Source organism: Macaca fascicularis, chromosome 14 (assembly GCF_037993035.2).
Source record: "Macaca fascicularis isolate 582-1 chromosome 14, T2T-MFA8v1.1".
NCBI lineage: Eukaryota > Metazoa > Chordata > Mammalia > Primates > Cercopithecidae > Macaca > Macaca fascicularis.
In genome coordinates this window covers 71,354,462-71,598,254 of record NC_088388.1, presented here as the reverse complement: position 1 = coordinate 71,598,254, position 243,793 = coordinate 71,354,462, and the positions used below count along the sequence as shown (strand labels likewise).

Below are 243,793 nucleotides of genomic sequence, written 5' to 3'. Positions count from 1 at the left end.
AATGCGCGTGCCATTCCGGTGGAATTCACCGCGGTCTCCAGTTTGCAGTGATGGATGCCAGAACCTGCACCTGGGGCTTGGTGACGCGGTAACTGAGATGCTGGAGTCCCCGGTGAGAAGGACGATGCCGAGCGCCCGTATTTTCTCCTGCCTGTCCTCAGACCGCCGCCGCTGTTGGGCTGTGGAGACGTCTCAACTAAAGTGGAGCCGACAGAGGCCCCGGGAGCCGTGGTGACAGCGGCGACAACCACTAGGGGGCGCGAGGCAAAGGTTCCCCTAGTCCTCCCCTAGTCCGGGACCTCTAGGCGGTCCCGGGCGAGAAGCGCACGCGCAAACGCGGGGCTTCGCAGCGTCTGTAAACACCAAAGAGCGCCTGCGCAAGCCGAGAGTCTCGGGATCGACACGTGGGGGCGCCTTAGTGAAGATAACCGTAATAAATAGTAACCTAACGGTCCAGTCGTCGTTCTGTGGCCCTTTCTTTTATGATTCACAAGGAATGATCCTCTTCATCGTCTCTCCTAATTCAGTCCTCACAACAGCCCTTTTACAAATGGGATAACAGGTTAGAGGAAGTCAGGCAGAGTCCCAGCATCATAGAGGGTAAAGGGCCAGGGAAGGATCAGGATTCAAGGACTGCACCCAGGCTCTGCTTCCAGCTTGCTGTGTGACTGGGTAATTTTGTTCCCTTAGGGACCTGAGCTTTCTCATTTGTAAATGGGAACAGGCTGTTGGGAGGATCAAATGAGATCCAGGGGTGAAAACAGCTTAGTTACTTTCGGGAATTTACCCACGCTGTATATAAAGGCAAAATATTATTATAGTCAGGTGATTGTAGATTGAGGAACCCATTTCCTCATTCTGCAGATTGCAAACCTGAGGGCCCCAAGAGGTACAGGGGCTTGCCCCAGGTCTTGGCAGGCTGTGAGCAAGAGCTAAAGCCTAATCCTCCTGCCCTTAGGCCTGGAGCCCTTCCTTGTACCCCAGGGGTCAGTGTCTTTGTTGGATACAGGCTTAGATTGACTGACTGTACCCTGAGAACCTAGGGGAGTCCCTGTTCCCAATTCTTCTTCTACCCCCACCTTGGCCTGATGGAGGAAGACCCTGCTGTGTCGAGATGACCACAAGAGGCAGGAAGCTGAGGAGGATCTGGAAAATTCTGGAGGAAGAGGAGAGTGTTGCTGGAGCTGTACAGACCCTGCTTCTCAGGACAGTAGCCCAGGTAAGGGAAAGAGCCCAGGCGTGACAGATGAGGGGGCAGCACTAAGGGGGCAGACTCTGAATGGATAGGAGTGGGAAGGCAGTGGACTCTGTTTCTGAGCTTAGGAGGAATCGGGTACTCAGGTGACTCCATCTGGGGGCATTGGAGCTGGAGGTGATACCTGGGCTGGCCTGGGTGATGAGAAAGGGAAGTGATGCACATTGAGCTGAGGCGGTAGTAGCCACTCCCCAGCCAGGTGAAGCGAGGTGGCACCTAGGCACACGGTGGCACCTGCAGGATCATGCAGCTACCCCCAGGGAAGGGGACTTTTCTCTGTCCCTTGGAGAGGTGGAGCTGGACTGTATGCAGCTGATTCTCTCTAGATTGCTCTTAGAGGTTTTGGGGGTAGGTTGGGGGAAGGGCTGGGAGACTCTGAGGTCTTGTTACAGATTGGGACTCCCCAGGCAAGTCATGAAAGGCAGGTATTTGTAGAAATATAAATCCAAGATCCTTCAAGATATCCCATGTAGGCCAGGCACGGTGGCTCACGCCTGTAATCTCAGCACTTTGGGAGGCTGATGCGGGCGGATCACCTGAGGTTGGGAGTTCGAGATCAGCCTGACCAACATGGAGAAACCCCGTCTCTACTAAAAATACAAAAAAAAAAAAAAAATAAAAATAAAAATTAGCGTGGTGGCGGGCGCCTGTAGTCCCAGCTACTCAGGAGGCTGAGGCAGGAGAATGGCGTGAACCTGGGAGGCGGAGCTTGCAGTGAGCCGAGATCATGCCACTGCACTCCAGCCTGGGTGGCAGAGGGAGATTCTGTCTCAAAAAAAAAAAAAAATGAGCCAGGCGTGGTGGCGCATGCCTATAGTCCTAACTACTTGGGAGGCCGAGGCAGAAGAATCGCTTGAACCCGGGAGGCAGAGGTTGTCGTAATCCCAGATAGTTCCATTGCACTCCAGCCTGGGCAACAAGAGCAAAACTCTGTCTCAAAACAAAACAAAACAAAACAAAAACAAAAACAAAAAGATATCCAAGATAATTTGATGGAATTATCTGGAGGTAGCTCTTGGATTCACCTCCAAGCATTTCATTATTTGGGCCTTCACTTATCATTTCTGTTTTTCAGCCCAAGAAACTGAGGCTGAAAAGGAAAAGGACTCTTTTGTGTTTTGTTTTGTTTTGTTGTTGTTGTTGTTTTTGAGACGGAGTTTCGCTCTTGTTGCCCAGGCTGGAGTGCAAGGGTGCAATCTTGGCTCACTGCAACCTCCGCCTCCTGGGTTCGAGCAATTCTCCTGCCTCAGCCTGCTGAGTAGCTGGGATTACAGGTGCCCGCCACCACGCCTGGCTCATTTTTTGTATTTTTAGTAGGGACACAGTTTCACCATGTTGACCAGGCTGGTCTCAAACTCCTGACCTCAGGTGATCTGTTCGTGGCTTTCCAGAGTGCTGCGATTACAGGCATGAGCCACCACACCCCGCCAGAAAAGGACTCTCTTAAGGACACACAAGGAGTTGGGGTAGAACTGGACTAGGACAGGGATCTTTCCATCACATGGCAGTAGTCAAACATCTTCATCAAACATTTATTTTAGTGTCTAATGTATGCTCCGAGAAGGACTAACTTGGGGTAGCAAATAGAAGCCAGGATTGTCCTCAGACCTGGCTTTTAACCAGCCCTCCCAGTGACTTAAGACTATGATCCGGGGTGAGTCCCTGTCCCACTCTGAGCCTCAAATTGTCTGTAAAGTGGGGATGCTAAGCCTTGGGACTGTCTCAAGGTTTACCTATAAATTAAATGAGTTAAGACCTGTTAAGTGCATAGACCAGCACCAGACCCATGGTAAGCATTCAGTAACTGTTAGCCACTGTTGTTACTTGTGAACACAAGTTGAGGCAGGCCACAGATGGGGTTCTCCTAGAGTCATGCAGGGGCAGAGAAGCAGCAGCCCCAGGTCTGACCATCTCCAGATACCTCCACACCCTGCCCTGGGTGCCTGCATTTCTGGAAGTCAAGAGGGGGATCCCATCTCCTCCTCCAGTTCTGGGAACCTGGCAGGGGAGAAACGTCTCGAGCGTTTACACCTGCACATGCACATGATTCTCTTCCCCACAACCTGAGGCCAAGAGTGAATTTGGTTTTTACTCAAAGCTACACATTACAGCTCTGGAGAGTCAGACCAGAATAAGACCCTGGGCTCTTTCTGGCCTCTTCAAGGTGTGGGGTTGTGCATGAGCTTCCTGCTTGCACGGCAGAAGTCCATGAATGCTAACAGCAGGTTCTTGGTCCTCCTTTCCCCTCATGGAGCAGGAGCTGGGGGAAGAGGGGCGCCTGGTGGGAGACAGGGCCTGACGTCAGATACCACCCCCCGGCCCACCTTGTTAGTAGTTGGAGGCCTGGCCCTGTGCTCACTTCGGCTCTGTTTCAAGTCTCCCTAATGGAAGTCTGGTTCAAACTCCTTATTTATAGAGGAGGAAAGAGAAGCCCAGAGAGGCCAAGAACTCACCGAGAGCCCCACAGTGAGGTAAGTGTGAGTCTGGTCCAGAACTCAAGCCTCCTGATTTCAGGTGAGGGCTCTGCCACAGCCATGCTGGAGGGGGCAGGGCTTGATTCCTCTCCTCCCCCGACTACCCTCATAGTCATGCTTGGAGCCAGCCCCCAGTGTGGCCACCTGGGTGGGCTGTGGTTTGCAGGGAGGGTTGGGAAGGTGGAGAGGTAAGGGAAGGAGAGTACAGGGCCTGGTTGGGAGAAGCCCAGGGCTGGCCTGGAGCCAGTGGGTCTGGGAGCTCTCCTTGGTGTGTGTGTGGCTGCTGCAGGATTGTGGGGCCTTCATCAGTCTGAGGCAGCAGAGGATGCAGATCCCGTGGGAGCACATTCCCGGAGGAGGGGAGCAAAGCAGGCTCAGGAGTGAGTCACGGAGCCCAAGCCCTAAATTTAGAAGGTGCTGAAAGAGGCAGTCTTCCCCCGGGAAGCCTGTGGAGATACCTGCTGACCCAGGACACCAGGGACTCACAGCAGGAAGCAGTGGTTGGCAGGAGTCCCCGGACAGCAGTGCCCATGGAAGCTGAGCCTGCTGCAGGCCTGTTCCAGGTGTGGGTTTGGAACCCAGGGTGAACCTTGACCCAGGGCAGAGCCTTCAGCACCATTCTCAGACAGAGCCCCTAGAGAATTCTGCCCACACTAGTCCTCATGCGGTCCTGGGAGCCAGCTCCTGGAACGTGGAGGGCCATGCTGCCCTCTGGCTAGATATGGCCAGACCCCCTGTGCCTCGCTGCTGTCCCAGCATGCAGCTGTCAGATATTGAGGAGGGGCTGTGTGGGTGCAAGGAGCAAATGCCATTGACACCAGGCCTTTTGCAGCTCTGCTTGGATTGAGGGTTAGGGAGGGGGACAAGATGTCATTTCAGCTACCTTTCTTCCCTCTCAACCCTCCAGGCTCTAGGTTAACCCCACTCAGGAAAAAGAAATCATTGCCTCCAGATTGAGGAACAAAGATGTAGGACAGAGGCCAGGCCTCGGAGACAGATGCCAGACCTGGGGGAAGGAAGCTCAGGAACTGAGAACTGATGGCAGCTGTGGCATTTATTGAGCACTCACTGTGTGCCAGACACTGTGCTAAGCATTCCACAGGATTTACTCACTTCATCCTCATTGTCATGACAGAAATTCTAGTAGTCCACCCAACTTAGATGGAACAACTGAGGCCAGACACAATGGCTCACACCTATAATCCCAGCAATTTGGGAGGCCAAGGCAGGAGGATTACTTGAGGCCAGAAGTTAGAGACCAGCCTGGGGAGACCCCATCTCTACAAAAAATTAAAAAGTTAGCTGGGTGTGGTGGTGCACACCTGTGGTCCCAGCTACTTAGGAGGTTGAGGAGAGAGGACCACTTGAGCCCCAGATTTCAAGGCTGCAATGTGCTATGATTGCACCACTGTACTCCAGCCTGGGCAACAGAGCAAGATCCTATCTTTAAAAAAAAAAAAAAAAAAAGGGCCGGGAGCAGTGGCTCACGCCTGTAATCCCAGTACTTTAGGAGGCTGAGGCAGGAAGATCACGAGGTCAAGAGTTCAAGACCAGCCTGGCCAACATAGTGAAACCCCATCTCTACTAAAAATACAAAAATTAGCCAGGCGTGGTGGTACGTGCCTGTAGTCCCAGCTACTTGGGAGGCTGAGGCAGGAGAATCATTTGAACCTGGGAGGTGGCAGTGAGCCGAGATCACGCCACTGCACTCTAGCCTGGGCAACAGAGTGAGATGCCATCCAAAAAAAAAAAAAAAAAGCTGAATTTTAGAGAAGGAACAAATATATTTTTACTATAAGTACATCCCAAATATTTGCTAAATCTGGTAATCTTACACCCAAGGCACTGCCTCACCCACATTGAGAAACCTTGAAGTGCCACACAGTCACACCCCAGCTCCTACACAGGCCTCAGTCACTCCTGCTCCTGGGGAATGTGCACACCAGCACCGAGGTCACAGAGGTCTGTAGGTTGTCACTCACACATGGCTCTGCACACCCTCTCTAGGGAGGGGCACTGGGCCACAGTAGGTGCCTTTCACACTTGGTCTCACCTTCACAACACCTTCAGGCAGAAGGTCAGGCAGGGACTGTTAGCCCCATTGGACAGATGAGGAAAATAAGGCCCAGTGGGAGAAGAACTTACCCCAGATGTCCCAGCGTATGGCCCCTGGGTATGGAAGTTGGGCTATACCTGGGGCCATGCTATGTCCCTGGGTAGGTCCAGGCTCCCCAAGCAGGCCCACAGCACTCTGGCCACAAAGCCTCCCAGAGGAGCCCCTTCCCTCAGGAACAGTAACAGTCTAGGCTAGGTTTTGGGGCTGCCCCCGCCCCGCCAACCTCTCCTATCACCCAAAGGGTGACCCTGAGCCCTCCCCAGAAGCCCCACCAGTTCCAGGAGGTGGAACCTGTCCTGAGTCAGGACACTGAGGCCCCAACTTTGAGATAAAAAAGAAGAATAAACCAAAAGAAGGAAGTTGTGTGGGTTGCCAGAAAAGGAGCTGTGGTCCCAGGGCTGGAGTTCTTGCCCACCTTGGTGGAGGAAGGCCTAGACAACCTTATCCTTCCTGAAGACACAAGACACTGATGCCCCCACCCCTACCCAGCCTGAGCATAGAGCTGAAGGGAGGGCCTGGGGACAGGCAGATGGATCAGGCGCCTCTGAGAGGAAACTCCAGGGCTTTTGGAAGGATGCATCGACCCCGAAATCGAACTGAGTTCCTACAGGTGGCAGTGCCCAATAGACATCAACAGTGGGAGGGCCCAGCAGGCAGAGCGGGGTGTGGCCATCTGTGCCTGGGAACCCTCCGGAAAGGGAATCCACCTGGTTCTGCTCCAGGCCCTGCCCACCTCAGACAAGCCTCTGGCCCTCTCTAGGCCTGTTCTCCAGTCAAGAGGCCTCCCCGCCTGCTGGGGACTCTGTCAACTATATGGTGGTGGCGGGAGGGATGGCAGCTAGGGGGGAACCTGGGGGAGGCAGCAGCCCCTGCAAGGCCCAGAGGGCAGCTCCCAGGGTTCAGAGGTGCAGGGATCAGAGGATGGGGTGGGGAGAAGGATGGAAGAGGAAGCAGGACAGATGCCACAAAGTTCCCTGCTCGGTGGTCTTGTATAATGGCTTGGGCTAGGCAGCCAGGCCATCTGGGTTGAAACTGCTTACTTAGTGGTGTGTGGTCTAGAACAAGTTACTTAGCCTCTCTGTGTCTCAGCTGTCCCATTTCCTTTTTTTTTTTTTTTTTTTTTTTGACACAGGGTCTCACTCTGTCACCCAGGCTAGAGTGCAGAAGTACGATCATAGCTCGCTACAGCCTGGAACTCCTGGGCTCAAGTGATCCTCCCACCTCAGGCTCCTACTTAGTAGCTGGGACTACCAGCGTGTGCCACCATGCCCAGCTAAGTTTTACATTTTTTGTAGAGACAACATCTCACTATGTTCCCCAGGCTGGTCTCGAACTACTGACCTCAAGCAGTCTTCCCACCTTAGCATCTCAAAGCACTGGAATTATAGGTGTGATTACAGGTGTGAGCCACTGCGCTCAGCTGTTGTCCTGTATTTTATTTGGCAACCCCACTTTGGTGCCGTGTGTGGCCTGGCATAACAAAGTGTGTGTAGTTGTGCAGGTCTGGCCCTGTGTAATAGCAAGGTGAAGTGTTTCTGTGTGGGACTGTGACAGGACATCAGGAGAACTGCAGGTGGGGGTGACCCTAACCTGCACTGACTTTGAGGCTGCGCACTACAGTGTGGCTCCCTGAGGCTCCAGCAGCTCCCTAAGGGCAGGTGTGAGCTGTTTGCTCAGTGAGGCCCAGCAAGGTGTGAGACCCACCCTGGGCAAACACTTAGATCCGGCTCCAGGTGGGACTGGGATGGAACACCTATTGCCACTGTGAAGGACACGTCCCTCTCAAGGCCAACCCAGCCCTAGGGGCCTCAGAGTTCTTGGTGCTGAACCTTTTTTTTTTTAACTGGAGATGATGCTGTGGCACCATCTCAGCTCACTGCAGCCTTGACCTTCCAGGCTCAAGCCATCCTCTTGCCTTAGCCTTCTGAGTAGCTGGGACCTCAGGTGTGCACCACCACGCCCAGCTAATTTTTTAATTTTTAGTAGAGATGGGGTTTCACCATGTTGCCCAGTCAGGTCCTGAGCTCTTGGACTTGTGCAGTCTGCCTGCTTTGGCCTCCCTAAGTGCTGGGATTACAGGTGTGAGCCACCGCGTCCAGCCTGCTGCACCCTTCTGAGGGTCTCTGGAACCCCTCCTCCATGCCACTGCTTCCTGGTGACATCACACAGGTCACTGCCCAATCTTCTAGAACAGTGCCAGGACACTGCCTTGTTGCCCTGGACAACCTGGGAATTTGCTCCACCAAAACTGGCAGGCAGGGTTACCCCGAGGAGGGGGTGGGGGAGAAGAGGTAGGGGTGGGGCCCTATCATCTCCCAGAGGGGAGATCAAGGCAGCCATCACCTGTCTTAACTAGATGGTGAGTAGGGGTGGGCATCCTGGAGCAAGGCTAGACTTTCAGGCCCCTCATTGTCCAGGACACTGGGCAGGTTGCGGGGCACCAAGGGAGGCTGACTCTTGAGGCTGAGAGAAGGCAGTGACTGTGTCAGGGTCACTGGCAGGCAAGTGGAAGGTGTGGTATGTAATAGGGGGTGGGAGGAGCAGGAGCCTCAGGTTAGGAGCTGAGAGACCTAGGTTTTCATTCCTGTTTTTTTTTGAGACAGAGCATCGCTCTGTCACCCAGGCTGGAGTGCAGTGGCCCAATCTCTGCTCACTGCAACCTCCGCCTCCCAGGTTCAAGCTATTCTCCTGCCTCAGTCTCCTGAGTAGCCTCCCAGGCGCATGCCACCACACCTGGCTAATTTTTGTATTTTTAGTAGAGATGAGGTTTCACCATGTTGGCCAGGCTGGTCTTGAACTCCTGACCTCAGGTGTTCCGCCCGTGTCGGCCTCCCAAAGTGCTGGGATCACAGGCATGAGCCACCGCACCTGGCCCCTAGGTTCTTATTTCTACTTCGTCCCTGCTAGTAGGATCTTTGTTTCTCTATCTGTACAGGGAGGGAGTGGGGCCAGATGCCCTTAGTCTGAGGGGTCTTTAGTTCTGCTGTGCGGAGTTCAGGAGAGTGTTAGGGACCAGGTCATGGGGTGGCTGGCTACAGGCAGGTGCCCTGACCCCTCCTCCAACAGCCATCAGGGGGTAGTGAGCAAAAAGTCTGGTGTGACTCTTTCCAAGTGCCCCCTTCCTCAGTTCCAGGAGTCTAGGTCAGTCCTGAGTTACTGGAGTCCCCTTAGGGCTTCTGACTTGCTGTGTGATGCAGGGGCACCCCGTGCTCCCCACAACCTCAGCTACTCCGTCTGTGAGGGGCACGTATGAGATCCAGGCCTGCCCAGTACCCTGTGTAATGATGCCTCACATTCCCACGCTGTTTCTCAGTTTGTCAAGCGCCTTCTCGTACACAGTCTCACCTTCTATACCCACTCTGGCTCCTGCTCCATGATGCCCCATTCTGGAACTGGGACCCAGAGAGCAGCCAGACCTGGACTCTAGCCTGGGGGCTCAGAGAGGCACCTCAATTTACTTCCTGGGCAGGGGACCAGATCTGGGGCAGGGGACTGCAGTGGGCAGAGCAGCGGCATGCTTTGCCAAAACTGTTTCCATTGTTTGATCTTCCATGAGACTCAAAACTTGCCAAACCATCATGTCAAGATGGTTGGAACCGTGCATTTTTGGACAGTGTATTCCTCCCTGCCCCACTCACCCCCACCAGTTTTATTTTTAGTTATTTATCTGGGGGTGAAACTGGCACATATACAACTCTTTTCCCTGCCACAATTCTCAGAGGATAGGTATTATTATTCCAGATGAGGAAACTGGGGCTCAGAGAAGGCCTGTCACTGGCTTCTGGTGACGTAGCTAGGAAATCAGAGGTCCAGGATTTGAACTCAGCTCCACAGGCCCTTTGTGCTGCTAGGTTGTGGGTCCTCCCCAGACTCCTCTCCCCGAGCCCCTCTAGCCCTCCTGGGCTCATTCTTCTGCTCTGGAGCAGATGGGGTCCTTCTTGGCTGCTTAGAGGTGTTCTGAGAAGGATATGAATCGGCTTTGTCATGTTTGAGAGGTTTTCATGAGACCCAGATCCAGAGATACTGAAATTCCTGGGAGGGGTAGCATTTGCAAGGCCAAATTAACGATGAGTAGAATGAGATGATACCCTTCTACCCACCTGCTGGCGAGGTAGCCTAGCCTAAACCTAGGACCCAGGGATGAGCCCAGGGCCTGGCTGCCTGAGCCCTCAGGTGCCACGTCACCCACCTTTACCGACCCAAGGTCCAAAAGATTCTTGGTTCTTCTGTGTTTTGATCTGAGTGATGGTTTGGTTCTTTTTTTTTTTTTTTTTTTTTTTTTTGAGACAGAGTTTCGCTCTTTTTGCCCAGACTGGAGTGCAGTGGCGCGATCTCGGCTCACCGCAACCTCCGCCTCCCGGGTTCAAGCGATTCTCCTGCCTCAGCCTCCCGAGTAGCTGGGATTACAGGCATGTGCCACCACCCCGGCTAATTTTGTATTTTTAGTAGAGACGGGGTTTCTCCATGTTGGTCAGGCTGGTCTTGAACTCCCGACCTCAGGTGATCCACCTGCCTCGGCCTCCCAAAGTGCTGGGATTACAAGCATGAGCCACTGTGCCCGGCGATGGTTTAGTTCTTGCCATCTGCACCTCCCTGAGTTTTTCTCTCTCTGGCAGCTCTCTAGGGTGGGGAAGTCCTTCTATCAGTCTGCCCTCACTACTACCTCCTGTCACCTGGCCTTGTCTTTTTTGCCCTGGACCACACACACCTGGTGGGTGTGAGAGGTTTGCTGCCCTGGTGCCTGCTATCTGCTGAGGTGTGTTTTATTGGGGCCCTAAAAAGGCAGGAGCCACCAGGCCTGTGCTGCCACCTCTTTTCCTCATGGCACATCCAAGAGGATACAGTCCACAAAGCAAAGCAGGCTTTGGCTCTACTGGGGTCCCCTTTGGGTTTTATCTGAGACCCACACTGCCTGAGTGTCCCACCCAGGCAGTGTGGGTATCAGGTAAAACTGCTGAGGCCTGGGGAGGGGCAGTGACCTGCCTAGAGTTAGAGGCAGAGGAGGTAGATAGCAGAGAGTCAGAGCCTGGGCATCCTGAGCCCAGAGCCAGCCCCCTGCCACCCACTCATTCCCAGACACTTTTCAGGAGTGTGGTTTAGAAGGGATGGGTGATTATCTGACTGTGCCTCCCACACTGCAGATGGGAGGCCTGGAGATCTAAGGTCATTCACACAGGCCTCATAAGGACCTGCAGCACATTGTCCAGGATTCACTTTGCAGGAAGCCCTCTGGGGTCACTTGCCATCATAGCTCCCCGCTCACCCCCACTCATTTTTAAAATGTGGCCTAATTTACAAACATCTCGGCGCTTTAAGCACTTCAGGAAGAAACACCTCTATTTGTGAAGCACCGTGACAAATCCTCGACTCCTCGTTTTTTTTCTTAGCACATTTAAGAAAAGCTGTTCCATCCTAGAGCTCTAGGCTGGTGAGGCTAGGAGGCACCTTAGGGTTATCCATTCTGATTCCCTTTTTCTGTAAATGGAAAACTAAGGGCCAGAGAGGAGGAGGCAGTGGGGCACAGACAGGAACGGAGGTGGGAGGAGGCTGACATCTGCATGCTGGTCGGGATGACTGTGGCAGGTTCTTGTTGGGCCCTGTTAGTTGCTCATCCAGAGGAGCTCACCACAGTCGCTGGGACAGACTGCCACACTCACCCTGGCCTGGCCTCAGAGAAGTTGAGCTACTGGACTCAGTTCACACAGAGCAGATGGAGGAAGAGCTGGCACTAGGACCCAGGGAGCTGGGGGGAGCCTCCGGGGCTGGAAGGGATGGCAGGAGCCCTGGTGCAGGTAGCTATGGAGCTCTGGCCAACTCTGCCTGGGGAGGTAAGAGAGCCCAGAGCCCTGGGCCAGATGCTCTTGAGAGCCTAGTCTAGTCCATAGGAGGTGTGCGTGTATGCGTGCATGTTTGTGTGTGTGTACACGCACGTGTGTGCATGCTGAGAAGGGGTGCCGGTAGATAAGGGCCAGAGTGTGGGGCTGGAGGGAGTCCCGGTTCAAGCTCCCAGGTACGAGTGAGACGGGGGTGGAGATGTTGCCTATGTCTGGCCAGCTTGTGAACCTTGAGCCTTGTGGGTTGGATCGGCTTCCTGCTGGGTTTGCACTGCCCAGTGGGAATGGGGTTGGGTGTGTGTAGGCTTGGTGTGCCTCTAGCTTGGTGGGGGAATGCAAGCTGTGGGCATCTCTGAGCTGCTGTGGGGCTGTCATCCCTGCGAGTTAGTCTCTTGATTGTCATGGGGGTGTGTGCCCATCTTTGGATCTCTGGGGTATTGCGTGGGGGCGTCTCTGGGTTGTTCTGGGGACAGCGTGCCTGTGTGTAAATACTGTAGGTTGTTGCAGAGGTGTGTACCTGTGAGTATGGGAGGTGGTGGAGAGAAGGGGTTCACAGTCAACTTCCAGAATTCCTCTTCTTGCACCTCGTGGCCCTTCCTCGCAAAGCCCACTCTGTCTTGGCCTCTCCTCACCCCGTCCCCGGTCTCCGCTGGGGACTGGCCCCTCGCGCGCCGTGTCCCCTCCCGGGGCCGGCGGGGGCCGGCGCTAGGACCCTGCGGGGCGGGGCGGGGCGGGGCTCGCAGCTCAGTCAGCTTCACCTCCGCAGCCTGGAAAATCCCGAGCCGCGGCCGCCGAGCCCCCGAGCCCCCAGCCTAGCCGGGAGGGGCGCGCGGGGCGGGGGCCCGGGGCGGGGGCCCGGGGCGGGGCCGGGCGGCGGGACCCACTGCTCTTTCCCCAGAGCCCCCGCGCGGCCCCGGGTCGCCCGGGCAGCTGCGGCGGCGGCGCTCGCACCCCCAGCCCCGGCGGGCCCTGGCGGAGCGGCGGGCACAGGTGAGCAGCCTGGCCCGGAGGGCGCCCCTCCCGCCCCGCCACCCGCCCCGCGCCCGCCCGGCGTCGCTGCGAGTTAGTTAAGCAGGTTCCCCGCACCGTCCCTCCCCTCGGGTCCCGGCGGGTTCCTGGGTCCCGACGGGCGCCCGCCGGCCACCGCGTCCCAAACGCAGTCTCCACGCCGGCCCCAAAGGGTCTGGGGCGCTCCTCGAGAGGGGGCCTCCGAGGCTGTCCAGCGCCCTTCCGCCCTTCCCCGGGGCCAGCCCCTGCCTCTCTCTAGCTCCCCACCCGCCAGGACCCCGAACAGCCCCACCCGCGCCCCCAGCGCGCTGATTCCCGTCCCCAAACCGGTCTTGCAGGTCCCAGGAAGGTGGCGTCAGCATCTGCAACCGCGTCGACGTTGTCGGAGCCTCCGCGGAGGACCCAGGAGAACCGGACTAGGGCCAGGGCCCTGGGCCTCCCCACACTCCCTATGGAGAAGCCGGCGGCCTCCACAGAGCCCCAAGGGCCTCGGCCGGTCCTGGGCCGTGAGAGTGTCCAGGTGCCCGATGACCAAGACTTTCGCAGCTTCCGGTCAGAGTGTGAGGCCGAGGTGGGCTGGAACCTGACCTACAGCAAGGCTGGGGTGTCTGTCTGGGTGCAGGCTGTGGAGATGGATCGGACGCTGCACAAGATCAAGGTAGGGTTGCCCACTATCACTTCAGCCTCCACTGCACCCTTACTGGCTCTCTTCCGGAGTCTCCTGGTCCTCTCTCTGGGCTAGACACCTGACTATGTATCTGGGCCCAGAGAGAGTCTCCTGCCAGGGACCGGGAGGAGGCCAAGCCCCATCACACAGATGGGCCAACAGAGGCCTGGAGAGCAGGTGTGACTCAACCTGCCTCTCTCAGCTGGAACCCAGGCTTCTGGATGCCCCTGCCTGCTCCAGGGAGCTGGGCTGCTGCCAGGCCCTTCTAGGAGAGTGGTCTCCCTCAGGGACCCCTCTGCTTGGGAAGCCTCCACCTGGTTCCTGACTTGAGTTATCCAGTTGGGAGACTGGGCCCTTCTCTCCCTGATTCCTGGTTCTCTCAGCCTGAACTGGGTCTCCTTCCCTGCTTTTTGCACCCTGGGGTGCCCAGGACCTGAGTCCTTCCTGCCTGATGCCCTGCTCTTGCTCTTTCCCTTCCCTCCCTCCGTGGCTGCTCCCTCAGTCTTCTGCAGGGACTCAGGATTGTGGCTGGCAGATCCTGAAGGCAGGGCTCTGATACCCCTGCCTTGCACAGAGCCAGGCTGCAGGTGGGCTGGGGGAGGAAGGGGCCTGGGGTCAAGGGAAGCCAACATAGGGAGCAGTTGCAGACACATCAGTCGCTCACAGCCATCTCCCCTGCTCCTCCCAACCCCACATTTCTCCTCTCTTTGCCTTGCAGGGCAGGCTTGGGGTTTGGGACCTTGGGAACCCACCTCCCCCAGAGGACCAGATGGGGGGGTGGTGGTGAAGACTCTGGTTTAAGGGCCTCAATAGCTGCCCCCAATACATCTGGTGTTGCTGTGGGTGCTGCATTTCCAGGGCTCTTAGGTCTCCCTGCAGTGGGCTTTGGCAGTAGGCTGTGCCCTTCGCCTCCCTCTTCCTTGCCTTCTCCCTTCTGCTATCCTCCTGGAAATGTGGAGGAGTCCACCTTCCCCTTCTGCCTAGTCTCAGACTTAGCTCAGGCATGTATCTTGGCCTCTTACCAAGGCCTGAGATGTCTGACCTTTCCCCTCTGACCCTAAGCCCTTCTGCCTCACTTTGTCTTAGTCATTTACATATACTTCTGTCCTTCCCCACAGGATTATCTGCTTCTCACTTTCTGCCTCCCCTTCTCTTCTCTGACTCTGTCTGCACCTTGGCCATCTGACTGTCTTTCCCTCTGGGTTTCCATGTGTGTCTCCCACTTTGGGATTCGCTGCCCAGGGCCAGAGGACCTTGACCTGTGTCTGAGCCTGAGGAGCAGGGAAGGGGAAGGCAGTTGGCATGTGCCCGCTGGTTGTTCCCTGAGAGCAGGGACAGGTCCTATCCTCTTTTTTTTTTTTTTTTTTTTGAGAAGCCTCACTCTGTCGCCCAGGCTGAAGTGCAGTAGCAAGATCTCAGCTCACTGCAACCTCCACCTCCCAGGTTCAAGTGATTCTTCTGCCTCAGCCTCCTGAGTAGCTGGGACTGCTAGTGCACACCACCACACTCAGCTAATTTTTGTATTTGTAGTAGAGATGGGGTTTCACCACATTGGCCAGGCTGGTCTTGAACTCCTGACCTCAAGTGATCCACCCACCTCAGCCTCTCAGGTCCTGTCCTCTTTGCGTCCCCAGCATCCAACACAGTTAGAGCAGGGATATTGGTGGAAGAGAGAGGGAAGGAAAGAACGAAGGGACAAATTGAATGAAAGGTGAGAAGGGAATTCACAAGAGCCTGACTGTGACCTGGGAAAGCCTTCAGGTGGGCAGTGCACACTGGGGGAGAAGTGTAGTTTCCCTACCAAGCTGGCACTCCAGAAAGTCAGGGGAGGAGGGGTCTGAACTGAGGCCAGTACTCCCACCCTCTGTGTCAATAGGGCAGAGCTACCTCCTCCATCTGGCTTGGTTAATGAACAAACCCTGCCCAGCCCAGGCCTGGAATTGGTGGGTCTGGGGCCCAGGCTGAATGCAACAGACCACTCGTGGCCAGAACAGGCTTGTCAGGTGGCCTTCCTTGTGGGTGGCGGAGACTTGGAAAAACTGGGGTGTTATAGGCTTCTGGACAGGCATACACCCTCCTGGGCAGCCAGGACCCTACCCTCCTTTTCTTTCAGACTGAACAGATGTTGGAGGTGCTAAAGGGCCCTTAGTAATCCCTATGTCATACCCTTCCTGCCCCTGGATGCAGGTGAGGATATTGGGGCTCAGAGAGGGGCAGGGACCTGCCTAGAGTCACACAGCTGTCTCAGCAGAGCTGAGTCTGGAACCCAGATCTACAGCATCTTGGCTAGTGCTCCTTCCTTGCTTCTCCTTGCAGGCTGCCTCCCCAGCTTTGCTCCCCACAATGGAGAGAGGGTGGGGAGAGGAGGTGAGCAGAGCCCAGACCCAGGAAGGAGGCTGGGACCCTGGTTATGGGCACCCCAAGGTGCCAGCTCCCCGCTCCTCATCCTCTCAGCACAGCTAGTTGGAGCTCTGGGAGAGATGGACAGAGGCCTGTGATCTTCCCATCCCCAAGATTCCAGGACTCCCAGGTTCCATGCAGATAATCCCATTTCTGATAAATGAGAGCCCCTGCTCTGAGCCAAGCATTTCTCCCCCTCATCTAATTTGCCCTGAGGCTAGTCTGGGGCAGTAGTAGTCTTGTCTGCATGTTACAAACAAAGAAACTGAGGCTGAGCGAGGTAATGTTATTTGCCTAAGGTCATGCCACAGCTGAGGCAAGAGTGGAACCATGCCAGCCTGGCTCCAGAGCCCCTGCCCCTCTCCGCATGGGCTTGCATCTTAGTCAACACCGTGGCCTTTAACCCCATCCATAACTCTTTGAAGGCCTGGAGGACGCCGTGTTCTTATCATCTTATTCTTGTTTGATGGATGAGAAAGCCGAGGCCCACAAAGAGGAGTGGCTTGCCAAGGTCACCCAGCAGGTCTGGAGCCAGAATCCCTGGGGATGACTGGGTCACTCCAGGAGGCTGGGACTCAACTACAGGTGTTTGCTGAACTTCTGCCCCCCTTTCTCCCTCCCCTCTCCTGCCCCAGCCTGCTCTGGACCTGTCCCCAGAGCTGGGAAAGCAGCTGCCCCCTGGACATGCCCGGTGCTCCTGATCCCAGGGTGGGGGTGGGACTCCACCTAGCTATCTACCTGATTTGTTTCCTCCTCCTCATCTCCCTTCCCCTTCCCCGGGTCCAGAGGTCCCTGGCAGCCACTGTGGCTCAGGGCCCAGTAGTTGGAGCCAGGACAAAGGGAAAGGGGCTGTTGGAGGCCACCTCCACCCCTTCCCTCCCTCCTGGCCTCCAGCCTGACCGGGCCCCAGGGCTGCACTGTGCTCTGAATACTGGAGAGGAGGCAGATCCCACCTCCTGAGAGTTCAGACCCTGTCCCAGGGACAGATGCTGAACATGGATCCTGGGTACAAGGCAGGAGGCAGCTTGGAGGCTGAAGTCAGGTCTCTCAAAGCCCAGGTTAGCTTCCCCATGGCACCTGTATTGGTGTGAGAAACGGGAGACCAAGAGCTTCTGTCAGTCATTCAACCAGGGCCAGCTGGGGTCCAGTCCTGGCTGTTGCATGTGACCTTGGGCACATTCCTGCCCCTTTCTGGGCTGCTTGCCCATCTGTGCAATTGGTCCCTCTTGGCTCCAAGAGTCTCTGAACTCAGCACCCGGGCTGGGGCCCTGGGGGAGAGATTAGGAGCAGGCAGACAGCAGAGGACGTGGCCTGTGAGGCCCTGGCCTGGGTACAGACATGCTGTGTTCTCCTGAGGCCTGCCGCGTGAGAGGCAGGGGAGACCTGCGTATCTCCTCAGTGGTCTTCAGACCCTGGTGAAGAGAGGACAGACAGTTCCAGGTGACCTTCCACCCACTGCACAGGCAGCCTGGGGGCAGGAATGAGGCCTGAGAGGAGCCTGGGCCCATGACAGGAGAGACCTGACCCTGGAGCAGGTGTGGGAGGGGGTGTGGCTGAGAGCCTGAGGCTCTGCTGGCCGCAGGAAGCTGGGCAGTGGGGACCTGTCTCCTCTGACTTCCTGTCCTGCTGCTCCTCCCCTTCCCCTTTGGGAAAAGCTCTGGTGGCCCCTCCCAGCCCTGTCTCACTGTCCACCTACCCCACACCACAGGCCACCTGGGTTCCAGACTCCAAAGCCAGTGCTCAGCTCGTGACCCCTCAGCACCTCACCCTCTCACCTGGTGAAATGCCAGATGGCTCAGGGGTCTCCAAGGCCCTTTCCACCCTTACCAGTCTCAGGGACTCAAAAGGGTCATGGGAAGGTGGGGTCAGGGCTGTGTGTGGGACAGGTCTCCTTAATCCCATCAAGCAGATGTGGAAACTGAGGCTCAAGGCAGGTTCACTTGTGCACAGCCAAACAGCCAGACATGGCTGAAGCTAGATCAGGACCTAGGTCCTTGACTCGCCAAGGCTGAGATCTCGCAACTCCCTTGGACCGGGTTATTAACGTGATTGGACTCATGGGTCTCCCTGTGCTGTGTCACTGTGGGAGGGCACCTTAGAGGGGACCCAGCTGGGCAAGAGTCCGGTGCTCACTGTGTGACTTTGGGGGTCATTTCACCTTTCTGGGTCAGTCTTCTTATTGGCAGTGGCAGGGGCACGAGTTCATCTAGTTTTAGGGCCTTGGACTGGGTCAGTTCAGGCTCTAGCTTGGCTCTGCCTGCTATGGGGCACAGTTTCCCCGTACAGGAAGTTGCTGGGCAGGTGGTCTGTAGAGGCTGTCCTAACCTTAGGGGAGGCTGCCCTGCTGGAGACAGTGAGGATGGTGGCTGAGGTCTTACCAGTCTGTGCCATCAGAGAGGTCCCTAGAAGGGGATCCTGAATCCGGGGTTAGGCACTGAGCTGCCTGGTTCCAGCTCCGACTTGGCATGGGGGGAACTGGAAGAAGTAGTTCCAGAGCTGTCCTCAGGGAACAGGCTCCCAGAGAGCATGACCCCAGTTAGTTAGTGTCTAGACTTTGGGTTGGAGGTGCTCAGAGAAGGGAAAGATCAGAGGTGGCTGGAGGTGTGAGGGAAGTCTTCCTGGAGGAGGTGCCTGGGTTGGGTTGAGGATGCTGGGGAAAGAGCACCAGGATCCAGAGTCCTGGCTGTGTGCCCCTGGGCAAGTTGTCTATGCCTGGGATTCAGCTTCCTTATCTGCCCTGCCTGTCTTCAGAGACTTCATTCATTCACGCATTCAGCAAGCATCCATCGTTAGCCTCTTTCTGCTTGGCTCTGTGCTGGAGGTGGGGGACAGAGAGGGCAATCAGATCCAAGCCCTGCCCTCAAGGAGCCCCCAGCTGGGTGCTGAGACACACACTTGTCACAGGAGCTCTGGAAATCTAGAGAGGGCATCTAAATTAGCCTTGGGAGTCAGGGAAGGAACTGCACAGAGGAATGTTCAGGTGATCCTTTTGGAATTGGGTGGGGAATGAAGATTACAAATTTGATCACATTGGAAGCATTCCATACAGAGCAGCAGCTGTGCAAAGGCCCAGAGGCGGATCATGGGGTGCTGTGCAAAGGCCCAGAGGCGGATCATTTGGAGAATGGGAGGTGGTTCAGTGTGGGCTCGGAACTCAGGGGGCTGGAGGTGATTAGAGAGCTAGACCGAGGCCCCATGCCTTGAGTCTTAGAGGCTCTGGGGTGCCAGGGGAGGGTCTTAGACAGGGAAGCCGGTAAGAGGGCGCTGCTGCTCTATTTGTCTGGGCAGAGGTGCGGAGGCCCACCTTAAAGCCAGGTTGTGGGGAATGGAGCAAAGGATGGAATCCAGAGAGCCTTAGGAGTGATCATGGACAGGATATGATGGTTACAGCATAACTCTTTGCGATGTGCGCACTGTGAAGTGTTGTGCAGGCTGGGATGCAGGACGGCACGGATGTACAGCCCCCTCAGTGCCTGCGCTAAGCAGGAACCCTTATGAGCCGGAGTGGAGTGGAGGGTGCCTCCAGGCTGTGTCCCTGCTGGGACTAGAGGAGCCCTCAGCCCCCAGGCTGGCTCTGTGCTCTCCACACCCAGCTCCCCAGGCTCCGGTTTTTAAACTTTAAAGAGCCCCAGCTCAGTTTCCAGCCGAGAGTCTTTAAAGTTTCAGGAGATGAGAGAAAGGGAGTCCTGGAGACAGATGGGTTTTCTTTCTTCCCCCGCATCTCCATGCCTGGCCGGGCCACCTGGAGCCAGGGCTGTGGGTGCCATGACCCCAGTGCTCTGTGGGGCTCCGGGGCCTCGGCGGGGCTGTTCCAGCTTGTTCCCGAGGAGCAGGAGACCTGGCCTGGGTGCCAGGTTGCCACTGAGGATAGATGGGAATAGAAACCTTATTTCAACCCTGACCCCTCATCTTTGCCCCTGACTGGGCAGATGGTGGTGCTCTGGCAACAGGTGGGGGAAAGCAACTCAGACCACCTGTCAGGCTTGAGACAGCACCCTCCTGGTGCCTCCCTTCATCCCCTCTGGCATGCTTGGACTGGCCTTGATGCCCTGGGGTCCCTGGAGACTCAAAAGCATGGGCAGCAGAGGGTCCCATGCCAATCACAGTAGATTCTTGTCACCTATCTTTGATTAAAGAGAGCCTGGGGCAGGTGGCACAGGGCAGCTGGAGCTATTCTCTGGGGCTTTAGCATAACCATTGCCTTCCTGCCCCTCAGCCTGGGCTCCCCGAAGGCAGGTACTTGCCACCTCTGATGCTTCTCTCGAATCCTATGTCCTGGGGCCAGTGAGCAATATCTGCACATATATACTGCCTCCTGCTGCCCAATAGGATATAGGGGGTGACTGCCACCTCTGCTCTCCCCTCTGGTGCCTGAGCCATTTACTCATCCTTGGGGTTTGTGTTACCACCTCCATCTGCCCCTGGCTTCCCGAGATCCCCTCCATCATCTCCTGCCCGTGCCTGCCATCTTTGGACCCTGCCAGAGTGGCTGGGGCCTGGTACTTTGCCAGGGAGGTGATGAGTCTTGAGGTAGAGGCCTGCCTGATAGCTAGAAGGATGGAGTTCCCTTGTGTGTCTCCACTTGCATACATGCATGCATTCATTCATTGCTTCAGTATGTTTATTGAGCACATACTACGTTCCAAGGATTGTGTCATATCTAGGAATTTAGGGGCAAACCACACAGATCAGACCCTGCTGTCATGGGTTTCACATCCTGAAGGGGTGACAAGCAAGATAGAAGCAAACAACTAAATAAGATACCAGATGATGGTTGTGCATAAGGATGAGATAATGTGATAGGGATTGAGGATTCTGTTGGAGCCTTCGTGTGTGGAGCTGAATTGTGGGTGACTGTGTGTGTGATGTGGCCCTTAGTCTGGCAGACACTGAGCTCCTCAGGGGCAGGTGCTGGGTTTCCCGTCTCCCACTTCCTACCCACCTGACAGCCCTGGGACAGGGACCTGACAGGGTCAGTCAATCTGTGTTGAAGGTATGTGCGCCTGTGCCTCTGAGTGTGAGACTCTATGTGTGTTTCTGTGTCTGGTGTTACTCTGTGTGTGTGAGTCACACCCCCTCACTGCAGAAGCAGAGTTGTCTGTGATCCAATTATGTCTCCTCAGCTGTCTCCTGGCAGCTCCTGCCCCTGGCTCAGCTCTGACTGTGCTGTGGTTTCCCCTTCTGAAGCTCCCTGTCCTGCCTCCAGGGGCCCCAGGGCATCAAGGCCAGTTCAAGCATGCCAGAGGGGATAGAGGGAGGCACCAAGAGGGGTGCAGCTGCCTCAAGCCTGTCTCTGGGACTCAAGGTCTTCCCTTTGGGGTGTGTTTTCTATCTATCTCTGTTCCCCTGTCCCTTAATGGTTACTGGCAGTGTCCTTAATGTCTCTCCTGGTCACTTCGTTCCTGTGTCTTAAGGTTACTCTGTCCTTAATGTCTCTACTGGTCATGTTGTTCCTGTCCCAGCTGTTTATTCACTCAACAAACCTCTTCTCATGCCTCCCACCCATCCTGCCAGCCACCTGGAGATACCAGATCTGGGTCCTGCTCTTAAGAGACTCGAGTCCTCATGGGGAGACACATGGAGACAGTGACAGCCTTTTGTGAGCAGTGTGGGGACAGAGACATATACTGGGGCTGAGTGAGGCCAGTGACTGGCAGCATGGTGGGGGGATGGTACAGGGGCTTCTCCAGGAGGTGGTGTTTGGATGGGGCCTCGGGGACCCAGCAGGATAAGGCAACAAACTGAGAAAGTCTTGGTGAGTTGGTCAGGGAGATAGGCTCCCCCTGTGGCAGGGGTTCAGGGCTAACAGTGAGGAAGAGAAGAGCCAGAACCAGGGTGGGGAGGACATTTTGGAGTTTAGATTTTATCCTGATGGCAGAGAAAGAGAGAGAGAGAGAGAGAGAGAGAGAAACAGACAGACAGACAGACAACAGAAGCTTTCAGGCTGGGAAGGGCCATTATCAGCTCTGGATTTTAAAAAGCTCCCTGGCCACAGGGGACAGAGTGGCCTGGAAGTCAGGAGGCCAGAGAAGAGGATGTGGCTACAGGGGTCCAAGCAAGGATGGTGAGGCCTATCTGGGCTGGTGAAGAGGAGCTTCTGGGAAGGTCGTGGCCGAGTGGAATCCAAGGGGCAGAGTTGGCTAGAGGTTGAGAGTAAGAGCATAAGGGACAAGTCCAGAACCATACCCCCTATGACAGCGCTGGGCACAGGGAGAACCATGCCCACTATGGTGATGCCAGGCACAGGGAGAACCATGCCCCCTATGGCGGTGCCGGGCACAGGAAGAACCATGCCCCCTATGGCGGTGCCGGGCACAGGAAGAACCATGCCCCCTGTGGCGGTGTCGGGCACAGGGAAAACCGTGCCCACTATGGCAGCACTGGGCACAGGGAGAGCCATGCCCACTATGGCTATGGCAGTGCTGGGCACAGGGAGAACTGTGCCTGCTATGGCAGCGCTGAGCATGGGGAGGGGGAGACGTCTATGGGCTGCCCAGGGTGTGGTGCTCCAGAGGCCGTTAGGGATGAAGCCTGGAACTTTACTGCAGAGCTCTGGGGGCGTCAGTCCACTGGTGGTCCGGGAAGCCCTGGGAGGCTTTTTCCCTCTTTGTCTTTGCCTGTCTTGATGTCTGGAAGTCAGCCCTGGCCTCTGTGTTGTCCCACTGGCCTCCCCTACCCCTTCCCTTTTCTTCTAGGCCCTCCACTCTCTGCCTCCCTTTCTCAGCTCTCCCTTCTCTGCCTGACTCCCCCTCGCCCCCTAGGATAGAAGTGGAGAGGTACAGGGCAGGAAGCCAGCCTCTGCGATGTCGTTGGAGCAGGACATTCATCACTGCTGCAGAGCTGGGCCTGCTGCTCTGGAGCCTGGAGGTGGAGGTGGGGGTGGAGGTCCAGGGAGGCTGCTGGGGACTAGGGAGGGAAGGGGGAAGGAGGCAGAGCAGGGATGAGTCACTCAGCCCTGGATGGAGAGTGGCAGAGAAGGCCTAGCTCAGTCTGCTCAGGGAGCTTTGTCTAGGTGAGACATGGTAACATTTCTACTCTCCACTACAGTCTCGGGGGCTCCACTTTTGGGGAGAAGATGAGTTGGAGGTAGCTGCTGCCAGATCCCCTTCACTTCACAGGAGAGGGCCATAGGGATTGTCTCGTCATTTTGCAGGTGGGAATACTGAGTTCAAAGATGGGGAAAGAAGACCCTGCATTGGGCCCACACCACTGTGCTCTGTGTCCTTCCAACCCCCACGCCAGCTCTAGGCAAGCCAGCCCCAACATCCCCCCAACTCCACACACACCCTCAAAAGCCCCAGCTCCCAGCATGGACCTGTCAGGGATTGTCCTCCTCTGGCCAGGTGCTGGCCCACCTGATTCCTTGGGTCCTACACAGAACAGAGCCTCGTTCTCAGGGAATAGTCTCAGGGATGGACTTTTGATAGTGCTGGGTTCCAACCTGGTTCCTCCACTTCACTTTTCTGAGCCACTGTTTACCAATGGGCGTAATTGTCCCTCCTCCCAGGTAGTTCAGAGGATGGAATTCAGTGAATTTATTATACCAACCTCCTAGCACAGAGCCCGGCACAGAGCCACACACCATCCACATTTGCTGAGAATGGATGAATGAATGAACAGGTCCCTAAAGGACAGTTCCATTTCCCACCTTTGTCCTTGTTCACTCGGGTTACCTTGTGGCACTGAGTTGATCTCTTTCCTTCCCCCAACCAGTCCAGGCCATTTATAGTTCTCAGGCCATCACCTCTTCCGGGAGCCCCTTCCCCCTCCCTTTCATCTGGGTGCCGTCTCTTCTCCTGGTCATCTTTTAGGGCCCAGCTTAGATACCCCTTCCTCTACCTGCATTTCTGGCTTCCCTTTGTCCCTTCCTTGAACCTAAAGAGTTGTCATTGTCAGTGCCTGCAAGCCCTGCCAGACAACGCAGTGTTCCCAGGTTAACTCAGCATCAGACGGGTAGTCTCAGGCCCCAACCAGCTGAGTCACAGCTTTCAGGTCTGGGGAGCAAGGACTTGGGGTTCTGGGCAATGCTTTTAATTAGGAAGAAAAAAAAGGAAGGCTGGGTGTGGTGGCTCATGCCTGTAATCCCAACACTTTGGGAGGTTGAAGCAGGTGGATCACTTGAGACCAGGAGTTCGAGACCATTCTGGCGAACATAGTGAAGCCCCATCTCTACTAAAAATACAAAAATTAGCTGGGCGCGCTGGCACACGCCTGTAATCCCAGCTACTCAGGAGGCTGAGGTACGAGAATCCTTGAGCCTGGGAGGCAGAGGTTGCAGTGAGCCGAGATAGTGCCACTGCACTCCAGCCTGGGTGACAAAGCCAAACTCTGTCTCAAAAAAAAAAATTTTCTTAAAAAGTGATTTTTATCTCTTGTATAAACGATATTGTAGCACCAGTAATAAGAATCCAAAAAAGAAAAATAAATATAAATCACCCAGAGCCTCAGTTCCCTGAGTAGAACTTTTCCTTGGTTCCTTCCAGCTCTCATTCAAAGGTGTAGAGTTTGTTCATAGTTTAAACCATGGCACAGGTACTAGTTTGTATCCTGTTTTATTCACTTAATCTTGCTCTGTAGAAGTTTCTCATATTGGCCGGGTGCGGTGGCTCATGCCTGCAATCCCAGCACTTTGGGAGGCCGAGACGAGCGGATCACGAGGTCAGGAGATCGAGACCATCCTGGCTAACACGGTGAAACCCTGTCTCTACTGAAAATACAAAAAATTAGCTGGGCGTGGTGGCGGGCACCTGTGGTCCCAGCTACTCTGGAGGCTGAGGCAGGAGAACGGCATGAACCCGGGAGGCGGAGCTTGCAGTGAGCCAAGATTGCGCCACCGCACTCCAGCCTGGGCGACGCCTGGGCGACGAGCGAGACTCCGTCTCAAAAAAAAAAAAAAAAAAAGTTTCTCATATTGCTACAGAATTCTTAATTCAGGAACATTTCTGGCAACTGCTCCCCATAGGCCTGTCTGGGTTCTGAAGGTGCAGAGCTAGCTCAGTGGCCGCCCCTGCTCGGGGGAACCCTCCGCCCTCCGTGGTGTGCAGTCATCATTAGGGTGATGTGTCACTCTTACCCCAACTGGGGCTGCTGGTGGTGGTATTCAGGTTGTTCTCCAGTATAATTTGCTAATTGCAGATTCAATAATATACTCATGAATATTGTAACATAACATTTTTTCTTATTTTATATTTTTTTCCTGAGTATAAATTTGTAGTCCTGGGATTTTGGGAACTGAATTGAAAAATTTTTTGGTGGGGTGCAGTGGCTCACACCTGCAATCCCAGCACTTTGAGAGGCTGAGGTGGGAGGATCACTTAAGCCCAGAAATTTGAAACCAGCTCGGGCAACATGATGAAACCCCATCTCTACAAAAAATACAAAAATTAGGCCAGGCGCGGTGGCTCACGCCTGTAATCCCAGCACTTTGGGAGGCCGAGGCGGGCGGATCACAAGGTCAGGAGATCGAGACCACGGTGAAACCCCGTCTCTACTAAAAATACAAAAAATTAGCCGGGCGCGGTGGCGGGCGCCTGTAGTCCCAGCTGCTCAGGAGGCTGAGGCAGGAGAATGGCGTAAACCCAGGAGGCGGAGCTTGCAGTGAGCCGAGATCGCGCCACTGCACTCCAGCCTGGGCGACAGAGCGAGACTCCGTCTCAAAAAACAAAACAAAACAAAAAAACAAAAAAAAAAATACAAAAATTAGCCAGGCGTGGTGGTGCACACCTGTAGTCCCAGCTCCTGGGACAGTGAACTGTGATCACTGCAGTGAACCAAGAAAGAAAGAAAGATAAATTTCTTTTTAAATCATTTTTATGATTTAAAAAGTATTTGCCAAATTATTTTCTAGAATAATGGAACCAATTTTTGCTGCCACTGTGTAACAGTTTTACCATATCTTCATAAGCAGTGAGTACCTGATAAGCAGTGAGTATTTTATATATTTTTGGTAATTTACTGAGCATAAATTGGTACCTCAGTACAATTTTACTTTACTTTTCTTTGACTGTCAGGACTATTAAAGATCTTAAAGCAAGTCCCAGAATCTCCCCTGAACCTGTCTCTTGGTATTTCTGAAGGCTCATGCCTCCACCCCCCAGCCCTTTACCCCTTTTTAAGAGGATGATGGCAGAAGTAGTAATAGTAGTTGTCCTTGTGTTATAGAGATCTGCAAGAGTTCAGGGATTTTCATGGCTGCACCTCCTTGGGAATTATACAGATGCACGGAGGGCCACGGACCAGGGCTCCGGCATTCTAAAAGTCAGAGAAGCCCACACAGGCTCAGCCTCTTTGTTGGCTTACCTGCCTATCCCTCCATTCAGGAACAGCTCCTTACTGAGCGCTTGCTATAGGCCAGGCCCCCTGCAAGGCCTGGAGGATGCCAAGATGAGCAAGGGGCCACAGCATTACAGGCAAATGAATGCATGACAATGCGAGCTGAGAAGGGAGCTGCTGGGGGTCTAGGAGACAAGGAAGGGTGGCCTCCAGCCCATCCTGGAGAGTTTAGGGATAGGGCAGGCTGCCTGGACAGGGAGCAGCCGGGCTGAAGTTTGAAGACATATTGAAGACATAATAGGAAGGGAGCCAGTGAGAGAAAGTCCTGGGAAAGCATTCTGGGCAGCGCTGGAGGAGGAGGTGCCTCAGCACCCCTCATGACAGCACTGAGCAGACCTCTCTCCTTCCCCTCTTCCCCTGAACCCTCAGGTCTGTGCCCTGGAACAGCTCTTGGGATTTTTTGGGGGCCAGGGGGAGTGTAAAGTGAAGGGTCTTGGGGGTCTCCATTTTGGGGACCCCAGAAACCCAGAGGCAAGGGGCAGGTGCTCCATTAGCTTGGCCTGATGCTTGCCTTGTGGGGACCTCAGGGAAGGGCACAGTGGAGGGCCCTGAAGCCAGCAGGTGGTGAGTGGGTCCTGGGAGGAGAAGCGGGAACAGAAAGGGCAGAGGGGCACTGGCGCTGGGGCTCGGACCTGCTGTGTGCTGTGGGCCAGGCTTTGCATCTCTCAGAGCCTCCTCTCCTGGTCCAGCATGGTGAGGGTAGGGCCTGGCTGTGGGCTGTGAGGGTGAAGGGGGCATCTGTGCGGGGCCCTGGCGTGAGAGAGCTGCCCACCCCCTCCCTGTGCACTCATGCTGTGGAGGAATTTTGGCATTTTTCTTATTTTAAACTTTGTTCCTTGTTGTCCCTGTATGTCCTGTCCTTTGGGGGTTAGTGGGAGGTGTTCCCCCAGGGCAGGGCCTGAGAAATCAGGGAAAGTTGCTGGGGCCTGGGGCTGGAGGAGGGGCAGCTACTGCCAAGGGCTTTAGGGACCAGTCTCATCTAATCCTTACAGGACCACTCTGAGGAAAGGATTATCCCTGCTTGACAGATGAGATGCTGGGGCTCAGAGTCCTTTGCCCAAGCCAAGTCCACACAGCTGGGACATGGCAGGGCAGAGGTCTGTCTGACACAGATGGACCAGCACTGCTGTATGAACTCTGGGCCTGCAGGCAACAGGGGCTTCAGGTTTGGAGCCCCAGCACTGGGTTCTGGAAAATCTAGAGCTTGGGTCAGGAACTTTGGAGGAAGAATCTGTGGGCTCTACCTCCCTGGTCAGCAAGGCCTCAGTCCAGAGCACTGCATTATAACCATCAACTAAGGCAGCCTCCAGTTGCCAGGGTGTTTTGTTTTAGCTGGGCCAGTCCTGCCCCTTGGTGAAGGTAGCAGAAAGTCTTGACACTGTAGGGTCAGTCACACCTGGACTCTGGTTCTCTGCTTCACTACTGTTAGCTGTGTGGATTGTACCTCCCTGGGCCTCAGTTTCAGCATCTGTAAAATGGGGGCAATGCTTCCCTCTGGGGTGTTGGAAGGGTCAGAGGCAATATCTGCAAAGGATGCAGCTCTGTGCCCTTGACAGCTGGCAGAGGTGGTTTGAGCTAAATTTCAGCCCCTGTGGGGTCCATGGTCCAGGTGCTCCTGTCTCCTTTGCAGGGTGCTGAATGGTCAGTGATTTGGAGCAATGGTAATGGTTATTGAGGTTGGGACTATTGTTCAGGGCTGTGATTGATTTGATACTTTGTGCTCCACCCCATCAGGAACTCTTCCTCTCATTTGAATATGGTTCTGTTGGGAAAGGGTGATTTGCTTAACAGTTACTCCTGTCACAAAACTATCTGCTGAAATGCAGTGTATGGAGAAGTTAGCACAGCCTGTAGGATATTTCAGAGCCCAGCTGAAGCCAGGTTTCCCCAATGGTCACCTGAAGGGTTCTGAGTGAATAGATCATTTCCTGGGTTCCTAGGACTTTGGGATAATCTGTGTGCTCCACATATTCCATGGGCAAGGATATTGGCGTCCTGCTATGTAAGGTCTTGGAGGGAGGACTAGCCTTGGGTCTACCTGTCTGTGTGTCTGTTTGCTTGTAACTGCCTGGGCCTTTGGCTCTCAAGGCCAGGACACAGCTCCATGGAGGGGACCTGACTTCCTTTCCCATCTCAGGTCAACCATCTCCCTGGGTCTTGGGAGAGACTGCTGCCCCTCCCTGGAGTGGAGAGTCCACCTTCTCTAATGCTCAGCACTGGCAAGGCATCCCAGAGAACACAGGCAGGGGGTGGGAGAGAGGTGAGGGGTAGAGTGAGACACAGCTTGGGCACTGGACCCTGGACTGTACTTGTTTGTTTAACCCTCCAGGCCTTTGCACCACTGGTCCCCCTGCTGAAATGCACTTCCCTGCCCCTCAGTGGCTCAGGGCCTTATCCTTTTGGGCTTAGGCACACTCTACCATGCAGTTCATGTGCATTCCCCTCTCCTAGCCCTGCTCATGCTATCTTGAGATTTTGTGTCCCTGTCCCTTACCACTCTACTTGGCGGGACCTCTTTGGGGCAGGGCTCAGGTCCAGTTCACCTCCGGTCTCCCACCACCCAGTTGCACACAGGTCTGGCACACAGCAGGCTTCAGAGAATGGTGAAAGGATGAATGGAAGGGCAGGGCAGGGTGAGGCGTGGGAGGCACCCAGAGTGCACAGTATCAGCAGACACCTGCAAGTGCAGCCTAGTCCTGGCCATGTGGAAGGGTGCGTGGCTACTCACGGAAACCCGCTGGAGTAATAATAGCTACTTTTTTTTTTTTTTTTTAAAGACTAGTCAAATGCAGTAGTGAGAAGGGGGAAAACAGTAGAACAAGGAGTTCGATCTGTAACTTGCTGTGAATAATCAATTGAGATCACTCACTACATTTGGACCAGCCAATAGCTACTTTTCTTTTCTTTCTTTTTTTTTTTGAGACAGTCTCACTCTGTCACCCAGGTTGGAGTGCAGTGATGCAATCTCAGCTTACTGAAGGCTCCTCCTTCTGGGTTTAAGTGATTCTCATGTCTCAGCCTTCCGAGTAGCTGGGATTACAGGTGTGTGCCACCACGCCTGGCTAATTTTTTTTTTTTTTTTGTATTTTTAGTAGAGAGGTTTTCACCATGTTGGTCAGGCTGGTCTCGAACTCCCGACCTCAAATGATCTGCCCGCCTCGGCCTCCCAAAGTGCTGGGATTACAGGTGTGAACCACTGTGCCCGGCCTATTTTTGAGTATTTACTGTGCGCTAGGCATATTACATGTGTTATCTCATTTAATCACAACATCCCCACAAGATAGCTGCTATTATTATTTCCATTTTTCACATGAGGAAATGAAGACTCTTAAGCGTTAACTCTCGTGCCCAGGAGATAGAGCTGGGATTGAGCCTGGGATTGCCAGCCTCAAAGCCTGTGTGGGTCTTTCCTGCTCCTTGCTTGTCCAGTCCCTTCTGACCATGGCTTCATGGGAATTGGGGAGCTGTGGAATGTAGTGCTGGCCCCAGGGGTTCTGGGCAATCCTGGTTTTTCACCTTGAGAACTTGAGGGGGTTTGGAGAGTGGAGTGCCGGGGACATAGCCTGTAGTTTTTCTCTGGCGTCACTTGCTCCCCCAGCCTCAGTTTTCTTTTCTTTTCTTTTCTTTTTTTTGTTTTTGAGACAGAGTTCCGCTGTTGTTGCCCAGGCTGGAGTGCAGTGACGCAATTTCGGCTCACCGCCTCCTGGGTTCAAGCGATTCTCCTGCCTCAGCCTCCTGAGTAGCTGGGATTACAAGCATGTGCTACTACCCCGGCTATTTTTGTATTTTTAGTAGAGACAGGGTTTATTCATGTTGGTCAGGCTGGTCTTGAACTCCCGACCTCAGGTGATCTGCCTGCCTCGGCCTCCCAAAGTATTGGGATTACAGGCGTGAGCCACTGCGCCCGGCTGGTCTCAGTTTTCTCAACTGTAATACCGCTGAATGTCGGGGTCCCTGCTGTCACCAGGTTTTAAACGCACTCAAGCCCAGCATGGCTCCTTGGTGGAGCAACCTCCCTTGGGTTCCTGTTTCCAGGGGGAGTTTATCAGCGGCGGGGGCGAGCCAAGATGGCCTACCAGGCAACACCTGACGGGCAACACCTGGTGTGGACACTCACCCAGGGCCTAATAGCTGTGGGCCCGCCCACCTGGTGCTCTCCAGAGACTCAGCCCTACCCCACCACCTGTCCCTTCCCAAGCCTCTTAGAATTACACCTTTGGGACGTGGCCACCACCACCAGCAGGAACAATGATGGATGTAATTTCTTCTGCTTAGCGCAGCAGTGCTGCCTGCTGGGGGCTGTGGAAAAGGCACGAGCCAGGCCGGGGGGAGGGGGGACGCCTGTGGACACTTGCCTGACCCCCACGACCCGGCCTGCCTCAGTTTCTTCACCTGTGCTGCCACAGCAAAGGTTCTTACCCTCTGGGCAGCAGCCTTCCTCCACAAGAGTCTGCCACTAGCCTGGGAAACCTTTGAAGTTTCTCTTTATAAGATAAAGTGCTACTCAGAGTTTACACTGAGCAACTAGTCTGTTTCGTCACTCTGCATGCTCCGCCCACTGTCCTCTGTCCCAGAGGTGGGTCTTTGGCCTATGGAGCCACAACAGCCCTGCTCTGGAAGGAAGATGGGGCAGCATGGGTCCCTTCACAGTGTGCATTCAGCTGCTTTGCAGCTGGGCCTTGGGGGCACTGAGCCTGGCTGGGGAAGAGGCAGTCCCAGGTTGGATTCTAACCCAGGAAGCAGAGTTTTGTTGTCACTGCCCCTCCATACACTCATGGTCCAGGATACCATGTTTGAAGATTTGCAAAGCCAATTAGCATCCAGATTTGGATTTAGAGAAATTCTGGTTTCCTCAGAAGCCACGCTTGAGTGCTCTTTGATGGTTAAGAGGACAGGAAGATCTGATTTTGAGTCCCTGCTGGGCTGCTTTCAGGCTCTATGATCTGGGCAAGTTGCTGAATCTCCGAAGCTTCAGTTTTCTATGGTGCAGTGCAGGAATGATAACAGCAACCATCAGCTAGGTTTGGGGTGAAGAATGAGCACGTGTTGAATGTCTGGGGCAGTGCCTGGAGCTCCCTGTGGCCGCTGAGGAGGCTGTTTGGATGCTAGTGATGATGCCGGATCCGGCCTCTGTCTTCTTCAACCCCTTTTCTCACCATCGTGTTCCTCCTATCACTCTGTTCCTTCATTCATTCACTCAGTTACTCACATCTCATTAGTGTCCTCAGGCTAATGTAGTTCTCTCTGTGACTCTCATGATCCTGACACTTACAGGCCAATTATTTTGTAAAATGAGACAAGCCCTCATTCTGGGTTTGTCTGAGGTTCCTTTGTGATTCTATTTATGTTATGTCTCTGTGGCAGAGGTAGCACAGAAGTGATATCTGTATTCCCCTTACTGCGTCCTACCAGGCAACACCTGATGGCAACTTGTCCTGTGATTCATGATATTCCCTTTGATCACTTGATTAAGGTGCTATCTGCCAGGCTTCTCTACTATGAAGTGACTCATTTTCCCTTTGTAATTAATAAGTATTTTGATGGGAAGTTACTTTGAAACTATGTAAATCCCCCATTCCTCATCAAACATTCCATTTATTTGTTTATTCATACCTGTATAGACTTTGATTTCCTATTTTAGTCAATGGAATATCATCGGTTATGGTCATTATTGAGTTTAATACACAGCTTATCTCAGGTTGAGCCCGTGGTAGGGTGACCAACTGTCCTAGCTTGCCTGGGACTGAGGGATTTCCCAGGATGTGAGACTTTGCAGTGGTAAAACTGGGGAAGTCCTGGGTAAACCTTGAAGAGTTGGCCACTCTGCCAGGGGCAGAGCCCTTCAAGCTGGTTCCAGTGTCCAAAATCTCTATCAGTAAGTATGTGCTTACTTCCTGGCACAAGAAGATGTTCTATGCTCATCTTTTACTTTCTCTGACCGAGCCCTGGAATCACCTGTTTTTCCAAGAAGACCTAGACCCAGGTACCTTTTGAGTCATAGGCTATACCACACCATGGAGACTGAGCCAGATGGAACTCATTCACTGCCCACAGGCCACACTCTCACCTCCCTCTGCACCTTGGCTGGCTGTTCTGTCTGCCAGGGGCACTTGGCAAACGTCTACCCTCTGCACTGAGATTCTCCATGAAGCCTAATCCTCCTACCCAGCCTGTGGAGATGATCTCCTTCTTATGCCCCCACTGAGCACTTTAGGGCACCTCCCCATTTCCAAGGTGGGCTCCTCCTTTCACTGCAGACCTCTCAAAGACAGGCCTCCGACTCATCTCTGACTCCTCCAGGCTCAGCACAGGGCTGGAGCTGGGGGCTGCTGATTAAATGGTTGGATCTAGTCCTGCCCCATTATACAGCAGAAAGGTAAATGGGGTAGAGAGGGAAGGTGAATTGTTTAGGGTCACACAAACAGTATTGCAGTCTCGAGTCTGTCCTTGAACCTTGGTTTCCTAATTCTATAATGGGGCCAATATCCCAGAGCGCTGCTGTAAGAATAAAATAATATGTATAAAACACTTAGTATAGTACCTGGCACATGGTGGGTGTACCTGTCAGTATTGCTGGGGGACCTTTTGAAATTGTTTTCATTATTTCAGAAGCAGTACTATACATGTTAGATAATAAGAAATACAGACAAGTGGCCAGGCACGGTGACTCATGCCTGTAATCCGAGCACTTTGGGAGGCCGAGGCAGGTGGATCACCTGAGGTCAGGAGTTTGAGACCAGCCTGGCCAACATGGTGAAACCCTGTCTGTACTAAAAATACAAAAATTAGCTGGGCGTGATGGCAGGTGCCTATAATCCTAGCTGCTCAGGAGGCTGAGGCAGAAGAATCACTTGAACCCGGGAGGCGGAGGTTGCGGTGAACCAAGATCGCCCCATTGCACTCCAGCCTGGGCAACAAAAGCGAAACTCCATCTTAAAAAAGAAAAAAAAAAAGAAAAGAAAAGAAAAAGAAAAAGAAATACAGATAAGCAAAATGAAACCATCACATTCCTATCATTTAGAGATCTCCACTGTTAACACCTTAGCAATTGTGCCTCCTGAGCTTCCTCTATGCATATATTTTTTTCCCCCAGTTGGGTTATGCTGCCTTTTTTTTTTTTTTTTTTTTTTTTTTGAGATGCAGTCTTGCTCTGTCACCCAGGCTGGAGTGCAACAGCATGATCTCGGCTCATTGACACCTCCACCTCCCTGGTTCAGGCGATTCTCCTGCCTCAGCCTCCTGAGTAGCTGGGATTAGAGTTGTGTGCCACCACGCCCGGCTAATTTTTGTATTTTTAGTAGAGATGGGGTTTCACCATGTTGGCCAGGCTGGTCTCAAACTCCTGACCCCAAATGATCTGCCTGTCTCAGCCTCCCAAAGTGCTGGGATTATGAGCCACTGTGCTCATAACTGTAATCTGACCTATTTTGTAACCTTTTTTTAGGCAGCAGTTTCTACCATTTTGTTTCAGTGCACCTGATACTCTGATCACGTTCACATTTCTCCAGTTGTCCCAAAAATCCCCTTTATAGATGCTGCGTCTAAATCAGTTTGCAATCCAGAGACACACTTTACATGTGGTTGTTATCTCCTGCAAGTCAGTCCCACCAAGCCCCTTCGTTGACGTTGACTGGTAGAAGAGCTTGGGCCAGTAGCCCCACAGAATGATTCACTATCTGGCTCTGTCTGGCTGCATTCTCATGTGGTGTCACTTAGCTCGTTCCTCTGTCCTCTGTATTTTCTGTAAACTGAAGTTATATCCAAGGCTTGATGGGTTTCTTGGTGCCTAGCCAGCCGGCATTGGTGTGTCCTTCCTGTGGCATCCTACCACCATTAGTGCGGCTAAGGCCTATTCTGGGATGAGGGGGAAGACAACGTGACCTCTCCCTCATATGTTTGCTTGTCTCCTCTTGTGAGTGGAAGGTATTATGTGAGGGTTCTCTTGGCACTGTCTAAATGCCATTTCTGGGAGATCTTTTTAAACTAAACAAGAAAACTTGTCCATTTGCTGAGAGGAACTTGATCTTGGGGATAGGGCACTTGAGGAAAAAAAAAAAAAATCACAGAACAAGGACATTGAGTTTCATCTCACTGAGTGCAAACCTAGGGAAACCTGTTCTGTTTTTACTTGCTTTCCAGATATGTGATCTGGGTTAAATCCTAGCTCTGTTACTTACCAGCTGAGTGACATTGGGCGAGTTACTTAACCTCTTTGAACCTCAAGTTCCTCCTTGAATTTCTTATCTGGCAGAGTTGTTGTGGGGAGGTTAAATAAAACAAGGTGCCCTTGGCCATCTTCTACCCGGATGGAAAGCTCTTTGAGGGCAAGGCTAATACATAGTAAGAAATCCAGGCTGGGCGCAGTGGCTCATGCCTGTAATCCCAGCACTTTGGGAGGCCGAGGCGGGCGGATCACAAGGTCAGGAGTTAGAGACCAGCCTGGCCAACATGGTGAAACCCCGTCTCTACTAAAAATACAAAAAATTAGCCAGGAGTGGTGGCGGGTGCCTGTAATCCCAGCTACTCGGGAGCCCGAGGCAGGAGAATCCTTTGAAACCGGAAGGCAGAGGTTGCAGTGAGCTGAGATCACGCCACTGTACTCCAGCCTGAGCAACAAGAGCAAAACTCCATCTCAATGAAAGAAAGAAAGAGAGAGGTCAGGGCAGGGCAGGGGAGGGCAGGGCAGGGCAGGGGAGGGGAGGGGAGGGGAAGGGAGAGAATTCCAGGCCGGGCGTGGTGGCTGACACCTGTAACCCCAGAACTTTGGGAGGCCAAGGCGGGTGGATCACAAGGTCGAGAGATTGAGACCATTCTGGCCGACATGGTGAAACCCCGTCTCTACTAAAAATACAAAAATTAGCTGGGCACATGCCTGTAATCCCAGCTACTCCGGAGGCTGAGGTAGGAGAATCACTTGAACCCGGGAGGCAGAGGTTGCAGTGAGCCGAGATCACGCCATTGCACTCAAGCCTGGGTGACAGGAACGAAACTCCATCTCAAAAAAAATAAAAATAAAAAAAGAAATCCAAAGATGTTTGTTGAAGGAAAACAAACCAACCCACAAATAGGAGGACAGGTGGTATGGCCGGGTGATAAGTACCAAGGAGGAAACAAATCATCCATTGGGCATTTGATTTTCATTTATGCTTTTTCATTTAACATGTAGCCATTCCACGCTCCATGCTGAAGCAACCATGAGCCTCTGCCCATGAGGAGCTCACAGGGGTCTGGGAGGGCACAGACATAGAGATTCATTGTGTGGGAGCCCAGAAGGTCTGGCTGCGAAGGCTTCCTGGAGGAGGAGACTGGACTGAGTTAGGGGAGATGGTCTCTGGATACAGAGGCTGTCTCCTGGCACAGGTGGCTTTTTGGTGAGCTGGACAGGGCTTGTGGCAAGAAGGAAGTCCATGCTGGCTTCAGAGGCCCCTGTTCTTCGCTGTCCTCTTTCTCTTCTTCCCCCTCTGCCTGTCTGCCTTCTGGTCCCCTAGCCAAGGCTCTGAGCCCTATATGATCCTGACAACCCATATATCTGTCTGCAGTGCCGGATGGAGTGCCGTGACGTGCCAGCCGAGACACTCTACGACGTCCTACACGACATCGAGTACCGCAAGAAATGGGACAGCAACGTCATTGAGACATTTGACATCGCCCGCTTGACAGTCAACGCTGACGTGGGCTATTACTCCTGTGAGCAGGCATAGCACGCTGATCCCAGTCCCCCTGGCCTCCATCCAGGCCTCCCACCAAGCCTCCTCCTCCCTCTTCCCTCCTGTGGTCACTCACATGACCAAGCTGCTCGGAGACTTGAGTGCTGATAGAACTGACCTCCCTGTCCACTCCTAGACCCTTAGGCACACACCCATACACTTACAAATACATATGCACTCACATGTTCATGTATATACACGCACACATACGCATACACTCAATCAGGTACACAAGCCCCACCCACATGCCACATAGTCCCGGGCACACATTTTCATGCACACTCATACTGTTTTTCTCTCATACACTCACGTTCACATAAACAAACCAGCCAGGCCAACAAGGTAAGGGCTATGTGAGGTTGTGAGGAGCAGGGCTGGCTGGAGACACTAGGGACAGGTCTTGCCCTGTCTTTTTTCTGGCTCCAGCTGTGGGACTGTGGTCTGGGAGGGAGGTGCATCTTTGCACTGGAGAGCTCGCAGTTAATTAGGCATCCCCGCATCTCTGGCCTCTGCCACACCCTTCCTTGTAGGCAGATGGGCCAGTGGTCTGGCTGAACTGTCCCTTGCCCTCCACAGGGAGGTGTCCTAAGCCCCTGAAGAACCGTGATGTCATCACCCTCCGCTCCTGGCTCCCCATGGGCGCTGATTACATCATTATGAACTACTCAGTCAAACATCCCGTGAGTCAACCTGCCTTCCCTGCGGCGGAGCCCGGGAGAGGGTCAGGCAGCGCAAGGCTGAGGCTGCCACCGTGACTTCCATGTGACTTCGGGCAGGCGTGGGCCCACTGGCCCTCAGTTTCCTTCCTGTACAGTGAGGATAATGGCTCCTGTCTCCCTGCTGCGTCTCTTGAGCAGATCAGGAGAGGACAGTGTGGCCACCTCTGTGGCGAGTGGGTGGGATGGGCTGACTTCGATTGGTTGGGCTCTGGGACAGGGAAATGAGGAACAAGAGGTGAGAGGCAGGGTCCTCTGGTCCTCCCTGAGGCTGAGCCACTTTGATCTCCCTGGGCAAGGACAGGCAGGTATAGCTGGCCTGGGCAAGGGTGAGTGTGTGTGTCTGTGAATGCCCATATGTGCTCATGAGCCCTGACCCCAGACTGGGGGCTTTTCTGAGGGGAACACGGAAAGCTTCAGGAGGGGCTAGGATGACCTAATCTGATTCTTCCCTTTCTCTGTACCCAGAATCAGGCCTGATCTGGAACAGATGTCATGGCATGTGAATTAACTGTGTGTGTGTGTGTGCGCGTGCGCGCATGCACGTGCATGCGTGCGTGTTTGTGTATACTCACAAAAACATCTTCTTTGCCCCTACCCCGAGTCTCACCTCCCTGTGCCTTTGTCCCCAGAAATACCCACCTCGGAAAGACTTGGTCCGAGCTGTGTCCATCCAGACGGGCTACCTCATCCAGAGCACGGGGCCCAAGAGCTGCGTCATCACTTACCTGGCCCAGGTGGACCCCAAAGGTGAGGGCTTGGCCCTGGCAGCTTATCATGGGATCCTTCCCTATACTACAGGGGTGGGGCCTGATCTACTAGGGATCCAGAAGGGCATCTGTTAGGAGCTGTTTTGCATTTTGGGGCATCTCCATCCAAAGCCTTCATTGAACCAAGGCTTGGGACTTTACAGTGGTTTGAAAAGAGTGGGCCAGGGAGGTGCCACTGCCCCACTGATGAAGCTGGGAGCGCTCTTCCTGGGCTTTGCCATCCCCATGCTTTTCCTTGTTCCCTGCTCACTGGCTGTTCCCTCTGCCTGTCCTGGGGGCCTGGGTTTTCCAGGCCTCAGTCAGAATTCTCTCCCTGGGGATGGCTGAGCTACTCCTGTGGCTTCTGTCACAAGGTGGCCACGTCTCTCTCAGCTGAGATTCAGATCCCTGTGGCCATCGGCCACCTGCACATCTCCCTTTGGATGTCTTCCAGGCACCTGAGCCTTGTTGTGTCCAGTGGGGGACTTGCCATCTTTCCTCCTAACCCGCCCCTTGCCCTAAGTCTCCACTTTTCAGTCATCTATGCCCAGAACCTGCTGTCATTTGGGGTCACTCCCTCTTCCTCAGCCAAATCCAGCCACTGATTTTTTTTTTTTTTTTTTGAGGTGGAGTTTTGCTCTTGTTTCCCAGGCTGGAGTGCAATGGTGCAATCTCAGCTTACTGCATCCTCTGCCTCCTGGGTTCAAATGATTCTCCTGCCCCAGGCTCCCGAGCTGGGATTACAGGCACCTGTCACCACCCACAGCTAATTTTTTGTATTTTTAGTAGAGATGGGATTTCACAATGTTGGCCAGCCTGGTCTCGAACACCTGACCTTGTGATCCACCCACCTCGGCCTCCCAAAGTGCTGGGATTACAGGCGTGAGCCACCATGCCCAGCCCCAGTCACTGATTCTTACTGATTCTGCCTTCTCAGCAGCTCCTGAGTCTGGCATTTCTCTCCATACCAACTACCTTGTCTGTGTGTAACAGCGGCCAGAGGAATTTCTCTAAAACACTTATCTCCACATGACTGTCATCTGCTTGAATTTACTCTGTGGCTCTCCATTGCCCTCCAAGAAAAGCCTAAGCCCCATCCCAGGTCTCCTGGTGTCTCTCACACCTCACCCATCCCCACTCCTGTGCCCAGGCAGCCCTTCCCCACAGCCTCCCCTCCTCACCCCTCTAGGGGTGCTGCAGGTGTCACCTCCTGATCCCTGATACTCAGGGGAGTCACTGGCTTGCTGTTCTGTGGTCCATTCCCCTTGAGTAGAACATTCGGCTCCTGTTGGGCCCCCAGTGAGTTCCTCTCTGGGTCCCCAGGGCTGACCCAGGGTGGGTGTCACAGTGAACATGGAGTGAGTGAGTGAGTGAATGACTAGAGGATGGGGAAGCCTTGAACATCCTTGCCTGGAAATGCTCCAAGCCTGGGAGCACACAGTGGTCCAGGCCTAGCACTCCCCCGGCACCTCATTGTGTTGGGTGTCAGAGGTAGAGTGGGAACTTGGGAATGAAACAGGGTGGAGAGCTGGGCAGTGGATTCCGGGTCAGGCCAGGCTGGGGTGCTCAGCCAGAGGCCTGTGTGGTCAGGGGAGGGCTTGGAAGGACAGGCAGAGGAGAGGCTGAGCGTCAGGGGCATTCCTGGGAGGGAGGTTAGGTTGAGAAGGGATGTCAGTGTGATTGAGGGAGGCAGCAGGTGCAGCGGGGTGGGTCAGAGTTTCCACCCATGTGTAGCCTGTGCTCACCTAGGACCCTGTGGTTTTCTTCCACGTAGTCTTTGAGGCTGGGCAGAGGGAAGTGGGGGACAGAACTAAGCCTGAGGACCTCAGTCTGAGGTGGAAGGGAGTGAGGGTAAAGTCTTGTAGGACTTGCCTCACACACCCGCTCCTCATGGGGAAGACAGTGGCCTCCCTGCAAGCTCTGGGCAGAGGGTGGGGCTTTTGTCGGGGGGAGGGGCTGGGTCCCTGAGGCTGCTTCTCCTCCCTTCCCTGCCCTCACAGGCTCCTTACCCAAGTGGGTGGTGAATAAATCTTCTCAGTTCCTGGCTCCCAAGGTGAGTGGCCTTGGGATTTTTGGGGGGTGTTGGAGGCTGGAGAGAGGACTATGGGATGAGGTGGGTGGAGTCAAGCATGAAGCCTGAGGGCCAGGCATGGTAGCCCATGCCTGTAATCCCAGGACTTTAGGAGGCCTTGGTGGGTGGATCACCTGAGGTTGGGAGTTCGAGACCAGCCTGGCTAACATGGCGAAACCCTGTCTCTACTAAAAATAAAAAATTAGCTGGGTGTGATGGTGGGCGCCTGTAATCCCAGCTACTTGGGAGGCTGAGGCAGGAGAATCTCTTGAACCCGGAAGGTAGAGGTTGCAGTGAGCCAAGATCGGGCCACTGCACTCCAGCCTGGGCCACACAGTGAGACTCCATCTCAAAAAAAAAGAAAAAAGAAAGAATGGAGGATGGAGCCTAGGGCTCAGAGAGGATAAGTAGGGCTGAGGGACGAGTTTTGAAAGGGAGCTAGTCAGAATGCTGGGGGCTGAGCCGCTGGAGGGCGCTGGAGGGAGCGTGGAGAAGACCTGGACCCGCGCCCCAGCCACCCCCTGACCCGCGGGGCGGCGGGCCCACAGGCCATGAAGAAGATGTACAAGGCGTGCCTCAAGTACCCCGAGTGGAAGCAGAAGCACCTGCCTCACTTCAAGCCGTGGCTGCACCCGGAGCAGAGCCCGTTGCCGAGCCTGGCGCTGTCGGAGCTGTCGGTGCAGCATGCGGACTCACTGGAGAACATCGACGAGAGCGCGGTGGCCGAGAGCCGAGAGGAGCGGATGGGCGGCGCGGGCGGCGAGGGCAGCGACGACGACACCTCGCTCACCTGAGCGCCATACCGCTTCAGGGACGGAGACAGGACCGGGCGAGCCCTGGGGCGGCGGCTACTCCTGCACTTTCTCCCCTCCCCCACCTGGCGCCTCCTGGTGGCACCGGGCCGGGCCCAGGCGGGCGCTGCAGCCTGGCTGGACACAGCCCCAATAAACGATCCCCAGCCTCAGCCGGCTCATCACTGTGCCTGCTTCCCACCTGCCTCATGGCAGCTGCCGTGGTCCCCTGCGTCTGCCCTTAATTTTGTTAAGCTTACTGATCAAACGGCCTTGGATCCTTCCAGCATCTCCTCATTTCCCGTTGTGTAGTGGGGAGGAGAGGGGGTTTATCACTGCCCCCCTCTTGTCCGTACTCTGTTCCATTCTCTGCCCATGTCTATCCAGCTGTCCTTGTTGAGTGGTCATTTTGGCATTCACACTAGGATATTTGCTTTATTTTCACTGCTTTAAGGCAGCAGTCCCCAACCTTTTTGGCACCAGGGACCGGTTTTGTGCAAGACAAATTTTCCATGGATCAGGATTGGGGGAGGATTGGTTTTGGGATGATTCAAGTGCATCACATTTATCATTAGATTCTAATAAGGAGCTCACAACCTAGATCCCTCGCATGCGCAGTTCACAATAGGGTTCTCGCTCCTATGAGAATCCAATGCCACTGCAGATCTGACAGGAGGCAGTAATGCTAGCTCAGCCTCTGCTTACCTCCTGCTGTGCAGCCTGGTTCCTAACAGGTTCCTGATAGGACCAGTACCAGTCTGTGGCCCAGGGGTGGGAGACCTCTGCTCTAAGGGAAGGAGCAGGCCTGGACAGAGACCCTGGGTCAGGAATCAGAGGGTGAGGTTCTACTCTGTGTCCATCGGCCCAAGGCCCTTTGGGTCCAACCCAAAGGACTGGGGGTCTGACACTCCTGTCATCCCAGAAGGGAGGTGGAAGGGTCCGTGGGTCTCAAGCCACAGGGCTGTGGGCCTCAGAGCTGAGGCTGGGGCAGCATACCCTGGAGGGAGGTTGGGGGTGCAGGTGAGGGGCCTCAGATTCCAGTGCAGTTGGCGGGGACCAGGCTGGGTGATTCACGCCCTCCCTAGGTCATTTCGAAGACCTCAGGACTGTGTTAACAGAAATGGTAAGGTCCCCAGACCCCCCATCCCCTTGCCAGTGGTCAGATGCCAGCCCTCTCACCCTGCGCTGCACCTCACTGGTCTGAAGTCTAGAGGGATGCCTGGGCCTCCCCTGTGATCTGTGGCCCCCAGGTGCCCTCTGCTGCCCAAGGGACACCCCTGCTGCCAGGTCCAGAGGAGGGGCCTATGCTCTGCTCCTCTGCAATGTTTTTGACCCCATATGAACTTGAGGCCCGGAAGTTCTCCCCAAGGTCTGGCCCTGTTCTCCCCTCCCGGAAAGCTCCTTTGCCTTAGCCCTACCACCGGAAGACACGGTCTACTCAGAGTCAACTCTTTCCCAGAGGGACAGGGTGAATGGCCAGTGGAGGGCAGGCAGGAGATTCTACAACTCAAAAGTGGGTTGCTTCCCAACTTTGCCCAACACTGGCTTTGTAACTTTGGGCAAGCCCTCAGACTTCTTGGAGCCTTATTTCCTAACCCATAACCTGGAATGATAATTTTTGCCATCAAGCAGAATGTGAGGATTGAGATAAAAGGAATAAATTGCCCAGCACTGGGACTGGCATGTAGTAGGTGCTCTGATGAATGACACTTTCCTCTTCTCAGGGGGTAAACCCTCATCCCCCGCAATGTGAGATCTGTTCTTCCGAATATACCCTTTGTGCATATGCAGAAATGGAAGCCCAGAGAAGGTCTCTGGTGTGGCTGGCCCCAGAGGTGTTCTGGACACAGGACCCAGAAATGCCTGCCAAGCCTGGTACCCTCATGTGTGTATGTGCTGCGAGGATGGGTGGGAATCTCCTGTTCTCTAGGTGTGGGTGCTGGAACCTCAGGCTGCAGCCTTCCGCTGAGGGATCCTTGGGAGGTGTGGCTGGGTGGGTAGCTTCCCCACAACCCTGTCTGTGGGCACCCGGGGAGGGAAGTGAGATACCCTTGAAGAATATGGTGGAGGAAGGATTTCCTGGAGGAGGTGGTCAGGAACCACGGACGGCCTTCAACTGCCTCCTGTCCTCCCGGGGGTGTGGCCTCCTTAGGGGTGGGGTGTGTGTCAGGGCAGACTCACCAGAAGAGGGGTGGCGAGAGCAGGGAGACTCAGGGAGAGGTGGACTCAGCGGGCGAGGTGGCAGGGGTTAGACCTGAGCCTCAGGAGACAGTCGGAAGACCCGCAAGCAGCTAGAGGGGCAGGAGAGAGACACAGACCGATGGGTCCGGCGGGCGGGCCAGGCCAGCCAACTCCAGGACGGTGACTAGGCGGGGGGCGGGGCCGAGGGGGGCGGGGCCCGGCCCTGCCCTGCCCTGCCCCAGCCCCAGCCCCACCTTCCCCTCCCGGGGAGTCACGTGGGGCGGGCGGAAGCGCCCGGAGGGGTGGGCGCGCCTGGCCCCTTGCTGCGATTTGGCGGCGGCGGTGTAAGTCGGTGGTGGCGCCGGTACGCTTGGTCCCCGCGTGGAGCCTTTACTCAAAACAGGTCAGTGCGGCTGCCGAAGCCTCCCCGTCTGCAGCCCCCTTGCCACATTGGCCTGCAGTTTCCCCATTCTGCAGAAAGGAACGCCGAGGCCGCGGGCTGCGTCTGATTCCCCGGGTCGTCTTCTAGTTACCTTTTTGGGCGTGGTGGTGGGGGTCGCCTCCTGAGGTGGGGGTCTGGCCTCTCTGGCGGGCCAGAGACGGTAGGGAGGAGGGTGAACCAGCGGGACCCGGGGCTTCCAGCCCGTAGCCCTTTGGCATGAAGGTCTCCGGAGTCAGCCGTCCTCGGGCGCCTTGGGGTTCCCATCTGTGAAGTGAAGGCTCCCACCTCGTTGGCCGCTGAGACCCTTACATTTCTGGAGATCTGTACGACCCTACGCCCTGGGCCTGGGGCTCCAGTGACCTTGGGCAGGCTACTTCCGGTCTCTGCATCTCAATTCCCCACCAGCAAATGGGGCATGGCTTCCCCAGAGCCCCTACCTGGCCCAGTTGCTGGTAAAAGGAAGTATGTGTTCAGGGAATGGGGTCACGCTGGGAATGGGGTGGTTGGGCCTGGAGAGAGCAGGCTTGGGGTGCAGCCTGGGGACAGGGGATGGGTGTTTGGTGCAGGGCCGCGGGGGAGGGGGGGAATCTGACCAGGAGCCATCACACTGTGGTTTCTGCTATATACATTCCCTTCCCCCACATCCCATGTCCTGGGGAGCCTTCCCTGATCCCAGATAGGTGGGAGGGGGGTGCTTCAGGGCCAGACACCTGGGGGTACTCAGAAGGATTTGACTCTCTGGTGGGTCCCAGGGTCCCAGACTGAGGCACTTGTGAAAGCTATTCGTGTAGACTACCCAGTGGCCAGGCTGGGAGAGACCACCCAGCAAGATCATCACAGGATAAAAGGCGCCCAGCAGAGCTGTGAAGACAGGTGTGGACAGGTGCAGGCCCCAGGGGAGGAGATGACTGGAATGGGCTTGGCAGTTAAGTGGCAATTTACAAGGATAAGGACCCTCCAAAGGCGGGGGTGTAGCTTGTGCAAAGTCAGGAATTTGGATAGTGTGTCTGAGGAATGGCAGAAAGATGGGTGTGGCTGGCAGAGGGGCAGAGAGAACTCATCCTGTGTCCCATGCCTGGCTGGGGATTGTGGGGACCGGGCCTGGGGACCCTGCCTCCCCACTGGCTACTGGCATATTGGAATAGTTCAGGAAGGGGTGTCCCAGGCAGAGTACCGGTGACTGATGAGGTGGAGGGGGCAGAGGCCACCAGGGCCCCGATTGCCTCCAGGTTTTGTTTTGCTTTCAGGCCTCCCACTCAACCCCAGCTTTATGCCCCCACCACCTGGGCTCCAGCCATGCTTCACACATCCAGCCTCAGCTTTTTGTGCAGATTGTTAATCCTCCTCCCAACCCTCTAGAAGCTTCGTCCCCATTCAATTCCCCAGGTCCTTTGGGACTTCAGGTTTCAGAGATGGGGTGCTGTTGCCCCTTCTTCCTGCCCAGCCTTCAGTCCTGTGTAATGGCACGGCTTAGGAAGGGTCTCCTTGGAGCTCTGTGGGGTTGGGGCCTGCACAGCCATGGGGCTCACTGGGACCTGGGGCCCCGAGTCCTTGTGCAGCCACCAATCACTATGTGACTCTACAAGTCCCCAAATTCCTCAGAGCCTCCATTTCCCCATCTGCAGGATGGGGTGATCAGCCCTGGCCTCATGCCCCAAAGAGAGACGGTGCTGGGACAATAGTCAGGCCTATCTGCTAAGTCCTACCTCCAGCATTGAGTGTTATGAATGAAAGAAAGAGAGAACCCAGGGGAAGGGGTCAGTTTAGAGGGGTTGGGTGGGGGGTATCTGAGAGTACCGGGAGCTAGTGGTGGACCAGGCCTAGGGCATCGGCTGGAGGTGGGGAGTCCCTTCCATTTTCCGGAGCCCTCTCTCCTTCCCACCCAACTCTCCCTTGGCTGAGCTCAAAGCCACTCGCCACTGCCCAAACAAGTGGCCTCTGTTCCCAGGGTGGGGGGAGGGGAGGCAGGCCCTGGGCTCCAGGCCCGCCTGTCCAGCACTGACCCTGGCCCCCCACCCCTCACTCTGGGTCTTAACCCTTGGGGGCCTGGACTGGGCCCTGGGCTCCTTGAGGGCTGGTGATTCTTGTTCACCAGCTGTCTGCTCTACCCCGCTTCAGGCTCCCAAAGGTTCTGTCACATTAGGAGGGGATGCAGTAGGAAATGGGGAAGGAAGGAGGGAACAAGGGTGGGATAGGCTGGAGCAGATATGGCCATGGACACTTAGAGACCACTTGTCCCAGAAGCTTCTTTCACAGATGGGGAGACTGAGGCCAAGAGCTAGACATCAGGGTAGGATCACACAGAGACCCCTGGTGGGGGTCAGGACAGGTTCTGTCTCCTAGTCTGGCCTCTCTGGGAGAAAGGGGAGGGAGGGAGAGGGAACATTTTTTTTTTTTTTTTTTTTGAGATCGAGTCTCGCTCTGTTGCCTAGGCTGGAGTGCAGTGGCCCAATCTCTGCTCACTGCAAGCTCCGCCTCCCGGGTTCATGCCATTCTCCTGCCTCAGCCTCCTGAGTAGCTGGGATTACAGGCAGGTGCCACCATACCCAGCTAATTTTTGTATTTTTAGTAGAGACAGGGTTTCACCATGTTGGCCAGGATAGTCTTGAACTCCTGACCTCGTGATCCGCCCACCTTGGCCTCCCAAAGTACTGGGATTACAGACGTGAGCCACTGGGCCCGGCCAACATATCATTATTTAATAGTAGTAATAATAGTAGCAGTAGCTATTGTTTCTTGGAAGCTTACTATGTGCCAGGCAGTGTGGTAAGCACTTTATATACTGAATTCATTTAATCCTCAAAATAGTCTTGTGAGGTAGGCACCATTCCCATTTTACACATGAGGAATCTGAGGTCCCAAGAAGTTAAGTGATTTGTCCAAGATCATCCATTACATAGATAGCTGGGAATCTACATTTCCATTGCTTCACAGTGAAAACCGCAAGCACTGGAGGCACTGCAGACAGAGGAGATCTAAACCCAGTCCTACCCTGGGAATGCCTAGTCAGTGACAGGCAGAGACTAGAGGACCAACTGGTCAGGTGACATTGTTGGTGACCAACTGTGGATCTGGGATGCCCTCAAGGGTACAGGGGTATCCTGCTTGCAGACTGGACTAATTGCTGTCAAATCCTGAGCCCCCGTGGCCCTGGCCCTGGGATGAGTGTCTTGTGGAGGTCTAGTTTCTGCTGTTGTCCTATCCACCTTGGCTCTTGTTCATACAGTGGTTCTCCCAGACCCCATTTTGCTGATGAGACTAAGGCCAGTAAAAGATGGTGACTTGCTTGCAGTCTCCCAGCCAAGGAAAGCAAGAGCAGGCACTGGAACCCCGGCATGGCTCTCTGAGGCCCGCACCCTACCACTCTGCCTGAGGCCTGGTTGGGGCTTCCTGAAGCATTGAGCTTCCTTCAGACCCTGCCCACACTGCCTTGTTACAAGGTCCAAGTCTTTTCTCCCTGACCAAACCAGGAACCTGATCCTGTTGGGGTGCTGGGGCTTTGCTACAGCAGGTGTCAGTAACTGAACAACCCTGGAAACATAGTTCCAGAGCCCAGAGACAGGGACCACCTGTGGTCCAGTGTGTGGGGCTCAGCGTCAGAGGGGCCTAGAGGAAGATTCAGGCATCAGAGAGTCCTCCCTGAGGGAGTGTGTTAAAATCTCCCTCCTGTCCTTATCTTCATTGTTGTGAGGGCAAAGTTAAAGGCAGGAGGGTGGGAGAAGATCAGGAGGGCCACTCCTCTGTCCCCATTCTCAGAGCGGAACCAGGGGCTACACCTGGAATCTTGGCTGTCAGTGGTCCTGGAAGAGCTTGGGCTGGCCCTGCCTCCTTCTGGCCAGGCCAGTGCTGGGGTGGCTTAACCCCCGGGAAAGAAGACCAGGAGCAAGGCTGAGCTGCCACTGCATTTTGGCTTTCCAGGTGCCAAGGTCTCCCCTGCCAGCTTTCCTACTGGCCCACTGAGCACTGCCCTACCCTGGGCATCCCCTTCTCTCCTCCGCAACCCATAATGCATAGGGCAGGGGTCTCCCTATAGTCAGGCACAGAGTCAGGAGCCCAGGGTCTGCCTCAGGCCTCTAGCTCAGTGAGACCTTTGGCTGGGCATTTATCTTCATTGGATTTAACTTCCCTGGAGCTTCAGGGAGGGGCAGTAAGGAGGAGCTCTGGGGACCCCCCGGCTCTGGGGACCCTTACCAGCCCGCAGGTGTGAATAGCACAGGACAGAAACCAACCAAATTGGGCAGGTGAGAAGGGGAGGGAACCAGGGGGAGGGGGCTGTTTCACTCCTCTCCATTCCCTTCTATTCTCCACACTGAGCAGCTAGAATTTTAAGATTCTGAGTCTGAGATTCTACGCTGGTAAGATTTGAGGGTTTTAGGGTTTTATGCGCCTATGAGTCCCAGCTTCTGAATTTCTGAAATTCTAGGTTCCGAGAGCCTAAAAAGCCTCGAGTTAGGCTGGGTCACCCCCGAGTTGAGGCTGAGGCATGTGCCATGCTTCATCCAGGTTGGTGCAGACAGCTGAGGTCTGGAGAGTTTCTCAGTGCTGGCTGGTGGGTCAGAGGCACAGCTGGTCTCCAGGTGCCAGGTGCTCCCTGCACCTACCACCCCCAGCACACACCCAGCTGCCTCCCTTTCAAGAAATCTGGGAACCCTACAGACTAGGTGGTAGCAGAGGGGCAGTCAGTTATCTTGGCAGTGGGGAGAGATGGACCAGGCCCCCTCTGCATTCACGGGTGATAGTGCAGCTGTTCCAGTGGACACCAGGGCGGGGTTGTGGAGAGGCTTGGGGAGGGCTGGCGGCTGGCTAATTCAAAGAGCAAGGTCAGGGTCACACTGCTGGCCATCGGGGCTCAGCAGACCCAGGTCAAGCATTGAAGGATCAGAGCCAGGCTCAGGAGCCTCTGCAGAAAGTGGTAGACATAGATCAGGAGCCTGAGGGGAGGTATTGCCCTGCCTTATGATACAGAAGGCTGAGCTTGGCTAAGGGACTTAGGAGCTACCAACCCCAGCTGTTTCCGGTGCTGTCTGGGCCTGTGGACACAGCAGCTGCACTCAAGAGGCCACAGGTCAGGAGCAGCTCAGCCCCTCAGGGAAGCACAACCAAGCCAGGAGCCCGACCAGGCAGTCATCCAGGAGAAGGGCACTGACGGCCAGGATTCCAGGTGTGGCCCCTGGTCCTGTCCACCTTTGGGACATGACACAGGTGCCCTTTGGGACACAGGAATGTCCTCCTGGAAGACTGCCTGGCCGGGCTCCTGGCTGGGTCGTGCTTCCCAGCCCCGGCCTGCAGCGCATCCCTCCAGTAGGTACTCCATGCGGATATGGTCATCATTCCTCATGGGTTGGGGTAGGAGGGGCCCAGTTCTGCACCCCTTGATGTGTGACCTGGGCAAGGCTTTCACCCACTTGAAACTTGGTCTCTTGGGTGGCGAGGCACGGTGGCTCACGCCTGTAATGCCAGCACTTTGGGAAGCTGAGGTGGGCGGATCACGAGGTCAGGAGATCGAGACCATCCTGGCTAACACGGTGAAACCCCGTCTCTACTAAAAATAAAAAATTTAAAAAAATTAGCCGGGCGTGATGGTGGGCACCTGTAGTCCCAGCTACTCTGGAGGCTGAGGCAGGAGAACGGCATGAACCCAGGAGGCGGAGCTTGCAGCGAGCCGAGATCGTGCCACTGCACTCCAGTCTGGGCGAGAGAGCGAGACTGTCTCAAAAAAAAAAAAAAGCAGCTTGGTCTCTCGGTCTCTGGGGACCTTTATCCAGGTGGACCGCTGTGTGGGTTTGCAGCTTAAATGCAAGTTTGTTCCCAGTGACCACAGTGTGCCTGGTAGGGAGAATGGGCCACCCCTCCCCACTCCAGGAGCAGAGTTGGAGACTGACACTTTTCCAGGTGATAACAGGACAGCTCTGGGGCAGCGGCTCCCGTGCTTGGTGAAGGGGTACCAGAGCCTTGGCTAAAGGTTTCCCTCCCCTGCTCCGCCTGGGGCTGCTCTCTTCCTTCTGTGTCTTTCTCGGCTCTCAAGATGGACATGCTAAGCCTAGGGAGTCTGAAGATCCAGGGGGTGTCCAGTGGTTCTGTTCCAGTTTCTGTTCCACAGACATGAACCAGGACACTCATTTGCCTCTACTGCCTGTGGCCTGAAAACCCACATTTCTAAGTGCAGAACTGGCTTAGCTCACTTGGAGGTATGTGGGGGGTCGGGGAGGGAGGTTGCTCCAGTATCTCTAAGGTTGCCTAAGAGACAGGCCCCCTCCGCAGTTCTTCCAAGGAACAGGCTGCTGGAGATATCTGAGCTCAGGCTGGAAGGCCAAGGTCTGAGTCATGGTCCTGACTTGCTGTGTGGCCCTGTCTAGGTTCTTGCCCCTTCTGGGACTGGGACTTACTTTCATTTCTAGAAATGCAGAAGGTTGATTTGGTGGTTCCTAAGTGCCTAAGGAGGAGGTGGTTGGGTTGTGTGGTCCTGGTTGAGAAGGCAGGACTGGGGTCTGCCTAGTAGAACTGTGACTGGGTGGGACTGGGTGGAATGGGAGGCACTTTATGCTGGGAGGCTAGAGGCTGGGTTCTGGCCACACTTTGGCCACTGATTTGCAGTGGGCAAGTTGTCATTTACCTGGTTCTCCATGTGTAGAATTGGGAAGTGTTCATTCAGTCAACAGATACTCACTGTGTGCCACCTTTGGGACACGAGTATCCCTGGTCTTGCCTTGAGAAACCTTGCACCCAGCCAGGGTTGGGGGTGAGATAGTATGTATGTGACAGACACAGTCACAGATGGTGACATCTGGTGTGATCAGGGCTGTGACCGTGGGAGTTAGAGACTGCTTCCTCGAGCAGGTGGCACTTGAGCTTGCAGGGTGAGGTAGAGAAAGATGTTCCAGGCAAAGGGAACTATGTAAGCAAAGGCCTGGTGGTGAAGTGCTGGTGTTGGAGCATGAGTGTGGAGGAAATGAGACCAGAGGGGAGGGGCAGGTGGCAGGAGCCAGTGGGTGGCAGCCCCATGAGCCCCACTGGGTAATGGGGAGGTCAGGGAATGGGTAGGCGGGCAGGAGAGGCAGCCCCTGCCTCAGGACTGGGGGTTGGTCTCAGAGACTCCTAGAAGTCTGGGGTGGTTCTGCCCTGCTCTGGGGAATGGCTGAGGGGGTTTGAGAGTCATACTTCCCCCTGTGTGGGTGAGGGCATCCCCAGCAGTGTTTAAGGGGCCTGCCCAGCAGGAAGTGCTGGGGCAGCCTCAGAGGTCAAAAGAAGGGACAGGCCTTGCCATGGAGGGTGCCAGGGAGCCTCAGAGTCAATCTCCAACTCCTAGATCTCCCGGCTGAACCTTGGCACCTGCTTCCTCCAACTCTCCCTCGCTCTGCCCATCTCTCCAGGCAGCCCCATGTCCCAAGCCTCCTAAGCAGGGTGAGCCGGGGTCAAACCCTGATCGAAGGCCTCCCAGTCCAGCCCTCTGCAGACCCTGCCCCTGGCCACCCTCTTCTTGACTCTGTTGTGTGCCCAGCCCCAGCTGCTGTGGCTCAGGAGGCTTCCTGGGGAGGAATTTGAGGTGGGGGTGTGGGTGGGGGTGGGGGCACTTCAGAAGGGTGAGCAGCAAAGGCTGAAAACACTGGAAGGTGCCACATATTGAGTGCCTGCTCAATATGCCTGCAAACCAGGCCTTTGTAGATTTCCATTCATACATTTCACAAATATTATCGATTGAGCATTTTCTAGACGCTGTCCTAGCCATGGAGGATACAACTGTGAATAAGACAAGGTCTGTGCCTCTCAGCTGAAGAGTCTGACTTTAACAAATATCCATACAAGGCAGTGTCTGGTAGTGATAAGTGGGATGCTGAAAAAGGAAACAGAGTAAGGAGATAGAGGCTAATGGGGTGCTTTTTAGGATAGAGTGGTCAGGGAAGAAAGGCCTTGCATTTGAGGAGGTGCCCAAATGGGTATGAGGAGTCATGCAGATGCCTGGGCAAGAACATTCTGGCCAGAAGGAGCTCGGGGCCCAGCAGTTGAGTGGGGGCATGCAGGGACAGGTTGCACAGGCCTGGCAGGCCGGCTGCTGGCTTTGGCTTTTACTTTGAGTGAGGTGGCAAGTCACTGGGGAGTGAGAACTGATCAGATTTGGGATCTGCTTCATCCCTCCCTCACAAGCCTGCAAGGTGGAGCTATCCTAATTCCATTACACAGATGAGGAAACTGAGGCTCAGAGAAGTTAGAATAATTCCCAAATCCCACAGCAGGAGGAACCCCTGCCTGCTGCCTCTCTGTCACAGTGTGCTCCATCACCAGAGCACCCTGCTGTCCTCCATGACTTCCTGTTGTCTGGACAGTAAGGACCAGGGTCTTAGCACGGCCTTCAAGGCCCTTCTCGGTCGCACTCAGCCTCCCTCTCCCTCTATCACTTGACCTCCCCTTCTCCTTCCTGGGCCCTACCTGTCTCCATGCTGTTCCCTTGAGAGGACCCTTGATTCAGATTCTGGCTCCTGAGTGACTATGAGCCAGTTACTTAACCTCTCTGAGGCTGTTTCCTAATCTGTAACATGGCCTGAAGCCACCTGCTTGCTAGGTTGTTGGAAGGATTTTATGAGGCAATCCATGTGATATGTTTAGTGTGGTGCCGGGTAGACAGTAAGCACTGCGTAAGCGCCACCTTTTGTTGCTGCAAGCAGGGGTGGCTGGATCCAGTGAGCAAGTTCCAGTGTTCCCTGTGGCCCTGCTGGAGAATGGGTTGGAGAGGGAGACTGAGTCAGGGAGTCTTCCCTGGCTGTTGTCTGATTATATAGTCAGGGAGACTGAGGTCACACATCAAATTGGAGGCCAAAGCCTGTGGGGCTGGTCCCTCTGTCTCCCTCTCTCCCTTCTGGCCCTAGTCCCGGCCCCACCCATGTGGTCACCCTCCCCAGCCAACACAGGCAGCTTCCCCTTTCACGTGCCAGCAGTAAGGGACCCCCTTATCTTCTGTCTTCTGTATTCCAGGGGCCATCTAGAGACTAGGCAGGTCTGGGTCCCTGTTCCCCTGGGCTCCTACTTCTGGGGTGCAGAGGAGCCCACCAAGTCCCTCCTCCTTGGTGGGCAGGAACTTTAGGTTCCCGGTGAGCTCACAGAGGAGTCAGTTGGCATCCTCTCTTTCCTTCTTGGGGCAGGGTGGGTGCTGGCCCTTGGCCCCCAGGGCACATGGTGAGGGTCTGTAGCTTGAGCACTGGTGCCACTGGGTCTGTCCACTCCTGCTGCCTGTGATTCTGTGGTCATCCCTGTGCACTCCCACCCTGCTGTGGTCAGCCCCATCTCTTCCTGTTTCTGCCTCATTTATGGTGTTCGGAGTCCCCCTCCTGCTCCCCCTGGGGGCAGCGGTCACAGGAGGATCTTCCAGGAGTCATCCTGTGGCTCCTCGGGCTGCCCCTTGCCCTCTATGGGAGGAGGTGCCATGGGAAGTCCCCAACCCCTGTAGAGTGTGTCTGTGCCGGAGGGCCAGGGAGGCAGGCCAGAGCCCCATCTTGCTGGTGGTGGGAGCGCCCCAGGTCTCTGTAGGTGTAGGGCTGATTGGGTCACCTTTCTGGGTGGGAAGGGACTGAGCTAGGCCGAGGGTGAGGACTGGGAGAGTGGGGAGGGTCCTGGGGTGAGGCTGTGGAGGGTTGAGGTCAGGAGCTACGCCATGTATCAGGTGAGCCCAGTGAGCCAGAGTGGGCCCTGGTTGCAGGGGGCAGAGGCCGGAGGCAGGGGTGAGGGCCCAGAAGTCCAGGCAAGCTGAGAAGGCTAGGGTGAATGGGGGCAGCATGGATGCAGGGCAAGGGTGTGCCCAAAACATGGTAAACAGGAAGGAGGTGGGGGAAGGGGCAGTGGTCCCCAGACCCATTTGGGGCCAGGGGTATGTGGTGCGGCCAGAGGGGCATAGTATGTGATAGACTTTTTGACAAGGCCTAAAACCAAACCATTTAACTTTCAGCTACATGTATTTGCAAGTGAGGTACGTTAGACATTCCTGAGTCATCCCACACTTCCTTCCCTACCTGACCATCTTTTGGGGTCTTGGGCATGAGGGGACCCTGGCTGAGGCTTAAGGTGTGGTGGATGAGAGTCAGGGCCAGGGTGGGGTCTGATGGTGTCTGGAGGACAAACCTCAGGGACCCTGGCGTCTGGAGTTTATTAGTGAGCCTCAGTCCATTTCCCATGTGAAAGTCCGAGGGCTGCGCTCTGTGCTGCTGGCCACCAGTGCCTGGGAGGGAGACCTTATTTGATTAGCTTTGTCTTAGACCCTTGGGAGGGTAAGGCAGGGGCAGGGAGGGGGCTTTGGGTCTCAGTCTCTTATTTTCCAAGCAGACAGCCTAGGAAATTAGCAATTTCACTTATAATAGTTCTGTTAGTAATCTATGCATGTTACACTTAAATCATAAAGCTACCTTATAATGATGGTTTTGGGGAGCAAACTGGAATAAACTCAATTCTAATGACTTAAAACATTTATCATTTTTTTCTAATTATAAAAATGGTACTCAATTGTGAAAACTTGAAACAGTGCCGACTTGAAGGTTGTAGAAAGTGAAAGTCTTTCAAGATTGGGGTTGGAGTTAGTGTGAGGCCTGAAAGTGGGGTCAGCAATGCCTACTGTCCCTTAGTCTTTCATGTCCCTTAGTCATTAATAAAACTGTGGCTTAGCATTTTATTAGGGCGATGCTGGTAGGGTTGCTGCAAGAAGGTTGTTAAAAGGTCCTGCCTCCCGCCAGGTCCACTGTGTGTGGGTGTGCGTGTTGTGTACTGCTCAGAGGTGCCTGGCCGGTGTGTGGAAGTGAGGGAGAAGGAGGACTGAAACCCAGCCTGTCCTCTTCTTGCTCAGCTGCTTCCCCTGGTGTGGGGCTCCTGGAAGAAGAGGAATCTTTTTCTTCTTTGCCTAACGGCCACACGTGGGTTGGAGACAGCTCTTCTCCCCCGGCTCCCCACATTCCCCACGGGGAGCTGTTGGGTTCGTTGTATGATGGGAGTGTGCCGTGCGGGGCGTTCCAGGCGGAGGTCCAGAATGCCATGGAGTCAGGTCTGGTCTGGAGCTCTACAGGGGGACATGGCTGGAGGCAGGCTGTGGTAGTCATTGGTGTCTGGGGTGACTGAGAACCTCGGGATGCGGAGGGAGTCTAGCCCAGAGCCTGGCTACAAGCCTAGCACCCAGGGTCAGGACTAGGCAAGACCTTGGGGCTAGGGACAGGAAGTGACTGCCTGGCGGCAGAGGAGTGAGCAGAAGAGCAAGCTGACCTCCAGTACCCACGCGGTGGCGTGTCATGGTCATCTGGGTGCCAGGCTCTAGGAGGCAGGGGGTGACAGCTCTACTTTGTGGAGGGGAAACCGAAGCTCAGAACGTGATGTGACTTGCCCCGGGCTTCAGACAAGAAATGGTGGAGCCAGGACTGGAACCAGAGTTGTCTTGCATCCTAGGTGGGGAGGGGACCCAGGCCTGAAGCCCAGGGACGTTGCTGATAGACCCCCAGCTCCCCACCAGCTAGCTGAGGCAGCTCTTCATTCCCCCAGGCGCTGGGGTCCCACTCAGTCCTCACTGCCCTGAGGGGCTGCTCCCCATCAGCCACCAGCACTGCGGAGACCCCAGAAGACGGGCCACACCACACATGGGCCAGGACAGGAATCTCCTGGTGCCAGGGAGAGTTATAGGGCAGAGATGTCGCCTGGGGTGGGACAGGAGGCCCCAGTGTGCCTTCCTGGGACTGTTATGTGGTGGCCGCCAGTCCCCAAGAGATGGAAAATAGGCTGCTTGGCCCAGGGATCAGTCAGCTTGCCCACTTGAAGGCTGTACCTGCTGCCTTTCCTGGCAGGGCTGGAGGGAGGTGGCTTCTGCAGGGGTGTGGGGGCCACTTCTGCACCCTCTGGGCTGGGAACCCAGCCCCCACTAGTTCCTCATATCTACGGAAGTGTCTCTAAGACTCTTGCCTGAGTGAGCGGAGCCTGGAGAAAGCCCAGGAGGGCAGCAGAGCGAAGGGGCCCCTACGCAGAGGTATCATCTGGTGCCTGGGCTAGGGAGGGCTGAAGGTGGAGTTCTGGGCTGTGGGGTCGTTGCGCACGGTTGAATTGCTGGTAGGGAGCTGTGTGTGGTGGAGAAGAGCAGATCTGAGGTGTGGTCATTGGGTGGGGTGGTAGGTGTGTGTGGCCCTGGGAGATGTGTGGCCCTTGAGGTAGTGTGAGGCGTGCATTTGTGGTACCGGTGGGGTGTGGTTTGTAGACCCAGACCTGGCCAGAACTGGCTGTGTATGTTCTTGGTTCCTGTTGAGGAGCTCCGAGGAGTTTCCTGAGGTCTGGATGCTGGGGTCCCTGCCCTGCCTGCCTGTGCTGGGACAGCTGGGCCCAGGGTAGAGGATGAGGCTGTATAAGGGAGGTGGTGGTGGACAAGCTGAGGCCTCAGTCAGGACCCCTAGCCTGCCTTCCTCCCCTCCTGGCTCCCCGTAGGGCTAGGTCTTTCCTCGAACCCAGGGCAGAGCCCTGTGCGGAGGGGAGCTGAGGATGCAATCAGGGGAGGCGACTTGGCCAAGAGGACTCCAGAGCTGGGTGTGGAAAGGGTTAGGGCCTTTAAGGCTGCCCTGATCCAGGGCTGACTCATGCAAATCAGAATGCAAAACAGGCTCAGGGAGGCTTTAAGAGAGGGCCACACCCACACAGTCAGCAGACTGCAGGTGACCGAGGGCCAGCCATTGAGCCTCTCCAAACATCTTCTGTTCCTACCCCACTGACATCTCCTGTTGCCAAATTCACCAGGTCCTTTTCTGTCCCTGGGCCTTGCACACCCAGTCCCCTTTGCCTGGAATGGCTTCTACCTGACTACCTCCTACTTATCCTTCAAGGCCCAAGTCAGAGGTTCCTTCTAGAAGCCTCCCTTACTTCACCAGACAGAAGCAGTCACATCCTCTGAAGGCCCCGTGAGCTACAGCAGGTGACCTGGTGAGCTTCTACCTCACACAGCTTCCATGACATGAAGAAGAATCCCAGTCCTTAGGGTTGTTATAAGAACGAATGAGGGGCCGGGTGCAGTGGCTCACGCCTGTACTTCTAGCACTTTGGGAGGCCAAGAGGGGAAGATTGCCTGAACTCAGTAGTTTGAGACCAGCCTGGGCAATGTGGCAAAACCCCATCTCTACAAAAAGTACAAATATTAGCCAGGTATGGTGCATGTGCCTCTAGTCCAGCTACTCTGGAGAAGCTGAGGTAGGAAGATCACTTGAGCCCAGGAGGCTGAGGTTGCAGTGAGCTGAGATCATACCACTGCACTCCAGCCTGGGTGGCAGAGTGACCCTGTTTCAAAAAAAAAAAAAAAAAGAACAAATGAGATGGAGAAAATCTACCAGGGGCTGGGCACATGATTGCCAAATGGTGTACATTTAGGGAAAGAAGGAAGCTGGAGGATGCCTGTCTTTGGCTAAGGCTCTGGGTCATCTTCTTGCTGGGCTGGTGAAACAGGTCACTAGTCAGTAGTGGGTGGAGATATTATCAGGGAGTTGCTGGGCTGGGACAGAGAAGGGGTGATGAGATTTGAACTCTGACCTTGGGGTTGAAATGGTAGGTAGAGAACAGAAGGGCAAAAGTGTTGGTCCCAGCAAGAGGGACTCAAGCCAGACGTGAAGGACTGGCTGGCAAGGATTAGAGATTCCAGGCAACCCTTACCTCTGGACTGGGACTGAGTGCACCTGTGAGCCCAGCCAGGTCCTGGGTACCACTGTGGATGGCAGAGGAGATAAGAAAGGGTATGGACTCTCAGGATACTCCAGGATACATGAGCAACCAAAGAGAGAGCAGAAGCAGTGCTGAGATGTGGGGCTCAGCCTTAGAGGACTAGGAGCTTGAGGGGGCAGTCAGGGTGGACTTTTTGGAGGAGGTGGCCTGGAGCCACCTGAAGATGGGAGGATGCGGTTTACTCATTCATTGTCAGCAGACAGTTTCGGGGGCTCCCTGTTTGCCAGGCCAGTGCCTAGTGTGAGAAGTGACATGGAGGAAGTCATGGACAGGGCCAGCCCAGCCTGGCTGGGGGTTGGGGTGTCACTGACAACTTGAGCAAGTCACTTCCTCCCTGGGGGTGTGTGTTTCTTCATCTGTAAACGTCAGAACTGAATGAAGTTGAATGACGGACCAAGGAGTGCTTGAAGGCACTGGGAACCATGGAAAGGCTTTGAATGGGGGTGGGACCGTAGTTGGCATAGCAGAGAGACGCTGGAGGGACACGAGAGAGAAGGAGAGTCAGGAAGGGGGTGTGGGGGTGCTGAGGCCTGACTGGGCCCTTGGGGTGGAGAGGAGGGAAATCCCTCAGCTCTTGGCTGTGCTGTCGCAACAGGATGACTCTCCCCTCTGCCAGGTCCCTGCGTTCCTGAGGATGAGGACTCAGTGATGTGTCATAGCAGCTGAGGGGCTTAAACCTCCAAACTAGGACTTGGATTAGGGTAAAGCAAGTGAGGCGCTTGCCTCTGTTGCAGAATTTGAGGGGGTACCAAAAAACTCAGTAATTAGCTGGGTTTGGTCACGAGATCCTGTGGTCCCCGCTACTGGGGAGGGGGAGGTGGGAGGATCACTTGAGCCCAGGAGGTTGAGGCTGCAGTGAGCCATGATCATGCCACTGCACTCCAACCTGGGCAACAAAGCGAGACCCTCCCTCTCTCAAAACAAACAAACAAACAAAAGATACCTAAAATTTAAAAACAATAACTATTTATTTAAAAAAGGTCAGTAATCGAGGTATATAATATTTAATGCCATTTAAAAATAAAAATGAATGCCAGAAATCCATGATGAGCAAAATATAAAACATTTAACATTTTAAATAAAAAGAGGACCAGTACTGATGATTCTGTCTTTGCCTCAGGCTGCAGTGTGGCTTAGCAGGGCACTGCTCTGAACTTTTTCCAATTTGCTGCTTTCTCCAGGAAGCTTTCCCTGACCCCAGTCTGGTTGAGGGCCCCCTAGGCTGTTTTTACTGGATGATGGTATCTGATCCCTTCCAGCCTGAGATTCCTGGAGGGCCAGTCCAGGTCTGAGGTCTGGTTCATGCTTGCAGTGCCTTGAACAGGGCTGTTCCAAAGGGGTATCAGTGCCCAGTCACCATGTCTTTGAACTTAGCCAGATGCCCTTAGTGCAGGAATAGGAACTTGAGAGAGGCCCAGTAGGGAGCCAGGCTTTTCTCAGGGAGAGAAGTAGTTTCCTGTTTCCCAGACCTTGTCATTCTAGTGGGGGTGGTTGGGACCATCATCTATCAATCTGTGTTAAACCCTTAGCACAGTGCCTGGCCTATATATAGCAGGTGCTCAGGTTTTTTTGTTTGTTTGTTTTGTTTCATTTTTGAGCCAGAGTCTCACTCTGTCACCCAGGCTGGAATGCAATGGCGTGTTCTGGGCTCACTGCAACCTCTGCATTTCAGGTTCAAGCGACTCTCCTGCTTCAGCTTCTTGAGTAGCTGGGCTTACAGGCACCCACCACCATGCCCAGCTAATTTTTTGTATTTTTAGTAGAGACGGGATTTCACCATGTTGGTCAGGCTGGTCTCAAACTCCTGACCTCAAGTGATCCACCTGCCTCGGCCTCCCAGAGTGCTGGGATTACAGTCATGAGCCACTGCGCCCGGCCCTCAGGTTGTGTTTTGAGAGGCCATGAAGAGTGGTTAAAAGTTGATGGCCAGGCTGGTGGCTCACACCTGTAATCCCAGCACTTTGGGAGGCGGAGGCGGGTAGATCACTTGAGCCCAGGAGCTAAAGACCAGCCCGGGCAACATGGCAAAACCCCATCTCTACAAAAAAAAAAATGGAAAAATTAGCCGGGCGTGGTGGCGCAAGCCTGTAGTCCCAGGTACTTGGGAGGCTGAGGTGGGAGAATTGCTCGGGCCTAAGAGGCAGAGGTTGCGGTGAGCAGAGATTGTGCCACTGCACTCCAGCCTGGGTGACAGAGCGAGACCCTGTCTAAAAAATAAAGCTGAGAGCTACAGTCTCCAGTATGAATAGAGTGTAAGCCACAATGCAATTTTAACTGTCCAAGTGAAAGTAATGTTAATAATATATTTCATCATGTAAACAATAGGGAGATTATTGAGATATTTTGCATTTTTTTTTTTTTTTTTTGGTGCTCAGTCTTCAAAATCCACTGTGTTCAAAATCTAGCACATCATATTCCAGGGACCACATTTCAAATGTCCAACAGCCATATGAGGCTACTGCTGGCTGCTATTGGACAGCACAGGGCTAGACTATATACATACTGCCTCCTTCTTAGGTGTGTGGCTTTGAAAAGTTATTTAACCTCCCTTTATCTCAGTTTCTTCAACTTTAAACAGTGATAGCAATCATATGTACCTCCCAGGGCTGCTCTGAGGCTTTAATGAGTTAATATAAAGTGCTTGGATACCTGGCATGCAGTAAGCACTGTTTATGTGGTCTCCTTTTCTTTTTCTTTTTCTTTTTTTTTTTTGAGACGGAGTCTCGCTCGGTGGCCCAGGCTGGAGTGCAATGGCCGGATCTCAGCTCACTGCAAGCTCCGCCTCCCGGGTTTACGCCATTCTCCTGCCTCAACCTCCAGAGTAGCTGGGACTACAGGCGCCCGCCACCTTGCCCGGCTAGTTTTTTTGTATTTTTTAGTAGAGACGGGGTTTCACCGTGTTCGCCAGGATGGTCTCGATCTCCTGACCTCGTGATCCGCCCGTCTCGGCCTCCCAAAGTGCTGGGATTACAGGCTTGAGCCACCGCGCCCGGCCAGTCTCCTTTTCTTGTTTTAAATTGTCGTTTGAGTAGCACTGCCATTTTTGCCAACGCTTTCATCTGAAGTGCTAGCTACTTAAAGGTTGTTTTTTAAATACTCACTTTTGGGCTGGGTGCAGTGGCTTATGCCTACAATCTTAGCACTTTGGGAGGTCAAAGTGGGAGGACTGCTTGAGACCAGGAGTTTGAGACCAGCCTGGGCAACATAACAAGACCCTGTCTTTACATAAAATAACACAATTAGCTGGGCACTGTGGCATGTACGTGTAGTTCCAGCTACTTGGGAGGCTGAGGCAGGAAGATTGCTTGAGCCTGGGAGTTGGAGATTGCAGTAAGCTATGATTGCACTACTACACTCCAGCCTAGGCAACAGAGCAAGACCCTGTCTCAAAAATAAAATAAGGCTGGGTGCAGTGGCTCACACCTGTAATTCTAGCAGTTGGGGTGGCTGAGGTGGGTGGATCACTTGAGGTCAGGAGTTCAAGACCAGCCTGGCCAACGTGGCAAAACCATGTCTCTACTAAAAATACAAAAATTAGCTGGGCATGGTGGTGCGCACCTGTAGTCCCAGCTACTCGGGAGGCTGAGGCAGGAGAATCGTGCTTGAACTTGGGAGGTGGAGGCTGCAGTGAGCCAAGATTGTGCTACTGCACTCTAGCTGGGGCGACAGAGTGAGACTCTGTCTCAAAATAAATAAAATAAAATACTTAAAAAATATATACCTGTTTTAGCCCTGTCCTAGGAAGTGATAATCATGGAGTTTACTTAAGATAAATACCTGTTTATGTGATTGTAAGATGTAAAATGTTGATGAATACCTGCTGAAGCCGTTATGCAGAGCACAGCAGTTTTGAAGTTAACCCTAGTGTTGGCAGACCTGACTGCTCTAGGCCCTGGGGAGGGAGACCTGTCTATGCCACCCCACTGGTCACTAGCCCCACAGAGCCCTGGCCATCTGCATAGCAAGGGTGGTGGCCTGCCTAGGGGTGTCCTATTCTTTCTCCTTCTACCTGGAAGCGTCCGCTTTTGGTCTGTTTTCCTCAACCTCCTCTACATGTTTAGGGGCAGGGCCCTGGGGTCTCATGCCCCTGACTCAGTTATCCCACTTGTTCCCTTAGGCCACTTCATGGTCCCCAGGCTTAGTGGAGAGGGTCCTGTGTCCCTGGGTCCTCTAAGGTCCCCCACCTCTCCTGACAGGCTCTGTGTCAGGGACACTTCTTTAGTCGTGGGGCTGCATTGTCCCTTCCTCACCCTTCCTGGGGCTGTCCCTTCCACAGTCTGCCCCTATACACATCCCAGCACTGGTCTTGCGGGGCCAGAGAGTAGGGAAGTCCTGACTCCTCTTTACCACCTGTGCGGCCCCCACATCTGGACAGGCCTGTCTGTCTGCCTTCTCCCTCCAGGAAGGCCTTCCTCTGGTCTGACTTCTGTTGCCAGCTTCTATGAACATGAGGTTCCCTGAATCCTTTCCTCTTCCCTTTTCCTTCTCTTCCTCTTCTTCCACCTCTTCCCCATCTCTTCTTTTTTCTTTTCTTTTCTTTTTTTTTTTTTTTTTTTTGAGTCAGGGTCTGGCTCTGTCACCCAGGCTGGCATGCAGTGACTCAATTACAGCTCACTGCAGCCTCCACCTCCTGGGCTCAAGTGATTCTCCCACCTCAGCCTCCTGAGTTCCTGGGACTACAGGCACACACTACCATACCTGGCTAATTTTTGTATTTTTGTCGTACAGATGGGGTCTCCTTATGTTGCCCAGGCTGGTCTTGAACTCATAGACTCAAGGAATTCACCTGCCTCAGCCTCCCAAAGTGCTGGGATTATAGGCGTGAGCTACTGTGCCTGGCGCCCATTTCTTCTTTCGTTTTCCCTGTCCCTCTCCCTCTTCCCCTCTCCTTCTGTGGCATCTCATAGTGGCCTTGCCTCATGGGCTTTCTCCTCCATCCCTGTCCTTGCAGCTTCTGCCTCAGGCCAAGATGAGGAGCCCTTCAGAATAGCTGCTGTCTCTGGGAGGACCCAGGCATCCTTGGCAGCCCAGCTGGTGAGTCAGGAGATGGAGTGGTGGGAACAGGGCTGGCTGTGGCATGCTAGGCCTTAACATTGAGGTGGGGGGAGGCTTGAAGGAGGCTGACACCTGATAGCCCATTTTCCATTTTGAGAACTGAGCTTGAGAGGCAGAGGGTGAGGCCCAAAGAGCTTGCTACGAGCCTCCCAGCAGGCCTTGGAACCTTGGAACGGGGAGGGGGTATGGGACGAAGGGACAAGGCAGGGGCCAGCAGGCTGAATTTTGAGGGTCTGTTTGTATGTTATCTCCTCATTGGATTCCCCTCCCTGCCTGGCAAGTTTTGTTCCCTTTCTCATTCTCAGGCTCTATTCATGGTTATCACATTCCCTTTTAATTTTTATTTAGTTTTTGGAAAATGATACAAAATTAAAAAGATACAGAAGGGTATAGTGTCTCCTGTCTTCCCAGCTGTCAGTTCCCCTCCCCAAACTCAGTCATATATATCCGTACAGTTTTCTTTGTTTATATTTGCGTATATATATAACATGTATATTTTTTCTTTTTCTTTAACCAAGATGTTTACATAACATTGTTCTGCATCTTGCTTTTCCACTTAACACATCTTTAATATCATTGTATATGAACTTTAGAATCTGCTGGTCTCAACAAATTCCAGTTGGTAATTTTAGTTAGGATGGTGTTAAAGTTTTAGCTTAACCCTGGAGGAACTGACATCTTTATAATGTTGAAGTGAAAAGTCTCCCTCTCCTCAGAGGTGCATTTCCAGGGAAGCTGGAGTTTGAGGTGCAGGGCTCCTTCCGGGATGTAAAGAGGGGCCCGAACAGTGTGTGCACATGGTCATGTGTTTTTGTGAATTTTGCAAAAGTGAGATGCTCTTAAGGAGAGTGTGTTAGTCTGTTTTGCATTGCAATCAAGGAATACCCTGAGTAATTTATAAAGAAAAGAGGTTTATTTGGCTCATGGCTCTGCAGGCTGTACAAGCATGGCACCAGCACCTGCTCAGCTTCTGGTGAGGCCTCAGGGAGCTTTTAGTCAGGGCAGAAAGCGAAGCGGGAGCAGGCGTGTCACATGGCGAGAGAGGGAGCAAGTGAGAAGCCGGGCTCTTTTAACCAGCTAGCTCTTATGTGAACAAATAGAGTGAGAACTCACTTGTTACTGTGGGGAGGGCACCAAGCTATTCATGAGGGATCTGTCCCTGTGACCCCAAACACCTCCCACTAGGTCCATCTCCAACATTGGGGGTCACATTTCAACATGAAATGTGGAGGGGACAAACATCCAAACCATATCATAGGGCGCCTAATTGTGTAAGCTTCAGGCTCCATGAACTTCAGGCCCTATGAACTCTGGATCTTCCACTGTTCCCTCCTGTCCCTTCAGGCCTTAGTTTTCTTCCTAGGAGGAAGCTGGTAACTGTTGTCACCTTGCCCCCATGTGTCTTTTCAGAGATGCTTTGTTCACCTACCGGTAGCTGCACACTGCTCCATGCTCTCCCTTGTTTTTTTTTCACAGAGAGAAAATGTTATACAAACTGTTCTGCACTTTTCTTTACTCGTTTAACAGTGTATCTTATAGATCATCCCATGCCAATATGTAAGGAGTTTCCTCATCCTTATGGCTGCTCAGTATTCTTTTGCACAACTATACCATAATTTAGTTAACCAATCTCCCATTGGTAGCCATTTTGGTTATTTCCATTCTTTTGCTATTAAACAGAGGCACTGCAGCCAGTAACCTTCTATATATGTCAGTTCTGGCGGGTGCCAGTAAAAGTGCAGGCTAAATGCCTATGGGTGGCTGGGTCAACCATCTGCATCTCTTTTTTTTTTTTTTTTTTTTTTGCTGGGGGGACAAAGTCTCTGCCACCTAGGCTGGAGTGCAATGGTGCAATCTCGGCTCACTGCAACCTCCACATCCTGGGTTCAAGCGATTCTCCTGCACCTCAGACTCCCGAGTAGCTGGGATTACAAGTGTCTGCCACCATGCCCGGCTAACTTTTTGTATTTTTAGTAGAGATGAGGTTTTACCATGTTGACCAGGCTGGTCTCAAATTCCTGACCTCAAGTGCTGGGATTACAGGTGTGAGCCACCGTGCCCAGCCCAGACATCTACATCTCTTAGGGCTTTCACACCTAGAGGCATTCCACAGCCAGGGAAGGGATGCCCTACCCCATTACCAGTGCCTGTATTTTCCAACTTTATTGCTCTTTGACAGTCTGATAGGTAGAAAGCAGTATTTCAGAATATTTTACATTCATATTTCCTAGTATGGGGGAGGTTAAGTTCCTTTTCAGATATTTAAGAGCCATTTATATTTTCCTTTCTGTAAATTTTTTCATTCATACTCTTTGCCCATTTTTCTGTTAGATGATTGATCCGTTTCTTATTTCTGCATGCTTTTCAGCTTTGAGGAAAATGAGCCCTTTGTGTGGAATATGAGTGGCAGATATCCCCTAGTTTGTTGTTTAGCTCTTGGCTTTGCTTATGGTGCTTTTTACCACGCAAGAATGCTTGATTTTTGTGGAGTTGAATATTTAAGTCTTTTCTGTGTACCTTCTGGATTTGTTTCACTTTCAAAAGGCTTTTGACTCTCTGAAATGATTTATTATTATTATTATTATTATTATTTTTTAGAGACAGTCTCGTTCTGTTGCCCAGGGTGGAGTGCAGTGGTGTGCAGTGGTGTGATCATAGCTCACTGCAGCCTCGAACTCCTAGGCTCAAGCAATTCTCCCACCTCATCCTCGCAAGTAGCTGAGACCACAAGTGTACAACTGGCTAATTTTCAGGGTTTTTTTTTTTTTTTTGGTAAAGACAGAGTCTTTCAGGCCGAGACGGGCGAATCACGAGGTCAGGAGATCAAGACCATCCTGGCTAACACGGTGAAACCCCGTCTCTACTAAAAAATACAAAAAAAAACTAGCCGGGCGAGGTGGCAGGCGCCTGTAGTCCCAGCTACTCGGGAGGCTGAGGCAGGAGAATGGCGTAAACTTGGGCGGCGGAGCTTGCGGTGAGCTGAGATCCGGCCACTGCACTCCACCTTGGGCGACAGAGCGAGACTCCGTCTCAAAAAAAAAAAAAAAAAAGAGACAGAGTCTTTCTGTGTTGCCCAGGCTGGTCTTAAACTCTTGGCCTCAAGCAGTCCTCTTGCTTTAGCCTACCAAAGTGTTGGGATTACAGGCATGAGCCACCATACCCAGCCCTAAGATGGTTTTGTCAATCCTTTCATTTTTTATTTTTTATTTTTTTTTCTGAAATGGAGTCTCTCTCTGTTGCCCAGGCTGGAGTGCAGTGATTTCGGCTCACTGCAGCCTCCACTCCTGGGTTCAAGCGATTCTTCTGCCTTAGCCTCCTGAGTAGCTGAGATTACAGGTGTTTGCCACCACGCCCAGCTAATTTTTTGTATTTTTAGTAGAGACAAGGGTTTGCTATGTTGGCCAAGCTGGTCAAACTCCTGACCTCAGGGGATCTGCCTACCTCGGCATCCCTAAGTGCTGGGATTATAGGTGTGAGCCACCTCACCTGGCCATGGTTTTTTAAAATACTGAAATCTTTGATCCAGCTGTAATTTTTCTTGTTGTAAAGTGTGAGATAGGGATCCACATTAGTTTTTTTTGAGAGCGCTCTACAGCTGTCCCAACAACTTAATAACTGCTTGTTTCCCCACGAGTTTGAGAGGCTACTTTTGGTGTATCCTAAATTTGTATATGTATTTGGGTCTACTTTTGAACTTTCTGTTCTGTTTAATTGTTCTGTTCACGCACTGTAACCATATACTGTTTTAACCATTATGGCTTTATAATATGTTTTAACATGTGGTGAGGTTGACTCCTACTGTTTACCCTCCCCACCCTCCACCCCTGCTTCCAGAATTTTCCTGACTCTTCCTGCTTGTTTATTTTTCCATATGAACTTTCAAATCAGCTTGTTTAGCTTCAAAAAAATTATGTGTACATATTTAATTGGATTGTGTACATTTATAAAGTAACTTAGACATCATTAATCTCTTTATGTTGTCTTCTATCCAGAACTTACTATGCTCTGCCATTTGTCCAGGTCTTCTTTTTGTCCCTCAGTAACACTCCCAATTTTTCTTCCTATTGCTATTGTTTATCTCCTAGGAAGTTTATTCTTGGTGTTTTCTATTTTGTGATGCTCTTGTAAATGGAGTCTTTCATCCTGGTTTCTACCTGTTTATTGCCTATAAATGTTGATTTCTGTTATGTTAATTTTGTTTGTTTTTTGTTTTGTTTTGTTTTGGAGACGGAGACTTGCTATGTTGCCCAGGCTAGGGTGCAGTGGCATGATCTCGGCTCATGGCAACCTTTGCCTCCTGGGGTCAAGCAGTTTTCCTGCCTCAGCCTCCCGAGTATCTGGGACTATAAGCGCCTGCCACCACACCTGGCTAATTTTTTGTATTTTAGTAGAGATGGGGTTTCACTGTATTGCCCAGGCTGGTCTCAAACTCCTGAGCTCAGGCAATCCACCCGCCTTGGCCTCCCAAAGTGCTAGGATTACAGGCGTGCCCGGCCAGTCTGTTATATTAATTTTGAACCCAACTATCTGGTTGTTATAGTTTCTCAGTTGAGCTTCTTGGGCTTTCAAACTCAACACTCATATTATTGGCAACAAATGGATAGTTTATCTCTTCCTTTCTGATTTTAATACCTCTTGTTTATTTTTGTTGTCCAGAGGTTTCAGGGCAATGTGAGGAATAATAATAACAACAGTAAAATGGATATCCTTTTCTCATTTAAGAAGGTATCAGTTTATTTCTGTTTTAGTAAGATTTTTGTTTAAGTAAGCTGGATATTGAGTTTTATCATATGCCTCTTTAGTGTCTGTGGAGATGATCAGATGACTTTTCCCTTTGATCTGCTAATCATCTCTTCTGGTCACCTTCTCTTCATATCACCTCTTGACTCCCACCAGGCCAGGAGCTCTTGATTACAGGGTGCAGGGGTAGAGCCTGAGTCCCCATTGCCTAGTGCCAGGCTATTTTGAAAGAACAAATGGATGAATGACCTTAGTGGGAGGGTTTACCCAATTCCAGGGCCAGGCCCCCAGAGGCCATGTGATGCTGGGTTTACTCACCTCCCACAGCATTTCACTTCCTCCAGGGGCATGGAGGTAGGGGGAGGCTAGTCTCAGCTCCCAGACTGGGCTTGCAGGAGGGACCAGCAGTGGTATACTTCAATGCTCATTAAGCCCTTGGCCTGGCCCTCACTGGGAACTGGTGCCTCAGAGGAATTGGCCTTGCCCTGGGTCTTGCAGAGGGCAGTGAGGAGGAGGTACGAGACACAGCACCAATCATGCCACTGGCCATTCTCGCGGCAGTGGCCAAGGCTGTGTGTTGGGGTGTGGGGTGGTACCAACCCCAGAGATCATGGAGGGTTTCCTAGAGAAGTAAACGTGAGCTGGATGCTGGGATAGCACAGGGGAAGGGTTGGGGAGGTTCAGGCAGAGAGAAGAGCCTTTGTGTTCAGAGACCTGGCAGTACCTGGCCTTGTTAGCACATGGAGCACAGGGGAGGAAGCTCCAGGACAGAACTTGAATCTATGGCTTGAGAGAGCCATGCAGACTGCTGGTGAGGGGACCTCTCCTCGGCAGCCTTGCCTCTGACCTGTGCCTGTCTGTCTATTCTAGCTCTGGACAGTCAGGCCAGTTGGGCCTCCGCTGGCAGGAACCATGGCAGAGGCTGGGGATGCTGCGCTGTCGGTGGCCGAGTGGCTGCGGGCATTGCACCTGGAGCAGTACACGGGGCTCTTTGAGCAGCATGGCCTGGTGTGGGCCACTGAGTGCCAAGGTCTCAGCGACGCCCGCCTGATGGACATGGGCATGCTACTCCCTGGCCACCGCCGCCGTATCCTGGCTGGCCTGCTCCGTGCCCATACCCCACCAGCCCCTGCACCCCGCCCCACCCCACAGCCTGTGCCCATGAAGCGCCACATCTTCCGCTCACCACCTGCACCCGCCACTCCACCCGAGCCGCTGCCCACCGCTACAGAGGATGAGGGGCTCCCCACTGCCCCACCCATCCCACCCCGGAGGAGCTGCCTTCCGCCCACCTGCTTCACCACTCCGTCCACAGCTGCCCCAGACCCTGTGCTGCCCCCACTGCCGGCTAAGCGGCATTTGGCAGAGCTGAGTGTTCCACCCGTGCCGCCCCGCACCGGACCCCCCCGCCTGCTGTTGAGGTGAGTGGATGCCACCCAGGGTGGGAGGCACACAAGCAGAGGATCCCAGAGGGTAGATGGAGTTTGTGGCCTTTGGTGCTGGGGTAAGAAAGGCGCTTCGGAATGCCAGGGGAACAGCGTGTGCAAAGCTTGGAGGATGGGAGAGCTGCCCGGTGACTCGGGAGGAGTTGGAGAGCTGTCCAGGTGCTCAGCGCAGTGCCTGGGCTGCTGGGCGTGTGCCAGTGAGGCCTCCAGGTTTCTGTCTTGGGTGGCTGGGTGGACAGTCATGCCATCACTGATCCAGAGACCCCAGGACAGAAGTGAATTTGAGAGGAAGTCGAGTTCAGCTTGGGGCCTGGCAAGTGTGAGATACTGCCGGGCATCAGGGTGCATTTGGACATCAAGAGGCAACATGTGGAGGAAACGGAAAGCTGTGGGGTGGGGTTGGGGGTGAGGGGACTGCCCAGGTCCTGGTGCTGTGCTCTTTCACACCCTTTCTCCTTCTCCCACTGCCAAATGTCACCAAATCCTGGGACACTCTCAGGCCTCATCCGGCATGCCCTCCCTCCTCAGAACTGTTTCCCCTCCGGGGCTTCTGGTACCCTGTGTTTTCTTGAGTTTCCCCTGTCTCCTGTGGATGTTCCATGTTAATCTCCTTCACAGACGCCCTCCCTTCCTGGCATCTGCTGGGGTGCCCGGCTGTCAGGGAGCATCCGCAGACAGGGTAGGTATGTGTTTGGGGTGAGGGAGATTTGGTGGAACACTTGGGCGAAGTCAGGCTAATCTTGGAAGGCTTCTTGGAGGAGGAAGGGTTGTGTGGAGAGAGGTCTCCTGGTCCCTGTTTGTTTATTGCTGGGCACTCTGCTGGGCTCTGTGCTTCCATGGTCTCCATGATCCCTGCAGCAGACCTTCTGGGAGATTTGTGTGCTGGCTTCATGCAGGACATGAACGAATCAGAGGGACAGCAGGGAGGGGGCCCTGGCTGGATTGATACCAAGGACATACTCAGGGGGCCTCATGGGGAGGGTCTGGGAGATTCTTCCCACCCAGGGAGGAGCATTAAGTCAGGGGGCCTTGAAGGCCAAGCTAGTGCTGTGGTGTTTTGAGGGTTGATTGGTGGAAGCACAAAAAGACTACATGCTTTTCCTGGGTTCACACAACTGGTAACAGGTATAGGGTCTCTCCAGGAACCTGGATGGAAGCTCAGATAGAAGTTTCCTGGTGCCCTTGCGCCCTCTAGTGACCATGCTTCTGCATGCAGGAGCGTTTTCTATTCCAACCCCATTAGCTTCGGGGAAAGAGAAAGAGACAGAGAGAGAGAGGGGATAGAGGAGAGAAGAGAATAGAGAGAAAGTCTGTCTGTCTGTCTCTGGGGTTGGAAGTGGGTGAACAAAGGGAAGAAGCAGAGTCCTGGCCAGGTCCCCTCTCAGGCCCTTCCTGTGACTCCCTGACAGGCAGTGGAGGCCTGGATTCCTGCTTGGGAGGCAGGATGCCTGGGTCGGGCCCAGCTAGCTTTGTGACTCTGATGAGGACCTGCTCCTCTGGGCCTGTTTCCCCATCAGGTGCCCTCTGTGGTCCTCCACAGCCTTCTGGGCCCTCCTGGCACTGACATCTGAGTTCAGGAGGCTAGCTGGGTAGGAGGAAGTTCTGTCCACACCCCAGGGCCCCAGGGTACCAGCCCCTACTCTCAGAGCCTGTCTGAACATAGCCATTTAGGCCACATGAAGAGGACGCCAGGCCCCATGGTCAGGAAGAGGTCTGGCCCCTTGTAGTTTGAGTACCCAAAATCTGTTCTGTGCTAAGAGAATTGGAAGAAAATTATTTCCTGCAATTTGGGACTATTCCTTACAACAGCAGAGTATGGTAGCAGGTAAGCTACCAAGCTTGGCTTCCTGTGTCCTGGGGTCTTTGCCAGTTGGAGTCATGGGCATCTGCAGTCCTCAGCTTTGTACACACTCAACTCAGAGAGTGTACAGTCTTCAAAGCCCTGTGGTAGAAAAAACTCACAGCAGATAGAGCCTCATGTGTGTATACCAGGCCAAGACTGGGTACTGTAGTGATCAGGGTGGGGGCCAACACGGACCCTGACTGGCCACCCTGTCCCCTCTCAGTCCCTTCCTGTGACCCCCAGCTCCATGGCATGTAGAAGAACACTGCTCCTGCCCACTCCCGCCTTGTGGGAGTCCCACCACAGTGTCTTATGACATGGCCTTCCTACCCCTGCTTGCAACCCCTTGTGATGGGGAACTCACTGTCTCAACCTTAGGGCCTTTCACACAAGGTCATGTGGTGGCTGAGGCCAGTCATCTCCAGGCTCCCCAGTGGAGTTTGGGGGTGGATGCGTGTGCATGTATGTACTCTCAGGGTCTTGAGTCAGTGTGAGGCTTGTCTGGGCCAATCTGTATGTGCACCCATACGGATGGATGTGGGTGGTAGTGCAAGCTGTCAGGGTGGTAGAATGTCTGTGCATTTACACAGACAGGTTCTGAGAGTGTGTGCTACTAAGATGTGGAAGCATGTAAGGATTTGTGTAGTTTCAGTGGTGACATGGAGTGGTGTGTATGTGAGTTTATTGGGACCTTCGTGCTCACATTACTGCTGTGGTGGGGACCCCAACAGTGTGTGAGTACATCTGTGGGTGTGCATGTGCTGTTTGAGCAGTACATGGCCTTTGTGTTATTTGTGCACTGTCAGGCTTGAGCCAGTGTGTGCACGTGTGTGTACATGTGCTGCCAAGAGGGTGAGTCCATTAGGATGGCAGCTCCACTGGGGCCAGGATCCTGGTCGATTTTGTTTGCTGCAGAATCCCCAACATCTAGAACAGTAGTGGGTGCCTAATAGGCCCTTGGGAAGTATATCGTGTGGGTGAGTCGATGAATGCCAACGTGAGCCTGTGTACTGCCATGTGCTGAGCTTGGGGTGCATGTGGGTAAACATGCATGTGACTCAGCACCCAGTGAGTGCCCTCAGCACAGCTGGGCCATAGGGCCCTGAGCTCACTGCCCCAGCTCCCTGTCCCCCATCCCATGACCCAACCTATGTCATCCCAGATGTTTTAGGAAGGGAGAGGTCTTCAGAGGAGACAGGTGGGAGGAACGAGGCTGCAATAGGGTTCTAGGCCACAGACCAAGGTTTAGGCAAATCAGAAACAAGCAAGAATGGAGTTTCCTCCTCCCAGCCCTGGCACAGCCCAGGACTCTCAGAACCAGTCTCATCATTCTGCCTGGCCTGGGGGGACTCTACATCACCCCCAGAGTCTGCACCCCCTGCCATTATTATTATCGTCATTATTATTAATAGAGACTAGGTCTCGCTCTGTTGCCCAGGCTGGAGTGCAGTGGTGCCATGATAGCTCACTGTAGCCTTGAACTCCTGGGCTCAAGCAATCCTCCCACCTCAGCCTTCCAAGTAGCTGGGACTACAAGTGTGTGCTACCACACCTGGCTAATTTTTAAATCTTTTGTAAAGCCGAGGTCTCCCTTTGTTGCCCAGGCTGGTCTTGAACTCCTGGGCTCAAGCAATCCTCCTGCCTCAACCTCCCAAAGCACTGGGATTACAGGTGTGAGCCACCGCACTCGGCCCCCTACCATTAATTTAAGCTCGTGGTGGGGAACTTACTGAGGTTTCCAGAGATGCTGAGAAACTTGCCCAGAGTCACCCAGCCCGGCAGAGGGGAAGCCAGTGTCCAGACCCTGCCTCCTGTCTTCAGGTCAGGTCTACTCAGCTCTAAGTGCCGCAGACATGAGCCCTGTGAACTAGCTTCCCTGAGGGTGGCAGAGGGCTCATTTCTGATGTGAGGTTCCAGGGTCATGCTGCAGATCCCCTCCCAGCTTGCTCCGGCCTTTGGTGTCCCTCTCTGATACCTGCATGCCTGGAGGCACCTCAGGAAGTGGGAGTGTGTGCCCAGAAGGCAGCTGCCCAGCTGGAGCCACACTGCCAGGCTTCCCTCCTGTGCCTTTGACTGCCCCGCAGTCCAGCCAATCCCTGGTCTTCCTGGAGGCTGATCACTTGTTGCCAGGCCAGAACTTGCGCCCTTCATAGAGCCTCTTTCCTAGCCTCTCTGTGTCTCCTTATGCGGGTGGAGTGGTGGAGAGGCCACTGCCAGGACTTGTCAGTCAGGACTTCCTGGGCTTCCACCCTGTGAGGGCCTGCAAGACCAGTGGACACTGTCGGTTGTCTCATCCCAGCTTGGGTGGGGGTGCAGGCTGGGGGCGGGGAGGAAGTGTCTGCCCCGGGGGATTCTGGGTGACTTTTCGCTTTCTCAGTGTTTTCAGGAAGTGTGTGTGTTGGCCACGGCTATAGTGGGTGGAGGAGACAGAAAGCAGGAAGCCTCTAGGAGACCAGAGCTGGGTACAGACATACACACACACACACACACAGACACACACACATAGACAGACACACACACACACTCTCTCTCTCTCTCTCTCTCTCTCTCCTTTCTCCTCTCTCTCTCTCTCTCTCTTTCTCTGTCCTCTTCCCTCCTGGACAGATCCACAGTTATACACAGAAACACACACGCACGACATAAAACTTGAAGACATAAATCACAGGTGCAAAGCCACACCTGGGCCCCAAAACCTCCAAGAGAACGCAGCCTCAGACCCACCCAGGGACCAGGGGCCAGGCTGTTTGGGAGACCAGCCCAGACGGGACCCAGACTTACACAGGCAGGTCCACGGCATTCTTGGGCATACGCAGCCCGCCTGGCCAGAGCTGTGGGAGTCCTCAGCCCTAAGACCCAGCAGGCATCTGAGGGTAAGCGAGGGGCTGCCGTTGCTGTTGTTGCTGTCGGGCAGGTAGGAGGGAGGCCCTGGGAGGGCTGAAGTCCCTGTCTGTCACCTCTGGCCTGGTTTTCTGTGCTGCTCTCCTCCCCTTCTCTTTTTTTCTCTTAGGGTTTTGTCTTCTTTTACTTTCCCCACTTCTTCTCTTTTTCTCCTGCCTTTTCCTTTTCTCCCCTTGTCTCACTCCTCCCTCTCCCCTGGGCTTTCTAGGTCTCCACCTCCCCATATGCCTCTCCTGAGTCCACCAGGAGCCCACGGTGCCTGTTTTCTGGGGTTTTCTCAGACTCTGCCCCACAGAATGCTCCTCTTTGGGGTTCTTGCCCCTTGGGGGCCTGGCGCTGATCGCCTCACTTCTCTGCTCCCAGCTCCCTGCACCCCTCTGGGTGTTCCCTCGGGGAGGCTTAAGTTTGGCTTATTTCACTGTCAAGTTCAAGGGTGCTGTGATTCTGAACCTCCCACCCCCAGATCGGGGTGATGGGGAGATGGTGTGCTTCTTAGCCCTCCTCCCCAGGACTGGTGCTGTAGTGGGTGCTTATGGAGTGTGGGGGCTGGTCTCCCCTTTCCTCAGTTACCGTAGATTCCTAATGAACTCAACAATCCTGTGCTCGGGTTACTGGGGACATAGACCTCTAACCAACTCCTATCCACACACCTGGTGCTCTCTAGCCCTGCCCTGTGCCCCTGGCTCATGTTTTCCATAGGGCCCAGCAGATACCTGCACCTGCTCTTTCTGCCAGGCCAGGCCTGGGCTGGACCCAGGAAGGGCTCAGTACTTCTGTGAGCTCCCTGAGGACTAAACTTCCTCCCGCTGCTGCCCTCAGGAGGCAGCACAGGGCTAGGCCTGGGAAGTGCTTAGAGCTGCCATGGGAAAGGGACCTCTGCCACCTCCTGCCTGGACGGCAGGGCTGGCCAGTGGGGAAGCTGAGTGTAGGTCTGGTTGTGGAAGGCCAAACAGGTTGTGTGGGCTTAGAGGAGGGAGCGGTTTGATGGACTTCTTGGAGGAGGAGGCATGTCCTGAGCACAATGGAGTTAATAATCCCGGGTCAATACGTGGAAAAAAAGCCCCCAGCAGAATGCTTGGCACATAGTGAGTGCTTAGCGAGTGGTAGCTGTTGTCCCAGGGAGAAGTGCTGAGAGCTGGGTGAAGGCGCAGTTGTGAGGATGGGCTCCAGGTTAACTGGGCGCTGCCGTGTGGAGAGGTTGGAGAGCTACTGACCTCCAGTGATGAGGATGCAAGTAGGGTGGTGGTCATTCAGTACACACTTACTGAAAGTCCCCTCTGTGCTGGGAACTGCTGGTGGCATGGAGAGGACTGGCCCTAGGGGCTCCCGGCTTGTGCAGAAGTTAAGAGAGGCAGACTGTGGACATCCCATTCTAGCAAGTGAGACCCTAGGAAGGGCTGTCTATGCTGGGGGCTTGGCAGAAGTGAGCAGAGCAGAACCAGGAGAGTGCTGGAGGGGATGACCTTTGAGTTCATGATGGAGGAGGAAGGACGAAGCCACAGAGGAAGCAGGAGGCATAGGACTGAGGCCTGGGCCCCTGAGAGTCCAGAGCATGATTGAGGAAGCGGGCAGCCAGGACAGTTTACCCCTGTGGAAAGGGGACATCAGGGTGGGACACAGGTGTCCCCAGATCACTGGACCCACAGCCCTGATGGTGAGAGTCCAGGGGCTGGGATTGGGCCAGGTCCCCCCAAGACCTGTGTGACATCTTGTGGGGAGGTGGTGACTGTAGGATGGGGTTAGGTCTGGGTCCTCAGTCCTCTGAGGCAGTTCAGTGAAGCACACATTGACTGATATGACCATATTGAGTGATTGGAATTGTGGGGAGCCCCAGGGAGGCCCCATATCAGCCTGAGATGTGAGGGGAGGCCTGCAATAGTGGGGAGGATGGATGTATGATTTGGGCTTTTTGTAGGAGGAGTAGGAGTTGGCCAGGCAGGGGAGGGTGTTCCAGGTGGAAGGAACAGGGTATCAAAGGCCTGTAAGTATGCATTGATAGACTGCAGCTCAGTCAAGGAGGGCTGGAGTGTGAGTATCAGGGTGAGTCCAGGGTCAGCCTGAGATATGCAGACTGCTCCACTCTGTGGCCTTCCTTCTGTCACAGTGAGACCTGGTTCTTTCGGCCAGAGATTGGTGTAGACAGAAAGATAGGAAGGGGTGGGGGTGAAGGAAAAGGAGATGGCATCAGAGGCTGCTAAGGCTATGAAGCTGGTTCCTGGCTCGGCCTGTAGGGCCTGGGTCTCCTTCAAGTTGAAGAGGTTCTGCTGATGCCATGTTCAAGTGGCCCTTCTTTACTGAATTATCAGCAAGCCTGGAGACAGATTAGCGAGGAAACTGAGGCTCAGAAAGGAAGGGACTTACTCAAGGTCCCAAACCAATGAGTGGTTGAGCTGGGTTCAAGCCCAGGTCTGCCTGGCTCCAAAGCCCTGTCTCTGGTTAATTGAGTAATCACATATCTCATCTGACCTGGGACAGGCCCTGTTTATGCCTACTGTCCTGACATATTTATTAATAGTGCCTCTTTTAACTCTTAGAAGTGTTTCTGGTTTATACAATGAACTATGTGGTCATGGGTAAGAGGAGGGTGACCGTGGGCAGGGCTGTGATGTGTTCCCTCTCAGATGGGTCCTGAGACCTGGTGGCCCGTGGGAGGAGGCTGGCCTCAGAGAAGCCTTGGGACCGTGGCATGGCCTTGTTTGTTCAGCTGTGGTGCTGGGCTGCCAGGGTTCAAATCCCAGCTGTGGCATCAAAAACAAATAACCCAACAGCCCTGTGCCTCCGTTTCCTCCTCTGTAAAGTGGAATCATGACGAGCCTTACCTTACAGAGCTCTGTGAGTAGATGAATGAAGAATCCATGCCAAGTGCTCAAAAAATGCGTGGGAACACACACACGTAGACACGCACAAACACAGTTAATGAATCCAGGTGTTTGTAAGTCCCTGCTGAGTGCTGGAGATACCCCAATGAGGATGAGAGGTCCATGGTCTGCCTCTCGACTTCTGCACAAGCTGCACCCTCCTCTTACCCATTCTGCATTCTGCATTCTGCATACCCCCCATGTCCCCTAACCCCCAGGCATGAGGTCTGCTGTGTGTATTGTCTCTGATTCTATAAAATAGATTTAAGCTGAGGGCCCAGGCTAGGGTGAACCAGCCCCTTAGCTGCCTGGGGTGCCTAGTCTCTTGGGAATAGTGGGTAAGCACGTGGGTTCACATGCCCCTTGGGTAGAGGAGAGAAGACTGAAGGAGCAGGGAGCTGCAGTGCAGGGTGAGTGGGGAGCAGCTCTGTGGGAGAATCTTGGAGGTTGCCTAGAGGAGGAGGCTGGCTGAGCTGCATTTTGAGGTGGAGGTGGGCTTCTGTGGGCTTTAGGAGGGAGAGGGCAGAAGAGGATGAAACTGTGTGAAGGCTTGGAGGTGTCGCCATTGAGGACGTGGTCCAGTGGGTGACAAGTCAGTGGGTGACATCCAAGCCAGGCCTCAGCTGGACCTCGGGATTGGAACGGGGCCTACTCTTAGGGGTGCAAGCAGTAAGAGGCTGGGACTTGGGCTATGGTGGGGGCATTCTCTGGGCCCTATTCTCGGTAGGGGGTCACTGCCTTTTCCCTGGGGTTTTCCCACATGTTGTGCCTTCCTGAAAGCACTTCTCCTTTCCTGGGCTCCGTCCTGACTCAGCAGTGCCCTGATACCCTGTGGTAAGCAGGCAGTCAGGGAGCAGCCAGGAGACTTCCTGGAGAAGGTGGCTAGAATTTCCCAGATGCTTCTGAGAGGTCCCTTTGTTCCACCTTCATCAGACACGGTCCCTTCCCTGTGGAAGCTCCGCTGGGAGAGGAGCCCTGTGCATCGGTTTCCCTCTGCCTTCTTGCCGTGGCAGGGCAGTGATGTGTTCCCTCTCAGATGGGTCCTGAGACCTGGCTGCCCATGGGAGGAGGCTGGCCTCAGAGGAGCCCTGGGACCCTGGCATGGCCTCGTTTGCTCAGCTCTGGTTGTGGGCTGCCAGGGTTCAAATCCCAGCTGTGGCATCAAGAACAAATAACCTAGCATCCCTGTGCCTTGGTTTCCTCCTCTGTAAAGTGGAATCATGACGAGCCTTACCTGACAGAGCGCTGTGAGTAGATGAATGAAGAATCCATGTCAAGTGCTGAGAAAATGACTGAGAACATACACACGTAGACACACATACACACAGTTAATGAATCCAGGTGTTTGTAAGTCCCTGCTGCATGCTGGAGATACCCCAATGAGGAAGGAGGGTGTGGAGCTTGCCTCAGGGAACCCGCCTGCTGCCCGAGATGGGTAGACCCCTCGCAGCTGATCAGGACAGTGATGGGAGATGCACTGTGGTGCCAGAGGAAGGGGGCTGATGCTGCCGGACCCCAGGGATGAGGACAAGCAGGTGGGCAGTTTTTATTTATGGCTACCACCTTCCCCTCAGCTCTGGCCCTCAGACCTGGGGGAGCTTTGGGAGCCAGGCTCCCTCAATCCTGCTTGGCTTTGGAGGGATGACACCCATCCCCATCTCCTTGGACTGAGGTCTGACTGGCCCTGGCCTGACAGCTTGGAATTCTGCTCTCTGCCGATCCCAGGCTGGGTTTCCAAGGCCCCTTCCTCTTGGGCTCTGGGAGGTAGCAGTGATGGTTTGATCTGCCCGTCAAGAAGTCTCTAAGGGAGGCCAGGCGCGGTGGCTCAAGCCTGTAATCCCAGCACTTTGGGAGGCCGAGACGGGCGGATCACGAGGTCAGGAGATCGAGACCATCCTGGCTAACATGGTGAAACCCCGTCTCTACTAAAAAAAAGAATACAAAAAACTAGCCGGGTGAGGTGGCAGGCGCCTGTAGTCCCAGGCTGAGGCAGGAGAATGGTGTAAACCCAGGAGGTGGAGCTTGCAGTGAGCTGAGATCCGGCCACTGCACTCCAGTGTGGGCAACAGAGCGAGACTCCGTCTCAAAAAAAAAAAAAAAGTCTCTAAGGGAATCGCAGGTGACCAGCTGGGGCCAGCACCCCAGGTCATGCTCTTGGGCCTTCAGGCACTCCCCTCAGTCACTTGGTCATCGTTCACCCCTTCCGTTGCCTTCCCTTCCACCTGCCATCTACCTGCTCACCTGTCCACCCACCTTGCCCGCATGCTCTTGCTACTGACTGGGCGGGGGTACCAAGTCAGATGCTGCCCGTGCCCCAAAGGGACTCAGGTCATGTAGGAGAGACAGCCTGGTGCAGTGTCCACCGGGGGATCTTCATAGGTCCAGCTGTGAGAGTATATTCCGACTCAAGACTCCCGCAGGCCCACCCCTTGGCCCCAGATTCCCAGAGAGGCCCGTTGGATGGGGAGCAGCTTGCTGCCAGGACAGAGGCAGGCCTTCGTCTGCCATGGGGTCTTTGAAGCAATCTGAGCCATAGCCCACGCAGCTGTCCAGGAGCCATTCTCTGTGACCCTCCAAGTGACAGCTCAGGAGTGAAGGACTGGGTCTCACAGCGGATAGTGACTCACAGGGAGCCAGCCTGGCTTTGAAAGCTCTTGCCTAAGGGGCCGGTAGTCTTCTAACATCCACACAGGTGTGGCTTCAACTCCCTATGTGGGATGTGCCCAGTTTGCAAGTCACCACACTGAGCGAAGCAAAGCTCCGGTTTCTCTACCAAGTACAGAATCTGCTTATAGTTTCTCTCCATCCGGACACTGTTCCTGTGCAGGCCGTGCTGCCAAAGGCAGTGGTTGCCTGGTAACATGGCTGACACGCCACTGTTTGCAGGTTTCTAGGGGAACAGAGCTAGAAACCTAGTCAAAGGCCAGCTCTTCACACAGAAGAGGAAAGGGATTAACTTTTATCTATACCTGGAGAAGAGACAAGTTTAGTAGAAGGTGATGTGGAAGCAGCCAAGTGTCCTAAGAAGCTCATAAACTTTGGAGTCAGGGTTCATATCTTGGCACAAAGGAGATACTTTGAAAAATGTCATTTAGAATAATTTGTGTGAAGGTCTTTTTTTTTTTTTTTTGAGACAGAATCTCACTCTGTCCCCCAGGCTGGAGTGCAGTGGCACCATCTCGGCTCACTGCAAGCTCCATCTCCCGGTTTCACGCCATTCTCCTGCCTCAACCTCCTGAGTAGCTGGGACTACAGGCGCCTGCCACTGTGTCCGGCTAATTTTTTGTATTTTCAGTAGAGACGGGGTTTCACCGTGTTAGCCAGGATGGTCTTGATCTCCTGACCTCGTGATCCACCCACCTCGGCCTCCCAAAGTGCTGGGATTACAGGCATGAGCCACTGCACCCAGCCATTGTATGAAGGTCTTAATGGACAGCAGCATAAAGGAGGGTCAAGGAAGACTTTCAGAGAAGGGAAATGTGGTTTTAGAGTTAAAGGATTGCTTTGGGAAGCTGAGGTGGGAGGATTGCTTGATGCCAGGAGTTCAAAACCAGCCTGGGCAACATAACAAGACCCAGTCTCTACAAAAAATTTAAAAATTAGCCAGGCATGGTAGCGCACACCTTGAGACCCACCTACTTGGGAGGCTGAAGTCAGAGGATCACTTGAGTTCGGGAGTTTGAGGCTGCAGTGAGCTGTGATTGTGCCATTGCACTCCAGTCTGCCACAGAGTAAGACCCAGTCTCTTAAAAAAAAAAAGTTAAAAAATGAATGGATGTTCCCAGGCAGAGAACAGGGAGAAGGGTGTTATTGGTGGAGGCAACAGCAGGAGGAAAGGCCTGGCATCATGACCACACCCCAGGCAGACCCTGTCACTTCCTCCCAGCCCCTCCTTGCTTTCATGGTGGCCCCACACCGTCAGCCATTGCCAGGAACACTGGGGCAACAGACAAGGCCAAAAATAACCCAGGGGGAAGTTGCCCGTCCACCCTGATTCTCCTCCTTGGCCCCTGCAGGACAGTGGCAGAGACAGCTGGTGGGGCCAGGCCTCCAGGGCTCAGGCACCTTGTTTCAGCCTATGGTCCCTGCACATCCTGTGTGCTGGCACATGACACATCCTGTCTTGGTTAATCCTTCTAGTACCCTGCCAGGTCAGTGATATAGCCCCCGTTTTACAGAAGAGGAAACTGAGGCTCAGAGGGGCTAGGTGCTCAGCCCAGGATACACAAGAACTTAGAAACTAAGGCCGGATTCAAATTCATGTCCTTGATGCCAAAGCCCTTCAAAAGACAGCCTGCCAGGAGCAATGTGATCTGTACTGAGACAGATGGGAACACTGTGTGGCTGTGAGAGCCCAGGAGGCCCTGAACCTGGCCTTGGAGAATCAGGGGAGGGTTCCTTGGGGAGTGGTAGCAGAGGTGAGGTGCTGGTGTTGTGGGAGATGGGTCTGGTGGGATCAGGTGAGTTTCAGGAGTCTGAGGGCACCAGGAGGTAGTGAATATCCAAATCTGGGCAAGAGCAAGGTGATCTCGAGACAAGAGACCCACAATTCAGGGCCTTAGGAATTGGTTTCTGAGGCTCTAGTCTGTGCCTTGGGCTTTGCAGCTCATTTCAATCCTGTTCCTTCTCTTTGCTGTCAATGCCTTCTTATCCTTAAAAGCTCAGGTCAAGCATCACCTTCTCCATGAAGCCTTCCCTGACTCCCCATTCTGATCTTTATCCCTCCTTCAATGTGGAGACCCAGTGGATACATGTGACTAAAAGCTAGAGCATTGGGGATAGGTGACCACCTCATTCAGGTCAAAGAGGGTGCCTGCTTCCTTTAGGCTTCGGGGAACCAGGAACTCATCTTCTGGGAGATGAGTTGAGGAGGGCTGTGTGCAGGAGGGCTCGTGTCTGCATGAGTTTGTGTAGTGCCTGAGTTTTGCTGCAGTTCGGGTGAGCTGGGGGCTCAGTATGTTTCAGTCTTGGCTCTGTTGCTTAGTGATGCCCAACTTTTGTTCTGTTCCCAGCCTGCCCACCAAGGAGGAGGAGTCACTGCTGCCATTGTCATCCCTTCCCCAGCCAGAGCCTGAGGATCCCCTGTCCGCCCTCCCTCAGGGGCCTCCCCAGCCCCCCTCTCCACCTCCCTGCCCCCCGGAGATACCTCCAAAGCCAGTACGCCTGTTCCCGGAGTTCGGTGAGTGCTGCAGCAGGGGATGTGGCTCTGGGTGGATGGCCTGGGATCCCTGGGATCAGGCCTCTGGAGGGTATGCAAGGATCACACTCCTTTCTGTGCAACCCTGCCACCAGCCCATTCTGTGGCCCTGGGCAGGTCACAGCCTCCCTGAGCGCTATTCTCTTCATCCTCACAATGGAGACAGTGCCCACCTGTCTGGCCTCCTGACTGTTAAGTGTGGGGCCATGGCCAGCTTTGCCGGTTACCCATGGTCTGATTTTCCATGGTGTTGGGTGGTTTGCTTTTCCTGGGGTTGGCGACATTTCTTGATTCATGTTGCCTTTGACAGTCCTTACCCCGATCCCCAGGCTCACCACTGGCTCAGACCTCCCTGTGGTGTCCCAGCCTCTCCTCTGCCACCCTTTAGTGCTGTCCTGAGGCCTGAGGGTATAAATCACACTTCCTATCCCCTGTGCCTTTTTTTGAAAGCCAGGGAGAAGTGGGGGTGGGGGTCTTGGCATGGGGGAGGCTTTGTGAAGCCCAGTGTGGTGCCCCAGGAGAGGAGGCCAGGCCCCTTGCCCTGAGTCCCCCCAACCCCTCTCTCACCAGATGACTCTGACTACGATGAGGTCCCAGAGGAGGGGCCAGGGGCCCCAGCCAGAGTGATGACCAAGAAGGTAGGGCCAGGCATGGGACTGTCTGCCTGTCAGTGTGTTGGGGGGGTACCCAGCTGCCTGTCAGATCCTGGGGACCACCATATAGAGAGTGGGCAGCCATTTCTTGGGAGGCTTCCCCTTTCCCCACCTCACTTGCCATACAGGGGTCAGGAGTCACGTGTAGCCATAGTGCCTTGGGCCAGGGGTCGGGGCCCAGGCCCTGGCTGCATGTGTGTGGGCATGTGGCCTCCCCCCACCCTCTGTGTTAGGAGCTCGTGTCTTATCCCAGAGTGTCTGTCTGTCTTTCACTTCTTGCGTTCCCGTGTCTGTCTGTCTTGCCTCCCTAGCCTGCAGTCCTTTTCTCTGTCCCTTTATCTTTCTGTTTTTGTCTGTGTCCTAGGTCGGTGTCTGCCACTGGCTCTCCTGTCCCTGTGATCTGGGTCCCTGTGTGGTCTCTGCTGGCAGGGGGAGGGGAGTGTGAGGAAACAGAACTAAAAGTGCTGGGCTGTGCGGGTCAGGGCTGTGTGGACAGAGGGGGTGTGGCAGCCCCGGGTGGGTGTGATCTGTGGTTTGAAGGAAAGGATGACGCTGAGTGGGTCTTGGGGGCAGGAGGAGCCCCCACTGAGCCGAGTCCCACGGGCCGTGCGTGTGGCCAGTCTGCTGAGCGAGGGAGAGGAACTGTCTGGGGATGACCAAGAGGATGAGGATGAGGATGACCACGCCTATGAGGGTGTCCCCAAGTGAGTGTCCAGCCACCCTCCTTCCTACTGCTCAGCCCAACCCCAGCCCGCCCCCTCTTCGCCTCCTCAGCCCAGCCCCCCATCCCCTCATCTCTCGCTAGTGGCGGATGGCACACCAGCAGCCTGAGCTTGTCCTTGCCCAGCACAATTGCTGCGCCACACCCCATGGACGGGCCGCCTGGGGGCTCCACCCCCGTCACACCAGTCATCAAGGCTGGCTGGCTGGACAAGAACCCACCGCAGGGGTGAGTGAGGCCTCTTGGGTCCTGCCGTGCTCTGCATGGGGGAGCGGGGGGGCAGTGTCCAGGACCCCAGGACGCTGGTATCACAGATCTGAAAGCCAGAAGGGCCTGAGATGATTTGCACAGGTCTCCCTCCAGGCAGACTGCGACCACCGATGATGCCCTCCAGACCCATTTTATTGCCCTGAAAATTGGGAGATCGCTGGGCATGGTGGCTCACACCTGTAATCTCAGCACTTGAGATGCTGAGGTGGGAGGTTTGCTTGAGGCCAGGAGTTTGAGACCACTCTGGGCAACATAGCGAGACCTTGTCTTTACAAATACATTTTAAAATTAGCCAGGTGCGGTGGCTCATGCCTGTAGTTCTAGCTACCTGGGAGACTGAGGTGGGAGAAGCACTTGAGCCCAGGCATCTGAGGCTGTAGTGAGCTAGGCCTGTACTACTGCCTTCCAGCCTGTGTGGCAGAGTGAGACCCTGTCTCAAAATAAATAAATAAATAAAATAAAATAAAATAAAATAAAATAAAATAAAATAGATGTGCTACTTTGAGTCTGACTTCAGTCACTTTTGCTGTAAAATCCATCTTCTTGCCAATGGCCATTTGGGATCCTTCCTCCCTAGAACCTGGCTGATCCTCACTCTGAGTGTGGCTTCTGAGGGCTGGAGTAGTCCTGGAACGTGTCCTCCCACCCCCAGTCATTTGCCTGTTGTCCCTCTCCCTCTCCAGATCTTACATTTATCAGAAACGATGGGTGAGACTGGATGCTGATCACCTGCGATACTTTGACAGTAACAAGGTGAGGCCTGCCTCAGTCCTGACGCGACCCTGCTGTAGCCTAGGCTGGCCCCAACACTGGAACGAGGTGGCGTCCCTCCCCAGAGGAGTCCTCGCCAGAGCTCTAAGTCTGACCCCTTAACCCATGTCCTCCTGGCCCTCTGCTGCAGTCAGGGTCAGCACAGGGTCTTGTCTCTGACCAGCTGCAGGAGACAGGGCTGCAGCCTTCATTTCGGCTGAGGCTGGGGGAGTCAGTGAGGTGCTGGGTCCCATAATACAGCTCCTGTCTCTCCCCCAGGACGCTTACTCTAAGCGCTTTATCTCTGTGGCCTGCATCTCCCGCGTGGCTGCCATCGGGGACCAGAAGTTTGAAGTGATTACAAACAACCGGACCTTTGCCTTCCGGGCAGAGAGTGATGGTGGGAAGTGTGGAGTGTTGTGTGTGTGTGTGTAAGTGGGTAGAGAAGACTGGAAGTTTGGGCAGAGGAGGGGGAAGAGAAGCATGGCGCATCTGTCCTCTCACATCACATCCAGGGAGGCATGGTCCCTTTGTGAGGTGGGTGGAGGAAGGGGGCACCCTCTGTGACCAGCTCTGTGCTTGGCATGGTCACTGACTCTTCAGAACCACACAATCAGCGGGAGCAGGCTTGGAGGGGTGAGGTCACTTACCCAGCATCAGTGGCAAAGCTGGGATTGAGCCTGAGCTCGTTCAAGTCAGAGAAGTCGAGCAAAATGATAGGGGGGCAATCTGGGTGGGCTTTCTAGAGGAGATGTTGCCTGAGGAGCCTAGGGCCAGGAGACCCCTGAGGGGCTCCCTGCCAGGCCGACCTTGGGCTTACTCCTCCACCCTTCTCCTGTAGTGGAGCGGAAGGAGTGGATGCAGGCCCTGCAGCAGGCCATGGCTGAGCAGCGTGCCCGGGCCCGGCTCTCTAGCGCTTATCTGCTGGGAGTTCCAGGCTCAGAGCAACCTGACCGCGCTGGCAGCCTGGAGCTTCGTGGCTTCAAGAATAAGCTGTATGTGGCCGTGGTCGGGGACAAAGTGCAGCTCTACAAGAATCTAGAGGTGCTAAGGGGTCACAGAACCTCTCCCCTGCCCATGCCCGCCTACCCTGCCCCAGGCTCACCTAGGACCTTAGCTCTGCCTTTTCTGTTCCCTCTTTTCCTGCACTGAGCCCAGCCCTTTGCCTGGATGTGTCCTCGCTTTCCCCAGTTCTGACCACTTCCCCCAAGCTCTGAGCATCACCCTCCAGTCCCTGCCCTGGCCCCTGCTCCCCCGCACCTCTGCTCATTGCTGTGTGGGCCCTGAACCTGCAGCCCCTTGCCCCACCCAGCTTCCCGTGTCCCCCGCTGTCTCCCTCCTGGGCACCCCCCCAGTCCCTGAGTTGCACTACCTTCCCTTCCTCTCCCCGTCCCAAGCCTCATGCCCTGCCCCTAAAGCCTTGCCCTCATCCCGTCCCACCCACCCTCCAGGAGTACCACCTGGGCATTGGCATCACCTTCATCGACATGAGCGTGGGCAACGTGAAGGAAGTGGACCGGCGCAGCTTCGACCTCACTACGCCCTACCGCATCTTCAGGTGACCCTCCATCCTCTTGGCTCACCGGCATCCTCACTCCTTCCTAATGTTTTCCTTTTGCTCAACGTGGGAGGCTGCCCCTTCCTGTGGGATTGGTTCCCTCACCTGCTCCGCCCTGCCCCACCTGTGGAGCCCCTCTCCCGTCACTTGCTAACTCACTCTGATCTCCCTTCCTCCTAAGAGGTCTCACTCTCCCCTGTGCCGCTTGGCCACTGCTGTCCTCCCCTGCCCGCCATGCTGCTCAGGGGTTGCCCATGCTGGCCTCCTGCACCCACTGCCCCTACGCCTGCACCACCCCTGGAGAGTGCTCTTGTCTCTCATGAGGCTGCTCCTCAGGCATTGTCTCTGGGCCACCAAGGCTCTGCCGTCTGGGTTTCCTCTAACCTTAGCTGTCCCTTGGTGTCTTTCTCTGTCCTCTGCCCTCTCCCTGGGCAGCCTTGCCCACTCCCAGGCCTTCAGCCACTACCTCTGATGTACTGAACTATGCCCGGGTTTGAATCCTGGGTCCATCACTGACTAGCTGTGTGACCTGGGAAATCACTTGGCCTCTGTGTGCCTCAGTTTCCTGGGGAAGTGTTTGTAATACTGGTAGTAACTGGTCAATAAACACTAGCATCACCCCCAACCCTCCCACTTCTCTGCTCTTAGCCCAGGTGTCTATCTCCAGCGGGATCTTTCTGCTGAGCTCTGTCCTGCATGTCTGACGGCTGTAGTCACCTCCCGCTTTCAGCTCTCTGTTCTTCCCAGGGGCCTGTCTCTCCAACCAAGAGGGAAGGACTCATGCTTTTCCTTTTTTTTTCTTTTTGAGACAGAGTTTTGCTCTGTTTCCCAGGCTGGAGTGCAATGGCACAATCTCGGCTCACTGCCACCTCTGCCTCCAGGTTCAAGTGATTCTCCTGCTTCGGCCTCCCCAAGTAGCCGCGATTAAAGGTGCACATCACCACGCTAATTTTTGTATTTTTAGTAGAGATCGGGTTTTGCCATGTTGGTCAAGCTGGTCTGGAACTCCTGACCTCAGGTGATCCACCCACCTCGGGCTCCCAAAGCGCTGGGATTACAGGGGTGAGCCACTGCACCTGGCCCGTGCCTTTCCTTTTTATCCCATCTGGTCCCATCCCTCTGCTGTCACCCTTCTGGCCCGGGCCTGGTGGACCCTTGGCCCCAGCACCTGCCTCCTCACTCTTAGGCCACCCGTGCCTGTCAGCCTCTTTATTCCAACTGCTTTGACTGCTGGGGGGCCTTATTTTTGAGAGATAAGTTTTTATTTGCTCATTTCTTGCATTTGAAGTTCTCTTTGATGACATCCTTGGCCTGAGATTCTTTGCCATAGACCTTAACTACCACACAGCTACAGCCCCACCTGACGGGCGTTCTCTGATTGTCAGTCTGAGAGGCCTGCCCGTTCTCGGGTTTCTTGTTGTCATCAACCCTAAAGAGGTAGACTTGGTGTTCTACACAAAGGGCCTCCTCCAGCTCGCATGCGTGACTCATTGCATTTGGGCGCAAGCACAGGAAGGTGAGCTTGGCGTCTTGGCTCCACCTTTGGCAGCTTTGCAAATTGCACATGCTAGGTTGTGGAGGAGGAGGTCTCCAGGACCTCCATAAGATGGCATTAACGGCCATCACACCTCCAGCAGCGATGCCTTCCTTGGTTGTGGCAATGGGTTATGGGTGGAGTAGACTCATGGTCACATGTGTGACTCGGTGGTGGCAGGGATAGAGCCAGAAGGGTCTTTTTAAAACTAAATTTTTTCAGGGACAGTCATCATTTATTGTTCAACCAGGGCCTCCCACCCTGAAGAGCAGGGCATGCTATGGCAGCCACAGGTGTCTGGGTATGCTGGGCCAATGGAGTGCTTTGTGGGGTGAGGCCATGGAGCATGTCACAGTTGGGGCTGGGATAGGAATGAGGATGGGGATGGTGGAGGAGTCTCTTAAAGACATCTCTCTACCTTCCCCTCCTTTCCACTTACACCCTCTGTGGATTCTCCATCGTCCTCAGGGTGCACTTTGACTTCCTCTGCCTGATGCAGGCCTGTCCTGTCTGTCTTCCAGCCTCTTCTCTGCCAGTCTGCCCTCCTGTCTCCTGGAATGCCCCCTGTGCCATCCTGCCCCTTTGCACACGGTGTTCCCTCTGTCTAGACTGCCCTTTCACCTCTTCACCTGGCTCAGCCCTTCTGATCTGTCAAACCTTAGCTCAGGCATCATTTTCTTCCCAGCAGCCTTCATTCCGCAGGCTGGGCAGAGCCCCCCACTGGGCTTCCCTGCCCCCATACGCTGTTGGGTTCCTGGTGTCCTTGCCTTTGTCCACACCTACTTTCCCTACCAGAATGGGATGCCTCACTCTTTTGCCTAAGCGCTCCCAACACCTTGTCCCCCACTTCATTCTGTGCCTCTTCGTGCTGCTCCCAAATCCCTCTGAGTCTATCCCCACCAACCTCCCCACCCCTGTGTCCCCAGCTTCTCTGCTGACTCAGAGCTAGAGAAGGAGCAGTGGCTGGAGGCCATGCAGGGAGCTGTCGCCGAGGCCCTGTCTACCTCAGAGGTGGCCGAGCGCATCTGGGCTGCAGCCCCCAACAGGTTCTGTGCTGACTGCGGGGCTCCCCAGCCTGACTGGGCCTCCATCAACCTCTGTGTCGTCATCTGCAAGCGCTGTGCAGGTGTGTGTGCTGGGGTTGGGGCACCAGGCAGAGGTGTGGCGGGGTTGGCCATTTGGGATGCCAGGTGTCCTATCTGGAGGAGGGCCTGGAGTGGAGACAGCAGTCAGAGAGCTGCTATTGATGAGGCTTCTCCTGCACACCAGGCCTTTCCCCTGTGATTAGCCTTGAGTCCTTACATTGCCAGGCGGGGGTTCAACTTCTCCCATCACAGGTGGGGACTCGGAGGCACAGGGAGAGGAAGTGGCTTATTCAGGGTCACCTGGCAAGTAAGTGAGCCCAGATTTGAGCCCAGGCTTGTTGGGGTCCGGTGTTCCTCTCATTACAGAAGAATAGGGGAGGCCAGGCAAGAGGAATTGGCAGGAACCCGGCAGGGCTTTGCATGCAGAGGGAGGAGCTGGTGTTTTGTCTGGAGGGCAACGGGAGGCAGGGACGTGGTCAGATTTGTGGGTCAGACTCTGGTTGGTGGGTGGAAACTGAGTTAGAGGGGCAAGTCTAGAGACCAGTGAGGAGACTGCCATAGGATCCAGGAGAGGGAGGAGGAGGAAGCCTGGCCTGGGGAAGCTGTGAGCATTTGAGGGCTATTGAGGATCTATGGTGGAAAACTCTCAATGACTGGATGATGAAGATGAAATGCAAGATGGTCGAGCCCAGGGTTCATTCATCTGCTCAATCAAGGCCACTCAGTCTGGCCACTGTGTGCCAGATGCTGGGGATTCTGTCCTCCTGGGAGCTGACATAGCACAGGCGGTGGCTGTGGGCTGCTGGAGGTGGGGATCCAGGTGGAGGAGCAAGTCTTGGGAAGTGTGCTGGGGAGGCCCTCTGTGAGGAGGTGACATGCCCGCTGAGATCTGAATGGCAAGAAGGAGTGGCCATGAGGACATGGGCGATGACAGTCTGGGTAGAAAGATGATGGAGGGGAAGCAGGAAAGGAGTTGTGATCTAATTCTGGGAGCCACTGGAGTGTGAAAGCAGGGATTAGAAGTCAGGGATTTGCATTTTAAAGAGATCACCTCTGGCAGGGCTGTGTTAAGAGTGGCCTGCAAGAGGCCAAGCATGGTTCCAGGGAGCCAGTTGCAGGGGGCTGGTACAGGAGCCCAGGCGAGGATTACAGGGCTCAGTCCTGCCCTGTGGGGAGCAAGAGAGCATGGCTGGATTCCAGAGCTGCCAGCAGGCCTACCCCCTGGCGCCTGCCTGTGGCCTGTCATCCCTGCCTGTCCCAGTGGACACTGGGGGTGGGTAAGTGATTCCGTGAAGGGGAGGGCACAGGTGATTCTGGGTCTGGCCCTGTGTCTACAGGGGAGCACCGTGGCCTGGGCGCTGGCGTCTCCAAGGTGCGGAGCCTGAAGATGGACAGGAAGGTGTGGACAGAAACACTTATCGAGGTGGGGATGCCCCTGCTTGCCACTGATACTTGGACTCTGCCCCATTCAACAGCTGTCTGGGTCTCCCAGCCCCCTCCCTATCTCAGTGGCCACAGCACCTTGGAGCTAGAAGAGATCCTTAATGATAATCTAGTGGGTGGGAATTTCGGAAAAGCAATTTTTGGCAAAGTCAGCAAACTGGCCAGTGAGCTAAGAATGTTTTTATAGTTTTAAAGCGTTATATTAAAAAAAAAAAAAAAAAAGGAAGAAAATGCAGCAGAGACTGTATGTGTTCTGTAAAACCTAAAATATTTACTGTTTGGCCCTTTAGAGAAAGAATTTGCTAACTCCTATTCTTATTTCACTTTCATCCATTGAATAGATGTGTAAACTGAGGTCCTGGGCAGGGCTGTAATCTGTCTGAGATTACCCTGTAAATGCACATTGACCACCACCCCTGCCTCTTTCCATCTCACTTCTGGCTGACCCAGGGCCTTCTCCCCTACCTTGCATACCCTCTCAGAGGCCCTCAGCCTTCATTTCATCTGAACTCACGTGCACCAGTGGGTATATGTATGTATGCTGCGTGTGCACACGCGTGTACATTTATGCCTCTGTACTGGAAACTCCCAGGTACCCATATGTGGTAGATACAGGGGAGAACCTACAATGGGAGGCTAGGCCCAGGCTGCAGACTCCAGAACACTTGGAGTGTCACATCCCTTTCTCACCTCCCCACAGTGTGTTTGGCACATAAGTGCTAAGGACTTTGCATATGTTAATTAACTGACTTTCAGAACAAGCCAGGAGTTAGGATTAGAATAACCAGTTTACAGCCTTGAAGCCTGGGGAGAGAAAATAACTTGCTGGAAGACACAGAGTGAATCTGTAGTGGCAGGCATTGTTATGCTTTGTTCTATGCTGTGACCCCAGCACCCCATACAGGACCTGACAAAGAGGCAAGGTGGGGGGGCCTAGGAAATGGCTGTGGAAGGAGGAGCCGGATGAAGGAAGGAACTGATTCCCGAATGCTGGATCCCTGCACTCACCCAGAATCCACCCCTATCCCTCTTGCCTAGAGAGGAATGTCAGGGACAGGAGAGGTTTCCAAAATCCCTGCCTACCCCATTGGCTGACAGGTTAGGCACCCACCCCCGGCTATCATAGTCTCAGGAATGCAGAGCTCTAGATGTGGAACTGGGTGGGGCAGCAGCAAGGCCCCTGGGACCAGGCGCAGGGCCTGAGGCGTCCACCTGTCAGGCTGCTGACCCCCTGTCCTGTCACTGAGCCTGAGACCTAGACTCAGAGCCCAGCTCTGGTGGCAGGAGCATCCCCAGCCGCCAGCAGGCCAGGCTGTCCTCACCTTCCCCATTGGGAAAGTGGGCAGATGGCCTGGCTCTCCCAGCCCCTTACCTAACAACCTCAGAAACCAAGTTTCTGCCCGGCACGGCCCCTGGCTGTCAGCTGGCCCGTCTGACCTCCTACAAACCCCTGCAGCTCTTCTTACAGCTGGGGAATGGCGCTGGGAACCGCTTCTGGGCAGCCAACGTGCCCCCCAGTGAGGCCCTGCAGCCCAGCAGCAGCCCCAGCACCCGGCGGTGCCACCTGGAGGCCAAGTACCGTGAGGGCAAGTACCGCTGCTACCACCCACTCTTTGGCAACCAGGAGGAGCTGGACAAGGTCAGGATACTGCAGCTCTGGGGCCCCTTGGGACCACCCTTGTCTTTCTGCTGCCCTGTTCCTTACACTGTCTTAACCCATCTCGTCTACCAGCTCAGGGAGATGCCTTGGCATATGGGGAAACTGATGTTTGGAGGGCAGAAGGGCCCTGCCTAAGCCATATGAAAAGTTCTGGCCGTGCAGGGAGGAGCCAGGCCTGACCCTTGGGCCAAGGCCACGTCCCCAGCATCTGTCTGTCTCTCTCCCGATTCCTCAGTCTCCTGCACCCCGTCCTGTTGCTTCTGAATCCTGCCAAAAGGAGTGAACTTGATGGGGATGCTATTTCCTGTCAGGCTCATGAAAAACAGCTGGGCTGCTCCAACCCACCCCCATCCACACCCAACTCAAGATGAGGCCCCGTATGGGCCCCAGGCCCTGACAGGGTGGGAGCCAAGTCTCAGGCCCTGATCTGGCTCCGCCTGAGCGGGAGGTGGCCAGCTCTGAGGCAGGGGTATGCCATTTGTGACCTCTGATTGGCCTTCAGCCCCTCCCCCAAACTGCCCCTCCCAGGCAGACTCAGTCCAGCTAGAAGCCCGCTGGGAGTCAGGCCTCCACCTCCCAGGGACCCAGGCGTCCTGCTCCCAGCCCAACCCAGTCCAGCCTGCAAGCCAGGAGGGCGGCAACTCCCATTGGTTGGGAGTGCTGGGCAGGCAGTGAGGAATTCAAATGTGGGAGGAATTAGCTACAAAGCACCCCCCGCCACCGCTCTTCCACAAGGCAGAAGGAGCTTGAGATCCTCTGGAGGCTCTGTGGCTGACTGGGCAGCTGTGTCCAGGCCGCCAGCAGGGGTGAGGCCCCGGGCAGCTGGGATCCCCTGGCCTCCGCTAGGCAGCCCCTGCTCGCCCCTCCTCCCCTTGGCGTCTCTCTTCCCTCTCCTTCCTTCCTTCCTTCCTGTTCTCTCTTTCAGTCTGAGGATGGACCACTCCAGGCCTGGGTGACTCCTTCCTCTTCTTTCCTCTCCTCCCCCATACCCTCTTTCCCTGTGGGTCCCCCACTCCTGCTTGGGCTGACCCTCCCTTGCCTCTTCCTAGGCCCTGTGTGCTGCAGTCACCACCACAGACCTGGCTGAGACTCAGGCGCTCCTGGGCTGTGGGGCCGGGATCAGCTGCTTCTCGGGGGACCCCGAGGCCCCCACGCCCCTGGCTCTTGCAGAGCAGGCGGGGCAGACACTGCAGATGGAATTCCTTCGGAACAATCGGACCACAGGTGAGCGTGGGGTGGGGGTCCACCAGGCTGTGCAGTGCCCAGTGGGGTTTGATTTACGTGCTGCTCTCAGGCCGTGATCGCAGCTCCTCAAGGGCCCTTGGTAAATTGTGTGTGAGCTGGGGTGTGCTTGGGTTTGCACGTCAGTGTGTATTTGTGCTGCGTATGCATGTTCCTCTGTGTCTCTGTCTCTGTGACTCTGTTGATGACTTCCCTGACTCGCAGTGTGGGTCCCTCAGGATGGCTGGCAGCTGTGCTGGTGTTTGTGCACCTCTGAACCCCTGCGTCTGTGTTTGTGGGGATGTTGAGAGCTTTGGAGTGAATGTGTGTGCAGAGTATGTTTGTGTTGCTGCGTGAGGGATGCTGTGTTACATTTCTCCATATGTGGGTCACCCACCATGGCAGCCCTGTCTACTGCCCTGCTTGGGTGGAGCTCAGTCCTGAACCTGGTTTGGGTACCATTGGCTCCCCCTTGGGGTGGATGAGGAGGGGTCAGTGCACTGAGCAGTGCAGCTCGTGGCCCAGGCCTCGCCTCTGGGGCCACATCCTAGGACTGAGGGTGGAGCTCAAGGCTGGGGCTCCGGGCTCAGGGCCATGGGTGGGCGGGGCACACTGGGCTGGAGAGAGCCCAGGTGTCCAGGGAGACACAGGAGACCACCCAACTGGCTTGGGCTTGGGGGCAGAACTTCCCCTCCCCCCCGCCATTGCTGACCATGGGGAGCAAAGCTGTAGTCAGGCTGCCACCTTGAGCTTCCTGCCATCTGGGAAAATCCTCTTTCCAGGGATTATTATTGAGTTTGCCCAATGCCCCCCTGATGCCAGTGTGCCTGGCCTGTGCTTACAACCTGGAGAGTGGGGTGGGCCAGGAGTCAGGGAAGCTTCCTGGAAGGGGCAGTGCTGGAACTGGGCCTTGGGAATGGAGTGAATTTCCACAAGTGCGGAGAGGTGGAGAAACAGCCTTGGCAAGACCCTGCAGATAGGAGGGGGAGCTTGAGGCTGCCAGTTAGGGAGCTGGGGCTGACGATTCGAAAGTGAGCCTGGATGCCCAGGCCAGGTGGGAGTGAGGTGGGGACACCCTCTTGGGTGGCCAGCATGACCTGCCATCCTTTCCCCACCTCCAAAGAGGTGCCTCGGCTGGACTCGATGAAGCCCCTGGAAAAGCACTACTCAGTTATCCTGCCGACCGTGAGCCACAGTGGCTTCCTCTACAAGACCGCCTCTGCCGGCAAGCTGCTGCAGGACCGCCGGGCCCGGGAAGGTGGGTGCCACCCCAGACCCTGCCCTGGCCCATGGTATCTGGGCATGGCTGCAGGGCTAGGGAAGCCAGGGCTGGCCAGACTGGTGGACCCATGAGGCAGCCAAGTGGACTCTGGCAGAGTCACCCTAGAGGGCTTCCTGGATATAGTTTGGGGTATGCAGAAGGTGCTTCCTAAATGATCCTGGTGGGAGTGGGGGTAGGGTATGGCGCTGCAGAGCAGGTCACTGCCAGAGTTTCTTTGGACTAAATGAACCTTTATTGAGCCCCTACTGGGTATGGGCTCTGCTGAGCATCTGGTAGTTAGAGCCTGTGACTGGTAGGGAGTTTGAGGACTGAACGGAAAGCCCTGTCCCTCTCTGATCTCAGCCTTCCATTCACTCCCCAAATCAGAAGAAAATCCATAAGAGCCCGCACAGTTGGCCACCACCCCCATTACCTCTCTGAACCACCCCCCTAATCACTCTGCTGGTCTCCTCACTGTTTCTTAGACATGTTGTCACCTACCAGGATCTTTGCCCGTGCTGTTCCCTCTGCCTGAAATGCTTTCCCCCAGGTATCTGCATGGCCAATCCCTCACTTTCCTCAGGTCTCTGTTTGAGTATCACTCCTGCAGAGATGTCATCTCTGACTACCTTATGCAAAATAGCACCCCCCATCTCTCCCTTTACTCTGCATTTCCTTTTCTTTTTTGAGATAGAGTTTCGCTCTTGTTGTCCAGGCTGGAGTGCAATGGCTCAATGTCGGCTCACCGCAACCTCTGTCTCCCGGGTTCAAGCGATTCTCCTGCCTCAGCCTCCCAAGTAGCTGGGATTACAGGCATGCGCCATCATGCCTGGCTAATTTAGTTAGTAGAGATGGGATTTCACCATGTTGGTCAGGCTGGTCTCAAACTCCCGACCTCAGGTGATCTGCCCGCCTCGGCCTCCCAAAGTGCTGGGATTACAGGCGTGAGTCACCGCGCCCGGCTACCCTGCATTTTCTTCACGTCACTTACCTGGTACTCATTTGTCCATTAATGTACTTATCTATAGATTCTCTGTACCCCACTGGGACATAAACTCCTTTTGGCCACCACTGCCTGTAGCCCTCAGATCCTAGAACAGTGGCTAGCACACAGTGGGCACTTGGCAAATATCTGCAGAATGAAGGATGACTCAGGCAGAGCTGGTGCTCCTGGAGGGAGCCCATCCACAGGGTCAGACCTGAGGAAACATTGACCTCAGAGAGCAAATGTCAGGCCCTCACAGACAGGATGAGAGGCAGAGTCTGCTGTGGGAACATTGTGAGGTCATTGCTGACAACATCCCTCCGCACCTCCTGCGTGCTCTCCTATAGGGATGAAGCCCTTCGACTCCCAAAGAGATTTCTTTGGAACTCCATGCTGTTCACAACCTCATTGCCCCAGGTCTGCCTCCCTCTGCCTGATAATGTCATTTATGTAACAACTGCCTGAGTCATCCTTTTTGCCCTGGATGCCAGGAAGCTCTGAGCCACTGTAAAGCTCAGTGCTGTGAACTGTATAAGCCTGCATGGCCATGACAACCTATCCTTTCCATTACCTTTCCTGGTCCAGATTCTCCTTTCTATTTCTTTTGTGGGACCTTGTCAGTCTCTCAAAGCCATTATAGCAGGAGGCAGAGTAGAGAGTGATGGGTGCTTCTAGAAAAGGAGATTGGGGCATAGAAGTTTTCCTGTGACATTCAGGTGGTGGGTGGAGGGGACAGGGTTTGCAAAAGCTGGGAGTGGTGGGTGGGGATATGTGTGTCCAGGAGTGACAGAGAGGCAGCTGGAGAGACAGGCAGGGGTAGACCTGGCAGGGCCTTGAATGGCAGGCTGAGGGGTGCAGAGTCTGTCCTGAAGACCATGGAATGGTTTTGGTTAGAGGAAGGATGTGGTCTGATTTTAGCTAGATCACTCTGGGATTTTGGAAGGGGCTGCCTTAGAGGCCTGGGGGAGAGGATGACTTGTGGGCTGGCTGGCATGGTGGAGATGCAGAGAGGTGGATGGATTTGGGAGAAACTTGAGAGAATGAAGAGCACATGGGTCAGATGGGAGTGGGAGCCTTGGGAGGATGCAGAGGTGGTTTTCAGGTGGTGGGGGGCTCCCTGATGGCTCCCCTGCCCAAATTCTCCCCAGAGTTCAGCCGGCGCTGGTGTGTCCTTAGTGACGGGGTCCTGAGCTACTATGAGAATGAGCGGGCAGTGACCCCCAACGGAGAGATTCGGGCCAGCGAGATTGTGTGCCTGGCAGTGCCCCTTCCCGATACCCATGGGTGAGCACCCCTGGGCAAATCAGACTGTGGTTGCTATAAGGTACAGTCCCCCACTGGGGAGACAGGGAAATAGGCCCAGAGAAGGGGAGGACCTCCCCAGGGTCACACAGCAAACGGAGGCTGCATAAGGGCCGACCCCGGTCTTTTGAGGCCTCAGCCCAAGACTTTTCCACCACCTCTTAGGGGACCGAGTAAGGACAAGCGCCAAGGCAGTGTGGAGGGGGCAGAGGATGGCGGTTGATGGTGCAGGTTGGGGGTGGGCCAGTGCTGGATGAGGTGGGCCTGAGTCCTGGCCTGTGTATTTGCAGCTTTGAGCACACCTTTGAGGTGTACACAGAGGGAGAACGGCTGTACCTGTTTGGGCTGGAGAGCATGGAGCAGGCTCATGAGTGGGTCAAGTGTATTGCTAAGGTGGGCCTGGGGTAGCAGGGCGGGTGTAAGGGTGTCTGACGGGGGAAGGTGGGGCCTCCTGACCAATCCCATGTATCCCAGCTCCCCCATCTAGAGAGCAGCAGCTAGATGGAGGGCAGCAGACATGGAGCAGGCCTGTCCCACCAAGGGCCTACTGTAATCTGCAGCCCTCTGCAGGGTTGGTCAGACCTGTCTTAGCTCTGCAGAAGAAGGGCTGTGGCCTTGTACTCCACGGGTGCTCAATAAGTGAATGACAGTCAGAGCCATCTTAGGATGGACAGTGCCGCCTCCAGGGGAGTGTGCTCCTTGTTCCTGGAGGCAAGCAAGCAGAGGCTGGAGGGAAGAGGCAGGGAGGCCACGGGGAGAGCTCTGCCTCGGGGACTAGAGCCAGGTGCCTGTGGGGTCCCCTGTGCTGTAAGAGCCTGTGACTTTTTATCATTCACTTGTCCATTGATCAGCTGTCTTGTGCGCCTCTTGAGAGTCAGCCCGCAGAGACCTGGGGACCCAGATGAACCAGGCTTAGTCCTAGCTCTTCAGTAGCTCCCATGTGGGTGTGGAAGACAGCTCCCCTGCGGGTGGGGTTCAGGCGGCAGCAACAGTGTAACCAGTGCCACAACAGAGGGCAAGAATGCTTTGGTGCTGTAGGGGCCCAGAGAAGGGCCCTCCAGAAAGTGTCTGGGAAGGCTTTCCAGAGGTGGGCACATCTAAGTGGGTATGAAGTGGGACATGGTACCCAAGTTCCATCTGTGGGCTTGGTTCTGCCTTGGGGAAGAGAAGGCCGCTGGGTGGGAAGAGGGCACCTGCCTGTAAGCCAAGAAGCTGGGGCATTGGGGCAGGCAGTGCTGTTGGCTGATGCTGTCTCGCCCGGCTGCCTCTCTGCCAGGCATTCGTGCCTCCCCTGGCTGAGGATCTGCTGGCCCGGGATTTTGAGCGGCTCGGACGCCTACCCTACAAAGCTGGCCTGAGCCTACAGCGGGCCCAGGAGGGCTGGTTCTCTCTCAGTGGCTCGGAGCTCCGCGCTGTCTTCCCGGAGGGGCCCTGTGAAGAGCCGCTGCAACTACGGAAACTGCAGGAGCTTTGTGCGTGGACCAGACCCGGGCCCCCAGCCTCCAGGGCACCCTATCCTGGGCTCCCAGGCCCCCAGCCCTTGCCTGGAAGTCTGAGCTCTGCCTGGCTTGGCCAGAGCTGCCATCCTGCCCTCTCATGTCCTTGGAGTGCATCTCAGCTACCCCATACATTGGCGGGCGGGTCCTAAGGATATGTGTGCGCTCAGAGAGGGAGGGAGCAGGTTGGGGATCAGGAACAAGACCTGGGCCTCACCTTGACTAACCCCTCCACAGCCATCCAGGGGGACAGTGAGAACCAGGTGCTGGTGCTGGTGGAGCGAAGGAGGTGAGCCACGGCCTCCCTGAGGGGCTCTGAGAAGCCTGGAGCCGTCTGATGGGCCTGGGGACAGGGTGGGATAGGTGTAGGCCCCTCAGTGACTGACTGTCCCTGGTCCAGGACACTGTACATACAGGGCGAGCGGCGGCTGGACTTCATGGGTTGGCTGGGGGCCATCCAGAAAGCAGCCGCCAGCATGGGGGACACGCTGTCGGAGCAGCAGCTTGGGGACTCGGATATCCCGGTGATCGTGTACCGCTGTGTGGACTACATCACGCAGTGCGGTGAGCCCTGCCCCTGGGGTGCCGGCCCCGCCCCCTCCCAGAGAGCCGCCTCCCGTCCCAGAGCTGCGTGGCCCCGCCCCATGACGCAATGCCTCAGGCCCCAAACGCTTGGCCCCGCCCCTCCCTAGGCCTGACCTCCGAGGGCATCTACCGCAAGTGTGGGCAGACATCGAAGACGCAGCGGCTGCTGGAGAGCCTGCGGCAGGATGCGCGCTCTGTGCACCTCAAGGAGGGCGAGCAGCACGTGGATGATGTTTCCTCGGCGCTCAAGCGCTTCCTGCGCGACCTGCCCGATGGGCTCTTCACTCGTGCCCAGCGCCTAGCCTGGCTGGAGGCCTCAGGTGGGCCCTGCAGCCCGTGCCCAGCCTCCTCCACCCATCCCTCCGGACTCCTCCACCCTTCCCTTCTGGCACTTGCACTAGACTCACCCTAACCGAACGGCTCCAGTTGCCCGCCTCTGCTTGTCATTCCCATCGCCACTCCATACGGAGCCCGGGGCCCTGGAAGACCCAGAGTTCCTTACCCTGGTTGAGTGCCTGGCCTGCATTGACTTGGAGGGCACAGGGACTACTGTCACCCACCATGAGAAGCAGGACAGCCCGGGCGGGGTGAGGAGATGATAGTTACAGGGGGTTTCTGACCTGATTTTTCTTTCCCACCCAGAGATTGAGGATGAGGAGGAGAAGGTCTCCAGGTACCGAGAGCTCCTGGTGCGGCTGCCACCTGTCAACCGGGCCACAGTGAAGGCCCTTATCAGCCACCTGTACTGGTGAGGGAGGATACCATTGTGAGACTCTGGGGGGATGGGGTGAAGGTTCTTCTACCCGCCCCCCCGCCTGACTGCCCTCCCCTGGGAGCCAGCTGGGCTTCTGCACCAAGTGCTGACTGTGATCTGCCCTAACATTGGACATTTGTAGAGCAGGGGTCCCCAGCCCCCAGGCCACAGACCAGTACAGGTTTGTGGCCTGTCAGGAACCAGGCTGCACAGCAGGAGGTGAGTGGTGGGTGAACAGGCGTTACTGCCTGAGCTCTGCCTCCCGTCAGATCAGCCGCAACGTTAGATTCTCAAAGGATCGGAACTCTATTGTGAACTTGCACATCGGAGGTGGCGCACTCCTTATAAGAATCTAATGCCTCTGAAACCATCCCCTGCCCCCACCATCCTGTCCTTGGAAAAATTGTCTTCCATGAAACCAATCCCTGGTGCCAGAACTGTTGGGGCCACTGTTATAGAGGATTTTTCCACTTGGGACCAGGTTACCTTGGCTGGATCTCCCAGCTTCCCAGTCCTACTCCTACCAGGACCCAAGATATGGCCAGAAAAACTGTTCCTACCCCATTAAATAGTGGTCCCCTCTGATCAGACCAGTCTTGGACCTGTCAGAAATTAACAGGGAGAGATGGGAAGCTCTGGCCTGACTCCTCACTCAAGGCCCTCCTCCGCCTCTCTCCAGTGTCCAGTGCTTCTCAGACACGAACCAGATGAACGTGCACAACCTGGCAATTGTGTTTGGGCCCACGCTCTTCCAGACAGATGGGCAGGACTACAAGGCTGGCCGTGTGGTGGAAGACCTCATTAACCACTATGTGGTGGTGTTTAGTGTGCGTCCCTGGTCAGTGGGCAGTGGAGGGCAGGGATGAGCCTTCCAGATGGTGGTGACCACCTGTCCTTGCCCCTCGCCCCTTCCCAGGTGGATGAGGAAGAGCTCAGGAAGCAGCGGGAGGAGATCACTGCCATTGTGAAGATGCGTGTGGCTGGCACTGCCAGTGGGACCCAGGTGAAGTCTGGAGCCTGGGGGGCTTGGGCCTACCACCTGCGCCCATTTTCTAGGCCCCCAGCTGAGCCCTGTCTCCCTGCAGCATGCTGGTGACTTCATCTGCACAGTGTATCTGGAGGAGAAGAAGGCAGAGACCGAGCAGCATGTCAAGGTAGGTGCTGGGACCTAGAAGCCAAGGGGCCAGAGAGTCAGGCTGGGCCAGGCACAGGCTCAGATGGCCAGGGGAGCAGTGCTTCCATCCCAAGGAGAGGACCAGTTTGGGACCTGTATCTGGCTGGTGCTGGGGCCTGCTCCTAAGAACTACTCAGAAATACCCCTCTGTATCCCAGGACTCAAGAAGGGCCTGAGAAGGATGGGCTCAGGCTCTGAATCACGTAGCAAGGTTATGGTAGAGCAGGGGCCAGGCACAGGTAGGCTAATCTTCTCCTTGGTCCTTGCAGATCCCAGCATCCATGACTGCTGAGGAGCTCACCCTGGAGATCCTGGATCGCCGGAATGTAGGCATCAGGGAGAAGGATTATTGGACCTGCTTTGAGGTTAACGAGAGGGAGGAGGCAGGTGGGTGACCCTGGGCTTGTGCAGGGTGTGGTATGGCTTGTCTCAGCTGTAGCCCCAGTCTGTCCTCCCCTACCCTGCGCATGAGGATGGGTGGTGAAAAGGACTTTGGTGACGTGTTGCTGTCACACTGATCTCTGTGACGGTGGTGATAGGGTGCTGGCAGGGATTGAGGTTATGCCTGTCATGTGGCTGATAGAAGGGACAGTGAAGGGGTAGATGGTGTTGACTGTGATGGTGCTTTCTTAGGTGTCAGTGACAATGGTGATGGTTGAGGGGAGAAAGGTAATTTATGGTAAAGGTGATCTTGATGGCAGTGGAGGATGAGGCTGTATGTGTTCATTTGTTTTACTGTCTTTGTTGAGTGCCAGGCAGTGGGCTGGGGAGCCACACACATAGTCCCTATCCTCGTTGGGGTTAGTCTGGTAGGGGATGGAGGCATTAGTCTAATGATCACACCAATAAATATTCAACTACAGCTGCATTAACTGCTGTGGAGGAAAGACCCATGGCATCACCAGATCTTTCCCGAGCCAGGATGGGAAAGAAGAGTAGGGGTTATTTGGTGAAGAAGGCAAAAGCCCTGTGGTGGGCAGAGGCACAGCCCTTTCAAGGAGACGAGGGCAGTGAGGGGATGGTGACATGGGTGGGGCTGGAGATCAAGGCAGAGGCAGCCACGCAGGGCCTAGCAGCAATGCAAGACCATCGGAGGGTTAGTGAGTAAGAGTTTAAGAAGATTGCTACTCGCTGCTGGGTGGGGAGAGGGAAATTAGAGCACACTTTGAAGGCCATGGTTTAGTCTGAGGAGAAGGCAGTAATGTGGGCTGGGGTGGCAGCAGTGGAGATGGACAGAGCAGAGAGATTTGACATGCGGATCAGGAGAGGGAGGAGAGGTTTGTTTCTGGATGGAGCAGCCTGGTGGGTGGTGGTGGTGGTGTTTCCCCGATGGGGGCCACGGGGAGGGCAGGAAGGGAGGCAGGGGGTGGAGATCACAGGCATGGTTTTGCACATGTTGAATTGGAGCAGCTTTGGTCACAGCCAGGTGTGTCAAGCCTGAAGCTTGGTCATGGGAAGGGCGGTCGTGATGGTAGTGTTTTGTGTCGTGGCACTTGCAGATGGTTGGAGTGGACCGGGGATGTGTAGGTGATATGTGCCCATCTGCCAGCCCTTGGTGGTATCGGGCCATATGGTCCCAGTGACGGTAGGTGTGACCTCTCCCCAGAGCGCCCCCTGCACTTTGCGGAGAAGGTGCTGCCCATCTTGCACGGGCTGGGCACGGACAGCCACCTGGTGGTGAAGAAGCACCAGGCCATGGAGGCCATGCTGCTGTACCTGGGTAGGTGGTGCCTGCAGGGTGGCCAGGCTCCGGGCATTCCCCTCTTCCAGAGCCAGGGTGGGACCTGGCGGTGCCAGGTAGGAGCAGCTCAGGCAGAGGGCACCAGGTGGGTGGGCCTCTGTGGAGAGGCTGGGGCAGGATGGGGCAGCTTCCTTCGTCCTGGGACCCAGCCCCAGCTGGGTTGGTGCAGCCTGTACCCACTCCAGTCCCCCCCCAGCCAGCCGTGTCAGTGACACCAAGCATGGCATGATGAAGTTCCGTGAGGACCGCAGCCTCCTGGGCCTGGGCCTGCCCTCAGGTGGCTTCCACGATCGCTACTTCATCCTCAACAGCAGCTGCCTGCGGCTCTACAAGGAGGTCCGGGTAAGTGGCCCCACTGGGTTCGGCCTCAGGTTGTGCACCTGTACCCCTGAATGTGCTCAGAGATTCCCCTTGGTCTGCAAGTAGAAATATTCCTGTTGCAGGCTCTCAGGATAGCACAGCAGTGGGGGAGAACTGTAGACTCTCAAGGCCCCTCCTGCTGTGGCCCTGGATGTCCACTCTACTGTGCCCTGTAGCCCCACTAGGCCCTGGCACCCGGATGCCATCACACCACTCCATGCCCATGCTCTGTCTCACTGTGCCTGTGCCTTATCACTGCACCCACGGGAACCTGTTACTTGATGACAGCCCCAAGTTGTGGCCCATGCATGCCTTGTCACATCGTACATCGTACACCTCCCGAGCCACCCTCCTCACTCATTTTGTCCACATGCAGGTGTTCTCCCAACCCAGACTCCACTAGGCACCCTCCACCTTCTGCACATACATGCCACACACACACCCCAACCCCACACATCACTGCACATGCTGTCCTGGCTCTAGACCTGGGGCTTCTTCCATAACCCTGATCCTCTATCAAACAGAGCCAGAGGCCGTGGAGCGGGGCCCCTGAGACCGTGAGTAGCTATGGGCTGACTGCCAGCTGCCTTACACCACCTGGGGGCCAAATGAGCTGGGTAGGAGCATGGGGACACAGCCAGGGCTCCTGGCCATCTCCAGGCATGGTTCCCTGCCCGCTTGCCGGTCGGCACTAGCCCCTATCCTGGGCCTAAGCTCCTCCCCTTTATCCCTAATCCTGTCCCAGGGTCCTTTCCCCAAGATAGGGTTCCCTATCAGTGCAGTGCTCTAGAATTTTCCAAAGGACTCTGTATGGAAGTTAAAGATCCAGTAATGATGGCACCTAGGTTTGAATTAGAGCTCTGATCTTCTCCTGTCATCCCTGCAGCCTCCTTATTTCTAACCCTGGACAGTGTTCCAGGACTGTCAGAACATTCTTACTACTGCCCTTCTCCTGACATGCCAGGGTGGGACGAGAGAGGCTTGTGGGATATCCCCCACCTGGGGTAGGAGTCTCTCTGAGGCCTCCCTGGCTGGCTGTTTCCACTCTGCACAGTCCTAGGAGAGAGAGCTCATCCCCTCCGCCCTTGGGGCCACCCTATTCCTAGGGGGATACTTCTGTCTGAGAGAAGGTCCTTGCTCAGGTTCTGCTGAGAATCTGCATCTCATGATGCCCCTGTGGGTCCCAGCTATGCCTTGGGGGCCACAGAGCATAGATGCCCCTACAGCAGGGATTCCCAGCTGTTAGGAACAGGGCCATGCAACAGGAGGTGAGCATCGGGCGAGTGAACATTACTGCCTGAGCTCTGCCTCCTGTTAGGTCCGCAGTGGCATTAGATTCTCCTAAGAGTGTGAACCCTACTGTGAACTGTGCAAGCGAGGGATCTAGGTTGTGTGCTTCTTATGAGAATCTAATGTCTGAAGATCTGAGGTTTTACAGTTTCATCCCAAAACCATCCCTCCATCCATGGAAAAATGATTGTCCGCAAAACTGGTCCCTGGCACCAAAAAGATTGGGGACTGCTGCCCTGCAAGATGGGCAGCAGAGACATGGTTCCAGGCCTGGTGGTCTAGCCTGAGCTCCCACAGCTACCCCCCACCGCACCCCCAGTGTCTTCAGCCTCTTCCTGCCCCTTGCATTTCCTGAGGTTGTCTGAATAGGCTTGGCTGCCATGGCAGGAGCAGAGCCGATAGAACAGGACCTCATCTCCCTCTCTTTGCATTTTGTGCCTCTTCTAATGCATCCCGGGCTCCTGCTAACCCTGTGGGAAACGCCGTCTCTTCTCTCCTTTGCCCTCTTCTGTGATCACATCCTCACTTCTGAGCCTCTCCACCTGTCCAGTCAATCCCCCTTGGTTCTGGGATGCTCTCTCCCTGGCCCCCGACCTCTAGGAGTGCTTAGAACCCTTGCCGTGGGCAGAAGGGAGGGAGGATGGCTGAGGCACCTGGAAAGGCAGCTGTGGATCCCTGGGCATGGAAGGAAGGAGGCAGAAGAGCTCGAAAAAGGGATGAGATCTAGTGTTCCCTAAGGAACCAGGCTTAGTGCTGGCCCCTCACATACTGAGACATGGAATCCTTACTACTGTTCTCTGAGGAAGAGGGCTGTCCCCACTTCCAGGTGAGAAAACAGGCTTTGTGTGACTTGCCCAAGGCCATCTGTAAGTGTAGACTGGGACTCGCACCCAGGTTTCTTAGTGTGGAAACACAAGCTTATATTCCTGGAAGTCTCAGACTTGAGGACTCAGCAGGGAGGGGTGCTCAGCACAGAGTAGGTGGTGCTTTCCACACCCCAGTGACAGCCAACACCTCTGGCCTGGCAGAGGCCCTGAGCAGATGTGGGCTGGTTACCACGGGGTTATCATTTCTGGCATTTGTTGGTTTATGCGGCAGTAGGACAGAATATTTGAAATTGGAACAATCTCAGGTGATTCAGCAGGATACATGGCCACTTGTGCCTTATCCTGGGGGTCTCCTCTTATTAAAAACCCTGAGGCACCTGGAAAAGGCACATGCTAGAAAGATCTTGGTCCCAGCAGAGATCGTTAAGCATCAAGAGTAAACTTCGTTGTCTGCCTGTGGCCCCGTGCCTTGGAGATACTGGAAACATGAGCTGTCCGATTAGAAATGAAGTCCTTGGGCCAGGTGCAGTGGCTCATGCCTGTAATCCCAGCACTTTGAGAGGCCGAGGTGGGAGGATTGCTTGAGTCCAGGAGTTTGAGACCAGCCTGGTACAACATGGTGAAACCCTGTCTCTATAAAAATTAGCTGGACATGGTGGTACATGCCTGCAGTCCCAGCTACTCAGGAGGCTGAAGTGGGAGAATGGCTTGATCGCATGAGGTGGGGTTGCAGTAAGCTGAGATTGCACCACAACACTCCAACTTGGGGGATTCATTCTCAAAAGGAGATTGCATTGACTGACATCCTTCCCTCCCAAGACCCCCTTTTGCAGACTTCCTGTCTCAGCCACCCTTACATCACACATGTGCCGTGCACATCAGACCCCAGGGAATCGGAGGCCTGAGGGTTGTGTTTTCATTCTTGGAGCCACAGCCTGGTTTGAATACCTTGATTCCTGCAGCTGTCTCTGCGCCTGACTGGGCCTGTCCTGTCCACCCTCGACTCACTTGACTGCTTGCTTCTAGTTCTGTTCCCCTCCCACCCACAGCCTGACTTCTTCCAAACCCACAGCCTGTTTTCCATCCCCTCAGCCCAATTCCTCCTGTACCTGGAGTCCAGTTTCCCCCACATCCTTCCTCCCTCATGCCCAGAGCCTTGTGTTTACCGTGCCTGCAGCCGAATCTCTTTTACAGCCTCTATCTCAAGTCTTTCCATTTCTGCCATCAGCTGTCTTCCAGTTTGCAGGCCGATTGCTAGTGCTCCCAGCCTTGCTGCTTCTGTATGTGCATACAGGTTTCTTCCTTGTATTCCCCCACATCTTGTTTCTTCCGTGTCCGAAGCCTGATTTCCTTCCGCCTGCCTAATTTCCTCCCTGTCTGCGACCCTGATTGTCCCATGCCTGCAGCCCAGTTGGTACCAGGCCCTCCTGGGCACATGCCCATAATCAGGTTAGGTGCTGTCTATAGAAGACATGAGGCTTTCCAATCAGCAGGTATCGGGGTGAAAGCAGAGTGAAAAGTCCTTACTAAGGCCCTCCTAAGCCACACCCCCTGTGAGAGCACAGAGGTCTCCTCCAGTCCCTAGGCAGCCCATCCTTTTGTGATATCACAGGAAGTCCACCAATTCCCAAAACTTCCCTCTCCCCTGGTTGTCCCTTCTCTGGCCCCTGCTGAGGAGCCATGCCTGGAGGTGGCTGGCAGCAATGGTGGGGAACAGGGGGGCGGTAGCTCAGTCTTTGACCCCCAGTTTTGGTTGTAAGTGAATCCCCCTCCCGTGCCATTCACCCTGGTGCCCCTGTGGGCTCCAGGGGTGCTTGGTAGGGGTAGGGCTTCAAGCAAGTGGCTCCCAGAGCAGGAGGAAGCCTCATTAGCTTGACCTTCCTTGGGGGTCATTGCCCCCATCCCTCTGCCTCCGAGCCAGCCTGCTCCTTCCAAGCCCAGACCCATATGCAGAGGTGGGGGCCAGAGGTGAACATTTTGGCAATCTGGTGCCCCTCCCCAGTACATTGGTCTCTCGCTTCCTGACCTAGACCATTGGGAAGTTCTTCCTGTGGTCTATTGAATAGCTGTTCTGCTTAAGCTTGAGTCATTAGCCTTCTTGTGGAACCAAAGAGCTAGTAACTGCTGGTCCCTCAAGCCTTCTGTTCACACGGTCAACCCTGGAGCCTCCGTGGGGCAGGGAGGGCTGAGAAATGAATAATCTGAGACGAACATAGACACGAGCAGCCAACCGAGGCTCTGTGATCACACCTGCTTGTTCCAGCTTGGTGCTGGGGGAGGATGTGCAGTTCTCCCTCCACATACAATCTGATTCAGGCTGATGCTTCAAGTCCTCCAGTTTGCAGGGCATCAGGGTGGTGCTGGGATTTGCTGTTATAGGTGTCCCAGTTGGGACGGCTGCCTCAGAGACTGAGGGTTGACTGTCTGATACTGCTGCAGGGAGACAGGCCTTGGGGGCCTAGGGCTGGGAGGTTGGTTGGGCTGGATTGTGAACAGGGAGGGCTTTAAAAGGAAGGCTTCTTGGAGGAGGTGCTCTGTGCTGGGATGCAAAGAGGGCTGGGGAGTGGGAAGAGGGAGGTGCCCGGTCGGGAGAGCAGCCCCAGTGCCCTTTCTGCAGACTAAAGTGCCCTCTTCTCCTCACCCTACCCCAGAGTCACCGGCCTGAGAAGGAGTGGCCCGTCAAGAGTCTCAGAGTCTACCTGGGAGTGAAGAAGAAACTCAGGCCACCCACCTGGTAAGCTGGGACTGGGCAGATAGGCCTGCTGCTGGGGCCTGTGGGGGCTCAGAACTGATAGGGGAGGCACAGCTGGGGTTTTTAATTTGACAGAGGTCAGTACAGGGGCTCTGATGGTGTGGTCCCCAGACCAGCAGCATCACCTGGACACACTTTCAACACAAATTCTCGGCCAAGTGCAATGGCTCGTATCTGTAATCTCATTTCTTGGGGAAGCCAAGTCAGGCGGATTGCTCGAACCCAGGAGTTCGAAACCAGCCTGGGCAACATGGTGAGACCCTGTCTCTGCAAAAAGAATACAAAAATTAACTGGGTTTGGTGGCGCGCTACTCAGGAGGCTGAGGCGGGAGGATCACTTGAGCCCAGGAGTTTGAGTCTGCAGTGATCGGTGGTCACGACACTGCACTCCAGCCTGGGTGACAGAGTGAGAGTGAGACCCTATCTCAAAAAAAAAAAAAAAAAAGAAAAGAAAAAAGAAACACAGATTCTCAGGTGTCACCCCATTCCTACTGAATCACAGATTCTGAGGGTGGGGCTGGGGCTTAGGGGTGTCAAGGGCCTGGAAGGCTGGTGGGGGCTGAGAGAGGAAGAGGCCAGGACGTGTCACTCTTGTGAGAAGGCTCTGAACTCTGGCTCTGGCTGTGGCTTCTGGGTTCTGTCCTGGGAACCGGGGCGTTGAGCCTCTATGGCCTGTCAAACACCCCACTCTCTCCCCTCTTCCTCTGCAGCTGGGGCTTCACAGTGGTGCATGAAACAGAGAAACATGAGAAACAGCAGTGGTGAGTGAGCGCCTCAGCCTGAGACCCCAGGCTGAGGAAAGTTGGTGGCACATCGCCCTTGATTGGGTCCCTCATCACTGCCCAGATCTGTGTCCACTAGCAGACCCTGGGCTGGGGAGGCAGACACGGTGTTCCCTGCTCAGTCAGGCCTTTGGCATCATGCAGGTCCGTGTCCCACCCTGCAGGTACCTCTGCTGTGACACACAGATGGAGCTCCGGGAGTGGTTTGCTACCTTCCTGTTCGTGCAGGTACCAGGTGCAGAGTGTGGGGTGTGGGGTGGGTCCCTGGAGGCTTCCATTATGGAGAATGGGGACATTGGCTTCTGTGCTATTCAGCCCACCCCTTGCTTCAAGGAGATTTTGAGTTGCTTTTAATTGATTTGCTAGTTTATTCAATAAACCCTTCCTAGCACCTACTGTTAGTCTAGCTCCAAGCCAGGGATGCTAGGGACAGACAGGACACAGACCCTGCCCTTGGGGCACCCCTTATGTGAACAGGAAAACAGACCCAGAAGTGGCCAGTTATAGCCCAGTGTGATGAGTGCTGTGGTGGCAGTGGAGAGCCTAGGGATCTGAGTTTTAGGAAATGTGGGAGAATTCAAGCAAAGAGGGGAATGGCTTCTAGGCAGAGGGAATGGTTTAGGCAAAGGTCCAGAGATATGCAAGAGAAGCACAGATTGTTAAAGTGGAATGTGAGGGGAGAAGCCAGGAGTGCTGGAAGTCAACACAGGAAAGGGAGTGAGAAGCAGAATCTCAAAGAGCCTTGTAGGCCATGCCAGGGAAACTTAACTCGACACAGAGGTCAGTGGGGAACCACTGGCGGGGGGTGGGGGTGGCATTTAGGCAGAGTGTGGTGCAGGCTTGAGTCTGCGAGGGCTCACTCTGGGTGCAGCGTCAGAAAGAGGGACGGAGGGTAGAGCCCAGAGGTGAGCAGGCCAGTGAGGCAGTGGCTGTGGTAGCCCAGGCAGAGACATGGTGGGGATGACTCCTGAGCCAGAGCAGGGCCAGAGGCTGGGTTAGACTTAAAACAGATGAGTTAAGACAAAGAGTTTTTAAAGTGAGAGCTCATAAGTGTTTAGGGAAAAGGGAGACAAAATGACCAGGGTGCTGGGCTGAGTTCTTTCTTAGAGCTGTGTTCTTTTAGCCCTGAGTTTCGTGGTAAGCAAAGCCTAAAGGGAAACGGTGGATTCTGTAGTTCCTGGTTCCTAAGACGGGGCACAGCCATGTTCCTCTAAGAGAAATGTTTTCTTGGTTCTTGGAGGGGTTTGTGGATCTGGAGATTGGAGTTGACTAACAGAACTGGCCGTGTTTTGCCAGAGATGCAGTCATGTTCTCCCCACAGCTGCTTCTCGTATCGGCTGGGATCAAAGCTGAGGGCGTCATCTCAGATCACAGCTGGAGGCATTTCTGGGAAGGGTGGGCAGATCTGAGGCTGAATGTCTGGGTGAGCTGAAGCTGAGCCCAGCCCCTTCCTCTCTCTGCTCCCCAGCACGACGGCCTGGTGTGGCCCTCAGAACCCTCACGTGTGTCCCGGGCGGTGCCTGAGGTCCGGCTGGGCAGCGTGTCACTGATCCCCCTTCGAGGTAGTGAAAATGAAATGCGCCGGAGTGTGGCTGCCTTCACCGCGGACCCTCTCTCTGTGAGTGGCTCTCCATGTCTTTGGGCAGGGGACTGGGGGCCTGGCTGGGTGCCTGCCTTCTACTCCACAGTAGATGATTGCCCTGATTGCCCTCCCCTATTGCCCTCCGGCCCCCTCCGTCCAGCCTCAGTGGGGGCCCTCATAGGCCCCTTTGGTTCACACCATTCAAAGGAGTCCCCTCTGCCTGGCCCTGGGAGCTGGGACTCCCCTCTGCCTGGCCCTGGGAGCTGGGACTCCCTTCTGCCTGGCCCTGGGAGCTGGGAGTCCCCTCTGCCTGGCCCTGGGAGCTGGGAGTCCCCTCTGCCTGGCCCTGGGAGCTGGGAGTCCCCTCTGCCTGGCCCTGGGAGCTGGGAGCCTGGCTGACTGGAGTGCTCCCCGCTGGACTGGAGTGCTCCCCGCTGGCAGTGGAGAGTGGCTGCAGCAGCTTGAGCGGGGCGCCGACCCCTCTGGTCCTTCACAAAATATCTGTGGGCCTGTTCCCCTCCTGCAGCTCCTGCGCAACGTTTGAGCACAGGAGCCCATCGTTGGCTCTAGGATTCCACCGCTGGAAGCCTGTTCAGACACCCCTTATGCTCCAAGGCCTGGTGTGAGCCAGTAGGGGGTGCTTGGGAAACTGCACCCCACACCCCACATCCTCCATCCTGACTGCAGCATGGGGTTCCCCGGCAGGGGTGGGAGGCAGCAGGGTCAGCCTGGGCGGGAACCTCTCCCAACTCTGTTCAGGTGTTCAGACCTCTTAGCCCAACCTGCTCACCCCCGCCGGGTTCACTGTCCCTGTGGTGCTGGAGAGATGGGCATAAGTCAGGAACTTGGGAGGATCACCACCCTTTCAGGGGCATGAGGCCCTGGGGCCTCCGCCGGAAGGGAGCCCCCTGCTACCCCCAGCAAACTCCGGAACAGCAGAAAGCGGGTGCTCTAGAGGAGCACTCAGCTCAGGGGGAGGGAGCTTTTGGCTGAGCTTCTACAGGGCTGAGAGCTGCGCTTTGGGGACTTCAGCCTCCCTTCCAGTATGGGCTGACTGGGGGGTCCAGACTACCTGATGCCCCTTCCCCCATTTGGGGTTTTTTGATAACATAAACATATCTGTATATTTTACCCTATGGTGCTGAGACCTGTGATTGGTTAAAGCGATTGGGCGTCGTGGGGTTGGAGGGACAGGAGGTCGAGAAGCCCAGGGGTGAGTGCCTAGTGCCTGAAGCTGAGAACCTAGGCCTTGCTTTCTCCAGGCCCTGAGTTATTCAGATGACCCACTTCCCCAAGCAGAGCCCTGGCCTGTCTCCATGCCTTCCGCATTGTACTATCGTGCAGTCAGGCTGGAAATGCCGGTCCTTTCCTGTCCAGCACTGACTCTGGCTGGACATGAGCCCCTGTCCTGCTGCAGTCCCAGCTGGGGCCTGGGTGTAGTATGTCAGTGACTCAGGCCTGGTACCCTTGCAGCAGCCCCCTGCTGGAGACGCAAGGTCAGAGCCACAGGAGCCTGAGCAAATTAGGAAGAAGCACCTTCGGGTCACCTGTGGCCCCAGTGCCTACTCCTCCAGAAGTGGGGCCTGTCATGCACTATGGGGCTGCCCTCGCTGGGCACTGCCTGGCCATCTCCTCCAAGACTAGGCCCTGGCCTGCAGGGGAGATAATGAACTGCTCAGAGATGGGTTTGGGACTCCCTGGGGAGGTGCCAGACACCACATTCCCGCCTCTCCCTAGAGCCTCATTACCACCCACTCTTCGGGGGCTCAGCGGGCGGACAGGCTGACTTCCCGTCCTTAGCCTCAGCCAGTGGGGCTGGGCAGAGTGGGTGGGGATGGGCCACGTGACCTCCGACTCAGACATCCAGCTCTGGGGAGCCTGGGGTCCAGTGGAAGACTTGGGGAGCTGGACTTCAGGTTCCCTCTCGCTGTCTCAGGAATTGGAGGTATATAGCAGGAGACTGGAACCGGTTCCCTGAGTCCTGCTGACCTGTTTCACAGGCTGGGGCCAAGCCCCTTGAGTCTCCCAGATCCACAGGTCGCTCTGGCCAGATCCACAGGTCGATGTCTGACCCTTCTGCCTACAGCCAGGATAGGGCTAGTGGACCCCCTTATCCAAGTGCTCGGGGGCCGGAATCTGCTCCTGGATCCGACCTTGCACTGCCCAGCTGGCCCTGAGGACCACCTGAGTGGGTGAGACTGGAGGCACCCCCTGCTCTGCTACGGCCACTGCCCCAGCTCAGGGCGCTGGCTGCAGTCCTGTGCTGGGCCACAAGGTGGCAGCCACGGACCACTCATCATTGCTGGAATCAAAGCAGGGTCTGGAGGATGCCCTGATGGTGCTCCTGGAACAGGCCTTTCTCTGCTGGGGTGTGAAGCGGGACCCAGTTCTGTTTTAGACCCTCAGGCTGGTGACATTCTGAAAGGCAGCACCATACAGGAATGTGCTTTGGAGTCCTGGGCTCTGGGAACCAGGAAGAGGAGGGAACAGCCTTCTACCAAGTACCTGCTATGAATCGGCCCCTGTGCCTCCTGCACTGTCTGCTCTTGGCAAGGGCGAGCTAGGCCCAGAGAAGGGAGGTAACTTTCCCAAGGTCACACCATGCTCGTGAAGCAGGCCTGAGGTCCATTCCCACTGCCCTACTTTGGTGGGGTCTCCCTCTTTGACTCCCCACCTGATTCCAACCCTTTTCTCCTCTTACAAATGGCCTGAGGCAGGGGGTCTGAACTGCCAGGAGTTAGTGGTGGCTTAAAGTGCTTTCCCTCTGGTAGGGGGTAGGGGTGACATCCCAACAGGAGTCTCAGGGCCTCAACCAGAATGAAATATGCCTGTGACAATAGTGCTGGATGGGGTTAGGGGCAGGAGGCTCTGCTGGTCCTTGCCACAAGGATTCCTAAAAATGGGGCCTGTTGGGACCCTGGATGGTTTGCTTATTCACATATTATTTGAGGTCGGGTTGCTAGGGATGAGTTGAAGACCCCAGACCTGGACCTGCAGTGGGGCCAGGAGTAGCTCTTGGAAAGGGAGGGGTTTCCTGGACAAGGAGGTGCTCCTGAGTCAGCCTCGAAGACCTGAGGCCTTGCCAGATATGGTTGGAGTAGAGGTTAAAATACTGAAATACTGGGGGAGGAGGACAGGGCTTCAAGGACCAACCCGAATCCAGGCCTAGCCCCCGGGGAATACGGGGTGCCTGGCGAGAGAAGACCGAGGCACGTCAGAGCCTGGATGGTGAGGGCATTGCAGGTGGAGGGGAGGCCAAGGGCAGAGGGGAGAGGGGCAAGGAGGTGGGGTGGGATGTCTGCCTCTCTCCTGCCTCCTTCCAGCACAGCCTTCCTACCCTGCAGAGTTCGGAGGAGTCCTGGGGCCTCTGGAGAAGGAAATCAGTAGGGCGGGGAAGGGCGGGAGCTGGGACTTCTTTCCTGGCCCGTGCTCTGGTGGCCTCCAAGCCGCCTGCCCATGGCCCGCTGTCTTGGAAAGCACGCATGTGGGTGCCAGTGCTCCTGTTCACAAGCTGTGTGACTTTGCCTGAATTACTTAGGTCTCTGATCCTCAATGTTGTCATCTGTACTTTGTGGGTATTGATAGTAGCTACCCCCTAGTGGTTTGGGGAATTAAATGAACTAGTAAGTGTGAAATGTCTAGCACTACCCCTTGCTAATCCCCTTCTTCCCAAATGTCTGAGAAGATATCATGGCATATTCTAGTCCCAATATATTTGTACTCAACAAGCACTTGTTGAATACTGACTGTATGCAGAGCTTTACTGAACACCAAGGGGGAGCAGATGAGTGAGTGGTGTGGAGGAAGGTGGAGACCTCCTGGTGGGGGATATTGTCAGGAAAGATTGGAGGAGGTGACTCTGGAAGGAGAGGCAGTTCTCCGAAGGTGGAGGAGAGGAAGTGGTCTGAGCACAAGACAAGGGGATGTGACCCTGCAGTGAGCGGCCTGCTGTGGCTGGGGCACAGTGCCCCATAGCACCCTAGGGCCTGTCCCCCATACCCCTGCCTCTGAGATATGAGATATGACCACATCCCAGTCCAGTGGGTTCCTTGGAATCATCCCCCATCAGAACAAGGAACGGTTCCTATTCTCTTAGCCAGCTCTGTGACCTAAGTGACCCTGACCCTGCTCTGGGGACCGTCTCTCACATAAGTGCAGTGGCCTGAACCTCCCAGCCCTTCCTCCAGTATGACACCTCCTTCAGGAAGCTCTTCTGGGTTGCTCTTCCATCCCTCTGTGCCTACTTAAGGTATGTGTATGTGCCCAGGTCACCACACCTAGTCAGGGATTTCCCTGGTCAGCCAGGGTTGGCCCAGCCATAGCATGTCCCTTCTCCCATACCACTTCCAGCCTATGGAAATTTCCATACTTTCTCTGCCCTGGTTACAGCTCCTACTGCTGTATTTATCACCCTGGAGACACAGTGGCACAGGCGCACACATGCCACACACACACTCAGGCCTGCACACACGTGTCTGCACACCTCAGCCTGCTTCTCCAGATCTGTGAGTGCATGCTGCGCGCACACACACACTCGGCACGTGGATGAACACACACACACACACACACACACACACACACACACACACGGCACGTGGATGAACACCCACCCACACAGAGCTCTCTAGGAAAATTGCTGTCTCTCCCTCCTGCTCCTCCTCCTCCACCCTGTCCTCCCACCACTACCCACTTCCAAACGCTGAGACCAAAGAGATGGGCCGGACGGTGCCTCCCACCACTTGTCAGCCTGGGACGCCCTCCTCCCTTTGTGACTGTGGCATGCCCTCCTCCCCCTGCCCGTCTGCCTCCCCAGCTCTCCCTGCCTCCCCATCACCCTGCCACCTCCCTGCGTTCCTGTGTATCTGCCCTCCACACAAGTCATTCTGAGGCCTCTTTGTTACTCTTTCAACTCTGAAGTGGAAACTGCTCCTCCCAGCTCTCCTGAGAGGCTCAGGATGGGGACCTCATAGGGCCGATGGAGGCATAGGGACAAGTGAAAGGGACCTCAGGTCCCGAATCTCCTCAGCTCCTGTCACCTTCAGTCCCTCCTGTTGGGTTAGGGGAGGGCTGTGTGCCTGGCACCATGGAGACCAGTGTCATGGCAACACAGTTCGGGTGGGCACAGCTTCCTCCTCCTGGGGGGTGGGGTCAAGAGGAGGAGGTGCCGAGGAAGTGGGCCTTGTGCTGGTGCCCACCACGGCTGCCTCCAGCTCACCATTCCCAGGACAGCCCACCCCCACCCGCCCAGCCAACTTTGCTTGCCACTGCAGCTTCCACTGCCACAAGTCACTGATCCCATTTGGGAAATCCTCTCTCAAACACTAGCTCCAGAGCTGGGCGCCAGAGAGGGCAGGGGCTTGTCCCAGGTCACACAGCAAGTCTGGCCAAGCTCCTGACTCTCAGACTCGTTTTCTCCTCTGGTCTCCTACCTTCCACCCAGAAGGAGGGTACTGGGGGCAGAGGGGTCAGTCCAATCTCAGTTCCCACCATCATCTCCAGCCAGCCCTTAGAGTTGGCAGTGGGATTGAAGATGCAAGTGATAGTGCCGAGAAACCATCATGGGGCGCCCACCACCTGCTGTGCCAAGGCTTTGCATGTGTCATCCCATTTTATTCTAAGACCCAGGAGGAGGATGACTGGTAAGTGGAGTAGCTAGGACAGGAACACAGTTCCCTCTCAGATGAGGCAGGCGAGCCAAGGCTAGTGTGTATTGCTGTCTCCATCAGACGCTCTTTTAAAAGAATGGCAAAGCTTTTAATCCCATCTTTATTACTGGAAAGGGTGTAGGGGCAGGATCTGGGGCATAGCCTGGGTCTGGCCTTAGGGTTTCTAGAAAGCAGGTTATATTTTTCTAAGAAGATAGAGAACAGAGCCTTCCTAGTGTGGTTAGACCTAGGGAAGACCTTTCTTGCAGTGCAGCAGTGCAGACCAACTTGGAATCCCCAGGTCAGGCTGGAGTCTAGGGACAGAGGGCAGGAGACCCCTGCCTCCTGGGCCCAGCCTCAACTTGTCTCCCGACCTTCATGGAGTCACGTTGCAACTGCCTCCCTCCTGGCTTATGTAATAATTCAAATATAGCAGCTGCCTTCATCCCACAGAGTCACACCCCCTCCATCCCCCCTCAGGTGCGGGGAGTTATGGGGGAAGAGGTGGTTCAGGGCTGAGTGGGAGGTTCAGGGCCTCCTGGCAAGGAAGATCCTAGTGTGCTGGATTGGAGGGTGGTGGTGGTGAGGGGGCTGGTGCTGAGACCCCAAGAAGAGCAGAGCCTTCCCTAGAATATGAAGCCACAGGGGCCACTTCTGCCCTGACCCATCTCTGCTGGAATTCCACATTCCTGGGGGCCCTCCCCAGAGTCACAAGCTATACACACAGCCTTCTTTTGTGGGCTGCTGTCCCAACTGGAGGAGGAAGGAGAGGTGGAAGAGTGTGAAGAGGGGGAAGTAGTCCAATGGGGCAACGGCCACCGTCTTCGGTCCTAGGCTCGGCCTTGCCCTTCACTCACTAGGTTGCCTGGGCACCCCTCTGACCTCAGTTTTCCCATCTGCACAATGAGGGATTAGATTCACGGGCTGTAGCATCTCATGCTCCCTGATTTATAACCCTGGAGATGATCTCAACCTGAGGCTGAAGGCACTTTCAAGTGTCTGGCCCAGCCCCGTTCCATCTGACTTCCCTCTCCCTTTTCTCTGCCATCCCTCCTAGACCAGTGCAGCCACCTCCACCCGCAGGACAAGGGAGGCAGGAGAGGGCCCTGGACTCAGCTGGGGCTGGGCAGCCTCAGGCGGTCTCTCCCTTCCCTGAACTCGCCATCTGTTCCAGACCCCCAGCCCCCTGCCTAGCAGCCATGGGGAGGTCACTGCTCTCACCTGGGGTCACCCCTTCCTCACTGGACAGCTCTGACAGATATCCTGGAACCTGCAGTGGATCCTTCATGCCCCAACCTGAATCCCAAAGTCACCTTCCTGAGGTGTTGAAGAAGCTGCTCCACCTTAGAACTACTGTAGAGGCTGTGGTGGCCTTTCATTCCTTTATCAGCAGAAGCTTTGTCACTTGTGTGGTGGGGGCCATGCTTAGTATGAGAATGCAGAGACCCATGCCAGGCCCTTCCCAAGGACATGGTGCTCCTTCAGCCATTGTCATCAGAGCCACAGAGGGGAGCTTCCTGGCAGAGGAGGAGTAGGGAGAAGCTGTGGGATGGCTCCCTGAGCTCCCCACTCCACCCCTTCCCCATGCCTGGGCTCCCATTGCAAAGACCCAGATGTGGGCTTATTCTGTCTCCTAGCCACAGGGAGTCACCCAAGGGTGTTCAGACCAACCCTTCATGAAAGCCATGTTCCACCAATTACCAGCCTTTCCCTGGAGAGCTGAGGGTTGTCTCATACTGGGTAGCCTCAGCCTGCCCTGGGGTTGGGGGGTGCTCACAGAGCAGTAAGCGTCACTGCCTGCATCCCCACACACCTGTGGTCTCTTGTCTGCAAGACACACATGCCCCTCCGTGCCCTTGAGCTGAGCTCTGTTGTGCACCACCCCATTTCCATCAGCCTCCTTTCTGACTTTCCTCCACCAACATTTCCTGCTTGGGCCTGTTGGAGGCCGCCCAAAGGCTGTGGACTAGGGCCGAGGTAAATAGGACTTTGGCTTGTCTTTTGAGGAAACAGGATCCCGTAGAAGAAATGAGATGAGCCTGAGCGGGGGTTGGGGGGTGACAGCCGGTGGTGAGACAGCCGGTGGCAAGACATTAGGGAAGGGAAAGGCCACCAAGGGTCTCTAGCCCAGAACCCAGTGCCCCCTCCTGCCTACCTGTCCTTGTGGATGGGAGGCAGCGTGTGTGCTGACTGGGCGAGCAATGGTGGGCCAGGATTTGGGATGGACAGAGAAAAGGAAGAGGAGGGGGAAGTCTCCCTGGGATGAGAAACACTGTACAAAGTCGAGGAGAAACCAGTGTGTGCTTAGGGACCAGACCTGGCCCCCCCTGGAGCAGAGGGTGGTGAAGTCAGTCAGGGCTGGATCACAAGAGACCTCAAATGCCAGGCTGAGGAGCTTGGCCTTGATCAGGAGGGCACTGGGGAGCCCTGCAAAGGTTTTGAGAGGGAATTCCATTACCAGATAGATGTCTTGAGGCCAGCCTGGCCAACATGGTGAAACCCTGTCTCTACTAAAAAAAATACAAAAATTAGCAGCTCCTAGGTGCAAGGCGGAGGTGGAGTAGAGAGGTTGACCTGGGATAGGGGCTGGAGCATGACCAGGGGAGCGGGAAGGAAGCAGGGGATGGGGATGGAGGGAGTGGACGGATGTGAGAGAATCTGCTGTCCTTTGGGACAGACGATACAGGAAGTGTAGGAGAGGAATGGGGCAAGGTGACTTTGAAGTGTCCAGCTCGGAGATTAGAAGTTTGCTAATGCCTTTGGGAGGCCGAGGCAGGCAAATCACGAGGTCAGGAGTTCAAGACCAGCCTGGCCAATATGGTGAAACCCCGTCTCTACTAAAAATACAAAAATTAGCCGGGTATGGTGCAGGTGCCTGTAGTCCCAGCTACTTAGGAGGCTGAGGCAGGAGAATTGCTTGAACCTGGAAGGCAGAGGTTGCAGTGAGCCCACATTGTGCCACTGCACTCCGGCCTGGGTGACAGAGTGAGAATCCATCTCAAAAACAAAACAAAACAAAAACCCAAAAAACAAAAAAACTAAGAAGTTTGTTGATGTCTTTAATAGGGAAAAAAGGTGTATTGGATGTTCAGTATTTGAATATGAGGGACCTACGGGTTGTTCCCAGAGGAGATGTCCAAGAGGCAGTCTGGACACCTGGAGCTCCAGGGAGAGGGATGGGCGGCAGGGGACACCCGGAGTTGTTGGTATGCTGGGAGAAGGCTGCATGCTCCGTGGGAGTGGGGTGGAGAATGAGGACAGGACCGCCGTCCTGCGAGGAGCATCCATATTGAGGGGGCGAGGATAGGGTGCACCAGTGAGGGAGACAGAGGAGGGGCCGTCTGGAAGGTGGGAGGGAAACAGCCGCACAGGACGGGGCGGAGGCGGGCGCTGAGAAGAAGCCTCCTTCTTCGATAAAGAGGTAGCTGAAGCCTGTGGAGCCTGCAGTCCTCTCAACGCTATGGGGGCAGCGCGGAGGCCGGATTCCAGAACTGCATCCTCCCATCGCTTTGGGCAGCCACCTTGCCTCCCAGGAGCATCCTTCCTCCTATCCCACCTCCAGTTCCCCAGCTAACAAAAAACGGTGTATCTTGACCCCCGGCGGGGCGGCGGGGCGGCAGGGCGGCGGGGGCGGGCCGGGCCTGCGAACACGGCTCAGCACCCTGGAGAGCGGCCGGTGACCGGGGCGGGGCCTGCGGTGGGGGCGGGGGTGCGCCGTCTGAGCACTCGTGCCTTTGGCTCTGGCTGGGAGCGGTCTTGCAGGCAGACAGTTGGTGGAGGAGGGAAGAACAGTCTTGGATTGTCTCCAGCTCTCTCCCCTTTATGCACCTCCCCCATCCCGGCACTGGCCTACAGGAGCCCCTGTCCCAGCATTTGGGGCTATTACTCTCCTGGCTCCATCAATTCGACGACTTCAGGGAATGAGATGGGAGGAGAGGGACAACTGTTTACTGGGAGCTTTTCAGACATTCCCAAAACCTCACAACCTTTTGAGCTTGGAATTTGTGACCCCATATTTCAGATGAGGAAACTAAATTGAAGTTCAGGAAGGGGAAATACCTTGCCCAGGCATGTGGCAGAGCTGGCATTTGAATTCCACCTGCTGGGCTCTAAGTCCTGAGTGCCCATTAGCCCTTCTGAGTCCTGAATCTTGCATTTTGTTCCTGCAGACTCTCCAATTCTGGGTGACTATGGAGTCTAGTGTGGCAGTGGGATGGGGAGGAGACCTTCCCTTCCACCTACTTGCTTGAGTGTATTCCCAGGAGATTTCTGAAGATGGGGCCACCACCATTGTTTTTAGAGTGGGAAGGCAGAAAGGAAGCTGAGGGCCAGGTGAGACCTCCTGACACCTGCACCCACCCACGCCCAGGAGGCACCCTCCTTTGAACTCTTCTGACCCAGCTTCTTGTTGCCAGGTTCCTCCAGCCCCTGAGCAGGTTTCCAGGACATGAAGGGGAGCTGTGAGGGACCAGGACTGGCCATGGTCCAGGACTGCAGCTTTCTGAGCCCAGAGAATGCCTTCCTAGCTGTCAGGAATGGAGCGGCGAGGCCCCAGTGATAGGTGAGGCAGAGAAGCACAACATGAGTTCTGGGCTGGCTCAGCTGGTTTACAACCAGCCTGGGCCTCGTTCCCTTTGAGAAAATGGTTTGCCCAGAGTTCAGAGATCTAAACTTCTATAATGCCTTCTGGGGCCACAGTGGGAAGCAAAGACTCCTCACATTTTCTTTCCTGACACTTCCCAAACCACAAGACAATGGTTTTCTGCAGCACCCAGCCTGGACAGGCCGTATACACAAGCTCAGTCATTTCTGACCTTGCCCCGTCCACCATGCACCCCCATATTCTTCAGCATGGGTCAGGTTTCTCTTCAGCCTCAGGGACTTCTCTGCTTGAAGCCTGTTGTGTGGGTGGGGGGTATTTTCCCCACAGCTCAGAGAGATGCAGTTGCTGTGGAGGGTTTGCTCTAGCTCCTCTACCCTGGAATATACCCTGTTCTGCCTTTAAAGACCCAGCTTGGACCCTCTCTTCCAGAAATGCTTGCCAACCCTCCCCAACTGGGTCAGGGGTCCCTCTGGGCTTCACAGACTCTGTGCTTCTTTCTGTCACAGCCTGCAAGTCTCCCCTCCCCATTCCCCAGCCTGAGTGCTTCTCTGAGACAAGGGATAGTGTGAGCCATGGGCTCAACCACTGGTAGGCCAATGAATAAGTAAGTTCATGGTGAAGCCAGGATCCAAATCCCCATTTCCTGCTTCAAGGTGTGGAGCTCTTTCTCCTGCACACAATAGCAGCTCTGCTGTGACAACTCCCTATCCGTCCTAGGCCCTAAAATGCCTCTATTTCACTAGGTTATAGCTTTATCCTAGGGAGTCCTCTTTGGAAGCAGGGTGGGGGTGCAGCAGGCCTTCCCCCATGCCTATAGTGTGTGGGCAGGGAAGGCCATGTGGGGCAGGTTGTGGCCTAGGTCTCCACAGATCCTGGTAGAAGTCCATGCTCACACATCAGCTCCAAGTCCCAGCTAAGTCAAGCCACCAAGAGGTGGGCCCTGTGATAAGGCTCTGAGTCCAAAGGCCATCAGTAAAGCCCCCTAAGTCTTCCGTGGACCCAGCTCCAGGCCGGGATGCACCCTAGGACATGATACACACCGGGTGAGGGAGCCCAGAGGAGAGGGCGGCTAGCTGTGCATGGAGGCCTGATCTCTCAGACTCAGGGAGGGCACAAGCGTGTCACCTCATCCTGAAGGCTTCTGTAGTGGGGCAGCAGAGGGTCTGGGTCTGCTGCCCCTGGAGTTCCCAGCCCCATCGTAGCCCATGAGGATTGTAAATCCCTCATCCTCTCCCCTCTCTCCTCCTCTGTCAGCCACTCCCCTCTCCCCCTACCCAGCTCTCTTTCTATTTCTGCCTCTGATTTTTTTTCCTTTTCTGTCTTTGTTCCTCTGTGTATGTGTCTTTCCCTATGCCTCTCTGATCCCTTTGTACTTCCATCTTGATCTCTCTGAGGCTCTGATCCCTCTCTCCTCTCCCTCTTCATGTGTTACTGTCCCCCTTCCTGTCTGTGTTTATCTCAGTCTCTCTGTGTGTGAGTCTTTTTTCCTCTCTCCCAGTCAGACTCTCTCTACCCCTCCCTCTCTCCCTCTCTGTCTGGGCCTCTCTCTGTTCCTCCTCCCTCCTCCCTCCCCCTTCTGCATTATCAGACCTGCTCCAACCTCCTCCCAGAGCCAGCCGAGCAGCAGAGGCAGTGGCAGCGGGAGAGGTGGGAGCAGCGGGGCAGCAGAGCTGGATTGGGGTATTGAGTCCAGGCTGAGTCGGGGGCAGCCCACTGCTCTCAGTCCCTGTGCCTGCTGGGGGTGCCCTGCCCGGAACTCCAGGCAGCGGGGACAGGGCGAGGTGCCACCTTAGTCTGGCTGGGGAAGCGGACGATGAGGAGTGATGGGGCAGGCATGTGGCCACTCCATCCTCTGCAGGAGCCAGCAGTACCCGGCAGCGCGACCGGCTGAGCCGTGAGTATAGTGAGGGGCTGGGGTGGTGAGCGGCTGTGAGAGGTGCCACAGACAGGGTCCTGGGAGTCCCTCCAAGGAGCTGGATTTGGCATGGAGCTGAGCCACGTGGAAGGATCGATCCTGCTCCTGGGCACCCCTCCTCCCCGCGTTGCCAGACTGCAGCCTGGGGTGGGGGCAGGTTACCTCTGAACAGGATGAGGGTGCCTAATGTTGACCTAGTAGGTGATGAGGCTGGGGTCCCGTGGAAGGGGCTGCTGGTTGGAGGAGGGGCTGATAATAAACCTGAACCATCTCTACAAGGGCTGAGAGTATATGTGGGGAGGGGGAGGTCTGCCAAGGAGTTGGGAGGAGCTCTCGGGGCTGCAATAGGCTGGTTCAGGACCCTGGAGAGGGAGAGTGTCTTGGCCCACCAAGGCTATGTGTGTGTGAAGGAAGTGGGGAGGGGGAAAGATGGAGCAAATATGAATAAGAGTGGCCCTGGAGCAAGAGAGGGTCAGAGGTAACCACCTTCCATGGAATTGGGAATTGGGGTTCAGGGACACCACTTTATGAAACTTTACCCCAAAGCATCTGTCCCAGGATAGGGTTCTACAGAGCCAGATAGAATGAGGTGCCAGCCTCGTGTGTGTCCATGTGCAGGGGGGTGCATGTGCAAGTGAGTGGGGGGCTCCATGGAGACACCCCTCTACTAAAGACTGCTGAGGTGGCAGGCAGGGTGTGTGTGTGTGTGTGTGTGTGTGTGTGTGTACACATGTGGAGTGTAAGGGACATGTTGGGTGTAGAAGGGCCTGTAGAGCTCTAGGGTACCTTGATGGTTGGATGCAAAGCAGCCTGTCAGAGTTTGTGATCATCCTTGTGTGACTGAGAGTTTATTTGCACGTGTCTGAGTGTGAGTGCAGGTTGGTCTGCATATGTATGTAGGTGTGTCTTTTAGGTTGCATTTGTATGTTATGTGTGTTGTGTCTGCAAAATAGAGTGAATCAGTGTGCATTTGTATCTGTTCCATGTGCATTCATGTGTGTGTATTTGTTAGTCTGTGAATAATAGCATTGCTGTGTGTGGAGGTGGATATGGCTCTGTGCGTATAAGTATTCTGGTGTGGGTGTGTGATCATGGTGCTAGTGTGTATATTGGTGCTTCTGTGGCTGGTGTGTGTGTGTGTCTATATGTGTGTGTTCATCTGAGTATGTGTGGGTGTCTGTTTCCTTCCCCCTGGCAATTGATACAGCTGGGACACCATGGCCCACTGAAGCAGGGCAGGGAGGGGCTGAATGTATGACCACCTCTTTGAACTCAGGACAATTCATTCTACACCCTGTGGGAGAGATGCAGAAAAGAAATAGGCAATAATGACTCTGCCCTCTGGGGCTTCCTAAGCTTCATAGACATAAAATAGCTTGAGAATAATTAAGCAGTAGAGATCAACGTCATGCTAACAGGTGGGGGTGGGGTGGGAACTGCATAAGCAAAGGCCCTGGGCTGGGCTAGGCATGTCCTGGAGCAGTGAAGATGCTGTACAGAGTAGGGGCAGGCAGCAGCCACATTCTGTAGAACTTTGAGATCCAGGACTCTTAGACTTTATCCAGAGAGCCCTGGGGAGCCCAGGAAGGTTTTGTATAGGGGAGAGACATGATCAGATTTGGGTTCTAGAAACCTGCCATGGGTCAGGCATGATGGCTCATGCCTGTAATCCCATCACTTTGGGAGGCAGAGGCAGGTGGATCACTTGAGGCCAGGAGTTCAAGACGAGCCTGGCCAACATGGTGAAACCCCGTCTCTACTAGAAATACAATAAAATTAGCTGGGTGTGGTGGTGTGCACCTGTAGTCCCAGCTACTTAGAAGGCTGAGGCATGAGAATCGCTTGAACTTGGGAGGTGGAGGTTGCAGTGAGCTGAGATTGCTTTACTGCACTTCATCCTGGGGGTGACAGAGTCAGACTCTGTCTCAAAAAAAGAAAAAAAAAAAAAAAGGAAAAGAAAGAAACCTGCCTCGGTGGCATTGTCTGGTTGAGAAAGAGGTGGGGCCAGGAGGCTAGAGTGGAGGCCAACCAATACAGGGGTCAGTGAGTTCTGGGGCTTTATGAGAACTTGGGAAAGGCTGAATAGATGAGGATAGGGAAGGGAGTGTCTAGGTGGCTCAGGCTTGGACTGGGGTGGGGGGTGTAGTGCAGACACCTCAGTAAGTCAGGATCTCATGAGGGAAAAGGCTCTTGGAAGGCTCAGGAAAGCTGGGCGTGGGTGGACTGAGGTAGTGGGAGAGATCTTTATAGGGTTTCTAGCTAGGATGCAGAGGGTCGGAGATCATGGAGCCATCTCTTGCCAGACAGGGAAATTGAAACTATGGCTTCATTACCGTCCTCTGGCTGCAAGGCTGGGGCTCAACCTCTTCATCAGACCTTACCATCAGTATCATTCTCCTTCAGGCCCTGCCCAGAACCTCTTGGTTGCTGAGCTTGGTCAGCTCAGTGAGGGTTAATTGTCTTTATGCTCCCTGCACCACCACCCCCCCGCAGTCATTCCCCTTGCCCACCAAGCAGCTCCTGCCACTCTTCCTGCTTCCCACTCCAGCCTCCTGTCTCCAGGGACTGCTGATGGCTTGGCTGGGATCTAGCCAAATGGTGGGGGGCGGGGGGTGGGAAAAGCTCCCAGCAGTCCTCTACCCCTAGGTCTTAATGGACTGGGAGTCTCACCCTCGGTCATGCTGCTGTCAGGCCAGGCTTGCGCTCCCCGGGCTTCTGCTGCTTGGGCCTGTGAAATCTCCCAACTCAGCATGATTCCATTCCTGCATTCATTCATTCAACCACTCAACAGGAACTCCTCAGTAGCTGCTTGGTGCCCACTTGTCACTGGGGACACAGAGCAAACACTGACTGAGTCCCTGTTCTCAGGGAGTGCCCAGTCTGATGAAGGAGAAATAAGTGGAAATTCGCAACCCCACAGGGTGAGCAGTGGTGTGTAGGAGGTGGGGAGCCCACAGCAAGCCCGGGCATCAGAGGAAAAGACATTTGAGCCAGAGCTTGATGGATGGGTAAGAATTGCACAGGCAGGGAAGAGCAGAGGGAACAGTTTGTGAAGGTGGGTAGGAAGGGCACAGGGCTAGGCACCTGACTCAGTGCACCCTCCAGGTGGGAGGAGACAGTAAGGGCATTTGGGTCATTTTCTAGCAGTTGTTTTACTACTTTCTACAGCTTGCCCTGCAGATCTATCCAGCCTGCTGTTTTTCATACCCCTAGACATGGGATGTTCATCTCTTCCTTCCTGGGCAGCCCTTCCCTTGTGGTGGTTATATCTGCCCTGGGTCTTCTCTGCAGGGCCCAGCAACTCCAGGCTACCCAGCCTGGCCTTATGTCCTTTCTCCATCCTGTGTTACTGTCCCCTGAAGTAGGGCAGGCTGGGGCACAATGATCCAGGAGTGGCAAGAACACATCTAGGCAGAGAGTGGGAGAAATGGGCAGCCTTTATTAACAAAAAACTGAGATGGGTGCAGGCCCTGACTCCTCTCCAAAAATAATGATAAAGAAACAGGCATGGCCAAATAAGGGAGGGAGGACAGACAGCAGGAAGAACTTCCTACCAATGCAGAAGGGCTGTGAGTCTCTTGGCTTCATGAGAGTGGGCTGTGCGTGTGAAAGGGAAGGTCTCAGAGGACAAGAGGGGGAATTGGAGGCAGAGGCACTGTCAGCCTCTGACTCTCCCATAGGTGAGTGAGTAAAGTCATCCAGGGAGAGGGAACTGGGGATGGGGAGCTGAGAGAGACAGGGGAGGGGGATCGGGCCTCATCATTCATTCATTCAGCAGCCGTTCACTGGCCCTACCAAACATGACCCCCTGGGTGCAGATGGACAGAGCCAGTGACCACGTGGATGGAAGCTCTGAGTTTTTCCTACCTGTGCCAGTGTCACAGGAAGATATTTAGGAGGAGGGGCCACTGGGGCTGGCCTTACAAGGAAGAGGCACTTCAGGCTGAATTGAAGGACAGCACCAGGAAGGAACACCATGTGCAAAGGCCTCAAGGTGAGGCGAGCACGATTTTGTTTACTCAGCACTATAGGAGTTCAGAGTGGCCTAGGCAAGAAGTGCCAGGCTGGGGGGAAGCCCTGGGCAGTGGTGGAGCAGAAGAGGAGTAGGGAATTGAGGCTAGACTGTAGGAAGCACTTTTTTCCATGAAGGTGTCTCCAACAGGCTTGATGTGTAGGTATTATTGTAAGTTTTCAACTTCTTGGTCTCTCCTGACCAGGGCCTGCTGAAGGGCCCAGCCTTGCTTGAGAAAGGGGTGTTCAGCGAACAAAAGAGACCCTGGAAATGAGAGAGAAGCAGTGGCTGAAGAATGTGGGCCCCTTCCAGTAAGTGGCATGCAAACAAATGTAAAGTAACATGCAAATCAGCTGGCTAGGGCTTGGCAGCTTTGGTTGGAAGAAATGAGCCATCACCCCTTCTTATGCTGGCCTCGCACCCCCTCAGCCCCAGCCTCCAGGACAGCCAGAACAGCCTTGTCTGCTCCTTGGAATGCCCCAGCTTTTCTGAGCCACAAGATTGTGGCCTCCAGGGTGGGGGCCATGGGCTCCCTGTCAGCACCCTCACCCTCCCGAGAAGTCGATATATTTAGTAACAGGAATGTTTTCACACATTTATCTGCTATTGTTCAGCTGCTTGCTCCCTGGGAAAGGCCAGGTCCCCAGTGACGTGACCCACTTCTTGAAGTCCCTGAAGTCACCCTTCTCACTGCCCCCCCACCCCCGCCGAAAAACAGGAGGCAACTGGGGCTTGGTGCAGCAGAAGAGATTTGAGTCAAATATCTAGGAGGACTTCCCAACAGTGTAGTTGCTGAGATGTGTGGACCCCGGATTTCTGGGCTTTCATTCTTTGGATGGTTGCCTTGGCCGCAGAGAAGGCTTTGAAGATAGAGCAGAGAAGGTGGCAGACAGGCTTATGCTCAAATTTCAGCATACTGAAAGATGTACTGTTACTCTGTAGCTGTGTGGTCCTGGGCAAATTACTTAACTACTCTGAACCTTGTGTGAATAGTGGGTTGGAGATAATTATCCTTTCTGGGCAGGATGATTGTGAAGAATCCGGAAGTGCAGAGCTTAGTCCCTGGCATGCAGCAGGTGCTCACAAAGGTTAGCTACTGTCATTATGAACCACCCACGATCAGCCCAGCTGCACTTTCAGAGAGATTTAGTGGGGCCTGAAGTGGGAGAGACCAGAGCTAGGAGCCCAGGGCTGTCATCGTGTGGGAGGGACCAGGAGGCCTGAAACAGAGCTGTGGTTGTGGCTATGGTGAGAAGCACAAAGCTCTGTGGGAGGGACCAAGGTATCTCAGAGAAGTGTGGCTACCTCATTAGGTTGTCTAAGACCAATCCCCAGATAATACAATGGAAGAAAGGGCTTGGTGAAGAAGGGGTTAAATCTGTGGCCACGCCCATGCAGTCTGTGAGCCATTCTGGGAGCTGTAGTCTGTTGTTAAATTGCAGTAAGCATAGTTTGTATTGCCTCTTTTGATCCAAATCCACACCCCGCTGCCAGGGCTGGCTGAGGGCTGGCTCTGGTGGGTGCTGGTCTGTGTGGGGCCCAAAGGTGAAGCAGCATCAACCTCTTCCCTCAGGGAACCCCTGGCTTGCTATGTGTTTGGGGGGTGCAGGTCATAATTACAACTCCTCACATGTTTACACAGAAGTTTACAGCTTCCTGAGCACTGTTTCCACATCTATGATCTCATTTAATCCTCACCACAAACCCAAGAGACTGCTGTTTTCTGGATGAAGAAACGGAGGATCCAGGAGGGGAAATCGCTTGCCCACAGGTATTCAGCTAGTGACAGTGGAACCAGACCTGCGGCACAAGTCTGTCTGCTTCCAGAGCTCCTGCTCTTTCCATACATTACTGTTCCAGATGGCAGACAGGCAAGATGTGGACAATTTAAAGTTGGATGTGAGACATCTCAGCAGAGGAACAGCTGAGCAGAGAGCTGCTGATTCCAGGCCGAGAGTTTGGACTTTGTGTTGTGGCCCACCAGGATCCACCCAGGGGTTCTCTGATTAGAGCTGAGCTTTGAGAGAATTGATCTTGCAGCCTGGGCTGAATGGATTGAACTGGAGAAACCAAAGTCAGACTGAGGCTTCTAAATTCCATCCTTGGTGCACCCAGCACTTTGGCTCCTCTCCCTCCTCCATGCTGCTTCTCAGTTTCTTCCTCCTTCTCAGTTTCTTCCTCCTCCTCTCCTTCATCTTCTTCCCCCAGCCTTTTTTTTTTCTTTTTCTTTTTTTTTTTTTTTGAGACGGAGTCTCGCTCTGTCGCCCAGGCGGGAGTGCAGTGGCCGAATCTCAGCTCACTGCAAGCTCCGCCTCCCGGGTTCATGCCATTCTCCTGCCTCAGCTTCCCGAGTAGCTGGGACTACAGGCGCCCGCCACCTCGCCCGGGTAGTTTTTTTGTACTTTTTTAGTAGAGACGGGGTTTCACCGTGTTAGCCAGGATGGTCTCGATCTCCTGACCTCGTGATCCGCCCGTCTCGGCCTCCCAAAGTGCTGGGATTACAGGCTTGAGCCACCGCGCCCGCCCCCCCCCTTTTTTTTTTCTTTCTTTCATTTTTTTTTTTTTTAGTAGAGACAGTGTCTTGCTGGCTGGAGTACAGTGGTGCCATAATAGCTCACTGCAGCCTGGAATTCCTGGGCTGAAGTTATCCTCCCGCCTGGGCCTCCCAAAGTGCTGGGATTATAGGTGTGAGCCACTGCACCCAGCCCATCTTCCTCTTTCTCTCCTACTCTTCTCTGCCTCAGGCTGAGGAGTGATAACTTATACCATAAAGCTGTGCTGTAATATCACATGTCTCAGAAGGGGGTGCTGTCACATACAGTCCATTCCAGCCTGAATCTTCCTTATGTTTGAAGGGCCAGTAGAAGTGTTGGACAAGTGGCAGAGATGAAGGATGGAGAGAAGGATAGCCCATTGTTCTTCACCTCCATTGAGCCCAGGATGAGAGGGCCCTGCTGAAATGGCGTTGGGAGGAATGAAGGCTGAGGAGAGGTTGGACCCCAATCAGACAGACCTACTGAGTTAAGCCAGAGGAAATTTTCTCCTCATGGTTCTGTGACAGGCTAAGATTTAGAAATGCATCTAGAATGACATTGCATTTGGGGTCTGGGTTTCTTTTGGGTCATGACTTGCTTGATACTGAGGCGTTGGGGATATTGTTTGGTTTATTCATGTCTGTGTCTCAGTGTGTGTATGTGTACCTGAATGTGAGCTTCCAGTTGTACATGTGTGTATGCTGGTCTGAGAGGGTGAGAATGTGTGGGTCAGTGTTCGTATAAAAGTGTGAACATACTCATATGCGTGAGCATGTGAGTGTCCTTCTTTAGTTTAGTTTTGAGACAGGGTCTCACACTCTCACCCAGACTGGAGTGCAGTGGCACAATCTTGGCTCACTGCAACCTCTGCCTCCCAGGTTCAAGTGATTCTCCTGCCTCAGCCTCCCGAGTAGCTGGGACTACAGGCATGCACCACTACACCTGCATAATTTTTGTATTTTTAGTAGAGGTGGAGCTTCACCATGTTGGCCAGGCTGGTCTCGAACTCCTGACCTCAAATGATCCACCCACCTCGGCCACCCAAAGTACTAGGATTACAGGCATGAGCCACTGCATCCAGCCATGACTGCATTTTTATGTCTGATTTTGGTAAATAGTTATATGCATGTGAGTGTGGCTTGTTTGTGTACATGTGTGTAGAGTGCCACATACATATGTTCCAGTGAAACTGTATGTGTGTTCCCTGTGTATACAGATGCCCGTGTCTGAATGTGAGCGCAGGGATGAGAGAATGTGTGTGTGTGAAGGCCCAGACACTTTCTGTGCTAAACATTAAGGCCATGCCTAATGTCTGGCTATTCAACACTTTTTCTCCTGGTCCCGCCTTCCTGTAGGTAGAGATCCTTGAAGGGCTGGGCTTTCTTCAGAGGACTCTGGGCCAGAGTCAGGCTTTGTGTTCAGTCTCAGGTTGGGCCAGCCAGGGTCCTAGTCTATCGGATTGAGCAGCTGGACATGGCTGGGAAGTGTCTAGGTTCCGTTCTCCCCAGGAACTCTTAATGGTCACACTTAGAGAGTTTCAGGGACTCCCAGCATGGTCCTCTTGTACTGATGCAACTACTGAAGTCCAGAGAGGTGTAGTGATTAACCCAAGGTCACCCAGCAGGACCCAGGATGAGATGATAGGGCTTGGAGCAGAGAGGGGAGTGTCTGACCTGGAAGGCTGCCCTCCCTCCAGCCCTAGAGCAGGTGAGGAGCTCAGAGGAGAGCCAAGTCTGTGATGTGAAGCCACCTCCTGCACCTGGCCATTTCCATGCCTCCTGGGCCTCAGAGGCTGCCTTTGAAGTTTTTACCAGAGCTTCTGCGTGCTCTGAGATTCCTTCTAGGGATGTGTGAAGTCGACTGTTCCATGGAGCATGGAGACTCCATGGAGAGGAGCCCAGTGGTGAAGTGAGGCCAGTGGAGGGGGCTCCTCTGGAAGCCTCAATTTCTTCTTTGCAGTAGTTGCTTTTGTTTCATTTCTGTTTGTTTTTTAGGTTTCCACCGTTGTAACATTCAAGGCTTTCCCTATTATCTCTCTTTGAGCGCTTATTACTGAGACAGTGCTGGCATTTGGGGCAGTCCTGGAGGCCCAGCTGGGTTCAATGTGAGGGTGGCAGGGCAGTCCCTTAGGGAAAGGGCTGCTTGGGAGAGAGGGATGAGTTTCCCACCCATAGTGGGGAGGCATGAGCAGGGGCGGGAGAGCCTGGTTAGCAAGGCTGTAAATGAGGTGCCTACTCTAGCGAGGAAGTTGGTTGCAGATGATCTTGAGTCCCTTCAAACTGTAGCTGCCACGGGGGGCCAGAGAAGAACGTGCCCCAGCTCTCTTGGACCTGGGGAGGATTGAGTTCACAGAATGCTCCCAGTGTCCTGGGCAGTGGAAGGCGCAAGGTTAGATTGCGCACCTGCAAGCAGGGAGATCCCATTCCCTGGAGAACTGGAGGGAAATTTGTCTTCCTGGAGGTTTGGGGCTGGAGGCAGGGGCTGGATGGGAGGACCCTCCGGGGTGCAGTAGGGGTGGGATGGGGAGGACTGGGCAAGTCCAAGCCGGCTCTGCTGTTGAGCACTCGCAGGAAGGAGCAGGGAGGCAGATCCCGAATCATGCGGGGCTCTAGGGTGGGAGGTCCATGGTTGTGGGGCTCAAACATGGGCTCTGGTTGGGGCAGAGGAGAGGCTTCCTGGGGTTGGGGTCTGGGCAGGAATTGGGGTAGGAGAGGAAAGAAGCAGCAGTTGGGTACCAGCTCCTTCCCAGGTCAGGTAATTCAGAGTTATCTTAAAACTCTCAGTGGGCCAGGCGTAGTGGCTCACGCCTGTAATCCCAGTACTTTGGGAGGCCGAGAGGGGTGGATCACCTGAGGTGGGGAGTTCGAGACCAGCCTGGCCAACATGGAGAAACTCTGTCTTTACTAAAAATGCAGAATTAGCTGGGCATGGTGGTTGATGCCTGTAATCCCAGCTACTCGGGGGGCTGAGGCAGGAGAATCCCTTGAACCCAGGAGGCAGAGGTTGCAGTGAGCCTAGATCATGCCTTTGCACTCCAGCCTAGGCAACAAGAGCAAAACTCTGTCTCAAACAAACAAGCAAACAAAACCTCTCAGTGGGGTGGGATCTGGGATCCAGATGGAGAGAACTAAGGTTTACAGAGTGACCTTTATGTTTTAAAAATGACCTTGTTTAATCACCTCCTTAAATAATCCTTCAAGGGGCTAACCCTATTTTGTAGAGGGGAAACAGATGACACACTTAAATGGTTTAACTGAAGACAGTTAGTGAAGCAACTATTATGGAGATGGGGAAGGCTTAAGGGAACCAGCAGGACATGTCAAGGTACTCAGAACTGGCATTCAAGGGGCCAGGGGTGTTGGTGGAGGGGGGGCAAGGAGAGTGCCCAGCTCCATGAGCCAGAGCCCTGGAGATAGGGCTGCCCTGCAGGAGCTGTGGCTGCAGCCACTGCTTGTCAAAGGAGGCAGGTGGGTGAGGGGGTGAATACCCGCAGTGAGCCTGCATGCTTCTCACCCTTTGCTCTCCTGCCAGCACCCTGACCCTCACTGGCAGAATTCATCTGGATGCCAGGGGGCAAGGGAGCCCTGGATGAAGCTGCCACGTAGAAGTTGGCCTCCAGGGCACACAACCCGGCAGCAAAGGTTAGAGATTGGAGGTGGAGCGACAAATAGATGATGGGAAATTGAAGAACAGAGAGGGTGTGGACTTGCCCCCAAGGTCACACAGCCTGTTGGTATCAGAATTGGAGTCAGAAGCCAGGCCCTGCCTCTGATCTGAACACTCACTTGTTTGTTTGTTTGTTTGTTTCTTTTTTGAGACAGTCTTGCTCTGTTGCCCAGGCTGGAGTGCAGTGGTGTGATCTCGGCTCACTGCAACCTCCACCTCCTGGGTTCAAGTGATTCTCCTGCCTCAGCCTCCCAAGTAGCTGGGATTACAGGCACCTGCCAGCATGCCCGGCTAATTTTTGTACTTTTGGTAGAGATGGGGTTTCACCATATTGGCCAGGCTGGTCTCGAACTCCTGCTCTCAGGTGATCTGTCTGTCTCGGCCTCCCAAAGTGCTGGGATTACAGGTGTGAGCCACCGCGCCTGGCCTGAACACTCACTTTGTCACATTCACTGAGGTCTCCTGAGTGGACTCATATGTGCGTTATCCACTCTCGGGCTGAGAGCTGCTTCCTACCTTGACCGCCATGCTCCATATCTGGGCAGCACAGGGGCTGCTGAAGAATGTCATTCTCAGAACACAGTGTGCCCTGGAGCCCTCACCAAGCCACCTGCTCATTCATCCCATCTGGCCTTGAGGGTTCCCTGGTGTGCTCTGCCTGTGCTTGTCACCCTGGCCGTGGAGATAGACCTGACAGCCCTTGCTGTCAGCTTCGTTAGAGACAGGCACACCCAGATGCAGACAATCAATTCTGTGGGGTGAGTGATGGGACCGCTGATGAGGACCCTTCCTGAGGAGGCGATGCTGGGTCTTAGCCTTAAAGAGCAAATGAGAGTTTTCCAGGTGGAGGAGAAGAGGAAGGGTATTCCAGGCAAAGAGCCCTGCAAGAGCAAAGGTGTGAGCAGCAAGAAGTCAAGGATGGCAGGTTCAGGGCTCCTGGGCTGGAGGAAGGGCCTGGCGGTAGAGAGGAAGGGAGTGAAGGCCCAGCTCACAAAGGGAAGCAGAGGAAAGTTTAAGCAGGGTCAGGCCATGGTTTGCTTTGGGGTTAGGAAGCTCCAAATGATGGGTGAAGTAGGGGGCCTAGACCCAGGTGAGAGGCAGTATTGGGGTTGGCCGGGGACATGTGAGTTGCATTAATGGGCCAGAGGAGGAGTGACAGCCGCTACCTCCTGGCTCACCTGCCTGAGCTAAGGCCCTAGTTCCTCAGTGTCTGCCCACCAGTGCAGGTGTGTGGCAGCTCCAGACCCTCCTCTAGGGACATCCCTCCCTGCCTCATGCTGCCTGTGGCTTTCACTCTCTGGAGCATTCATCCATGGCACCCATAACCACCCCCTCAGACAATGGCCCCTAAAGCAAACCTGTGTCACCGCTGCCTATCTCTTAATAACACTATGACCCCTCCACTGCCAAATCTGATAAAAGACCTCCCTTTGAAGACCTTCCTCCTAGAGTTGGATCTCAGTCCTTCTTGCTGTCCAGAGCCTGGGCCTTGAGCCTCCCTGGGAGGTGAGTCAGTGAGGGCAGCCCCTTATGGTGCTGGGAGTTGAGGGACCTTGGCCCAGCCAACTCACCCATGTTGTGTCAGCCTCTCTGGGCCTGGGCAGCTGACTCATTTTCAGTGCTAATTAGCATCTCCCCTGCAGCTTTCTGCCCCACTCTAAGTGCTTGACAATCATTAGGTGCTATTGTGTGCCACTAGATCCCAGCTCCAGCACCTGCCTGCCCCAGCTTCTCCTCCAGACCCCAGCTGCCTAAGGGACACAAACAAACAACACACCAAAACTCAGACACAATCTAGGCATAGGGACTTAAACACCAATATAAATACACAGATAGGAAAAACTCAATAACACAGAACTCCCCACACCAAGAAGCAGACCATAGCACAGAGAGAGACCCACAGTACACACACAACACAGACACCAACAGATGCTGAAAAGCAGACACACGATCATTCCAAAAAGTGACCCAGAAATGAAACAGAACAAATGGGAACACCAATGCACATGACACAGGTATACACATCTGGAGATGCTACACAGGTACGATTCAGCACAAGTGTGGCACATCCCAGGGAAGCACTCACACTTGGCATATACACAGATGCCAAAATAGCCAGAGCGAGCCACCTGTGCTTCCGCATCTGTGCAGCGTCTCTCACCTCTGGGTTGGGAGACCCGCACATGCTGTTCCCTGTGCCTGGAATGCCCTTCCCCAGTGCCCTCCTCTTTTTACCTGGTTAATTCCTGTCATTCTTCAGGTCTTCCAGGAAGACTTCTGTCTCCTTTATAGCGGCCCTTCCATACTCCCCAGCCTTCGAGTGCTTCCTGCCACATGGCATCACTGACTGTTTTCCAATGAGTTTCTGTCAAGTTTTGGGATGGAGGATTTTGCCTCTGCTCGGTGAGGTGGTGATTGTGGGTGTGAGTGGGTGATTAGGGCCAAAAACAAAAACAAAAACAAAAAACTGGACAGAGGCAAATTTGGGGGGAAGTGAGTTAGGAATAGCTGTGAGGAGCCCCAGCTACTCAGGGCCTCAGAAGATATTTATTTCTGTATTTATTATTTTTTGAGACAGAGTCTCCCTCTGTCACCCAGGCTGGAGGACAGTGGTACTATATTGGCCCACTGCAACTTCCACCTCCCAGGTTCAGGTAGTTCTCCTGCCTGAGCCTCCTGAGTAGCTGGGATTACAGGTGCTCACCATCACGCCTGGCTAATTTTTGTATTTTTAGCAGAGACGGGGTTTCACCATGTTGGCCAGGCTGGTCTTGAACTCCTGAGCTCAGGTGATCCTCCTGCCTTGGCCTTCCAAAGTGCTGGGATTACAGGCATGAGCCACTGCGCCCAACCTCAGAAGACATTTAAACCCACAGAGAGGACACAGCCAAATGCCTTCTGCCTCATTTTCTCAGACCCTGCCTGATTTCTCTTATGTTTCTTCCAGGCTTGCTGCCTGACCCAGTTCCCTCCTTCCCAGAGCTGGCCTTGCCCCTTGCCACCTCTCAGAGCTCACACATACTCACTCTGCTTCTCTGCTTGGCTGTGCCCTACCCCTACTTCTAAGTGAAATCCTCATTATAAGTCCAGTGAAATCCTCGTTATTCAAGGCCTGGGGTCAGTGGGCACGTCATCCATGCCTGGGGTCCTAACCCGTGCCACTGAGTATTGTGAAGGGAGGTAGTGGAGGGATGTGCTTAGGAGCACAAGCCTTGAGGACTGTCTCTTGGTTCAGATCCCTGCTCCTTTACTTCTTAGCTGCAGGATTGTGCAAGTTCTGCCACCTTTGTTCCCTCATCTGTAGAAAGGAGAGGATAATAGAGCCCACCTCATTAGGGCTGCCATGAGGACTAAATGAGACACAGTGTGTAATGTACCTGGCTCCCTCTCCAGGTTGTGTGAGAGCAGGGAGAGAGCTAATGAGATCAAGGATGTGGAAATGCACTCAGGAGGTGCCTAGTGGGTCCTTGCTAATTGGCACTTAGTGAAACAAACACCTCTTGTGTGAGCACCTACTATGTGCCTCCATAGTGGGCTCTGTGCCCCACCCCTCCTTAGTTTCTGCAGGGCTGCCAGTTCTGCACAGCTGTTACTGCTGTGGGGGCTCAGAAGGTAGGGGTGTGACTACTTTTTCAAAATTTATTTTTAATTTTTTACATCTGTTTTATGGAGGCATAATTTACATACGATAAAATCACCAATTTAAAGTGTATAATGAGTTTTGATAAATATATACAGTCATAACCACCATGACAATTCAGAAAATAATATTTTTATCCCAGCAAACTTCCCTTGTGCCCTTTGTAGTCAGTCCCTTTGAGGGGGGACTTCTTATAGGAGTGTGAGAGGTACTGGGTTTTCCTTGGACTGAAAACCTGGGCACATGGAGTGGGGGTGCCTCCGACATGCTGGAAGTTGCCAGGGAACTGCTGACCCTCTCTGGGCCTTGGTTCCTGGCAGAGGCAGTGCAGCCAGGCAGGGGAAGGGATGCTCAGGCCTTGGTCTCCTGTGGGCAAGTCTTGGATGTGAGGGCTGGATCGGCTGGAAGTGGTGGCTTCAGAAACCCATAGAGTGGGTGACGGGCTAGGGAGTTGGTGTTTCCACAAACCTGCCCCTCCTTTGACCAGGTGTGCACTGTGGTCCTGGTGGAAATGGCCATATATTGTCCAGACTGTAGCAAGGGCTGGCCAAGATGGTCCACTCCTCTCCCCATCCTCCCCCCGACCAGGGGCCATAAACCCACTCTAGGATTAACAATTCCCTGAAAAGAAGGGGGTCACTTTTGTCCCCCAGTTCTAGAACTGAATATTAAAGCAATTATGTAACGAGCAATAAATTACTTAAAGTAGTGACTCACTCAACTTAATTAGAGCGCGAGCAGGGAGGGATTAAGGTATTTTTAGAGCACACACCTCACTCTCTCCTGTGGGGGAGGCCTCTGTGCAAGGTGGGGGTGGAAAAAAGACTGGGAACTCATGGGAGCACCCCAGGTGTCTGCAAGGAGATGAAAGCTGATCCTCCGCCCCACTGAGGTCCTAAGGAAGAAAGGCCGAGTCAGAGCTGCAGCAGGAGGGCTTTGGATCAGACTCAAGAACACTTCCCAGTGATGCTTATCGGCGAACTGGGACGGCAACACTAGATTGTAAACTCTGTGAGGGCAGGGATTAGCTCTGTGACTGCCTCCTCACCCAGCAGCAGACGAAGAATGAGACTTGGGAGTCAGACACAACTGGGTGTGACTCCTGCCTTTGCAAGTTGCCAGCATGTGGGCTTGGGCAGGTTCCTTTATCACCCTAAGCTTTGCCGTCTCCTCCACTACAAAGTGGGCACAATAGCATCCACCTGCATGCATATTGTAAGAGTTGAGTGGGCTAAAATGTGCAAAGCAAGAGTTAGTGCTCAGCTGGGCACAGTGGCTCACACCTGTCATCCCAGGTGTGAGGCTCTGAGACAGAGCGCTTCCGCCCAGTAGTTTTGAGGGCAGCCTGGGCAACGTAGGGAGACCCTGTCTCTCAGTCTCTCTCTCTGAAAAAAAAAAAAAAAAAAAAAGGGAAAAAATTAGAAGACTCAGTGCTGACTCTACTAGACCAAAAGCCTCACAAAGCAGGGATTAAGTTTGGTTTGTGTTGTTCACTGTTATATCCCAAGCTCCATTCATAGGACCGCACAAAGTAGGTGTTCAGTAAATGCTTTGTTGTGTGACTGCGTGTTAATTTTGTTCCCATTCTTCTGCTCCAAAAAAAAGTTCATTTTCCTGAGGTTGTGAGTGAAGAAAATAGGCAGTATGGGCTGGGTGTGGTGTCTCATGCCTGTAATCCCCAGCACTTTGGGAAGCTGACGGGGGAGGATCACTTGAGGCCAGGAGTTCAAGACCAGCCTGGGTAACTTAGCAATACCCTATCTCTACTTAAAAAAATTTAAAACGGAAAAAAAATAGGGTCTGTGTGGGGGCGGGTGGGAAGGTTGCAGGGGTGCCTCACAGGTAAGAGTCTGGCATTTATCCTCCAGGCTGAGGAGGAGGTGACGTCCTGGGAGGGATCAGAACCACAACTCCAGCCTGCTTGGATGAGGGTGGTCTTCTGGTTGCCAGGAAGGTAGCTATGTGGGAAGATCTGCCCTTGGTTCGTCCATAACCTGGGGCAGGAGGAGGAGGAGCCCCCAGCCCAATCTGATGGGGGAGACCAGAACCCTCATCCACCATTGCTGGCAGTTCAGAGAAGGTAGTGATAAGTCAGGGTGGGGCATCCTGAAAGGCTTCCCAGAGGATTGGCTGGGAGGGCTGAGGCGGAGAGGACAGCTGGCATCCATAAAATGGAGTAATGATTCTGACCCTGCAGGTTTTCTGGGAGAATTAAATGAACTACATTTTAAAGATGCCTGGTACATGCCTGCGAGGAGGAGGCACAACATATGAACTCCCTCCTTCTTCCCTTCACCCCTCCTCAGCTCCTGTGACATCAGGAGGGACATGCCCTGCGCTGCTCACAGAGGCTGGGTGGGAGGCTCCTATCATGGCCTTCACTGAGGCCGCCTCTGCAGTTGGACCGAGCTGGACACATAGTAGGTGCACACAACAGACGGAGGCAGATCTGTGCTGCTTTTACCAGGGTGTTGGGAGGCTGAGGGAAGGGTACAGCTGGATTGGGGTGATGGAGCAGATCCCTGCTCCTCCCCCAGATCCGAGACCCCAAGACGCCCGTGCCCAGTGGCTGCTCTGATTGGCTCTGACCAGCTCTCCTCACACCTCATAGGCCTCCCAGGGTTCAGGTGATGAATTAGTAATGACAGCATCCAACATCGCTATGACGACCACGTGGCACTCTTAGCCTCCAGTCAGGGCTCAGCCGCAGAGGCCAGAGACCCTTTTGGCTCTGGGCCTTTGTACTGGCGCGTGTGAGCGGGGCTGGGGCCTGAGGGAGATGGGGGAGTGGGAGGGGCAGGGGCCAGGGCATGGGGCTGCATCTGGCATGGACTGGAGTTCATTCAGATTGTTCCATCCAGAGGGACCTTGGGGACAGTTGTTTCCTTCCTTCTCCCCTTCTTTTCATTCCTCCATCCCTCCTCTTTGCCCTCCTCCCACTTCCTTTGAGCCCTGTTCCTGTTTGAGGCCCTAGGCTGCCAACCCTTTTCCTCTCCTCTGGGAATAAAGCCAGGCTCAGCCCTCACCCCAGGGAGCTGAGTGAGGTGGGGGACAGCCACCTTCTGGTCTAGGCCTCAGGGAAGCTGTGTGGGGACCACTGATGGCTTGGCGAGAGGGCCTGACCCAGCTGGGCCGGGGGCTGTGCAAGTGGCTGCTGACCCTGATGAGTGGGGAGGAGGTTTTCAGTGGAGAGGCAAGGTCAGAGATGAAGCAGCATGGGATGGGGGAGCGACAGATGTTCAGAGTGGCCTAAGTGTGAGATGGGGAGTGGAGAACATGGGAGGAATCGAGGCACGAGAAGGACTGGGAGGGAGTGGATGCAGTGAGGAGTTTGCAGTTTGTCCCTGGGGGAAGAGGAGCCCTGAAGATTTTTGTTGTTGCTTCTTTGATTTTTAAATGGGAAGGTTCATTTGAGAGATGGGGAAACAGGCCCAGGGTGGGAAAGTGACTTGCTCAAGCTTAAGTCACTAGAGACAGACTGAGACTACAGGCTCTGCCTGGGTCCTGCTGGACTCTAGCTGGGACCTCTTGCCCCAGACTTGCTGGCCAGGATTTTCCCAGGTAGTCACTACCTCTGAGAAAGGTAAGGAGAGCCCATGGGTGACTTTGCCCTCAGTTTGAATGAAATTTGCATCAGCGAGGGCTGTGTCTGGCAGACTGGCCTGTTTGGGGGCGGGGGTGGGGTGGAGGTGAGCATCCAGGGAAGGATCTGGGAAGTCAGGGGCTTGGCCAGGGCCAGCAAGGCATTAAGGTCAGAGGTGGATTCAAACTTGGGATTTTGGAGACCCAGCCCAGACTCTGTGCTCCATCCTCTTCTCCCTCTCTTAGGAGCCTTTGGCTGAGTTAGGCACCTATAGAAGGCATGGGCCCCCCTGAGCCCCTCACATTCTCCTCAGGGCTCCTTCTGGCCCTGGGGCCTGATACTGGGCCTGCTGTGCTGGAACTTATCCAGGCAGAAGAAACCTTTAGCCCCATTGTCCTGATGAAGAAACTGAGGTCCTGAGGTAACAGTGACTTATTCAGGGTTACAACAGGTCAGTGGCTGGGCTGGGCCTGGCTGTCTGGCCCTCGGCTTGTCTACATGGCCCCACCTCACGGCTCTCCCGTTGCCTCTCCCACCCCGCTGTGCAGCATGGTTGGGCCTGCCAGCCTTGATGGATGGCTCCGCAGCTCAACCTCCCTCCCATTCCTCTCCGGATGCTAGGCTGTTAGCCTCCTAATCACCAGTCCTGCCTGGTGGCCGCCAAGCCATCCATCTCCCCACGCAGCCTTGCCCAGCACAGGTGGTTTTGTCTAGGGAGAAATGGGGAGAAGGGGGGCACAGCAGGTCTTCCTCTGAGGCTAAGCTGAGAGTTTGGCTGCAGCCCCCACTCTGGGAGGCCCGAAGGTTGGGGAATACCCTGCACTCCCTTGCTGGAGTACCAGAAATCCCTCCTGGATCTCCCTAGGGCACCTGCACATGCACACACAGGCACGCACACTCATAGTAACACTAATAAAAGCTCTTGTGTATCAAAAGAATATTGTATGGCAAGTATTGTTGCAGAGCCCTATGTGTCATCCCATTCATCACTCCACTGTACCAATACAGAAACTCAGGCTCAGAGAGGTTAAGTGACTTGCATAGGCTCCATATCCAGGAAATGGAAGAGCTGGGATTTGAACCCAGGTCCTTATGGCTCACATCTTGCATTCACAGCTCCTGCTCTACTGACTCACCTGTGCACACCCACACACACACATGCACAAGTACTCATGCGCATGCATGAACAGGAGCCACCATTTTGGCTCTTGTACCATCCATCTACCTGGGCCAGGTTCTTAAGGAGTGAGGAGAATGCTGGGTTGCAGAGGGCTCATTGTCCCCAGGCTGCCCCAAGCTCATTGTCCCCAGGCCATCTCACCCTGGCTGTTGCACTGGCCGGCTGGGGAGCTGCATGGAGGCGGCAGCCTCCAGGCAGTGGAAAGGGGAGGCTGGGAGACAGTCGATCGATCATCCCTGCAGTGCCTCCTTCCAGGAACTGGGGCCCAGGGGAGTGTGGCGCCGTGGGTCGATGTTCTGGGCAGCAGCATAGTCTCTGAGTGCGTACAGGGTATGTGTGGGGCGAGGCTGGTGTGCCGCTGCCCGCCTTCCCCTGGCTCCCTTCCCCTGCTCCTGCCTTCCTCCTGCCATTCACCTGCCAGCCCCACACCTTCCCCTGATTCCCCCACTGTCCCCAACCTGGGGACTACAGAGGCTGAGAATCAAACTCCCAGTTCCAAGGCACCTGTGTGCCTACTGCTACCATCCCGCCCTGCCCTAGAGGCAGATCTCAGTGGGTGCTGCAAGAGTCACACTATGGTGGTCGGGGGTGGGTGGGTAGGGGGACCAGGGGCTGGAGCTGCGGGGAGGTGAGGCAAGCCCACCTCAGAGCCTTTGGAGACCTCGACAGACAATATGATGAGATAAGAAATGTAAAGGGGCACATAGTGGGTGCTGAATTCATCTTGTCTCATTCCTCCAGTAAGTCTGGAGAAACCAAGAGCAGCCAGGTGCCTCTGAGGGCACAGGAGCTCCCAGGGCTGGCTGGCAGGTGCAGCTAACAGTGTTAGCAATCCTAGGGACAGGTAGCTTGGGGCAGAGGAGAGCATGCTGTCACTCATCTTGATGAGGGGAGAGGAGATGTCTGGTGCTAGGAGCAGTGGTGGCTGGAGGAGGGCTGGGGACCCTCCCCAGGCCACCCCACACTCTCCCTCTGGGAGGGGCTCCTGAGCAGGCCTGGTCACCTTGCTTCTTGGCTGCTTCTTTCCCAGTGGAGGAGCCTCCCCCAGGCTCTCCCACCTGCACTGGCCTCAAGAGAGCTGGGATTGAGCCTCAGTTCAGGCACCTGCTGGAGGGTGGAGGTCAGGGCAAATCACTTTCCTCAGCCCTCTCATCTGTGACAGGCTCTGGTGAGGGTTAAATGAGATGTTGCCTGTCAAGTGCCTGCCACTTCCCTGACACCGAGCAGCTAGGCTGTTCAGGGTTCTCCGGCACCTGCCTCCCCTGGTCCCAGCACTGGGTGGGCAGCTGTGTTCTACCGGTCACTGGTGGGTCCCCAGGGCCCCGACACAGGTCCTGCTATTGAGAAAGAGGGAAGTAAACATCCCAGGGCTGGAGCTCTACCCCCTATGGAGGTGTCCCATCTTAGGCTCTGTCATCTCCTCATTCACCCTGGTACAGGGACAAATGTGCCTCTCTGCACTAACTGAGCTCCCATAGGCAACTAGGAGTGGTGTCACTTGGGGTGGGGGTGGGCAAGGACCTCTGGACTGGGATTCCCAAGCCCTGACTTCCTGTTATTTCAGACACTGCCTCATTGTTCCATCTTGGGCAAGACCTGTCCCCTTGAGGGTAAGAGAAACATGTGACCTCTGACCTCCAGAGTATCTCTTCAGTGCCCAGATGATTATGTGTTCTAGGGGACAGGCGAGGCTGGGGGGTAACACCCATGCCACTGATGGACAGACTAAGGAGGAGGGTCCCAGGACTGGGGCCAGCTCAGGACTCTGGTAGCCTCAGTGCCCTTGACCTGGTGTTGCTGCCGTTTTGCCCCACCGCCGTCTGCTCTGTCTCCGCGTCCGAGTCACCCGCCTGGCCCTCTCCAGTTCTCTCCTCTCTTTTATTAGTGTCTCTATATTGCCTCCTGCCTCGGGCTTATCTCCTCCTGTCATGCCTCTATCCATCTTTGTCACTCCCCTGCGACTCTCCCCCACTCCCTGGCACACTCTCTCCCTCCCTGGGAGTCAGGAGTGGAGCCCCACTGGGAATCAGGACCTCCCTGCCTCTGGTCTCTGTCTAAGCAGTCTCTGCGACTCTGGCCAGCTCCTATCTTCTTCCGCCTTCCCGAATCTCTCTCACTGTCTGATGAAGTCTCTGACTTTCATGTCTCTGAACTCCCTTTGTTTTTCTCTATATACTTCTCTCTGCTCTTATCTCTGGGCCTCTGTCTCTCAGGGCCTGACTGGTCTTGACCTCTCTGCTTCCATCCCCTCGAGAGCCCAGCCAGGCAGCAGGTCCAGCCCTCCAGCCCGGAGAACAGATGGAGTCCACCCTCCCTCTCTCTTGCTGGCTGCCTCAGAAGCCCCCAACAATGGCTTCCACCCTACACCGTGCCTTGTTGCTAGGCCTTGGGCTGGCAGCACCTGGCTTCCATAGCGACGGGTGCTTAGAAACAGAATGCCACATCTCCCAGTCCCACCACGGGAGTTTTTGCCGATAGAGACAGTGCCTTTCGATCAATCAGGAAGCGTGGCCAGGCTCTAGGCTGCCTCCATCTTGAGGAGGCAAGAGAGGAGGGGACCATGGTCTCTACCTTCTGGAGCTGGGGGGACTGTTGGGCTGGGAGGAGTTGCTCAAGTGTGGCCCTGAAGCCAAGGAAGGAGCTGGGGGAGGCCCTGGGCTCTTTTCCCTGAGTCAGCCTGCTGCAAGAAGTGCAAGCTTGGGAGCTGGAAGAGGCTGTGTTGAAATTGCTGTTCCACCATTTCTAGCTGCACAACTTTAGACAAATGACCTCAGGTCCCAAGGCCTCAGTTTCATCAACTGTAAAATTGGGCTAATAATATCATGAAGATTAAATGAAAGAATAGATCTGGCACTTAGAAGGTGGTCATCAATGGACATTCCCCTCCCTTCCCCTTTAAAGTTGTTTAAAATTTAATTGACGGAGAGGAGGAGGAGGGTTCTTCAGGCCTGTGGAATGGTGTAAGCAAGGGGTTGGAGGCTTGCACGCACCTCACATATGCTGGAGTATTTAGGGAGGACCAGGGGCCATATCTGGATATGGTTCTGCCAGAAGCAGCCAGGTCAAGCTGGGTGCCATGCCTGCACCTGTAATTCCAGCTACTAGGGAGGCTGAGGCAGGAGGATCACTTGAGCCCTGGAGTTCCAGATCAGCCTGGGTAACATAGTGAGACCCCGTCTCAAAAAAACAAAACAAAACAAAACAGGCAGGCTGAGGTGCCCATGGAGAAGAGACTCTGTCTCCTGGGAGGTATATTCTTGCCAGGTACAAAGGGATGGACTTAATAAATTTCTTTTCTAACATTTGGGGCTGCTGGGTAGGGAGCCACATTGGGGTCCCCTTGCTTATTCTCGTGCTGCTCCCTACTTCCACCCTGTCACTTGGTCCCAGGAGAGGGGCTCCCACTGGTTCCTCTTCCCTGCCAGGCCTGCCCACCAAGGCCACCATGGCCACACAGCCTGAACCCTGGGGCCAGCACATATCCATGGAAAGCCCCACTCTGTCATTGTAGAGATGAGGAAACTGAGGCTCAGAAGTAGGAGAGCTTGCTGGTGCTAGGGCCCAGCTCTTCCCTCTTTTCAGGCCTATCTTCTGCACTAAGGACTTCAGGCCACCAGGGAAGGTGGGGAGGGAGGAGACGAGATGAGGTAGACTTGGGTGGGGGCCTGACGACAGAGTCTCATGTCACTTGGGCAACCAGGAAAGGGTTAAACATCCCTTATCACAAGCCATGGGCACTGGCACTGCCAGAGGATGCTGAGGCCTGCTAGGGCATGAGGACAACAAGCAACATCCTTTTCTGAGCTGTCGAGAGCGCCAAGCTCTCTGTTAAGTACTTTTGAGCCTCTTCTCATGTATTCACAGCCACCTTCCAAGGAAGGCCAGTTGATCCCCAGTTTAGAAGTGAGAAAACGGGGGCTCCAGGAGGCACTTGTCTAAGGTTACACAGCTGGAGAGTTTGGCACGGGGGTTAGACTGAGTCACCCACCCAGACCCTGGCCACTCCCTGCGTCCCCCCTCCAGGACACCCATCACTCCCTTGACACCCACTAGGAGTGGGTGTTCATTTCCTTGGGCTCTCCCAATCCCAGTCCTTGGTATCCCCAACTGCAGGCAGACACAGGTGCTTGCTGCTGCCCTCCCCTTAACCTGGCATCACAGAGACTCAAGCCCACTGACCATTAGGTTCTCAGGGGCATAGAAACCAGGTGCTGGAGTCTTAGAGTCCTGCAATCAGGCATCTCAGGCAGTCAGGACAACAGAATGTTAGAATCTTGGGCTTCTGCATTCTCTAGACCCCAGGTTCTCGCATTCATAGAATGTAAGAAGCACAGACTCTCTGAATGATGGGGTGTTATAATAGAGGCTTTGATTTTCTAACAACATGAAGCTCCCGGAGTTCTTGGAGCCTTGAAGCCATAGACTGGGGCCTCCCTGTGTGATGGTTTCTGAGTTAGCAGGGAGTGTTCAGAGCATGGGGCCTTAGTCCCTGTTGCTTAGACTTTCTTGCCTTGGTATTTCTGCTGGGCTCAGCTCTTAGCAGCCTTTGTGTGTGTGTGTGTGTGTATGTATGTGTGTGTGTGTGTGTGTGTGTGTGTGTGTGTGTGGCGGGGACTGGGGTCAGGGACTGACTCTAGCCTGAAGCACCCCTGGAGTGGGGCCAGCCCAGAATAGCAGGTGGAGGAAAGCCGAGCAGCCTCAGGGCTGCAGCTGTCTGGTGGTGCAGGAAGGGGTCTGGGTGGCTGCCTTTGGCAGAGGACCAGCCTGCCTCCTTCATCCGCTACCCAGCCTGCTACCAGAATCAGGAGGAGGCATATCCACGGCACTCCTAGGGCTAGAGTCAGAGCAGCCCCTTCAAGTTCTTCAGACTGGATGGCAGGAGGTGCCACTAAGGGGAGGAGATTGGGGAAGTACTGGGACCTTTATCTGCGGTGAGGTGGGGCACCGGGGATGAGAGATGGAGTGGAGGTCAGTAAGGGGTGTGGGATCAGTGAAGGGGCTGGGGATTTAGTGATGGGCTGGGGCTTAGGATGGAAACAAGGGCTCTGTGGATGGGAAACCTTTTGAGAGGGTGGAGACAATGGGGGCTCAGCGAGGGGATGTGGCTCAGTGGAGGTTGCTGAAGAGTTTCTTCGGGTTGGCTACGTGTGGTCGCTCATGCCTGTAATCTTAGCACTTTGGGAGGCCAAGAAGGGCAGATCACTTTAGGTCAGGAGTTCGAGATCAGCCTGGCCAACATGGTGAAACCCTGTCTCTACCAAAAAATACAAATATTAGTAATGGCAGGCGCCTGTAAGCTACTTGGGAGGCTGAGGCAGGAGAATTGCTTGAACCTGAGAGGTGGAGGTTGCAGTGAGTCAAGATTGCACCACTGCACTCCAGCCTGGGCGACAGAGCGAGACTCCATCTTAAAAAAAAAAAAAGGTTTCTTGGGGCTGTCTCTGTGCTGCTCCAGGTTCCCAAGGATGGCGGTTGGGGCTGGGGGAGCCCTCTGTCCCTGGGGTAGGCTGAGAAGCAAGAGCTCCTTTTCCCAACTCTGCCCAAAGCTGGAAAGGTTGTTAGAGCTGCTGAGAAAGCTGGCATCTGCCTCTCCTTTTGCTCATCTTTCTTTCTGGTTTCCATGGGAATCTGTGGCTCAGGATGATCAGGGGTTGACAGGATGGCGCTGTGGGAGGAGTTGATGTCAGGCAGAGCCATCCCACATGGGAAGGAACCGACTGGTAAGAAAGTGAGTTCCTTGTCCCTGGGAGTATGCAAGCAGGGTAGGGGCTGAATGGCTAGAGTGACTCCAGAAAGTGGTTCAGATGGGGCAGAGGAAGTAGTCTGGAGGCCACTTGCTTGAGACAATCGTGTTTTGTGTAATTGGTTCAGGTGGCCCCGCCAGCCCCACCTTCCAGACATCCCTGGGCCTCATAGAGGGGGTCGCTGCACGCTAGGCACTGCCTCTGATCCACCCCCAATTCCTGTGCTCTGTTCCTGGCCTATACTGGACACGGACATATGGAGCTGAATCAGACTCAGTCTCTGCCTAGAGGAGCCCCAGTCTGATGGGGGAGGCACACAGGGACACAAATATAGCTGGGTAAGTTCTACAAAAGGGGGCACACCTGGCTGGGAGGCAGTTCCACCACTGATTTCTGTAGTCTGTAGATGTCTTTTTGAGCAATTCTTCTGGGTCGAGACTTGTTCTATTTGCTGGGGTAAAACAGCAGTGAGCAAAACAGAGCTGACAGCATGGTGGGAAGGTTGAGCTCTTCCAGACCGTGATGAGAAGTGTTGGTGAGTGATGGGGAGTGTGGCAAGAAGGCAGAGTGTGGGCACAGCATGAGAGGAGGCTTTGCCCAGATTTAAGGACCTGGAAGGCCTTGAAGGCCAGGACCAGGGCTCCAATTGTCCTGCTGGCAATAGGAAGACATATGGGTGGGGGTGAGGTAGAGTCAGACTTGGGTGTGGAAAAGATGACTCTAGCCAGTGTGGGCATCGAAGAGGAGGCACAGAAGCAGGCGTGGCCACCTGTGCCTCTGTGTAGGAGCTGTGTGAGCATGTGCTTGAGGATGTGTGTCTGTGTAGAAGACTGGGGTGTAGGTGTGATAGGAACACGGACGTGTATCTATGGAAATACTCCAACTGTGCATAGGGGTGTATGTGTGTATGATTCTGTGGCCCAGGGAAGCCTGTGAAAAGGAAGGATCTTGGGGTCTATGAGTGATAAGGAGCAGAGACTAAGGCCTAAAGTATGCTGGGGCTCGAGCCCCCTGGACTTTAGCCCCTGTGAGCTGGCAGGTCTTAGACTAGTCCTGGACTAGAATCCTATGGGTTCCCTTCCCCCAGAGGGTCATGGGGCCAGCCATCTGCTGAAGACAAGACAAACATGCATGCAAATCACATGAAAATGGATGAGGCCTGTGGCTGACCCACCCCACAGTCCCCATCTCCTGGGCCTGAGTTCACTCAGCCTGTGCCCTTCCTGACCCAGAGCTGCTGCCAGGGCTCTGGGAACAGGCCTTGCCCACCAGGAGCTGAAATCCACATTGTCCCCAGTACCTGCCCGTGGCCACATCCTCTCTCTGTGAGGGCTACTCCCATATCTGGAGCTATAGCCAGTGGACACAGAGCTGGACCTGGACTGGTGGCCATGGGCAGCACCTCTGGCAGGTGTGAATTTGAGCATACACATGTGTCGCATACTTGTACACACATTCCCACGTGAAAGCATGCACATGCTATTCCTGGACACTTGTGTACACACACCACTGCACACATATACCTGCGTGTATGCATATACACTCACTTCTGCACACAGACACATGCCTATCTGCATACATGCACACATGCCAACCCCTGTAGATATACAGACATATCTGTGTACACACATACAAGTTCAGCTATACCACTGCAGTATCACACACCCTCACAAAGACACAAACCTGTGCTCACACCCTCTTCCACCCTCACACACATCATGTTTACAAGCCTGTGTACAGTCTTACACACATGCACACATGCACAGAGCGGCCTAAGGGTGGCTCACCCCTGCCCAGGTGAACACCCGTGCCCTCTCCAGGGCTGGAGTGTTGAGGAAAGGGTTTGTCTGGATGAAGGCAGAACCTGCAGAGATGTTAGTTTGTTCCAGGAAGCATCTTGGATTGTCCCTTCACAGAGCCCTTGGAAGTGGGGACCTCTTTTAGTCCATGGGCTATAGCCCAGGTCACAGAGAGAGCAAGTCACACGCAGCCTCTCCTGAGGGTCCTCCAATACCAGGATCTAGTCCTTGCCCATATATTTGGGCCTGGTGCCTGGGTAGGCCTGTCTGCTCAGGAGAGGTACCTTCTGCCCAGGGAGGCCTGCCTGGATACTGCCTCCTCCACCTCAGCTTCCTGAGCACTAAAAGAGAAGCAGGCCAAGCTTCGCGGCTGCTGTGAGAAGTCTGAGGTCAGAGAGGGCCAAAGCCTTGCCTGAGGTCACCCAGCATGTCAGGGAAGGGCTCGGGTTTGAATCTGGGCTTCCAGTGGGGACGTGTAACCATGGTCCATGGCAACAGGATAGATGCATGTCAGGCAGCAGACAGGCCCTTGGAAGCAGGCATGTCATTGTGGGGGATAGGAAAAGACTCACCGTATGTGGAGTGTCTGCCGGGACCACGTGTGGGAGATGGAGAGACGGTGCTTCTTCACCAGAGCTCACTGGGCATCACGGGCTCCCAGCTTGGCTGGAACATGGGGACTCAGGGAAGAATCAGACATGCACTGCTCTTGAGGGAGGGCTGGGGGATAGGTGAAGGACGAAGAGGGCATTATAGACTGGGGAGACAGTGGGGGCTACTTCTCGTTGGATGACAGTTTTCTTCCTGCATCTTGAATCTAACTTTCAAATTTCTTTCCCCTCAAAACTTAGCATGGAGTACATTCTCAGTAAATATTTATGGCATGAATGAATGAATGAATGAAAGTATGATATTGGCAGGCAGATATGCCTTTGGAAGGGTATTCAAAATGGGAGGGCAACAGGTTGGGCAAAGGCAAGGAGGTGGAAGAAAAGTTAAGTTAGAGGTTCAGGGTGGTTCAGGGCACAGCTGAGTCAGGCATGGCTGGACAGGAAGTGGTAGGAGAAGCAGCAGGAAAAAAGTCACATGAGGATGAGCCTTGCATGTTATATTGGGTTTGGATGTTGCCTTGGAGCCCAGTGAAGATTATGAGCAGAGGGTGAACATGGTCAGAGTGAACCTGCCCTGGTTTGAGAAGGGGGGGTGTGCTAGGCTACATAGTAGCTGCTCATCTTTGGTGCAAAGAGCACTGGGTTTGGAATCTATAGGCCTGGGTTCACATTCCTATAGTTACCAGCTGTGCCATCTCAAGTAAGCATCTACATTTATCTGAGCCTCAGTTTCCTTGTTTGTAAAATGGGGCTAATGCTGTGCCTCCTGAGGCTGTTGGATGGGGCCTGGGTGAGGAAATGCTTTACCAGCACAAGTCCCTACCAATGAGAGGTGTAATTTTTATTAGGAACAAGGCAGGGCTGGTTCCTGGACAGGGCCTGAGGTTGAGTGGGCCCAGGACCTAGGCTGACAGCTGAGTCACCTTTTCCAGGCCAAGTGGCCTCTAAGGTGGGGAGACAAAAGAGTTGGCTAGAGGGGCTGGGCTAGGCATTCCTGAGCTGAAGCTGGGAGGAAAGCTGGGGCTGGGGCTGAGCTTCCTGGTGTCTGAGATGGGCAGAGGGTACAGACACCGGGATAGTAGGACCCTCAGCCACTGCATTCTTGGGGACAAAAGAGGAGCTGGGAAATCTGATTTCCTTACCTGCTTTTGCTCAAGAAGCAAGGAATGTATTTAAGGTACAGACTGGAGTGAGATGGCCTGGATTTGAATTTCAACTACTTACTAGCTATGTGACTGTGGGCAAGTTACTTTGTGCCTCAGTTTTCCTTACCTGTGAAATGTGACTAATAATAGATCCCACCTTATATCATTGTTGAGAAGATGACATGTGAGGCACACAGTATGTGCTCAATGCATGTGAAAGCCTCCCAGCCCCAGATGTACACACCGGCCTGTAGGGGTCAGCTCTGGCCCTCAGCTCCATGGGACAGAGGTCACCCTGGGAGGAGAATTATCTACTCCAGGGTTCTCTGACCTGGCAGCAAATTAGAATCAACTGGGGACATTTGCAGACATCTGGGATGGGGGTTCCAGATGTCAGCATTTAAAATGTTCCCAGGCAATTCTAACATGAGTCAGGGTGAGAACCCAGCACAGGATCACAGATTGTGGAGTTGGAGTGAGGTAGGGATCTCTGTGTGAGTAGAGGAGTCCTTGGAACGGGGTCACTCCTAGCTATAAGAGTTCGGCAAGGCCTTTAAATGTGCCAACTTCAAGGAGCCTTGGTTGCCCCTCAGGGAGGGCGCTGGTTGGGGAATTTCAGGGATTGTGTGAGAGGGTTTTTCTGAAAGGGCTCTGCACTCTACCAAGCACTGAAAGAAAGCAGTGCACTTGTTTATTGAATCTAGTGTAATAACATTTCACAGATGGGGAAACAGAGGCCTAGAGAGGTGCTGTGGCCTGCTCAGCATCCCACAGCAAGTCTATGGCACAGTTAGGACTCAAACCCTCTGAGGAATGCTTGGATCTGAAAGGTTGACACAGAAAGACTCTTTGAGCCGAGGGACAGATAGAACACACACCAGGGACCCCAGTCATTGAGCTGTAGTTTGAGAGATTCAAGTAAGACTTAAGAAATAACTTCTTGGCTAGGCGCAGTGGCTCACGCCTGTAATCCCAGACTTTGGGAGGCTGAGGCGGGCGGATCATGAGGTCAAGAGATCGTGACCATCCTGGCCAACATGGCGAAATCCCGTCTCTACCAAAAATATAAAAATTAGCTGGGCGCCGGGCGCAGTGGCTCACGCCTGTAATCCCAGCACTTTGGGAGGCCGAGGCAGGCCAATCACGAGGTCAGTAGTTGAGACCATCGTAGTTAACATGGTGAAACCCCGTCTCTACTAAAAAATACAAAAAATTAGCCGGGTGTGGCAGCATGTGCCTGTAGTCCCAGCTACTCAGGAGGCTGAGGCAGGAGAATGGCGTGAACCCGGGAGGCGGAGCTTGCAGTGAGCCAAGATCACGCCGTTGCACTCCAGTCTGGGCAACAGAGCAAGACTCCGTCTAAAAAAATAAATAAATAATAAAAATAAATAAATAAATAAAAATTAGCTGGGCATGATGGCGCACGCCTGTAGTCCCATCTACTCAGGAGGCTGAGGCGGGAGAATCGCTTGAACGCAGGAGGCGGAGGTTGCAGCGAGCTGAGATCAAGCCACTGCACCCCAGCCTGGTGACAGAGAGAGACTCTGTCTCAAAAAAATAAAAATAAAATAAAATAAAATAACTTCTCAAGAGGTGAGTGCCATGGAGGTGGTGCCTGGAGTTGGGAGCCCAAGAGATGGTGGCAGTGCCAGGCCAGGGTCGGCTGTTGACCGTGGTCTGAGGTGGCCTCCCCTGAAGAACAAGTAACTCTGGCCAGTGGCTGTAACAGATACCTCCTGGGCACCTGTGTCTCACCCAGGCTTGTCCAGAGCCCAGGACCGAGCCAGTGACACATGCTCAGAATTTACCAAGAGAATTGTGCACCGAGCTCAGACTCAGACCTAGTCCTTCCAGCAGCCTTTACATGGGCCATCCCCCTTTACATAAGAGAAAACTGAGGCCAAAAACAGGAAGGGAGGCCTTGTCGGGGCCAGAACCTTTACACACCTTAGCCCAGGTAATCTTTTCTACACTGTTAATAAGCAGGATAAATTGCCCCTGTTTCAAAGATTCAATAAAATACATTGACTTGGCCCAGATCGCTTACTCTGCACCTCTCCTAAGTCCCCAGATGTGACTCCCAGGAAAGACACAAAAAAGGGCTACCCAGAGGGATAAGGTAGTATCCACGGAAGCCCTCCCAGAGGAGGTGGGCCTTCAAATGGCCCCTAAATGACAGGCAGGAGGGAAGGATCTGGGAGGGTATTGGGGGTGGGGTGGCATGGGCAAAGGCCTGGAGGTGAGAGTCAGTCATTGATGTGAGAAGAGCAAGAAGTAGAAATGTAAGGAATCGTGGGGAGGGGAGTCAGAGCTGGATGAACAAGTGAGGGTTCAGCTGTAGAGGGTCTGGCCCGCCAGGCTGAGGGCCCAGGCTTTATTGTGCTGGGGGTAGGGAGACACTGAGGGTGAATAGGGGAGAGCATGTCAGAGCATGCCTCAGAAAGGTGGGAGAAATGCTGGCATGGAGGGCCGCCCCCTGAGTTGGTGGGGTGGCCGGGCTCTGCCAAGGCTATGTGCAAGCTGCCTGGACTGTGTCCAAGAATGGGCACAGTGACTCAACATTGAGAAAATCACTCCCCAGGGAGAAAGGGCCCCGATGAATCACCCAACTGAGGTGGGGAGGCTGGGAGGCCAGGAGGCTGGGGGCTCACTGAGTCACCCTCCAAGAGTTGGTGAGGAGGGGAGCTGCAGAGAGAGAGGCCGGCAGTGCAGTTGGGGGCGGAGATTCAGGTCAGACCACAGTGAGGGCTGTCAGGGGACTCTGCCTTCCCAGCATTCCCGGGTTTGATCCTCCTGGCCGTCCTGTGAGGGAGATGAGAAAACTGAGGCCCAGGAAGTGGGGGGAGGGGATCCGACCAAGGTCATGCGGCAAGTCGCTGGCAAAGGCCTAGCGAGACCCAAGCGCACCCTACAGTCCAGACCCTTCCCGCCGCCCCAGCCGCTTTCATGCCAAGCAGAGGCCTAAGAACCGGGTCGGTCCGGTCAGGGAGATGACCCCGGTGACCCACTGAACCCCCGGACGCGGCCCCTCCGGGCAGCCGGCAACTGAGGCCGGGCTGCGCCGCCGCGATGGGACGGCAGGGGGCGCAGGAGCGTCGCGGCTGCCGCAGGCGCTTGAACCCAGAAGCCGCTCTGCGGAGAAACGCGCTCCCGGCGCGCAGGTCCCACCGCGGAACTGCGGACCGTGTGGCACTGGGGCCTGCACCCTCTCCGGCTCCGGGGACGGCAAAACGGACCTGCCGGCTCAGGCCTGAGGGCCCAGTCAGTCGCGGCCGCCGTGTGTGCGCTCGGTGTCTGTGCGCACGTGTCTCCCTCGCAGATGGGCGACTGCTCCAGGGCCTGTCCGTCTCGGAGCGGCCTCCAACATTCTCCCGACATCCCCCTGCCTCCTACATTGAGGGAGAGGAGTAAGCCCGAGGCTCCTGCGGTGTCCGCGGCCCCTGCCCCCCTTTTCCTTCTCCTTCCCTCCCTACCCCACCCCACTGCGCCCGTCTCTGCCTGGGGCTCTGGCTGGGCCCCGGGCCCCAAAGTAGTGGCGGGGAAACAGGGTGCGATCAGACAGGGTGGAGGCTCTGAGAGCGGCCCTTGCGAGATGCGAGAGAAGTGGCGATCGGGCGAGGGGCAGCGAGCGCAGGCTGACAGCAGGCCAGCTGGAAGGGCCGAGGGAACCCAGGGCGAGAGAGAAGCGCGGTGACAGAGGCCGGGGGTCCGGTGGGGTCAGAGGATCCGACGGGCAGAGAGGTGCGGTCCGCGGTGGCGGGGACATAGGCGGGGCCGGGGAGGGCCGGGGGCGGGCGGGGGGCGGGCCGGGGCGGGGCCGGGGCGGACACTCGGGCGGACCAGGCGAAGCTGTCGCGGACGCGCTGACCGAGCGCAGCGGCCGGGCCGGCGGGCGGGCGGGCCGGCGGGCGGGCGGGCGGGCGGGCGGCTGCGAGCATGGTCCTGGTGCTGCACCACATCCTCATCGCTGTTGTCCAATTCCTCAGGCGGGGCCAGCAGGTCTTCCTCAAGCCGGACGAGCCGCCGCCGCCGCCGCAGCCATGCGCCGACAGCCTGCAGGTAGGGGGGCCCCGCGCTGGGCACCAGGAGAACGGGGTGTCCGGCGAGCGCCGGGCCGGGTCCGCCCACCCCTAAGCCCCCGAACCCTTCTCAGGGAGGAGACCCCTCCTCTAGTTCTGAATTCTACTCCTGTGCTGGGACGGCAGCGCAGACCAAGAGCCCTTGAAGCCCCGGCTCTCAGTCCAAACGTCACCCCAGACTCTGAACTCCTTTCGGATCCGGGGCTCCACCCCAAGCACTGAGCTTCCAGTCCACGGTGGGACTGCAGTGCACACTGAGAGCTCTGCCCAAGCCTCGAATTTCGTTTCCTTAGATTAGTGGGGACCCCTGCCCACGCCTCGGAACCTTCATCATATATGTGGGACTCCCGGCACACCTGGACCACCTGAACCCTCAGCTATCCTACAGGACCCCACCTCAGAGCCGACCTCACCCCAAGCCCCAAACCTCCATTCCACAGCCTCAACTAGACACCGCTCAGATTCCCACCCAAACATCTGGACTTCAGTGCTCAGCCTGGACCATAACCCAGAGTGCAAATTTGTCCTTCCATCAGGGCTTCACTGGCCTCCTCTGTGGGACCCACTCCTCTATCCCTTCCCTCCCTCCCTCTGTGTTGGAGATCTCCAAGCCTTACCTCTGCTTTGCGGTGAGGAGGGGCAGGCTCAGAGAGCAGAGCTAGTGTCCCTGGGACCCCCTTGCATCCCATGTTCTCAGGCATGGCATGGTGTGGGCTCACGTGGAAGGGCCTGAACGTGGAGTGTGCTGCCCTCAGGCGGTGCCCAGGGGTCTGAGGTGGTGGGGGGATGATGCGGTGGGCACTGGCTTTTGTAACTTATAAAGCCCCTCATCCCAGCTGCCTTGGTCTTGATGGGGGCGGCTAGGGCTTGAGATAGGGAAGAGTAGACTGCAATCTGGTGTCAGTCACCTGCGGTGGGATGTGTCCAGGCTGGGTGGGTCTAGAGTGTATGTGTTTGTGTGAGTGTTCCTCTGTGTGTGCAGCACGGGCTGGGTTGCATGTGTTGTGTGTGTCTTGTGTGTAATCTTGTGTGTTGTACCGTGTATGAATGTGTCATCAAGAGTGGGATTATTTGTGGGGAGATTATGGAAAATGTGGGAATTGTGGGTCTATGGCATTGTGTGCTATGTGTGGCTGGGGAGGCAGTGTTGTGGCTGTGGAGTGGTAACTGGGTGTGTGGCTGTTGTGTGTGTAGAGAACTTGTGTGTATGTGGCTGTATGTCTGTCATTGTACAGTGGAGCTGTTGTAGGGGCAGCTTGCATACAGGGCTCTATATGTAGTTGTGTATGTTACTGGCTGTTGTGTGTGGCCAGGAAGGGCCACTGCAGGGGCCTGATGGTTTCCATTGGGTCTCTTGTCAGAGAGGAGTTGGAGCAGGGGGGTGCTGTGTGTGCCAGTGTGTTTGCAGCCTAGGTGGCTGGCTTAGAGTCACTATGGCACATCTTGGGATTGCTTGGGGAATATATCTATTAGGACCTGAGTGCTGGTGTTTGAGTGTCATGTGTCTGTGTGGTGGCTGCTCCTGCGATTCTGGACAGGAAAGGGTTGCAGGCAGGGCTGAGGGGTCTGAGGTGAGGAGCCAGTTGACAAGTGTGTGAGTGTGTGTGTGTGCATGCATGTACGTGTGCATATGGGAGTGGGGTGGGGTGGGAGGAGGCAGTGGGCCAGCAGGGCTGTCTATGCTAAGGGGCTGTGTGTGCCCACAAACGTGTGACATTAGGTGTGCACATTATCTATGCAGGCTGTGTCTGCATGTGTCTCTGTGTCTAGGTGGCGTGCGTGTTGAATTTAATTGGATGCATATGCCTGTGGTTGAGGAGGTGAGAGGTGTGTGAGGTGCGTGGTGGGAGACGGTGTGAGTGTGGTGTGAAGTGAGGGTGTGTGAGCTGTGTGACTTTTTGGTGTGACGTGTGGATTATGTGATCTTTTCTCCCCGTGAGTTGTGTGTGTGTGGTGAGGAGTGAGTGGGGGATGGACAGTGAGCTGGCGGTGTGTGTGTTGGGGGTGTTGAGGACTGTAGAATGTGCTGCGGTGGGAGTGTGTGCATGAGGTGTGTGTGAAGAATGAGGTCTATAACATTTGAGGCGTGTGGAATATAGCGGGTGTCCCCATAAATGTCTGTGTAGTGACGCATGTGTGCAGGAGGGCTTGGCTGCCATCCTGTCCTTGCTCCCCTCCTGATCAGGTCCCTAGAGATGCCCTGGAATGTTCTCCATGCCTCCCCAACCCCAACTGCCCCTACCCTTTGCCCTTCATCCTCCTTGCCTTGACCAAGTCCTTTGTTTTGGGTTTCCGGTGGAGCAGGCGCTGGACAGGCGGGCGGCAGGCGATGCCGCGGTCTGGGAACCTTTGTTCTTTTCCTCTTAGTTTAACTGGTGTTTGGGGCCCCGGTTTGGAGGAGGGTGTGGAGAGGATGCACGAGGCAGCAAGGTCACTGTGTTTACTACACCTCTTCGTCCTCCGCAGAAGGGAGGCATACGGCGCAGGCGGTGAGGCCTGGGTGGTGTCTTTGGTGGTGCCTCTTGGTATAAGAACAGCTTGGGCTGGGCTTGGAGTTTGCCAGCTCTGCAGTCTTAGTCCATGGTGGCCCAGCGCCCTTCCTGGCTTATGTCAGCGGGCTGAGCAGCTGAGCAGCCAAGCACCCGCTTCTCCAGGTTCACCTCCCCTCGCCCCTTCTCTGTGTGGCTGCAGCCCCTGGAGACAACCAGGAGGACCTCGATTTAGCTCTATTTGTGTTCACTCCAGGTCAGATGGAGGAGAAATAGTCCCCGTCCTCACAGAGACACTTATCTGAAAGGAGAGAGCTGGTCACACCTTTGGGGACCCTCTAGTCTGACGCAGTCTGTAGGGGATGCAGTCTGTAGGGGGATCGAGGTCATGCCTTCCAGAGAGAGCTGTGGGAAAACCCTACTGGGCCACCTCCCAGCAAGTGCTTGAGAGAAGAAACATCCAAGATTCCTTGAGATTGGAAGGCTCAGAGAAGTCTGAGTCAGTCAGGGAAGGGCCTGGGGTCGATGCCACAGTGTCACACTCCAGAAGGTTCTCTGAAATGAATAGGCTTGAGCTGGACCTTGAAGGGGGTGTTGGGGTGGGCAGAGAAATGCAGCCTGGGGCTAAGGAAGGTTGTAGCCTGACTGGCAAAAGGGATCTTGCTGACCATTCCCCAGGCAACACTGTCTGGCTTTGGGTAGCCATCCCTGGGCCTCCAGCCTTCTCAAGCTTTCATGGTACCTTTTTTATCCCATTGCCTCTGGCTGGAATTATCTTCATCGTCATTGACACTGTCATCTTCATCATCTTTCATGCAGTTCTTTCCAAATACCAAGGTCCTTTCACAAATGTCTCATTTAGCAGATTAACTCATGTGATTGTCTAAAAGTCTTTATGGAACACCTGCTGTGTACCAGACAGGCACAGTTTTAAGTGCCGGGGTCATGGTGGTGACCAAACTGGCCTCATGGAGCTCTTACCTTCTGTGTCCAGACATGCTGCCAGTCGCCCACCCTTCTGTGTTTCCCCAGTCTGGGGCGCCTGGTTCTGTGGGGCTCCGCATGTACACCCTCTGGTGCTGGGGTCTGGCTCCTACCAGAATGTGAGCTCTGCAGAGGCTGGGCCTGAGTCTCTCCTCTACCCACCATGTGTGTCCTGAGCTGGGTCTGGCAGAGTCCAGATGCTCACACATATCATCAGATGACCGGAACTGCCCTGTAGGGTTGGCAGCCCAGCTCCGTCTAGGGAAACTGGGGTCCAGCGGAAGAGGGGACTAAAGGCATCTCATCAGGCACTTCTTTTACCAGTAGCTCCAGAGACCAAGAGGGGTCAGGTGACTGGTGCAGGTCTCACAGCAGGGTGGCAGGGCTGGTGTCAGAGGACAGCACTTCTTGCTGCCAGGTTGGGCTCTGGCCCCAGCACCATGCTGCTCTCTGGCTGGCCTCCGTGCTGCCTGCGGCGGGTAAACGATTATTAATGACCCCCCTGGCAAGGAGACAGGAAATGTTTCCCAGCCACAGCTGGGGACCTGCTCCCTGCCAGCCCCAGCTATCCATACCCGCCCTGACCATGGCGTCAGTGCTGATGTTATCTTCGTTCTGCCTGAGTCTTCTTTGCTCCTTCTGCCCATCCCCTCACCTTCCTGATCTTCACATCCTAAGGGTAAATGATGAGAAGATACAGAGCTTTCTTTTCCATATCCCTGTCCCTCACCACTTTCTCCAACCTGACTCATCTCTACCTTCTTCCTTTTCCCACGTCAGCCAGAAGTAGCTCTTCCTCCAGGAAGGCTTCTCTGAATGCACAGCCAGCTCCTCCAGTGGCCACTATCTTGGGCCCGAGGCACTGAGTCCCCCTCATTGCAGACTCTAGTCCTCCACTGATGATTTGCTCTGATGGTCTTAGGGCTGGCCTGGGAACTTCCTGAAGCCTGTCCCTAACTGCTGCCTTAGGACTGACATATGGAGGGTCCTCCCAGATGCCACCTCCAGGAAGTCTCCATTTTCACCCAGCCCAGGGATTCTTACCTCCTTTGAGCACCCTGCCCTTCCTGTCTGAGTTACACATGTGTACTTCCAGGACTTCCTAGGTGGACATTGGTGAACACCTGCTATGTGCCCAGCAGAGAGGGTGGGAAGAGATGAGCAGGATGCAGGCCTTAAAATCCCCACACATTCCCCCAAGCCTGAGCAATGTTGCATCAGCCCCATGGCAGGTGGCACAGACCTGGGTATAGGGCTGGGGGCGGGGAGGTGGGGAAGCAGGGAGTGATGTTGGTAGAGTGTGTGGAGAGGGCAACGAAGGAGATAAACTCAGGGGCCGTGGTAATATAAAGCAGGGACCCCTATTTCAGCCTAGAGTGGGAGGGAGGGGCACGTTGGGGAGCTTCCAGGAGGAAACAAATCTAGACTGAGAGCTAAGGGTCAAGCCAGGAGAAAGTTCTGGACAGAGGGGAGAGAATGGTTATTGTGAAGGTTTGTTGGTGGCAGACAGGGAGGAGAGCCTGTGGCAGCACCGCTCCATGGAGCAGGCCCCTGGGTGCCAGGCGTCTGGGTCCAGGGTATGGGAGCGGTGAAGCTGGCCCAGCAAGATGGTGCAGGACTTGTAAGCCATGTTAAGGACTGCGGACTTGTTCTGGAGGGAAATTGACCCTTGGGAAGAGTTGAGGGAAGAGATATGACAGATCAGATCTGCATGCTCGGGAGCTTCCTGGACCATGGTGTGGAGACTGAGGGGGAGGCTGGTGTGGCCCAGGTAAAGGGGGTGATGAGGCCTGGACAGGGAAATGGCTAAAGAATGCAGGGGAGGGAATGGAGTGGCCAGGGCTGGTGGAGGGAGCCAGCCAGCTGTAGACATGAAGGTCAAGGGAGGAGAATGCTGCCTCACCCAGGTATCTGGGTGGGTTTTGTGCAGTCTCTGAGAGGTATAGGAGGGAAGACAGGGGTTAGTGGCAGATGCCTGGGCCTGTGTCAGGGCTCTTTAAAGACCAAAAGGTCTTGGAAAAGCCTCGAAGGAGGTCATGAGCTTTGAGGTTAAAGGGAGACCTGAAGCCCACTCAGGGCTGCTATAGCGTCACCTGTAACATGGGGAACTCGGGATCTGCCCTGGGCAGAGTGTTCAGAATTCAATAATCGAAACAATCTGTGAAATATAATACTTAATAAAATTCAAATCCAAAAATGTCTGAGTACATTCCAAAATGAGTAAAAATGTAAATTTATGAAAATGCTAAACATACGTGATTGTTCTAATGTAAATTGTAAGCCTCAGCTGCTTCCCAAAACTTTGGATCAGGCTCCCTTGAAGCTGCTGCCTCTGATGTGGCTACCCCCTGTGGCTTCAGGACCTTCCTGTTCAGCTCCCTTGAGAGGAGCCGGCAGGGCCCCTCCTCTGCAGAGCCTGTACTCTGGCTGGTGGCTTCAGGGGGCAGGCATTCTGCCTTTCCTGTCCCCCACCCTAAGGGAGTTGGCCTTGCATGCCTCCCATCCATGGTTGCCTCTACTGGGGGCTGCCACTGGGAGACAGGAAGGGCATGGGAGTTGCAGGAGCTCAGGGTAAGAGGGGCCGAGAGCTCGTGGTATGGAGCGGGAGCGGGAAGGTAGGGTGGCCAGAAGAATGGAGAGGGCCGGGAGTAAGAGCAAAGGGAGACAGGCAGAGCTGAAGAGCGGTATCGCCCCAACATCAATACTGGTATTTCAGAATAGAAAAGCTGTGCCATTTCCTGAAACATCATAATGTTGAAGTCCAATCTTGCAGTCTCTGAGCTGGGCATTCCTTGGCCCCCACTCTCCAGTATTCTTGCATGAGACCATTTTTTCTGGGCTGCATTTTCTCACTTGTAAAAGGAGGAAGTTGGGGGTCAATATCTCCCAGCGATATATGAGCTCTAGCTCTAGAAGTGTAGGATTTTGAGAATCTGGAATTGTCAGTCTGTGGGGTTCTAACTGGGACAATTCTAGCATTCCTTGACTCTCAGCTCCCAGCCAGGGCTGTGTGGATGCGTGGTTGTGTGATTCCGACATTCTGAGACTTTAAGATGCTGAGGCTCTAGGAGCTAGAGATACGGACATTCTGTGAATCTAGGATTCTAGGATTTGATGGTTTGATGATTCAATGGTTCTAAATGGGGCTGCTGGGAAGAGCTGCAACCACCTGCCTTGTTAATGTCAATGTTCAGTTATTAAAAACATAACAAGAAGCAATGGAGACAGATAGCTCAGAATGGTGGGCGCTCCCTCCACTCCCAGTGAGGGAGGACAGGAGAAGCTGGGCTGGCCTTAGAGGAGAATAGAGACCTTTACAACCTGGATCACACAGGCTGTTTCTCCTGTCACAACAGAACTGGTGTGTGTACATTCGAGAGACCTGCCACTCTCAAAGCTTGCAGACTAAGGGGCTAATTTCCTTCAACACTGGCCTCTATTCCTTAACCATTTCAGACTGGGCGGAGAGAGGGGTTGCTACCCTTTCCAAAGTTTCTGGGCAGAAATGGCAGCAGTGGAGGAAGGAGAGGCCTGCTTACTCCTGCCCCTTCCCTGACAGTCTGTGGGGGGAAAACAGGACATGAATACTTCCTGGACACAGACATGGAAATGCATGAAACCCTGCCTGCGAGGGCCCCGCGTCCATAGGGCTCAAACAAGGGCAGAGGCCAGGACAGCCAGTGGGGTCCTGTCAGCACCCTCTCAGTATAGGCTGAGGAGGGAAGACCCTGTTCTTGCCCCAAGGGTGGCAGTGAGAAGGGGTCAAGGAAGGGAGTCCCAGGTCAGGCACCGGAAGTGCTGACAGGTCCTCGCCTGTGTGTGAGGCCACAGTCCAGCCTCGCAGAAGGCCAGCCCAGTTGTCCAGTGTCTCACTGCCTCCTGGGTCCTTTCTATGCCTCAGCACCCAGGCCAGAGTTGGGGAGGGGTCCAGGCTGCAGGGGAGGGTTTCCTTCCAGAGTGCCCACCTCGATAGATCCTTAGAAGCCCAGTACCACTGCACAGGTCCAAGGGCTTCCCCTGCCTGGTAGGTTCACAGACCAAAGCTGGCCCTGGTCACACAGCACAACAGGGCCTGAAATCAGGCTTCCTGATTCCCAGTCCTGGGTGTTCGTTGTTGCCCACAACCTCCCCCACTTCCCCTGGGACACCTGAGGGGCAGGAGTGGAGGCGGGACTCAGGTTAGGGAGCAGAGCCTCTGTCCATCACCCCTCTGTCTTCCTCCTCCCACAGGCCAGAAGCAGGTGTGGTGGTGACAGCTGCCCCCAGTCCTCCACAAGGCTCCATTGTCCCTGGCAGGGAGCCCCTCCCCAGCTGCAGGCCCGAAATGTGCCTCCCTGGACCCTCCTGTTGTGACCACCCGCTTCCTCCTGCTGCTCCTTCCCTGGTCTCATCTGCACTTGCCCTTGGGCCCTCCCCATCCCTGTGAGGTCTCCGTCTGTGGCTCTCTCTGGGTTTAAGCCTCTCTCCAGTGAAAGTTAGATTTGGAAGGGCCCTGGGGGATCACCAAGTCCAACCCTTTTATTCTTCCGATGAGGAGGCCAGCTCAGAGAAGGGAAGGTCCTGTCCAAAGCTGCACAGTAGGCTGGGGCACAGCCCAGTGCCATGCTCCCTTCTGCGCTGGGCCATGGGTGCACCCTGCCCTTGGCATCAGGCGTCCACGGTTTGAGGACTGACTGTGATGATCAGCGCTAAGCACACAGGCACCTACAGAAACGTAGTGGGGGGCTTCTCTCCTCAGCCCTTCTTCACAGCCCTGAGCTGCCCTCCCTTCCCCTTCTTTGCCCAGCTCCTCTCTCCTTCACTATCCCTGCTGTCTGCTGACTCCTGCCTCTGGCAGACACTTTCCTTGGGACACAGACTAGAGCTCAGGCCTCCATGACTGGGATGCACACCCATGCGCCCAGACACAGACCCACAGACATGTGCAAGCATATCACGGGGTCTATAAATCCCAGCTGAAAACTGGTCAGACCATCAGGAGGCCACCCTGGAACCCAGTGTCCTCCTCTTCCTGTCAGGCCTCACACACCTCCTCTAGGAAGCCACTTAGGACCCCTGAAGACTGTCTTCATCCAACTAGCCCCTTTGTGACAACTGTACTCTGTGAGCCTATGTTCCTCCTGTGACTCAAAGGGCAAGGCTGAGTCCCCCCTTCAGTCCTGGGGCCACTCCTTCAGTGTCTCCAGGAGGGGTTCAGCTTCCTGTTGCTGGGTGGGGAGAGCCCTGAGGTCCCCACAGGACGTGGGACAATGGGGAGGAGGTGACAGATGAGAGGCTAACTCTTCCCTAAAGCAGACTCTACCCTCCCCTGACCTCCCTGGCTGGTGGCTTGGACACAGCCCTGGCCTGTTGGCCCCTTAGGACTAGGGTCCTGGTCAGACCCCACAGTGCAGAGGTCTGGGCATCAGAAGCCCTGTTTCTCCAGCAGCAGTTCTCTAACTGGCGGCTAGGGAGTCCAGGCCTCCAGGGCACTGGTAGGTTATTGGCGGGTTGGTGCAGATTCCAGTGTCCAGGAGGGGTGAGCTGAACTTCTCTGGCCTGGGGGGCCTGTGTACAAGAGATAGGAGAGTGGTAAACACAGGCTGGGTGGGATTATGGGGAGCTGGGAATACCTAGCTGAGACTCCCCTTATCCTAGCCACTTTCTCCACACTTGAAATTGGCTGGACGGGGAACCAGAAGTTGGGTGGGGTTGGGGAGGGACAGGAGCCAGCAGCCTGCCTCCACCTCGGGGCAGTGCCTCTGCTGGGGGGCAGGAACCTGTCCTGGGAGTGATGGGAGGCCTGATGGGGGAGCTGGATTCTGCCATGAAACTGGCACTCCCTCCTGTCAGGGGAGGGGAGGGGCTGTCCCTGGCTGCTTAGCAGGTGGCCCATCTGGCTGTGGGTGGAAAAGAAGACTCAGGCTTTGTGGATAAAAGGGACGGCCCTGGGGTCAGGCACTTATCTCAACCCTCGTCATTTCCTCTTTTCCTCTGCCGGACACAGCTGGGTGAGTGGGGTCATTGCACAGAGGGAAGGAACAGGCCAGGGCCAATACATACCAGGCCCTACAGGAGAGTCAGGCACATGGGTGACCTCACCACACCCTGGGCTGCAGTCAGCACCTCATAGAGGCCCAGCCACACACCACAGTCACTGCGGGAGATGGCCACACCTAGACCATCACACCACACACAGACCAAGTCTCCCGAGGTGACGCTCAGGCCCAGCTGCAGGCGCAGCTAAGAGGGAAGACCCTGCAGGAAAAAGGGACATGTGGGACAACCAGACACCCTGCCTCGGCCACACCACAAGCCTCCGCACACCAGGTGCAGCTCCTGTCACCCCTACGGTCAACCCAAGGAGAGCCAGAGATTCCAGCAGTCGTGGGCAGGTATCCAGTGCCCAGGCGAGAAGAGGGGGACACCAGCAGGGAACCCAGAACCTCCTCCATGCCAGACTGTGCCCTCCCCCCAGCTCACAGAAGGAGCGCCTCAGGCTGTTTATTTCCTAGCAGGGACTAGCAGGGATGGGTGTCTCATCCCCCTCCCCCTCCCAGTCCCCACCACACGATGCTGAAGCTGCCAAATCAAATCAGCCCCTGCACCCGCGCCAGGCTGGCATGGCGGCCAGCAGCTGACGGGAACGAAGCCAGGCTCAGAATATCCCGCCGCCTGTCCGATGCCTGGGTAGGCTTGTTGGGTGGGGGTGGAGAGGGGCAGCAGCCTGGCAGCCAGGCCCTAGGCAGTGCCCCTCAGAGAGGCTGGGGGTTTGGAATGCCGCGGGATGGTGGGCTTCTGGAGAACGAGTGGGCAGGTCCCTGTTGTGTCTCCAGGCTGCTGTGGCAATGTCTCCACTGCCAGCATTCCAGGAGCTGTGGAAGTGGTGCCGGTGGGATACAGGCTGGGGGATCTGATCCCAGTCCAGATGACTGGGTGCCAGGCTGGGGCGGGGGCTCCCACATGCGCTCACATTCATTTGAGACTCACAACACCTGGGCTGGAAGCCCCTTGGTTTTCTGTGAGTAAAGGCCCAACTCACTGTGGAGGCCCAGTGACTATGTGAGGTGGACATTATGGATCCCGTTTTACAGATAGGGAAACTGAGGCTTAGAGAGGGCTAGTGGAGCTCCCTGGAGAGAAGCAGAAGTGGAGGAGGCCTCAGAAAGAGTAAAGAGGTGGTCATTTCCACTCCTTAGAAGCCCTAGGTGGAAAGAAGGACTATGGCTCTGTCCTCAGAGTCAAGGAACAGAGAATATGGCAGAGCCACAGGTGCCTATGGGAAGCAGAGAATAAGGAGGGAGTCTGGGGAGAGAGCAAGGTGCAAGCGGGCAAGGCTTCCTGGAGGAGGGGGCCATCCATGGGCCTGCTGGGGGCTAATGGGAGGGCAGGCTAGGGAGAAGGGGAGAAGGCCTGGCCGGCCTCAGCCCCTGACCTTCTTGTCTCTGCAGCCAGCCTGGACCCCCTTGCAAAGGAGCCAGGACCCCCAGGGAATAGAGACGACCGACTAGAGGTGAGAGCTCAGTGGAGGGAGAAGTGGGTGGGCTTGAGGGGGTGGGGCGCAGACTGAAGATCAGTCTGAGTGGTGCCCTCACCCTTGGGAGGACGGGGAGGCTGGAGTCATATCCCAGCCCCAGCCCTCCAGACTAGGACCACCCCCATATCAAGGCCAACTCCCCTCACCCCATATATCCCCAGCGTGGAAGTCCTCCCATGAGGATTCCTCCTCCCAACTCACCTGGGAGTCACTCCAGACTACTCCCTTGTCCTCCACACCCTCACCCAACAATTCCCTGTTGATTCTCTGCCCTGAGTATTTCCCGAGTTCCTCTCCTCTCCATTCCGCCCCCTGCTTGGGTCCAGGCCCCCTCAACTCTCCCCTGGGCCACTCACTGGCTGCTTGCTTTCAGTTTCCCCCATCCTCCACGTGGCCACCAGGAGGATCTTTCTAATGCACAGACCTGAACTTGTCACTCTCTTGCCCCAGAATCCTCCATACTCCCCATCCCCATGTCCCCCTCTGCAACCCCAGCCTGGCCATTGTCCCCCTTCATCCATTGCTGCCTCCCCCAAACTACTCCCGCTGGCCTCTTCCCCTCTCAGCTTCCTAAATCCTTCGGGGATCAGCTCTAGCCTCCTCTCCTCTGGGAAGTCCTCTCTACCCCTTGACCACGGGACCAAGCTCGCTCATGCTCCCTCCTCTGAGCTCTCCTGCCCTGGCAGTCAGATGCTGGGGTGCTCTGCTGTCTGTCGCCCACTGTGCTGTGCCACGAGCACCCTGTTTTCTCCATCACGTGACTCTATATGTGTGTCTGCCTTGCCTTCTCTGCACTGTGAGCTCCTTGAGCTTGGGGACTATGCTTTCTTCATTCCTGAACCTTCTACCACCCTTGGATGGGTACTGGTGCAGCGCTCAGCCCGCGCATTTCCTGCCCTGTGAGGGGTGCCATCCCCACCCCCCAACCATGCCTTCCTTCCCTGTGAGGGGTGCCTCATAGGAATCTTCAGTGCTCAAAGGGGCCTTGATGAGCAAACAAGGTGGGCTGCTGATGTTGAAGATTGGCACAGAGGAGGGTATGTGTGTGTGTGTGTTTGTGTGTGAACTGGACCCACAGCCAGAACAGCAAGAGTCTGCTCAGGCCCAGCTGAGAGGGAGAGGAAGATGCTGCTTGTATCAGTGTGTGCCAGGAGCCTTTGACACCCCCGTTGTTTAATTCTTACAACATCCCTATGAGGTAGGGGCTGCCATTATTCCTGTTTCACATTTGGGGAAGCTGAGGCCCAGAGGGGTCATGCAGTGAGTGAATTGGAACAGAACTAGGAGTGGAGCCTAGAGGTGTCTCAGGCTCGAGGCTCACTCTTTCCCGGCCCCTGAGTAAGATGTTGCCCACACAGGGCCTGGTGCACAGGAAGGGCTCAGCACAGGTTCCCAGCTGGGACACAGGGCCAAGACCTGAGAATGTGCCTCCAAGTGGGACTGGGCCCTGCTGCTGGGAGCTGGCAAAGGGAGATGGGAGGGGAGGGCCTGGAAAGCCATTATTAATTTATTTACTGCCATGGCATTCCCCATGGGGCGGGGCTCCCCCCAGAGCTGGGACAGATGGTGTTCCTGGGAGCCTGCAGTGTCTCAGCAGCCTCGGCCACACGCCAGGAAAGACTGGATTTGTCATCCACCCAGGGACCCATGAGAGGAGGGGCCTTTGGCGAAGCTGAGACCCTCCTGGGCAACCAGGGCTGTGCCCCGAGGGAAGGAGTGTGGCTCCAGGCTCCCTGCTTTGCCTCTGGGGCAGCCCCTGCTGCCTAGGCCATAGGTCTGCCCTCTGCAGGTTCAAGTTCTGCTCCTTGTTCAGCTCCACTGGCCTCGTCCTTCCCATGAAGCTTCCCTGGGTCTGCCCCACCTACTCCTACCCCTGTATTCTCTCTGCCTTTCCTTGAGCTGGGTCCTGCTGCCTCCTCCCTCTGATCGAGGATCCGAAGCCATGAGCTCCTCAGCCCTCAGCTCTGTCCTGACCCCATCCCCACACCTATCCCAAAAACAGTTAGTGTCTGCCTGGGCTCTTGGCAGGGCCTGCTGGATTTCTGGGTTCTGCCAGCACCCCACCCGAGTGCCCAGGCCTATACTCGACCCTGCTAGGAAGAGATGGGCTGCCTGAGGGGATGCTCCCAACATTGAGAGGGCAAGACTGGAGAGAGTGGGGACCTGAGGGCATTGCTCAGACCATAGGGACAGCTGGAGGGAAAAGGGACTGGGGAGCCTGAGGGACCCTATTGTCAGGGTGGAGCTGGGAAGCCAAGATGGCCTCATATAGTGGAAAGTCACGGGGTCAGATGAGCACAGGTTCAAGTCCCAACTCCCTTGCTTGCTAGGTGTGTGGCCTTGTGCCTGCCACTCAATCAGCCTGAGTATCAGTCTCCTCACCTGCCAGGCAGGGATAAGAACCTCTATCATGGCCGGGCACAGTGGCTCATGCCTGTAATCCCAGCACTTTGGGAGGCTGAGGTGAGCGGATCACAAGGTCAGAAGATCAAGACCATCCTGGCTAACATGGTGAGACCCTGTCTCTACTAAAAATACAAAAAATTAGCTGGGTATGGTGGCGGGTGCCTGTGGTCCCAGCTACTCGGGAGGCTGAGGCAGGAGAATGGCATGAATCCGGGAGGCGGAGCTTGCAGTGAGCCGAGATCGTGCCACTGCACTCCAGCCTGGGCAACAGAGCGAGACTCTGTCTCAAAAAAAAAAAAAAAAAAAAAAAAAGAAGAACCTCTATCATTATTGGACGTAACCACTGTTATTCGACATTACCAAAACAGAGCTGTTGGTAGAAGTTACAAAACTTGTATGTGTGGGGTGCCCTGCGCAGGCCTGGCACATGGCAGGTCCTTGGGGAGAGTTAGCCTCCCCCCTGTTCCCTCAAGGGTGCCATCCTTAGAGCCAGGACTAGGCTGTACCCCTGTGAGACAGGGTGCTCCGCAGAGCTGGGCTGAGGCTTATAGAAGTTCTATGGGCATGGCATGCTCTCCTGGCACTGACTGGGTAGCAGCCAAGAGAGCAGAGCTGCCAGACCCAACCCCACCAAGCAAGCATGTGTTCAGCACACCCTCCTGGGATGGTTCCCTAGCCCCTATGCCAGCAGCTGGCTTGGAGGAGGGGCTCTTCCAGCTCAGCCTGGCATCCTCCTTCAGGGCCAGGCCTCCGCGTCATTACTGCCTCTCTGAAAGCTGGGGCTGGGGCCGTTCAAGTTGGTGAACTGAGCACGGTGAGTCAATGCCCTCTTTGTGATGGCTCTCAGGGCCCAGGTGGGGGCTTGGGAGCCCTAGCTGGGGTGGGGGCATGGCGAGAGGCAGATGTGAAGGAGGGCACTGTCGTCCACAATAAGTACAGAAATGCACCGCCTAACACCAGCTCCTCTATTGCTGCCCTTGGGACAAAGACCACACCCCTTGGCAGGGCACTGCTGGCCTTGTCTGCTGGGTCCCCTCATGTCCCCTCATGTCCCCTCATGCCCTGAGACATCCAGCGCTCCAGCCACATTGTTGTGTTCACTCCCAGCACACAGCAGCTCCTCCTGCCTCCCTACCTTTGCTCACACTGACCACCTGTCTGGAACACCTTTCCTTTCTTTCTCCACCTACTCTCTTTTCAAGGCCCAGATGAAATGTCACCTCCTTTGTGACGTCACCTCCTTTGTAACGTTCTTTCAGACTAGTCCCTCCACCTCAGGCCGAGCCCGTCTCCTCCCTTCCCTGGGCACTCACAGTCCCCATTTCCCTGAGCCCACAGTTGGGAAACCTGTTACCCCACATGGTGCTGTGGGTAATGTGTCCTTCCCCATGGGATTGTAAACACCCGGGAGACAGAGACTGAGGCTGAGTCTTCTTTGTCTCTCTTGGGCCCATGTGGTGCCTGGCAAAGGCCTGGTATACAGTAGATGCTCAATAAATATTTCTTGAATGAACAAGAGTGGCCGTGAGTAGGGCTGGAGTAGTTCCAAGAAGGGGCACAGTTGGGTTGGGTGGTCTTGGAGACTTGGAGGAGGCAACCTTGGAACTCTGAAGGATGGAGAGGGTCAAGGGCACTGACTGAAGAAGCCAGAGAGCAGCTAGGCAGTCAGAGAGGTCTGTGAGGTCAGCTTCTGACGCCAGCAGCTGAGGACAACCAGGACGAGAACAGGACTGGGAACAAGCAGATAGAGGAGCCTGGAGCAAGGACTCAGCCCCAGAGGGGTCTGCAGGAGACTGGCTCATGCTCAGAACCCAGCTCCAAAACGCTCTGCCTGTGAGTCCTGGGCTGAGGAAGGCTTGATGCCAGAGTCAGGGTGAGGCTGAGGCCGCCAGTGAATATGTGGGCCCAGCTGCGGGGGTAGCACTAGGCAGGGGTGGGAGCCAGGCTGGAGGGGGTATTGCCATTGCTGCTGTGGGTGCAGCAGGGCTTCACTGGGGAAAGAGCAGCCTGTGCAAGAGTGTGGGCAGGAATGGGAGGGGCGAAGGCTCTGAGTATAGGAGAACAGCTTACCAGCAAGGAGCCCTGGGGTGAGGCTGGAGGGGCCGCACTGGAGGCAGCACTTTTCAGCTTATCTAACATTCTCGAGTGAGTGCTCCTAACTGCCAGATGTGCTGCCTCCTCCTGATTCTGCACATCAGGAGCCAGTGGCCTCTACAGTGCCCCATGGCCCCAAGGGAGTGGATGCCAACAAGTTGGCCATAGCATCTGGTATCCATGGGGGTCCTGAGGCCCTGCCACTTGTCTGTGCCCACCTGTCTGGCTGCACGGGCCCCGGGCGTGCAGGGACCTGGGGCCGGGGAGGCACTCTCAGCTACCACTCCAGCCTGTCTCTCTGCCTGCCCATCCACTGTCCACACCCCTGGCTGACTGAGCAAAGACAGAGATGGGCATCTCAGGTCCTGCCATCAGAGAAGCCTAGTCCAAAGGAGGAGGCATCACGCACGAGGGACTTATACCCAGAGAAGACACACACTGAGACCAGGCCAGGCTTGCAGGCAGGCCTAGGCCCAGGGAGGGCCAGCCCCGTCAATGACCTGGAGTTGAGACTTAGGGAAAGGCAGGAGCTGGCTCAGAGGCGCAGGCAGGTTGATGGCAGTGCCCAGGCCAGATGCTGCGGCCCAGGGCTGAGGTTCCTCCAGCTGGCCCTGCCCCCCACAGTCCCGCCTGGCCTTTGGCTGTAAACACTGAGAGAACAAGTTCCGTTTCCCGGGAAATATTTATCTCAGGCTGTGTGAGAAGCGTGTGCTCTGGCCTCCATATGTCCTTCCTGTAGACTGGGTGGGGCAGAAGGAGAGGGGGCTTGGCAGCGCCTTTTTTAGGGGCAGTCCATGGGGCTAGGAGGGAAGGGTGTGCCAGAGGCCCCTGCCTAGAGCCTGAGTTCGAGTGCTGGCTGAGGGAGAGGTGGGAGCAGATGGGAGAGGAGCTTGTTTTCTCCAAACCCCACAGATGTCCTCCGCCTCTCTCACATTCCTTTCTTCTTCCTGGTCCATCCTGTCTCCTCCAGGTTCTGCCTCCAGCCTGGTGTCCCCTCCTCAGGCTGCCTTTTCCTCCTCCTCCTCCCTGTTTCCTGGCTCTCAGCCGCTTCGTCTGGGAAGTCTTCCTCAACTTTAAACCCTCGAACCCTTGTCCTCTGCCCTCCATCTCCCACTTCTCAGGCTTCCAGCAGCTTCATGCGGAGCCCCGTAGATCAGCATTGGGCTGGTCCTGTCCGCCAGTTGTTTAGTCACTGTAACAGCTTTGCGCAGGCTGCCCTGGAGCCCTGTTCTGGGAAGCACAGTCCTGGACACCCTGGGACTGGGTCAAGGCCCGGAGCTGATCTCCTCTGTCCATCCCAGCAGAGCCAGCACCAGTGTAGACACATAGGGTATCCAGGTTGGTGGACTGGGGGAGGATGGAAAGTCCCATGGATCCAGCCAGAATATTAGAGTGGGGAGGCAGAGGGCCCAGGGTTCCTGCTGGCCAGCCTCTGGGCTTAGGGGTGTGTATCCCAGACAGGCCAGGCCTGCCGGGGGCCCTGACAACAGGAAATCCTTGAAGGAACAAGCAGAGGCTGAGGACTCTGAGCACAACAACAGGAAACAGCCGTGACACGGGGCAACAGCCCTGGCGACTGCCCAGTGGGGTGGGGACGAGGGGCCGAGCTTGTGGGACCCAGGGTGATGCCAAGAGGGACAGTGAGACACTGTGGGACACGGGGCATTCTGCACGTATGACACGGAGCTTATGACATGTAATGTCAAGTATGTGACTATGATCACAGGGTACTGTGTGGTGTGTGGGTGAGTCACTGAGTATGTGACACTGGGTGTGAGGCACTCTATGATAGCAGATGTGTACACAGTGGCTGTGCCACCAAGTGTGTGACACTGTGACACTGTGTGATATTGATTGTGTGATGCTGATACCAAGTGTGTGACATTGCACATTGCCTGCTACCACATATGTGACACTGCAAGTGACAATGAGCACATGGAGGGTGTGACTCCATGAGAATAAAATACAGAAACATGAGCAAATGATGCTGCAGTAGGAGGTATGGTCCTGAGTCTGTGGCTCGAGTGTCTGACACTGAATTGTGACACTGAGTGTGTCCCAAACATATGATCTAGTGAGGCTGAGTGTGCAAAGGAGTGACATAGAGTGAAAGCAAGTGTGTGGAAGTGGGCGTGTGATGCTGTGTGACCCTGGGCCTGACATTACATGTGTGATACTCTGTAATGGTTGTGACAATATGCAGTGTGCACACACAACACTGTGTTGGACACTGTCATGGGAAGGCACCGATGGGTTCAGGCAGGAAAGTAACACCGTCCAAAGGATGATTTTAAAAGATTGCTCTGGCCGGGTGCAGTGGCTCACACCTATAATCCCAGCACTTTGGGAGGCTGAGCCGGTTGGATCACCTGAGGTCAGGAGTTCAAGACCAGCCTGATGAAACCCCATCTCTACTAAAAATACAAAAATTAGCCAGGCGTGGTGGCAGGTGCCTGTAATCCCAGCTACTCAGGAGGTTGAGACAGGAGACTCACTTGAACCCGTGAGGCAGAGGTGGCAGTGAGCCAAGATTGTGCCATTGCACTCCAGCCTGGGTGATGAGCGAAACTCCACCTCAAAAAAAAAAAAAAAAAAAAAAAAAAAAGAAAAGAAAAGAAAGAAAAGAAAAAGAATACTTGGGCTGCAGAGTATGTATGTGTGCGAGTGTGCACGGTGCGTGGCAGGGGAGGGGAGATAAGTTAGGGGGAGGCAGATAGGAGGTGGGCAGAGCAATTGGAGGCTCCTGCAGCTGCCCAGGCAGGAGATGGTGGTGCCTGTGCTAATGGAATGGCAGAAGAGTTAGAGATATGGAGCAACTTTGGAGATATTTGAAAGTAGAAATGACAGAACTTGCTGATAAATGAGAAGATGAGCAAGAGGGAAAACCAGAGAACAATTTCCAGGGTTCTGGCTTGAAGAACCAAGCGATGGATGGTGGAGATGTTTCTGAGATGGGCAAAGGCAAGGGGGAGGGTCAGCACTAGTGGGGTGGGAAGACAAGGAGGCAGAAATTGAGTGAACTGTTTTGGACATGTTAAGGGAAGCATCCAGATGAAGGTGTGCAGTGGGCATCAGGGCCAGGCTGGGGATACACCTGGGAGTCGACAGGCATGGGGGTTTGTTAAGGTCATGGACCTGGCTCAGATAATGGAGAAAGGGAGCTTGGCAACAGAAGATGTGGGGACTGAGGACCAAGCCTTAAACCCTTATTCCATTGTCTAGAGGCCGGGGAGGTGAGAAGGAGCAGCAATGAGACAGAGCAGGAGGGCTAGGGAGGCAGAGGAGACCAGGGGTGTGAAGTCAGAAGCCAAGCTGGCAAAGAGGCTCAAGTGGGAGGGAGGGACGGTGTGTGGTTGGTGCTGGCCCACAGGCAAGATGGGAACTGGAAGCTTGTGCTGTGCTGGGCCCTGTGGGTGAGTCAGGCTAATGGGAGCCATTTCAGTGATGTGCTGGAGCCAGAAGTCAGACTGGCCTGTGTGGGATAGTCAGGGAGGTGAAGACGTGAGCCTGCAGAGCCCTTTGGAGATGTTGGGCTGTGACGGCTGCAGAGAAGGACATGGTCACTGAAAAGGGACATTACATTTTTTTATTATGGATGATTTTAAGCAGACACAATACCAGAGAGAATAATATAAAAAACTGCCATATACTCATCACTCCAGTTCAACAGTTGCTGGGATTTGGCCTCATTGCTTCCTCTCTTCCCCACTACCTGTTCTTTCATTTTTCTTTGCTTAAGCTTAAATTTTTTTTTTTTAAATTGTGGTAAAATGTACATAACCTAAACTTTACCATCATAACCGTTTCTAAGTGTACAGTTCAGTTGTGGTAGGTACATTCACACTGTTTTTCCACCAATCTTCAGAATTCTTTCTTCCTCTCAAACTGAAACTCTGCACCTATTATACAACAGCCCCCCATCCTCTTCTGTCTCCAGCTTCTGGTACCCACCATTCTACTTTCTCTCTCTATGACTTGGACTACTCTAGATACCCCAAGTAATTGGAATCATGTGGCATTTGTCTTTCTGTGACTGGCTTTTAAGTTTACTTAGCATAACGTCCTCAAGTTTTACCCATGTTGCAGCATGCGACAGGATTTCCTTCCTTTTTATGGCCACATAATATTCCAGTGTATGGACAGATCACATCCGTCCAGCACCAGACACTTGGGTTACTTTCACATTTTGGCTATTGTGAATAATGCTGCTATGAATGTAAGTGTACGGATATCTCTTCAAGATCCTGCTTCCAGTTCTTTCAGATGTATACCTAGAAGTAGGCTTGCTGGATCATACAGCCATTCTATTTTTGGGTTTTTGAGAAACTGCTATACTGTTTTCTGTACCTTTTTACATTCTCACGGACAGTTTCTCCACATCCTTGCCAAAATGTGTTCTTTTCTTTTCTTTTTCTTTTTTTTTTAATGGTAGCCATCCTAATGGGTATGAGGTGACATTTCATTGTGGTTTTGATTTGCATTTCCCTAATGATTAGTGAAGTTGAGCATCTTTTCATGTGTTGGTTGGCCACTTGTATATCTTCTTTGGAAAAATGTTGATTCAAGTCCTTTGCCCATTTAAAACATTGGGTTGTTTGCTTTTTTGTCATTGTTGAATTGTAGTTCTTTATATATTGCAGATATTACCTTTTTATCAGATAAAAGCTTTGCAAATATTTTTCTCCCATTTCATGGGTTGCTTTGCTGAAATATTTTAAAGCAAATCCCAGACGTGATGTCATCTCACCAAAGGTAGACTTTTTTTTTTTTTGGTTGGGGGAGCTTTCCGGTGAAGACTGAAAAACCTGCTAGACAAATTCTAAAATAGATGAAACGTTGGATTTTTGTTTTTTAAGGCTAGGAGGTCCTGGATGATGCTGAGATGTAACAGTGACACAGAGCCAGTGTGGAACTGTGTCTGGTGCTGTGTGAGGGTGACATGGTGGCTTTGGGAACATGGGTGCAGCACTGAAAATATAGGAGACTCCGAGTGAGGGTGACAGTGAGAGATCACTGTATGTGTGGCCCTGTGACAACCAGTGATGTGGGACAGTGGGACGCTGTGGACACTGAAATGACTGTGTGTCACCAAGCAGGTGGGACCTGCTCTGTGAAGGCCACAGGGATCGTGTCTCCTTGCGTCGTCCTGGTTGATGAGTGTGACATAGTGCAGGACTCTGCATGACAGTGAGAGGGACTGAAGCTGTGCTATAGGTGACAGGGCTGCATGTGATTCAGGTGGGCTCAGCCCCAGCCTCAGTTGCTGAGCATGGGAGGGAGCATGAACATTGTAGGGTAGATGAGGAGAAACATTGAATGGGGACAGAAATGGTGTCTGTGCCCAGATGCGAGCTCCTCTCTTCTCTGAATACCAGGAAGGCTTCCTGGAGGCAGGGTGTGGGCATTTCAGCAGGATGTCATAGGTGCTGATTAAGAGCAGGGCCTGTGGTGTCAGACAGCCCTGTCTAGGCTCTGACATTCAGCAAGTCATTTTATCTCTTGAGCCTCAATTTCCTCAAGTATAAAATGGGGGCTCTTGGGAGGATTACATGAAGCAGTGCTCCAGTGCATGCAGTCTCTGGCACTTGGTAAATGCTCTATGGCCTCTTGGGGAGCAGCAACCTCAACACCTGCATCCCAGGCCCCCAAATAACAGGAGCACCAGTAGGAGCACAGTGAGGGTGCGCTGAGTGAGGCGTCCTCTTTTCTTACACCCACAGCCCTCCTCTCTCCCTCTCCCCAACTTCTGTCCCCTGCTTGGTGTTGTCAGCGATACCCCCTCCCGCCCACTCACTCCTGCCCCCTCCTCTCCCCTGCCATCCTTACCACTGTACTGTCAGCCTCCAGCCCAGGCTCCTGCAGCTTCATTCAATTAGGCCGATGCAATTTGCTCAAGAAAAAGTCCCATAATTTGGTTAATCACACCAGTGGGGGATCTGGTCCCAGTCGGGAGGGTGGGGGTAGATAGGAGTTCATACCCACAGCTGAGGCTAGGTGTCGAAGTGCCTGTCTTTTGGGACCTTTACCTGCTTTCTTGGGCTACTTTCAGGAGCCAACAGAGTCCAAAGCTTGGGTCTTCTCAAACCCAGCTACAGAGGCCTTGAAACAGAAGCCTGGACTTCCTGGGTTTGCTTGTATCCCTGGGAGGGTCCCTGCTGCTCTCTGGGCCTCAGTCTCCCTTTCCAAAAATGGGGGTGGAACTGGGGGCGTCTCAGAGGCCCCAGTTTGCCTAGCTCTGCATCCCAGCTCTGGTCAGTCCCCCTTGTGGCTTCTGAAGGGCCTTCTCCTGGGCCTTGGGGAGGGAGCGCTGAGGAGTAGGTGGAGAGGAGTGGGCCCCAGGGAAGTGAGGAGGGGTAAGTGTCCTCAGAGTCTCATCTGGAATATGTCTACCCCAGTCCTATAATTAGAGACCCTCTAGTTCCAGGCTGCACACCTGAAGGTGGGGCAGGAAGAAAGGAAGCTGCCCTTTCTTGGTCACCTGCAAGGCCAAAGCCTCTTAACCATGCAGGCTATACCTTGCACAGGAGCTCCAGCAGAGGTGGGGTGGCGCTCAAGCTGAGCCCGCTCTCCCTCACCAAGCCTTTCCCCTCAGGCCCGCATCTGCCCAGAGAATTGGGGTCCCTCCTTTCTAATGTGCACACAGGTGGCCCCAGCCCCCTGTTGGGAGTCAGCTTAGGCAAGGTTTGACAGCTCAGTTTAATCTTCTCAGCAGCTCTGGGGGAAGGGACCATTTTTACGGATGAGGAACTGATCCCAGGAAGGTCCAAAGACTTGTCCAGTACATATGGTGTGTGGCAGGGCAGGCAGATGAGCCCGCATCTGAGGGAGGCGATGGGAGAAGTGACAGGGGTGCACAGAGGAGAATTAGACCCTCTCAGATTCCACCACTCTCAGCCACACATTCACTCACCATTTGGAGACAAGACTAACCACCCACTAGTGCATTCACAGCTCCCCAGACAGCCACACACTCACTACACCACTGTCACATGGACACCAATGACCCGAATCACATATGCATAGTTGCAGGCCCACATGGTCACTCCCACGTGCAGATGGCCAGTGCACACACATAGACACGGGTACTTACACATGTTTACACTCTTACAACCCATGTGGGTTACAGATTCCCACAGAAACACAGACCTACATACTTTCACACGGACATTCTCCCAGTGACCCAGGGAACATAGTCTGCCATGATCATGTGATGGCCTGCAGGGACTCGCCACTCTGGACCATTAATGGGCAGGCTGCACACTTAGGTCGCCCCCAAAGTGGGAGTTCTGCTTTGCTGGTGACCTAAGAGGAGAGGTCAGTTTTGATAAGTGTATCCAGAATTTTGCAGTCAGAAAAACCACACAAAAACTATTTTAATTTTCATTTCCAAGATAAAATTTAGTTTGAATTGTATAGAGGGTCCGAGGGTCTGGTGGGAGGGCATCATCCTCTTTTCAAGGCTTCGGGGGTCTAAGGGACCCATGGATTCACAACAGTCCCACAAAATATCCCAGGCGGACATATTTACCCAGCCCAGTGTATGCTTCTGTGTGTGTGTGTGTGCACTGTGTGCATCTCACGCTGGCTCCCAGATCTTCGGGATGTGAGGAAGGAAAGTAGGAGAGATTCCAGAGACTCCGGATGTTTGTTCTCTGGCTTCCTGGGCCCTCCAAAGGAAAACAACTCTGGATGCCAGCCTGCCTGCCTGGCTGGCTGGGTGGAAAAGTGGGCCGTGTTGAGAGGTGGGCTATATTGGGAGGTGGGCTGTGTGAGAGCCTGCCTCAGCCCCTGTGGCCCTGCTGACCGGGACCCTGTGTAATGAGGCAGAGTGACCAAGGCCCATGGCCAGCATTCCGTGGGCTCATAGGCCCATCGCCTCCCCTCTCTGGGGCTTGGCGCTCTCATCTGAAAAATGGAGGCGGGGAGGAGGTGAGACTGGATGGGCTTTCCCCTGGAGACTGATTAGAGAGACAGAGACTCAGGCCCGGAGTCCAGAAAAGACAGCCAAAGCTGGGGAGGGCACATGAAGGGGGCAAAGAAGGTCCTGGTTCAGGGGAGTGCGTGGGGCCCCAGAGCCTGCCGTGTCTCCACCAACTCTTTCCTTCACTGGAGGAGGGCTCTGTGCCTTGGTGCCCCATCTGCCCAGGGCCCTGTGGCTCAACCTGTTGCTTGCTCTGTGAGGAGGACGGGAGAGGGATGAGAGTCTCAGTGATAGGTGGAGGACAAGACCGGGGAGAGGGCTTGGGGCTTCTGGAGGGCCAGAACAGGAAGAACAGGAGAGAAGAGAAGACACCACGGTGCAGGAAATGGAGGAGCAAAGGCTTGGAGTGGGGAGGCTGGAGGGGTGCAGGGAATCAGGCTGGGGCACTGCAAAGAGGCCTGAGGCCAGAACAGGAAGAGCCTGGATGGAGGGAGTGAGCAGCCTCTCACCCTTAGCCCCCTGATGAGGTAAGATGACTGCGAGCCCTGCTCCAGGCTGTGTGCTGAGCATTTTGCTTGGAGCCTGTCGCTCTGGAGGAGGGGAGGGGGTGTTCCCAGGAGCTATGACAGTCTTGTGCAAGGGAGGGACAGGGTCACATTTGTGTTTAACAAAGCACTGCACTGGGAGAGAGGAGCTGAGGGACCACCTGGGGAGCATGGTGACTGGGACCCCAGAGGCCAGGCGTGCCCCAGACGGACCCCACTCAGAAAATTGCTTCTCCCTTAGCCCTTATAGAAGGGCTATTTTTAGGAACAATAAAAGTGCTCATACATTCCTGCAGGGGCAGGGAGAGGGAAGGGGGGCAGGAGTCAGTGCAGAGGAAGAGGGTGGACCCCTCTCTTCCCCCAACTCTGCCTTGGTCTTCAGGGGCTTCTCCTCAGGGGCTTCCCTAGCCAGCCCTGCCTCTCCAGCCCCCACCTGTCCCTGGGGTTCCCTTCCAGCTCTTATGTCTGTCCCTCTGCTTCTGAATTAGTCCTTGTTCTGACCGTCCGGCTCTCTTTCTCATACTTCCACTTTCCCCCTCCCCCCGGGGTTTGGGGAACAGCTGGGATGGGCCAAGCTCTGATGAGAGAGCCAAATACAGTCATAGGACAAAGCAGCGGGAGGCTGTGGGACACACACATGCCGCAGAGCACAGATACAGAGAGGTGACCAGGCACAGAGAGAAGCGGCCAAGCACCCAGGGAGGCTGAGAGGCAGGGAGAAAATGCACTGGGACAGTCAAGGAGAGTCCCAGGGCAGGCATCACTGGGCAGCTAGCTGCTGTGCCCTGCTCTCTGTCTTGTCCCTACAGAGACCAGCATGGCTGGGCTTGCCCCCCGTCCACCCCCACCAGCCCACCCCAGGCCAGCCCTTCCTTCCCGCCCTCTGCAGGCCCACACTAACCCTATGCCAGGCCGCCTCCTTCAGCATTTACCTCCCACACACAATGGGCACAGCGAGGAAACAAGAGACCCAGTCTCTGGCCTGGAAGCAGACGCTCAGCCCCACCTGACATCCGAGAGGGCTCAGCCCATCCTCTGGCCAAGGCAGGTATTAGAGGGGCCCCAAAGACAAGCAGGACTCTGGGACAAGGTGTCCTAGTGTGGCCCAAAGGGCTGGGCTGAAGCATGGGTCTTCTGGCTCCAGGTGAGAGCCTGGGTGAGTCCTTCCCTGCCTCCTCTGGCCTTAGTCTACCCCATCAAGCTGGGATTGGGCTCCATGAGGTCTAGGGCCCTGTAGACCCTGGTCCTGTGGGAATTCTCAGAAGGCCTGGGAGGAGGACAAGTGACCACACAGGAAGGCTTCCTGGAGGAGGTGACCTCACTCATAAAAGAAGGTGATGGTGACAGTGCTCCTCTTGGGGAAGACCTCTCCCTCTGACCTGCTGCCCTGACCCGGTCACATGTGGAGATGATCCTGAAGCACAAAGGGCCTGCTGGCCTGCGGAGGTACCTGGGAGAGGTTGCCAAAGGCTCTCAGTAGGAGGCACCCCATTCCTCAGGCTCCTCTAAGACTGTCACTGTGCCAGACTGAGGAGGCTTTGAGAGGTCTCAGCTATCTCCCCTGCCTGGATCCTTGCTCCACACCCCTCTTCTCCCTGATGGCATGTAGCCCTCACAGTTTAGTAGTCCTGGGCACACAGGAGTTCTCCCAGTCATTTACAGCTCAGCAAATACCTACCAACACCTATGAGGGGCTGGGTACCACTGGAGACCCAGAGAGGGGCAGGACACAATCTCTGCCCTCCAAAAGCTCCCAGTCTGTTGTGGGAGCCAGAAGGGAGAGGGTGGCACTGCATTGATGCACACGGTGCATGCCATGGTGGTGGATGGGGGGCTGTGGGACCCCCAGGTGGGAGTGTCAGACTTGCCTGGAGAGGGAACAACAACAAACTCTCCCTGGAGGGATCCAGAGAAGGGAAATCACTTGATTCATTCATTCATTCATTCATTCATTCATTCATCCATCCATCCACCCATCCAATTATTCCTTTGGCCATCATTTCCTGAGGGATGTAAACTCTCTTCTGACACTGGCCCAGCAGGACACATAGTGTCCTCCTCCTCTCCTGCTTGAGCCACGATGCCTGCCTCTTGGAGGCTCCTGGACTTGCTTTGTCCAGCTCCCAACCCACTCTGAGGGGGTGAGGCTGAGGAGGGTGTACAGACATTCAGGGTCACCGAACTCAGAGCTGGAGGGTAGCCACCTCACCAGGGGCCCTTCTCAGGGCACAGGCTCCCTGGTGACAGGGCCTTGGTCCTTGCTTGCACACCTTTGGGGACTGGGAGCCCTCTCCTCCATCCTGCTCAGGAGTGTGCCCGCATCTGCCTCCTTGTGACTGCCCTGAACTGCCTCATGGGCCCCAGGCCAGAGGACAAGGAGAGCTAGAATGCCAGGTGACCAGGACGACCGTGATGGCATGGAGAGGGGGATGCTGTGATGTGTTTGGGAGGAAGTTTGTGGCGTCCAGAAGAATGTGGGCGGCAGGAATGGGAGCCACTCTCAGTTCTGCCCTGTAGATGAGGCAGCTGAAGGTGGGAGGGAGTGGGAGGAGATCTGAGCTGGCTCTGCCCTGCTTGATCTGATATCTGCCTCGCAGGGCAGATATCCTCCCCCTCCCCACACTCAGCTCCTGCCTCCCTCCCTCTACCCACTCTGACTGTTCCCTCCTTTCCTGACTCCAGACTCTGGGTGAGGGACTGAGGGGATCCCAGTGAGTTTGGCCCTCGGGGAACTGATCATGCAGACAACTCTTACCTTCCTTCTCCTGTTCTTTCCCTCTTCCCTTTCCTTCATCCATCCCCAAACCTAGCTCTTGATGGATCCAAGGGTGCGGGGGACAACCAGGAGGGCATTTTGGAGGAGGCAGGAGCTGGAGTAGAAGCTGGGACTGGCTTGGAAAGGGCGAGAGGCCCAGGTGGAGCTGGTTGTGGATGCTGGAAGGGAGGAGCCAACAGTCTGGGGTCAGGCTCCTGTGGATGGGGACACCCTTGAGAGGCGCCGGGACTGGCTCAGGTGTATTCTACAGTGCACGTGTCTCCAGTGTGGCTCGGAGGCTGGAGACGCGGCCCTGTTGGAGTAACAACTGAAGCCGGAGTCTGCGAAGGGTGGGCAGGAGGATAGAGGGATGGGGGCATGGAAGGGGAGGGGGTAAGTAGAGGAGGGAGGGGAGGAAGAGAAAGAGCGGGGAGGAGGAAAGGTCTCTGAGAGGTCCCTCCTATAGGACTGGGCTCCTGCACTGCGAGTGGCCCCGTCCATACTACCTTGTTATCGGTGTCTCCCCACCACTAGCCTCGCTCTCTCCTTCCATCCCCAGCCTTTCCCCTCCAATGGGACCTTCCCTGGGGCGTCCCCTCATTGGCTGTTCTCACCTGAGCAATGCCCCTCCCCTTCAGTCCTTAGCCTCTTCACCTGTACAAGGGGATGACCCAAACAGGCACCTCTCAGGCTTGTAGGAGGATCCAAGATAGTGTCAGTGGGTCTCAAGGTGTGGCCCCTCGACCAGCAGCATCACTGTCATCTAGGAATGTTTGGAAATGCAAGTTCTTGGACCTCATCCCAGACCTACTGTATCAGAAACCCTGGGGGTGGGGCCAGCAATCTGCACTTTAACAAGCACTCTGGGTGGTTCTGGTGCACACGAACACTGGGGAATGCCTGGTGGAAACCTCTAGCCACAGGAGGTGCTTGGGAAAGGTACCTTCCCCTTCCCAAAACCTGATGCCTCACTCAAGCATGGCACTGACAGTTGGGCTAGTCCAGCTGTGTTCTGGCTCTCTGTCCTGCCTCCTCCTTCAGACTAAGCCTCCCAAGGGTTGCCAAGCCTCTTTCCTCTATTCTCCTGACCCTGGTCCAGCTCAGCCTCGTTGAGAGGGGTCTGGGGCTACAAAATCTTCACACTCACAGGCAGTTCCTCTTTGAGCATCCAAGGTACCAGTGTCTTTGAGAGGCGGCTCCTTGGCCAGGTGGCACACATGGGTGGGTGGGGAGGAAGGAGGAGGAACCACCGTGTTCTGCTTTCTTGTCTCTGACTCTGCAGGCTGGGTGTGCTGTGAGGCTATGAGGAGGCATAGAGTCAGCTTGGGTGCTGGGCTGAGGCTCGGGGCCGAGGCTCAGCAAAAGGGGACTTCTCTGGTCTGAGCCTACAGGAGGCCTCCTTTGGGGCAGTTCTGCCAGTCACCCTGACTGGGCGGCTGTGCTTGCTAGTGCCAGACCTGTGCTGGGCACAGAGGTCGATAAGTTCTCCTGTGCCCTTGAAGGGCCCCGTCCTCTGGAAAGATAAGAGACTATGTACATTGCCCACCAGAACAGGAGAGAGGAAGCAAAAGAGGCATAGATGACACTTGCCTGGCACCCCCTGTTTCCCCTCTAGCTGCCTTCCTGGGTTCTCCATTCTGTGGGTGCTTCTCTCGAGTTAGGTGCTTTCTCCCCGTGTTCTCAAGGTGACTATTTGGAGGTTTGTGGGAGGAGTGGGCTGGAGACACAAGAGTAGGTGGGGGCAGGAAGTATGCAGGAGAGAGAGAGATGGAGAGTGGGAGGAGAAGCTATGAGAGGAAGAGAGGACGCGGAGGTGGGAAAAGACGTCAAGACTCCTGGAGAGGAACAGGAGTGCAGGCTGGGACAGAGGTGGACGTCGGCCGAGGGAGGCAGGGAGGGAGGCAGGTCCACCTGAAAGGAAGGCAAGGGGTGATGGACAGAGAGTTTGTGGACTCCGAGGTCCTGGGGGGATCTAGAAGGACCCCTCCCTTTAGAGAAGGGGACACCAAGGCCCACAGAGAGAGGAGGGCCTCGCAGAGGACCTAACGCAAGCAGAGTTGCATGAATCAGTGTGAATGGACAGTCCCAAGAGCACAGCTGGACCTTGGGAGGTACTTGACTCTTGAGTTTGATGTTATTGCCTTCCTGTAGGCCAGTGTGAGGGGCACTGTGAGGCTTCCTTGTAGAGAAGGAGGCATGGAGCCAGTGCCAGGCAGCGGGGAGAGCCATAGGAGGACCTGTGGAGGTGGGGAAAGGCATAGAGACTCGTGGAGAGCTCTCCATAAGGAGAGCATCTTATGGCAGTGACCCCAACCCTCAGGAAGGGCGTTGGTCTTGTGCTTGTGGCTCCAGAGGGGGTAAGACCAAGGTCTCTGGTTTCATAGAATCTTAGGCTTTAAGAAGGAGTTAGAAGTAATTTAGTCCAGACCCTCTCCTCTCCCCAGATAAGTGCAGAAATGCAGATCCAGCCCAAGGCTGAGCCGCAACCCTGGCTTCAGAGGAGGCCTGACTCAGAACAGGCTCCCCTTTCTTGGTATCTGGGGTGAATGAAAGATAAGTCCTTGGTAATGGTGCTGTCTGTGGTGCTGACTGGCCCTACCTCAGACTACAGAGCTGCAGGTGGAGCTGGGGAGAGCAGAAAGGCTCCATCTATCCATCTACCCACCCACCCAGCCACCTATCTACCTATCCACCTACCCATCCATCCACCATCCATCTACTCCCAACCCATCCTGCACCCATTCATCTATCCACCCACCCACTCATCTGTCCAGCTTCATTGAATTAAACCACAAAACCATAGAACTATATGCTGCAGAGCTAGAAAGATCCATTTTTTAGTAATGAGAAAACTGAGGCTCAGAAGAGGAAAGTTGTTGCTTAAGGCCACACAGAACTTATGTAGTCAATCTGGGACAGGACTGGAAATTGTGGCTCTTTCCTACACACCACAAGTTCTCCCCTGTGGTCTGGGAAATTGCCTGGCTTTTATGCTGATATCTATACTGATATTTGTTCCAAAAAGCTGTGAAGGCAGGAAATGTGACTTCCTTCACCCCATCTCGAGCCTGAGTTTGTGTATGTGTATATGTGTGTGTGTGTGTGTGTGTGTGTGTGTGTGGTGTGCATGCATAAGTGCAGCCTTGTGTATGCATTGAATATATGATTGCCTTTTGATCTGTCTGTGTGCATGTTTATGTGAGAGACTGTGCACATACATATGAATAGAGGTGTGTGCATGGCAATATGTATTTGTGTGGCATGTGTAGATGGGCATGTGAGCAGGTAAAGCTGTGTCTGTATTTTTCCTTTCCTCTTCCTTTTAAGATTGAAGGCCCCTGATTTAAGCCTCGCTCCCCATCTGTGCCTTCAATTCAGGAATCTCCCTGCTTCCCATTCTCAGCTGCTCCCCACTGATTCTCTCCTTCCTTCACTGAAGCAGTGACTCTTCCTTCTGAGCCCACACTTCATAGGCTTTGCAATTTGAGCTGTTTCCTCCCCTGAGTTGATGCAATGGGGTGAGGTTGCTTTGAGATCTGAGGAAGATTCATGGAGGAGATGGCATTTGAGCAAGCCTTGAAGGCCCCTTTGAGTGCCAGATCTGAAGTGGCTCTTCCCAGCTTCAGTTCCTGCACCCAACACCCTCCACTCCTGGGGCAGGCTGGGTAGGACCAGGAGGTAGATTGACAGAGGGATGCCTGCAGAGAGCCTTGGGCTTCATCGGTCACATTGCCATCCAGTCCACTCTGGCACAGATGGGAAACCCTTCCCTGCTGCTGCCCCAACTCTCCCCAACTTTCTTTTCCTGATCTCCTTATTGCTATTATCCTGCCTTTGGCCTGAAAAGTCACAGAAAACTGAACAATCAGAGCAAAGGTCAGGCAGGCACCCACCAATTCCAGTAAAGGACAGTTGAGGGCATTCCCCAATTGAAGCAAAGGGCAGGTTGAGGAGTCCACCAATCAGAACAAAGGACAGACTGTTCTTTCTGAGCCCCCTAGGGTGGGAGCTGGGGATCAGGTGCTGAGCAGGAACCAGACAGGGGCTAGAGATCCAGAGGTTTGGGTTCTGGACCTGACTCTGCCCTGACTGGCTGGCTCACCACAGGTTGATCATTGCTTCTCATTGAACCTCAGCTTCCTCATCGGTCAAATGAGGAGACTTAGCTCTCTGAAGCCTGTGGCTTTGAAAAATTTCTCCCCCTGTATCAGGCTCACTTTGTCACCTGGGTCTCTCTTCCCCAAGTCCACATCACGTACGTCAGACTCCACCAAGGGCAGGGCCTCTCAGGAGTCAGCTTGTTGACTCCTCTGCCTCCAGGAAGGAATAGACATAAACTAACACCACCTTCTGCACTGTCTTTAGAGCCCTGGTCTGGGGAGCATGCGTCTGGAAGACTATCTTGGGAGTATTGGGGGCATCAGCTCTTCCTCCCCTTTTTAGTCTTCAGAATTGACCTTGGAAGGCCATAATAGCCTGTGTGTATTGTACACAGGCATCACTCGAGCTCTTGCCCTGTGAATCTGTAAGGAACTGTACCAGTGAGAACATGTGTGTGTATGTGCGCATGTGGATGGTGTCTGAAGGCATGCTGGGATGTCTGCAAGGATGTGGGGTCTGTGACTGTGTGGTGCTGAAGGTGTCTGTGCTGTGATGAGGAGCCTAAGGGTCGAAGGACAAGTGATCCAATTTGGGTATTGTGTTGTCTGGAATCAGTAGCTTCTGATGTCTGACGGCAGACATCTTCCCATGACCAAGATATGTATCTTCATTCTTGAGCAGTGGGAGGGACCAAGGAAGCCTGGGTGTTGGAGAAGGTGATGCTGAGTAAGCATCTGGGGAGAAGGCCCACTGCTGCCCTCCTCCTGGGAACACAGGATCCATGGGGGTAGAGGAGGAAACTGCAGCCAAGAAGACCCAGGAGTGAAATTTGGAGCTGAAGCCTGTATGCAAGGCTTCATTTAGAGCCCAGCATGGAGCTTTCTGGCAAATGGGCATTCAGCCCACTCTTGCGCACCCTTGAGGATGGGCAGCTCACTTGCTCCCTCTCTCCTGGTGACCTGTAGCATGCCTTTGTAGTGTGGCCCTGCTTGGAAGAAGGTCCTTCATCCCACTAGACCAAGGCCAGCCTCCTGTGGAATCCTATGGGTCCCCAGTCTGTCCATGGGGCCAGAGTTCAGATCCGCCATCTAGGAGGGTCTGAGAAATTGGAGTTGGAGACTGATAACCCTGGGTCTCCTCTGCTTTAGATGAGGCACCCCTGGGTTATCCAGTCTTAGTCACATGCAAAACTTGGTTTCCAATTCCCTCCTTTCATAGGTCGCCTCCTCTGGATGAGTCTCATCTTGTCAGCACCTGGGACACAATGGACAGGGGATGGTCTAACTAGACTATAAAAGTGGGGGAACTGTCATTTTCCCAATTGGGTTAACATACCTCTATTAATATGTCCTGCAGTTTGAGCATTTTTATTTCTTGCCAGTCATGCTTACACTGTGGGCTCATGCTGAGCTGTGGTCTTTTAAGACACTCAACTTCATATCATGTTCACATGAATGGGGACCCAGCCATGTCTCCTTCATCTTGCAGTTAATCACTTTGCTTTCTGAACACAGACCCAGCCTTCCACTGGGAAGACATCTGAAAGGACTTCCAAGGGCTTGCGGGAGGGCATGGCTGGTGGATGGTGTGAGTCACGATCTTGCCTTGGCCCTCGTTTCCTTTGTTCTGTTACCTTTCTCTTTGATCCCCATGGCTCTGGCCAAGTTAATAGAGCGAGAAGCAGGGACTTTTGTCTCCGTTCCGGCTCTGCAAGGACGAGTTCTGTTCCTGGGATGGGAAGGCTGTGAGGCAGTCAAGGCTGACGTCTCCTTCTCCTCCTATAGTTGCCAGGGATGGCCCAACTGTTCTCCCACCTTATGGGTCATGCACCCCATAGGCTCTTGATACTCTCAACCCAGCCCCTCACTAGGCTGGAAAAATGAGACTAGGTGAGACCACCTTCCTTCTGGGGAAAGTGAGCGGGACCCAGCTTCAGCGAATATTCAGCTGAGCATCTACTCTGTGTTGGGCATTCTGTGAGGCACTTTTAGGGCTCTGATTCATTTTTATTTTCATTTTTAAGGGCTCAATTTCATATTGTCTTCATGTCAGCCTGTAGGGGGCAACAGCCCCAGCTGCTTCCAACTTACAGATAGGAGACTGAGGCTCAGTGACTCAACCAAGACACTCATTGCTCATACACAGTGGAGCTAGGATTCAAATTTGGGTGTTTTTTTGTTTGTTTGTTTGCTTGTTTTGTTTTAATTTGGAGCCTTGTGGTTTCCCTACTATGCCAGAATTGTCCTTGACTAGAGAACGAGGGACCTAGAGTCTAGGCCAGGCTTGACCTGTTGACTCACTGTGAGGCCTTTGCTAAGTCCCTGTCCCTGGCCCTTCTCTGAGCCTCATTTTCCCCACTTGTAAGATGAGGGTACTTGAACCTTATATGGCCTTAAGACTGTTTGATTTTGAGATCCTAAGATCCTGGGATTCCTGAAAGCCTTGGGCTCTGGACTAAGCTGGGGGGTTTTGCTCACAATCCTTTGGGCAGATGGGTCTGCCCTGGCCTGCCCGGCAAAGCCCCTCACTGCCTTCTCCTCTCTTCCAGGATGCTTTGCTGAGTCTGGGCTCTGTCATCGACATTTCGGGCCTGCAACGTGCTGTCAAGGAGGCCCTGTCAGCTGTGCTTCCCCGAGTGGTAGGTGCCCGCCCTTGCCCCACACTTCCCACCCCGCCCCCTAAGCCTTTGACCAGCTCTACGCTGTACCTCATTCAGGGTCAAGGGGGAAGGAAGAGGCAGGGTCCCTGCCCAGAGGACTTTCATGGGGAAGTGAAGGGTCTGGGTGGGTGTTCTGAGATGGCTTTCTGGAGGAGGAAGCCTGAAGCGAAGCACCAAGGAATGAACTTGCATAGGAATCCTGCAACAGCTGAGCCAGAAGGGGCCTTAGAGGTTAAGCGGAAAAGCTATGTCTCAGATAATGAAAGGGATTCACCTAGGATAACAGGACGTGGTGGAGCCAGCTGGGTTTTGGAATCCATGCAGCAGGAGAAGTAGAGGGTAGACATGTAGAAGAACTTCCTGGAAACCAGGTCTGGGAGGTACTAGAATAGGGCTCAGCTTTGATGAATAGATGTGCATTGGGTTAAAGTGCCCTGCCTGGAGATGGGAGGCTGGGAAAATGGCCTCTAGCAGCATTTTAGCATCTTTCTCTTTGTCCCATCCGAATACCATGGATGAGTTGCAGGTTTGGGGAAGATGGAGGATGGTGATCATGGTTGCCTGAGCCCAAAGTGCGTTACTGGGGAGATTGTGCCCCTTGTCATCTATTCCAGGCCACTCCCCAACCTGGCTTCAATGGCCACTGTTCATCCCTTAGGCAGGAGGATGGGTAAACTGGCCCTTGAGGCCCAAAGTAGCAGGTTGTCAGTTGTGCCAGATAGAGAGAAGCAGGGGACTTTTGGAGTCTGGGGAAGGGAGTCTGATCCAGCCTAAAGGGCATGGAAGACTTCCTGGAGGAGGAGATGCCCTGACTGAGTCCCGATAGCCTTAAATGTCCTCTTCCCTACTCTAAACACTGCCAAGGGCAGCCTCTGCTCCAGGAAACATGGCCAACTCAGAATGTGACCTTCGCATCCCTCCGGAGCCCATTGTCCCTGAATCTGCTTGATGGATGAACCACCGGAGGCCCAGAGAGGGAGGGCGCTTGTCCCAAGGTCACACAGCATGACAGGGATAAATGGGACTTGGTATCTAAGCACCCCCATTCCCTCTCCTCAGCTCTGCCTTCCCCAAACCTCCTAGAAGTTCAGAGCCCAGGAGGAGGGCTAATGAGTGAGCTTTATTGAGTGTGAAATTGGTAGGAAGTGGGTGGCATGTTGGAGCCCAAAAATAAATCCTCCCAGAGAAGGATGAGACTAAGGCAACATCTGGCCTGGGGTGGAGGCACATCTGGAAAGGGAGGGTGGTAGAAGCTGGCAGGTCGGTTTCTGCAGAGCTGCCCCAAGAGCCTCTGTGGCCACTGAGGCTGCCCTAGGGTGGGAGGAGGAAGTGACTGGCTCTGTTTCACAGGCAGGGTGCCCTGGTGGCTGTGCCAGCCTAGATGCTCTGTGACAGATTAATTGTCTCCCCAAAGCTGGGGGCTGGGATGACAGCTGTGGTCCAGGTTCCTGGGACGGTAGGAAATGTCAACCCTGGCACCCCCCCAAGAGACCTATAGGAGGTAGGGAAGCCCTGACTTTCAGGAGTCCTGGCTTGGTTGCACAGAGGGGCTCAGCCCCCAGTGAGGTAAGGGAGCTGAGGTCTGCTCTGCTGCCCCCAGGGAAGGGAGCAGAGATGGGGAGGGGACCCCCGCCCAGGGAGGAGAGCTGCTGGCACCTGGCTTCCTCATCAGCACCCATTGTGGCAGGCAGCCCCGAATGCAGATGGTGCTGATGTGTCTGAAATGGTTCCCTCCTTCTCTCCAATAGACTCAGCTAATTTTAACTCAGAGGACTGAGTGAGGGGGTGGGAGACATACGGACATCCGGAAGTGAAGCAAGGATCTGTCCCCCTCTGCCCCCATGGATTACCCACCCCTCCCTCTGCATGGGTAGGACTTTCTGTGTGACCCTGCCTGGTCTCTCAACCTCTTTGGGCCAGATAACTCAGACCTCTCCCAGGCTGCTGGAAGAGATGGATGACAAGGAGGCTAGATATAGCCGAGGAGTGGGCGGCCTCCTTCCCACTGAATTCTTTATCCCTGAACATCCCACTTAGGTTTCATTCCAGCCAAACAAGAGGGTGTCTGCCCCTCTCACTCCCTTCAGGCCTTATCATTCCCACCCCATGCCACACCCACCACTGAACCTGGCTCAGTGTCTCTGGAAGTAGTGGCCAGGCATCTCCTGGGGATTGGGAGGGAGTGGGGGCTGGCTGGGGACAGCCGATGACAACGAGAGTGGCTGGCAGGATTGTGGACTCTCAGAGTCATGGAAGGCAACTGCTTCTTCTGGGAAGGATTCCATATTTACTGAGTGTGGGCCTTCAAGACGTAGCTCCACTGTCACCTCCTCCCGAAGTCCTCCAGGATACCCTCAGCTGGGAGGCAAACCCTTTTCCACCCTCCTGCAGAGAAAACACAGAGTTGTGGTCAAGGCTATGTTGCATGGGGGTTGGTCAGGGATCCCTAAGGGTTGCCAGTTCTGCTTGGAAGGAATGTAGATTTTTGCCTGTAGGTCAGTGAGGGCAACTACTTCTGCCAAGACATGGCCTGGAACTGAGGCCAGAGCTGCTCTGGGCCCTTGGGGAGGGAGGATTAAAGAGCAAGAGCTTTGATCTCCCTCTGAGGAGCAATCTTTCCAAAATACAAATCTGCTCACGTCTCCCTGCGCACGTCCTGTCCTGCCCCCAGTTCTGTTCGTAAGGCCCATCCCACTCAGCCCTACTGACCTCGGGCCCATCCCTGGTGCCCCTTCCCTCACTATCTGTTCCTAAACGCTCCATGCTCTATACACCTCTGGACCTACCTGTGTACCTGCAACAAGGCCTGGGAGCCCATTCTGCACCCTGCCCACTCCCTGAATGTGTCTAATTCCCACTCAGTGACAGCTGAAAGGTCACTTCCTCCAAGAAGCCCTCTCCAGCCCCCACAGAGGATGGTGCAGTGCCCTGCTCTGTGCTCCTCCCTTGGCTGGGGTTATAGGTGTGTGGTTTCTTGTAGAGTTGAAGGAGGGATGCTTCCTGGAGCATTCCGAGCCCCATCCCTGGTACAGCTCAGAGTGGATGCTCGGTTATTGTTTGCTGAATGTCTGAGGCTGGAGTCAGGCAGGGAAATATCCCCGGATGGGAGGTGATTTGTCTGCACCTTCAGTCCTTCAAATTCTTTGCCTGGCACGTTGGGTTTTGGGTGGTAAAGAAAGTCGCAGGTTGATGAATCCTGCTTGGAATTCCTTCCAAGAGGAGAGGACAAGGCGCTTAGTTCACAAGGTGTATTGCTGCCCTGGCTGCATCTTAGAATCACCTGGAGAGAAAACCAAACAGATCATTGCCAGAGCTCCACTCCCACAGGTTCCATGACCTTGCCCCGTAGACCCCTGCATGCAGGCTGGGACTGGGCAGCTGAGAGGACCTCTCCACAGGGTTTCATAAGTGCCTTCTGTCCTAGGAAACTGTCTACACCTACCTGCTGGATGGGGAGTCCCGGCTGGTGTGTGAGGACCCCCCACATGAACTGCCCCAGGAGGGGAAAGTCTGGTGAGCCATTCTCTGCACCCCCATTGCCCTCTTGCATGGCCAAGGATTCTCAGGGCTAAGGCACCATCCAAGGTCAACTGGTCTGACCCTCCCCATCTAACCTTGATCTCTGCCTCCCTGCCAGGTGGGATTCATTGGCCAGGTTGCTGACCCCAGCATAGAAGGGCAGAAGCAATGTCTTCTCTTTGTTGGGGAAATGGATAGGCACAGAGAAAGTACCAAGTGATGGTGAATTTTCTCCTTCTAATTGCTTCTAAATGGCTGCGGCCTCCTCAGAGCAGAGTCTCAGAACGTTGGGGCTATGGGGTCTATCAGTTAGAACACCAGCATGCTGTGAGAACTACTGTGAGGCTGGACTTGGAATCCCAGCATGCTGGGCCTGCAGGAGCTCACGGTGCCAACTCCCTGCATCTGAGAACAGGGAGATCAGAGGCAGCGTCCTGCTGAGGGTTCTGGAGCCCCACTGCCTGGGTTCAAATCTTAGCTCCCTGTTTACTAGCTGTGCAACCTTGGGCAAATGACACAACCTCTCTGTGCGTCAATTTTGTTTGTGAAATGGTGATACTAATGGTACTTATAGGATTGTGGGGAGGATTAAATGTGTGTCACACATGTAAAGCATTTAAGTCAGGCCTGATCTGTGGTGAGGACTATCTGTTGGGGATTACCATTGCGAGAGAATGCTGGAATCACTGACTTCAGGATCTTGGGATCAGTGCACTTGGCCCCCTGATACCTCGATGCCCATTTAATTCAGCCTCCTCATTTTCCAGATGGGTGGATATCATGAGACATGACCAAGGTCACATGCCAGGTATGAGGCAGAGCCAGGCCTAGGACTCGGGTCTTCTGACTCCTGGCCATTTAGGGGACAGTGAGAGGAAGTGGAACTTACCAGATGAGAAAATGTTGAGGGCAGGCATGCTGCTGGGAGAAGGCGGGCTATAAAGGATGTGGCCATTGCCTGCTAAGCGCTGAATGCAGAGCCACTGTGGGGCCCAGGGGGCACTAGGCAGGAGCTGAGGGCAGAGTGGGCACCAGTGGGGGTGCCCCAGAAGGCAGCTCTCTACCCCTATGAGGAGGACTTTTCCAGCAGGCCAAGTGATCCAGGGACGTGGCTTTTTCAGGTAGCAGCTGAGCCTGGCAAGCCACTCACCTTTCACAGGGGCCATGGAAAGAGTTCCTGTTTGAGGATGCTGGACTCATGGTCCTGAGGCCCCTCCTGGTGCTGGAAACCCTGGTTTCTAGGATGCTGGTCTCTCTCCAGCCTTTTCCCATGGAAGGAGTTGGTTCTGCTCTGATAGTCACCTTCCCACCTCCTATTCTCCCACTGAGCTCCTTTCACCTTCCCCGAACAACGTCTCCGTCAAGGAGCATGGGAACAAAGCCACTGCCACCTCTCTCTAGCCTTCATGTCCCATCTGTAAGAGGATCGTCTGAAAGGTCTTTAGAGTCTTAACAGGGAAAATGTGGTCATGTTCCCCTTTCTCCTCTAATTCTAAAGAACTGCTCTCCTCCAGCAACCCCCACCTCTAACTCTAAAGAACTTTGCTTCATATAAGCTCCACTCCTCCAGGAAGGCTCCTCGAAGCAGCCTGGGCGGCCTTCCTGGGAGGGATGCAGGAAAACAGGCTCAGGAGGCAGTGGGGGGCAGCCTGCAGGTTTGTTCCACCCCCTGGGACCCACACATGCTCCCCTCAGCTGTCTGGGCATGTGGAGTGGGTGCGTATCTGTGGTCCAGGAATCTTTGAGAGGGCTCAGATCCTTGGCATCAGCTGCCCTTTCAGCATCCTCCCTCCAACCACTTCAGACTCAGAAAGCCCTTTGGAAAAAATACAAAAAAAAAAAAATCAATTAAAAGTGAATGTTCAAATCCAATTATCCCAGAGCTCAGTGGAGATGGGGAGGTGAGTGCCTGCTGGGAGACAGGGGTTGAAGATTCCAGGAGGAGGGCCAGGGAATGAGAAGACAAGAGGGTCAGGGCAGCGAGGACCTCCCAGGGGACATACCCATCATCAGGACATACCCGTCATCATCCCCAAACGGGAATTCTTTCCATGGCCCCTGTGAAGGTGAGTGGCTTGCCAGGCTCAGCTGCTACCTGAAAAAGGATTAGGGTGAAGGCCCAGGCCCAGTGCTCTCTCTGGTATCTGAGCTTTGCTTGCCCACCTTTGTGCCTGGTGTCTGGTGGTGAGCCCACCTCCACAGTTAGGGCGGAGAGGCCCCAGGGTTGGCTGGGCCCTGCTCTCAGGAGCTCCCAGCAGGATGGGGACTTGAGACCCAGGTGTATGGAAGAGGGAAGAGCACTGGAATGGGATTCAGACAGGTCTGGATTCTAGCTCAGCCCCGTCCCTGTCTCTCTGCTTTCCTGCCTGAGGCCTGGTCTATTGGCTTAATGGATGACAGGTCCCAAGTGCTTGGCACAGGGGCCAGCACACAGCAGGAGCTCAGTGATTGTTACTTGCACCCCCAAGTCCCAACCAGCGATTAGCCTTGAGTGACCTTGAGAAAACACCTTCCTTTCTGGCCTCTTTTTCTGTGAAATGGGCGGGGTTGGGTACAGGGTCCTTCAGATGGTGACCTCTGTGGCTCTGGTCCCCCAGGAGGGAGAGGGACCGACCTGCAGGCTGCCATGGAGCCTGAGGCTCTCGCAGTGCCCGAGGAGGTGGGGGTGTGTGGAGGGTGCTCCTCCAGGAAACCCTGGACGGCTGGCAAACAGCAGCAGGTGTGGCGTGGAGGCTGAATCATAAAGACAGATAAGGAGGCCCGAGGCAACGGGCAGGGAATGGGCTCAGGGCGGTGTGGGGAGAGGCAGGGTGAAAAAGGGTCAAGGCGGGAGTGAGGAGGCCCCCCCGCCCCAGCTCCCAGCCCCACCTGCCCCTGTTCCTGCCACTCTGCAGGGTCTCAGATGCTCAGCTGCATCCCCCCAGTGTGTCTGGCTTTCTTGTCTTCTGGTGCTTGTAAGGGCTGTTCACTCCCTTGTAAAGACCTTTCCTGCTCCACTTTCATTTCAGTCAATCCCATTTTATTTATCTTTCATGGCCTGACCAGAAACCCTCTTGGGGAAGCCTGCTCCACAGTTCCCTGACACTGAGAAGGAACCAACTTTCAGAAAAGGGGTCTGGGCCATATTGGCCTCCCTTAGGGATGGGTCTGTTCACAGGAAGAACCCTGGGCTGGGAGTCAGAGACCTGGGATCCAGGACAACAGGGCTGCAATCCCAATCGATGCCCTCTCCCTGGACCTCCATCTGCCCTTCTGTAAAATGATAGGCTGAACATTCTGATGTTGAGGGCTGGTGAGACTCTGAATTGTAAGGGCTGCAAAGGGCCTCAGAGCTGGAGAGGAGAGAATCCTGGAAGGCTGCCTGGGCCAGGGTCTTCCTGAAAGGAGGCTTCACTTCCCTCTTGTTGGTGCCCCACCTCCATCTCCCAGACTGTTTCAGGCCCCAGCTCTGCCGCCTTCCTCTTCTTGTGTCTCCTGCTATCTTAAAGCCTCTGATTACCTGCTGCTGAGTGCAGCAAAAATCTCAGGCCTTTCAGCTGCAACTGAAGCACCCACCGCCCACCTCGGCCCAGGCTGGCTGTCTCCCTCCGCTACCACTTGGGGGTCCTCAGGGCCCATCCCTTAGAAATTTCTTCCGCTAAACTGACCAGGTCTTTCATTACAGAATCTGACCATCCCTAGGGTTTGTCTCGGAGGACACCGGGAACGGTCTGCTCCCATATCAGGATCCTCACATGCTGAGGGAAGGAGGGCGAAAAGAGGGTCCGGGTCCTGGGGGCTCAGTGAGAGTGGGGGGCTCAGTGAGGGGATGGGGACTCAGTGACAGTGGGCAGCCTCAGTGAGGGGATGGGGACCCAGTGAGGATATGAGGGCTCAGTGAGAGTGGGGTGGCCCAGAGAAGGGATTGGGACCCAGTGAGAGTGAGGGGCTCAGTGAGAGGGTAGGAACTTAAGTAAGGGGATGGAGGCTGAGTGAGAGTGTGGGGGCTCATTGAGAGGGTGTGGGCTTAGTGGGGAATGGGGGCTCAGTGAGAGGATGGGGGCTGAGTGAGGGGATGGGGCTCAGTGAGAGGATGAGGGCTGAGTGAGGGGATGGGGCTCAGTGAGAGGATGGGGGCTGAGTGAGGGGATAGGGCTCAGTGAGAGGATGAGGGCTGAGTGAGGGGATGGGGGCTGAGTGAGGGGATGGGGCTCAGTGAGAGGATGAGGGCTAGGTGAGAGGATGAGGGCTCAGGGAGAGGATGGGGGCTCAGTGAGGGGATGGTGGTTGAGTGAGAAGATTGGGGCTCAGTGAGGGGATGGTGGTTGAGTGAGAAGATGGGGGCTGAGTGAGGGGATGGGGGCTGAGTGAGATGATGGGGGCTGAATGAGGGGGTGGGGGCTCAGTGAGAAGGTGGGTGCTCAGTGAGGGGATGGAGGCTCAGTGAGAGGATGAGGGCTAAGTAAGAGGATGAGGGCTCAGTGAGAGGATGAGGGCTCAGTGAGGGGATGGGGGCTCATTGAGAAGGTGGGGGCTCAGTGAGGGATGGGGGCTCAGTGAGAGGATGAGGGCTAAGCGGATGGGGGCTCAGTGAGGGGATGGGGGCTGAGGGGATGGGGCTCAGTGAGAGGATGAGGGCTAGGTGAGAGGATGAGGGTTTGGCGAGGGTATGGGGTTTAGTGAGGGGATAGGGGCTCAGTGAGAGGATGGGGGCTCAGTGAGGGGATGGGGGCTCAGTGAGAGGATGGGGGCTCAGTGAGAGGATGGGGGCTCAGTGAGGGGATGGGGGGCTCAATGAGGGGATGAGGGCCGAGGGGATGGGGACTGAGTGAGAGGATGAGGCCAAGTGAGGGGATGGGGCTCAGTGAGAGGATGGGGGCTCAGGGGGTGAGGGCTGAGTGAGGGGATGGGACTCAGTGAGAGGATGGGGGCTCAGTGAGAGGATGGGGGCTCAGTGAGGGGATGAGGGCTGAGTGAGAGGATGAGGGCTGAGTGAGTGGATGGGGGCTCAATGAGGGGATGAGGGCCGAGTGAAAAGATGGGGGCCCAGTGAGAGGATGCTGGCTCAGTGAGAGGATGAGGGTCAGTGAGGGGATGGGGACTAAGTGAGGGGATGGGAGCTTAGTGAGATGATGGGGGCTTAGTGAGGGGATGGGGCTCAGTGAGAGGATGGGAGATCAGTGAGAGGATGGGGGCTCAGTGTGGGGATGGGGGCTCAGTGATTGGATGGGGGCTCAGTGAGAGGATGGGGGCTCAGTGAGAGGATGGGGGCTCAGTGAGGGGATGGGGCTCAGTGAGAGGGTGAGGGCTTAGTGAGGGGATTGGGGCTCAGTGAGGGGGTGGGGACTCAGTGAGAGGATGGGGACTCAGTGAGGGGGTGGAGACTTAGTGAGAGTCGGGGGGCTCAGTGAGGGTGGGGGTTCCCTGAGGGGATGGGGTTCTGTGGGAGGATGGGCTCAGCAACAGGCTTGGCTGCTTGCTGATGCCTGGTACCTAGTGGGTGTTGGAGGAAGGGGCTTCTCCAAAGTAGAGGACCCGAGAAAGACACACACAGGGGCTCAGAGAAGTGCAGGGGACCCAGCTCTTTCCAGGCTGTTGGCCCTACCAGCAGAGAACCTTTCCCTCGATTCTTTTTCCATTAAACAAATAGTTGTTAAAGGGACGGAACTGCCATAAAATCCACGCCTATTCCTCTCTTCACTCTGTGCCCATCTGTCCTTATCTTCAGTGGGGCAGGCCATGACCACCCAGGCACCCAGTGCTGTCATTAGCCTTCGCCTGGGCAGCTGGCCCTGTGGGGGTGGAGTTCCCCACAAGCCCAAGCATGAGCCTGGAAGGCAGGGTGGGGGTGGTGGAGTAGTAAGGGAGGAACTGGAGAGGAGCAGGGAGCTGCTCTAAGTTCAGCAAGGAGCTATTGGGGGTCTAAGCAGTGGACGAAGCTCCCACTCCCATGTGGGTGAGGGAGTCTCAGCCTCGGCACATTCCCCCTTGCAGTCTGTGGGCATCTTTGGAGCCTTCAGGAGGACAGCAGTTCTGGGAGGGCTGTGGCAGAGGAAAGGGGCTCCCACAGGGATAGGTTAAGGTGAGCGTGGGCTGTGGGGTCCTATAAAGCTGGGGGAGGGCAGGCTGCAGAGGAAGGTGCCAAGGCTTCCTGAGAATTGAGGGTCCTTGGAAGCCCCAGTGCTTGGGGGCATCTCGGCTTAGTCAAGGTTGGTCTATCCCAGTCCAGCCTCTCTCTTGTCCAGGGCCACTAAGATGATGGGACCCTCACTGAGACAAGGTTTCCAGTGTCACAATCTCCTTATGTTGAGAGTTCTACCCAGGCAGCACGATCAGATTGTTCTGAAATCACCTGACCATTACCGTCCCCTGCTCAAATCCCTCCCAGGGCTCCCCCTGCCCTCAGGCTCAAGCCTAGCTCCATAGGGCCCTGGCCTCTGTCTAGCCTTGCTCTCGGCTATCTGGCCACACCAACCTCCTTGTGGCCGTACCTTTCAGCAGGCACACAGTCTTCTCGCCTCCAAGCCTTTGCACATGCAGTTCCCTGGACATCCTTTCCTGTCTGCCTCAATAGCCTCTGTATGTCCTTTAGGACTCAACTCAGGTGTCTCCCTCTACAGGAAGCTTTCTCTGACTCTATCATACCCTGCACCTGGGCGGGCTGGGGCCTGCTCTTCCTGCCTTTGGCAGAGCCCTCATCTCCCGACTCAAGCGTGGGTCTGTATGTCGATCTCCGCATGTCCTTGGCCTCCTCAGGTGAGGCATATGTCTGACCCCTCTGCTCACCTCAGCCCTCAGCACTGAACCTGACCCAGAAGGACTCAGTGGAATGAGAGACTTGAAGTAGAACCCTCCCCTGAGGTTTTTAGTCTAGAATGCTTACTCTTGCTCTGGCATGGAGGATGAATTGAAGAGACCCAGCTAGGAAGCTAGAGGCTCGGGGAGAGGCTGCTCCAGGGTTCAGGGAAAAGGTGTCTCCACGTGAGCGGGGCAGTGACTTGGGCATAGAGAGCAGAGGACAGTTGTGGGTGATACCTAGGAGGTGACTCACTGATCGGATGGGGAGGTGAGGAAAGAAGGCAGGTTTTTGGACAAGCTGCAAAAGACCCAGTGGATGGTTGTGCTGCTTTGCTGTGAGGTGGGGGGAGTGGAGATAATAATTCAGATGGGATGGGGGTCCCTGGGCCACCTCAGGGACGTGGGTGGGAGGCTCCAGGTGGCCTTTGAGTATCTGGGGTCTGGAGCTCATGAGTGAGGGCTGGAGAGTCATGAGGCCGTGAGCACGGAGGGGTTTTGTGCAAAAAAGAAGAAAGGCTGAGGACAGATTCTTTCGTCAGGGTCCTGGGAGAGAGGCCAAGGCAGCTCCAGTCCAGGGGTGGGAGGGGAATAGTTGGGGGTCAGCAGGATGAGGCTGCAGTGCGCACTGACCAGCAACGCAAGGACCAGTGCCACCTTGTGGCCTCCGGGTAACCAGATTGTCCGAGGCCAAGGAGCTGGGCAGGGTTTGTTCGGGGGCCACCCACTGCCTCCATGAAGCCTTAGCCTTCATCTCATCAGTTTAATCATCAGGAAACATGGCTCCCATTGCTCTCCTGCCGCCCTACGTCCCTCTCCTTTCTGGGGTGACTGGCAATGTGGACAGCCGGGAACTGGAGCCCAGCACTCCAGGAACCTTAAAGGTCCTGGGTGTAAGGGCTGGAAGGTGGGAGAAACCACCAGTTCCTGTAGATCCTGGATTACTTAAAGTGGCCAGGAAGGAATGGGCCTGGTTCAGAATGCTGCGTGAGCTTGAACGAGATGCTCAACTTCTTTGGTCCTCGTTTTGTCTAGAGTCTGTGATCTAGTGATCTTGTGACTTGCAGGCCACCCCCTCTTTTTCCTCATGTGACCTTTGCTGGGCTTCCCTTAGTGACACTGTATGCACACAGTTCCCCAGGTTTCTCTTCTGTCCAGGCCAGGCAGTTCCTACAAGCACAATTAAGTGGAGGCATGAGGGATGAAGAACCCAGGACGATTAATCGTCAAGGAGTGACATTTGGTGCAAACTCAGGTGCTTAATTAAGCAGGTTGAACCAGAGGCCAGGGGGTAGAGGAGGTGGGTTGTATGGTGGGACAGAGAGAAACTCATTCTTCCCATACCAACCTCCCCTGCCTTGGTTCCTACCACCCCTCTGCCACTGTCATACCCTGACATTCACACCTGCCCTCCGTTCAAAGCTCACACCTCCACAGGTATTTGGAAAGTTTCCAGCATAGTGGTTAGACCTAGCCCTGGTGCCGCCTGGCTGGGTTCAAATCCTGGCTCTACCACTTATTCACTGTGTGACCCTGGACAAGTATTTAGCCTCTTGGTGCCATAGCTTCTCCGTCTGAAAATGAAGATATCTAACTCATAGAATTGCTGGGAACTCTGAGTTCATCTATGTGAGTTGCTTGGGCTGTGCACGGGACGTAGGAAATGGCCAATAAACTTTAGTTATAATGATTACCTCCTGTGCTTAGCACTAAAAGTTGATCAACAATTGTTTTCTGAGGATGGTGACGGGGAGGGTTCTTCTCTCCCCACCCTAGTTCTCCTTGGGAAGATCAGAGAGGTCAGGTCACATGCCTAAGGTCAGATCGTAGCAGGCAGCCTAGCTCTGAGCCCCTGCATTTACTTCCTGTGCTCTCCCACTGCCTGGAAGATCTGTGCAGGGCCCCACCTGAGCCTTTACCAGCAAGGGGCACCAGAGGCCAGACTGTGGCTGCCTGTTTCTCCACATAGGGGCCAGGGTCCCCTACTTTTTCACTTTTGCTGTCATCGTGTCCACCCTGAGGCAGGTCAGCTTGCCCAGATCCTTGCACATGTGCAGGGTCCAAACTTTCCTGTGTCCCCAGGCCAGGCCTTGCTCCTCCCTGAGCCGGGAGCTCTCAAGGTGGCATCATGTCCTCTTTTCAGGGAGGCTATCATCTCCCAGAAGCGGCTGGGCTGCAATGGGCTGGGCCTCTCAGACCTGCCAGGGAAGCCCTTGGCCAGGCTGGTGGCTCCACTGGCTCCTCATACCCAAGGTAAGGGCTAGGGGCTGGGCAGGGGCAGGGAGGGACTGTGGCCCCTGCACTCCAGGTCATGTCTGTCTTCTACCCCTCTTCATCTCTGTCTTCTTCTTTCTCTTGCTGTGTCTCTAGCAATCCCTCCATCTAATTCTCTCTCTATTGTGCTACTAAACTCTCTGAGCCTCAACTTCCTGACTATAAAATGGGACAATAGTATTTACCTTGAGGGGGTGTTTCAAGGAGGCACAAGTGAGATCATGCATGTTAAGAGCCTGGCACATGCGAGGGCTCAGTGGCCCGTGGCTGTGGTTGTGATGTGCTTGTGCCTGATGCTGGATGGGGCTGTAGTTGTTCTCACACTCTCTCTGTCACTGTCATTGGCCCTATTTCTCTTTCTCTTTTCCTCCATGCCTCCTGTCCGCCATGTCTCTCTCTGCCTCGTGTCTCAGTCTCTCTAGGTCTCTGTCCTCTGTCTCGATGTGGAAAGTGCACAAGACTGGGAGTCAGGAGACCTGACTTGCTGTGTGATCTTGGGCAAGTCACTTCCCCTTTCTAGACCTCAGTTTCCCAATCTGTAAAATAGAGGTGCTCAGCCTCACCTGCCTTCCTCCCTGCAACCCTGAGAGGATCACGAGAAGGTTACTGAGTGAAGGGGTTTCCTTCCATGCAGAGGCTGTTGCTGAGGTTGTTTTTGTCACTGCCTCAGGACCCGCCTCTATGTTTCTGTGGGTTTTGGGGTCTCTCTGTGTCTCTGTCCTGGCCTCTCTTTGTCTACATCTTTGTGTCCCCGCCCTGGGTCCCGGCTTGGTATCTCTGAGCCTCACCAGCCCTGCAGGAGCACCTCATTGCCCTCTCCCCCTCAGTGCTGGTCATACCGCTAGTGGACAAGGAGGCCGGGGCCGTGGCAGCTGTCATCTTGGTAAGAGCCTGCCTAGGTGGTGGGATGTGGGGAGAGGAGACCACGGGAGGGAGTGGTGGATAGAGCCTGTCTGGGGCATGTGTGTGTGTGTATGTGTGTGTGTGTATGTGTGTGTGTGAGAGAGAGAGATGGGAGCCATAAGTGAGGATGGAGTGAGGGGAAGTAGGGGTGTGGGGGTGGGAGGAGTTGGGGCATCTCCCACACCCCAGCCTTCTGCCCCACCTCGAATGGGTAGGATGAAGCCATTGGCCCAGTCAGCAGCTTTCTGAGGCATGTGCAAGCCCCTGCTGGACTCTCAGCCCCCATGAGGTTAGAAGGCCCAGCCATTGGCATACACAGCGCTAACCTTGGTTTCTCTTTGGGATCCTCCAGATGGGGTGGGGACCGTGTCCAGGAGGGCATGAAGCAAGTGAGGTGTGAAGAGAGAGGCTGCAGAGGGACAGATGGACCTAAGGGCCTGACCAACAGAGACAGTGTAGAAAACTAGCCAGAGATTTGGAGTGGCTGGAGCTGGGGGCCTTGAGGACAGAAAGGCCATGGGCAGGCCAGCCAGACCCAGGGCTGAGGCTGGGCAGAAGACAGGTAGCTAGGCGGGCTTCCTGGAGTGGCTGAGGAAGGAGTGTTAGTGGGAAGTGGTGGATGCTCTTCCAGAGCCCCGGAACCCAGGCAAGGCTCCCTCCACAGCCCCTCGCAGAGTTCCCAGGGTTTCTGCTCCACGGAGGGGGTTGTGGAAGTGCAGAGCCTGTGGGGGTGAGATTCTGTGGCTCTTTAAGTTTCTTCTCCTGTATGGAGGTGGGGGTTCAAACTCTTGTTCTATCCTAGTAACCAAAGGATGAGTTTCCCAAATTGCTATTATTGGGGTTCTACTTTTGTCGAGGGGGCTGCCATTCCGGTAAAGGGCAGGCTTGGGGGCATGGACAGATAAATGAGCAGGTGTTGGTTCCCCGGGGACTCTTCTCCAGCTCATTAAAATGGAATTAAAGGCTTCCCAGGCGCCTGACCTTTCTGAGCTGCTGGCAGGAGAGGGCGGTGGGAGTGGGGGATGGCTGAGAGGGGAGAGGAGAGGAGGGGTACTTGGCTGGATCTCCTCCACACCCATCTGCTTGACTGAGGGAGCCGAGGCCGCTGCTTGGTTTCTCCGCAAGCTGTTTCCCCCTTCTTGGTTTCTCCGCAAGCTGTTTCCAGCTTCTGGAATGGAGCTGCTGTTGCATGGAGTTCTCAGGGGGCCGCCTCCCCCTATTCTTTGCTTTCGGTCTCTCCCAGGGCTGGCCAGCTTTGAGGGGCACCGAGATGAGGGGCTATGTGCAGAGGTGGGGGTTGGGAGGCGGTGGCTGGGTTGAGCACCTCCTTCTCTGCTAAGGGCAAAAGGCCTGGGGTGCCAGGTGCCTGAGAAGGACTTCCTTAGGTTGAGGCTGTGAGGACTGGGTCAGGAGGGAAGCAAGGGGAAGACATTTGGAAGGTTACTCCCCTTGTGGGCAGAATGCTTGCCATGGCCGCTGCTCACCTTGGCTCAGGCTGGGCCAGAGGCCAATGTGTGTGTGTGTGTGTGTGTGTGTGTGTGTGTGTGTGTGTGTGTGTGTGTGTCTCAGGGATGCTGGTGGGATCAGATCACTTACACTTAACTCACCCAGTAGAACTCTGCTGTGATCCTGCGGCAGGCTGGGTGCTGGAGCTGACTCTGCCTTCAGGGAGCTCTCAGTCTTGGGGAAGGTGGGGACACCCTCTCCACCACGGGCCAGATGAAATACTGTTGCCAGCAGGTGCTCTGATGGCAGAGCCTGGAGCAGCAAGTGGTGCCTCACCATGGAGAGAGCATTTGTGTGGGGCCTTGGGGCACGGGTAGGAGGTCCACAGGCAGGGAAGAAGGGAAAGGGGATTCTAGGCAGAGGAGGAATGTGAGCGAGGCAGGAAGGAGGCCGGGGGAAGGGGTGGTGTGCTGAGGGGAGAGTGTGGTCCTGGGGAAGCTGAAATAGGGGTGCATGCTATTGAGTAGTATGCTAGCCAGCTGGGCTCTGGCTGCCAGGAGTTTTCAACAACCATCCCTTCATTTCCTCAAATACCCTGGGCAGGGAAGAGCTCTTGAAAGGTGTTTAGATTATTCACATCTGCCTCTCCTCCAAGCCTGCACCTTCCCACTCCTGTGGAAATGCACTTCCCCAGGATGCCCCTCCCCAAGGCATACACGTCTGGCAGATGCTCCCTGGCCCACAGGATCTCACTGCCTCCCAGAAGCAGCACAGGCAGCCCCAGACTTTCCAGCTGCTGCCAGAATCTGAGGGCAGAGGGTGCAGAAGGTAGATGGAGTGCCACAGGGCTGATCTTTTGGGAAGGTCGAGTCACCAGCTTCTTCCTCGACAAGCCCCATTCCCCTCTCTGAGTCTCTGCTCTTAGTATTCATCCACTGATCCACCTACCCATCCACCCACTCATCCATCAGTTGAACAACTATTTCTTGAGTACCCACTGTATGCCAGGCATGGTGTGCTAGGTGCTGGGAACACAGAAGTGACCAAGACAGATTAGACAGGCCCTGCCTTGGTGACAAGCACTAAAGTGAGCATGACCCCAGTTACTTGGGAGGTTTAGGTGGGAGTATTCCTTGAGCTCAGGAGTTCGAATCTGGCCTGCAGAATAGAGTGAGACTCCATCTCTAAAAAGAATAAAAATAACAAAAATATTGCAAAACAAATGAGCAAAATAAGGATAGGATCACATGTGATGGCAAGGGCTAGCAAGGAAACCCCTTGAGGGAGTCCTGCAAAGGAATGTTGGGGCCCGATAAGGATGCAGTTAGCGAGGGCTCTCTGAGGAATATGCCAGCCAGGTGCAGGGCTGTGTGGCTGACTTCTGGGCCTTTACAGCTCACCACTCAAGGTGCCCTGATTGCAGATTTTTTTGTGTGGAAAGAGTCTTTGACTCTGTTCTTTAATCCTGGGATAATAAGTCTCTTTGAGGAGTGGCGGCCCTTGGTCTCTGGCATTTGATGCCTGATTTGTGCCCACTCTTCCCCCAGCTGCACCAGCCACACCAGCTCCCTGCACAGGAATGGGGTGTTCATGCCATTAGCCATTTTGAACCTGGTGAGGGTAGGGACCTGGGGGCTGTACTGGGTTTTTAACCCTCTCGTACAGCCACCATGCACACTGTTGAGTGTTCCCACTGGGCCCCCGACACTTGCCTTGATTAGCAAGAGCAGGTGCAAGTGTGTGTTCCTGTTGGTGAACAAAAAGCCATGAGTGTGTTGGGGCGATTGTGTGTGTTTGTATATGGGGGTGCCAGGTGCATGTGCATGGCTCTTGAGTATGTGAACTAAGTTTCCTGTGTACAGGCATGAATGTGCCTGTGAGGATGCTGTGGACACTGTAAGGGTGGATGTATGGATGTCTTTGTGTCTGTGACTGTTCCGTGTGTGTGTGTGTGTGTGTGTACCACCTCCATGGGTGAGTGAGTGTAAATGCATGTGTGTGAGGGCCTGACATTCTTCATAAGAGTGTACATGTGTGTGTTTGTGCACATGCTGAGTGCAGGCAGACCGAGGCAGCCCAGGAACTGGTTGCCCCCACAACCCTAGAGGGGTCCCAGACTTCTCTATTTCTGAGAGATAGGACCAGGTGGAAGGAACAAGAACTATGTCCTCCTCCATGTGCTAACAGTAAAATGCCAACATATTTATATAAGCCATATGCAAATGAACCATAGCCCCAGCTTCTCCTCCCTCCAGCCCCCGCCGTCCCGTAGGAGTCACAGATTGAACCTCATCCAGAGCTTAAGTTTCAACACCATCCTTGACAGCCCAGGTCTCTTCCAGGTTTTCCTGCCTCCAATCTTCTTCCTCCCTCAAATTCACCCTACACCCCATAGACAGTGGCCCTCAGATGCTGAAGTCTGCCATGGCTCCCCAGTACTCTCAGGCTAAAGTCTAACTTCTTAGCCTGGCACTCAAGGCCCTTCTTTCTGTGGTACTATGGACCACGCCCCTACCTGGATCCTCGTCTCCCTGAACCACCTACTGCCAGTGTCCTGGTCTCTTCAAGGTCTACTTGTCTTCCCCATGCCAATGCAGGAAGCCTTCCAAATGTCCTCCCCTCTGAGCTACCCACCTAGTTTTCTCTCTCCTTCCTCAGGTACGAGGCTCCACACCTCCTCCCAGTCATGTCCCCCTACTCATCCCGCCCCAGTCAGACTGTGAGCTTCCCGAGAACCTGCTGGTCTCCTCCTCCCCATCTGCTCCTGGCAGGAGACCCAGAGCTGAGGCAGGCATTGGCTGCTGACTGGGGAGGGAGGAGAAAGGAGGGGCCCCCAGTGCAGGCACTGTGGGGAGCTCTGCAGGTGGTGAGCAGCTTTGAGTGGGCTCCGGAAGCTAGTGACGCAGGTGGGGAGCCTTGCTGGCAGGGCCTGTAGTGGGTCCCTAGGCTGCCACCCTCCCTCCCCACTGTCTCTCATTTTCCTCTACAAGCACCCAAGTAGGGGTCGGGGAAGGGACTTCACAGAGTATGAAAGATGGGCTGAGTTCCCTGGTGACTGGCACAGGGAACTTGGAGAGGGACAGGATGATGGGGGTGGTGGAGAGAGTGGATCTAGAGGGGGAAAGGTGTGGGCAGAGAACGGGAGGGAGTGGGTGGTGCTGTCTTCACTCTGCCACTTTCTGCTGTGTAATTTTGGGCAAGTCACTCCAGTTTTCTGGCCATGTCTTGCCTACCAGGTGGAGGCTTGCATCACAGTGGTGAGAATCGCATGTAAGGCAAAGCACTTCACCAATCCATTTTTCCATTTATTCATTCACCCATCCATCCTCACCATGGCAGGTGCATCATACTGAACCCATTCCTTTATCCAAGACTTAGGGGCAGCTCAAACCCTAACTCAGAAAGGATAGAGCTGGGAGGCTAAAGCTAATACCACCAATTGTAAAATCAGGACCCGCAGAACTCCATAAGCTGGGAGCTGAAGAGGGGTCTAAGGTCCCTCCATCCCCTAAACCATACACCTGGGCTGTGCTCTTGATGAGTCAGTGATTGAAAAGGCAGAGACAAAAAAGTTTCACGTCTTTGGGTTAGTCCTAGGAGACTTCCTACAGGAGGGGATTTTCCTGGAGCTGTCTGGGTGTCAGAAAGATGAGGTTATCACTGAGGCCCACAGACTTGAGTGTGTATGTGTTGGTGGGGACCCGTGTGTGCTGCGCATGGGGAGGGCACTTTGGCAGAGACAGACACTGGGAGAGGTCACAGCTAGTTCCCTTCTCCCATCCCTCCAGGTGCACTGTGGCCAGCTGAGTGACAATGAGGAATGGAGCCTGCAGGCAGTGGAGAAGCATGTGAGTGGGAGCGGGGCCACGTACCATGAGGCTGAAGACCCTTATCACAGCTGGTGGGAAGATGTTCTGGCCAGGGAGCTGGACAGACCTAGGTTTTAGCTTTGGCTCTGATGCTTTTGAGCTGTGTGACCTTGAGCAAGTCACTAAACCTCTCTGAGCCTCAGTTTCACACCTGAAAATGGGAATAATGATAGCACCGACTGACCTAGGGCGGTGGTGAGACAAAACTGGTCAAATACCTTGTAAATACACACGGTCGCCAACTTACAATTTCTTGACTTTTTGATGGATTTATGGGGAAGCAACCCCATCCTAAGTCCAGGAGCATCTGTATTTAGAAAGAACCCTCCACATAATGATACTGAGGCTCTTTCATGCCTGAGACTTTATGATTTTGTGACTTTAACAAGGACTTACGACTTCCTGAGGGGGCTAGAGACAGAAATTTGACATCTTGTCTTGGAAGAATCTAGGGGCTAAAGATGGAGGTAGACACTGTACCCTCCTCTTCCTGGACCGCTGGACGCTCCAGGGGCGGTGGGAGCCCCCGGGGGAGCCCTCAGGAAGGTAGAGTCCAGGGATGAGGTGATTGGGACGGCGACGGGGTCCGTGGACCCAGCAGGCAGAGGGAACGGCAGGAGCAAAGGCAGGAATCCCGCGGCAGCAAGCGCAGCGAGGGTGGGGCGAGCGGCGCGCTAACCGCTCGGCGTGTCCCAGACTTTGGTGGCCCTGAGGAGGGTGCAGGCCCTGCAGCAGCGCCGGCCCAGCGAGGCTCCCCAAGCCGTCCAGAACCCCCCGGAGGGGGCGGTGGAAGACCAGAAGGGCGGGGCAGCGTACACCGACCGCGACCGAAAGATCCTGCAACTGTGCGGTGAGGACCCGGCCTGGGCAGGTCACGAGGGCGGGGCCGGGCAGAACTTGGAGGGGAGGTGGGCGGGTTAGGCGGTCCCGGGAGCTGGCGGCTGGCCCGGCGCGAAGCTGAGCGGCGCCCGAGGGACCCGGGCACGGAGGTACGGAGGGGCCCTCTCTCTGACCCGCCCCTGGTCCTTGCAGGGGAACTCTACGACCTGGATGCCTCTTCCCTGCAGCTCAAAGTGCTCCAATACGTGAGTCCCTGCGCCCCTCCCGGCCACCTCCCCGTCCTGTCTCCCTCCGGGGACCGACTTCCCCTTGAGCCCTCCATCTCAGTTCCGATTACGATGTCCCTCCTTCCCCTCTCCTCCACCCCCCTGAAGAGCCCCGGAGAGGGGAGCAGGTGGGGAGCGGGGTGGCCCGGATCCGCGGTCACCCCCTCGCCCTCCCTCGTCCCTCCCTTAGCTGCAGCAGGAGACCCGGGCATCCCGCTGCTGCCTCCTGCTGGTGTCGGAGGACAGTCTCCAGCTTTCTTGCAAGGTGAGGGCCCAGGTCCACTGTAGAGCTGGGTCGGGGCTGGGCGAGGAACTCGGGTCTCCGAGGGGGAAATCCCTTGCCTTTAACCGGCTCCCTGCACTCTGTTCCTCAGGTCATGGGAGACAAAGTGCTCGGGGAAGAGATCAGCTTTCCCGTGAGTCCCTCGTCTGTGTTCTCATTGGAGTCTGCAGGGGCGGTTGAGGCCGGGTAGACACTCCTGGGATCTGTCTGGAGTATTTGGATCCTCTAGACTCCTGGAATCCGATGGAATTATCTGGATCTTGGCATCTACTTAGAAATGCTGCAGGGATCACAACCTGTGATCATCAGGCTTTATCAGCAAGAATCTCTTAGCATCTACAGAAAGGCTTACCTGGGACCTGCTCACTTCTGTTGGAGTGTTCTGGATATGGATCTGCTAGAATCTGTTGATGAGAATCCATGGAGTCTGCTTATCTCTCTCATAGTTAGGGAAGACCCTAGAATCTTCTATAGGGATTCTACCAGAGTCCCCTCCATCTCTGCTCATCAGTGCTGACCCTGCCCACCATTTGAACTGACTGAAGGGTTCTTTGAAACTTCTAGACTTGAGGGTGGGGACAGGTTGAGATCCCCTGACCTGGGGAGTGCTGGGCCCTGACTCAGTCTCTCCTCACCCCCTAGTTGACAGGATGCCTGGGCCAGGTGGTGGAAGACAAGAAGTCCATCCAGCTGAAGGACCTCACCTCTGTAAGTGATGGCCTGGAGGACCCAGAGGGGAAAGGGGAGACCCCACTGTCCATCCCCCAGAGCCAAGGTCTCTGTTACAGAGCAGCCTAGGAATGGGGGAGATAAGACCTGGGGACTTTCTACTATCCCATCTCCATGACATGGAGCTTCCAGCCTTGCATGAGTCCCTTAGAACCGCCCATTGCAAAATGTGATGGAGGGCTGGAGGAGGGAAGCATACTCCCCGCTCATTCCCTGCCCTGACTTGTCTCCCCTTTGCAGGAGGATGTGCAACAGCTGCAGAGCATGTTGGGCTGTGAGCTGCAGGCCATGCTCTGTGTCCCTGTCATCAGTCGGGCCACTGACCAGGTGGTGGCCTTGGCCTGCGCCTTCAACAAGCTAGAAGGAGACTTGTGAGTCTTTGTGGGACGATGCAGATCAGGAGATGTTGCTGAGAGGCTGGCTAGGGCTCCACTAGGGTAACAATGTGGGAAGGGTACTGAACCGGGGCTACTGTCTCAGCAGCAGTGGGTTGAACGGTGTGTTAATGCAACAGAATGAAAGTCATGTTGAGGTCCAAGCTGGTTCCTCTTCTCTTCCCACACTTCCTGAAGTTTGGATTATCTGCTCTTGGGGTATTGGGCTCCCTCCCTTGCCATCCCTGTTTTTGCATTACTGCTAGAAACTGCTAGATGGAGGGGTGGGTGCGTTCTGGGTTGGGTGAACCCTCTGGGACTCACAGAACATCATCAACACAGTGGACCGTGGCTAAAGGGAATATGCTTGGGGACTGGGAAAACCTGTGGATCTTTTGAGCCCCTGACAGGGCAGCAGTAAAAATGATACAAAAAAAAAAAAAAAAAGAGGTGGGCAGAGCACAGTGGACAGAGAAGCAGGCTTGGAGGCTTAGTTGGGAAGCATATTTCGAGAACTGAGGACAAACCTGGGGTCTAGAAATGGTGTCATAAATAAATTTCATGTCTACACCAACTCATCAACAGGAGTAGGTGCCTGAATTTTATTGCAAATGGATCTTAGTTCAGGGAGAAATAGTGCTGTGTCTGGTGAGCCATTTCTGTCCTGGGTGCAGGTTCACACTTGGGCTGGCAGGACGAAAGTTTGTGCTGCATCACATAGGTGAGGAGAAGTAGACAGATGAGGGGCTGAGTCCTGATGCAAAGAGATGCTGATAGGATGCTGGCCTCTGGAGTCTAAGCAAACAGGCTGGGTTTCAGGGCCTGGAGCTCCAGCAGGGGGTGGACACTAGAGAGCCTGGGACTAGGTAGGTGTCAGAGCCTGGGCCTGAGGTCTGCTGGGGTAGGGTGGAGATTCAGGAGTCCTAGGTCTGAGCTGCAGAACCTACCAGCATGGAACTGTGTTGACAGTTGGGTGGGCCTGGGGAAACGAAGATAGGGGCAAGGCAGAATCCGCTAAGGCAGGGAGAATGTGAGATTGGTGGCATCTGGAACTTGTAGGCATCCTAATGGTGGGAGAATTTATGCCATTCAGCAAACAAATATTGAGCACTTAATGTTGCTATCCCAGTGCTGACCAGATGGCCTTGGGAAGGCCTTTGGGGAGGGGAAGGTAGAGGGAATGGGGGTCCAGCAGGGGCCATGACCTCTCGTTGCTGGCTGGGGGATTGGGTTCTGGGATGGCCCCAGAGCTGGAGGAGAGGTGGTATCAGCAGGAAAACAAGATGGGGCCTTGGTGGCAGCCCTGAGGCCCAGGGCAGGGGCAGGGCCATCTCTGGGTCCCACGCATTTCAGGGAGTGAGTGTTGAATGACTACCTGAGCCAGGGTGGGGCTCAGCTCAGTGCAGTGACTGCAGAGAAGCTTCCTGAAATACAGCTAAGTAGCCAGAGAACAGGGGCTCCAGAAGCCCTTCAGCTGTGAGTGGGATGGGGCTGGTGGCAAGGCCAGGGATAGGATACAGTGACAACATTAGCAAAGCTCTCGGAAGTGTTTCCACTATACCACGCTCTGCACTGGGCATGGATGATATAGTCATGGCCCCATCTCATAAGACTCGAAGCTCGGCCGGGCGCGGTGGCTCAAGCCTGTAATCCCAGCACTTTGGGAGGCTGAGACGGGCGGATCACGAGGTCAGGAGATCGAGACCATCCAGGCTAACACGGTGAAACCCCGTCTCTACTAAAAAAAAAAAATACAAAAAACTAGCCGGGCGAGGTGGCGGGCGCCTGTAGTCCCAGCTACTCGGGAGGCTGAGGCAGGAGAATGGTGTAAACCCGGGAGGCGGAGCTTGCAGTGAGCTGAGATCTAGCCACTGCACTCTAGCCTGGGCGACAGAGCGAGACTCCGTCTCAAAAAAAAAAAAAAAAAAAAAAGACTCGAAGCTCATTTTCAGGGCGTAGAGGGAAGAGAGTGAGAAGGGTATTCTAGGCTGAGGGAACAGTGTAGAAAAAAAAAGCGTGAAGGTGTGAAAGAGCCCGAGGTTTTCTCAGAATGATGAGGATCTTTGTGTGGCTGAAGTTGAGAGATGTCCAGGGTTGAGGGGTGAGAGGTGGGTGGGGCTAGCTGAGGGACTGCAAATGTAAGGAAGGTGTGCAGACAGACCCGGGGTGGTGGGGATGGGATCTAGATCAGAATCACTGGATGGCAAGCATGAGTGGGGGATGCCCCACAAGGACAGAGCACCAAGGTCAGCCAAAAAGTGGGGAAGGGCTTAGGCAGGGACGCCTCAGGGCAGCGTGATGTGGGCTGAGGCAGGTTCTTCCCATGACCCACACCATTGGTCCACCCAGCCCCATGCAACTCCCCAGTGACAAATCATTTGGTGGCCAGATTGAATGACCTAAGCAGGATTTGGGGCTGATCTTGTCTCACCAGAGCTAGCTCCATGAGCAGGGCAAGCAGTCCTCTCCACACCACCACCCTAGGATTTCTGGAGGCACCGAATCAGGGCCAGCAGAGTCCAGGGAGAGTGGGGTAGTGACAGGAGCTGCACAAGACAGGGCAGTGCCACTTCCCCTCCCTAAGGCTGGAGGCATGCCTGGGGAAGAGCAAAACACCAGCTTGAGCCCAGGCAGTCTCTAGTCTGAGGGAGGAGACCCAGCTTTGGGCTGGGTAAATCCCAAATTAGAGGGGGCAGGTATGGCTCTGGTTTCAAGTATCTAAGGCAGACTGGAGCCCTCCCCTCAGGGAGCCCCCAGTCTGCAGGGCATGGGGGTGGGAAGCTGTTCCAAGGGCCTGTGCAGTGGTTATATAGTTGGCAGGTGGGTACCCCTGTGGGCTTCTGGTGGAACAGAAGTAAGGAGAGTGGGGAGAGAAGCCGGTCTTCCCTTCCCTCCTGAGTGAGCCCACACCCTCCTCCAGGTTCACCGACCAGGACGAACATGTTATCCAGCACTGCTTCCACTACACCAGCACCGTGCTCACCAGCACCCTGGCCTTCCAGAAGGAACAGAAACTCAAGTGTGAGTGCCAGGTGAGTGACCTGCCTTGAGTCTCTCTCGGGCACTGACTCGCCCAGTTTTCAGCCCCCGAGACCCATTCAGAAGGGAAATGCCCATGTCTTTCTGGACTGGTGGCAGCCCTTCCCCAGGTGGTTCCCTAACCTAATGACTTGGAGGCCTGCAGTTGCTCAGGACCCGCGCCACTGCCCGCAGGCACTGTATGTGATCGCCCTCTAGTGCTCAATCTGGGCACTACAGCAACACCTAGGCAGCTAGAGCTGGTGTGAAGGCGGCTGAGACACTCACTCAGGAGACTCCTCACTTGCACTGGGGCGATTCCCCTACTCCTTCACTTAGTAGCCAAATGATATAATTAGACACTGACAGTTTCTGGCTTGTCCAGTGAGCCCTAGGGAAGGAAGGAGAAGACCCGGATGCTGTTGGGGGCAGGGGGTTAGATAGGGTGACCCCTGCACCCTGACCACCTATGATCTCCATTTTCTTCATTCCAGGCTCTTCTCCAAGTGGCAAAGAACCTCTTCACCCACCTGGGTGAGTGCACTGTTCTCTATGCCTAGCTGTGTGTGGGTACGGGGGCTGGCAGTTGCAGAGGAGAGGTGGGAGGGCTTGGCAGCCTGGTCTCATGCCTGGTCTTCTCCCTCACCCAGATGACGTCTCTGTCCTGCTCCAGGAGATCATCACAGAGGCCAGAAACCTCAGCAACGCAGAGATGTGAGTGACTCTGTCCAGGGGACAGGACGAGAGAGGCTGTGGCCTTCAGTCCCCATCATCTCCTTTCCTGCCCAACCCACTTCCCCTTCTCTGCCTTCTATGTGACCTCATCACCTTTTGAGGGATCCTTTATTTCATGCCTGTCTCCCTCACTAGACTGTAAGCTCCGATGACAGCAGGGACAGGGCTGGTTTTGGATCCTCAGCTCCTATCACAGTGCCTGGCACATAGTAGGTGCTTCCAAAAAACACACTTGAATGGATAGGTTTCTGGAGCCAGCCAGCCCTGAGCAGAGTGGCTTACCTTGGAGCACTCCTCCCAGGCCTCGAAAAATCCGACCTTTGCCTCCTTATGGAAAGTGAGGGCGATCAGAGGGGGTTGTCAGGCCCCAGAGGACCGAACCCCCTCCCTCCACAGCTGCTCTGTGTTCCTGCTGGATCAGAATGAACTGGTGGCCAAGGTGTTCGATGGGGGTGTGGTGGATGATGAGGTGAGCGACTGTGGAGGGAGTATGTGGCCCTAGGGGTGTCCGGGAGTCCTCCGGGGGCGCTGGGGAGCGGCCCGACGTTTAATAGTCCCCTCTGTGGTCGGGTCACTAACTTCTTCCTCTCGACTCCATCTCTTCCCCGGCAGAGCTACGAGATCCGCATCCCGGCCGATCAGGGCATCGCGGGACACGTGGCGACCACCGGCCAGATCCTGAACATCCCGGACGCATATGCCCATCCGCTTTTCTACCGCGGCGTAGACGACAGCACCGGCTTCCGCACGCGCAACATCCTCTGCTTCCCCATCAAGAACGAGAACCAGGGTGCGTGTGGCTGCCCGGGGCGGAGGGGCGGGGCTGGGGCGGCACCTGCGCGGGGCAGGGCGGGTCCGAGCGCGGGGTGGGCAACACTTCCCCACCGCCTTCGGCGTCCCGGAGCAGAAGGGAGTCAGGTTTCATATCTGGGATGTCACCAGCCGAAACTGCGAGGGCAGGTCCCGGCCGGTTCCCTCCCTCCACCCAATCCCTCCCTCCACCGGTGGTTCCTTGCCCCTCTCCCTTCCCCAGAGGTCATCGGTGTGGCTGAGCTGGTGAACAAGATCAATGGGCCGTGGTTCAGCAAGTTCGACGAGGACCTGGCGACGGCCTTCTCCATCTACTGTGGCATCAGCATCGCCCATGTGAGGGCGGGGGTGGGAGTGGGGTGTCTGGTGATAGGGGCGGGGCCCACCAGGGACCCTCCCTTCTCCTCCAGCTCTCCCTGTGGGTTGATCCCTCGGTCTGGCACTCAGTCCCGCCGCTGGGGTGCTGTGTAGCCTTCAGGACACGCTGGCCACCTCTGGGCTCAGTTTCCCATCTAAAAATTGGGGATACGATTTCCTGTCCTGTCAACTCTGCCTCCTGGGACCATGAGAAGCTCCCGTTGTCAAAACCTCCTCTCTTCCCTGGAAGCAGCCTCAGCCCAAGCCGGGTGCCTTTTTGGAAGTGCTGGGTCTCGGTGTCCAGGCCTGCTGGCGCTCTGGCCTGGGAATCCAGCCCCAAGGTCCCTGACATGATCCCCTCCTTGCTTCTCCTTCCCTGCCAGGGGCCTTAGGCTCCATCACTGAAGCCTGGATCAGATATGGGGGGCGGTGCAAAGGGCCAGACCAAATGCCGGCAGGACGAGGTGGAGGAGCTGGTGCGGGGGTCTGGATGAAAGTGGGGGTGGGGTCTTTACTGTGGACTGGAGCTTGAAGGTTTTGACTGGGGCCAGAATGGGACAGGAAGTGGGGTGTCTTTCTGACCCCTTCGTCCCAGTCTGGGGCATTGCTAAGTTTTAACAGCCACCTTCCTTGAGCCCCATCTTTCCCTCTTTCCCCTAGTCTCTCCTATACAAAAAAGTGAATGAGGCTCAGTATCGCAGCCACCTGGCCAATGAGATGATGATGTACCACATGAAGGTGAGGCTTGCAGAGACCTTTGGTCCTCCTCCCAGATTCCCGGGGACCCAGGGCCAGGCAGGCCTTCCTGATCTATCTCTACTGAGGATGAGAGGATAGGCCCAGAGCCATAGCAGGCCTCTTGCCCTCCTTAGGGGCAGTTCCCACCCCTGCTTAGAGACCTCTCCTCCAACCTGCTTCTGAGCTGAGTCCCAAGGCTGGAAGTAGCCAGAGGAACCAGCCCAGGGAATAATTTGGTTCAGCCAGGTATTCCCCATGTTTAGGGAATAATTCCCATCTTGGGAATTACTGAGGGTTAGGAAGCTCACTCAGGACCTGTCCTCATGGCTTCCCTAGGTACAATGCCCATGGAGTCCTGGGCAGTCTTAATTGCTGATAATCTATCCCATTCCCAACCCTGGATCAGAAAAGCTGGCTTAGTTCCATGTATATGGTAGTTGCTGTTCATTTGGACATTTCCTCTCATCTGTGTCCAAACCAGAGAGGCCCAGACCTTGTGAGGTGGATCAAAAGTGTAGTAGGAAGAGTTAAGGTTAGAGTAGAAAGGTCTCCACAAAAGGAGGACTGCTACAGTTACTGTGTGTGAAATGCTGCCACGGTTTGGGGGTGTCATGAAGGAGTGTTCTCAATCTTTGCCAAGATTAGGCTGTAACAGATACAGGGTGGTCACCTGCAGGGAGGCAGGCGGGGTGGGCTGCAGGGCTGTGAGGGGAGGGTTGTGATTTCCTGCCCAGTTACAGTCCACATCGTGGTGGTCCAACTGTGGTGCATTCTGGGTGATGGATCCCCCACCTTCTATGGGAATTTGAGGGTGAGACACCGGATGGGGTGAAGGCTATCTTCTAATGCTCTGGCTGGTCTCCTCTAGGTGTCCGATGATGAGTCTACCAAACTTCTCCATGATGGAATCCAGCCTGTGGCTGCCATTGACTCCAATTTTGCAAGTTTCACCTACACCCCTCGTTCCCTGCCCGAGGATGACACGTCCATGGTGAGTTGCTCTCCACTTGTGTAGCCAGAGGCTTAAGTTAAATGTGCATCAAGAACTTCCTGGGAAGACAGAGTCATCAAGGAAGGCTGTGGAGGGTTCCTCAGAGATGGAGGGGCATGTAGTCTGCCATCATGAGGCCATGGGGCCTGCCCAGGGGCTAGAGGCTGGACTGGATGATGCCAAGGGCTGTCTTGGAACAACCATGCCCAGGGCATGTGACCTCAGGGTTTGCATGCCTCCCAACCCCGTTTTTCTAACATTTTGTGTGGGCTTGGTTTCAAGAGTTCTTAGTTCTTAGATCTCTAAAAATGCATAGCTCCGAGAACGGTTGCTTCAGTTATTTTGTGGTTCTCTAGTTTAGATTTAAGTTTCTAAGACTCCAGATTTTGAGTGTGGAGCTTGAAGAAGGGCCCAGGCGGGGGTCCCATCTTGATACTGGCAGCCCCTCTGATCCCTCCCTCTGCCCTCTCCAGGCCATCCTGAGCATGCTGCAGGACATGAATTTCATCAACAACTACAAAATTGACTGCCCGACCCTGGCCCGGTTCGTCCACATGCAGACAGCCCCAGTCTTCGCCTCCCTCTTTCCTCCACTGTCACATCCATTGCCCCTGGCATTCTGGAGAGGATCTCTCTAAGGATGACTGGGGAGACCCAGTCGTATGGGGGTGGGGAGGATCCATGAGTGAGAAGCAATTCCTAGACACTGAACTGTCAATAAAGGCAAGAAATGGGGCAAGGCAGGGCCTGGAGGCAAGGCCGAGAGTGTGTAACCAGAGGTTTCAGTTAGATGTGCATAGGAACTTCCTGCTAAGACAGGATCATCAAGGAAAGCTGTGGAGGGTCCCTCAGGGATGGAAGGGACATGCAGTCTGCCATCGTGGGGCCCTGATGGAGGAGGAGAGGCTGAGGCCCCTCTGCTGCCCTCTCCCCTCCCCCAGGTTCTGTTTGATGGTGAAGAAGGGCTACCGAGATCCCCCCTATCACAACTGGATGCATGCCTTTTCTGTCTCCCACTTCTGCTACCTGCTCTACAAGAACCTGGAGCTCACCAACTACCTCGAGTGAGTGGCTGCATCTCCCCCACATCTGGCAGCCGCTGGGGTCCCCTTCCCTGGGACAGGGAAGCACCCCCTGTTTGTCAGGCACTTTACACACACTGCCTCATGGGATCTTCTTAGCCCCAGGGGACTCGAGGGGAAGGCTGCAAGCCCCATCTTCCAGGAGGGGCTTGCTCACAGTCAAGCAGCCAGTGAAGACTGAGCCTGATTTAAACCTGGGTCTGCTGGGCTCCAAACCAGTGCTTCTTTCCAGGAAGGGAACCCAGGTGTTCCAACTCCTGTCCCAGTGGCTCCTGGTCATGTCATCCTCTTGGGGGTTTGGGGAGGGGACTGTGGGCTGATCTCTTTTTTTTCTCCTTTCTGCCTCTCAACCAGGGACATCGAGATCTTTGCCTTGTTTATTTCCTGCATGTGTCATGACCTGGACCACAGAGGCACAAACAACTCTTTCCAGGTGGCCTCGGTGAGACCCTGCCCTGCTCACAGTGGGGACCCTGCATGGGGTGTCTGGGAGTCTCATCCTCTCCCAGCCTGAAGGCAGGTGGGAGCGAGTGAGACCAGGAGCCAAGTTTAAACACAGGAGGAGGTTCCCCCAGGGTTTGCCCATGACTTTGAGATAGGAAGGAGGGGAGAAAGTTGGGAAGGGCAGGACACTGCTTAGCCTAAAGCAGTGGCACTTGGATCCGGATGTGAGGAGTGACCACAGTTTTCCTGGGCTTTTCCAGAAATCTGTGCTGGCTGCGCTCTACAGCTCCGAGGGCTCCGTCATGGAGGTATCACTCTTCTGTCCCACCCCCATCCTCTTTCCCCTCTAAGGCCAGTGACTTGCAAAGTTATGACCCAGCTCCCCCTATTCCCAAACCATGCTCTCCAGACAGGCTGCGAGAGCTGCAGCCACACCTAGGACATGTCTGGCTCATTTTCCTGGAGTGGGTTTGGAAGGGTGCAGGTGCAGATGATAGCAAGGATTTGTGTTCAGTGCGTTTCCCTTTGGCTGCCTGGGAACACCCCATTCAGCCCCCTCCTGCCAAGCTTGGGATGGGCTCCACTCCCATCACTTAGCATCACCTTAGATTGTTTGGTTTGGGTCTGCCTACCTCCGCATGCACAAGGTCTGAGCCATTTCTGGGTTTCCTGCACTTGGCACAGGGCTTGCCACAGAGTGGGAGACACATTTCCAAAGTCACCTTGCCCTATGCTGCTTCCCACAACACCCCTCCAGAGGCTGCCTCTGCTTGCACACCCCCAGAGATGGGGTGCTCTGTCTCTCTCCCAGGAGGCCTGGTGGCAGTGCTGGTTCTGCCCTTTGCCCCCTGGGATAAGCTGCTCCTCTTCTGAGTGACAGCCATTCAGCATCCGGAAACAGGGGCATTGCCCTTGCCTCATCACTGCCTCTCCTTGTCAGCAAACAAATGCATTCTGCATGATTTAGTGTCTAGGACTCCAAGGGATCATTTCAAAAATGTTCCAGCTTTCAGGGACCCCAGAGCTTACGTTGTTGGGTCCCTCCCTGCATGTGACAGCTGAGGAGTCTGAGGGTCAGAGTGGTCTAGGGACTCGCCCTGGGTCACACAGAGGGTTGAAACAGAGCTCAGAAAGGGAACTGGGGCCCCTGACTCCCCCTTTCTGACTGCTCTGCTGACCTGGGGGCTGGAGCTGGACCAGGCTCTGCTTCCTCTCTTGGGGTCAGTGGTGAGGGGAGCCCCTCTGCCCCAGCCGGGACCCCATCACTCCTCTCCCCCCAGAGGCACCACTTTGCTCAGGCCATCGCCATCCTCAACACCCACGGCTGCAACATCTTTGATCATTTCTCCCGGAAGGTGATGGGGTTGGGGGTGGGGGTGGGGATTGAGGGGGAGAGCTGGGAGCTGGCTGGAGGTGGGAGAAGGAGCCAAGGAGTGGAGGCTCACTGGGATGGGCAAATGGGTGGGGGTGTCCAGCAGGAGGCCATGACACCCCTGCCCTTGCCCCAGGACTATCAGCGCATGCTGGATCTGATGCGGGACATCATCTTGGCCACGGACCTGGCCCACCATCTCCGCATCTTCAAGGATCTCCAGAAGATGGCTGAGGGTGACTGCTGTTAGCCCCAGGCCTTGGGGGTGGGAAGGAACAACCAGGGGAAGGATTTGCCAGGGGAACATTCCCAGGGTGCAGACCTATCCCCTGCAGCATCAACCCTTCTCTGACTGCACAGCCCCACCAGGCAGACCCAGCACTGGCCCCTTGGCTCCCATCAAGAGTGCCCAATTCCCTACAGCACTCTGGGTTGGGCCCTGGGAGCCTTGTCCTCAGAAGGGCAAGGAGGCTGGGCCCCGCTCCTTGACCCCATCCTCCCCTCAACAGTGGGCTACGACCGAAACAACAAGCAGCATCACAGACTCCTCCTCTGCCTCCTCATGACCTCCTGTGACCTCTCTGACCAGACCAAGGGCTGGAAGACCACGAGAAAGATCGCGGTAGGTGCAGTCCTCCCTGGGAAGGCATAGGCTGCCCACCCTGCCCAGCTCTGGATGCCCCCTGCCGCCTGAACACCATCTCTCTGCTCAGCTCAGCCTGGCTGTGTTCTGGGGAGACAGAAACCTAGACCATCTCAGGGTGACAAATGGAGACTCAGAAAGGGGAACAGACCTAGCAAGTCAGTGGTTGGTGGAAGGTGGGCCCCAACCCCGCCACTCCTTGCCTGGGGCCATCGCCATGCCAGACTGGGGCTGGTGGGACAGCTCCTGAGCTGGGACTGAATCCCTGGACCTCAGTTTTCTCTCCTGGGAACGGGCTGTCAGAGGAGCTTGGGTGGATGTGTCCTATGTGCAGGATGTGATGAGAGTGTTGGCCTTTCAGGAGCTGATCTACAAAGAATTCTTCTCCCAAGGAGACCTGGTATGTGTGGAGTGACCCCAGGATGTCCAGGTTGGGGGAGGGTTCCTGGCCTGGGGCAGGGAGGGCTTGAACTAGCCTGACCCTGGTACCCAATGGAGGAATGAGAGGGACAGACCTGATGACTTGATGCCTGCAGGAAAAGGCCATGGGCAACAGGCCAATGGAGATGATGGACCGGGAGAAGGCCTATATCCCCGAGCTACAAATCAGCTTCATGGAGCACATTGCAATGCCCATCTACAAGTGAGTGAGCTCATGGGGACAAGCTGGCACCCTGCACAGTGAGGGTAGGCTGGAGTGGGGACATCACAGCAAACACATGTGCCTGGCCCAGCTCCAAGTGATTCACCCCCTTGCCTCTGGGCACAACTGTCTCCTGCTGTGCCACTCAGTGGGTCCTTCACTTCATCCTTGGTCTGCAGTGGAAAGAGACCGTCATGCTTTCCTAGGTGTCCTCCTCTGTCTCACATTCTTGTGGAAGTTCTTGTTTTTTTGAGATGGAGTCTCACTCTGTTGCCCAGGCTGGAGGAGTGCAATGGTATGATCTTGTCTCACTGCAACCTCCCCGTTCTGGGTTCAAGTGATTCTCCTGCCTCAGCCTCCCGAGTAGCTGGGAGTACAGGCACGCGCCACCATGCCCGGCTAATTTTGTATTTTTAGTAGAGATGGGGTTTCACCATTTTGGTCAGGCTGGTCTTGAACTCCTGACTTCAGGTGATCCGCACACCTTGGCTCCCTGAGCGCTGGGATTACAGGCATGAGCCACCGTGCCTGGCCCTTGTGGAAGTTCTATTTGCTGTGTAGCCCTAGTCTTTCTTGCTGCCCATGGTCTGATTTCTGTCCTCTCGCCCTCTGCCCCCATGCACCCACAGGCTGTTGCAGGACCTGTTCCCCGAAGCAGCAGAGCTGTACGAGCGTGTGGCCTCCAACCGTGAGCACTGGACCAAGGTGTCCCACAAGTTCACCATCCGCGGCCTCCCAAGTAACAACTCGCTGGACTTCCTGGATGAGGAGTATGAGGTGCCTGATCTGGATGGCACTGGGGCTCCCATCAATGGCTGCTGCAGCCTTGATGCTGAGTGATCCCCTCCAGGGACACTTCCCTGCCCAGGCCACCTCCCACAGCCCTCCACTGGTCTGAGCAGATGCACTGGGAACAGAGCCAGGAGTCCTGTGTTCTAGACCAGGACTTCCTGTGTGACCCTGGACAAGTACTACCTTCCTGGGCCTCAGCTTTCTCATCTGTATAATGGAAGCAAGACTTCCAGCCTCACGGAGACTTTGTGATTTGTCCTCTGAGAGCACAGGGTGACCAATGAGCAGTGGGCCCTGCTCTGCGCCTCTGACCACACCTTGGCAAGTCTTTCCCAAGCCATTCTTTGTCCCTGCAGCTTGATGGTTTCTCCTTGCCCCATTCCTGCCCCACCAGATCTTTGCTCCTTTCCCTTGGAGGACTCCCATCCCTTGGGGTCTCCAGGATCCTCATGGAAGGGGAAGGTGAGACATCTGAGTGAGCAGAGTGTGGCGTCTTGGAAACAGTCCTTAGTTCTGTGGGAGGACTAGAAACAGCTGCAGGGCGAAGGCCCCCTGAGGACCACCACTCTAGTGACAGTGGGATTGGGACCTGGGGGATACAGGGGCCCCAGGAGGAAGCTGCCGAGGGGCAGCTCAGTGCTCTGCAGAGAAGGGGCTCGGGAAGAAGCAGGATGGGCTTGATGGGCAGGAGGGATCCCCGCACTGGGAGACAGGCCCAGGTATGAATGAGCCAGCCATGCTTCCTCCTGCCTGTGTGACGCTGGGCAAGTCTCTCCCCCTGTCTGGGCCAAACAGGAGGGTAAGACAATCCATGCTCTAAGATCCATTTTAGATCAATGTCTAAAATAGCTCTATCGCTCTGCGGAGTCCCAGCAGAGGCTGTGGAATGTTTCTGCCACCCTAGGGCCCAGAGAGCCCAACCCTGAGTCCCTCAGAGGCCCCCTGAGTGTACCCCTTGGCCTGAGCCCCTTCCCCATTCCTGCAGCTAGGGAGAGACCTGGCCTCAGCCCTGGCAGGGCTCTCTCTTCAAGGCCATATCCACCTGTGCCCTAGGGCTTGGGAGACCCCATAGGGCCAGGACTCTTGGGTTAGCCTGGCCACTGGCTTCTCTCTTTTTCTCTGTTTCATTCTGTGTGCGTTGCGGGGTGGGGGAGGGGGTCCACCTGCCTTACCTTTCTGAGTTGCCTTTAGAGAGATGCGTTTTTCTAGGACTCTGTGCAACTGTCGTATATGGTCCCGTGGGCTGACCGCTTTGTACATGAGAATAAATCTATTTCTTTCTACCAGTTCTCCCCTATGGGGCTGTTTTCTGACTTTGTGCTTGGGGTGGGTGGAGCGGGGTAATAGAACTGGGAGAGGCAAACGCCCTTTGGAACTCCATGGCTTCCAGAGTCTCCCACCCTTGGTGCCTAGCCCCTCTTCTGGGGAAGTCATAGACCTGTTGGGGTACTCCTTGGGCCAGCCCTGTGCCAGATCGTGGAGGTTAAGGGGTGGGTGGCAGATGAGAAGGTCTGGCCATGCAGCAGTGATGGGACATGTTGGCTGGCAGAGATTGTGGAGTAGAGGGAAAACTGAGAGGTTAAGGCAAGCAGGCAGGTTGCCTGGAGGAGGTAGCCTGGAGCTCGTCCTAGACCCTCCCTCCCAGTGCTGGCCTGCCCTGGTCATGAGTGCCCATACGGTGACGGCCTGGGCCTCTGAACTCTGTTTCTAGCTGCAATGATGCCTGGCTGTGTCTCAGGAAGTCCCACATCCCGGTTTCTCTGAGTCCTGCTGAAGGGGCACCCCTGAGTCAGACTCCACACCACATCCAGCCCCGGTTGTATCTGAGGAGTTAGTCCCCTGCTTTCCTCTGCGTGAGAGTGTTTGCTTCTGCCCAGTCCAAAATGGGCACACTCCAGGTTGGGGCCACGAAGAGGCTCTGCCTGGTACAGTCTCCAGGCCCTGTCCCCGACTTGCCTACCCCCCTCTGAGCTCCTCTCCCTGTTCATCTCTTCCTGGCCAGTAAAGGTTGATGTGTTAAGAGGGTGGGCACTGGGGTCTCCTTTCTTGGTGGGAGAAGGAAGGAGATGGACAGGGCCATCTTGTGACCATCAGCCATTGCCAGCCTTGCCTTTGGGACCACAGAGCCCATCTGCTTCCTCTGCAGCTCCCCCTGCCCCACTAGCCTGTCTGGGTTTGGAATCTGCTCCTCTGGCTGTATGGTCTCCAGGTTTCCAGCTTCCCTTAGTGTTATGGGGCTCCAGGCTCCTCCCCTTCCCAGCTCCTGCTGTGGGCTCCCCAAGTCTGTCTCTGTCCTCTCACAGCACAGGACCCAGGCTTGGCCCAGTGGGTCCCCGGGTGGGGGTGGGAGTGTCAGTTTGTGACCCACAACCGAGAAGAGATGGCTATTCTAATGGCGCCTGGCTGACCTCAGGGTCACTGTGGGCTGATGTAGCGGCTCTTATGCCTGACCCCTGACCCTGAGTGTGTGCGCATGTTCCTCTTCCACAACCCTTCGGGCAAAGGGGACCTTGACCCTGCATCTGCTGTCTGTCCCCAGCCCAGCCCTCCTTTGAGGCCCATGCTGTGACACATCCCTGCTTTTCACCAAATGGAGGGAACAACCACAGATATTTCCTCATCATGCAGGACCCCGTGCTAGGGCCAAGGGCTAACTTTGTCTTTGTCCTGGTCTGGAAAGTCTCACAGTTTGATTGGAGAGATAGATCTAAACTCAGATGCAAGCCATGACAATGCTGTGGGGTGCCTGGCCACGGGGCTCCAGGCAGGATCATAACCCTGAGAACAACAATGAAGTTTGAAAGATGAGCAGATGTTGTTTTCCTACAGGCAAAAGGGGACAGGCACTCCTGGTAGAAGAAAACACTTTTGCAAAGGCCCTGAGAAGGGAAGGGACTGGCAGCTGGAGGAGCTGAGGAATGGAGGAGGAGGCAAGGCCAGACCCTGAAGGGCCTTAAATGCCAGGTTGTGGAGTTTGGCTTTGTGGAGTCTGTGGGCAGTGGAGAATCAGAGAAAGGTTTTCAGTAAGAGAGTGACTCAGAAGTGCATTGTAGAAAGATCCCCCTGGAGAGCAGGGAAATGACTGCAAGGGGAGACGGTGGATAGGGATTATTCTGTGGGTGATGTGCTGTGTCCCGGGCTGGGTGAGGAGAGGAATTCAAGAGATGCTGGGTTGGCAGAACATGGTGACCAATGGGTCAGGGGATGCAGAGGGAGGACTTAGAGGGGCCCTGGGAGGTGGGATCTATGCCACTCCATGAAGAGCTATGGGGACTCTGCTCAGCGTCACCCTTACCCACAACAGGTATTGGGTGGAGCCTCTGGCAGGGGTGAACTCCCTGCAAAGGTGAGCAAAACTGCTGTCTGAGAATGCCCGGGGAGGAGAGGTGGGAGGAAGGGAGGGAGGACAGATGGGAGGAGGCTCTGCACGGAGCCTGAGGGCAGCCCTCACCAGGTTACAGAACACAAGGCTTGACCCCATTGGCTTCCTGTAGCTGTTCTGCCCTCCCATCTTAATGGTTTCATTTTGCATTTTATTTAAACCTCACAATGATTCTAGCAGATACTATTAGTCTATTCTGCAGCCAAGTTGCCTAAGATTTGGAGAGGTTAAGTAACGCACCAAGGTTAGGATGTGAGCCCTACCTGTCTGATTCCCTTCCAAGGGCTGTCTGATTCCTTTCTCCTCCTCTGGGATAGAGGAGGGAGACTCAGAAGGAGGGGGTCTCCATCTTCAGTCTTTGCAAGACTATTGTAGGGCATTGGGGTGGTGAGCACAAAGTGGGTTGAGGCCCCAGAGAAAGAGCTGAGAGCTGGGATCAACTGTGTGTGTGCCTGTGTGGGTCTGTGTGTGTGTGAGTTGGAGTAGGGGGCAGGGAGAAAGGAGTGGGGTGGTGGTGGCTTGTAGTGCAGCTCATGGTCACCAGGTGGTGTCCAGCCCTCACTGTCCTCACCTCCCCAGAGGTCAGAGAAGGGTATGGGGGCGCAGGGCGGGGGGCGATTGGCAATCTCACTCCTGTCCATTCACCTACAGGTTGAATATCCCTTATCCAAAATGCTTGGGGCCAGAAGTGTCTCAGATTTAAGATTTTTTTGGATTTTGGAATATTTGCATATACATAATGAAATATCTTGGGAATGAGACCCCAGGCTAAACAGGAAATTCATTTATGTTTTATATACACACAGCCTGAAGCAGTTTTATACAATATTTTAAATAATTTTATGCATGAAACAAAGTTTGTGCACATTGAAGCAAGTGTGGAATTTTCCACTTGTGGCATTATGTCGGTGCTAAAAAGTGTTTTAGATTTTGGAGCATTTTGGATCTCAGAACTTTGTATTAGGAATTGAGGACTGAGCTCTGATTTTTTGTCTTACCCAAATTCCTACCTAAGAGGTCTAGGGAGTCATGCCCTACAAACCATACATTCTCATCAGATGGGTTTTACTCGACCCTATATGTCGTGATTTACTTTTCAATCCGACTCTGGCATAACATTATGAAACGAGGAAAAAAATATTTAACCCCAAAATATATTTCCTTGCCATACCTTGAAATTGCCCTCCATAGTCTTATGTGGGAAAAATCCACATTCTATAGAGATTCCCTTCCCCCTTTGTTTTCCTTCCTTTCTTTCCAGATCCAGGAGATAATCAACTAAGTAAGAGCCAGGCACCCTTTTAAGTCCGACAAGAAACAATTTACAACTTGCTCTGTCTGAAGTCTGCTATCTGAGAGCTTCCTCTGCACAATAAAACTTGGTCTCCATAATCCTTTCTCTTTAAACTGAACATTCCTTTCTATCGATCCCAGGTCTTTAGACAAAGTCAAACAATTGTCAACCAGAAAATGTTTAAATTTACCTATAGCCTGGAACCCCCTCGCTTTGAGTTGTTCCACCTTTCTGAACCAAATCAATGTATTTCTTAAATGTATTTGACTGATGTCTCATACCTTCCTAAAATATATAAAACCAAGCTGTACCCCGACCACCTTGGGCATATGTTCTCAGGAACTCTTGAGGGCTGTGTCACAGGCCACAGTCACTCATATTTGGCTCAGAATATATCTCTTAAAATATTTTACAGGCTGGGCACTCATGCCTGTAATCCCAGCATTTTGGGAGGCCGAGGTGGGTGGATCACATGAGGTCAGGAGTTCAAGACCAGCCTGATCAAGATGACGAAAAACCCATCTCTACTAAAAAAAATACAAAAATGAGTCAGGCGTGGTGGCAGGCACCTGTAATCCCAGCTACTCGGGAGGCCAAGGCAGGGAGAATTGCTTGAACCCGGGAGGCGGAGCTTGCTGTAAGCCAAGATTGTGCCACTACACTCCAGCCTGGGTGACAGAGTGAGACTCCATCTAAAAAAAAAAAAAAAATTTTTTTTTTTACAGAGTTTGACTCTTTCCATCAACAGAATGCTGCACCTGTATGACCCTCTCACACTCACAAACACAGAGGCATTCTCACACTGACACATGCACACACACTCACATGCTCATTCTGTGACACACAGGCATGTTTACCTGCAGACTCCATACAGCCCATACCTTATACAGTACACACCCATACGGACTCCACAGGGAAAATGGAAACTGTTTCTTGGAGGCCTCCTGCCCGTGTAGCTGTTCTCTGAACAGAACTGAGGCCCATCAGTTCTACCTTAGTGAGATCCCTGGAGGTGGTGCCTGCCTGATGAGCGGTCTCCCTCTGTAGCACGGTCCCTGGGAAGGCAGAGCCAGACTTGCATGTGAACAGGGATAGGCAGAAATGATGCTTCCCGCACCCCTTCACTGTGCAGGAAATAACTACTAGAGAGCATCGCAAGGCTTGGTGCTGTGCTGGTGAGGGAGGGCGGTCACGGCAGGCAGTGAACCCCGGTCATGAAGGGGGCTTCCTGGAGGAGGGTGAGGTGTAGGCAGGTCTTGGAGTTTGGATGAGGAGGACGGGAAAGGACTTGAGGACATTGCAGATAGAGCAGGAAAGCAGGCTGGGAGGTGAGGAGGTGCAGGAAGCTGTGCTTCTTGGGGCTCAGTCTCCTTGAGACACGGGTGGGACTGAGGGAGTGGGTTGGTTGGGGGTGTGCTGAGGGAAGATGGTGAGTAGATGCTATTTTCATAACCTTGGTTGCAGTCTCTTGGGAGGGTGCCAGGTCCAGGGAGGTGAAGGAGTTGAAGGTTTGCTCTGAGCAGGAGCTAAGCTCCCCCATCTAGTCTTAGTTTTTCTGTTCATAAACTGGGATGATGAACCCCGCTGGAGGTGGTGAGGGTCCGGGGCAGAGCAGAGCAGCCATTGTGCTCAAGACAGGCTCTGGACTGCACCTGGGGAGAGAAGGGAGAATCAGGGTTGGGGCGGGAATGAAGGAAGGGGCATGGGAAATCGGGGGAGGAGGCAGCATGGGTGGTGTGGGAGGATGAAGGATGTCAGGGCAGGCCTCTTACCTGACTGAGGTTTGCACTCCTGGGTTCCCTGTCCTGAAACACAAAGCAAGAACTGTCCCCACACAGCGAATCCCTGCTCTTCAGCACTCTGCAATTCCTCTGGGCTTTCCTTTCTATCCTGGCAGGATGAGCATTGGGATTCCTCAGTGGTCTTAGTTTTCCTGTCCATTAACTGGGAGGATGAGCCTACTGGAGGCCTTCAGGATGCAGAAGGTGTTCCGAGAGGGAGGCTGCCCTGCATCTGGGCAGCTGTGTGGGAATGAAGTCTGATAGATGGCACAGCCAGATTGTTCTCTGAGGGAATACCAAGATGAGTCCATACAGGAAACAAAGCACAACATCAAGTTTGGACACTGGTGGGTCAGATGTGAGAATGGGAGGTGTGGCAACATCCTGCCAAGATGGCTGCCACTCTCAATCCCTAAATCACCCCTGGGAGAACTACAGACCTGATTGGGATGCATAGGATTCTAGGAAATGACAACGTTGTTATAGCCCAATGAGTTCTTCTTGCCTGCTGCCCAGAAAGGACAATGCACTGAGAACAGCAGGTGCTGCAGCAAAGAAAGAGTTAATAATTGCAGGGCCAGCCAAGTGGAAGGACAGGAGATGTTTCTCAAATCTGCCTTCCTGAGAATTTGGAGGCTAGGGTTTGTTAAGGATAGTTTAACAGGCAGGGGACTAGGAAATGGGGAATGCTGATTGGTTGAGTTGAAGAAGAAATCACAGGGGGTTAAAGCTGTCTTCTTGTACTGAGTCAGTTCCTGGGTGGGGGTCACAGGACTGGTTGAGTCAGTTTCTCAATGTAGGCTACTGGTCTGGGTGGTAACATCTGGTTGCTCAGATTGCAAGGTCTGAAAAATATCTCAAATACCAGTCATAGGTTTTATAACAGTGGTGTTATCTATAGGAGCAACTGGGGAGGTTACAAATCTTGTGACCTTTGGCTTCATAACTTCTAAGCCATAATCCTAAACTTATGGACAATTTGTCAGTTTTATAAAGTTTTATAAAGGCAGTTTTGGTCCCCTCACAAAAAGGGGGTTAGTTCAGGAAGAGGCTATTATCATTTGTTGTTGATTTTTGAGACAGAGTCTTGCTCTGTCGCCCAGGCTGGAGTGCAGTGGCCAGATCTCAGCTCACTGCAAGCTCCACCTCCTGGGTTCACGCCATTCTCCTGCCTCAGCCTCCCAAGTAGCTGGGACTACAGGTGCCTGCCACCACACCCGTTAGTAGAGAGAGGATTTAACCGTGTTAGCCAGGATGGTCTCAATCTTCTGACCTCGTGATCTGCCCCCCACCTCGGCCTCCCAAAGTGCTGGGATTACAGGTGTGAGCCACTGCGCCCAGCCTCTTTTTTTTTTATTTTGGAGACAGAGTCATGCTCTGTCGCCCAGGCTCTGGTGTGCAGTAGCGTGATCTCGGCTCACTGCAAGCTCCACCTCCCGAGTTCAGGCCATTCTCCCCTCAGCCTCCCGAGTAGCTGGGACTACAGGCGCCTGCCACCACACCCAGCTAATTTTTTGTATTTTTAGTAGAGACGGGGTTTCACCGTGTGTTAGCCAGGATGGTTTCGATCTCCTGACCTCATGATCCGTCCTCCTCAGCTTCCCAAAGTGCTGAGATTACAGGCGTGAGCCACCACGCCCGGCCTCATTTTTGTTTTAATATTAAACAATAGGCCGGGCGCAGTGGCTCAAGCCTGTAATCCCAGCACTTTGGGAGGCCGAGACGGGCGGATCACGAGGTCAGAAGATCGAAACCATCCTGGCTAACACGGTGAAACCCCGTCTCTACTAAAAAATACAAAAAACTAGCCGGGCGAGGTGGCGGGCGCCTGTAGTCCCAGCTACTCGGGAGGCTGAGGCAGGAGAATGGCGTGAACCCGGGAGGCGGAGCTTGCAGTGAGCTGAGATCCGGCCACTGCACTCCAGCCTGGGCAACAGAGCGAGACTCCGTCTCAAAAAAAAAAAAAAAAGATTAAACTATAAACTAAATTCCTCCCATAGTTAGCTTGGCCAATGCCCAGGAATGAGCAGACGATGTACTTGTGAGGTTAGAAGGAAGATGCAGTCAGCTGTGACAGATTTCTCTCACTGTCATTCTCAGTTTCTCACTTAATTTTTCCACAGCAGCCTGGGGTGCGCTGGGAGCAGGGAGAGATAAAAGTGAGAACTGGGTTGGAAAGGAGTGCTTGCCTTGCCCCCTGCTGCCTTGGACAGTCACTGCCTCCCATTTCACCTGTGCACAAACTCCTGATGTGAGTTGATTCAGTGAGGAGGGGCAGCCAGGTCCCCGTGGGCATCACCCTAGCACTTTCTCTTCCCAGTCCCTAGGACGGGTGGCTCACAATCCAGGGAGATGCCTAGGGCTGCTTCTCTTCTAGACGTTCTAGTCAAAGGAGGCTCCAGCAGAAGGGAGTGTCCAGCTGTGACTGTGGAGTGCCTGGGCCTGGCATCTGGTCTTTGGTTTGGTCAGGACCCAGCACAGATTAGGATGCTGCCTTCAGGTCATCCCTGGCACATATTATCAGTTTGAGTCACGATGCCCTGAGGGAAACATTGGCCCACAGGTCAAAAGAATATAACTAAAAGAAAGAAAATAGGCCGGGCGCGGTGGCTCACGCCTGTAATCCCAGCACTTTGGGAGGCAGAGGTGGGTGGATCATGAGGTCAGGAGATGGAGACCATCGTGGCTAACATGGTGAAACCCTGTCTCTACTAAAAAAAAAAAAAAATATATATATATATATATATATATATATAAGCCGGGCGTGGTGGCGGGCGCCTGTAGTCCCAGCTACTCAGGAGGCTGAGGCGGGAGAATGGCATGAACCCGGGAGGCAGAGCTTGCAGTGAGCCGAGATTGTGCCACTGCACTCCAGCCTAGGTGACAGAGTGAGACTCCATCTAAAAAAAAAAAAAAAAAAGAAAGAAAACAAAACAACACACACAAATCAGGCAGACTTTAACAGATGGGCCCAGAATTTAAATTAAATGTTTTAAATTTCCCTAAAGCGATAAGGGAAGATATTAGCAACATGAAGGAAGAACAAGAAATCATTAAAAGAGAACTATTTAAGACCAGCCTGGGCAACGTAGCAAGACCTTGTCTCTCCAAAAAATACCCAAATTAGCTGGTTGTGGTAGTATACACCTGTAGTCCCAGCTCCTCAGGAGGTTGAGGTGGGAGGATTGCTTGAACCCAGGAGGTCAAGGCTGCAGTGAGCTATGATTGTGCCACTGCATGCCAGCCTGGGCAACAGAACAAGATCCTATCTCAAAAAAAAAAAACAAAAACAAAAAACAAAAAGCCAAACAAAAAAGAACCAAGTAGAAGTATCAGGTAAGATTGTGGTTGGAATAAAGAAGGCAACAGATGAGAAGAGCAGGGAGGATTCAACTGAAGAGAGACATAGTGAGCTTTGAGGATCAGCTGGACAAACTCTTGACAAAGGCGGTTGGAAAGGAATCAAGAAATAGAAGGTGTAAGAGAAAAAATGTAAGAGATATGGAGGATAGAAGTAGAAATGCCAACATCCAGGCAATAGACATCCCAGAAGAAAGGATAAACAAATTGGAGGAAATATTTGTAGAAAGAGTGGACATAAATGTACTCTATTAAAAAACTGAAAGACCTAAAATTTAAAGGGATCTGAGAGTGTCAATCATGGGAGATAAGGACAAACTTCCAACCAGTTGCATTATTTTGTAAATTTAACACTACCAATGCAAAGAGAAAATTCCAAAAACTTCCAGAGAGAAAATGCAGGTCACCTAAAAAGGAGAATGAACCAGGTTATCATCAGAGTTTCTAACAGTATTCACTGCTGGTTGGAATGGATAATGATGGGACAGTCAAAGACTGTATATACACATCCCCTACGTACAACAGAGAATATACAATTTTCTGCACATACAGAGTATTTGAAAAATTGACCATCTGTTACAGGGATCTGCAACCCCCAGGCCATGGACAGCAGTGAATACTGTTAGGAACCAGGCCATACAGCAGGAGGTGAGCGGCAGGTGAGCAAGTGAAGCTTCCTCTGTATTTACAGCCTCTCCATTGCTCACATTATCTCCTGAGCTCCGTCTCCTGTCGGATCAGCAGTGGCATTAGATTCTCATAGGAAAGCAAACCCTATTGTGAACTGGGCATGCGAGGGATCTAAGTTGCACACTCCTTATGAGAAGCTAATGCCTAATGATCTGTCGCTGTCTCCCATCACCCCTAGATGGAACTGTCCAGTTGCAGGAAAACAAGCTCAGGGCTCCCACTGATTCTACATTCTGGTGAGTTGTATAATTATTTCACTATATATTAAATGTAATAATAATAGAAATAAAGTGCACAATAAATGTAATGCACTTGAATCATCCTGAAACCATCCCCCACCCCGGTCCGTGGAAAAATTGTCTTCCACAAAACCAATTCCTGGTGCTAAAATGGTTGGGGACCACCGATCTGTGAGACCCCACAGAAGCCTAAAGACTCCAAAGGATCAACATGACATAGTGTTTTCTTACCATAATATAATAAACATAGATATTAATAGACAATAATAAAAGAATGGTTAAAATGTCCATATGTCTGGAAGTGATGTAGTATGTTATTAAAGTACTCTTGGTTAAAAAGAAAACTATAAAGCAAATGATGAAATACTTAGAACTAGATCATAAAAACAAATCTCTGCTACATATAGTATCAACATTTATGGAATAGCCAAAACAGTACCTGGTGAAATACATATCTTTAAATTCATTTATTGGGAAACAGAACACTAAAAATGAACTAAGCATTCAACTTAAGAGGCTGGACAAAAGACAGCAAAAGAGCAAAAAGAGGAAAATTAAAATGGGGCAGAAATAAATAACCCAGAGAACATCAACAGCAACAATTAGAGATTCCCCAAACCAAAAGCTAATTCTTTTAAAAGATTAGTAAGATTGACCTCTGATAAGACGGATCATAAAAAAAGAAAGATGTAGACATACTAAGTATAGAACAAAAGACAGACAATATTTACAGATGTCAGAGGGGTTAAAAACATAATAAAAGAGTATCATTAAAAATTATAATTTAAGGCCGGACGCAGTGGCTCAAACCTGTAATCCCAGCACTTTGGGAGGCCGAGACGGGCGGATCACGAGGTCAGGAGATCGAGACCACCCTCGCTAACACAGTGAAACTCCGTTTTTACTAAAAAAATACAAAAAAAAACTAGCTGGGTGAGGTGGCCCCAGCTACTTGGGAGGCTGAGGCAGGAGAATGGCGTAAACCCGGGAGGCGGAGGTTGCAGTGAGCCGAGATCCAGCCACTCAAAAAAAAAAAAAAAAAAAAAAAAAATTATAATTTAAAAACTTGGATGAAATGAATACATTTCTAGAAAAATATAAAATTCACAGGATATAGAATTTGAATAGGTCAATGTATATTAAAGGAATGAAATGGCAGTTAAATACCGCCTCTCAAAAAAACTCATTTTCCAGATAGCTTTATAGATAAGTTCACTAAACTTTAAAAGTATGGTAAGTGTCTGGTTTATATAAGTTATTACAGAAAACAAAGCAAAGCTTTTTTATGTTCATTTTATGTTCAGTTCATTTTATGACATTAACATGTTCTTGATTTTCAAACCAGATAACGCAAAAGAAGATAATATAAGGTTAGTTCAGTTTCATGTAGGAGTTTAGATGCAAAAATCCTATATGTAAAATGTTAGCTAACCAGATACAAATGAATATTTTAAAATGCATCATAATCAGATAGAATTTTTTTTCCAAGGGATGCAAGGATGGTTTCACCTCAGAAAACCTATTCATATAATTTGCAATATTAATAGACTTATGGAGAAAACCATAGGATTATTTCAATTGATATAGAAAAGAGTATTTGATAAAATTGATACCTATTTGTGATTTAAAATAATTCAACGAACTGGGATTATGTGGGAAATTAATTTGGACGAGGTAATATTCCAGACCTCTCCAGTTAAGAATTTAGTAATGGAGGAATTTTGATGTATTTCCTCTGTGAACAGAAATAAGACAGGGATGCCCATTATCACCAATCCTGTTGCGCCTAGTACTAGAGGTCCTGGCCAATGCTTTAATGAAAGGAAAAGAAATAGGTGTAAATTTTGGAAGGGAATCGATTAGAGTGTCATTTTTCACAGGATGATACAATTGTCTATCTAGAAGCAAACAGAATCAATAGACAAACCATTAGAACTAATAGGAGAGTTTATCAATATTTCTGGAAATAAGATGAAAATTAATGCCATTTCTCTACAACAACCAGAACCAATTGGAAAATATAACTCAAAAATAGTATGCCACTCACAAAAGCAATAACAATGATAAAGCATCTTGGAAATCTATCTATCTAAGAATTAAAATGCTATCTTTGGGACAAAATCTAGACATCTGATAAGAAAAAAAGGAGATTATTTGAATAATGGAGAAGGATTCCATGCTCTGGATGAAATGACTTGATATTATTACAAGTTAATTCTCCTAAAAGTAAGTTAGATATTTAATACAATCCCTATACAAATTCCTGCTGGTTTCTTGAGCAACACAGTAAACTCCTATTAAATATATATGAAAAAATAAAAATCTTTGAATAGCAAGATAAATGTGAAAAGTGAAAGTAAGGAAGAATGTGATTTTTGAGTGATATTATAATTTTAAAAAAAATAGAAACAAGGTCTCACTATGTTGTCTAGGCTGATCTCAAACACCTGGGCTCAAGTAGTCCTCCCACCTCAGCCTCCCAAAGTGTTGGGATTACAGGTGTGAGCCACTGTACCCAGCCAAAAGTGATATTGTAATTCATCACAAGAGTAGGAAAAAAATGTGATTTTGGTGCCAGACAGACGAAAGGGTTAATGGGACAGAGTAGGGAGCTCAGAGGGGAGCATATGTACAACTAGGAATTTCACAAGACTACCCAATAAAAATGGGACTCCCACTACTAGGAGAAAGGATGGATTGTTGGGAAAACTCACTCATAATATGCCGAAATAGAAGACTGGATCCCTGCTTACCATCACATACACAGGTGGATGCCAGGCAGATTATAGACTAAACATGAAAGGTAGGAGTGCCAGGTCAACAGAAGAAAACACAGAGCATCTTTGTGTGCATGGAGGACAAATCATAAGAAAAACAATTTGTGAATTCAATTCCATTGAAATTGTGGATTTCTGTTCAGTGACATATGTCAAGGGTAAGGTTAACAGAGAGCTGCTAGAAGGAGAGATGTTATTTGCAATGTTCAAAATTGACAAGAGGCTAATATCTGGAATAGATGAGAAATCCCCACAAGTCAGCAAGAAGAGGACAGCAATCCCAATAGGAAAAGCCCAGAATAAGCTATTTATGGAAGAGATGCTCAAACTCGTTGATTATCAGAGAAGCAGAGATGAAAACTAGAAGATCTTTTACACCTGTTAGAGTGGCAGAAATCAAAGAGCCAGATGATGTCGATTGCTGGGAGGGATCCAGGAAATGGACACTTTCACACAGGGCCATGGGAATGTAGACTGATGCTGCGCTTCTGGACAGCAACATGGCAGTACTCAAAGTGTCCAGATTCCCTAGACCAGCAGTGCCGCTCCTGGGTATATAGCCCAGGGAAATCCTCCCACAGGCTCAAAGGGCACAGGAATGAGGATGCTGACAGAATGTACAGCATGTTGATGGGCAAAAGGGGGTGTATGCACACCACAGGGTATTACTAGCAGGTAGAAATAATGCATAGACATACCTATAGCAGCATGAATCCTAAAAACATACAGCTGAGTGAAGAAAGGGAGAAAGAGAATGAGATCTATCATACACTACAGTTTACCTAAACTAAAATACAGGGATTCAGAATTACAGCATTCATTTTATAAGAACTCCCATCGGCAAAATACTACACATTAAGTACATAATTTCTTTTGAGGAGAAGAGAAGAATGGCAGAGGAGAAGGAGAATGAAAAGGAATTCGTAAAAAAACCTTGAGCAAGACCCTGGATGGACCAATGATGGTTCCACACTGTGAACTCAGGAGTAGAATTATCTCAGCCCTCTGCACCTGAGGTCTGGGGAACAAATATCATAGGAACAAGAAGCACACCTGCCCCCAGTCAGCCTCCTCTGAGTTCCTTAATTGTTCTTGTTTGAGAATGCATCTGTCTCCAGAAGCAGAGCCTTTCAGAGAGTGTCTGATTCCTGGCCCATAGAAAGCCTTTCTAAATGCTTGCTTAGTGAATGAAGGAGTATGTGAATGGATGAATGGGCAGATGAATAACAGTTAAAGGAGAAATGAGCTAATGATTGAATTAGTAAGTGAATTGGTGAATGAATGGATGGGCCATTGAATGAATGAGTAAGTGCCAGAATGACTGAGTGAATGAATCAAGACATTGAAGAGTGACTGGATTGGGTGAGTCAATGCACTGATGAGTGAATAGATGGGTGAGTGAATGGAGAATGAATGAGGGAGCCGGGCTGCTTGCGCAGACCTTGGGGAGAGCTCACCTGACAGGCAGGCACAGTTGAGGCTGGCAGCCACAAAACCTTACGGAGGGAAGTAGCACCTCTTGGGAAGCCTGACAGGGCATGGATAGAAGCTCCGAAGCAGGCCTGTAGGGAGAAAAATGTAGCATTCCCAAAACTGAGGACTACCCCCTGGAGGCAGCTGGAGGTGAACAGGCCCTGTTGGACAGAGGCCCCTATCCTCCCAAGCTTGAAGTGGAGACTCTCCATACCTGGGAATACCACCTCCAGGGCCCCCACAGCAGTCTCTCTGCACTGCAGCAGTGGCAGGGCTCAGGTCAGTTAGAAATGCAGGGCCTTGAGGGGGAAGTGCCTCATGTAGAGCTCCCAGGAGCCTCTGCCTGTCCACAAGGCTCAGCTCTCAGTTCAGGGTGTTGGACAAGTTGATGTTGGTCAGGGCTGGGCTTGTAAGCTGGGGTGGGGCAGGGTGGATGGGATGGAATGTTGTGTGGTTGGGAGGGGAAGAGCAGAGAGGGGGATAGGTCTGGTGAGTTTCCCAGCATGAGTGCTTCCAGGCCTCCCACAGCCGACATAGGCATCATCGCAGGTGTCCTGAGCCAAGGTCAGGATGGTGAAGCCTCAAGTGTGGGCAGGAGGGAGGGAGGGGGCCTCAGCCTGGGCTGAGTCTGGATATCAGCTATGCCTATTTTTGGTGCTTTCCTGTGTTTATTTCATTTACTACTGGCAATCTCCTTATACAGATGTGGAAAAGGAAGCTTGAAGAGCCTAGGGCCACCCAGCTAGGAAGTGGTGGAGCCTGGATTGAAACTCCAAAGTGTAGAGCTCCTAGGAACCACCGCCTGTGCATCCCCAAACTCCAAAGTCCATCTTTGGCCTGAAGCCTAAACCCAGTTGCTACCCTGTAACAACTCCTGAGGCCAGGTGGAGAGGGCAGCCCTCAGTTTGGGAGGGCATGTTGAGGTGAAGGTACCTGCAGCATCTGCAGCCAGGGGCTTTCTCATCTCTCGGCAGTGGCTGAAGAAAAGAACAATCTCTTAAATGGAAGGCTCTCCCAAGGACAGGCAGGAACTGTTGTCCCCTTCGTAGGCAAGGGAAACTGAGGCCCACAAGCTCAACTGGTGAAACCTCCTTCAGAACAAACAGAGCTTAAAGAGCATCTTCAGGGTCAGATGAGGAAACTGAGACCTAGAAGGAGTAGGAACTTCTAAGATCACTCAAAGATCAGAGGGAGAGCTGGTGCAGATGGCTGAGCTAATCCTACTCCTGAGTTCACAGCGTGGCACCATCATTGGTCTATCCAAGCTCCTGCTTATTGCTTACTGATGGATTCCTTTTCATCCCTCTCCTCCCCTGCCATTCTTCTCTTCTCCTCAAACAAAATTATGTACTTAAGCCAGGCGCGGTGACTCACGCCTATAATCCCAGCACTTTGGGAGGCCAAGGCGGGCGAATCACGAGGTCAGGAGATCGAGACCACCCTGGCTAACATGGTGAAACCCCGTTTCTACTAAAAATACAAAAAAATTAGCCAGGCGTGGTGGTGGGCACCTGTAGTCCCAGCTACTGGGGAGGCTGAGGCAGGAGAATGACGTGAACCTGGGAGGCAGGGCTTGCAGTGAGCTGAGATCACGCCACTGCACCCCAGCCTGGATGACAGAGCAAGACTCCATCTCAAAAAAAAAAAAAAAAGAAAGAAAAAGAAAAAGAAAAAGAAATTATGTACTCAATGTCTAGCCTTTTGATGTTGGAAGTTCTTATAAAATGAATGCTTACCAGCTCTCGTTTCCTGGCCCAGGTTCTCTGCCCTGTCACAGGAATGGCAGTTTCTGGTCCAGCCTCAGACCCCACACTGTGATCACCTTACAGACCAGCCCCTGGTTTATCTCCCATGAATCACTGTGCCCCTGTACCCGCCTGGTGCAGGTTGGAGCAGCCGATCATCTTTTTTCTTCCCACCTGCCTCTGAACCATTTATCTGGCTCTCAGTTTAGACCACCTGGGCAGTGTGTGCCTGTTAGGGGCACGTAGATTCTCTTCCCAGGTATACTGGGAGCCCCTTAAGGGCAGGAGCCGATCTGCCTCAGCTCCGGTTTCCCACATCCCTACTCAGAGTATGGGACAGAGTATGTGGTCCAAACAGGTGTATTCATTGACTGAAAGTGGCCAAGTCAGGATTCAAATGCACCCAGTCATCCAAACTCAGCTGAAGACTGAAGGAGGCCCTGTGAAAATCTCCAAATTCTCTCTCCGATTCTCGCTCTAGGCAACTTTGGCTCTGTGGCACCCTGCCCTGTGGATTCCAGCTTACAAGCCCTCCTCAGATCCTAACTCCATCGCCTCAACTCAGGGAGACTTCTGGGGTTCCCCTGAGCTCCTTCTCCTAGCCTGTGGTGTGGAAACTCTCTCCAGGCAATAAGTGGAGTACTGTGGGGCTCACCACATCCGTTTCCTACTTCTTAGGAGTCACAGTCATTGCCTGATACGCAATGCCTTGAAAACCTTTATTTCATAGATTTTGCCCCTTTTTTGTTTATTATTTTAGACAGGAGGGTAAATTTAGTATTTATTAGCCTATTTTGGATGGGAGTGCATGTCTGTTTCATTAATTTGTATTGCTGTAGAGTACTCCATGTTTGAATGTGAATAGACATTTGGATATGAAGCTTCTGGCTCTTAGGAACAATGTTCCTAGGAAACTCTTGTATATGTATATATGTTTTGAATATACTATTATATGAATATATTAGAATTTATTTCTTCATTTCTATTGTTTTTTGTTTGTTTGTTTGTTTTTTGAGACAGAGTCTCGCTCTGTCGCCCAGGCTGGAGTGCAGTGTCGAGATCTCAGCTCACTGCAAGCTCCACCTCCCGGGTTCACGCCATTCTCCTGCCTCAGCCTCCCGAGTAGCTGGGACTACAGGTGCCCACCACCATGCCCGGCTAATTTTTTTTTATTTTTAGTAGAGACAGGGTTTCACCATGTTAGCCAGGATGGTCTCGATCTCCTGACCTTGTGATCCGCCCGCCTTGCCTCCCAAAGTGCTGGGATTACAGGTGTGAGCCACCACGCCTGGCCCCTGGACTTCCATTGTTTCTGATGAAAAGTCAGCCATCAGTCTTATTATTGCTCCTTTGAAAGTAATACATGTTTTTCTCGGGCTGCTTTCAACAGTTTATCTTTATTTTTGGTTTGCAGAAGTTTTATCACAATGTACTTAGATGTGGTTTTCTTTGTATTTGTCCTGTTTGAGATTCATAGTATGTCTTTTTTTGTGTGTGGTTTGCAAGTAGTATTTCTTGAATCTGTGATGATTTTGCCTTTCCTCAATCTAACTTCATCAAGTATAGATAAGAGCGTTTCCCATAATTCCCAAATCATGGTAAGAAAATTCTACAAAATTCTACTAAAATCCTGGGATAACAGGAAAGAAATCATAATGCAGAGATAGGGAAAATATTTTAAGTTAGCCACTATATTCTTGTCTTTAGAGTTGAAACTTAACATACTTCCTTGGAAGAGAAGGGTCCCTGGTAGAACCTCTTTCTCTAGCTCCTGATCTATCACCAAGAATGTGTCCCTACCTGGAGTCAGGGCATTCCACCCTCTTATCTGATGCCTGGTGAGGTGGAAAACTAGTTTCCCTCTGTCTCTATAGTTTAGGATATGCCTCTCAGTCAACTCTTACATTTTAATGCAGAACAAATTAGCATCTCATTGCTTAGACCTCCTTCATATCAGAATAAGATTTTGGATTTACTACTGAGTAATCAAAATGTCTCTTAAAATATTTGCGCCAAGTAATTGATCAACTTGTTACCAAAGGTAAATTCTGTTCCTATTTCTATATTATATATATATAAGAAAAAAGGATATAAAAGGAAAAAATCCCAGAAGCTTTAACATAGACATTATCCTTCCTCCAACTTCACTTTTAGCTAGTAATATTGGGATACAATCACAATTGAATATTGATATTGATCACTCAAATATTTCTGTGGCTGTGGTGGGTCAAGGCCACATTACAATAGGCTTGATGATGCAGAGAGACGGGGGCACAGAAGTTGACACTGGCAAAACAAGGAATCCACTTCATGCCAACAGTGCTGATGCGGACCCTCCCCTCAGCCCAGCAGAATAAAGGATTGCCAGTGGGCAGCATGGGCTCCCCTGCCCTGGTCGATTTGTTGCTCTGCTTTGACCATTTGGCTCCAAGTGCACCTGTATGAGGAGGCAGGGCGACATCAGGTAGCTACCTTCATACTTGTATCTCTACCTCTACCAGCTTATTTGCTCTCTCAGCAGTGAACCAAAGTGGAAGCAGCCTTGAACCCTGGTCTTAATCACCATTCTTACCAATCTTTGTATCCAAGCAAACTCTCCGTGATCTGGCCCAACTCACTGGTGCATATATTTTTCCCAAATAGCAGATACAATTACCTACTTGCCCAATCACTTCTAGACAGACTTCCTGTTGTAGAAGCTGGAAAACTATAAAGGCATTTCCTAGGATCCTCTATAGCTTGGGTTTCATGTGTGACCTGAGTTGCATCACAAAAGTTCTCCAGTCAGATGTGGAGGTGGATTGATGACTGCATGCAGTTGGATAGGCATTGATGACTGCATGCAGGTGGATAGAATCATCTGAAAAGGAGCTGTGACAGAGGTGTCTGGGTATTTCAGGGCTGTCCATGGGGGAGTTTCTAATATCCAGAACCTCACATAGGTGCCAAGTTACAGGTAGTGTTGTTTCCACTAAAAATTCCTGTGACATAGTTGGGCGTTTTGCCTAGCTGCATTGTCTCTGGCCCTGTTGTCTTTGGCTGTGCAGCACTAAGCCTAGTTCTCTTCTCCTTCTGCTTAAACCTGTATGGCATACACAGCTAAGAATGCTGACTGGTGCAGCTTTCTTGAAGCACTGATCCCATTGGTTGTAATTGCCTGTCTTCTCTAATACAGCCTGAGATCCTTGAGGGGAGAGGCTAAATCTAGTTCATTTTTATGTCCTTAGAACCCAACACAGAACCTGAGACTGAGTATGGACTCAACAAAAATTCACTGAAAGCTTAAATGACATGTGAGTCATTTATTATTAAAAATCCAATCTGAGCGATTTCATCTACTCAGGAGCCCTGGGCTGGCCTGCAGAGCTTCAGTACTATCTCAGTGGTGATCACGGCCACGCAAGTCACCTCATTCAGCAGAAGAAAACAGTCTGCCCAGCAAAACCATGCCTGCATGACAAACAGCCAGGCCTCCCATCAACAGAAATCATGTTCACGACGGAATCCTGCTTGCATGATCGGCTGAACATGGATCAAAACAAACTGGCTTCCAGGACACTGGCAGGTTCCAGGATGCAAAACGACGTTCACTACAAGTGGGGCATGTAAAAGTAGGTCAGAGAAAAAGAACCCGATTTACACTACGTTGCCATCAAATAAATTCTAAAATATCACCAATGGAAAAAAAAAATTCTCCTTAAAGAAATGTCACCCCGAACTGCCCCTAAGCATCTCTTCGTGTGACTCCTCATCCCTGGGTCTTCCTAGTGACCAAAACACAGGCCCCCAATTTTGTGTTCTCTCTTAAGCTTTTAGTTTTCTGTGTCACTTTTCTAAGTTATGGGATGTGCTTCCCATGGACCCTCTTGACGGCTGGCAGCTGCGTGCCAAGGGAAGCATCTGGACAGCAGAATGCAGTGGTTCAGGGCATGATCTCTAGCATCAGACAGAACTGCTTCAAGTCCTTGCTCTGCCATTTCCTTGCTGCATGGCTTTGTGTAAGGCTGACAACTTCCCCAAGTCTCAATTTCCTTATCTATAAAACGGGAATAATAATAATAAACCTTCTTTTTTTTTTTTTTTTTTTTTTTTTTTTTTGAGACAGAGTCTTGCTTTGTCGCCCAGACTGGAGTGCAATGGCATGATCTTGGCTCACTGCAGCCTCCGCCTCCCGGGTTCAAGCGATTCTCCAGCCTCAGCCTCCCAAGTAACTAGGACTATAGGCACGCACTGCTATGCCTGGCTATTTTTTTGTATTTTTAGTAAAGATGGGGTTTCACTATGTTGGCCAGGCAGGTCTCGAACTCCTGACCTCATGATTCGCCAGCCTCAGCTTCCCAAAGTGCTGGGATTACAGGCACGTGAGCCACTGCACCTGGCAATAAATCTTAAGAGATAAACAAATGACCAGCAAACATCTGGAAAAATGCTCAACATCACTAATGATCAGGGAGATGTAAATCAAAATTACAATGTGATACAATCTTATTCCTTGAAAAATGGCCATGATCAAAAAATCATAGATGTTGGTGTGGATGTGGTGAAAAGGGAACACTTTTACATTGTTGGTGGGAATGTAAACTAGTAAAGCCATTAAGGAAAACAGTGTGGAGATTCCTTGAAGAACTAAAAATAGAACTACCATTTGATCCAGCAATCCCACTCCTGGGGTATCTGCCCAGAGGAAAAGAAGTCATTATACAAAAAAGATATTTGCATATGCATGTTTATAGCAGTACAATTTGCAATTTTAAAAATACGGAACCTGCCCAAATGCTCATCAGTCAATGAGTGGATAAAGAAATTGTGGTATGTATGTGTGTGTGTGTGTATATATATATACACACACACACACCCCCATGGAATACTACTCAGCCATAAAAAGGAATGAAATAATGGCATTTGCAGCAACCTGGATGGAATTGAAGACCATTATTCTAAGTGAAGTAACTCAGGAATGGAAAACCAAACATCGTATATTCTCATTCATAAGTGGGAGCTAAGCTATGAGGATGCAAAGGCATAAGAATGATACAATGGGCTTTGGGGACTCGGGGGAAAGGGTAGGAGGGGGTTGAAGGATAAAAGATTACACATTGGGTACAGTGTACACTGCTCAGGTGATGAGTGCACCAAAATCTCAGAAATCACCACTAAAGAACTTATTCATGTAACCAAACACCACCTGTTCTCCAAAAACCTAGTGACATTTTAAAAAAATAATAAACCTTGTTAAAGCTGCTGTGAGGATATTTAAGGCATGAGAAGTTGCAACCACTGTTAAAGCTGCAGCTGTCTGAAGTGCAGGGCTTCATAAAGGTGCATTTCTGGGAATGAAGGAGCTCATTCCTCATTTTGTCTTCAGACAAAGTCACAGGGGCCAGAAGGGACTCCCAGGAAGAGGGCTTTGGCTTCAGACACAGAAGAGCAGAAGAGACTTGGGTTCAAAACAGGCAACTGTAGCACTCCAGGTTAGTAGCTGTTGTGGGTTGAACTATGTCCTCCAGTCTCTAGATCTATGCGAGTCCTAACCTCCACTATCTATAAGTGTGAAATAGGGTGTTTTTTTGAAGGTGTGATCAAGTTAAGATGGATCATATTGGATTTGTCGTGGGCTGTAATCCAGCATCTGGTGTAAGAAGACTTATGAGAAGAGGGAAATAACACAGAGACACACAGGAAGAAGGCCATGCAAAGATGGAGGCAGAGACCATCTTCTGTATGGTGTGAGACCATACATTTCTGTTGTTTGAAGTCACCCAGTTTGTGATAGTTCCAGCAGTCCTAGGAAACCAACACAGTGAGTGGATCAGGAAGTGACCCCTCAGGTCACAGGACACAGATGGGTTGGAGAGAGGAGGAGACTTAGCTGATGACCATAATTTTCCAGCTTGGCATCTTGGGTCCAGCTGGCAGGATAGCCCAATCCCCGAAGACCATCTGGGATGTACACACAAGACCCTGGCCCCCTTGACTCAAGGGGGTGCAACTGCTCGGTGCCATCTATGATTTATGCTCCAGACCCTCCTTCCCCAATCAGGCCATGGCTGCAGCCACCTTAGACCACATCTTTCTGCAGCTCTTTCACATTTCCTGGCCTGCCTGCCTCATTCCCTGACAGGTTGTTTCTACAAGCACTCCCATCCATCAGCCATGTGGTCATCTATCCCTCACAGAATGCTAGTTATACACCTCCCCAGCCCCAGCCCTGTGCTCACTGCCTGGCGAGAGGGGAGAGAGAATTAAGGCAGGGGTCCTGCCCTGAGGGATCTCACAATAACCTGAGTGAAATGTGAATGAATTAATTCAACATGCGTTTATCGAAAACACGTTATGCGCGGTCCCTGACCAGGGATTGGAAGGGCTGCAGAGGTAAACAAAACCAGACAGCAAGCCCACAGACTAGCCAAGAAACAGACACTAATCAAATAAAAACAAAGCAAAAATAAAACTGCAACTGGGCCATTAAGGAAAAGTAGGTGATGCCACAAGAGTCTATGTGAGGGAATTTGACCTAATGATGGTGGTCAGGGGTCACAGTAGAGGGAGAGACGTCTGAGTTAACACCTGAGGTATAAGAGGCAAAGAGGGGAAGAAATAGTTTATGCAAAGATCTGGAGGCAGGATGAAGCCCAACAAGAAGGAAGAATTTAAAGAAGCCTTACTAATTTATTATAAAGGATACAACTCAGGAACAGCCGAGTGGAAGAAATGCACAGGGCAAGGTATGTAGGAAGGGGAATGGAGCTTCCATGGTTGGGGTGGCTGTAGAGTATGAGGAGAGAGGATTGTCGGTAAGATGAGGCAAGGGAGGCAGGCAGAGGCCAGGCTGCGTTAAGGAGTTTGGGCTTTATCCCAAAAGGAGTGAACATTACGGGTTTTAAGTAGGCAGGTGACCTTGTCAGAACGTGGTGTCTGCAGCACAGAGAAGAGTCTGGAAATAGGTTCACTGCGATGGGAAGACCAGGCAGGAATCTCCTGCAACAGCCCAGGTGAGAACATAATCATCCCTTGGCCTGAAGTCATGGAGGAGAGAGAGAAATGCACAGATTTGAGAGATGCTCTTCGTCATGGGCTAGATATGATGTGTGGAACAGAAAGAGAGGGGCTGGTGACTCTGTTTCCCGGTTTGTACGACTGCATAGATGTCGGTGCTATTTGCTAAGAGAAGAAGCCATGAAAGTGGACCAGATCTGGGGGAGAAAATCCTGAGTTCACACGAAAGATCTTTATAAACCATAATGGTTGCAGAAATGTCAGCTGTTACCATGTACTCATTTAAAAAATATTTAATGAATGCTTGCTATCTGTACCAGGTGCTGGAGATTAACGGGAAAGAAGTTAACGTTGGATGCACAACTGGAAGAGTGTAGAGAGATTAAGAGGGCACCATGGTTGATGCTCTGGGCTGGTGAGCACATCGAGGTGCTGGGAGGGTGGAACACTTGGAGAGGGCATGGAAACTCCACCCCCTTCCTACATATGATACATTTCTTCCACTTGGCTATTCCTGAGTTGTATCCTTTATAATAAATTGGAGAAGAAAGAAGTTACATTTATTGACCCCTCAGGAAACACATATTACAACTGGCTGTTTTGCATCACTGAACCTCTTAAATGTAGACCTGGATTATGGTTACTGCGATGGTCTGGTTTTTTTCTTTTCTTTTCTTTTTTTTTTTTTTTTTTTGAGGCAGAGTCTCGCTCTGTTGCCCAGGCTGGAGTGCAGTGGCTCGATCTCAGCTCACTGCAACCTCTGCCTCCCAGGTTCACACCATTCTCCTGCCTCAGCCTCCAGAGTAGCTGGGACTACAGGCGCCCACCACCACGCCTGGCTAATTTTTTGTATTTTTTAGTAGAGATGGGGTTTCACTGTGTTAGCCAGGATGGTCTCAATCTCCTGACCTCGTGATCTGCCCGCCTCGGCCTCCCAAAGTGCTGGGATTACAGGCGTGAGCCACCACACTCGGCTGCCAAGGCCTGTTTTGATGAACTTCAGTGTAATTACCCAGAATATCGGCTCTTTTTAATTTATTTTTATTTATTTATTTATTTATTTATTTATTTATTTATTTATGAGACAGGAGTCTTGCTCCATCACCCAGGCTGGAGTGCTGTGGTGTGATCTCAGCTCACTGCAACTTTTGCCTCCTGGGTTCAAGCAATTCTCCTGCCTCTGTCTTCTGAGTAGCTGAGACTACAGGCATGCAACACCACGCCTGGCATTTTTGTTTTGTTTTGTTTTTTTT

At 54.1% G+C, this 243,793-nt stretch overlaps 4 protein-coding genes and 1 non-coding gene across 39 annotated transcripts; 3 read left to right on the top strand and 2 right to left on the bottom strand.

The window, feature by feature from the left end:
- Positions 1–417: 417 nt before the first annotated feature.
- STARD10 (StAR related lipid transfer domain containing 10) lies at positions 418–40,293 on the top strand. Of its 5 annotated transcripts, XM_065529602.2 has the most exons (8): positions 418–1,210; positions 11,724–11,739; positions 13,047–13,345; positions 35,626–35,773; positions 36,370–36,473; positions 37,142–37,259; positions 39,259–39,311; positions 39,878–40,293. In XM_065529602.2, the coding sequence occupies exons 1-8, from the start codon at positions 1,115–1,117 to the stop codon at positions 40,121–40,123; spliced, it is 1,080 nt and encodes a 359-aa protein (XP_065385674.1). In that variant the 5' UTR covers positions 418–1,114; the 3' UTR covers positions 40,124–40,293. The 5 variants fall into 5 exon arrangements, with proteins under 5 accessions (XP_065385674.1, XP_065385672.1, XP_073870749.1 ...); XM_065529600.2 differs by lacking the exon at positions 11,724–11,739 and having other exon boundaries at positions 418–1,219; positions 13,026–13,345; XM_005579012.4 differs by lacking the exons at positions 418–1,210; positions 11,724–11,739 and adding an exon at positions 12,426–12,669 and having other exon boundaries at positions 13,026–13,345.
- A 2,285-nt stretch (positions 40,294–42,578) lies between these two features.
- On the top strand, positions 42,579–109,406 carry ARAP1 (ArfGAP with RhoGAP domain, ankyrin repeat and PH domain 1). Of its 16 annotated transcripts, none has more exons than XR_012423474.1 (35): positions 42,579–42,704; positions 61,405–61,487; positions 67,119–67,669; positions 80,305–80,471; positions 81,060–81,127; positions 81,716–81,846; positions 81,948–82,091; positions 82,817–82,886; positions 83,163–83,283; positions 83,725–83,927; positions 84,335–84,441; positions 86,902–87,101; positions 88,398–88,483; positions 89,960–90,142; positions 91,213–91,387; positions 92,508–92,642; positions 94,779–94,914; positions 95,223–95,325; positions 96,209–96,404; positions 96,666–96,717; positions 96,829–96,992; positions 97,121–97,333; positions 97,656–97,761; positions 98,447–98,594; positions 98,684–98,770; positions 98,853–98,921; positions 99,211–99,328; positions 100,441–100,661; positions 100,879–101,024; positions 101,567–101,599; positions 105,811–105,893; positions 106,622–106,672; positions 106,858–106,921; positions 108,162–108,311; positions 108,802–109,406. XR_012423474.1 is itself a non-coding variant. In XM_045370252.2 (35 exons), the coding sequence occupies exons 3-35, from the start codon at positions 67,161–67,163 to the stop codon at positions 108,817–108,819; spliced, it is 4,350 nt and encodes a 1,449-aa protein (XP_045226187.2). In that variant the 5' UTR covers positions 42,579–42,704; positions 61,405–61,487; positions 67,119–67,160; the 3' UTR covers positions 108,820–109,406. The 16 variants fall into 16 exon arrangements, 14 of the variants coding, with proteins under 14 accessions (XP_045226187.2, XP_045226189.2, XP_045226190.2 ...); XM_045370252.2 differs by having other exon boundaries at positions 100,548–100,661; XM_065529585.1 differs by lacking the exon at positions 42,579–42,704 and adding an exon at positions 54,661–54,726 and having other exon boundaries at positions 100,548–100,661.
- Positions 109,407–120,131: 10,725 nt separating this feature from the next.
- Positions 120,132–220,089, top strand: PDE2A (phosphodiesterase 2A). 16 transcript variants are annotated; one of them, XM_045370268.2, is made up of 32 exons: positions 120,132–120,417; positions 152,339–152,411; positions 163,335–163,396; positions 185,791–185,880; positions 189,326–189,414; positions 198,338–198,447; positions 199,296–199,351; positions 204,606–204,665; positions 205,383–205,536; positions 205,719–205,771; positions 205,983–206,057; positions 206,167–206,208; positions 206,718–206,783; positions 207,045–207,175; positions 210,099–210,210; positions 210,691–210,730; positions 210,847–210,910; positions 211,328–211,400; positions 211,544–211,721; positions 211,965–212,077; positions 212,759–212,836; positions 213,705–213,827; positions 214,301–214,371; positions 214,769–214,891; positions 215,264–215,351; positions 215,614–215,661; positions 216,634–216,708; positions 216,862–216,961; positions 217,235–217,347; positions 217,730–217,768; positions 217,905–218,011; positions 218,641–220,089. In XM_045370268.2, the coding sequence occupies exons 2-32, from the start codon at positions 152,393–152,395 to the stop codon at positions 218,849–218,851; spliced, it is 2,763 nt and encodes a 920-aa protein (XP_045226203.1). In that variant the 5' UTR covers positions 120,132–120,417; positions 152,339–152,392; the 3' UTR covers positions 218,852–220,089. The 16 variants fall into 16 exon arrangements, with proteins under 16 accessions (XP_045226203.1, XP_045226202.2, XP_073870738.1 ...); XM_065529590.2 differs by lacking the exon at positions 120,132–120,417 and adding an exon at positions 151,465–152,093; XM_045370267.2 differs by lacking the exon at positions 163,335–163,396.
- LOC123568610 (uncharacterized) lies at positions 151,167–153,150 on the bottom strand. The gene is made up of 2 exons (XM_045370271.2): positions 153,049–153,150; positions 151,167–151,741 (listed from the first exon to the last, which is right to left on the bottom strand). The coding sequence occupies exons 1-2, from the start codon at positions 153,130–153,132 to the stop codon at positions 151,214–151,216; spliced, it is 612 nt and encodes a 203-aa protein (XP_045226206.2). The 5' UTR covers positions 153,133–153,150; the 3' UTR covers positions 151,167–151,213.
- Positions 172,698–172,759, bottom strand: LOC123568908 (U7 small nuclear RNA). The gene has a single exon (XR_006692462.2). It is a non-coding gene; the product is annotated as a U7 small nuclear RNA (small nuclear RNA).
- Positions 220,090–243,793: the final 23,704 nt, after the last annotated feature.

Coding starts and splice junctions, on each gene's coding strand:
- PDE2A (XM_045370267.2), top strand. CDS start 120,347: ATGGGGCAGGCATGTGGCCACTCCATCCTCTGCAGGAGCCAGCAGTAC. Junction 207,176..210,098: donor AACAAGCTAGAAGGAGACTT/GTGAGTCTTTGT, acceptor ACCCTCCTCCAG/GTTCACCGACCAGGACGAAC. Junction 214,372..214,768: donor GACTGCCCGACCCTGGCCCG/GTTCGTCCACAT, acceptor CCCCTCCCCCAG/GTTCTGTTTGATGGTGAAGA.
- LOC123568610 (XM_045370271.2), bottom strand. CDS start 153,132: ATGCCTGAGAACATGGGATGCAAGGGGGTCCCAGGGACACTAGCTCTG. Junction 151,742..153,048: donor CTCCTCACCGCAAAGCAGAG/GTAAGGCTTGGA, acceptor CCCTCAATGTAG/GAGGCAGGGGGATGTCGGGA.
- ARAP1 (XM_045370254.2), top strand. CDS start 67,161: ATGGCAGAGGCTGGGGATGCTGCGCTGTCGGTGGCCGAGTGGCTGCGG. Junction 87,102..88,397: donor CATCTGCAAGCGCTGTGCAG/GTGTGTGTGCTG, acceptor CTGTGTCTACAG/GGGAGCACCGTGGCCTGGGC. Junction 92,643..94,778: donor GGACCGCCGGGCCCGGGAAG/GTGGGTGCCACC, acceptor AATTCTCCCCAG/AGTTCAGCCGGCGCTGGTGT.
- STARD10 (XM_065529602.2), top strand. CDS start 1,115: ATGACCACAAGAGGCAGGAAGCTGAGGAGGATCTGGAAAATTCTGGAG. Junction 36,474..37,141: donor ACTACTCAGTCAAACATCCC/GTGAGTCAACCT, acceptor CTTTGTCCCCAG/AAATACCCACCTCGGAAAGA. Junction 37,260..39,258: donor GGCCCAGGTGGACCCCAAAG/GTGAGGGCTTGG, acceptor CTGCCCTCACAG/GCTCCTTACCCAAGTGGGTG.